At 40.7% G+C, this 288,358-nt stretch overlaps 8 protein-coding genes and 1 pseudogene across 35 annotated transcripts in view; 4 read left to right on the forward strand and 5 right to left on the reverse strand.

Moving 5' to 3' along the window:
- Positions 1 to 612: 612 nt before the first annotated feature.
- Positions 613 to 27,606, forward strand: POU6F1 (POU class 6 homeobox 1). 3 transcript variants are annotated; one of them, XM_046684990.1, is made up of 11 exons: positions 613 to 945; positions 10,810 to 10,904; positions 12,414 to 12,609; positions 16,423 to 16,539; positions 17,409 to 17,634; positions 18,162 to 18,415; positions 19,093 to 19,221; positions 19,832 to 20,035; positions 22,384 to 22,525; positions 23,078 to 23,246; positions 24,275 to 27,606. In XM_046684990.1, exons 3-11 carry the CDS (start codon positions 12,433 to 12,435, stop codon positions 24,618 to 24,620), a joined length of 1,764 nt encoding a protein of 587 aa, XP_046540946.1. In that variant the 5' UTR covers positions 613 to 945; positions 10,810 to 10,904; positions 12,414 to 12,432; the 3' UTR covers positions 24,621 to 27,606. The 3 variants fall into 3 exon arrangements, with proteins under 3 accessions (XP_046540946.1, XP_046540939.1, XP_046540931.1); XM_046684983.1 differs by having other exon boundaries at positions 616 to 945; positions 16,418 to 16,539; positions 18,165 to 18,415; XM_046684975.1 differs by having other exon boundaries at positions 618 to 945; positions 16,418 to 16,539.
- Positions 8,601 to 9,463, reverse strand: LOC124251975 (swi5-dependent recombination DNA repair protein 1 homolog; annotated as a pseudogene).
- An 8,311-nt stretch (positions 27,607 to 35,917) lies between the features above and the next one.
- Positions 35,918 to 85,136, forward strand: TFCP2 (transcription factor CP2). Of its 6 annotated transcripts, none has more exons than XM_046680388.1 (16): positions 35,918 to 36,698; positions 46,984 to 47,076; positions 67,294 to 67,445; positions 67,974 to 68,050; positions 69,090 to 69,195; positions 72,195 to 72,301; positions 73,362 to 73,514; positions 74,610 to 74,720; positions 75,064 to 75,152; positions 77,028 to 77,076; positions 77,456 to 77,549; positions 78,429 to 78,519; positions 80,373 to 80,497; positions 81,125 to 81,267; positions 83,039 to 83,090; positions 83,464 to 85,136. In XM_046680388.1, exons 1-16 carry the CDS (start codon positions 36,577 to 36,579, stop codon positions 83,499 to 83,501), a joined length of 1,602 nt encoding a protein of 533 aa, XP_046536344.1. In that variant the 5' UTR covers positions 35,918 to 36,576; the 3' UTR covers positions 83,502 to 85,136. The 6 variants fall into 6 exon arrangements, with proteins under 6 accessions (XP_046536344.1, XP_046536351.1, XP_046536361.1 ...); XM_046680395.1 differs by having other exon boundaries at positions 83,467 to 85,136; XM_046680421.1 differs by lacking the exon at positions 35,918 to 36,698 and adding an exon at positions 46,087 to 46,112.
- Positions 85,137 to 91,580: 6,444 nt separating this feature from the next.
- Positions 91,581 to 106,708, forward strand: CSRNP2 (cysteine and serine rich nuclear protein 2). Of its 10 annotated transcripts, none has more exons than XM_046662813.1 (7): positions 91,581 to 91,927; positions 92,445 to 92,619; positions 95,792 to 96,333; positions 96,561 to 96,797; positions 97,873 to 98,132; positions 101,386 to 101,682; positions 103,296 to 106,708. In XM_046662813.1, the coding sequence occupies exons 4-7, from the start codon at positions 96,647 to 96,649 to the stop codon at positions 104,217 to 104,219; spliced, it is 1,632 nt and encodes a 543-aa protein (XP_046518769.1). In that variant the 5' UTR covers positions 91,581 to 91,927; positions 92,445 to 92,619; positions 95,792 to 96,333; positions 96,561 to 96,646; the 3' UTR covers positions 104,220 to 106,708. The 10 variants fall into 10 exon arrangements, with proteins under 10 accessions (XP_046518769.1, XP_046518813.1, XP_046518794.1 ...); XM_046662857.1 differs by having other exon boundaries at positions 96,209 to 96,333; XM_046662873.1 differs by having other exon boundaries at positions 91,684 to 91,818.
- Positions 106,709 to 107,750: 1,042 nt separating this feature from the next.
- Positions 107,751 to 115,343, reverse strand: LETMD1 (LETM1 domain containing 1). Its single transcript, XM_046662898.1, has 9 exons — positions 115,185 to 115,343; positions 114,460 to 114,611; positions 112,565 to 112,680; positions 111,873 to 111,955; positions 110,331 to 110,517; positions 110,106 to 110,207; positions 109,848 to 110,000; positions 109,354 to 109,450; positions 107,751 to 108,418 (listed from the first exon to the last, which is right to left on the reverse strand). The coding sequence occupies exons 1-9, from the start codon at positions 115,304 to 115,306 to the stop codon at positions 108,348 to 108,350; spliced, it is 1,083 nt and encodes a 360-aa protein (XP_046518854.1). The 5' UTR covers positions 115,307 to 115,343; the 3' UTR covers positions 107,751 to 108,347.
- Positions 115,344 to 130,501: 15,158 nt separating this feature from the next.
- SLC11A2 (solute carrier family 11 member 2) lies at positions 130,502 to 170,362 on the forward strand. Of its 6 annotated transcripts, none has more exons than XM_046656843.1 (17): positions 130,502 to 130,579; positions 142,222 to 142,293; positions 143,793 to 143,941; positions 144,500 to 144,625; positions 145,023 to 145,142; positions 146,584 to 146,690; positions 147,720 to 147,790; positions 147,898 to 147,965; positions 149,289 to 149,444; positions 150,121 to 150,279; positions 151,105 to 151,191; positions 151,914 to 152,033; positions 152,185 to 152,334; positions 152,864 to 152,937; positions 153,558 to 153,711; positions 155,325 to 155,378; positions 156,501 to 157,979. In XM_046656843.1, the coding sequence occupies exons 1-17, from the start codon at positions 130,534 to 130,536 to the stop codon at positions 156,705 to 156,707; spliced, it is 1,920 nt and encodes a 639-aa protein (XP_046512799.1). In that variant the 5' UTR covers positions 130,502 to 130,533; the 3' UTR covers positions 156,708 to 157,979. The 6 variants fall into 6 exon arrangements, with proteins under 6 accessions (XP_046512799.1, XP_046512836.1, XP_046512826.1 ...); XM_046656880.1 differs by lacking the exon at positions 130,502 to 130,579 and adding an exon at positions 131,479 to 131,891; XM_046656870.1 differs by lacking the exon at positions 130,502 to 130,579 and adding an exon at positions 131,479 to 131,886.
- Positions 170,363 to 196,927: 26,565 nt separating this feature from the next.
- On the reverse strand, positions 196,928 to 203,326 carry TMT1A (thiol methyltransferase 1A). The gene is made up of 2 exons (XM_046645835.1): positions 202,491 to 203,326; positions 196,928 to 198,287 (listed from the first exon to the last, which is right to left on the reverse strand). Exons 1-2 carry the CDS (start codon positions 202,986 to 202,988, stop codon positions 198,051 to 198,053), a joined length of 735 nt encoding a protein of 244 aa, XP_046501791.1. The 5' UTR covers positions 202,989 to 203,326; the 3' UTR covers positions 196,928 to 198,050.
- Positions 203,327 to 235,015: 31,689 nt separating this feature from the next.
- Positions 235,016 to 258,011, reverse strand: TMPRSS12 (transmembrane serine protease 12). The gene is made up of 5 exons (XM_046639830.1): positions 257,795 to 258,011; positions 256,631 to 256,826; positions 247,987 to 248,255; positions 237,835 to 237,977; positions 235,016 to 235,428 (listed from the first exon to the last, which is right to left on the reverse strand). The coding sequence occupies exons 1-5, from the start codon at positions 258,003 to 258,005 to the stop codon at positions 235,177 to 235,179; spliced, it is 1,071 nt and encodes a 356-aa protein (XP_046495786.1). The 5' UTR covers positions 258,006 to 258,011; the 3' UTR covers positions 235,016 to 235,176.
- Positions 258,012 to 275,149: 17,138 nt separating this feature from the next.
- ATF1 (activating transcription factor 1) overlaps positions 275,150 to 288,358 on the reverse strand; it is a 46,382-nt gene continuing 33,173 nt past the window's right edge. For all 7 annotated transcript variants that reach the window (XM_046663526.1, XM_046663536.1, XM_046663542.1 and 4 more), the window contains 4 exons: positions 286,556 to 286,686; positions 283,328 to 283,510; positions 283,083 to 283,242; positions 275,150 to 276,672 (listed from right to left, as the gene is read on the reverse strand). In XM_046663526.1, coding sequence (XP_046519482.1) covers positions 276,528 to 276,672; positions 283,083 to 283,242; positions 283,328 to 283,510; positions 286,556 to 286,686 — 619 coding nt within the window. In that variant the 3' untranslated portion in view covers positions 275,150 to 276,527. The remainder of the gene's footprint in view (positions 276,673 to 283,082; positions 283,243 to 283,327; positions 283,511 to 286,555; positions 286,687 to 288,358) is intronic.

Raw genomic sequence — 288,358 nt, forward strand, 5'->3', positions numbered from 1 at the left:
CAGGACCAGGGTCCCCTCCCCGAGAAGGTGCTGGCGCACAGCTGCTCTGGAGGTTCGACGCCGGCTGAGCGACGTCTGAGTTCTCTCGCGCGCAGTGGGGTCCCGGCCCGGGGCTGGGGAATGGACGTGAACTTGACTTTGCACGTTGAGGATGGCAGTTGGCTAACCTAGAGAGGAAAGGCGGCGGCTAGGTGTCCCCGCCATCACCTCCCGAACCCTAGGCTGAAGGGAATGTGGCATAGGGTCTCCAGTCCGGGCTCCCACTCGCGCACCTTCCAAAATGAAACGACCTCAAGCGGGACCTCGGAGGGGGCGGCGTGACAGGCCCACCGACCCTCCACTCCCGTCCCGGGGGAGGGCCTCTGGGGCCTCCTGGTGCGGCTAGGGACTGAGGGTCCTCTCCCCACCCCCACTCCTCGCCCCAGGCTCCCCAGATCCCCTCCCTTCCTCGACCGCCCGCCCAGCCCGCCGCCCCCGGCGGCTGGCGCGCGCGGTGCAGCATGCGGCAAAGCTCTTTGCATAAATTATGCTCATGACGCAGCAGCTAAAAAAATCCAAGTAGCAGAAGGAGGGAAAAAAGGGGGGAGAGGGAAAAGGGGGGGCGTGGAAGGGGGGAAAGAAGAAAAATATATATACCTGACCGGCCCCCCCACCCCCCACAGCTTCCCCTTCCCGCTTCCCGGCCGTCCCCCTCCGCCCAGCGCAGCCCGCGGAGTCCCCTTGGCTCTGCCCAGCCCGGGCTGGGGGCCCGGGGGCGGCGGCGGGTCCCGACCGGCTCCCGGGCCGAGCCGAGCCCGGCCAAGCCGCACTGGCTTCTTTGTCTGCGGGCGGCGGCCGCCCGGGCCCTCGCCCCGGCCCCCGGCCCCCTGGCCCGGGCTGTGAGATGAATCTCTAATCGGTGGCCGCCGGGCACCCGGGGCGAAGGCGGCTCGGGCTCGGGCTCCGGTAAGTAGCGGGGTCCGGGGCGGGGAGGGGTTTGCACGGAGGGGGAGGGGGCCGGGCAGGGGAGGTTTCGGGTTTGGTTAATATGCAATGCCCGTAATTAGCATAATTTATATATTTATGATAAAGAGAAAAAAATGCCGCGGGGCCGGGGTGCCAGGATGCTGGGCCGGGGCGGCGGGAGCTCTGGGAGTGGGACGGCGCCAGCCGCCCGCCTGGGGCCGGAGACCCCGGGGGCCGCGCCCTCGCCAGCCCGCGGGCCGGCCGGGACCCGGGAGGGGAGGGGGCGACCGCCAGGTGGACCCCGCGGGGAGCTTCGACCTGGCCCCTCCGGGTTTCTGCCTCCGGAGCCCAGGTTGGGTACCGACCACAGGGGACGTTCTATACACACACCTAGTAGCGACCAGGAGCGGACTCTCGCCCCATGGGAGAACCCGGACGCCTGGGTTCCCTGCGGTTAAGGTCAACTGAGGCGTCCAGGACGACCTGTCACAATTCTCCGCAACCACAAGACACGGGGAAGACTGGTGGGACTTGTAGTTAGACACCCGGGCGTTGCTGGAAAAGCAGGGGAGTGGTAGGAGGATCACCATCGAGCAGAGCATGAGCACTTCATAGATATTTAATAACAATATTATTATTAATAATAGTCATAATAATAGCCCGACATGTGCTCCCTGGGCATTCTCACCTGGGAAGGGCAGAGGGGCCCCGAAGGTGCCTTGTAACCTCCCCTTTAGTCTTGGGATTCCCCCACTCAGCTGGGCTTGGAAGACTGAAACCTTCGTAAGAATAGCCGCTGCTGAGGGACACGGGGACCTCAAAGGCCGTCAGGAAGCCTTCCTGGGCGATGAAAAGCTCTTTGCAGAGATTTTAGCCTCACCTGCTCTTCCTGATTCCTTGTTCCAGAAGTAGAGGGCTGGTCTTCAATTGTTCATGGACATAGACCCCTCCTTCCCTCATCTTGGGAATCTTAGGTAGCCAACATTGACAAGCAGGGCCTTCTGAAGAATAATGCTGTATGTTCCATTTTGATTGAAGTCCTGGTGCTCAGGGTGATAGTTCTGTGACCTGGTACTTCTTTGCATATCTGCGGTAGAACTTCATGCATTTGTTCATTGGCCCAACAAAAATACCTACTACATGCCATGTTGTGAACAATACAGATAGAACTACTCCTGTGGTGGAGTTTTCATTCTAATTTGGGGGTGGAGGGGGGACAGGCAGATCATAAACATAGAGTGAGAGTGTGTGTGTGTGTGTGTGTGTGTGTGTGTGTGTGTGTGACAGCTATTCTCTTCTTGGAAGTACTACTCGGCAATTAGGAAAAAGTGAGTCATGGGGCACATACGTATGGTGAGGGATAAAAACTAAACTATTGGTGGTGAACACAATGCAGTCTACACAGAAGCTGAAATATAATAATGTACACCTGAAATTATACAGCGTTATAAAGCAATATGACCTCAATAAAATAATTTTAAAAGGAAAAAAGAAAAAGTGAGTCAGAAGAAATTTGCTTCTCTGAGGGTTCCCTGCATTGTGAAGGAACATGGGATAAGATCGTATCCCCCTCCCCAAGATTTACTCACTGTAAGATTATAATGGTAATATTTTACATTTTTTATAACACTTTACAATTAAAAACATTTTTATGTGCATGCTTTACTTCAATTAAAAATACTAGCAATAACAGTAACAAACAATTACATACATAGAGTTGGCTGTGTTCCAGGCCCTGTTCCAAGTGCCTTACATAAATGTTATCGATTTAATCCTCACAATAACCCATGAGGTGGGTACTATAATTTAGCCCCATTTTACAGATAATAAAACTGAGGCTTAGAGGCGTTATCTGAGGCAGAAGCAGTCCTCAACCTGAGTCTTCTGCCTTTAAGCTCCAGGCAGCTCTTACTATGTCAGAAGGAGGGTCAGTGAGGCCATAGAGAGAGTGGCCAAGAAACTGGCCAAGAGGGAAAAGACTTGGGAATGAGGAGCTGGACCGGCACATTAGAAGGGGAAGTGTGGTCAGAGTTCTCCGGAACTCAATACTGCTTCTTTGAAATCATTTTTAAGTAGCCTTAGTACTGGTGGGCTACTGGTAGTACTTAGTACTTTGAAATAGGATGTGTTTTGAGAGAAAAGGTAGGAAATATGAGGAGGCTAAGTGATATGATCTCATTTCTTAACTTTATGTTTCAGCTCATTTTCATTAGCCCCCGGTTATGACCCTGTTGCTATACTTGGCACTGGGATATGATGCCCTCCTGGGCTTACAGTCTAATGGGGAAACATACCTACTTTTTATTTTCCACATTCCGTCTGACCCCTCCCTTCACCCTGCCTGGGATGAAGCAAGATTGGGCACAAGGGAAAGGGGGCAGGAGGAGAAACTAAATCTAAATTTGTCCTTATTAAACTAGGCTTTACTGTTTGATTATATAGGTCTAAGATTACAAATGATAGGTTAGAAAAAGGGAAATAAAGCTGTTCACTACTTTCCTATCCTTTTCCCTCTCCCTTCCCTCTGCCATGTGTGTGCCTAGCGGGTCGACCAACAGCATGGATGCCCGTGGATCCAGGGTCTGGAGCAGAACTGAGAGCTTCTGTTTTCCACTGTATCCTGATCGTTGGGGGGCAGAACAGCCCCCATTAGCCTTCCTCCCATTTCCTGAGAGGAGACTTAATGTGGAGTCTGGGTAGGGGTCTGGGCCAGGTGGATACTGCCTTGAACTTTGAATCTGGTGCTAACTCTCCTATGCCCTTGGGCAAGTCACCTGACCTCTCTCTACCTCCATTTCCCTGTAGGTAAAAAAATGGGGATCATAATAGGAGTACCATGCTAAGCATTTTTCTTACCTGATCTCATATCATCATTATAACCGTCCCATAAGGCTTGCCCATTTAATCACCATTTTAAAGATAAGGAAATTAAGTTTCAGAGAGATTAAATCAGTTGCCCAAGATAGCATGGCTCTTTTATGGCCAAGCTGAGATTTGAATCTGGGTTTCCTCTGAAGCTTTACCCTTATCTCTCTTTGATCTTCAACTTTCTCATCTATAAATAGGGATAATAATAGCTAATTGTTCTTAGTGTTTAGGACGATAATTCCAGGGTAAGCTCTCTCATGATTTATCCCTGAGAAAACAGAAGTAAAGTAACCCTTCTCCCTGTGGACAGCCACACAATGGTCAAGCTTCAGAATGTGTTTGCCGTGTAGTCTCAAGGGGCTCGTGTCAGAACTGAATAATAACAGTTAACATTTATTGAACCCTTATACAATTTCCTACAACACTATCTCCATTTCAAATATGGTAACTGAGCCATAGAGAGGTTAGGTCCTTATCTGAGGTCTCACAGCTAAGAAATGGTGAAACTGAGATAAACCGAGGTTCTTAACTGCTACACGAAATTGGAATGAGATAATGTGTGTACCTTTTTATCATAGCCTCCATTTTCTGAGCACTTACTATGTGCCAGGCCTTGAGCTAAGCTTTTGACATGCGTCAATTTATTCAGTCCTCACAATGACCCTATGAAGTAGGTGCTATTACTCTCATTTTTTTTTTTTAAAGATTTTATTTTTTCCTTTTTCTCCCCAAAGCCCCCCGGTACATAGTTGTGTATTCTTCGTTGTGGGTTCTTCTAGTTGTGGCATGTGGGACGCTGCCTCAGCGTGGTCTGACGAGCAGTGCCATGTCCGCGCCCAGGATTCGAACCAACGAAACACTGGGCCGCCTGCAGCGGAGCGCGCAAACTTAACCACTCGGCCACGGGGCCAGCCCCTATTACTCTCATTTTTATAGAAGAGGAACCTGAGGCACAGAAGACAGAAGTTAAATCATTTGTCCCAAGTCCCACAGCTAGTAAATAAAAAATCAAAGCTGAGATTATGAACCCGACCGTCTGTCTCCAGACGGTGCTCACCATAATACTGTGTGCAAAGGTCCGAGTCCCAATAAACTATCAATGATTATTATTCTTCAGCAGGTGAGAAGGAAATCTGTGTCCTGGGGCCAGAAATGGAGAAGCGGGGGTGGGGGAGGATGTGCAAAAAACCCATCAGGCAATGACAACCTGAAAGAGGTGGCAGCCTGCCTGGAGCCTGGCGATTTGAGAACAGGGCAGATAATACTTCCCTGCAGGAGGGGCTGTGGTGTTCCTTCAAGTAGGTACTAACGCTGCATGGACCAGAGTGGTAGGGATAAGAAGTGGGGGGGATTCCACGCATTTTGGAAGGAAGAGCCAACAGGATTTGCTGAAGGAGTAAATCTGAGATAGAAGAGAGAAAGCAAGGATGATGGCAAGGTTTTTGGCCTGAGCATCTGCGGAAGGATGAAGGGGCCGTTTGCTGAGATGGAGGAGGCTCCGTGTAGGTGGAGCAGGATTGGGGTGGAAATCAGGAGTTTGATTTTGAACGTGTTGAGTATGAGATGATATGAGCAATCAGTGGGCAGTTGGATATAAGAGTTTGAAGTTCGCAGGTGAGGTCCAAGCTGAGATTTAGGTTTGGTAGTTGTTAGACTGGGTGAGACCATCTAGGGAGGGGATGAAGAGTGGATTGTCTGGACCGTTCAGCTCAGCCCCAGCTAGGAATCTAACCAATCTCCTGCTTCCTGTCCTTGTGGCCGTTTTGAATGGCAGCTCTGCAGGAGGTAAGTGGGTGCACCATTTAAACATAAAAGTGGTGTAGAGCTGGAGATGCCATGTCGACAAACAACCTAGCCTGAAAGAATTATAATGTCACAAATTTGAAAGGTAATTTCCCATAACAAATGTGACTTTCTTTCAACTGAATATCAGTAAAACTAATTTCAGCTTTAACCAACCATTCCTTGGAGTCTGCTAACTTCACACAGACTACCCTCCACCCGAAAAATGTATAATGAAAAGGTATTTTACACCTTGAAAACCTCAACCGCTTTAAATGATTTAAGTCCCAGAAATGAGTCTGAGTTGTCTGAATCCCATACAACAAGTTCCGTTTTCCTCCACGTAGCACAAGATTCTTCATATACAAAATTTCATGTCTGAAACACATGCCGCCCTGGAAATAAGGGGAAAAGGACCACACGAGACTGCGTTAGGTATCCCTTCTGTGGATCCTCTACCACTGTCTATTTATCCACCATGACACTTAAACATACTGTATTATAGTTATCTTTTTCTTTCTTTGACTCCCATGTTAGACTGTGGGCTTCTTGACAAAGATGGGCAATGTGTTTTTTCCCCCATTGTATTCCCAATGCCCAACACATAGTTGGCACTGAAATATTTGTTGAATAAACAGAGGACGAAAGGTTTCACCAATTTTTCTAGTAGGCTCTCAGGCTATTTAGGGGGTTCTGATTAGTTTGAGATTTCCCAATGCTCCTCCTGGGTTTCTTGGAATGTTGCCCTAAGCCCAGAGCAGTTCCCAAAGGAGAATGATAAAGAGAACCAGGTCCTCTAACTCAGTCCCTTCACGGAAAGTCTGGGATGGTCCTGGACCTCTGGATTTTTGGGCAGCACCCACAGTTCATTCTCCTCTGAGGTTGCCTTTGTTTCTAGATGTTAGCACAGAGCCAGAGATAAGTGAGCCATCTGTTAGCCAAGCAAGGTGCCTTGCCAGGTTTGATTCAGATGCTTTTCCAACTCAACTCGCTGGAGAAAGAAGGCAAAGGAGGAGGCTCGGAGGGCTCTGGCTCCCGTCCCAGCTCTAACCAGAGCAACTCTGCTGTGATCTGTGTATGTACTGGAGTTCCACTGCTGGGGTGATCACAGGAGCCCCTTCTCTTAAAACAGACAGCTGATTGTCTCCTGACTGGCCATCAGGCTGTGGGCACTGCATGGCATCATGCACTCAAAGGAGGCCATCCAGATGTGCTATTTATCCCAGTCATTGGGGAAATAGCCAAAAAGCAAACTAAAGATGGCTGTCTGGTCAGTGAGACCAAGCCACAGCCTAAGGCTTGAAAAAATGTGGAAAGTTCCTGGCAAGGGAGTGGGAACAGGTCCAGGGGAAAGTCTGCACAGATATCAAGTAAGGAGAACACACAGGACACAGCTCAGAGTCAAAATGATGAGACCGCCTCTTAGAGAGGTGTTTATATCATACAAGCTATCGCATGTGCCTGATAGGAGCCATCTGAAGCCAAGACTAAGGGAGCCGAGTAAGGTCTAGGGTCTGGGACAAGGGAGGCCTTTGCCTCTATTCCGCCTGCATTTCTGGTGGGCTGAAGCCTGGGTGTGGGTTAGAGTGGGCCTGTGTGTGTCTGGAGGCTCTGAGCCAGGACCGACCTTGTCCTTGACACAAAGGACTGGACACTGAGGACCCCGGTCCACATCAGCCCATGGAATCTCAAGGGTGGAAGGGATATTAAAGTCACTTGAGCCTTATCTACTGCTTGAATCCCCCTAATAACGCAGCCACAAAAGGACACTTGCTTAACAACTCTCAGTGAATGGCCATGGTTGGCAGCAAGGAGTCAGTGGCCACAACACAACCATGAGCAGACTTTAAGCTCCTCTCAAGCAGATGCTCCCTTGTCCTACAACGACTGGCTACTGACACCTCTTGCCTAAAATTCTTCTCCCCCTGAAATGTATGTATCAAGCTATAAAGGACCCAAATTCACCTTGGACACCTTCCTCTCAGTTTTGTCTCTGCCTTTTATTTGAATTTGCAGATGACTTGCTAATTGGCTTCTACATGTAACAACTTTCACAGTTCATCCCAGTTCCCACAGAGAAGTGGTGATAAATTGACAAATTATCTGCAGTACTCGTGTAGGCTCCCATGTACAAAATCTGGAGGAGGACACCACCCAGGAATGAGGCTACAGTCCCAGTGAGGTGGCAGATGCCGACCAGTTCTTCCTGCAAATCCCTCTGCCTGTCTTGTACCCCCTTATCCTACCTGAAAAGGGAAGGCTCATTTACTCTTTTTACAAATTGCTATGTGTCTTGAATTGCCTGCCCTTCCCTTCATCCCCACCCTAGGTGGTTAGGGAAGGAAAGAGAGGGAAGGAACCCCATGGTTCTCCTTGCCTTGTTGGTAGGGAACATTCTGCCAAGGAGCGAAGACCCTAAAACTCCTGGGGTGAGTCAGCAATTACACTCTAAGCATATACCCCAAAGAACTGAAAACAGGTGTTCAAACAATAACTTGTACACAAAGATTCATAGCAGCACTATTCACGATAGCCAAAAAGTAGAAACAACCCACACATCCATCAGCTGATGAATGGATAAACAAAATATGGTATATCCATACAATGGAATTTTTTTTTTGGACATATGAGTTTAATTACCTGCTAGACCATCCAGATGGAAGTATATGGTAAATGAATGGAAACGGGAGTCATAAAATTAGAAGAGAGGCAGGCATTTTTAGATGAGTTTAGATTTAGACATTCACCAGGTTGGACTATTTTTTAACATATAAAATAAAACCTTTTACCACAAAAACCAAACTGTTAAAACTGACTTCCAGATTGTCCAAATTATTTTTTAATCATTATTTAAATTTTTTTCATATTCCTGTAAATGTTCTTTTCTCTGGCAAATCCAAACTACTATCTTTTCACTTTAGAACTTGGTTTATATTTATATAACAGAGTGCCCTAAATTGATATTCATCAAGATAGCTTTCTCTAAGTCCTAACGGTTTATATCTTCTCTTTAAAATGCATAAGTATCTTTTTATTACGTTGTCATTCTCAAAGATATTCTGGAGAAAAAATTATGAATTAAACTCCTATAAACTCTTCCTCGTTTCTATTATAGTGTAACAATTTATCCTCTAACGCATTGTGGACTATCGACTGAGTGAGGCTCAGTTTCTTGTCCTGCTCAGACACAGCCCACTGCGACTCGTAACAGCTTCTCCACTTCCGTGTTAACAATGGTACCTGAGACAGGTCATTCTTTGATCTACACATTTTGACTACTTTTAGCCTCCGAAGAAAGTCTTCTTTCTCCTGAACCTGCTTCACGAATTTTGCTTTTCCTTCATTTCATCCTTGTTTGGCAAGATTCTTATTCACAAAATCATTTTGGAGATCATCACTGCGTGACCCAGGTTCAAGTGCTTTAGATTCACAGGTGTTGATATTCTTGAAGGTATTTTTCAATATGTACTTTCTTCAAATTCACTGTCTATGTGTTTGAAATTTTCTTGAAATTCCAAACAGTTTTCTGTTGAAGGTGCAGGTTTCTCTGAAAAGGTCTGAATGTTTTCTTCACTCTCTACTTTAAGACGTTTTACCATGCTGTCACGGGAGTTAAATGAAGACCTTATTTTCCTCAATTGTTCTCTAAGTATTGCACACATGGGTTGTTTTCTTGAACTGTTTGTGTGGGGAGGTGGTGGATGGGCACAGGCCTGTGGAATGCTGGGTAAGGTCACAGCTGAGTCTGATGGATTTTCCATTTTGGAAATGAAATCTTGGTTCACCTCTCCCTCTGCCATCCCCGGAGAGAGCAGAAAGCCCATTCAATGGAATTTTATCCAGCTATACAAAGGAATGAAGTATTGACACCTGCTACAACATAGATGAACCTTGAAAACATTCTGCTAAGTGAAAGAAGCCAGGCACAAAAGACCACAGATTGTATGATTCCATTTATATGAAATATCGAGAATAGGCAAATCCATGGAGAGAAAATAGATTAGTGGTTGCCAGCGGCAGAGGGTGGCAGGGGAAGGGAATAATTGCTAATGGGTATGAGATTTCCTTTTGGGATGCTGAAAATGTTCTGGAACTAAATAGTGGTGATGGTTGCACAACACCGTGAATGGACTAAATTCCACTGAGTTGTATGATTTAAAATGGTGAATTTTTTGTTATGTGAATTTTACCTCAATCAATAAAATAACAAAAAAGGAAAACCAACCAACCCAGGTGTGGAAGAAGAGGAGGAAGGAAAAGATGAGGAAGCCAGAACACTTCTCTGAGCGTAGTTTCCTCCTCTGTAACATGGTGATAAGAATGTCCCCATCCACCAGCTGGCATGAGTAATACATGAATTAGAGTTACATAAAATGCTTAGCACAGTAGGCACTCAAAATAAATGTTAATTGCCTTCTTTTCTATGTAAGTGTCTAAAACTATTTGTCCCCTTTATTACCTTTATTTCTGGTGACTCTGCAGTTGTGGCTCCAGCCAGACAGCTTGTTCTGACAAGGGCTTCCCTCAGTCCTCTCACAACATGGCAGGCTGTTTCATCATCTGGGATGTTGTCCTGTCTCCTGTGTTAAAGGCTAGTATGGTCCTTGGACCACTGCCACAGAATGACCTGAGAGTTGATTCTGTGGAAGCCACCTTCTGAATCGGACTCTGGGATGCTTGGTCTGGAATAATCTGGAGGTCTGCATTTTTAATAAGTGCTCCGGGTGATGATCAGGCATATTAAAGTTTGTCATGACTGTTTTAATTTATTCCTGTCTGGACCATCTCTTCCAGGAAGTCTGCTCAGACTCCTCCCCACCCGCTACCCCCGCCCCACCCCGAGAAGCGCTCTGTACCCAGAGTGCTCCTTCCCTGTGTCTGGTTCTGAGTGTCTGGGGCAGAGTCACCTCGGGTTCTGCTGGGTCTGCCCCTCCCAGGACTAGGACTGGGGAACTCCAAAGGACAGATGCCCCGGTCTCTCTTTCCTCTTGTCACCCTGGTTCCTCCTGAGTGTAGGGTCTCCTGGGATGCTGTAGGAAGTGAGACACTTTGGTTCTAAAGTCCTTGGAATCCTATTTCCTTCTACAGATACTTGGGAGAACTTAGCTTTTCTCTCTTCCTGCCATTCTACTTGGGATTTTTCGAGATGGTATGGAAAATTGCATTACTGTGTCACATCAGCCTTTGCTTTTCCCGTCCCGTCTCACCCCATAGGATGTGCTAGGTGTGGGCTGGCCCCCATCCCACCCTGACAAGTCACCATGGATCCTGGAGCCGGGCCAGAGTCATCTCTGACTGTCAATGAGCAGGTATCTTCTGGGGCAGGCAGAGGTGGGGGAGTGAGGGTGAGGGACCAAGGGGTGTGGGCAAGGAGGAAGACTCCTCAGAGCCTCTCATGGTCTGTTTACCAAAGTTCACGGTCATGTCACCCGTCCAGGTGTAGTTGCTCACTAGGGTTTCTCAGGGGCTGGGTTTGGGGATTTAAGCCGTGACTTTAAAATATGAAATTAAAATATACAAATATGTATAAGTTAACCTGGGGAAAGATTAGGATATCAGGTAATTTACTCTTTTTATTTTATTTGTTTATTATCTAATTTATTTTTTCTTCTTTTTTATATCTATTTTCTAATTTTTTTTGCAATGACTTTTTATTACGTAATTTTTAAAAGAAGAAAAAAAAGATGAACATCTTTTCAAATGTAATTGGAGTGAAATCCCTCACAGGTCAAGTTTGAGTCAGAAAAGGAACGGCTTTGGGGGTTTATTTCGCTCCCACTCCCCTGATGGGTCACATGGTCGCTTTTTCCAGCAGAGTCTCTGGCCGGATGCAATTTTTAGGCTCCAGGAGTGTGTTGTGGGAGTGGCTTCGGGCACAGGCCAAGTGCAGGGGAGGCCTGACACAGGGCTTTTTAATGTACAGAGTGTCCCTGATTTTCGAGTGGCCCCATCGGAAGCATTTCATTGCTGGAGGAAAGGAGCTGAGTGCTGGCTGTGTGAGCAGGGGAAGAAGACCAGGTGTTCTGAGGACACCCAGGGGCCGCCTGCACTGCTGGGGCGTGGAGGCTCCCCTCGAGGTCGAGGTCGAGCTCCAGGTCGAGGTCGAGCTCCAGGTCCTAGCATGCCCACAGCCTCTGGCACAGCTGGAGCCGCAGGCCCACAGGGTCCAGGGCTTGAGTCCAGGGAGGGCGGGACTACATCACCAGGATTCCTGACCCTCATTTCAGGAAGTGAGCTTGCAGGGAAATCTTGGCCCTTTCCCCAGAGATTTGGAAATAAAGGAATCCAGAGCTTAAGTTACTCAGCGTTGTGGAGCATTCATTTTCCACCCTTTCATCTTCGAGGGAACGTCTATAAGGTTTTAAGGGACGTAAAGAGGGATTTGCTTCTTGGCCCAGCTTAAGCTGTGGATCCTGTGTTAGGGGCCCTCACAGCCACCCTCCAATATACAAGAAGCCAGGAGAACATCCTTGCAGGACTGTAGGATGAGCCATTTACCACCCCCTGAACTGAGTCCAAGAGAGGGAGCAAATGGAAATATCCCCAAGTGGTTTGGCTCTGTGGGACTTTTTCTAGCTTGTGTCAGGTCCTTCCCCCTGTCAGCAGGGCCTGTGTTCTCCTAGCAGCTCCTTCCCTGGAATTAGGGAGCTGCTGCCTGCTCCAGGCTCTGGGCTTCTCACAGAGCCCACAGTCCTCAGGACAGCAGGTCTGCATCCTGAAGTGCGCTCTCCCCTCTCCCCCAACTGTACCCAGAGCTCTGGCTCCCAGGAGCTATATCGGCCCCTCCCCCAGCAGTGTCCCCTGTCCTCTGTTTGCAGGTCATCGTGATGTCAGGCCATGAGACCATCCGAGTGCTGGAGGTTGGAGTGGATGCCCAGATCCCTGCTGAGGAGGAGAGCAAAGGACTGGAGGGTGTGGCCAGCAAGGGATCCCAGAGCAGAGGCCCTGCTGAAGCCAGTGAACCTGCTGCTGAAGCTGGACCAGACAACCCAGACTCTTCTGCAGAGGCAACTGGTACGAGGCCATCGCTCCCGTGTGGCATTGCTCCACCTGAGTCCCTTCCTGTGGTCCCCCTGGGGAGCCAGTATGAATCCCTGTGACCTAGGTGGCTTTAGGGTCTTGTCTTCCTGTCCGCTGTGCAGCCTTCTGGTCAGCAACTAGGGCTATCCTGCACTCCTTGTCCCTAGAACTTTAGTTCTGGTCTCAGTCACTTACAGACCTAAACTGGGATGGGTCAGGGTGAGGCGGGAGGAGAGTGGCAGGGCTCAGCTGAGGGCACTGAGTTAACCTCAGAGAGGTCTTCTAGGCCTAACCAGACCCTCAGGGCCCATGCGGAGAGGACTAGGCCTGCAGGGTCCTCCCAGCCGTTCCAACTCAGTATCTTTTGTGGTAGAAGTGGGAGGTCCCAGGAGCTGGGGATGGGAGGGCATCTCACCTACCTTGGACTAAGGATGTGGGTTAGGGAGGGCCTTGCAGAATCCCAGCTCCTTACTCCCGGGTGGGCTGGCATGAGTCTAGCCTGGTGCACTTATTTGTGCTGTCCTCCAAAGGTGATGTTAGGCTGTGAGCTTAATTCTCCTGCGAGGGGAATGGATATGGCTGGTCCACCCCACTGTTTTCCCTAGTTCCCTGCAGTACGGTGTGAGACAGCCAGGGCTGCTCTAGAGGCTGGAGCTGGGACTAGGCACTGCTCTCTGCCCACAGGGCACACTTCCACTGACTTCCCTCATGAACGCTTTGCAGAATAGATATCTCCCTTTGCAGGAAGCTTAGGGACTCCCTTGCCGGTCGCCTCAGAGTGCCACCATTTAGCCCCCCTTGTCTTCTGCTGTTCTTCACCCCTTCCCTAGATCAGAGATCTGGGCTGGTGGGAGTGGGCCAAGAGGAGGAGCCAAGAAGAGAGCAAATGAGAACAGACATGCTTCAGGGAGACAGCTACTGCTTAAGAAAACTGCAAGACCTCACATCCCTTGCCCTACCTGCTAATCAGTATGCAGATTCATTTGGGACCCTAGTAACCTGGGTTATTTGTTCCCCTTTGGAATAAAGAAATGACAAGAGACGTGAGCATTTCCCCCTAGCCTGGGAATGCTCTGCTTCTCTGTTGAGGCCAGGATGAGTCATCACCTGCTCCCATGGGGCAGTGCCCTGGACAGCAGGCAGGGAAGACAAGGATTCTTTGTCTGGGCCACCCTTGCCATTCCTTTCCATTGTGGGGATGGAGCCCCTTTTCAGAAAATTAGGGAGTTTTCCCAGGTTTATCTACAATGCCCCGACTTCCCCTTTCACCCTGTTATCCATCTTCCATGTCTCATTTCTTCTTGTACCTTAATTCTGCTCCTTATCCAAACCTGCTCTCGGAAATGGATCCTAGATCAATTGTTTACACCTTAGCATGAGTGTTTATGGTAGCATACATCTTCTTCCAGAGGTTTGTATACTTAAGCCTTTCATGAAAGTCTTCTTTGTAATGGAATTTTGGTCATCATCAAGCAGGTGAGGGAGATATTTTGAGGGTACCTCCTAAGAAGCTGCCAGCTTCCATTGTGCCTTTGGTGGAAACTTTCTAGGGATGTAATATGAAGAAGAGTCTCCTCTGAAAACAAAACAAAACTAAGTAATAGGAAGCTTTTTCAGGATGAGAATAGAATCTAGCTATTTGTGTCACGCTAAATTATTACCCAGTCCTTGTCATACATATTTTTATAGTTGTGGCCACTGAGACAGACTACAGAGTATGACACTTACCCCCATATTATTTCTTTTTTTTTTTAAAGATTTTATTTTTCCTTTTTCTCCCAAAGCCCCCCAGTACATAGTTGTGTATTTTTAGTTGTGGGTCCTTCTAGTTGTGGCATGTGGGATGCTGCCTCAGCATGGCTTGACGAGTGGTGCCATGTCCGTGCCCAGGATTCGAACCGGTGAAACCCTGGGCCGCCAAAGTGTAGCACGAGAACGTAACCACTTGGCCAGGGGGCCGACTCTGTCCCCATATTATTTCATATACTCATTTCCTTTATTGACAGTCATACGCCTGATTATGGTTTTGGCTATTGTCAAACTGCCTGGTTTTCGTTATCATGAACAGTGCCGCTTGAATGTCACTCTACTGGCCTCTAAAAAAAATTTTTTTTGAGGCATAGTCCACTCAAATTCATTCTGAAGAGAAATCAGTTATTTACATAGGCGGAAGTCATCACATAGAAAAATACAAAGTCTTACTATCAATGAAAGGAAAAGTAATTGGCTATGAGGTTCCACATGCTTATGAAGCCAGAATAATACACAGACAGTGATAAAACCTAAATTGGGTGGTGCTATGAGAAACAGGTACATTGTTGATGGTTCTGTGAATTGGTTCAGTCTTTCTGAAAAGCAGTCTAGCAGGAAGCGACAGAAGCTCCGAATGGATTCAAACCCTTGGGCCCCGTGGTCCTACTTTGGAAAGATAACCTAATAAAGTGAATATTTTGTGTCTTCAGATGCTAAGCTTTTATCATTCATGTTTATCACATTTCCATTTTCTCACTTTCATTTTTATATTTCATCGCATTTTGTCAAGCAAGATGTTAAATTTTCATAGGTTCAGATTATCCTGATTTTCTCTGATTTTTTTCAATAGTTAGAAATGTATCTCCCCTCCATAGTGGAGATAAATCTGCTGCTTTGTTTTCTTTTAGTATTTCACAAGGCTTTTGTTGTTGCTTGCTTGTCTCTTTCATTCCTTAAACAATCTGGACTTTTTTTATTATATACCAAGAACAGTATAGAACTGAGTTAGGTTGGTGCCTGTCCGTATTAAAACATGGGCTGGGAATGCAGGGTTGGAAGGTTATCAGGTTCAGTGGTTCCCACTTTAGCTGTGTGCTGAATCACAAGGGAACTTAAAAGAAAAAAGAAAGAGATGAGAGGTTATGGCCTCTGCTCCCGGATGTTCTGATTCACCGGCCTAGAAATCTATGCCAGCCAGTATTAAGAAGCCACTGATCTGGTCTAACACCCATCACCCAATACCTAGACTCCTTTAATGTCTCATCATATATTAAATAAATAATAACCCCTTTCCTCATTGTTGTGTGGCTTTGAAGAGGTTTCCTGGTGGGGCTCCCCAATACCTGACTAAATCAAGATAGCAAGAGGAAGATATAACCTGGGTGAAAAGCTTTGTCCTTGGGAATTTCCCTTAGAAGCTCATAGAAGCTGTTTATCCAGACTTCAGACCTCAGGAAATGGCAGAGAAAAGCCGCCTGGCCTGGAGAGCCCATGTGGTCCTGAGGGTGATAAAGACAAGTCCACTTTTCAGGGACTGTCACTTCTAGGACTTTGCCCTGCAGAAATCCTTGCCCATTCCCCAAGCCAGCACCTGCATCCAAAAAGTAGCCTGAAGGTGGGGTGAACAATGATCCCGTTGCTGGAAGAGCCAATCAATCCCATTGATTCTAGCGCCTTCCCTCCCTGACACATGTTTATTTCTACTAATGATTATATGATAGGTCCTAGTGTCCTACAGAGCCAGGAAATGAGAGCCTGATACCCAGCTGCACATAGGCCTGCATTTTCTTCATCTAGATGTGAGAAGAGGGTGGCCCACCTTCCAGGTCTGGCACAGGGCTCTCCATCCTCCTATTCTCACTACCAGTGGCATTTGGGAAGCTGCCTTCTGGCCCAGGGAAGGCCAGCGATTGGTCTTGGCTTATGGAGAAATACAGTGGGCTGCTGAGAGTTGCCATTTCAAGCCGCAGACAAGGCATTCTACTCTGGTGACCACTTCACTCACGCCAGGCTCACTCTTTGTCCTTCTTTCCCTCAATGCCATGTGAAGTGAAGTCACTCCCGGGAATCGCTCCGAGCCCTGCCCCTGCTGTTGCCACCTTCAGCCAAGCCCCAAGCCAGCCTCAGTCCTCGCAGACCTTGACGCCACTGGCTGTACAAGCTGCCTCCCAGGTAAGGGCCACCCCAGGAAGCTGGGCAGAGGGCCATGGTCAAGAGCAAGGCATGGGACAGCCAACATGGGCTGACCATGGGATCTGGGAACTTCATGAGGCAGGACAGGGAAGGAGCTGTGGCTTGAGGGAGGGAATCTCCTACTAGGCACCTCTGGCCTCTCCCCTGCCCCAGATCAGGCCCACTGGGAAAGGTATTTGCCAGGTCATCTCCTTGGGTCCAGCGAAGATTGTAGAGATAACGATAACTCCTGCCGTCTAATGACTAATGGGTGAATACCCTGTCAGCCCCTCCAGGGGAGGCCTGGAGGAGTTAATGGATTGTTCACGGAGCCTGCATTTAGAGCCAGAGGGCAGCCCCAGTGCAGTGAGAAGCTGCCTCCAGAATCCTCCAGGCCTACGGAACTCCCCATGACCTTTCATGCACAGATCTCCAGGGCATCCATCAAGGCTATCCTCCATCAGATCCTCCCAGAGGCCTCTGTGGGTCCTTGACCACTTGGCTCCACCAGCCCTTGCCCCCTGGTTCCTGGCCACAAAGCATTAGTCCTGTGGGCAAGAGCCCAGGGAAGGCTTGGGAGGCAGCAGAGTGTGGTGGAAGAGGCCCCTGCACCCTGTCCTGACCTGTGAGCAGGGCCGGGCCCTGTCCCCCATTTAGGCTGCATCTCTGAAGGCAGAATAGTCAGGTCCAGGTATCCCCTGAGGGTTGGGCCTCCACCTAGGGCTTGTCTCTTCCCTGCCCTCATGTGGCCTTTTTCCCATTGCCCTCAGAATGCTTTGTATGTGCTCAACTGGGTCTGTGAGACCCAGTGTTTGCGCTGTCAATGTTGATTTTTTATTTTCTTTTTGAAATCTTGTTTGCTTTTGCAGGTCTTGACTCAGGAAAACTTAGCCACAGTTCTGACAGGAGTTATGGTTCCAGCAGGGGCAGTTACTCAACCTCTTCTTATCCCCATCAGTATTGCAGGTCAAGTGGCTGGTCAGCAGGGGCTGGCCGTGTGGACAATTCCTACAGCAACCGTGGCTGCCCTCCCAGGACTGACCGCTGCTTCTCCCACGGGGGCAATTTTCAAGCCACCTTTAGCCGGTCTCCAAGGTAACGGCAGCTCTCCCCAGGACTGCATCAGGCCCCCCACCACCCTACACTATCATGCCTGCACGTGTGCTTGCCATGTTGGACTCAGAACCCGCGGCCCACCCAGGGCGACAGCCCTGGAGTCTGGATCCGATGTCCCAGGCACCCAGCCACAGAGCTGCTGCACCACCTCAGGACTCTAGGCCATGACACCACGCTGGCCCAGCAGGCCTCTCTTACTTCAGCCAACTGTCTGAGACTGCCCCTCTCCCCCTACGCCAGAATTCACCCCATGACCAGCCTCCTGAGAAGGACCGCAAGAAGATTCAACTTCTGGTTTTGAACCTACACATCTCCAGGCCCAAGGGAGGGGGGATGAGAGATGTTGGCATGTGCTGCCCCTGCAAGGATCAAGGGACTCACAGCTGCCTGTCCCCTGCCCCACTGCCCCAACCCCCTCTCATTCTGGTGCCAGATCCCTTGGGATTGGAGCCGCCCGGGCCTGCAGCTAGGCATTTCAGCACCTCTGTCTCTGCCTTGCTCCATAGCAGCTGCTGTGCTGAACGCCACTCTCCCGGCACCCGTTCAAGCTGCCGCACCAGTACAGGCCTCCTCACCCGCCCAGCCCCGGCCACCAGCCCAGCCCCAGACGCTGTTCCAGACCCAGCCGCTGCTGCAGACCACACCTGCCATTCTACCGCAGCCCACTGCTGCCACCGCTACTGCCCCCACCCCCAAGCCAGTGGACACCCCCTCACAGATCACCGTCCAGCCTGCAGGCTTCGCATTTAGCCCAGGAATCGTAAGCCGCTGCCCTCCCCCAGGGCTGACCAGGGATGGACCAAATCTTGGGCCAAGGGTAGAACTGACCCTTCCCACAAGGGAGGAAGGAGGTGGAGGACCAGCCCCCTGAATACGGCTCTTTTCCAACACGTCAGCAGAGATGGGCTCCCTCTGAGGCCTTCTCCTGGCAGCTGCCAGCCCATCCATCCTAGACAAGAGCAGACAACTCTGCCAAAAGGGTTGGGAAAATTCTCCAGAACCTGAACCACTGGATCAGCCTTGGAGGGGGGATGATGTCCGGGGATTGCAAACTTGTGAGCTATCACTAAGGTGGAACTAGAGGCTCCCAGCCCCAAGCCAATGTCTGTCCTGTGTGGCTCCTGGCTCACAGTGGAGCTGTTAGATGTGACTAGAATCACATCAGCCACTCCAGTCTGGCCCTCCCACCCTTCCAGGCCTGGCCTGAAAGATTAGCCGGAGTTACTCTTCCATGACTGTGGCCCTGCCCCACCCTGCTGAGCCCCTGCGGCCCCTAGCCCTGGATACTGTTCAACCAGTGGACACGGGCCTGGAGCCCACATTCACATCTGCCCAGCATCCCCATCTCCCGACCCCAGTGCCCTCAGCCCTCTGCCCTCTGCCTCGGGCTCTTTCTCGCCCATTGGCCTCTGAGCAAGGCTCTTCCTCCACCCACAGATCAGTGCTGCTTCCCTCGGGGGACAGACCCAGATCCTGGGCTCCCTCACCACAACTCCAGTCATTGCCAACGCCATTCCCAGCATGCCGGGGATCAGCAGTCAGATCCTCACCAACGCTCAGGGACAGGCAAGTGGTCAAAGCCAGGGCGGAGGGATGGGGGCTGTGGAGAAGCTAGCCGGCGGGCCAGGACTTGGGCTGAGGGTCATGGAAACTCGAACAAGGTGTCATATCTCCTGTGTGACCGCTCCCTGCTGATGCTGAGGCCACCAGGGGCATAGCCACCACCCTGCCCTAGAGGCACTGACTCGAGCTGGGGGTTTTCATTTATGGAGCACCCACCTTGTGGCCAGGCTCTGTGCTAGGTGTTTTCTCAAACATTGTCTCACTTCATCTTAAGTACAGATCTATTAGGTAGAGATTTTTATTCCCATTTTACAGGAGAGCAGGCAGAGGTTCAGAGAAATTGAGCCACACAACTAAAATGTGGCAGAACAGGGGTTCACAGTGTGTCTGAATCTACGTGCAGACCTGTTCCTGCTCCCCCATGGCTCCAGATAGAGAATAAAGAAAGCCACCCCTAGAGTGTGAATCCCTCACTTTACTGATGAGGAAACTGAGACCCAGAGGGGCTAAGTGACTTGTCTGAGTCCCTTCTCTTGGCAGTGTGGGGATTTGGGCTGTGGGTGCAGCTGGACCTTGCCCTCACACCTGGGGTCCCTGCCTTGCTTCCTCTCAGGTTATTGGAACACTTCCGTGGGTAGTGAACTCCGCTAGCGTGGCAGCCCCAGCACCAGCCCAGAGCCTGCAGGTCCAGGCTGTGACCCCTCAGCTGTTGTTGAACGCCCAGGGTCAGGTGATTGCGACCCTGGCCAGCAGCCCCCTGCCTCCACCTGTGGCTGTCCGGAAGCCGAGCACACCTGAGTCCCCTGCTAAGAGTGAGGTACAAGGGTTGGGATGGGCAGCGGGGTGGAGAGGGCAGGCAGGGTTGTCTGGCATGGGCTGCTTCACTCCAGACTGCCAGCAGGACAGGATTATTTTCTGAAGCCACTGGGGAAGCAGGGCACCTCCCCAAAGTGAGGGGGGCACGGGGTAAAAGCTCACGAGTCACACATGCTCTGCCCAGGGAGACAGTACCACTCCAGCCCCCCCACCCACACCACCGAAAGCATGGATATGTGCCCTGAAAGGCCAGTGCCACCCTGAGAAGGCCAGGGAGGAGGTAATCAAAGTAAACTGGGCCTTGATCAGCTCCAGGGTGAAAAGCCCTGGGAAATGAGTTCTGCACCCCTTCCCTCTTCCCCCTCCATCCCTCCACCCCTCCGGTCTCAGTGGCTTTGATTATTCATTTGTTTGTCAATTCTAGGAGCAATTTTTGAGTGCCTACTATATCCCAGGTGCTGAAGATACAGAGACGAATAAGACACCCTTCCTAGCGTTAGCTAGCTCAGCATTGGAGACAATTACGCGTCAGCATGGCAGAGACTCGATAGGGGCATGGGAAGGGGCCTTGGGAACCTAGAGAAGGAGCTCTCCACAGACTGGGGAGTTTGGCAGGGCTTCCTAGACAAGGGGCGTGGACCCAATCTAAAGGGCTGAGTTGGATGAGAGAGCATTCTACCTTCATGGAACTGCAAGGAGTATAGTGTGCCGGAGCAGGGGTTCTCAAAGTTGAGTATGTATCAGAACCACCCAGAGGGCTTGTTGGAATGCAGATTCCAAGGCCACACCCCAGAGTTTCTTATTCAGTAAATCTGGTATTGGGCCCAAGAATTCCCATTTCTAACAAGTTCCTAGGTGATGTTGAGGCCCGTGGTTCTCAACTGTGGGATGCTGCTCCCCAGCTTTGTGACAGCCTCTTAGCCTCATCTGTAAAATGGAGATTATAAGAGTATCAACTCCAGAAGGTTAGGAATGTTACAGAATATAACACATGAGGCATTTATATATATAATATATATATATATATAAAGAAAACACATGCGGCAATTAACGCAGAAAGCACTCAAAAAAACGGTGCTTTTATTATTATCACTGTTCTTAGCTAGTGAGGAGTCATGGAAGCGTTTTTAGCAGGGAAATGGCTGTTTAGATGTTCATTTAAAAAAAATTCCCTCTGTTATCCTGGTGGAGCCCAGAACTGGACTGTGGTGAGACTCGATTCCTTCTCACCCGTTACAAGGCAGCTTAAACAGTCCTAGCAAGAGACAAGGAGCTCTGAACTAAGGCTCAGGCCCTGGGCATGAAGGGGGAATGCCCTTGAGAGCTACCAGGAGGAAGAATCCAGGGAACAGGACCCATCCTAGAGAAATTTGCACTTTTCATACTAAAAATACTAATTTTATATATTTATAGTTTCTCCTAATTTTAGATATTATGTATGATTTTTATAAAAATTCCAACATTATGTGTAATGTAAAAAAAGTAAAAATCCCTTCTAATTATACCGCCAGAGATGACTTCTGTTGACAGCTTGCTTTATATGCCTTAAGATTTTTTTCCCCTGGAAATTCATTTTGTTTTTTTGCTGAGGAAGGTTGACCCTGAGTTAACATCTGTGCCAGTCTTCCTCTATTTTGCACATGGGTCGCTGCCACAGCATGTGTGACAAGTGGTATAGGTCCACTCCTGGGATCTGAACCTGCAAACCTGGGCCGCCAAAATGGAGCACCTAGGACTTTAACCACTCTGCCATGGGCCTGGCCCTCTTATATGTATTTTTAAAAGCAGTTATTTCATAAAAACTGTTTTTCACTTTACTCTTTTTTTTTCCACTTAGCACCATGACTCAGAGTTCTGTCCATGTCAATAGTTAAGAGATATACCTTATTCTTTTTAATGGCTGCGTGGTCTCTCATGGCAGGGAGGTCCCAGAAGTCATTTGCCAGTTTCCTATTAATGGACATTTGCGGCCTGGCAGGCTCTAGAATCAGGTGTAGCTTTCTCCTTTGAAGGTAGAGATCTGAGAGCAGTTATCTCAAGGGTGGACACTTGTTGGGGCCTTTACCAAGTGTACTGAACGTCTCTGACCCTCTGACCTGCCATGTCACAGGTGGCTACAAGGCTCCAGCTTGGTGGGAGATATTGTCGTGCTTATTTTGGAGGTCGTCAACATTGCGTGGGTGCTAATAAGTAGCTTCTAGTCTTGCTTTTTGAAGGAGCACAGGTAGGAGTGTGCTGGGTGAGGGAGGAGATCATGCCCAATTTTGCCCTGCCTCTGGGCAGCACAGGACTCCAGCCCCCTGAGCTGGGCAAGTGGGCAGCAAGGGCTTGTTGGCTCTCTTCTCATAGGTGCAGCCCATCCAGCCCACTCCAGCTGTGCCCCCGCCTGCTGTGGTCATCGCCAGCCCAGCCCCCGCGGCCAAGCCATCTGCCTCTGCTCCCATCCCAATTACCTGCTCAGAGACCCCTACGGTCAGCCAGTTGGTGTCCAGTAAGTGGCTCCTGGAGAAGGTTGTGGAGAAGGGGAGAGGCATTAATTTGGATGCCTCGACCTCTTTAGATGCTGCTCTCCTTAATAAACTTCCTGGAGTCCAAAGGGGAAGGACAGACACCCAATGCCAGGGATTGGCTCTCTCATTCCTGTTCCTGGTGAGCTGGACTCTAGGCGTGATGAGAGTGGAGGCTGCTTAGCTGGCTGGCTGGCTGCTTCTTGAGAAGCCAAGCCATTGGCTGTGTCTCCTGTGGTCTCTCACTAAGTATTTGAGGAATGTAGATGGCCAACAGGTGTGCTTGGGGCCAGGCGTTGCAGGGGCGTGTCGGCAGATAGAGCTGGAAAATAGACCCTACCTCCAGACAGGTTGGTCCAAGCCCCTTTTCCCCAAGTCCTGTTTGTCTTGGGGACAGGGGTGATGAGAGTCTTAAGGGTGCATGGGCCTTTTGCCAAATGTCCTCATCCCTCACTACTTCACCAGGCCACTGGGCTAGATAAGCAGTGATGATGATCTGTTTACACACTCACCCCTGGTCCCTTCCTCTGGCCTAGAGCCTCATACCCCGAGTCTGGATGAGGATGGGATCAACTTAGAAGAGATCCGGGAGTTTGCCAAGAACTTTAAGATCCGGCGGCTATCCCTGGGCCTCACACAGACCCAGGTGGGTCAGGCTCTGACTGCAACAGAAGGCCCAGCCTATAGCCAGTCAGCTATCTGCCGGTAAGTAAGGCTACCTGGACAAGATTCGGGCCTTCTCAGGTGCCTGGTGCCACTAGGCACTCAGAGAGACCCAGGTATCTGGCCCCTTTATTCTCTCTTGCTCCTGCCTTCTTCCAGATGAGGAAAGCTATTCTAAGGGTAGACATGAACACCTGGAGTAGCCAAAGACTGATCCAGTCCTTCTGGGGGCCCTCTGAAGTTTATCCTTCAATCTTGAACATTTATATGGTCTTTTTTTTGGGAACCCAACACTCTAAGCCATTCAGGAATCCTAGAAGGGAAGGAGTACAGCTTACGAAATTTGTCGCAGAAGTGGGAACTTCCGTTCTGGCTTGGCTCTCAACTCTAACCCACCATCACCCCTATCATGCTCCCATCTCTTCTTATAAGGCATGACTATAAAGTGATGTAGCTGATTTTCTGTGTGCAGTGTACAAACTGGTTCTGGTGCCAGTATCATTGGAAGGGTAGCAGAGGGTTTCAAACAAGAATAAGTCCATGGCTCAGGGATGGCTGAAAGGTTTCATCTGCCTGCCAACTCCGTAGACTAGACTAGAGTGACTATTACAGTCTAGGGCCATGTTGGGAATTCTGTAGTTACATCTGGGCTCAGCTAGAAAGAGTAGTCTGACTTAGTGATGCTGCTACGAGAGTACAACTGGAGGAAGACAGTACTCATGACACCCATCTGCCATCTCTGCAGGTCTCTCAAGATGACTCCTCATAGGACCTCACTCATTTGGGTGTGAAAGTTCTAGAATAGTTGTTCATAAAGCAGTTGCACCATTATCATTGCCCTACTGAACTGAGGTCATGGGAATGGTCGCCCTGTTATGACCTGGCATACAGGACAGTCTGAGGAGTCGGGGCTTGGCCAAGTCAGGGGGGGGTCTTTGTGGCAGTGGTGAGGGAAACACTGATGGTCTCGCCAGCCCTGAGAGGAGCCACCCCTTGTAGAGAGTGCTCACACCTGGGGGTGGGGAGTAAGACACTCTCACTGTCCCTTCCTGGGCTTGGGTCACATACAGGTTCGAGAAGCTGGACATCACGCCCAAGAGTGCCCAGAAGCTGAAGCCGGTGCTGGAGAAGTGGCTGAATGAAGCTGAACTCCGGAACCAGGAAGGCCAGCAGAACCTGATGGAGTTTGTAGGAGGTGAGCCCTCTAAGAAACGCAAACGCCGCACCTCCTTCACCCCCCAGGCCATAGAGGCTCTCAATGCCTACTTCGAGAAGAACCCACTGCCCACAGGCCAGGAGATCACTGAGATTGCTAAGGAGCTCAACTACGACCGGGAGGTTGTGCGGGTCTGGTTCTGCAATCGGCGTCAGACGCTCAAGAACACCAGCAAGCTGAACGTCTTTCAGATCCCTTAAGGCTCAGCCCCCAGCCCTTTGTTCCAGCACTTTGTACTTTTCCCTTTGGCACCTGGCTGCAGCCACTGCTGTGACAGCACCTGTCATTCTGCCATGTGTGGCTGTGCTTGTCCTGGGTCATGAGACTTCCCTGTGTGCATGTGCGTCAGCTGCCTCCCTCCTCTTTCCCACATATCTCACATCATCAGGATGGCAGAGGGCCCACCGAGAGCTCCAGGCTCAGGGCAGGTCACACTGAGGGAGGGGATCTGTGGTGTCACTTATAGAAGCACTTTGCTAATGTGGTTTTCGAAGGGTGAATTCTGGTTGGGAACCAGAAACTCCCCGTCTTTGGGGCAGGGCTGCAGTGGCCCCTAAAGACCACTGGCCATTAGCTTTTGTTTTCCATGGCATTCTTTCTCCACCCTCTCTTCTCCTTTGCTCCTCTGTGTGAGTGTGGCGGGTATGGCACCTCATCCAGTGGAACCACAGCCTCACCCCCCACCCCCATTGCCTGCAGGCACACTGTCCCCTGAAGTGACCCAAGAGACACAATTCCAAAAAGCATGATGTGCTGCTTGGAAGGTCAGACTCAGAGTCTGCCTTGACCTCAAGGTCAGAAGGTTCCCACACCCCTGGGGCCAGAATATGGTGTCTCCTCTCCCACATCTCCCTGGTTCCTTTGGGGGGAAATTGCACTAAAGCAGAACCCGTTCTTTTGTAATCCCTGTTGGAAGGAAGCAACAGTGAACTTTAGCTGTCCTGGAGTTGACCTGGGTCTGCAGCAGGTTGGGAACTTAGTAAATAAGGCCACCCTCCCAGATTTTGATCTAATCTCTCTGTCCATGGCCATCTCCCCTCAAAACAGTGTTGCTAAGAGAACTTGCTGCCCAGAAAATCTAACTGCCCAACTAAGCAGGCACTCTGCAGAAAAATGAAAGGAATGCTGACTCTCTTTCTCTGGTCCTCACACTCACCTCCAACCCAGTACTGAGGCCTTCTCAGAAGGGGCAAATTAAACAATAAACCAGAGAGCAAGGCCCAGGAGGAAAGGCCAACATCCAGAAAGAGCTGATGGCAGCCCAGGAAAGTGTCTTGTGGGAGGTGATGTAACTCTAATTTTCTTTGTAACTTTAAGCCTTGAGTGCTGGAGGAGAAGTCTTATTTTGTCGAGCCTGAGACCACGTGTTTGTGTAAGCAATCCCCCCTGTGCGCCCCTGGTCAAGAATACCCCTGGAGCAGGATGGGTTTTGCCTCTAGAGAGGGTAGCTATGGTACGTCAAGGGTTGGCATCTCATCTGAGCTGCTGAGTGAGTTTCCCAGCCCCACGGTGGCTGGACAGCCCCTGGAACTCAGCATGTGACTCCAGGAGGTCGGGAGAGCACTGAGAGGTTTGCTTAGTTGAGCCCAGACTTGCTGTGTAGAACATCCCTAAAGGGCCACAAGTCATGGGGCAGTCACCCCCTCTTCTCACTCCTCTTGTCCTTACAGAGCCAGGTCTCCACGTGCTGCCCTCCACTGCACCTCACATGATACACCCCTGAGGAAGAGACTGCCAGGTGAGGGCGCATCACCCCCTCTGTCCATCACTGGTACAGAGCCGCCTCTTAGCCTCACTTCCCCTGGCATGCTCTGCTTCCTTTCCTGCCAATGGCTGGTCCCTCCCAGGCCCTACAGTGCCAGCATGGCCACCCTCTTGGTAGCCCTGCCAATGAGAGGACACTTGTGTGTCAAGTTGCCGCACACACACTTCTGCCCCGCTGCACTGGGACCAACCAGACCTGCCAGAGGGTAGCAGGGGTGGTGAGGAAGCAGGTGGGCGCCTTGCCTGCCCCAGCCTCCCAGGTGAGAATATGTCTTCAAGGGGGAGGGTCCACCCTCGAGTTCAGGGTCATCAGCCTATCTCAATGAAATAATAGGCTCACCTGGAAGGGGAGCTGTAAACAAGTTTTCAGTGAGAATAAAGTTCCAGCGTCTGTAAGGGATTCAGTGACCTACGCTTCACTAAGTTAGAGAGGGGCAGGTTTTCACCCTCAAGCACTGGCGTTCAGTTGTACTTTCTTTTTTGGGAGAGACAAGTGGGTCATGGCTGGTGCTCTGGGAGCAGCATATAATCCAGGGTGTGTCCATGGCAGTGGATATGCAGGAGGACACCGTCTGTCCTGTGTCATGGCAGGAAAAAGACCATGAACTGCTGGTCTAAATGAGGCCTGGCCGAGCTTTCTCAGCTCCTCCCTTGTCTAAATCTGTCTTCCCAAGGCTGGGTTAGAACGAAACCCTTTTCTCCTCTGCTGGAAGGATGGGTAGGTCTTTCAGAGGAAGGATACCAGGGGCAGAATTTTCGCAGGCCAAATTCCCCAGGCAGGGGGGTGTGGGGTGTCCCTGAAGCGTGCCCAAAGCGGAGTTCACCTCCCTGTGGTCTCTGCTCCTGCTCCCCCACCGCAGGGCCCCCGAGAAGCAGCTGTGGCCCTGAGGTTGGTGGTTTTGTTTTGAGTAGTACCAAACTCTGAAGGGAGTTGACACAAATTTTGTTTTGAAAGCACCTTCCTGGACTGAAGCCAGAGCTCAGTGGTTCGTTTCCCACGGAAAGGCAGGAAAAGGGGCAGAAATGGTTTTAACTGTTCTCGTGTGGTTTTTTTTTTGTTTTAAATGAAAGGAAGACCAAAACTTTCTATGGTCTGCTGAATCACCTGGGGCCTTTGACTCTGCACTAACCATGGCATTTTACCCAGGTGAGGTCCAGGGAAAGAATCGAGCCAGAGGAATTGGGGAACATACTTGAATTTGGAACGAGAGACCCTGACATTTTTGTGTCCTTGGAAATCCAGTCACCTCCGTATGCCTAGATTCCCTTCCTGTCATAGGCCAGGCTCTGACACTGAGGTTCTGACTGTCCCCCGACATGGGGCAAATACTGCTGAGGGCTGGAGTGAGGGGTGGGGAGGGGAGAAGGGAGGAGAAGCACTTGATGTAGTTGTGTGGAATAAACAGTATTTTTTCTTTTGTACTGGTCTGCTTGTTTCTCCTTCATCTCTCAGGGTGGGGGTAAAAGGGAACCTATGTCAGAGGCCAGGGAAGTGGCGGGGAGCTGTCTCTGCTGTCAGAGCTATAGCCTGGAAAATCCCATTGCAAGAGGGTGAGGGTCAGTGCCCTGCACTCCTGCTTCAGAAGTTCTGCCCAGGCACTTCAGCCACGACCTTCCCCATGGGGTGCAGGGTCAAGGGGATGTGCCCTTTCTCCCTCTAGACCACCTTCCTGGTACCTAGGACCCCAGAATTCCCTGTTAAGCCCACTTTTCATCCTCTCTTCTCTGGGTCCTGACGACAGACTGCTGTTGGTGTGCACACTCCTAGGCCCAAGAGGTGACCTAGAAGCAGCTGTTAGAGAGCTGGGTGGATGGAGCTTGGATACGCAGGCTGGAGTGTCTATACAAACACACAAAGCCCTTTGCAGTGTGCGATGGGGCTGTGAGGAGGAAGAGAAGGCAGGCTATAGGCTAGGGGTCAGGACTGGGGAACATTCTAGCACAGAACTTCAAGGCGCCCTAGAAGTCTAAGTGCAAACCTGGCCTTCCAGGTAGTTATGAAGGTATGCTTATCATGATAGGAGGCTAGGACATTCACAAGTAGCTTGACTTATATTTTATAAAATTTTAGATGTATGGTAAGTGTCTTTTTTTTTTTTTTTTTTTGGCAAGGAGGATTCACCCTGAGCTAACATGTGTGCCAATCTTCCTCTATTTTTTAGTATGTGGGCCACCAGCACAGCATGGCCGCTAACAGAGTGGTGTAGGTCCATGCCCAGGAACCAAACTCGGGCTGCCGAAGTGGAGTGTGCTGAACTTAACTAGGCCACCAGGGCTGGGCCCAAGTTGAGTCTTCATTTGTGCTCTGCCCCAGGCCTGCAAATGTTAGGGGCAGGCCTGCCACTTAAGCTCAGAGCTGGGATGGCATGGCTGTGGTAAGGGTCTCTCTCTTTGCTTGTCTACCTCCTAGGAGTAGAGTTCATGCCATGCTCCCCTGCAGCCCTCCCTCCTTCCTGCTCCACCTCCCTGGTACTGATGAGGTCTGGGGGACATAATCTAAACTGGTGAGAGCAAGGCATCACCTTTGATCCCACCCCGCCAGTATTCCTGAGCCGGGCACTGTGCTGTGCTCTAGTTCATGCTCCACCACCCCACCTCCACCCTAGGGACAAGAGAGGTCTAAGATTCTGATGTAAGGCTTAGGGATCAGAGGAGCTTTATAGCACTCTGAAATGATGGGGCAAAAAATCAAATAGAGAGGCCAGGCCCGTGACCAAGTGGTTAAGTTTGCATGCTTCAATTGGTGGCCAGGTGTTTGCTGGTTCAGGTCCTGGGCGTGGACTTACACACTGCTCATCAAGCCACGCTGTGGCAGCGTCCCACACAGAAGAACTAGAATTACTTACAACTAGGATGTACAACTATATACTGGGGCTTTGGGGAGAAAAAAAAAAAAAGAGGAAGATTGGCAACAGATTTTAGCTCAGGGCCGATCTTCCTTTAAAAAAAGTCAAATCGAAGCCAGCAGTTACTTCTGCATAGATCTCACAACCCTAATATTAGCTGTCTACACTAGGCTGTGACTCCTCAGTACCCAGGCCATGGGTACACAGTAGGTGCTTGATAAATGTCAGATAGATGATCAAACATATTTCCTACCCTCTCCTTCAAGGAAATTATAAGAGCTGAGTCCCTGACTTCAGGCTCCTGGAGAGAGCAGGTGCAGAGGATTCTGCTTAGCTATGCAGGGTTTAGACTGCCATTTGTGGGAGTGGATGGAATCTGGGTAGCAACTGGCCCCGGCTGGAGAGAGGCAGCTCACCGGAAGAGTCAGTGAAAGCTGATCTCTCTGGCTGAGACCAGCTGAGTGTGGTTCCTGGCAGTTGGCCCAGGAAGACCTTAAAGGAAAAGGGGTGGGTTTGTGGAGGGACTGCAGTCCCTATTCCCAGGTCTGGCATGTTCTTTTGGGTTCCTGGACCCAACTGCAGCATGCGTGCATGTGGAGCCCTCCCCACACCAACAAGCAATTCTCAGACACCAGCAGCGTTCTGATACAATCTACCCAGAGATAGTATCGGATACCACGGGTAAAGGGCTCAGCCCCACAAGACCGCCCTCCACTTCAGATGCCAGTCTCAAGCCCAGGTTGCTTCCTGTGCTTCTGACGACCAGCTACAAATTGGAGGCTGCAATGACTGTCTCCAACTCAGGATGCCAGTTGCAAGTCCAGATTGTCACCAGTACTTCTGACCAACTGGCTTTAAATCTTGGGTTTGATTAATTTGCTAGAACTCAGGATACCTGTTTATGCACTAGATTACTGATTTATTGCAAAGGATATTAAAGAATACAAACCAACAGCCAGATGAAGAGATACATAAGGTGAGGTCCTGAACAAAGGAGCTCCTGTCCTTCTGGAGCTGAGGGCCCAGCACGGTGGCACGTGGAAGTGTTCTGATTCCCCAATCTGGAAGCTCTCTGAACATCCTCTTTTTTGGGTTTTTATGGAGATTTCATTACTTAAGCATTTGGTAATTGATTCAACCTCTAGCCCTTCTCCCTTCCCCGGAAATCAAGGGGTGGGACTGAAAGTTCCAACTCTGCATTCGTGGCTGGTTCCCCTGGCAACCAGCCCCCCACCCTTAAGTGCTTTCCAAAAGTCACCTTCACTGATATAAATCCAGTGGTGGTGGAAAAGGGCTTGATATGACCATTTCACCTTTATGGCTGTGAATTGTTTTCAGAACTGAGGACAAGAGATCAAATATTATAACAAAAGATGCTCCCATTGCTCTCATTGCTCATGAAATTCCAAGGGTTTTGGGAGCTGTGAACCAAGAACTGTGGATGAAGACCAAATATGAGAAATATATTTTGGTCATCTGAGTGACTAAATATATATAGTTCTTATAAATCACAATATGGCAGGTGTCCAGTGTGCTGTGGACAGCTGTGAAGGGGGACCTGACCTTTTACGGACTGGAGAAGATGTGGGCTGGTTTCTGGACTAGAACTGAGAGATGAAGGGAATCTGAGGTCGCATGGAAATGTGTGACTGTGAAAACTCTCGCTTTCCTTTTCTCTCAACTGGAGGGTCCTTTAAAAAAGCCAGACTGGGCTTCACAGGCTCTGTGGGTAGGATGTAGGAAGACGGGGAGAATTAAAGCTAGATGGTCAGTCCCTCAAAAAAGCCTGCCTAAACAACGGTTTCTCCCTGTATCCGGAGGAAAATGCCCAGTGATTGCCCTGGGAACCCAGCAACAGTGACTGACTTGAATAAATGGATGAGAAGGGAAGCCTAGGGAATGGACGGGTGCTGATGCAGGGAGCTTGAGCCCTCAAGCCTCTGAGAGAATTGATTTTTCTTAAGAGTTAGGCAGGGCAGGTGCTAGGGTCTCCTTTTTGTCAATCACAATAATGAAGAACTATTATTATGCCCATTTTACAGATAATGAATTGAGGAATAAAGAAGATGGGGAATCCACTCCTGCTGCTGTTTTTGAGCAGCAGAACGAGGTCTTGAGCCCAGGTGGGCTGTCTCTAAAGCCTATATGCTTAACCTTACCCAATACAGGGTGGGACCCGGGGATTGCTGTCTATCTTGATCTTTTTGGTAGGATTTCCACATGTTTCCACCCACCCTGCTATGCGCCTCAACATAGTGTCTAGTTTCAGGACTTAATCCTGGGAAACGAACCGTTCACCATGAGCCCTAACTTCAGCCAACAGTCTGGAATACTGAATTTGGAGCTCTGTGCTACAGGTGCTCTGGTTAATTAGTCATATTTATTATGTCTATTAGGAGCCATGATTTTTGTTGTGGGATGAACTTATGGCTACAAAAATTTTGTTTGTTGATAGATGTTGCTGGATTTCCAAGGGAACACCTGGTGGTCTTGGAGGTAGAGCCCCCAGGCTGCCCCTGGAATCCTTATTCCCAGCCCTGGCACTCCAATTTCACTCTTAGTTACATTTGGGGAGGGGAGAGGAAGAAAAAAGTGTACTCACCCCAGTCACTGAATTCTGGGGGTAAACAATCTGTAAGATCTTCTCTCCTTAGGGGAACTGAGTTCAAGGACATAAATCTCGAGGCTGATCTGCATTCCAGTTGGGAGGGGTTAAGGCTTAAGAGTCACCTTTCATTTCACCTCAGTTTATTTTATTTTTTATTTTTAAAAATATTTTATTTTTCCCTTTTCTCCCCAAAGCCCCCCAGTACATATTTGTGTATTTTTAGTTGTAGGTCCTTCTAGTTGTGGCATGTGGGACACTGCCTCAGCATGGCTTGATGAGTGGTGCCACGTCTGCGCCCAGGATCCAAACCGGTGAAACCCTGGGCCACCGAAGCGGAGCACTTGAATTTAACCACTCGGCCACAGGGCCGGCCTCCATCACCTCAGTTTATTTTAGAATTAATAAATGGTAAGGTGGACCTTTGTGAAATCTTTATTTTGGCTCAGAATTTAAACTTAGGCTCAATATTTCCAAGAAGTCCATGTCTGCCTTTTTCTAAATATTTTCCAGAGCACAGGGCTCCATGAAATTCCTGGATATGGCACAGTTATCTCTTCTGAACATCTAGTGGGAATACTCCTTGTTGAGGAGTTAAACCCATTGCCTTTAAGCTGTTTTTCGGTGTATGGGAAAACATCCTTCATCCAATATTCCTTCATAGGCACAATTTTCTGAAAATTCAATTCTCTCAGCCCTACAAGTTTCAAGATTCATCTTGGAAAAGAAGACTAGATAGGAAGCAGATATTTTTTTAGGTTGGAAGCATCCACAGGCACAGCTGGTCATGATGGTTAGATGCCCAGGCTGCGAGGTCAGTCAGTCAGGCTTCACCGCTCTGAAGCTGGGTGACCCTGGGTGAGCCAATAAAATTTCCTGAGCCTCAGATTTCTTATCTATGAAATGAATTTAATAATGCTACCTTCCTTACAGCAGTGACGTGAGGATGAAATGAGATAATATACGTAAAGAACCTAGTCAGGGTTTGGTACTTAAGAAGGGCTCAGTAAACATAAGCCTATTATTATTTGCTCTGTGTCTGTACAGCGCCTAGGACTGTACCACCAGCAGAGAGGCATCACTGTAGGCAAAGCTCAGCTGAGAGAATCAGGGACCTGGACTGTAGTTCCTGGCTCAGCTGCTAATTTATATAATATTTGTTTTGTTACATATTCAATACCACATTTTTTTTGGTAAGTTATGAAGCATAACGATGAAACAGATAACCCATAGACCTATTGTCACCCAGCCCAGTGACCCCATAAGGCATTTTAACCACTGCCTTGCTCAGAACAAGCCTAACACATTTTCTGTAACTTACAGGAAACCACAAAGAGAGGAAGGAGAAGATGGCTGAGACATAGGTCAAATCCAGTCAAAGGCGGCTGAAGTCAACATGGCAATCAGACTGGACCTGACATAGACCCCGCAGCTCCTTATATACTCATTATAATATATTACCATATTATAGAACACACTCACCAACACCAACACCATAGCAGTTTACAACCACCTATTATAACTATTATTCCTCCCCTTCATTACCTAGACCCCTTTAACAGCTGCTTGATGACCCCAGGAACTGAGAAGTTGATTTGTGAACTTAATTTCCACTTTTCCATTCTTTGGCCGTTGAATAAAGCTTGCGCTGTTGAATGCTCAGCTTCCATTTCATTTTAAATCTGCAACACCAAACAGGAAAGAACTCCCCGAGGAAGGGACAGATTGTGGGTATGAGGCCCAGCCGTGGACCCCTCCTCGGAGCTCCTCCAAGTGTGGGTCGGAGTCCCACTGGAGTGAGGTGAAACTAGTAACGCTGCCACTCAAACACCACTGTCAAAGCTGCTTTTGAGTTCCTCCTCAGCTCATCCCCCTCCCGCTCCCTTTTCCTTATATGTGGCCACTACAGAGTGGTGGTGATCATTTCATTCCTTTTTCAAAGGAATGTGTGTATATTTCCCTAAATGATATATCGCTTAATTTTGCTGGGTTTTGAGCTTCAAAAAATGATGTTACCTGTATGAGGACTTCTGCATTTCCCCCCCACATTTCAAAGATTGATTTATTCATGTGGTTGAGTATAGCTTTATTCGTTTTTTAAAGCTTTATTCATTTTTACTGCTGTATAATATTCTATCCCACTCCAATTTATCCATTCTTTTGTTGGCGGACATTTGTTTTGTCCTATTTTGCTGCCATAAATAGTGCTGGGACAAACATTCTCATACAAGTCTCTTGGTATGTATGTGCAAGAGTTCTCCAGGGTTTATATATAGAGTGGAGTTGCTGAATCACAGAATAATTTTCAGGATAATTTCTAAAGAGGTTGTAGTCTGCTCGATCACTCTGCCCTCTCTTAGTCTCAGTTTCCTCACATTAAAAAAACAAAACAAAATCTTTCATGAGGATTAAATGAGACAATGTATATTAAAGTCATACTAAAACTATAATACACCTTGCAATGTAAATTAATGTTTTTATGTATTTTTTTTTTTTGAGGAAGATTAGCCCTGAGCTAACATCTGCTGCCAATCCTCCTCTTTTTGCTGAGGAGGACTGACCCTGAACTAACATCCATGCCCATCTTCCTCTACTTTATATGTGGGACGCCTGCCACAGCATGGCTTGGCAAGCGGTGCCATGTCCGCACCAGGGATCCAAACTGGTGAACCCTGGGCTGCCGAAGCAGAACGTGCGAACGTAACCGCTGCGCCACCAGACCAGCCCCTAAATTAAAGTTTTTAAATAGGATAATAATACCAACCCAATCTTAACAGAGAAGTGGAAATGGGCTAGTGGGAGACTGGAGCTAATATTCATTGAATAATTATTATTTATGTGGCATCTTGGCACTTCATCTAATCCTCACAACAATTTTAGAAGGAGGTATTATTTTTACTAATTTATGGATTAAGATACTGAGACTCAGGGTTGTAAAGTTATTTGCCCAAGATTATGCATCTAGTCATGGAGCTGTTGTTCAAACAAGGCATGGTTCTACCTAATAGATGTTTTAAAATACTCTGGATACAATGCTTGCATACAAAGGATTCTGCCAAGACTTGGATGACAGAGTTCATTAAAGTAAGAAGATGGGTAAGCCAAGAGCCCTCAAAGAGAGAAGACTGCAGCTGAAACTGGGGGCAGGTTGTCAACTTCATGTCAACCTCTTTCCTCTTTTTATTTCCTTTTTAAATTCAATAAGCATTTTTAAAAATTCCTATTGAATGCAGGTACTAGGAGATATTTAGAACACAAGCCTGAAAAAGACTTGTTCTCTATTTTTTTAGGAGATTACAATCTAGCGAAAAGGGCAGATATACACAAAATTATAATTCAAGGTAGATTGTAAAAAATTCAGTGGACTACAATGCACCGTACTTTCACATATAGGCAATGCTTTGTAGTGAAAATTGTCAGGCTTTGGAATCAGCTGAGGTTGGCACACTAATTTAACTCTGGCCAATTTAAACCCGTAGCCTCCTCTCCTTATTGGTAAAATGAGGGTCATAATACTTAGCTTTGGAATGATAATTGTAGTTACAAGATTGTCTTGAGGATTACTGATAATGTAATAAATTCTTGGTATACAGTTGATGCTCAATAAACAATGGACATTATTTAATGCCCAAAGGAGGAAGGCGGGGCAGGTATGGCCATTCCTACATTTCAAATGAGGAAGCTAAATTTCAGGAAATGAAACAACTATTTTGCAGTCACCAAACTAGTAAATGAAGAGATCAGCCCAAATCCTCATCTTCAGGCCACCACCTTTCAAAGACCACAACACTTTCACCCGCCTCACGCTTTCCTGTTCAAGTGCATTAGGAAGAAAGAGGAAAATAAGATGATCAAGGGAAGCAGGATTTAACCAGTCTTGACCTCCGGAAGGATGAGTTTAAGGAGAGAGAGTATTTCAGGAGCAAACGAGCACACGTAGCGAACACTTGCTAAATGGTCAACAGTCCGCCAGGACTGGGTGTGGCACGAGTACAACTAGAGCCAAGGCTCCACCCACGCCTTAGGGTGCCGACTTGGTAGGTAGCGGACGCCAGGACTCAGGTAGTCACAGGGAGGGTCGTTTAAACCGGGACGCTTGACGCACGCCGGGCCCTCTCCTCGGTCGCCCCGCCCATCTCCGGGGGCGGGGAGTCGTGGCGTAGCTAGCCTATCATCACTGCCGACGCTGACGACGTCTCTTCTCCATTGGTGGACGACGGGGTGACGTCACGTTCGCCGGACCGGCAAAGGAAGAGGGCGCCATGATTGGCTGGCGGCGGCACGGCGGGTGGTGGAGGAGCTTGGCCAGTCTGGGTTTTACCCCGGTGGTGGACTTTCACTTTCCATGTTTCGAGGCCTTTGGGGGCTGCAGAGGGAGGGGAGTCGGCTCGGCGGAAACCTGGATCTGGTTCTAAGAGCCGTGGGGTTGAGCAGGGGTGACCGGAAGTGATCTTGGGACTGACCGGAAGCGAGGCCTGGAGGGGAGAGGAGAGCGGGTCCCGGGAGGGAGGGGGCTTCCAGCGGGAGGGGGCCGGGGGAAAGGTGCGAGAACGGCGTGGGAGCGCCGGGTAGGCTGCGGGTCCCTGCTGCTGGGCTGTTTGGAGAGCAACGTGCCCACCACGAGCCTAAGGAGCTCGAGTGTGGGAGTCCAGCGCTGCCTCTGGGCAGTCTGGACTAGTTAAGCAAAGGGGCCCTCGTGCGGCTCCAGAGAGCTGGCGGGGAGGGATTTTGGTAGTTGGGGCAGCCAAGAGCAGGGAGGCAAGGGTACGGGAGATTAGTTAGGTTGTGCGGGCAGTGTGGCTTGGGCTTGGGGGCGGCTGGGAGGTACTGTGTGGGAGATCTTGGCTTGGAGTTTTCTACAGTCCTGCCCCCATTGGGTAGAATCACACTACTCGCCTTTGTACAAGAGTCGGTGTCTCCTGGGGCAACGAAGGAGCCAGGATGGCCTGGGCTCTGAAGCTGCCTCTGGCCGATGAAGTGATTGAATCCGGGCTGGTGCAGGACTTTGATGCTAGTCTTTCCGGGATCGGCCAGGAACTGGGTGCTGGTGCCTATAGCATGAGGTGAGTGAGATTTTCCCAGACCCTGCACCTTCTGAATAACAAAGGCAGGATGGAGAATAAGGGGCGCGCTGTGGGGTGGGGTGGAGTGGGAAGAAGAGGTGTATAGAGTTAAAGAAGCTGTTTGCCGTTGGGGAAAAGGAGCTTGTTGCCTTTGTTGCTTTGAGTAGAGTATTGTGGAAGAAATGGAACAAGAGCTTGTAGACATGTCAAGTCTGTGCAGGATAAGTGGAAGAAGGAAGAATGGCCCTTGATTAGCAACCAGATGAATGTTGACAGGCCGTTGTGCCAGTGTGGGAGACTGGAGGCTGATGGTGTGTGTGTGTGCGTGGATAGATTGCGCTGGACTTGTTTGAAGAAGAGGCCAAACTGAGCATGTGAGGGATGTCTGGGAAGTTGAGAGCTGAGACTTAATAAACGTTGGTTGACTGCTTTTTGGGAGGAAATGAGACCTTGGTGAAGAAGTTGACCCATCTATATCTTAGCCTGCTTTGAGCTTTTACTTAATTCTGTGGTTTCTGATTTTTGAAATATAAACTGTGAAGTGAAAAAGTGTCATAGAGAACTTTTGGATGCTTCTGGACCTTTATGTATCAAGCTAAATGTTGATAATAAATAAAAATCTCCTTTGAAAGCAGCATAACTTGCCACGTGATTTATTTGCATGCATTAGGTATTTCGTTCCCCCCGATAGTTTGTTTCATTTATAAGATGTGCAAAAATCATGTCTGGAAATGTTGAAACATCTGCATCTTAGAGTTAGATGGAATATAATTGGGTTTCTAGATGTATTTTAAAGCTTAATCTCAATAAGTGAATCAAAGAGACGTTAGAACTTAACACTTTGAGTTTATGGATTTATAGGAGAAAGATGCTTTTTAATGGAGAAGGACAAATTTTGCATTCTGATAGTGAGATCCTTTGAGAGTTATGTAATTGAAACTTCTTATCCCTGCTAAACCAAAGTGGGCTTTCCTCACTGAAGTAAAGTTATGAGTTAGAACTTAATAGTTCATCTTCAGGAATCTTTGCTTACAGTTAGGATAATAAAGGCTATCCCTGTATACATATTTTCATGATTTTTAGGGAAATTTGAGTTCTATCATGAAATGCTCTTAGTCTTGAGGAATTTAACTCTAGTTTTGCCTGTCATTATTTACATAAGTCTGGCCATAAAAATAGAGATTAACTTGGTCTCACAGTAAATGTCCCAACCCTGAGTTTGCGTGTCAGTATCTGACATAATATTTGACAACTTATGCTGTTTGTGTAAAGATTACCACAGCAAAAAGTTTGGTTTTATCTAGGTTATTGGAGTTTAGGATGGCGATCATGAAGTGTAAGTGTTCTTGTTATAAAAGCAGTTCACATTGTCAACAAACATTTTCGCCTCTACTACGTCTTCTCTCTACCACACAACCTTCCGTTTATGAGTACTTTCCTGTGTCGTACCCTGAGTGGCCTTCATAGGTATTAGTGGAATGGCTTGCATATTCACATGTAGAATTTTTTTCCAGCATCAAATCCACAAGAGTTTTCAAACATCACTTTATGTTTTCCCCAGGGCACACTGTGCCAAAAATTTAAGTATTTTTTCCTTGTTTTTTTACCTTCCTCTTTTTCATCCCTTTTGCTCTTGTCACTTCTCTTGACTCTTACATACATTTAATCATTTGTATTGACTTGTGTTAACGAGATATTAGTTCTCAAACTTTAGTATTCACGAGAGCCATCTGGAGTACTTAAAAATAGTTTCTAGGGCCCCATTTTCTGTGACTGGGGCACAGACCAGAAATCTGATTTTTTAAACAAGTTCTTAGGTGATTTTGATGCAGGTGATCCAGGGACCACATTTTGAGGAACACTGACTGGAGGAGTTTTTATACACAAAGACAGTGATCCTTTGCTTTTCCTCTTTCCTCTGTTAATTAGACCATGTGATCGCTTTTCCTGTACCTTTGTTAGGAAAAGTGTTCTCTTTGACAAGCAATTTGTTTTGTAAAATATTTTCCTTAACGTATTTGTTTTACCCTCCCTCGTTTGCTTATTTTCTACATCTTGTAATAGTTTCGCTTCAGATGTGTTGGTTTGTATTTTATAAAGATTCTTCTGAACTGGATTTCTGTTTTCGATTCTTAATCTTCCGCTGTATTCAGTAATATTCTTTTCATAAGTGGTTCTTTAATATTCTCCTTACATTTTCTGTACATTTTAATACATGGCACAAATTTTATAGTTAAAATAAAGGACATTCCCTGAAAATATGCTGATTGAAAGAAGCTGGTCACAAAAGACCACATAGCATATGATTTCATTTCAATGTAATGTCCAGAATAGGGAAATCGATAGAGACAGAAAGTAGATTAGTGGTTGACTAGAGCTGTGGGGGAGAGGGAATGGGGAGTGACTGTGTATAGGTATTGGTGTTTTTGCAGGGGAGATAAAAATGGCCTAAAATTGTGGTGATGGTTGCACAACTCTGGGACTACACTAAATAAAATTGAACTGTACACTTTAAGTGGGTGAATTGTATGGTATATGAATTGTGTATCAATAGAACTGTTATAAGAATAAAAAGATTAAATTTTGTGTTTTGTTTTCTTAAAAATTTTCTTTCTCTCATTTCATTTTTTTTAAGTTGAGGTTTAATTGATATTACATAGAATTAATCGTTTTAAAGTGAAAAATTCAGTGGCGTTTAGTTTCTTCGCAATATTGTGTAACTACCACCTCTATCTAGTTCCAGAACATTTAAATCACCCCAAAGAAAAACCCTGTACCTGTTAAGCAATTGCTCTCCGTTTCCCCTCCCCTCTCTCCCTGGGAATCACTAATATGCAGTCTATCTCTCTGGATTTACCTATTCTGGATATTTCATATACTCTAGTCTCCCCTATATGCTGGCGGTATGTTCCAGGACCCCCCAGTGGATGCCTGAAACTGCAGATAGTACCGAACCCCATATATCCTGTTTTTTCCTATATGTACATACTTGTGATGAAGTTTATAAGTTGTGCACAGTAAGAGAGTAACAGTAACTAATAATAAAATAGAACAATTATAATAATATACCGTAATAAAAGTTATGTGAAATGTGGCCTCTCTTTCAGTCCAAACTTATTCCTGAATCTGTGTAACCGTCCCTTACTTGCAGCAAAAGGCTTGGTGTCATGTGTTTCAGGGGATCCCTTGCTATAGTCTTCGTACAGGCTCAGTGCTTTCTGGCACAACACGTTGCCACCATTTGGACCATGTTTTCTGTTTGTGTCTTCCACCCACAAATATAATTTCTTTTCCATCTTAACTAAGCACTCATCATGCACTGTGGCCGTAACTTGCAGCTTGAGGTGCAACAGCAAAACTAGCATGAATTTCTTTTTCCTCCTTCACAATTTCACTAATAGAGGATTTGTTCTTACTGTAGATCTTAGCAACCTCAGCATACTATTTTTTCTTTCCTTATTAAGTCAAAAACTTTCACCTTTTCACTTAAAGGAAATGCTTGACGGCTTCTCTTTTGGCATAGCTCAATTGCCAGCATCACTCTCTTACCCTTTGGGGCCATTGTTAAGTGAAATAAGGGTTGCTTGAACACAAGCACTATGATACCAGAGCAGTTGATCTGATAACTGAGAGGGCTACTAAGTGACTAACAGGAGGGTAGCGTATACAGTGTGGATACGCTGGACAAAGGGATGATTGACATCCCAGGAAGGATGGTGCAAGACTTTATCATGCTACTCAGAATGATGCGAAATTTAAAACTTATGAATTGTTTACTTCTGGAATTTTCCATTTAACATTTTTGGTCCATGATTGACCACCAGTAACTGAAACTGGAAAGTGAAACCTTGGGTAAGGGGGAGACTACTGTAAATGGAATCATGTGTGACCTTTTGTGTCTGGCTTCTTTCGCATAAGTTTTCAGGGTTCATCCACATTGTAGCATGTATTAATACTTTAGTACTTTCTTCTTTTTTATGGCTGAGTTATATGCCATTGTATGTATATATCATAATTTGTTTATCCATTCATCCCTTGATGGACATTTGGACTGTTTCCACTTTTTTTTTTGTGAGGAAGATTCACCCTGAGCTAACACCTGTTGCCAATCCTCTTTTTTTTTTTTTTTTTTTGCTTGAGGAAGATTAGCCCTGAGCTAACATCTGTACCAGTCTTCCTCTACTTTGCATGTGGGATGCCTCAACAGCATGGCTGATGAGTGGAATAGGTCCGCACCTGGGATCTGAACTCATGAACCTGGGCTGCCAAAGCAGCATGCTTGGAACTTTAACCACTTGGCCATGGGGCTGTTGCCAGGTTGTTTCCACCTTTTGACTATCATGAGTAACGTTGTTATAGTGTTATGTTTATAAAAGAAGTGACTGTGAAATGTTTATAAACATTTGTGTACAAGTTTCTGTGTAGGCATTTTTTTATTGAGGTGTAATTGTATTAGTTTATATATATTATAAATTATACATATTGTACATTAGTATATAATACGGTGTTGATGCTAACGCATTAGTTTTAGGGTTACAACATAATGATTTGATGTTTGTATATATTGTGAAATGATCACCACAGTAAGTCTGGTTAACATCCGTCACCATACATAGTTACAAAATTTCTTTTTCTCCTGTGATGAGAGAACTTTTTTTTAAATTTTTTTTTAAAGATTTTATTTTTTCCTTTTTCTCCCCGGTACATAGTTGTGTATTCTTCGTTGTGGGTTCTTCTAGTTGTGGCATGTGGGACGCTGCCTCAGCGTGGTCTGATGAGCAGTGCCATGTCCGCGCCCAGGATTTGAACTAACGAAACACTGGGCCGCCTGCAGCGGAGCGCGCGAACTTAACCACTTGGCCACGGGGCCAGCCCCTGATGAGAGAACTTTTAAGATTTACTCTCGTAGCAACTTTCAAATACGCAATACAGTCTTGTTAACTATAGTCACCATGCTGTACTCGACATATGTTTTCGTTTCTCTTGGGTGTATACCTAGGATTGGAATTGCTGGGTCTATGGTAATTCTATGCTTAACTTTTTTTTTTGTTCCCTCCATAATTTAAAGACTATTTTTTTAGAGCAGTGTTAGGTTCACAGCAATATTGAGAGGAAGGCGTCCAGAAATTTCTCATATACCCCCGCCTCCACACGTGCATAGCCTCCTCTATTGTCTACATCCCCCACCAGAGTGGTATATGCTCTGTATCTACAGTGATGAAGCTACATTGATACATCATAATCACCCAAAGGTTATAGTTTATCGTAGTGTTCACTCTTGGTGTTGTACATTCTGTGGGTTTGGACAAATATATAATGATATGTATCCATCATTATAGTGTTAATGCAGATTATTTTCAGTGCCCCAAAATCCTATGTGCTGTTCATTCCCCTACACCCATCCGAAATCATGACAACCGTTGGTCTTTTTACTGTCTCTGTAGTTTTGCCTTTTCCAGAATGTCATATAATTGGAATCATACAATATCTAGCCTTTTCAGTTTGACTTCTTTCACTTAGCAGTATGCATTTAATGTTCCTGCGTAGCTCATTTCTTTTTAGTGCTGAATAATATTTCATTGTCTGGATGTACTGCAGTTTATTTATCCATTTACCTACTGAAGGACATCTTGGTTGCTTCCAAATTTTGGTAATTATGAATAAAGCTGTTATAAACATCCATGTGTAGGTTTTGGTGTGACGATAATTTTCAGCTTTTTTGGGTAAATACCAAGGAATACAATTGCTGGATCATGTGGTGAGAGTATGTTTAGTTTTGTAAGAAACCACCAAACTGCCCTGCAAAGTGTCTGTACCATTTTGCATTGCCACCAGCAATGAGTGAGAGTTCCTTTTGCTCTACATCCTCTTCAGCATTTGTTGTTGTCAGTGCTCTGGGTTTTGGCCATTCTAATAGATATGTAGTGTATGCTTCATTTTTTCAAGAACTACCAAGCTGTTTTACACAGCAGCTGAACAGCTTTGTATTCCCACCAGCAATATACAAGGGCTCCTATTTCTCTACATCCTCATCAGCACTCGTTTCCTGTTTTTGTTGGTTTGTTTTTAATTAAAGCCATCCTAGTGAGTGCAGAGTAGTATCTCATTCTGGTTTTGTTTTGCGTATCCCTATTGACCATAATGTTGAGCATCTTCATGTGCTTATTGGCCATTCGCATGTCTCTTTTGGAGAAGTGTCTGTTCATGTCTGTTGCCCAATTTTAAATAGGGTTGTTGTCTTTTTGTTGTTGATCTGTAAGAGTTCTTTATATATTCTGGATACTAGCCCATTATCAGATATACGGTTTGCAGATATTTTCTCCCATTGTGTAGGTGGTGGTTTCACATTCTTGATAATGTCCTTTGATTCACAGAAGTGTTTAATATTGAGGAATTCCAATTTATCTATTTTTTCTTTTGTTGCTCATGCTTTTGGTGTCAACTCTATAAGAATCTATTGCCAAATCCAAGGTCATGAAGATTTATCCTATGGTTTCTTCTAAGAGTTTTATAGTTTAAGTTCTTATATTTAGGTTGTTGATCCATTTTGAGTTAATTTTTGTATATGGAATGAGGTAGGGGTCCAGCTTCATTTGTTTGCATGTGGCTGTCTAGTTGTCCCAGCCACCATTTGTTCATTCTTTCCTATTGAGTGTTCTTGGCACCCTGGTTGAAAATCAGGTGGTCACAGATGTAAAGGTTTATTTGTAGACTCTTAGTTCTATTCTGTTGATTGATATGTCTGTGCTTCTGCCAGTACCCACACTGTTTTGATTACTATAGCTTTGTAATAAGTTCTGAAATTGGGAAATGTGAGTCCTCCTTTGTTTTTGTTTTTCACTATTGTTTTCACTATTCAGGGCCTCTTGTAACTCCATAAGGTTTTGAGGAGTGGCTTTTCTGTTTCTACAGAACAGGCCATTGAATTCTGATAGGGATTTCATTGCATCTGTAAATGGCGTTGGGAGTATTGCCATCTTAACAATATTAAGTTTATCAGTCTGTGGGCATGAGATGTCTCTCCATTTATTTATGTCATCTTTATTTCTTTCTGCAATGTTTTGTAGTTTCAATGTACTAGTCTTTCACATCCTTGGTTAATTCCTATATATTCCTATATATTTCTATATATTTTATTCTTTTGGATGCTATTATAAATGGAATTGTTTTCTTAATTTTCTTTTTGGATTGTTCACTGCTGGTGTATAGAAGCACAACTTTTTTTTTTCTGTTGATCTCGTGTTCTGCAACTTTGCTGAATTCATTTATTAGCTCTAGTAGTTTTTTGGTGGATTCTGTGGGATTTTCTATATGTAGAATGATGTCATTTCAAATAGATAATTTTTCTTCTTTTCCAATTTGTATGCCTTTTATTTCTTTTTCTTGCCTAACTTTTCTGGCTAGGACTTCAGTGTAATGTTGAATAGCAGTGGTGAAAGTGGGCATCCTTGTCTTATTCCTGATCTTAGAGGAAAATCCTTTTTTTGGTGTATATTTTGGTTATTTTCTTAGTGGTTATCATGGGGATTATAGTTAGTATCCTAAGTTTACAGCAATCAATTTGAATTGATGCCAACTTGGCTGCAAGAACATACATTAAACTAGACTTATTGTGCTGATCATTTTACAATATATACAAATATCGAATCATTATGTTGTAGACCTGAAACTAATATAATGTGATATGTCAGTTATAAAGAACATACATTAACTCTGTTCCTATCCAACTCCATTTCCTCTCTTTATGTTGTTATTATCACAAATTACTTCTTTATACATTGTGTGCTTGTTACTATATATTTATAATTATTACTTTATGCACTTGTCTTTTACATCATATAGGAAACAAAAAGAGAAGTTAAATACCAAAAATGCAATATACTAGCTTTTATATTTACCTATGTAACCTTTGTAAGATCTTTGTTTTCCATTTGACTTTGAGTTACCATCCAGTGTTCTTTCATTTCAGCCTGAAGGATTCCCTTTAGCATTTCTTGTAGGGCAGGTCTACTTGTGATGAACTCCCTTAGCTTTTGTTGAGGAATGTCTTAATTTCTCCTTCATTTTGGAATTCTTGGTTGATAATTTTTACTTTCAGCACTTTATCATTCCACTGCCTTCTGGCCTCTGTGGTTTCTGATGAGATATTGGCTGTTAATCTCATTGAGAGTCCCTCATATGTGATAAGTCACTTCCTTTCTGCTGCTTGAAGAGTCTCTCTTTGTTTTTCACCAGTTTGAATATAACGTATCTTGGCGTGGATCTCTGAATTTATCCTCTTGAAATTTGTTGAGCTCTTAGATATGTAGATTCATGTCTTTCATCAATTTGGAAAGTTTTTGACCATTATTCTTCAAATATTTTTTCTGCCTCTTGCTCTCCCCCTTTTCCTCCTGGGACTCCCATAATGTGTACACTTGTTGGTGTACCATGGGCCCCTTAGCTTCTGTTCATCTTTTTTTTTTTTTACTCCTTAGCATGGATAATTTCAATTGTCCTATCTTTAAGTTCATTGATTCTTTTCTCTTACCTAGTCAAATCTGATGTTGAACCCCTCTAGTGAATTTTTAATTCTAGCTATTATACTTTTTTGCCTAGAATTTCTTTTTGGTTCCTTTTTATAATTTCTCTCTTTTTATTGCTATTCATTACTTGTTCATACGTTATTTTCCTGATTTCCTTTAGTTATATTATGGTTTCCTTCAGCTCTTCGAGCATGTTTAAGACAGTTAGAGTCTTTGTGTAGTATGTCTAGTATCTGGGCTTGCTCGGGGATGGTTTCTCTCAATTGCTTTTTTCCCTGTCAGTGGGCTATGCTTTCCTTTGTCTTTGTATGCTCTGTAATTTTTTGTTAAGAACTGGTCATTTTGAGTATTGTAACGTGGTAACTTTGGAAATCAGAATTCTCTCCCTCTGTGGAGATTACTGTTGTTGCTTGGTGAAAGCTGCAGTCATCCATTTGTTGAGTGACTTTTCCAAACAATATATTCCTTGTTGTATGTGGTCACTGAAATCTCTTTTGTTATCTCTGTGATCAACAAGTGACTTGACAGAGATTTCCTTAAATGCTTGGATCCAATAAGAAAAGAAAAGAAAAAAGAATATTCTTTATCTTTCTCCCTCTCTCTCCACATACCTAGAATTATTTTTCTTTGAATGTTTAAGAGTAATTTGCAAATGTGATGCCCATTAACACCTAAATATTTCAGTGTGTACGTTTTAAAAACAAGAAATTCTCTTGCATAACCATAGTACAATGATCAAAATCAGAAACTTACACTGACACAACACTATTATCTAGGGGCCGGCCCGGTGGTGCAGCCATTAAGTTCGCACGTTCAGCTTTGGTGGCCTGGGGTTCGCTGCTTCGGATCCTGGGTGCAGACATGGCACCGCTTGCCACACCATGCTGTGGTAGGTTTCCCACATATAAAGTAGAGGAAGATGGGCACAGATGTTAGCTCAGGGCCAGTCTTCCCCAGCAAAAAGGAGGATTAGCAGCAGTGAGCTCAGGGCTAATCTTCCTAAAAAAAAAAAAAACCCCAAAACAAAAAAACCCACTATTATCTAATCTATGAATATCTAATCTATCAGATCTTGGCAATTGTCCTAATGTTGTCCTTTACAATAGAAGAATATCCAAGATGATGTGTTGATTCTGTTGTCCTATTTCTTTTGTCTCCTTTAATCTAGAACAGTTCCTGAGTCTTTCTTTGTATTTTTATGATATTGACAATTTGATGAGTATAGGCCAGTTATTTTGTAGATTATCCCTCAATTTGAGTTTGTTGTTTGCTTATGATTAGATTCAGGTTATGCACTTTGTGTAGTAATACATAAGAGGTGATGCTGAGTTCTTTTCTGTATATCATATTAGGATGCACATGCTATCGATTGGTCCCATTACTGGCAGTGTTAACTTTGACCATTTAGTTAAGATAGTATATGCCAATTTTCTCCATTGTAAATTTATTATTTTGCCTTTCATAATTAATAAGTATCTTGTGGGGAGATACTTGGAGACTATGTAAATATCCTATTACTTTTCAAACTTTCACCCACCCATTTTAGCATTTATTGATGATTCTTGCCCTAATCAGTTATCTTTATGATGGTTGCAAACTGATGATTTCCTAATTATGCCTTTCCTTTGACATTTATTAGTTTACTTTCTACTGTAAGAAAGAGCTTTCCCTTCTTATTTATATTTATCAGTGTAGCCTCATAGATTCTTACTGTATTCAATAGGTTATAATCTTTTACTATCACTATGTATTTTGATCAGATTGTTCCAGATTTGGCCAGAGGAACCCCTTCAAGCTGGCTCCACACAGAAGCCTTTTAAAATTAAGGTCTTGCTGATGCCTATTGTTCCGAGGTAACTATTAATAGCACACTCCTTCACTCACCAAAGTGTTCCTGTCTGAATGATAAATTATATGATCACTTTATTTAAAATGTAGATCAGATCATGTTACTTTTCGTGTCTGCTATTCTCCTGGCTTGCTCTGCTGTGGCAACATCTGGCCTTCTTACAGTTCCTCAGATGCTCTGCACACTCCCACCTCAAGGCCTTTGCGTTTGCTGTTGCTCTTCCTAAAATAGTCTTCTCCATCCCTCACTTGCTTTAGGTTGCTGCTCAAATGTCACTTTCTCACAGAGGCCTCCTCTCACCACCTTCACATAAAGTAGCAAGTGCCTCTTTTCCTCACCAGCACTCGGCCTTCTCTGCTCTGCTTTCTCTTGTCCCAATATCTGATATGTTAGTCGCTTATTTGCCTCTTTCGCCAACTAGAATCAGTGCTCCATGGATGCAGGACTTTGTTTTGTTCTCGCTGTCTCCCTAGTGCCTTAGAACAGTGCCTAACAAATAGTTTGTGCTGATTGTTGAGTGAACGAACTGAGCTCACTCTCACTGTATTTTGTTTCAAAGGCAAGTAGTATAGTAGTTTCTGAGGCAACTATGTCTCTTCATCAGAACTGGTTTTTGTTGTTTCTTTTTTCCCGTGCTTCTTTTTCAGTACTGTTTTCCTTCACTTTTCCACTTCAGCTATCACCTAGCCGTCTTCCACATCTTCATCTCTTTTTTTGTCTTAGAGTTGGTCAGTTTTTACTGACTGTTCCTCTACTTTCCCTTTAGTTCTGAGTCTCTTGTGATGGACAGTGTATTCCTCCCTTTGCCACAAAGTTTAAAAGTTTGCTACTTTTAAAAGATGGTGCTGCCGTAGGGCAGCCTAGTGGTGTAGTGGTTAAGTTTGCACACTTCACTTCAGCAGCCCAGGGTTCACGAGTTTGGATCTGGGGCACAGACCTACACACTACTCATCAAGCCACGCTGTGATGGCATCCCACATACAAAATAGAGGAAGATTGGTTCAGATGTTAGCTCAGCAACAATCTTCCTCAAGCTAAAAGAGAAAGGTTGGCAACAGCTGTTAGCTCAGGGCCAATCTTCCTCACCAAAAAAAGAAAAAGAAAAAAGATGGCACTGCTGTAAAAATATCAGGAAATATGTAGGAATGTTTAACTTCAAATTGAGGATACTGTTGCTTCTGAGAGTTGGAGGGAGATATAACTGGGGAAGGATAAAGGATAAAGGGGGATTCACCTGTTCGTGCTCTATTTCTTAAGCTCAGTGGAGTGTACACAGGTATTTTTTACACATTTTTACCTCTTTAGATGACTGAAATACTGCATAATAATAAGTTGTCCTGTGATTCATTGTCTTTTTACTGAAGGTTTGTAGATTTTTCTTTGCTTTCTTACAGTTTTCTTGCCCTCTTATAATTCTTAGGGAAGATGACCTACAGTCTAGCAATGTTTCCCTGCCTTCCTTTTCCTTCTTTGTTACCTTCTCTTTCCGTTTTCCACCTCTTCCTAGCCTGCCCTCATTCTGTGCTTTTTTTTTTGAGGAAGATTAGCCCTGAGCTGACATCTGCTGCCAATCCTCCTCTTTTTGCTGAGGAAAACTGGCCCTGAGCTAACATCCATGCCCATCTTCCACTACCTTATATGTGGGATGCCTGCCACAGCATGGCTTGCCAAGTGGCGCCATAGCTGCACCCGGGATCCGGACCAGCGAACCCTGGGCCACCGAGGCAGAACGTGCGAACTTAACCGCTGCACCACTGGGCTGGCCCCCATGCCCTCGTTCTTTATCTGCCTTGTTCGCAGTACCTTCCATTTGTAGGGATAGTTGACTCTCACTGTGTGTCATCGGGCTAGAATCTGGGAGAAAAATTAATTTGGGACTTTGGATACACATTTGGGACTTTGGATACACAAATTGGTGTTCTGATTTTCCTTTTACCACTGGTTCATGTTTTGAATGCACAAGTCCTGGTTGATTCACTCAGTCACTAAGCAGATTTTTATTCATTCATTCAACAAATATTTGAGTGCCAACTACATGCTAGGTTTTCTACAGCTTGATTCTGTAGCTTTGAGTCTTTTCCATATGCTCCCATATGCAGGCGCTATGTCTAGTGCTATAGTGATTAAAAGATAAATCACAGAGGTTCTTGTCCTCATCTTCTCTACCAAACTGTAAGCAAGTAAAGACTGGTATGTATATGAAAAGGTATGATGCAGACTAGAAAATGATATGCCCAGAACACTTACAGATAAAGTGCTGTCGGAGTTCAGAACATGGAAAGACTACTTCTACCTCCTGAGGGTGGTCTCTGAAAGAAGAGCAGGATTTGGCCATGTGAAGAATGAGAGAGAAGATATTCCAGGCAGAGGGATTGTGGGAATAATGGAATTGCTGGATTATGGAGTTTGTGCATCTTCATACAAGATAATGCTAACTTGTTTTTCCTGATTACCTTGGAGTTTAAGTGTTTTGGTTGTTCTTCATTCTAGCCAATACTTTCTTTAGTCATTGTTTTGATTTTTGTCAATCTAGTGGATGTGGGTTTTATTGTGGTTTTAATTTGCATTTTCCTGATTTCTTATGAGACTGAGCACCTTTTCATGTGTTTATTAACCATTCATGTTTTTGTAAATATTCAAGTTTTTTTGTGTGGGGGGGTCTTTTTCATATTAACTTATAGGAATTTTAAATATATTTTGGATACTCATCTTTTGTGAGTTATGTGTGTAGTCCATATCTTCTCCCAGTGTATGACTTGTCGTATCACTTTATGTGTCTTTGGCTACATGAGTTTAGCTACATGTCTTTGGTTCCAAAGTTCTTAATTTAGTGTATTATAATTTATCAATCTTTTCCTTTATAGGTATGATTTTTGTGTCTTGTCTAAGAAATTCTTCCTTCTCTAATGCCATAGAGTAATTCTCCTATGTTGTCTCCTATATTGTCTTCTAAGGGTTTTACGTTTTTGTTTTTCATACTTAAGTCTTTAGTCCACTTAGAATTGACTTTTTTTTAAAAGATTTTTTATTTTTTCTTTTTTCTCCCCAAAGCCCCCCGGTACATAGTTGTATATTCTTCGTTGTGGGTCCTAGTTGTGGCATGTGGGACACTGCCTCAGCATGGTTTGATGAGCAGTGCCATGTCCACGCCCAGGATTCGAACCAACGAAACACTGGGCCGCCTGCAGCGGAGCGCGCGAACTTAACCACTCAGACACTGGGCCAGCCCTAGAATTGACTTTTTTAAAAATTGATTTTTGTATTGGGTGTTGGTAAGGATCCAATTCCATTTTTTTTCCTATAGATATCCAAATTTCCCAACACTACTTATTGAAAAGTTCATCCTTTCTTCCCTGGTCAGCAATACCAGCTCTGTCATAAATCAAATTTCTGTAAGTGTGAGGTCGGTTTATGGGTTCTATATTCTGTTATATAGGTTAATTTGTCTGTCCAAGTCAATATCATGCTGTCCTAATTACTAAAGCTTGAAGTAATTCTTGCTATCTGGCAGAGTAAATCTCTTGTTCTTCTTCAGGAGTACCTTGACTGTTCTTGGCTTTGCTCATTGATAGGAATTTTAGAATCAGCTTGTCAAGTTCAATCTGTTGGGATAGTGATTGGAATTGAATCTGTAGATCAATTTGGGAAAAAGTGACATCTTTATGATATTCAGTCTTTCGATCCTTGAACCATGATGTAACTTTCTAGTTAGGTCTTAGCTGAATATTTCTTGAATTTGACCCTCTGTATCTGTACTTTCATTGCTGATTCAGATTTTCGTTTTTTCGTACATGGACTGTTGCGTTAGCTTTGAACTGATCTCCCTATTTTTAGTCTCCTTTTTCCAAGAGGCAGCCTAGCATAAGTGAGCTCTGGAACCAGATTTAGGAGCTTGAATGCTGGCGCCATCAGAACTGGGCACATTGCTTAACCTCTCTTTCATTAATTTAAAAGAGATAATAATAATAGTAGTCACCTCATAAGATGGTTATGAATATTCAATGAGTTAATATATGTAAAATGATTAGGAGAGTGTCAGGCAAACAGTAAATGCTCAATAAATGCTAGCTATTATTGCTGTGATTTAAATTCTAGCAGTCTAACTCCAGAGCCTTCCCTGTTAATTCCTGTGCTCTACTGAAGAGAAGATGAACTCAAGATGTATTTTGTAGTTAAAAATTCATAGGGCTTGTTAGTTGACATGAGGATAAGAGAAAAGTATCAATCTCAGATGCCTCCCAGGGTTGTAATTTGAGCATTTTGCTGGCTCGTGTCGCCATCCAATAGAAGAGTAGAAGACATGAGGGGAGGTAGGCTGGGCAGGTGTGGAGGAAGATCAAGAGTTCTCTTTTGGATCTGGTCCATTTGATATCCCTGAGAGACATCAAAGAGGCAGTGTTAGGTGGGTATTTAAATGTGCAAATCTGGAGTTCAAAATAGAACTCTGGACCTAGTGGATATGTTTGAGCATCATCAGAATAAGGTGATATTTAAATGTATGGGAATTAATGAGAGCGTCTGGGAATGTAGAAAGAGAAGAGCCAAAAGTCCTGAGGTTTTATAGAGGAAGAGGGGTTGCCACAAGGGAGTTGAGGAGATGCTGCTGGTAAGGTAGGAAGAAAATCAGGAAAGGGGTATTCAGGAGGCCAGAGAGGAGCGTGCTTAGCGAATGTAGAGTTTACAGCTGTGTTGAATGCTGCTGAGAGTTGAAGTAAGATGAGCCCTGAGAAGTCACTGTTGAGTTTGGCTACATGGAAGTCATTGGTGACCATGACAAGCATTTTCCATGGAGTGGTGGAGTGAAAGCTTGGTTGCCATGGTTTGAGGAATGAATCAGAGAGAGATGAGGAGGTGGAAACTCTGTATATGTAGAGACTTTTAGTTATGAAAGTTACAGAGGAGTGTAACAGTAGTTGAAGGGGGATGTGGGAAGAGGGAGATAGATGGCATGTGCGTTGGGACAATCAAGGGAATAAAGTTCTTGGGAACTGAGAACGGACAGATTCCAAGTCCATGGGAAAGGATCAGCCTTTTCTGGGAGGAGGAACTTTGTCTTTATTGTATCAGGTCAAAAGAGAAGACAGTTTCAAGGGCAGATAGGTTTGTAGGTTTGGTAGTGAAAGATACTTAAAAATGTTGTATGAGAGATTTAATTGGTTAAATTGTTTGTGGAGAGGCAATTGCAAGTAACATGGAAATATGAGGAGCTCTCCACAGGGGTTGTAGGTAGCCAAGTGCTCAAGACAGATTTGATGATAAATGATAGCAGCCTTTTCTGCACTATTCATCTGCAAGTGTAACCCAATCATGTTTGCTGAATAGCCTAATTATAAAGACCTAGATTCTTCTAGTGGGCATATTATTATTATTATTTTAATCATTTATTTGAACAGTATTTATTGAGTACTTACTATGGCCAGGCTTTATTGTACTAGGGTAAAAAGACAAATGAGGTCCTTTTACTCTTGGAATTTGCATTCTTATGGGGGGAGGAGGAGGAGTAGGTAGGTAGGTAGGTAGGTAGATAGGTAGATAGATAGATAGATAGATAGACAGACAGACAAGGAAATTTCAGAAAGACATGCCATGATGAAAATATATAGGATCTATTTTAGGTGGAGTGACCAGGAACATATGTCTGTAGCCATGACAATTTAGCAGAGACCTGAATGATGAAAAAAACCCAGTCAGGCAGAAATCTGGAAATTCAACTTCTGGGCAGGGGAATCAATCATTGCAAAAGCTTTGAGTCCTTTTATTGGAAATCAATTGATTGATACTATCATTCTATTAGGATGAATTGCACAAATAGCCATGTGTAAGCGTTGGAGTGTACCACCTCTAGAAATATCTTTGAAGCATTTAAAGGAGCTTTCAATTACATTTTTTTCTGCAGGAATGTTTTGAACAGTTTCTGCTTAATCTAGGCATTGAGTAGTAGAGAAGAAGGATACAACTTGGATAAAATTTGTTTTATTGTTTTCCCACTGTCAAAAACAGTGCCAGACGCCTAAGTGCGCACAAAGTATTTACTGAATGAATGGATGAATAAACTTGGATTTGTCTGGCTATCTGCTAGCTGTGTAACCTTGGGCAAATTATTTAACATCTCAAATTACTTGAGCCTCAGTATCTTCAACTGGCAAACAAGGAGGGGGAGACATTTCCTCCTACCTCACAGCATTATTTTGTGGGTTAAATGCAAATTTATGTGTAAAAAATCAGTGGTAGCAGTTGAGTGGGAGTAGAGGAGAGCAAGGGAAAGGAGCTGCAGTTTGTAAGCTGGAACTTTTGAAAACAGAAGAGAGGTGGGAAGTATACCAGACATGAGACTAAGGGGCAAACTGGGTCCAGTTTCGAAGGGCCTTGGGAGGGCTGTTGAGGAGCTAGCCCTTTATCATGATTTTGTCAGGAAGCTGCTGGAGTGTTGTAATCAGAGTAGTGACATTTTAGATTTACGTTTTTGAAGGTTCCTCTGGCTTCAGATTGGAGGATAATGATAAAAAGCTGGTTACTCCTGAGGATTGAAGCTTAGTGAACTGGGTATCTTCTGTTCTGCATATCCTTAGAAATGCAAATTAATTCTCTATCTATCCATAAAAGAAAGGGAGCAAATAACAGTCCTGTTTTGATTACCTCATCAAGCCTAGTTGGGATGCCTCCAAGGAATATGTTGGCCATTTTAGAAGAAAGGGCCTTCATCGAAGATGTGGTCCGAAAGAGGAGCAGAAGAGCTAAAGCCTTGTCACCATTTCATAGGACTAGTGTTTTGGTACTTTTAGGATATTCCCAAAAGTCGATAGCAGTTAAAGCCTTAAAAAAGAGAAAAATGTCTGCTTGTCTCTCACTCTAGGGAGGAATGGGGGCTAGGGAGATGGCCGGCTTTTGAAGCTAGGCTTGGTAGCAGCGATGGAATGGGCAAGGCGGAAGAACTCCGAAGGTGGTAAGTGATGCTTGCCAGTGAAGAGGGAGGGAAGCTTAACTGCAAAAAAAAGGATGAACTAGTAGACATTTGGGGTCTTAAAACAAGCTTTGAGGCTCAGCACCATAAGGGGCTAAATGTAGTTTCCCTTAGTCACAGAAAACAAAAACAAAACGCTGTTTTTATTTTACCACTTAGGTCTTACTATGATGGTAGGTATCAGAACTTTGAATATTGAAATGGGAGTTCTACTTTCTGTATGAAAATTGTCAGATTCCCTGGAATATATAACCCATGAATATTGTCGCAGGTTGCCATTCATAACCTAAATGGGAAGAGTCAGTGATTTCAGAAATTTAATAAAAGAGCCTGGTACTAATGATGCCACAGGTGATGTTTTCAATTAGCAGTGTTTTAATGAGATTTGTAGCCTGGTAAGAGCTAATCCTGTAATGAAGGAAAAAAACTGAGAAAGCAGGCCTATATCTGGTAAATCTCCTGAGGTAGGGCTTTACTGATTCAGATTTCTTTGATTAAACTTTTAATATCTTACAAGCTCTCTGGAAGTAAATTTGCATCTGACATTGGTCAGATACTTTTTCAGCTTCCAAAATAAGTAAGGCTTGCAGACAGATCTGAAATCAGAAGTCTTTAGTGACTTTCTAAGCTAAAGGGAAATAAGAAGCATTGCCTATAGAAGTAAATAAGTAGTAATTGGCAAATAATTCAGCAGAGTAGAAATGAGGGACATTCAAAGACTTGGGGGGGGGAAGAAATTAGTGTCATTTTTTGGTAACTTTGAGATGTACATAATGAATGACAACTATTCAAACCTTTGGTCTCTCATAACTGTGCTGATGAAATAGAACGGATTATACCTGGAAGCAGCCAGCCCTGGTGGTCTTGTAGTTAATATTTGGGGCTCTCACTGATGTGGCTCAGGTTCATTTCCCCAGTCAGGGAACCACAGCCCCGGTCTGTCACTTGTCATACTGTGATGGCTGTGTGTTGCTGTGATGCTGAAAACTATGCCATTGGTATTTCAAATACCAGCAGGGTTCTCCATGGTGGACAGGTTTTAGTGGAGCTTCCAGACTCAGACAGACTAGGAAGAAGGACCTGACCACTCCCTTCCCAAAAAATTGGCCCTGAAAACCCTACGAATAGCAGCAAAGCTTTGAGCACTGTCTGATACAGTGCCAGAAGATGAGAGGATGGTGCAGAAAGACTGGACAGGGTTCAGCTCTGCTGTGCACAGGGCCACTAGGAGTTGAAATTGACTCGAGGACACTAACAACAGCAAATACCTAGAAGCACTTCTTAAAGTGATTCAAGAACGTTAAACCCAGGATTGAGATTTGGGGAAAGTTCTAGAAACAGCATTCCTAAAGAAAGACTGTCAGATGACCAATATCTCTATCAAGGGCAGCATCAGCATAAAATTCAGATATGGTGTGTTTATCTGCTGCTCACTTGTGTTTTGACGTCATACTCAATAGTCCATGGTCCATGTTCCAGGTTTGAAGTTGGAGGAGAGTAGAGTAAAGCTACTTAGGGCAGGGTTGTATAAAACACCTACAAGAAACATTCTAGGCCCTTTCAAGTTACATTATTTTCATTATGTATTCTTAAGTAACTCATTTATGCTTCCTTGAGTATTAGTAATACTGTAAGGACAATGAATTGGAATATCGGAAAACGATAGGTGTTTGTAGAATAGTATGATTTGTTGCTGTGCAGACATAGAAATTTAGATGACAATGATGCTCTGCTCTGTAAGGGGACCTTGTTTATAACTTGTTTATTCCTTGTTTATTCCTATATCCCTGCCACCTAAAATAGGGCCCAGAACATAGTGGGTGCTCAAAGACTATTTGCTGAATAAATGAAAAAAAAAATGGTTTTGAAGGGATTTACTGATCCAGTATCAAGCTGAGTGTTTTCCCCAGCAGTGGTGATAGAGATGCATAGATCTGAACAAACTGCCTTACCTTTAGTGCTAATGTTTCAAGATGGCTCACTGGGTACTTGTGTAAAATCACGTCTTGGTATAGAAACGTGGTCATCCTAGATGACATAGAGATCAAACGCATTGCCTTGGCTTCTTAAGACACAGCAGTCAGTAATTAAGCTCACCAACCGCTCCCCCCAAGTTCTGATTTAATTGGTATGGAATATGGCCTGGAAGGGATTTTTAAAAGCTCCCCAGGTGATTCTTAATATGCAGCCAAGGTTGAGAGCCACTAGTGTTTATATGGCTTCCATACAGACCTGACTTTAATTTAGTAATGCAGTCTACAAGTACAGTGGAAGATGGCTTGAAAACTATTTTATTTCCAAGCATTTTCTGACTTAAAAAGCAGGATTTGGATTGCAGTTTTTAAGACAGTCTTCAGTCCAAATAGGTTGGCTATTAGATTTAACAGCATTCTCTGTTGCTTTGCAATGGAAAGTTATGTGCTGTATGAGTTTAACAATGAGAGAGCCAAAAGGGACCCAATAAGGATGAGCTGAAGAATCACTTTTCTGTTGAGTACCGTCTGTGTTTACTCTCTGTGTATTTGTTTCATTATCTATCCCTCTTCTTAAGTAGCTGAATCACAGTCTGATCTGGAAGACTTGTCTTTTGTTGTGTTAGTTTTTTGAATACTGTAAATAAACTTGATTTAATTTACTGCAAAGTTCTAAGAGAAAGACTAGAACAGTGTTTGTCAAACCGCAGGTTGCGGTCAGCATTTTAAAACATGAAGTCCAATAGAAAATACCAAAATTAATAAGTATTTTGTGAAAGTTGTTTCAGTTCTGTAGACACACAAATGTGTATGTGTGTCCTGGGTCTTAATATAAAACTGACTGACTCAATGTGGGTGGTATTCAAGGATGTTTGAAAGCCATAGGACTAGAGCATGTGAGAAGATGGAGGAAAGAGGTGGTTGTCCTGTCATTCCCTTCATGGGGCCAAACTATGATTATGCACATTTGTTTTCTCTCTCACACATTTTTGTGTGTGTGTTTTTGTTTTACCCAGTTGCTTATTCTTTGGATCTGGCCATATTGTTCAAATTCTTTACTACTGTTTCTTTACTTGGAGAGTGAAAATAAGTATGTTAATTGGCAGTGTAGTTTTTATAGCATTAAATTGTTGTTTTAAAAGGTAATATAAATAGAGTGGGGTTGTCATACTGTTTTCTCAGATGGTTATGTGCTTTGTTTATTTTTCCTTAAATACTATACAGTGACTTTTGGAATGTACCCTTTTGTTTTTTCTGTGTGTGTGAGGTGTTTGTTTGTTTTTAACAGAGCTATTCAAAGTAAGGATGATTTAATATCTTCCTTTACATATTTGCCACTGCTGTGAAGTTTTGTAAAGAATGCTTTAGAAACGTTGGAACAGCGGCCTATTCTTATTACTTAACAAATCACCCACAAAATGTAGTGGCTTGAAACAACAATTTATGACTTCTCATGAATCTATGGATTGACTGTGCAGATCTGCTTCATGTAGTGTCTGCTGAGGCTGCAGTCTTCTGGGGCCTGGGCTGGAACATTCAAGATGGCTCACTCGCATGTCTAATGCTGGGCCCTGCTGGGACGCTGGGATGGCTGGATCCCTCTCTCTTTTTCCGTGTAGCTCAGGGCTTCTTCCTGTCCTTGTGGCTGCTCCATGTGGTCTCTCCAGTTCAGAGTTCCCCAACACAAAAGTTTTGAAAGCTAACAATCCTTCTTAAAGATTAATCCCTAGGCCAGAACTGGCACACCGCTGTTTCCTCCACTTTGTCTTGTTAAAGCAAATTACCAGCCCAGATTCAAGATGGAAGGAGGGCCACATAAAAGTGTGAATACCAGGAGATGTGGATCATCAGAGGCCATCTTTGGAGATTAGCTACGAAGGGGATATTTAGCAGCCTAGTTATGAAATCTTATGCAACTTTTCTGGTATATGAAACTTAAGGCTGCATTTGGATTATCTAGATTTTCTTTTCTTTTTTTTCCCCCAAGCTCTGTTTCAGCATTTGCCCTGTTAACAGTTAGGTAGGAACTGTCTAACAACTATTTAGCTGTAAGTTAGACATAAATGAAAAAGAAGTTAGTAAATTGTAAGTTGGTTAGGGAGAAGTGAGTACAGAATGGGGGAATAGATGATGTCTTAATGAAACTTTAGGTTAAAAACATTAGTAAGAACTAAAAAGTAGGGGCCAGTTGGGTGACATAGTGGTTAAGTTTGCACGCTCTGCTTCAGCAACCAGGAGTTTGCAGGTTTGGATCCTGAGCATGGACCTAGTATCGCTCATCAAGCCACACTGTGGCAGCATCCCACATAAAACAGGAGAAGATTGGCACGTGTGTTCGCTCAGCGACAGTCTTCCTCAGGCAAAAAGAGGAACTTGGCAACAGATGTTAGCTCAGGGCCAATCTTACAAAAAAACCCCAAAACACTAGAAAGTACCATTTATTGACTACTGATGAAACATGGAATACCAAAGGAAAAAAAAAAAAATGAGGAAAGAAGGAAAAGAAAATTACTTTATTTAAAAAAATTGATATATGGTTTTTAGTACTGAGAATAGTGTCTGACACTAGTAGGTACTCAGTAAATGTTTGAATGAATGATTGAAGTTTTCTTCTTAAAAATTGTTATCAATATTTCAGGAAACTTGTATTCCTCTTACGAGGCAGTTCATACATAGTTTAGAAGTGTATTTTGAGAGCATAGTTCATTAGAATCCTCTTTGGCCAAATGGATAAGATGTAGACTCTAAGAATTGAAAACCTTTTTTATGTCTTGACTTTAATCAGGAATATCATTTTAAGGAATTGTCTGTGTTAGAAAAAACTACAATGATGTGTCTTTTGGATTTTGTGTGTAGAAGGTTTTGCATACCTAGATGTTATCTGTGCTTTTGCTATGATATATCTAGTCCTTATTTTGTCATGGCAAATAAGGTAGAAATAAAATTTTACAAAATATATAGATAGGTTTGTAAGCCAGTTGGTCTAGCCAGTATACTGGCTTTTATAGTTATCGTTTGGCTGCTGCTCTCTATAGCAGATGCCGTAGAAGAATATGCTTTGGACTATAATAGCAGTGAACTAGTGGTATTTCCTGTCTACTAGAGGGCACTATATACCAATTGGTGTTTTCTAACAATACATAGATCCTTAGGCCTATCCCAAGGCAGCTTCTAAAACCTGAACAGGCTCAAAACATTTAGTCCTTTTAGAATAATAAAATAATAGAATTGATTTGGAGGATATTTTAAAGAGGCCACCTCAATTAGAAGGACCTACAACTAGAATATACAGCTATGTACTGGGGGAGCTTTAGGGAGAAGAAACAAAAAAGGAATATTGGCAACAGATGTTAGCTCAGGGCCAATCTTTAAGAAAATAAAAGAAAAAAAAGAGGCCAGCTCATTCAACTCTGAACTGATAATTTAATCTCTTTATAGAGTAGATGAAATAAGACTCCTTTGTTTCAGACAAACGTCCTCACTTCTTCACTTACTCTTCAAATGACATGATGTTAGGTCCCCTCACTTCTTCTTATCTCTTTCCTTACATTTTTAAAGTCCTCTTTTTAGATTTCTTCACTCAGAACTAAGCACAGTACTATACTCAAATGTAGTCTGATTTGCATAGAGAAGAACGTCATTTCCCTCATCAGACTTTGTTTTTAATGAAACCAGATGTCAGCATTTTTGGCAGCTGTATCACACTGTTTGTCTCATTGAAATAGATTTTTTTTTTATTGCGTTATTGATAGGTTACAATCTTGTGAAATTTCAATTGTACATTAATGTTTGTCAGTCATGTTGTAGGTGCACCACTTCACCCTTTGTGCCCACCCCCCACCCCACCTTTCCCCTGGTATCCACTAAACTGTTCTTGGTCCATGGTTTTAAATTCCTCATATGAGTGGAGTCATACACAGATTATCTTTCTCTCGCTGGCTTATTTCACTTAACATAATTCTCTCAAGGTCCATCCATGTTATTGCAAATGGAATGATTTTGTTCTGTTTTGCAGCTGAGTAGTATTCCATTGTATATATGTACCACATCTTCTTTATCCATTCGTCTGTTGATGGGCACTTAGGTTGCTTCCACGTCTTGGCTATTGTAAACAGTGCTGCAATAAACATTGGGGTGCACAGGACTTTTGGGATTGCTGACTTCAGGCTCTTTGGATAAATACCCAGTAGTGGGATGGCTGGATCGTATGGTAGTTCTATTTTTAGTTTTTTGAGGAATCTCCATACTGTTGAAATAGATTTTTTTTTAAACCCTAGTCTTTCTCGCATATGTTGGGCCATTTTGTTGTTGTTTTTAGTTCTAAGTGCATGACTTTGTATTTATCTTTATTAAGTCTTGTTCTGTTAGATTTAGCCTCCTGTTCCAGCCAATTAGAGTTACTTTAAAAGTTGGTTCTAGGGGCTGGCACAGTGACACAGTAGTTAAGTTAGCACACTCCATTTTGGTGGCCTGGGGTTCATGGGTTCAGAACCTGGGCACAGACCTACATACCACTCGTCAAGCCATGCTCTGGTGTGTCCCTCATATAAAGTAGAGGAAGATTAGCATGGATATTAGCTCAAGGCCAATCTTCCTCACCCCCACCCCCAAAAAAAGATTCTATCATATAGGATATTTGCTTTCCCATCCCAGATTCCTATCATTTGCATATTTCATCATCATTCTCTTCAGTGTCCTCATCGAAGTCATTAAAAAAAAGATGTTGCAGAGAACAAGTTTCTCTGGGGTCCTGCAGCATAACACTAAACTTTCTTGTACACTTATCTGCACTCATTAGATATGGTTGTGTAGTTATCTGTAAAGCCATTTAACTATTACAAAGTTCATACTTTTCACCTTGAACAGGGATATCAAGAGAGACTTTGTTTTATGTATTGCTGAAATCCAGAAATATTTATGCTTACAGCATTCCCTGATCAAACCACATGAAAAAAGGAAAATGAATTACTTTAGTTATGGCTCCTCGTGATCCCTCATGGTCTGCCTAAGTACTCATAAATTATTCTTTTACTAAGCTGTTCTACAGTCTTGCCTAGACGTCATGTCAGATCCCTCTGATGTAAGGTATGGAGAATATACTCTCTCCTCATTTTGACAATTGCTGCTACAGACCTAAAAAGCTGATGTGATGTTTGGCGTTATCAGAATCATGAGATTGTCTGAGTTTACAGAGGGTCACTCGTGTTTCGTCTGCTCATTCTTTAATTCTCCTGGCGTATAATTTCATCCAGGTACTTTTTGATAGTCTCCTTATTTATCTTGGTCATTAATCTACTTTTCCCATATTTGATCTTTTCTTTCTACTTTCAAGATGGTTTTTCTTTACAGAAAAGATAGAGGAAAAAGAAATTGAGATTTTCTTCTGTCTCTGCTTTATATTAATTAGTAATGTGGCATTTACATCAAAGAGTGGCCCTGCGCCTTCCTTACCTTTTTTGCAAGTCGCAGCACATTCTGGGCTTCAGCTCAAGCTTGCTTCTTATTTACGGTATTGATGCCACTTTTTTTTTTAATTTTTTTCTTTTTGAGGTAGATTAGCCCTCAGCTAACATCTGCTACCAATCCTCCTCTTTTTGCTAAGGAAGATTGGCCCTGAGCTAACATCTGTGCCCATCTTCTATTTTTTATATGTGGCGTGCCTGCCTCGGCATGGCTTGATGAGCGGTGCATAGGTCTGCACCCAGGATCCCAACCAGTGAACCCTGGGCCACCAAAGCAGACTGTGTGAACTTAACCACTATACCACTGGGCCAGCCCCATTGCCACTTTTTTTTTTTTTTTAATAGTTTCTTTCCTTTTATATATATTTATCTTGTGCATGTCCTTCTAATTCTGAGTTGATTGGCAAACTTTCCATCTAGTCTCTCTAGATACTTCCCCTCATTTTTCCTTCTGTCTCAGATAATGTGAGATTGGCAGAATTTCATTTTTGAGAACCTCAATCCTGTGTTCCCTTTTAGCATCTTAGAGCATGGGTCTAAATCTTCTTCACTCTTTGAAGCCTGCTCTCTAAGAGTCCAGGAGTCACGTCTGGCTGTGTTCCCTGTTCTTCTTCCTGTCTGTCTGGCTTGCTTGCTTTCTTTTGAGACTCCCACCACTCCCTCGGTTTTGTTCAGTTTCTTCTTGGTCAAATTTGGTTCAGAATTGTAATTCCACTCATTTCTTCTGCCTTCTGGGTGAGAGAATAAGTAGCAAGGCAAATTTTTTATTATATATGCTGCTTTTTAGTTGAATGAGATTTTTCACTAGATGTTCAGGTAACAGAAATCTTTTATCACTTTGTGACAGAGGGCTCCTACCAACAAAGTAAGCTAAGTGTGCCATTACTCATTAGTCAGGACATCTCACTGGCTTCTGTTAGAACTTGTCGGGCCATCTCTCCTTGCCAGCTTTCCTCCCTGATCTGCCCTTCTGTCCTTCCCACAAATCCAAGGAAATTAGTCTACTTTCCTCTCCTTTTTAAAGTTGTTATGACCAGTTATTTACTGATACTTTTTCTCTTTGAAGTTGACCTCAAAGTAGGGTATAGTCTCTTCAGTTCTTGCCCTTTTATGCTATAATTAACATAGGGATATTGGCATGTTTTGTTGCAAATGTTTTATTTTCATCATCATAGAGTCTAAATGAGGATTATAAATAGGGAAGTTACAAGTTCGTGACATCATACTGTCTCAAGTTAGTTTCTAATTTCCTTAGGTTCTGTGGACACCTGTCTGCTTGCCTCTCTTACTCCAGGGAGAGCTCATCAAACCTCTCCCTCTCTATGCTCCAGGGTCTCTCCAGAGGAGAGCATTCAACAGCTGGTAGGCCTAAAGGAGAAGGCTAAACAGTAGTTGGAAATTCATAGAAACCATTCAGAGGCTGCCTTATCTCAAAAGAGTAATTTATGCCTTAGGGGACCATGAAAGCAGCTCTTCGGGAATCCCAGTTACATACAGGAAAGATCACTCCTGATATTGCTTCTGTTCCTCTGTTACTTCCACTCTGATGCTTTCTGCTATGCTTCCACTCTCAGGTGTGGATTTCCACCTAGCAGTGCACAGTTTTAACATGTACTCGATTTATCTTTTTAACAGGTAAGATTTCTATATCCTTATATTTAATCAGAGATACTATGAGATGTTGAGAATTCCAAAATGATCGCAGTGTATTAGGGTTGAGTATTCTGGAGAATGCAAACAAACAAAAATATAAATTATACCAACGAATATTTACTAAGCACATAAAAGAGAAGTTATTTCTTCAAATGGCTTATGTTTCATTGGAATGAATTACATACATGAAGCAGTCAGAGAATATAATAAAATGCTAAATTATACATTGGTAGCAACTACTTAGAGTCCGCCAGAGTGGGTTTTCCTAATCTATACTCAATTTACCTCTGAGAAGGAGCAGACTTCTGTATCTGCAAAATTGTTTCTTGCTGACTTTGTTTGTTATTGTTTCGGTATAAGCAGGGGGCCTGGAACTGTATTTACCAGTGACCTTTAGCCTCCACCTCTAGGAATGTGCGTCTGAATGGTACTCTTGCTCCCACAGCAGAGTAAAAGAAGTGCAGTGTTGCAAGAACATGAGTAATTCAAATATTTTTGCGGTTTTTAGACTTAAAATCTCAGATGAGAAAATATAGTTTTGTGTGTTTGGTTTAGCTGTAATGTTTTGAGTTAATTTTAGGGGTGACTTTTAGAATCAATTTTAGAATTCCAGCCTCAAATGACAGTCCTTTGCTTAGTCATGAGGGGTTCGGTGTAATGCCACATTATATTGAGAAGACTAGGGACTGTTGCTATATATTAACCTTGGTAGGCACTGACATTTGAGAAGAAAAAAACAACCCTGTGTTCGTAAAGGTTGAGCTGTTGCCATGTCGCAAAATCCGATTTGCCTTGATTCCTGGTAATCTTCACTGATCTTACAAGACATCATCAGATGTGATGTATTTGAGAATGATATGGCAGCAAAGTCGCCCAAAGACTAACATCATGTTTCTTAAGTTTTGTAGTGTTCTGCTTTATTTTCTAAACTGTTTGCTGTGGGAGAGGCAGTAGCTTCCTGATTTTGAGAAGTGGAAGCGCTGAAACAGTACTTCTCTAGAAAAACCCATGTTTCTACAGTTTCATATAATCTCAAGGGAACAATAGTGTGTCTCCCCTGACAAATTAATATGGACAGAAAGAAGGATGCCTCCCCTTTTCCACTCTTAACGCCACCCCATATGAGCGAAGCACACGACACCTCCAGGCAAAGGAAGGGGAAAGCCCCCTTTGTTTTTCTGGCCTTTGAAGTACTTTTTAGCTCAAGAAACCTGTGTTTCATAGAAACCAGTTTGCATCTTGGCTACCTGGATTCAACTAGTAACATATAGACATTAGCAGAAAGAAATTGCTTTCTTTTATTCCTCTGACCCCCACTTTTCTATTTTTTAGCATTCGTGCCATTAATTTTTTATTACTCCTATGTGGATTATTAGGTCAATAATCAGAACATTTGCTGCTCATTTTGTTTTCCAATAAGAATTTATAATGTTGTCTCTAAGATACACACAAGTGCAGTGATTTTTCTCTCAACGGTTGTTTTTGCCTGAATGTAATGACCCTATAATCTAAGGTTGGGGAGAATGTTTGGATCCTGCTGAGGGATATAGGTGCATATTAATAATTGCCTTTCATCTATGGAAAGTAAAATTGATTTTGGTCTCTTTGTTTTATATTATAATTATAATTTTTAAATTATAGGTAAAGGTTTGGGTGTATTTCATTTTGAGTGTGGGGAATGTTGACGAGAATCTCTAGATCCCTAACCTCTAATTTTTTGGGGGTATCTCAGTTGTTTATTTTATTTCATCTATGTGTTGACTTTCTTTTGTACCTGGAAGTACTTTGTGACCTATACATGTTTTTTCTATTTTTTAAAAACTTTTTATTATAGAAAATTTCAAACATATATAAACAGAATAGTGTAATGAACTGCCTTGTACCCATCCCCCAGCTTTAAAATTTATAATATGCTGCTACTCACTTATCATTTATACCATTTTCCATCCTCCACTCAATAATTTCTTTTTTGTTAAGGTAAAGTTTATGTATATTGAAATGCACAAATTTCAGATGTACAGTTATGACCATGTAACCCACACATCTAACATAATGCAGAATGTTTTTATCTCCCTAGAAAGTTCATTTGTATACCTTCCAAGTCAATCCCTACCCTGCCAGGAAACTGCTCTTCTCCTTAGTTTTGCCAGTTTTAGAACATCATATAAGTGGAATTATATGTTCTTTTTGTCTAGCTTCTTTTGTTCAGTATTATGTCTGTGAGATTCATCCATGTTGTTGCATTTCTTTGTTTTGCCGAGTAGTTTTCCGTGGTATGAAATCTACCACAGTTTGTGCATCTATTCTCTTACTTATGAACGTTTGGACTCTTTCCAGTTTTTGCTTTTATGCTATGAACATTCATGTACATATCTTTGAGTGAACTTACATTTTCATTTCTCTTGGATAAATACCTATGAGTGGAGTTGCTGGATCAAAGGGCAGATGCATAATTACTTTCATAAGAAACTGCCAACCCTTTTTCTAAAGTGGTTGTATCATTTTACATTCCTTCTGGCAAAGTATGAGAGTTCTGGTTGCTCCACGTCCTTGCCAACATTCGGGTTGTCATTCTTTTTAATTTTAGCTGTTCTAGTGAGTGCATGTACATACTCTTTAAAGTAAATTAAAATACATTTTATTTTGAGAATTTTGTGGCATGTCTTGAGATAATTGGAAATACTCTTTAATTTGGTACATCTCTTAAGATCTCTTTAGTTTTGTCTGGGATGAATGCTGATCATGACCGTACATCTCCAGGGCCCAGGATATTCGTCCCCACTAATCCATGGCTAGAGTTTACGAGGGAAAATTGTTGGTAATCCTTTACATCTGTTTTAGCCCGTATGGTTTCCAAAATATTTTCTCATATATTTATTTACTCTTGACAGCGAATATGGTTCCCATTTTATAGATGAAGGGGACGAAGAATCAAGAGAGCTTGCATAAGATTTGCCTTCAGTTTTAGGGACTGAAATCCGGGACTTCTAACCTGGTGCAGTACAGTAGTCCCCTCTTATCCGTGGGGGATGTGTTCCAAGACCCCCAGTGGATGCCTGAAACTGCAGATGGTACTGAACACGATATATGCTATGTTTTTATCTGATGTACATATCTGTGATAAAGTTTAATTTATAAATCAGACACCATAAGAGATTAACAACAGCTTCTCTTTCGCATAGCTGAATTGCCAGCATCACTACTCCTGCGCTTTGGGGATTATTAATTAAAATAAGGGTTACTTGAACCCAAGCACTGCAATTCCATGATAGTCAATCTGATAACCTAGATCGCTACCACATGATTAAAGGATGAGTAGCTATAAAGTGTGCATATGCTAGACAAAAAGATGATTCACCTCCCGGGTGGGATGGAGTGGGACAGTGCAAGATTTCATCATGCTTCTCAGAATGGTGCACAATTGAAAACTTATGAATTATTTCTGGAATTTTCCATGTAATATTTTTGGACTGCAGTTTATGCTGGATAACTGAAACCACAGAAAGTGAAACCATGGATAAGGGTTGGGGGGCTACTGTACTCTTCCACTAGCACTTCAGAATGAGTAACATACTCAAACTCATTGGATGTGTATCTTTGGTTTGCAAGTTTAGATACACTGATACAGATATAAGAAGCTTTTCTTGGAGGAGGTAGCTGGTAGGAATATCTCAAGATTAGTTGTATTCCCCAGAATGTATGATGACCTTGAAATATATTCTTGTCTTTGATTTGTTCTTTTCATGTAGCTTCTAGGAATTTTGACTTGTTTTAGTCCTTAGATCAGCTGATGTGGTTATAAAGATACTGTGGGTGGTGCTTTTCTGAGTCTGCTTTTCTCAGACTACATTACTGAATGTCTTAAATTGACATTTTGGAACTCTGCATACGGTTTTCAGAGCCCTTGTAGGAACCCCAGTCTACGGTTCCTAGAAACCTTCTCTTTGGGCACTTAGGTGTTTTTAGCAGTAAATATCTGTTATTGCCCACATTATTGTGGTCAGGGGGATATCACAGCAGGTAATCTGAACTGAATGGTTCAGATGAAACTCCACCAAAGTTAGTAACATTTATGATTTTCCAAAGCAAATTGCTGTTAAATTGTTTCAACAATGTCTCCTCTTGCACCATTGTCAGATGTTAACATAAGTCATTTGTTTCTTTTATTTCAGTGATGTCCTTGCATTGCCCATTTTCAAGCAAGAAGAGTCAAGTTTGCCTCCTGATAATGAGAATAAAATCTTACCTTTCCAATATGTGCTTTGCGCTGCCACCTCTCCAGCAGTGAAACTCCATGATGAAACCCTGACATATCTCAATCAAGGTTAGACGCATCCTTATTTGTTAGTATTATTGCAGACCTGCTGGATCCATGATATTTTATTAGGTACACTTATATGTAAAAAGTGCATCTTTCTAGTGTGACCTGTCGAAGTCAAACCTTTACTTCAGAGATTTGAGTTTAATGTCATATTTGATATGTGTTACTGGCCTCTTTTGTCTGTCTGCCCATTCTTAGTTCCCCTCTCCCTCTTTCTGGTCCGTGTTCTTTGGACATGGGTCAATGGGCGTCGGTTGCTGTCTGAGAAGTGTTGCCCTGCCCAGCTCTATTGTCTGCCAGTTGTGTGGCGTTAGACAAGTTACTGACATTCTTCAAGTTTCAGTTAAAAGCGGACGGATGACACCTTAGAGAACTGTATCAATTAAATGATATAAATGTATGAAATTAGTTGTTGTTACTAATACTAATAATATTATACTCTTGAATATTCAACCAACTGAATTTTATTCTTTCTGAATCTTGCAAAGTTAATTGGTGATAGAAGTAATATGTGATTACTTTTTCTTCTAGGGCAGTCTTATGAAATCCGAATGCTAGACAATAGGAAACTTGGAGAACTTCCAGAAATTAATGGCAAATTGGTGAAGGTAAAAGAAAATGAATAAATCATTCTTCTGCACAGTATCTCTTTACTGGCCCTTTTTAGATAATATTCCTTTGCTTCCATAAAGGGCTTGGTGGTGTCTCTTACTGGCCACAATTTGCTGGCAGAGTGGTAAATTCATAGGTTATTTCTTTGGGGTTGTAGTGTGCTGCCCTTTCCACATGGATTTTTCAGAGCTGCAGAAACAGAAGGCTTGTCACTTCATGTCCAGGTAGTCTCCTGGCTCAGTGAAGTTCTTTTTGGGTAGAATAAAATAACCTCCTTGAGATCTTTAGAGAAGCTCCAGTGTCTCTTTGGATTCTTGGTCTAGAAGCAATGAAAACAGAAGCTACTGTCGATGAATAACACTTTTCTTAGTTTAGACCGACATTAATGATTTTAAGACTTCACAGCACAATTGGGACAGAGGAGTTTGGCCAGCAGCTGTGAAAAGTGGTCAGAGGGATATTCATAGGCGGCTCCACAGAGTAAAAGTAACAAAAGGGAAGTTGATGAAAACAGCCCCTAAACCTCCCCTCAGTGTTTACAGGTTGTGTGGTGGGTTAGCAAGCAGGGAACTTGGTGAGTTTTTCCTAAACATCTGAAGAACTGAGCTGGGCATTCATGGTAGTGGTAGAGGTATGTAGTAATGCTTCCGATAGGAGTCCTTTATGCCTGGCTACCATTAGGACTGATGTGTAAACCAAGTTTCAAATAAGGTATCAGTAAACTATAAAGATTATGTCTGAGCACTTCCAAAATTTACCCTGAAGTAGAGCTTGGTATGGTATGGGTTTTAGAGTGAACGGGTCTTAAGAAAAATAATTTTAGAATTATTATAATTTATTTTAATATTATAGTTATATTTATTTCTATTTACTTTATATTTATATAGGTTTATAATTACAGGTATATGTAGTGTTACATTATAATTATTATAATAATTCTAGAAAACAATTGGAGGTGACCCCTGCTAGTTTTCCTTTGTCAGCACTGACTTTTAAGGGCTCTTGTTATCATTTGATTTTGTGGCTTGCTTTTAGAGTATATTCCGTGTAGTGTTCCATGACAGACGGCTACAGTACACTGAACATCAGCAGCTGGAGGGCTGGAGGTGGAACCGACCTGGAGACAGAATTCTTGACATAGGTGTGTTAAGAGAATCTGTTGCCCAGGAAATGCCTGTAACTATGGACTAAGAGTTAGTTTTCTGTGCTTAATATTTACCTTGATTCACAATGCTTGAAGGGCTCAATTAGCATGAAGCTGAAAGTGGTTATTGACTAAGCATAAAAAATTACCTGTATGATGATAACAAAATTGAAGTTGGAAGTGTAGGCACTGCAGTTCCATAACAATTGCCCCTATTACTTCGGGGTGATTTTTTTGTTTGTTCTTTTAATTTAGTTGTAAAATATGCATAACATAAAATTTGGCCTTTTAACCATTTTTAAATATATGGTTCAGTGGCATTAAATACATTCACATTGTTGTCATCATCATCACCGCTATCCATCTCCAGCACTTTCTTCATCTTGAAAACTGAAACACTGTTCCCATTAAACAATAATTCCCCATTCCCTCCTCTTCCCGGCCCCTGGTAATCACCATTCTCCTTTTTTCCTGTATAAATTTGACTAGTCTAGGTACCTCATATAAGTGAAATCATACAGTATTTGTCTTTTTGGATTGGCTTATTTTACTTGGCATAATCCTCAAGCTTCATCCATGTAGTAATGTGTCAGGATTTCCTTCTTCTTTAAGGCTGAATGATATTCCATTATATGTATTCCATCTTATATATAAAAATATATATTTATTTTATATGTACATTATACACACACACACACACACACACACACCACATTTTGTTTATCCGTTCATCCCTCAGTGGACACTTGGATTGATGCCACCTTTTGGCTGTTGTGAATAATGCTGCTATAAACGTAAGTGTACAAATATTTATTTGAGTCTATTTTCAGTTCTTTTGGGTGTATACCCAGGAGTGCAATTGCTAGATCATATGGTAATTCTATTTTTAATTTTTTGAGGAAGCACCTTACTGTTTTCCACAGTGGCTGTACATTTTACATTTCCATCAGAAGTGCACAAGGGTTCCAATTACTCGGCCTCCTTGCCAACGCTTCTTTTCTTTTTTTTTTTTTTTTTTTGCTAGTAGCCATCCTAATGGATGTGAAGTGGTATCTCACTGTGGTTTTGATTTACATGCCTCTGATGATTAGTGATGTTGGGCCTCTTCTCATTGCTTATTGGCCATTTGTATATCTTCTTTGGAGAAAGGTGTATTCAAGTCCTTTGCCCACTTTTGAATCTGTTTGTTTTTTGTTGTTGTTGAGTTGTAAGAGTTCTTTATAGATTCTGGATATTAACCCCGTATCAGATATATGATTTGTAATATTATCTCCCATTTTGTGTGGGTTGTCTTTTTGATAGTGTTGGTAGTGTCTTTTGATGCACAAAAGTTTTAAATTTTGATGTAGTCCAGTTCATTTGTTTTTTTATTCCTTGTGCTTTTGATGTCATGTCTAAGAAATCATTGCAAAATCCAATGTCATGAAGCTTTTCCTGGTATATTTTCTTTAGGTCTTACGTTTAGGTCTTTGATCCATTTTTGAGTTAATTTTTGTCTATGGTGTAAAGTAAGGGTCCAGCTTCATTCCTTACTTGTGGACATCCAGTTTTCCCAACACCATTTGTTGAAAAGACTGTTCTTTCCCCATTGAATGCTCTTGGCACCTTTGTCGAAAATTATTTGATCATATATATGAGGGTTTATTTCTGAGTTCTCTATTCTGTCTATTCATACATTTGTCTTTAAGTCCATCTTTAACTGCAGTTTTGATAACTGTAACTTTGTAGTAAATTTTGATATCAGAAAGTATGAGACCTCCAACTTTGTTATTTTCTAGGTTGTTTTGGCTAGTCAGGATCTGATATTTTGTTTTGAGTAGTATGTAAAAGGGGCCAGGTTTTTTCCCCAAATGCTGCAAATTCTTTTATTTTACTAATACCTGAGAGCCAGATTATTGGTTTGTTTTACCCAAAGTGAGATATGGTGGGATTAGAATCTGTGTCTCTTGGTTTGCGGTTCAGGTTTTTCCCTACTACTTTGGTACACAGAATAGGATTTGTTTTTCTTAAATCATAGGGCATAAGGGAAGGCCCTTTACAAACACACTTGCAGTCTCTCTTCATGAAGGTAATTTTAATCTTTGCATCTCATCTCATCAGAGAGTCTTTGATCTCTTATTGGTTATTATCTGCTGTTGGTAAACAGAGTTGTTAAACAAATCTAAGTACTACTAGTTTTACCTGAGAAAACACTGGTTCTCATACAGATATTCTGACATCCTTTTGATAAAGTGACTTTAAGATGAACCCAAACAGCTAACACTGTGGAGTGGGACCCACTTAATGCTTTCTTGTTTGAATGATTGATACTAAAATAGTGGTATAGTTATAGCACAGTTATGGTAATAAATATCAGCCTGGCCTTACCTCCCCAGTTTGAATATTAATATAAGTCAGAGAATGATATTTGAGTATATGACTTGTGGAATAGAAAGCCAAGTTCTACTAAAGCCCATTCATTGTTTCTTCCCTCGTGAGTGTAAGATTTATCACTCTGTTATGGGATTATTTGATAACTTCATAAATCAGCATCAATCTTTATGTTAAATTTTTCCCACTTCTATTGTGATCCAATGCTTTTTGCCTTTATTTGGACACTCTGCTTTACCCTTCTATAGTGTGCTCTTAGTGTACGTCCAGCAGTAACATTCATCTTAAACTGTTAGTGAAGCGGATTACAATTACACTTTCCATGACGCTGGAGCCAGACCCAGTGTAGCCTAGATCTATCTTAAGTAGAAGTTTGGCAAATTAAGACAGAAACTGCTTTTAAATTGTCTTATTTAAAAAATTTTTTTAAGTGGAAAAAAGAAACTCAAAAGGAAAGTACCTAGGTCAATTTTTGCTCTAAACAAACACTTTTTATTGGCAAAAAGAGGTTTACGGTATGATACACAAAAATCGTGGTAACTAGGGACCAACAATAAGAATCAGTGCTTTCTCGTTTGAACCCAGGAACACTCAGAACTGTTCATTGATTACAATTTGTTTCTCAGATATCCCAATGTCTGTGGGTATAATCGATCCTAGGGCTAATCCAACCCAACTAAATACAGTGGAGTTCCTGTGGGACCCTGCAAAGAGGACATCTGTGTTTATTCAGGTAAGGCCTTGCAGATGGGGGTCCAGTTATGAAGAGCATCTCTTACTACCACTTTATTTCTTAAAGGATAAAATATGTTGAATTTGAAATCTTTAGAGGGTTCTGGCCTGACTATCAAGTGCAGACTCCTTAGCGTGTGTCTGAGAGCAATGAGGAGTTTCTGAATTGCTCGTCTAATTTCTCCAATTTATTGTCTCTCTCAAAAATGCTTGCTCGTGGCTGCACAATATTTTGAATATTTTTAATTTCTTTGAATGTGCTGTAATTTGCCTGACAATTATTTAGCATTTAGATTGTCCTAATTTTTCACTATTATCCATAAAGTTATTTTGATCATCTTTATCCTTAAATTTTGGTTTGCATATCTTATTGTTTTCTTTGGGTAGATTCCTTGAAAATTCCTGTTTGTCATAATGGTAGCTAATAGTTTGTTGAGTACTTCCCATGAGATAGTCACTGTGTTAAGTAAACATGATTTTATACATGCTTGTATAATGTATATGTGATTTTACTTAAGACTTTCAACAATAATCTTGTGGAGTAGGAATAGTCCTTGAGGCTTAGAAGTTAATAACATACCTAAACTAGTGTGTAGTTGATCAAGGTTCCGCCGTTGAGTCACCAAGGTCTTAGACTTTATGCAGTAGCTGAGCAAACCCTTTTTCCCCCCAGTGTCTGTGAACTTTAATATTTACTATTTTTCCAGCATGGATGGTACTTCCGCTTTCTAAAATCTGCCTTAAAAGCCAGAAGACAGAAATCATTTCTCTTTTTATGTTAACTCTATATGCTCTGAAGCAGTAAATGAATTTAGTTCCTCACAGTAGCTTTTGTTAGCATTAGTTCTATACGTTTACTTTGTTTACATTTGTAAATCATTTAAGTTTTCCTCATTTCCTCCATTAGAGTGTAAATTGTTCAAGATCAAAAAGAGAGTAAAAGTTTTTTCGTCGTGTTCTTAATGCTTTTTAAAGGTTTGGCTGTTAGTAGTTGCTCGAAAATGGTGCTGCCTGGTTGGCCATCTAGCAGTGCTGAAACCTGGATGCTGTGCTCTTTTCAGGTGCACTGTATCAGCACAGAGTTCACTATGAGGAAACATGGCGGAGAAAAGGGAGTGCCATTCCGAGTACAAATTGATACCTTCAAGGAGAACGAGAACGGGGAATATACTGAGCACTTACACTCTGCCAGCTGCCAGATCAAAGTCTTCAAGGTATTCCTGGGCATTGTGCTGGTCCTTGGAACTTTTTCCCTCTTCTTTCAATGTTAACATTATTCACCAAGTCAGAAGTCAACTTGTCTTTTTTCAAAAACTATGAAAACTCAATCTAAGTAGAGTCATTGAAATAATTACTGAGTTGCCTGGTGAAGAAATTTAAACAGGGATGGGCATGGGAGAAGGGGAACTTGAAAAAGGGAGTTAGAAGCAAAAGCATAGATTTTCATTGAAAGTTCTTGGAACCTGTTGAAGTTAGAAGTTCTTGTAAAAGCTCACCAAAATTATGAGAAGTTGACATTTTTGGTTACATTCGTACTTGATCTTCATTCCTTATTTTGGTCTTTATTTTTATCACATGGTTAAATGTGTTCTCATTGCAAAAGATTCATGAAGCCAGCAGTAGTCAGAGCGCCACACTGAAGCCCCCATTACCTACCACTCATACCCAAATCCCCAGCCTCTCCCCAGAGGTAACCACCGCCATGATTTACTCGTCCCCTTCTGTGCTTTTGTATATACTTGTTCGTAGGGGGAGAAACATATTTTCTTTTCTTTGAAACATAAATAGGAATTATTCATGAATTGTTTTGAGGCTTGCTTTTTTCAATTAACTATGAGCTTTAGAGATCTTTCCAGTAGCTATAGATCTTATTCTTTTTCAACTCCATCAAACATTTAAATTTCCTATTTTCAGACTTAGATGCAATGATGCACTTGTCTTTTTATCATTATACATACATCTTTGCTTCACATGTGACTCTTTTAAGGTTTTTTTTTTTTTTTTGAGGAAGATTAGCCCTGAGCTAGCTGCTGCCCATCCTCCTCTTTTTTTCTGAGGAAGACTGGCCTTGAGCTGACATCCATGCCTATCTTCCTCTACTTTATATGTGGGATACCTGCCACGGCCCAAGTGGTACCATGTCCGCACCGGGATCCAAACCAGTGAACCCCGGGCCGCCGAAGCGGAACGTGTGCACTTAACCGCTGTGCCACTGGGCTGGCCCCAGTGACTCTTTATGTTTTCATAAGTAATATCGTTGGGTGGAAGGGTCAGTACTTGAGTTTAAAACAAAGTATTTCTCATTTCAGCCCAAAGGTGCAGACAGAAAGCAAAAAACAGATAGGGAGAAAATGGAGAAGCGAACACCTCATGAAAAGGAGAAATATCAACCTTCCTATGAGACAACTATACTCACAGAGGTAAAAGGATTTCTTTTGGTGACAATTTCAGTGAGTGCTTTTTACTTTTAAATGAAAAATCCAGTCATTTTGCAGTGTGTACATATATCAGATCATTATGTTGTACACATAATGTTACATACAATGTTAAATGTCAATTATATCTCAATTAAAAAAAAAAAATAAAACCATCACTTCTAGCCTGGTCAGAACTTACTTGTCTTGAGTATATTCTCTGTTACCTGTGGGGGCCTCTGAAGAATTAAGATTTACTAATTAAGATATGCTATTCAATAACAATGTTTTGGTGGCATGCTAGGGTCAAATGCACTTTTGAGTTATCTAAGTTGTCCTTTGTTTTTAGTGTTCTCCGTGGCCCGAGATCACATATGTCAATAACTCCCCATCACCTGGCTTCAACAGTTCCCATAGCAGTTTTTCTCTTGGGGAAGGGTAAGTCTGGAAAATGAAATTGGCTTGTGTTGTCCTAAATATGTGTTCTTTTGTTATTGTTCCATAAACAAGATCTTTCCAAATCAATAGTACTTCTATTTGGTCAGTCTTTGATGGATTTATATGTTAACTGAGGTTTGGATTCTCTTCAAAAGAACTGAAAGAGTTTTATATAGCCCTTTCTCCTCTTCTTCTTTTTCCCTCCCATTAGAAAATGGCTTTTATGATCAGTTTTAATGATTAAAGGTCTGATTTTTCTAGGCTTTTCACTTCTCCCTATTACTACTCATCTTGTGGTTATTTCACTTCCTGATTGTACTTTCACCAGAGAATGGTCATTGGGAATTGAAACATAGTTGTACAAACACTAAAATCTGTTTTGTTACTTATTAAGACCGATCCTAGGACTGCCAGTAGTTAGCTCAGGGCTAATCTTCTCAAAAAAAAAAAAAAAAAAAAGAATGATCCTAACACCTAATTATTATGAATCTTTGATAATTGGGGAAAGAACGTTGAAGGTGATAGCTAAAATGAAGTTTTGGAATTATCTATGGGATGCATTTAATCCTACGTTATTGGTTTTTACCATCAGAGATAATTGAAAGTTGGTACAGATGCCTACTCAAATTAAAATAAGTTGTCTTATAGCTGTAGCATTTAACACGTATTCTAAATAGGCCATATTGAAATTTGAAATAGTTAAGCTACTAAATGTGTGAGTACATTGTTTGGTTGTAATGTTTGTTTTTGAATTTATGTAGGCTCATGTTCAGCCTACTTCTAAAAGTACTTAATTAAGGTAGCTTAAATATTCAAAATGTAACTATTAAGAATAGAAATAGGTAGAAGTTGTAGAAGGAATGGATAACTAGGCCCCAAGATAAGTTAATTACTGCATTTGAATACTGAAGTTGAATTCTGCAGCTAAGTCAAAAAAAGAAATAGAAGAAGAAAAAGATCTTTTTTGAAGAAAAATCTCTTACCATTCATATGGGATTATGCAGTCTACTTATAGGCAATTTTAAATAAGATACAGGATTTAAGAGTTGTGGTTTTAAATTTTTTCTCTTCTCTTTGTCATTACTTCATTATTAGGTTCAAATTTTTCTCCCATAAAAACAGTAAGCGTTGGGGAAGAGGGACAATCTATAGAGCAAAAGGAAGTATAAGGAAAAACCAGGCATGTGGAGATAGCCTTTGGATCACAAATTAGACAGCGCTAATTTCTGAAGCTGCTTTAAAAATAATTGTGTTTTTCATTATAAAAGTGTGTGATCACATTGCATTGCATAATTTTCTTCTAATATTTTTTCCTGTATAAGTTTGTATGTATATTTATATATTTAATATAGTAGTAATACATTGATTACTTTTATATTCTGATATTTTTAGTTTACATTCTAATAAATTTCTTATGTTAAATGTTCTTTACGCCATAATATATCTGATCAGTTCCAACTTATTAAAATGATTTTGTTTCCAATTTCTCTAATAATAAAAAATGTTGCATAGGCAAGCAAATAAACACCCCTAAGTGTCTGATTTTCAGAGTCACTGAACCTAATATCTGAGAACCAAATTTTTCCCCTCAAATAACTTTAAATTCGATATAATAAGAGCCTATGCAAAATAAAACCAGCTATCTCGGAGCAGGGGGAAATGTTGCAAATGACATAGTCCGTCTCCCCCCACCCCCTTTAAAGTCTTTAGGTTCAGTTAACAGATAATAGAAGTATTGGGTCTAAGAGTAAGCATGTTTTGAGAGAGAGCACAGATTCTTTTAACTCTAGCATAAGACTCATGAGGATGAAGAATGAGATGATGAACCCTAGTATATGTCATGTACTCACCCTTGCATTTTAAATGTTTCTTTAGAAATGGGTCACCAAATCACCAGCCAGAGCCGCCCCCTCCAGTCACAGATGTAAGTCTGAAGTTAAATGTCAGTTATTTGCAAAGTCTAATAATACTTGGATGACTGTATCAACTTTTAGGGAGTATTCATGCATTCATTAAACAAGTATTTATTGAATTTTATAATGAACCAGATACTGTACTAGGGACTGGAGATAGGAAACCAGTAATGCCGGACCCTTGCATTTAAGGAGCTTACAGTCTAGTGGGGACGATAAGGATGGAATTCCACGGGCATCTTGTATGGTTAGAGAAAGAAGACTGATGTGATATAAACAACTTCCAAGCAAAGGAGGTTTGCTGCGTGTGGGTGTGTTTGGCTGTGTGTTACCTAATGATGTAGCAGATGGGTCTATTTAGTTACCAAAAAAATGCTTTCTCTCTTTCAGAACCTCTTACCAACAACCACACCTCAGGAAGCTCAGCAGTGGTTGCATCGAAACCGTTTTTCTACATTCACAAGGCTTTTTACAAACTTCTCAGGTTAAATTTGCTTGTCCTTTTGTTTTCCCAAGCACAAAACATTCCTTTATATTCTAGGGCCTCCTGGCATCTCTGTGAGGTTTTGTGCGTGTGTGTGAGAGATCTTAGTGCATTTTTCTGATTAAATGAATTTCATAGAGCCCTTTAGACTTTCTCACTAGCTACTGCATCTGTGCTGTGAAATACTTAAAAAGAATGACTTCTTAGTTAAAACTCACTTTAATTTTAAAATACTTATTATATGCAATACTTTTTAAAATGTATATCCCATACAGTATTTTATCAAGGGGCATACGCAGGTAGTTGGAAATTTTCCCCTTGATATCACTGTTTGTATTTTATTTGCATCTTCTACTTTTATTTAGCACCTTCTGTGTACCAGTTGTGGTAGGAATACACAAATGGATAAGGGATACTTTCTGATCATTCATCATCTAGTATCAAAAAATAAACCAAATCAAATCAAAATAAAACCCTGAAAAAAGGGAAACAATTAGTTGTGATGCAGTAGAGAAGTGTGTACAAAGTGAGGCGTTTGTGGGACGGTCTTGGGTTAGGGAGCACGCATGATGCATGAGGTATGTCTTGGAGGATGAGGAGGAGTCTTTTGGTCAGACAGTGGAAGGATATTTCAGGTGGGAACAACTTGCTCATTAGACATCATCAGTATGATGACAGTAGATGTGGAGAAGTTAATTGGGTGGGAGTTGAGGTCAGAGACGAAGTAGGGGCCAGGTCGTGGAGAGCTTATACACCATGCAAAAGATTATGGACTGTAACATACTAGTAATGAGTTGTCCTTGTAATAGAGCCCGTTTTAATAGTCACTAACAAAGAGAATCTTTGCCTTTATCGCTCATTTTCTTATATTTACTCCAGGGGCAGATTTACTGAAACTAACTAGAGATGATGTGATCCAAATCTGTGGCCCCGCCGATGGAATCAGACTTTTTAATGCATTGAAAGGCCGGTATGTAATTAGTGTTAAAATATCAGTGAGGTTGGGTTTCAAATGGATTTGGATTTAGAGACTCTTCACAGTACTCTTTGCACAGCTCAGTACATCTTGTCAAAACATTCTTTTTGAATGCCAGCTGTGCACCAAATAAACAAAGATGAAAAATATCTTTTCCTACACTTGATCCAAGGAATTCTCCATGATATCCCATTTTCCATTTCCAGGTAGTTTTTCCTTTCAGTAAATATTCATTGTCTCTATTATGAGCCAGGTACTGTTGCAGGCTCTTGGGATACATTGGTGAGCAAAACAGACAAGGTATCTATTGTCATGGAGTTTACTTTCTAATGGGGAGAGAGGTAAAGGTATAAACAATAAGTGTTTTGGATAGTGATAAGTACTTTGAAGGAAAACAAAACAAACAAATAAATAAAAACAAGGTTGTGGCCTATAGAGTACCCAGAATATGGTCAGGAAAGACCTCTCTGAGGAGGGGATATTTAAACTGAGTTATGAGAAGGATGGAAGCTATGGGGTCATGTGAGGGAAGAGCATTCTAGGCAGAAGGAACAACAGGTACAAAGTCCCTGAGTGAGTTTTAACTGGAGAAGAGGTCATTCTCAAGTTTGGATAGGAATTACTTAAGTGTCTGCTTACAAATATTGCTTGTCATACAGAGTAATTTGTAGTCCCTATTTGGGATTTACAATTTCAGATAGGTAGTAGTAATGTTACTGGAACAAAACATACAGGTTAGGTTAATACCCCAGAACCACATCAGTGACTAAATAGTGGAACAGATAGTGAAGTATTTGTGTTTGGGTGCATCACAAGAGATACTGTATCTACTGGTTGGCTGTAATCTTGGAAAATTTTAAATAAAGAGGTGAAATTCAGGAGTTGATGGCTTGGGGAAATAAAATGGATCTTTCATTTTTTCATGTATTATCTGAAGAGCATTTAGAAATAGGAAGGAATAAGATGATCTGATGAAGAGGTAATTGAACACCATTGTCTAAGAAGTCAGTACAGAAAAAAGGCTCAGGCTGCTTAGGAAAAGGTAATGAGGGCAAGAAGATTCTCTGGTTTACCATATTGGTGCTTTTCAGTAAAAGGTGTATCTTAAACCTGACCCAAAAAACAGTGGTTCACATATTGTGAACATTTCTAACCTTTACGTCAAAGGTCACAGACTCAAATGACTACAGAGGGCACATGTCAATGAATGACAGATCCGGGGTGTACTGAGGAATGCATGCACCATATGAGGAGAACAGCTGACTGTTTTCTTGTAAAAATAAAGGCCTTGGATTGCCAGGTCTGATTTTTCAAGAAAAGCCAAAAATTCATAGGTTTATCTGATACCTTCTGTTGGAACTAATTCAGTTTAGGAAAACACACACACACCAATGGGGAGCTAATAAAACATAGCAAATGAGCTGACTGGCCCATGGGCTGCCAGTTTTCAACTCCTGCTCTATAGAATTTTTTTTTAATACAGTAATTTCATTCATTATACAATTTTTTTTTTTTAAGATTGGCCTTGAGCTAACATCTGTTGCCAGTCTTCCTCTTTTTTTTCTTCTCCCCAAAGCCCCCCAGTACATAGTTGTATATTCTAGTTGTAGGTCCTTCTAGTTCTGCTATGTGGGATGCCATGTCAGCATGGCTTGAGCAGCGCTAGGTCTGCGCCCAGGATCTGAACCAGTAAAACCCTGGGCCACTGTAGCGGAGTGCATCAGCTTAACCACTTGGCTACGGGGCTGGCCCCCTGCTTCATAGTATTAATGAAGACTCACCAGTTCTCCCTTAAAATTCGCTTACATGAAAAACGTAAAGCTAACACTCTTTTTTTTCCTCCTTAGGATGGTGCGCCCAAGGCTAACCATTTATGTTTGTCAGGAATCCTTGCAGTTGAGGGAGCAGCAGCAACAGCAGCAGCAACAGCAGCAGAAGCATGAGGATGGAGACTCAAATGGTTCTTTCTTCGGTAGGTCTTTCTGGACTGGCCAGGACAGATGTGGAGAAAGGTGAAGAGATGACTTAGGAGCATGTGTGATGGGAATTTATCAAACAGCAGATTCAGCATTTGCTAGAAATAATGGCAATTGGTAGTGTTTATTGAGTTCCTAATACATGCCAGGCCCGAGGTTCAGCACTTTTGTGTGCTTTCACTTTTTTTTTCCCTGAGGAAGATTGGCCCTGAGCTAACATCTGCTGCCAATCTTCCTCTTTTTGTATGTGAGCAGCCGCCACAGCATGGCCACTGACAGACGAGTGGTGTAGGTCTGTGCCTGGGAACCTAACCGGGCTGCCAAAGCCGAGCATGCTGAACTTAACCACTAGGTCCCCGGGGCTGGCCCTGTATGCTTTAATTTTTACAACAAGTATCTCCTCTTTGCAGATGTTATTGTCATTGCTAACATTTAGATGAGGAAAATGAGGCTTAGGGATGTTAAATAACTAGCCCCAGGTCACACAGCTAGTAAGTGGCTGAGCCAGGATTTGAACTCAGGCAGTCTAACTGAGTTGAGAAATGTGAGCATTCCTAGTGATCAGATTACCTTTAAGAGCAGAGAAACTTTGTACTGACGCCGTTGCTCTCTCCCTTTTGCAGTGTACCATGCCATCTATCTCGAAGAACTGACAGCTGTGGAACTGACAGAAAAAATTGCTCAGCTTTTCAGCATTTCCCCTCGCCAGATCAGCCAGATCTACAAGCAGGGGCCAACAGGAATCCACGTGCTCATTAGTGATGAGGTAGATTTTCAGTACAGCTGAATGACCAGACGACAGTGAATGTGTCAGGGCATGTGACAGGAGCAAGAGCAGTTCTACTGGGGCAGAGTGCTCTATTTTCTAGACCAGAGGTTTTCAAATGTTTTTGTTTCCTTGCTTCCTAAAATAATTCTTAAAAACCATGTGTCCACTTGCACATTATTAGGTTGACTTAAAATTTTTTAAGTTTAAATAGTTGCAAACCATGTTTCTGGGCATATGACATTTAAAAATGAAATGGGTACTTTGCTATTCTAACTGTGTTACACGTAACCTAAATAGAAGAGTGATTTAATGACATCATCTGTTTAAAAAAATACATGAAGAATGTAAAGAATTTTATCATTTCTTTGTTTCCTTGAACTCATATTTCCATTCATTTCCCCCATAGAATTTTATCTTACCATAACCTATTTTTATGTTTAAACATGTTTTATTAATTACCCTAGCATATTTCTTTGAAACAAAATGTGTTTCAACAAAAAAAATTGTTTCAATAAAAAGTAAAAAATTATATCTTCTGAATAGAATTATTATAATTATACAATCAATTAAAACAACAAATAAATGTATTACGTTTCATTAAGTAACTATTAAAAATTAAGAAAAAAACTTAATATTTGAGCCAGCCCTGATGGTGTAGTGGTTAAAGTTGGGCACTCTCTCCCCTTCAGCGGCCCGGGTTCAGTTCCCAGATGCAGAACCACACCACTCGTCTGTCAGTTGCCATGCCGTGGTGGTGGCTCACATAGAAGGACTAGAAGGACTTACAACTGGGATACACAACCATGCACTGGGGCTTTGGGGAGGAAAAAAAAAAGGAGGAAGATTGGCAGCAGATGTTAGTTCAGGGTGAATCTTTCCCTGCCAAAAAAAAAACCTTATTAGAAGTGCATCTATTAATGAGATGGACGGGATTTTTCAGTTCCCTACCCTCACCCCTGTGCACGATTAATTCATCTATTGATAAATACTGCCTATTGACTGCTAGAATGAAATAGAGTTCAGCATCAATTCCACCCTGCTTTTTTCCCCCAGATATAAGTGTTATGGAACCTTATTCACGTAACTTAATAGACAGGAATGGGTGGAGTTTTGTGATAACAGGATCACTGGGTTTCTTTTGAACTTCTGAGTTATGTGCCAAAAATTACATAGTGATGTTATAAACCATTATTTTGAATCATCTGTCATTTGACATTTTGTGATTAGGTCACTCTTTAATTCTGGCGAAAGGAAAGAATTGGAACCCATGTGACTCACACAAGAGCCGGTTACCCAGTCATTCGAGTTCACATTTGAGTGACACTTTGGCATCCTGGGGCTTTATACTCCGGCCAGTGCATCTTGGTAGCATTCCAGGAGGGTGAAACTCATGCCTTTATCTTATAAAATGGGAAAAAGGAGTTTGAGGAGGGAAAGTGGGAAAGGAAAACTGGAGAGGTTGTCAGGCAGTTTTAGGAAAGAATACATATGGGAGTTGAAGACCTAGAAGTTATTTCTCCCATGTGTGCCTACCTGTGTCTGTGTACCCCTTAGAAAGTCTTGGAGTTAACCCAGGAAAGTGCATACTATCATTTTAAGATCACTGTTTTAGACTGCTTAGCTTTTAAAACTTAAAAACTAAACAGGGGAGATAACAAAACGAAGGATTATTTTTCACTTAAATCTAACAGAATAAAAAGCCACATAGTCAACATACATGCAGCAAATCAAAGTTTTTAATAATCAGCAAATTTTCTTGCTTTTTCAGATGATACAGAACTTTCAGGAAGAAGCCTGTTTTATTCTGGACACAATGAAAGGTAATAAAATAATAAGACAAACGCTTCTCTCTAAGGAGTTTAAGCGCTTTTTTCATACTTCTTTGAGGAGAGAGTGAAAGTATCAACCACCATATTTGAGGTAAAGTGACACTATTATTGACATACAAGTGATTATCAGACAGTGTAAGTGATGACTCAGCCGTTCTCTTCCCCCTTCCGTGGACAGATGAAGAAACTGAGGCATGTTGTTTCATAATGCATATTTATTAAAAGTATTCTGTGATAATTAACAAGTATACTGCCCTTTGTCCTTCTCTGTTTTTTTTTCCTCCTCAAAAGAACCGTATCATATTTTTTTCCCTCCTACTGTATTTTAGATGTGACTAAAAATTATTCTCTTTTTTTTTTACAGCAGAAACCAATGATAGCTATCATATCATACTGAAGTAGGTGTGGGGCTTTCCATCCTGCGTTGCTGCTGCTTCCTTCACCTCTTGGAAACCCCCTCTTGAAGGGGGTCTTGAACGGAGATTTGAAGGTCTGCCAGGACCGGACCCCCTGACTGTGTGTGGAGGAGTCCAGGCCACGGAGGCGGAATCCCAGCTGTCTGTGTTGGCCTGGGCTCTTGTGGCAGACGTAGATTACTGCCCGACGTGCATTTCTGCAGCAGTTTCTTAGTTAACATTTTAGACCCTGTTGTTGAATAGCAACAGAAACTACACATCCTTTAGGGTATGTGTAGGGCATAATGATGATGAGAATTGTGTGATGTTTAATGGAAAGATGTTAAATTTTGTGATATGGAGCCATGTAATTTTTTTCTAATATAAAAGTGAACATCTATATTCATCAGACTAGATCCTCAGTCTTTTTTGCATCAAACATACTGGCTTTTTGCCACAACTGCCCCCTGAAAACTTCATCAAAGAGGAGAAATACAGAGATAGAATAGAATTTTTCTTTTGGTTCTCTTGTACTATTATGACTAATAGTAATTTTAGCTAACATTTATTTATTGAACATTTACTTGTATCAGGCAGTGTGATAAATTCTTTAAATGGATTATCTTGTTTAAATCCTCTAAATAATCCTATCTGCAGTAGGTAATAACGATCCCTAATTGAAGATGAGGAATGGAGACGTACGGTGGCTAAGTAGCTTGCTAACTAACAGACAGCTCACAGGTAGTAACACTGAAATCCAAACCCAGGCAGCCTGGCTCTTAACCGCCACCTGTTACTGCCCCCCTTGCCATCGTTTCTCACTGTGGCTCTCCTGGTGAGTAGGAAATAACACTGAGTGACAACTGAGCCATCAACCACTGAAAGGGATGGACCACATCTCAGTAATGGTGAGCAAATCAAGACCTACAAACGCATCATTATCAGGTTCACAGGATTGGAGGTGGTGAAAACTAGGGATTATCTCTAACTCCCCAAATTCGCTATTCTTTTTTTTAAGATTTTTAAATTTTTCCTTTTTCTCCCAAAGCCCCCCAGTACGTAGTTGTGTATTTTTAGTTGTGGGTCCTTCTAGTTGTGGCATGTGGGATGCCGCCTCAGCGTGGCTTGATGAACGGTGCCATCTCCACGCCCAGGATTTGAACTGGCAAAACCCTGGGCCCTGAAGCGGAACACTTGAACTCAACCACTCGGCTATGGGGCCGGCCCCCGCAAATTCACTATTCTTGAATCTCCACCTCAAACTTTATTAATGAGTTAGGCTGACTCCTGCTTCCTCTTTCCCCTCTCTGCATCTTCTCTTGGTATAGGAACTTCTTTTACTCACGTAGTGTTCTTTTATATAAGCTTTACAAGAAATTCATTCCGATCCCATTCACATTCTTACCATGAATTTTTGTTCTTTCTTAAAGAATGATTGTGTGCCTGTGTGTATGTGTGTAAAACTATGGGTCTTCTGTTTTCGTTTGTAAGGTTTTATCCAGAAATCCCTTTACACATTATGTTGCAGTGAAAAAGATTCTGTGTTGGATTTGGATCTGTGTGTGTGTTTTTAAAGCATTTGATAAAGTTTAAATGTTTTTATACAGAGATTTTTGTTCATTAAAATCAACCTGCAACATGGTCTGATTTCTTTTGGTTTGAAACTGGAAAATTAAGTCAAATGACTTGTTTAAAACTGACTTGGGCAACTTGGCATATTAGGCCAAAATAATTTTTTAGTGAATGACTATCAGATGTCCTCTTTTGGGGGGACATTTCCAGTTGTGTTAAGTTCCTGCGATTGGTTCTTAGCTTCAGAGAAGTGGGCTCTCTCCTCAGTAGGCTGCTGCTTTTTTTTTTTTCCTATTCTGTCTGTTAGGCTAGGAGGGTGGGACTAGATGACTTTTAAGGTCCCTTCTAAATCTGAATCTGTGACTCTTGTTTATTGCAAATGATACAAATAGAATTCTATTAATATATTTACCATAAATGTACACTTACTAATTTTCACTTGGAGTTAGGGGTGTTTTTTAGGGTAGTCTTCAAGTTTATAGAAATTAGTTTATACAAATGTGTGATCACAGATCCTTAAATTAACCAGAAAATCTTTCAGGCTTTCTTTGGCTCCAAAAAGTATTTATAGTGCTAATGCTATGTAATTGGTAAGAACTGGTATAGTGATAGAACGTTGTGATTATTCAACTTGTTTTAAAAAATTGCATCTGTTCACTGTTGATCCTTTCAATTAAATGAAGATTTTAAACTAACTTTCTTTTGCTGAGGAAGATTCACCCTGAGCTAACATCTGTTGCCAATCTTCCTCTTTCTGTATGTGAGCTGCTGCCACAGCATGGCCACTGACAGATGAGCAGTGTAGATCTGCACCTGGGAACTGAACCTGGGCTGCCGAAGTGGAGCGTGCTGAACTGAACTACTAGGCCGTTGGGGATGGCCCTAAACTAGCTTTTTCATTATGAAAGTAATACACAAAGTGATAAATTCAAACAGTAAAGAAAGGTATAACTTTTTCTGTTTACCTCCTGGTCCCACTCTGTAGAGGTAATCATTGCAAAAAAGTTTCTCCCACCATCTCTCTCTCTCTCTCTCTCACGCACACACACAGCTGGGCTCTTGTAATACTAATGATCTGCAATTTGCTTTCTGTATTTAACATATCTTGAACATCTTCCTATATTAGAATTTATAGTTCTACATCATTGTTTTTTTAAAAAGGGCCATTCTCTATGGATGCTATTTAGGTTAAGTCCATTTGAGCATGTATCTTCATAAGTTTTTTGCATGTATCTCTAAGATATATTCCTAGAAGTAAAATCTGCTGGGTTTTACCTTCTTAACAATGTGATAATTGATATTTAAAATGTAGTAGATGGTCTAAGGTTTCCATTTGACTGAGAGTATATGAGGAGAATAGTTAGATCTTAGGCCCTCCTGAGAAGTGGAGTAGCATCCTATTTGACTTAGTATTGTCTGTACTGTTCCCTTGGAATATAATCGGTTCCATGTAGAAGAATCTGCAGGGGCCAGCCCGGTGGCATAGTGATGAAGTTTGCAGACTCCATTTTGGTGGCCCAGGGTTTGTGGGTTCAGATCCAGGCGTAGACCTACACAGTACTCCTCAAGCCATGCTGTGGTGCCGTCCCACATACAAAATAGAGGAAGACTGGCATGGATGTTAGCTCAGCGACAATCTTCCTCAAGCAAAAAGAGGAAGACTGGCAACAGATGTTAGCTCAGGGCCAATCTTCCTCACCGAAAGAAAACGAAAAAGAATCTGCAGAGTAAAGATAGTGTAAAGATGGTTGATAGTTATTGGGAAATAAAAGGAGGGAGGTCATTACAGGACTCTAAGGATTGAGTAGTAGTCACTACATGAAATGTGGCTATTAAGTAATAAGATTGAGCAATATTACGACCCAATAAGAATGTTTGCTCACATAAATGATTTATTCAAGAAGCCATTTAAAGGGAGGGGAAAGGGAGAGGGTCATATTGTCTGGAAAGAGATTACAGTGCAACAAATACAAGGCAATTAGAGACCGAAAGACCTGAGGAAGTGAAGTCCACATGAGGGGGCAGACACGCCGAGTCCTGGAAGTCAGACGCTATCAGGGACTGGGCATGCTGTGAGGGTAGAGCATCGTCTCACCACTGTGAGTTGGAGGAGCATGGGGAAGCCTGGCAAGTGAAGAAGGCTTGGCATAATGGAACTAGCCATTTCTAATTTATGCCTAATGAAGGAGTGTTCTGAAAACGTTTTGTATCCCCAGGTATTCTGAGGGAGTCTTTTGTGCAGGGTTGCTGCAGAGATGGGGGCTGTCCTGCAAACTACCGTGAAGGGCTGAATGAAGCTTCAGCATTCAGTTTGGAAAGTAACACAAATTTGGGGTACAAATATTTGAAGTCAGGACTGAGCTGCTCCCTCCTAATGGTAGTACCTAACAATTCCAGATAGTTTTGGGACCGGAGAGCTGAAGATGAGCCATTTTGCCATTTTTCCGAGTTGTTAATTGGCTTCCTTGACCATGGATGGCTCCTCTATAGGAATTTGATCTGTCATGGCCTCTACTGTCTGTTATGAGAACTCCAGTCTCAGCAGGCCTGGCACAAATGCCCTACCAGCTGTGTCATTTATATACTAATTCGTGCAGAGTAATCCTGCATCTTTCTGCTTCTAAAAATGCTCTATTTTCTTAGTTGTGGGCTAAAGCTTGTCTTGCTAGAATATTTATTTTTAGTTTGTGATTAAATTTTTGTTTAATTATACGAACTCCAAGCCTTAAATGAGGAGGAATTTACTACCACTACAAAATGGAATGAGCTGGAAAAGATGCCCTATGTGACTTGAGATTAATTCCTTCAGCACCTGTTTTTTCCTATATTGTTAATACTTTATTTCTCCTCCTTGTTTCTTTAATGACCTTGTATTTTATCTTTGACTTTAAACTTCCATCAGTTTCCACATCCTCCTGTTTCTTTCTCCGTCTTTTCTCTTCACTTGCAGATCTCCTGTGTTGTCCCTTAGGAACATGGGTCTATTCAACAAGTCACCTTGGAAACTACAACTAAGCCTAGCATTTGCATTCTCAAATTCAGCCATTTAAAAGTTGTGTATAAATTAAATTTTTCAATTGGATTAAAGTCAATTATAAGGGAACTTGTTATTTAAAAAATACTATTATTTATTGTATTATTGTGCTATTTTGTACTGTATGGGATCTTCTGGGACATGAGTAATAACCAGTTTATCTATTATGTGAATCTCTGTTTTCATATATTTGCATAACATGAGGTGCACATTCTTCAATTTAATCGCTGTGGATTCCTGTTTTCTTTCTGAGTTCTAATGTCTGATTTTTCATTTAAGGATTTAGTTAATATCTTTCCTTAGACATCTTAGAACTTTACTTCAGACTTTGACTTACCTCCTTTAGGCTTATTAAGCTTGCCCTCTCTAAACTCACCCCTGCACTCGACCCCCTCAGACCTGTTATTTTGCTTTGTTAATTGTGTGTATGTGTGTACATTATGCACATATATAGATCAATTTGTGTATGTCCTTTTTGAAACCTTCTTTGATAAAACACACAGCTTCTTCGTTGTGTGTGCTTTTCAATTGCTGTGGCTCTGTCTTTTTCTCAGATTTGCACACACTGATCTCTTTTGGTTAGTGTAGAATTTGTCACAAAGAGGTGCCTGTCTCTCTAGATCTGGATTGTAATTAAATGTAAATCAGTAAAGTAACATACAACTTCAGGGCTTAATCTACAAGTTCTGTATCAGAAAAACAAATACAATGTCTTAGTTTTATCTTAACTCTTTTTCTCTAAGAAGCTCGGCACAGTGTCCCTCTGACGTATTAATTTTCAACTTCCACGGAGGGCGTATTCTTGTTGATCTTTTGGTGGTAAAGAGTAGTTGATTCAGTGTATACTTTGGTGTCAGATAAACCAATCCCAGATCTTGCTCTTGCTGGATGTGACCTTGGACAAAAAAATCTCTGTAAACCTCAACTTTCTCATCATAAAAAGGAGATAATACTTACTTCATAGGATTTGGGGGAGATTTAAAAGGATAATGAGTATAAAATAGTTATTTTTTACTTAAACACTTATTGAGTTGTTCAATAAATTCAGGATACTACTGACTACAAGATCACTCTTCGTGTAGACATAAGTGCAGACAGATGTGTAGACACCGCCCAGGACATGAAATAGGACCTTGGTTTTCACTTGTGCCTGCTGTTCGTGACTGTGTGTCTTTTCTTCCAATTCTGCTTTGACTTTTTTGTCCCCCAAACACACCACCTATCTTGTATTTGTGTATTCTGAGCTGGTCCATGCATATGTTGCAGCATGATCTGGAACAAAGCAGGAGCATTTAGAATTGGACATCCAATGTTATTATTTACATATTAATTCCTCTCGGCATTTCTTTTCATTTTTCTCTGTAGTTTCTATTCTACTGCGCTCGAGCTTCCATTACCTTCTACTGCATTTGCCCTCCATAGAGCCTGCTTAGACTGGAGGCAGAATTGCAGTTATTATGGACCAACTGCCATCATTGTCATAACTTACCTAGGGATTCTATCAAGACAATGAAATATGGTGAACAAGTGACTCTATGATAAGTAGTTATGATGTTTGTTAGAGGTCAAGATGATCTTTCGACTGATCTAGAGCTTATTGCCAAATTGGATTCTGCTGTCTTCTCAAAGGATGTGCTAACTTTGTTCTGCCCATCTTCTAGTTTGGTATCATTACCCAACAAAGCCTGGGCATTGAGGCTGATGGTACCCTGCTGAATTTCCATGATTGCCCAAACTCTGGATGTGTAGGCACGTGATATACTTTTTTAGTCTACCCAACATGGCCTTAGGCTGTCTTTTGATTACTCAGCCCACTGATTCTACAGTGGTCTGGGGCCTTCTCTTCCTTTTTGTCTTGTGTGTGTCCAGGGAAAAGAGAATCATGAACATTTACATAGCACTGACTGTGTTGTAAACATTTTATACTATATTAACTGTTTAATCTTCACAAAACCCTATGAGATACCCATTTTATAGATGAGGAAGCTAAGGCACAGGGAAGTTATGCACCTTGCCAAGGAGTCACACCACTGGTGAGTGGAGGAGTTGGGGTTTATATTCAGTCCAGCTGGCTCCAGGATCCATGCTCTTGATCACGTTATATCACCCCTAAATTTCAGCAGATAGGGAGATGAACAGTACATGGTACCCTAAGGATGGCTTTTTTGTGATCTGCTGCTTTTTCATTTTGCAGTGTTGTTTTCTAGCTTCTTAGAGTCTCCGATGTCACCCAGGGGAAAGGAGTAGGACTCATAGCATTTTTTCCAAGCCATCCAAGCTCTCAATTCTAAAACTGAGATGACTTGGTAGCCAGTAGATCTGGCTCCATAGTTCTTGGTTGCAGTGAAAGTGCACCAGGCTTTAGAATCAGCCTAAGCTGAGTTCAAACCCTGCCATCCATCCATCCAATAAATATCCAGTAAATATTTACTGAGTCCTAACTGTCAAATACCAGGTTTGTTCTGAGTGCTGAGGATAAGTAAACAAACCATACCCTGGTCTCATGGAATTTAGTAAAGTGAGAGAAGACTGAAAAGCAAATAAATATATGTCAGGTGGTAAATGCTAAGAAGAAATTAAGGCAAGGGGATAGAGACTAAGGGGAAGCACCATTTTAGAAATATGGTTAGGGAAGGTCTCTGATAAGGGGACATTGGAGCAAATATCACGTGAGGGAGTATGTGGCTAGCTGATGAGCGCGTGATTGTCCTGTTGAAGGGACTGCAAGGAGGCCAGAGGGCCAGTGTAGTTAAAGCAGAGTAAGGGAGGGGAAAAGAAAGAAACAAGATGACAAGATAGGGCGGGGGTTGGTGGGGCAAGAGGATACACCTACATCTTACAGGGCCTTATAAGGTCAAGGAAGAGACGTGTACTTCTATTCTGAGTGAGATAGGAAACCAAGGCTGGGTGTCCTTGGCAAATGACATATAAATTCTGAGTCTTCGTTTTCTCCATCTTACAAGTGAGTTGCAAAGTTGTGAAGATCACAGATCATGTAAAAAAATTTTTGAAAGAAAACACAAACCAACGTGTCAATACATATTGACATTGCTTGTATTTTCTTCTCTACACCTTGGGCAGGCTGCAGCAAATTATGCTGTTTAAGATCCCACGAGCGAGGATAAGGGGACATGAGAGTGTGGCCTGGAGAAAGGAAAGGTGGAGCTTTAGAGGAGAATTCGTTTAATCATTGAAGATCTGTAGTTGAGGGTCTCCCCTCTTCCTCTTCAAAAGGCTGCAGCGGCGCCAAACTCGCTTTCCCAGGGTCCGCTGCAGCAGAGACAGCGCCTCCTGAGCCCGCTTTTTGGCGAGTGTCGGCTTTGCGCCGATCGCCGCCTCCAACTCCCGGCATGCCGCTGGGCGTGGGGCCCGCACGCAGACTCCATTTCCCAGCCTGCCTCCGGGCTCGGGCAGGACGTGCCGGCGCCTATAAGAGCCAGAGCGCTGCGGCCGGATCCTATTGTTAGCCGGAGCCGGGGCGGTTCTGGGTGGCTGCTGCCGGGGGCGCCCAAGTTGCCGGAGCCGCCCGCCCTCCGCCTCCTGCCGGCCGACCTGCCCACCCGCCCTCCCTCCCCGCCCTGCCGCCCTGGGAACTCCCCGACCGTCGCCGCGGGCCCGGGACTCGCTCTCTCCTCCCTCCTTCCCACCCGGGCTAGGGCGGCGGCGGCAGCGGGGGCGGCAGAGACCATCACGGGAGGAGGCAGCTGCGGCGGGGCCGGTAATGGGCCTGGGGGTGTGGGGCGGAGGGTGCCGCCTCGTCCTTTCTCGGGATCGGTCCTCAGGCGGCTCTGGAGGAGCGATCAACCCTGCGCCGCGCGGATGGAGGGGTCAGAAATGAGGGAGGCTCGCACGGGAGCGGTCGGGGGGCGGGGAGCCAGGGCGCCGCTGGGAAGGGAGAGTCGGGAGAGGCGTGGGAGCGAGGGGCACGGAGGACGCGGGCCCTGACTGCGGGGGCAGCTCGAGGGAGACCGATGTGCGGCTTGGAGGCCGGCAGGATTGCAGATGAGGGCTGAGTTCGGAATGGAGTGGAGATGATGTAGGATGGAGGGAAGTGAAGGAAGGGGAGGAGGAATAGAGGAAAATGTGGGAGGAGTGGTTGGGAATTTGTGAGTAGCAGGCAGGAAGGGCTGGGAAGGCTGGATAGGGGCTGCAGACGATTGGAATGAGCGGGAATGTTAGCAGGAATCAGCGAGAAATGGGTTCAACGGGGGTGTCCATTAAGGGGAACTGGTGACTTGACATGTCCTTTCAGCTCAGGTTCCTGATGTCTCCCATTTTTCTGACGTTGTGTGGGAAAACGAAAGCATCACTTGCCCTGGTTGCTAGCTTGATTTTTTTCCACAGGCCCAAACACGCAGCTGACTGCCATCCATCCCTTTTAGTGCCATGGTCTTGATTCATCCTTTTAAAGGGTTGTTTAGAGGGGCAGTGTGACACACAAACCGTTCTTCAATATGAAATGTTAGAAGTTATTCCCGAGAAACACAGTGTCCCCTTGTCCTGCTGTTTTCAGTTCAAGGTAAATCCATAGTTGATTCAAATTTTCCTTTTCTTTACTGACTTTCCATCTTGCAAATCTCCAAAGCCAGGAGGATGTTGGTGTGTGCCAGAGTTATAAATGACTGGATATCCTTGAGAGTTCATGGTTCCTGCAGCATCATGTTCCAGTTCTCCCACAAACATCTTGTGTCCTCTGTATGACAGTAGTTTAGACACAGAAAGCCAAATTCTAACCTTGTGTGAGTGAATGGGTGAAAACCAGGGAGTGAGGGTTGGAGGGGGGGCTTCCTTGAAATACTTAAACAGGATGTTTTCACTTGAGCACTTTATAAGTTCACGATCCTGGTAATCACAAGGACACATGGAACCATGAAATTCACAGTATTGGAGAATCAACCACATCTTATAAAAGGAGCAATGACAGGTCATTTTATTCAGGTTTATCGTAACACTTAGCAGCAAGCCTTCCTTCCTCTAATGCAGCTACAGATGGTGGCCCTGACGACCTTACTAGAGATTTTGGTCCCTTGACCTTTAGCAGAAGGTTGGGTTCCAGTTGAGTGGAGAAGCTTCCTCCTGTGAGATCTACCTTGTCTTATTCTTTTAGACTCATTTAAGAGAGAGGATTTTATTACCTAAAATTTGCAAATGTAATGTGCATCCACAAAACTGGGGCTGGGGGATTGGGACATCCCTCTTTTGCTAGTCTCATGTATGCTGGTTTTTTGTGTTTTGGGGTTGTTAAGGGAATTCTCACAGGCCTGAAAAGGCTTAGATCTAGTACTAAAATACACATATGCTGTAGATCTATTTTATTTGGTGCTGGCCTAATATCTTCTATATACTGTGGATCTGAATTGTTTCCTATAGCTTTGGGAAATGTTCAGCTAGAAACACTTGAGAAGAGAGTGTAAGGCATGTAGCCAGAAAGTGTCAGCTGACTTTTCATTTTACTGGCATTTGAAAGCTTTTATAGAGGTTTGCATTATTTTCTCCAAAAGCATTTGTTGTTTGAGTTGGTCATTTTGACAGTTAACTGTTAGTTATGACCTGTATTGCCAGTCTCACCTCGATTATTGCTGGAAGGGTTTAAGTGCTGGGAATATAACTTATAAGTATTTCTCTTGAACACAGGCATTGATCCTCTGCCACTGAATAGCTGAGTAAGATGGGAATGACTGGTTTCTAATTATGGTTTGAAAGGAGGTTGGTTTGACAGATTGGAAAGTGTGGAACTATTCTAGTTGTTGCTGTTGCAGAGAAAGATCTCTTGGGGCCGCTGTGAAAGTGGGTGGAAGGTTTCTTGGTGCCCAGTGAACATCTTTAACGAGTCAGGTTCACACCAGAGAGTTGGACAGGGAGAGCTGGCTTGAAATTTAAACTTAGATTCGTTGTCAGGACAGAATTGATGGTTTGGTTTTTTTGTGGGTTTTGTTTTTGTTTTTGTTTTTATAATAGATCATGGAGTTACTGTCAGAGAAAGTGATGTTAACAGATCCTGGGTAGGGTGAAGAGAGCTAAGAGAGTGTGCACATTATTTACACATATAGCCATAGATTATTCTCAGGCATTTTAAAGAAAATCTTTTTCTCCTAGGTTTCACATCTTTTTTTCGTTCTTACCTACCTCCTGTCATTGCCCAGAAACCACTATTCCAGAAGTGCAAGTGGGGAAGACATAGAAAAAAAGGGTGAAGGAGCCTGGAACAAGCAGCCAGCAATCCTTGCTGCAGCAGAGTGCACAAAAAGTAACCCAAAGAGAAATGATAGCCCTGAGGGCAACTGGGTTAAGACAGTGGAGACTCTTGATAATAAAGATGGTTTGGGACCAGACCCAACCTCCTGCAGGTCTTAAAGAGAAATATTCAAAGGGAACCCACACTCTTAGAAGCAAAGGGACACCCGAAGAAAGAACAGAAGTGCACATTTGCTTCCCATGATGAAGCCCTGAGTGCTTCCAGGCTGAGGAGAGAGCCGCTTTCCTGGGAGCAGCACCACCTGGACCTCAGTTAAAACTGAAGCTGGACTCACGCCCTTTCTGAGAAAGCAGATTTTCAGCTCAGTCTGAGTTTTCATCTGGTTGATAAGGTTTTTAAGTGGGGAGGAAAAATGAGATTTAGTGGTCAACATTATTCTTATTTTTTTTAATCCCATCCACATAAGTACTCACTTGCATAGGTTCCCCTCCCACCCCAGTAATAGAATGAATGAGAAAATTGTTAGTTAATAGGTGTCTTTAAACCCAGCTGAAATCTTAACCCATAAAAAGGTCCTTGGCTCTCCTCATTTTTACCATGTCCTAGGAATGTGACCTCTGGGTAAGCTCGGTAACCTGAAGAACACAATTGATACTTCGGGCTCATTTTTAAATTTAATTATAATTCTTATCAAGCACTTGATTATTTTTTTCCTCCTTGGCCAAATTTATTTCAGGAATGTGCTTGTCTGAGACCTGTGATGGCTGAGGTTTCCTAAGTACATCTTGTGACTTGAATGCAGAATTTTGATGAGATCTGGTGAGATAGATTAGGAAGTATCTTTCTAAAGTACTTATTAGGTCTGGTTGACTGTGTAGAACCGAGCCAAGAGCAGGCCTAGTGCTTCCAGGAGACACAGTCCAGAAAGAAAGCTCTGGAGCCGGCATCTCTTGACACCACAGTATATTCTGGTAGCTGCTCTGCAGTAATGCAGCCCTGTCTTTCTGGGCAGTGTTGTTATTCCTGCTGCATAATTAGCAACTAGTGAGATCATAGTCTGGGGAGATTCTGGCATTACTGAGGCAAAGCAGGGAGGTTCGTATCATCACATGTGGCTCTGGCTCTCACAGCATTTCTGCCAAGCAGATTCATATCCTTGGGAATTTAGGTCCAAAGATGGAGAAGGGGAAAGATGTGTACCTGGAAAATGGACCATCCCAGCCTCCTGTTGTGTGGCAGCATGTTGAAAACACTGCCTACCATATTGATGTAACCAGAGTAAATTGTCACTTCGTTTGCTATTTGTTTTCCCCTTGTCGGTCTCTTTACAGAGGGCAAAGATTGTAAAGCTGTTTTCCTTGCACAGAGGCTAAGGATAGACCAGCCGAGCCCTGTGTTTTGGAGCAGTATGAGATGGGGAAAGATTCTGGGTTTTGAAGCCAGAGTAGGTTCTAATCTTCAATCCCTTCTTCAGAACCTAATCTGACCTTTTTAGGAGCCTGCTGAGACACTTTACATTTGTGAAGATCTGGATAAAGCCTTTCCCTAGCTGTCGATGTACTTTGAAATTGAGAGCCTAGAACGGTATTTCCCAAAGTGTCATTTGCCCCCTAAGGTACTCTGGAAAACAAAGGGTTCCATAATCAGGTGTGTAAAACCTTGTATTCTGTGTTTTCTCCCATCCTTCACCATGCTCATTAGTATATTAAAAGCCTCTAAGAGGTCCTCCCATAAGCATTTTGTAAACTATTTTGACACAGCAGTCCTATTTCCATGCAAAAGCTATTAATATCCATGGAACTAGTTTATTTAATATATACACTTTGGGAAATGCCAAGCTATATTTTCACCAGGAAAAATAACTGGATCCAGTCTGGGTTAGGCACAGCCTAATTCTGCCTTTGATCCCCAGTCCCTCCTACTGGCCTCATGGAGAGCTCTCCTGTGTGATCAGAAGAGCAGCTACCGTTACCCCGGGGCTAATGAAGGCTAGAGCCCAGCTGGCTTGGAACCAGAGACCTTCACTCCACTGGGAAGGTGCTCCTGTTACTCATCTCATTATTCTAAGAGTGACTGAGCCTGGAGGGGCTGAGGGGAAATAAAAGTAGAATGTTGGCTAGAATAAGCAGAGAAATGACCTAGTCTCGAGAGACTGGACGTCAGTGCTGGCTCAGGCGCTTGCTTCAGTTGGAGAGCCTTGGGTAAAGACTTGGGAGGGGTCTTTCTGAGGACAGGAATGCTGATTCCTCTTTTCCCCTGGGCAGAATCCTAATGCACCTGGCTAATTGGTGGTGAGCAGGGGCTTTGGGGCCAACGTGGTGGGCTCCCCAAGAAAACCCCTTTGAAACCAATGGATGCATTCACGGGCTCGGGTCTCAAGAGGAAGTTTGATGATGTGGATGTGGGCTCATCAGTTTCCAACTCAGATGATGAGATCTCCAGCAGTGACAGTGCTGACAGCTGCGACAGCCTCAATCCTCCCACAACTGCCAGCTTCACACGTGAGTGAGCCGCTCCCTCCCCACCCACGCTCACTCACACTCATAGCCTGCCCCCCTACCCCCCCAACCCACCCCCTCCCCCCCACCCCACCCCGCACAGAGCATCAGAGCCCATTGCAGCTCTCCTAACAGCGTCTTCTATTCAGCTTGGGGATTTGACCTTGATTGTAATCTTTCCCCCTCTTGGCTCACCCTTGCTCTGTGGAGGACCTCACTGCTCTAATAGCATAGAGTTAAGTCTGATATATTCTAGCTGACTTTTTACTTGTGCTATGGTTTGTGAGTTAGTGGACAACTGGGGCAACTCCAGATTTCTTAATTCTTATGGCTCAATTGGTTTCTTGGAAAGAACTTCTGATACTATAGATCAGGGGTTTCCTGTGGGCCAAATCTGACTCACTGCCTGTTTTTGTAAATAAAGTTTATTGGAACACAGCCACACCCATTGTCTGATTGCTTTCATGCTAAAATGGCAGAGTTGAGTAGCTGCAGCAGAGCCCTTATGGCCTGCAAAGCCTAAAATATTTACCGTCTGGCCCTTTACAGAAGAAGCTTGCTATCCCCTGCTATACAACGCTGTCTAACAGAATTTCTGCTATGATAGAAATGTTCTGTATCTGCACCATCCACTATGGTAGCCATTAGCTGTACGTGGCTATTGAGCACTTGAAACGTGATTAGTGTAACTGATGAGCTGAGTCTTAAATTTTATTTCATTTTAATTAACTTAAATTTAAATTGCCACATGTGGCTAGTAGCTGCTGTATTGGACAGTGAAGCTGTATAGATTGTTACATCCTGAAAAGATTACCTAGAGATCCTCTTCCCAGCTGATGTCTAAAAATAGATTTTCTGGTCATCTGTTTGGGTAGAGTCAGTCTGGAGGCAGTGGTGTGGACCAGCTGATGTTCAAGGTCCCTTCCAACTGTGCGTTTATGATTTGAAAATTAGAAAGGTCCCTAGGTACAGGGAGCACCTTTGCAGAAGAATTGAGAGCCGAGATGGATGAGCAAGAACTGGTTCTCCACACAGGCCACCTCGGGGTTAGTAAAACTGCTCTGTGCTCCCTTCTCAGCCACCTCCATCCTGAAGCGGCAGAAGCAGCTGCGGAGGAAGAATGTACGCTTTGACCAGGTGACCGTATACTACTTTGCCCGGCGCCAGGGTTTCACCAGTGTGCCCAGCCAGGGTGGCAGCTCTCTGGGCATGGCCCAGCGCCACAACTCTGTGCGCAGCTATACGCTCTGTGAGTTTGCTCAGGAGCAGGAGGTGAATCATCGGGAGATTCTTCGGGAGCACCTGAAGGAGGAGAAACTCCATGCCAAGAAGATGAAGGTGCCTGAGGGGTCGGGGTCTGGGGCTTCCCATGTGCCAAGATGAAATGGGAACCATCTAGGTCTACTGATTTTTTTTTTTTTTTGATTGTTGCCCTTGGCATGTCGAGATTCCAAATCTTTCTGTGAAAAGTCTCAGAAATGGAATCAAATCTCAGTCTGAGACACCATTCTTTTGTCTCTGGTGGGGAGTCTACCAGAGATAGCAGAATGGCTTCCCTAGAATTCCCTACCTTTGCCCCCTAAAAAACCCAAAGTTTTTTGAAGTTTAAAATGTGTAGGGCTGGCCCGGTGGCAGAGTGATTAAACTCGTGCACTCTGCTTCAGCAGCCCTGGGTTCATGGGTTTGGATCCTGGGTGCGGACCTACACACCACTCATCAAGCCACACTGTGGTGGCATCCCACATACAAAATAGAGGAAGAATAGCACAGATGTTAGCTCAGGGCCAATCTTCCTCACCAAAAAAAAAAGTTTAAAATGTGAATTCCTTAAGACAGTCAAGTCTGCCACCCCTTGAATCTGAGGAGGCACAGTGTTTGTTTTTTGTCAAAAGACTGTCCATTGCCCTGATGCACAGAACAGGTTTTGGATTTTTTACATTTTCTGAAAGGATCCTGCTGTTTCTATAACCCCCATTGCCTCTAGGTGATAGTCTTTTGTGTGTAAACAACAGCATTCCCAAATAGTTGTTTTGATTGTATAACTGTGGCTGCCCTCCATCTGATGCGTCATCAGCTCTTCAAGTGTAGGAGGGGAGCAGGGCTGGAAGAAGACCCATCTCAGATGGCTCTTTATAATAAGCTACCCATTTGCTCTGCTTAGCACTGCTTGGCACTCCACAGCCATAGTTTCCACCAGTCCGCAAAAATTTCCCCCCGAATTCCTAGTTCCAGATTTGGAAAAGGCTGCTGTAGGCCTGGCTAAGTTCCTTGTGGGCCCGGAGCTGACCCATATTAAAACAGGTGGCTGCGTGATTTCCAGGGTTGTGGGTGAAATCCTGATGAGACACAGCAGAATGCGGTAGGGTTGGAAAACTGGTGGCCGAGGATGCAGGCTAATTAGATCTCATTCCTTTCTCCCTTTGAGAGCTATGTCTACTTCCCTCAGCCTCCTCCTAAAGCCTTACACCTGTTTTTCTAACTAGAATGACCTTCGGGCTTCCCTTCTGTCTGAGGAATTCCATCACTGATCCTATCACCTTCCTGCTACTATAGCAACAGCTGGGCAAATAAACACTCATTCTCATCATTTGCAGTGAAGGCCTTCTTCTCTTTCCCTAGGAGAAACCTCTCTCCTAAATCTGGTAGAGGAGTGGCCTGTCAAAACAGGATACCATCCTGGTCCACAGCCTCCCATATAGGAGGTGTGGGGACAAAGCCAGGGAAACTCAAGGCTGAGATAGCGGATTCCTACTTCGTAGCAGTTTGGGTGAGCAGCCGCAATCGTGGCATCTAATAATCTTTCTAGGTCAAGAGAAACGCCTTCCTCTGCCCTTCCCAGGTCCAGTGTACTCTTAGAAATTTTTCTTGTCTTCCGCATTCTAGAGGGGAGGCAGTTGGTCTCCAGAATAAAAATTTGGCATCTCCTGTATGTCATCTAATATTTGTTTTCCTTTTGGGCTGCCACCAAAAAAGGGAAAAAAGCTGCTGGTGCTCTGCAGCTTTAGTTACCTATAATTTTTCTAATACTTACATTACTTTTTAAATTTTTTTGGCTTTTATATATATGGAACTTATTATTATGAAGAGTATGAATTGGGAATCTAATAACTTTTTTCAAAAGAATATCCAGTTGTCCCAGTACCATTTAGTGATTAGGAGATTCTTTTTCTGACTTGAAATGCCAGCTCTATCCTAAGACATTAAATCCTCATGGCTCCATGCGTTTCTTTCTATTGCATCTCTAATCTCTCTCCTTTGAGAAGACAGCAGGAGGAACGATGATTAGGAGGCCAACCCCGATAAAAGAGACAGGAGCAATCCCAGAGTCTGTGGAAAGGCCCCTTGTAGTTGGCCTGCTGGGAACAGAAATAATAGACGAGAGAACCCCAGAAGCACCACTTTATTTGTCTCCTCATTTCTCTACCACCTTCCCCAGAACGAACAAACAAAAAAACAGGTGTGTAGCTTAGAACCCAGGCCGATTGCATCACCTCTCTCCCAGGAGTTGTTCCTTTACCAGCATTACTCGGGCTGGCTGATGAAATAAGCCAAACCCTCCACTAGCCTGGCTTTCATCCTGCTGGTAGCTTCCAGAGCCCTGGGGCTTATGAGGCCTCGTTTTCTTTACTTGGATTCTCTAGTGAGTTTTCCAAACTCATTCAGCCACAGATTGTCTTTAGCCTGTCCTCCCACTAAGAGTCCCTTCCTTGGCTCTTTAGCCCTCTTGGCCCAGAGACCCCAGATTTCCACCTGTAGATATTACACTCAGTATCATATAATGCACCTTACCTCACATACGACTTTGCTTTTAAGTCAAAAAAAGGATTGGGAAGGAGAAAGAATACTTTTCTACTGGCCGTGGGTTGGAAGCAAGGGCTTTCTTTGGTAGCCATTAATAATTTGCTCCTATTTGTTCTCCCAAGAAAACGAAGCCCTTCTTTGTACGCCCAGGTAATCATTCACACCGTAGGGATTCCAGCTCATTGACAAAGACCTGGGAGCCTTGTACTACACTTTCATGTACTCTTCTTCCCAGAAGGTGGTTTTGGGTCCTTTGGGTACAAATGGAATGGTGTTTTGCAAGGTTATCTATACAGCCAAGGAACGTCCAGCCATTGACTTACCCCTTCCTCCCTGTGTTTGAAGGCATGTCAGCTGAAGTTAAGGGACACAAGGCTGGGAGTGGAGGGTATATTTGTTGGAATGGATTATCTTCTAGGAGGGAAGATGAGACAGAGGTTTTGAGAAACTTTGATCTAGAAAGGTGATGTCCCTTGTGTTAGAGCTGCATAAATCTTATCTTTCTACTCTAGATTCTCTTGACCTACACTATCCAGTGTGGTAGCCTCTAGCCATATGTGGCTCTTTATACTTAATTAAAATTAAATAAAATTAAAAATTCAGTTTCTCGGTTGCTCTAGCCACATTTACAGTGCTCAGTAGCCACACGTGCTAGTGGTTACTACATTAGCACAGACATTTCCTTACTGCAGATGGTCCGGTGGGACAGTGCTGCTCTAGGTGCGCACTGTGAGGAGGCGCGTGCTGACAATGCTCTAGAAGCTAAGCTTTCCTTCCTGTCTCTTGGCAGCTGACCAAGAATGGGACAGTGGAGTCGGTGGAGGCCGATGGCCTGACACTGGACGATGTTTCAGATGAAGACATTGATGTGGAAAATGTGGAGGTGGATGATTACTTCTTCCTGCAGCCTCTGCCCACTAAGCGGCGCCGGGCCCTGCTGAGGGCGTCAGGGGTCCACCGCATCGATGCTGAGGAGAAGCAAGAACTTCGAGCCATCCGCCTCTCTCGGGAAGAGTGTGGTTGTGACTGTCGACTATATTGTGACCCAGAAGCGTGTGCCTGTAGCCAAGCTGGGATTAAATGCCAGGTCAGTCCAACTTGGCCTGAGATGGTGTATCTACACCAGAGTCAGGGGGATGTGGTCTGGGTGCCAGTGAACCTGGAGGCCGCCCATCCACGGGTGGATTGCCTGTGACTATAAACACTCCCCATTTCCACAGCCCTCCTCCACCAGCAAAGAAAACCAGCATGACAGGATTCTTAGGCTGTGGAGATACTGATGATCTTTTCTCTTTTACACCTCAGAAGTGATAAGCAGCAGCTGTCAGCAGATGGAGGAACAGGGGTTAGTAAGTTTAACATTTAGTAGCTGTTCCCTGAATAGTGACTGATTTCTTGAGGTAAAGGAAGCAGAGAAACGAGGTAGGCCTTTAGATTTTATCTTGCAAACACGTACTTCACAGTACCTCCACTCCAATTTTGTAAAAATTAACATAGTTCTGGGATCCTCTAATTCAGGATCAGACTTGGACTGGCAGAGCCTAAATCCATAGTGTCCTAAAAGGTAGAAAGCATCATCCCCTAGCTGGCCTTCTGACAAGGGACAGTTTGGAAGACACAGCTCAACTAAAAACAGCAGTAGTCTCCCAAACAAACATTTATCTGGAACCTGTATATTGAGGGTGTGGATGCTGAGTCCTTGTGGTTGAACTTCTCCTAACCAACTTTTTCTTTCTTATTTTTAGGTAGGTATCAAATAGCTGTAGCAGATCTGGCCAAATACTGCTTTTCAGACTGAAGTCCCATAATGAATCAGTCTGTTGCACACACACTTGAGACCAGTCCTAAGACCTGGACTATCCCTAAGACCTGGATTGGGGAGTTCTTTATGTTGATACCGTAGGAAGACATTGTGTATTTGTACATACTTACTAGCTTTCTTGTGTTTTTAATTTTTTATTTTTGGTATGTGGGGTTTTTTTTCCTTTTTGGGATCCAAAAGGGAGATAAAGAGGTAGAAAGCATCTTCTTTCCAGATATCCCTGGTCTGTAAGTTAATTATCTTGGTAACTGCTTCAGAACCAAACTGGTCAGTCATCAGTGGAAAATGAAGCAGGTAGCGAAAAGCTGGCCATTCTTTTATTTGAACCTTCATTATAGCACCTTAGCAAACTAAGATACTCTTGCTTAGTTTCCCTAGAATGTACTGCTTTGGACTGCCTAGATCTTCTGCTTCCACTCCCATGCCTGTCACTGCAGAAGGCAGTAGGCTTGGGCCCCAGCCTCTTGTTTTCTCAATAAACCAAGTAAGTTCCAGAAAAATCTCTGAGGCACATTAATTTCTTCTGCTCAGAACCGTCAGCATTCAGAGAGCCATCTCTGGACTTTTTAACTACAAGGGCCCTTTGACATATTTTTGTCTACTTTTTGTTTAGAAAAGGAAACCAAAGCCCTAGAGAGATAAATGACTTTCTTGAGGTCACACTACTAATTATCGGCTGTGTTGGAATCAAAACACAAGTGGTGTGATAACTACCTTCTAGTGCTCTGTGAGCTCACGCTGCAAGTTTTGAATCGGTTGTTTCTCTTCTTATAAGAATACCTCAAATCCCAGCTGCCTGTGTTTGCCAGCCAGTCTGTTCTCTCCATTGTTCAGTCTGTTGGTCTCATCTTGCCTCAACCTCCTTGTCCCCTCCTCAGGTGGATCGCATGTCCTTTCCATGTGGCTGTTCCCGTGATGGCTGTGGGAACATGGCTGGACGCATTGAATTTAATCCAATCCGAGTCCGGACTCATTACCTCCACACCATCATGAAGCTGGAGCTAGAGAGCAAGCGGCAGGTGAGCCGCCCGCCAGCGCCAGACGAGGAGCCCTCTCCCACTGCCAGTTGCAGCCTGACAGGAGCTCAGGGCTCTGAGACACAGGACTTCCAGGAGTTCATTGCTGAGAACGAGACAGCAGTGATGCACCTGCAGAGTGCAGAGGAACTGGAGCGGCTCAAGGCGGAGGAAGACTCCAGCGGCTCTAGCGCCAGCCTGGACTCTAGCATTGAGAGCCTGGGTGTGTGCATCCTGGAGGAGCCCCTGGCTGTTCCTGAAGAGCTGTGCCCAGGCCTGACGGCCCCCATTCTCATCCAGGCTCAGCTGCCCCCAGGCTCCTCCGTCCTATGTTTTGCCGAGAACTCGGACCACCCAACTGCCTCAGCAGTGAACAACCCATCCTACTTGAACAGTGGGCCTCTGGTCTATTATCAGGTGGAGCAGAGGCCAGTCCTGGGGGTGAAAGGAGAGCCTAGTACAGAAGAAGTCCCGCCCTCTTTCCCTAAGGAGAAGGACCTCAATGTCTTCTCTCTCCCCGTTACCTCACTGGTGGCTTGTAGCCCCACAGACCCAAGTGCCCTCTGTAAATCAGAGGTGGGGAAAACATCCACTCTAGAAGCACTAGTGCCCGAAGATTGTCACCCTGAGGAGCCTGAGAATGAAGACTTCCGCCCCTCTTGGTCCCCCTCAAACCTCCCCTTCCGCACGGACAATGCAGAGGGCTGTGTGGTGGAGAAGACCTCACCGCAGAGTGAGGACCAGCGCCCTGAGGACCCTTCCCTGGAACTCCCTTTGGCGGTGTGACCCGGGGATGGAGGTTCTGCCTCTTACCCAGTCTCTATTTATTCCCTTATTTTATCTAACACATTTCAAAACAAAACTGTAGAAGCAGCTGCTGCTCCCATGTTATTTTATTGGGGTCTTTGGGGAAAGGGTGGGAAAGGATTGTTTGTACAAGTATTTTTTAAAGGGTAAACAGAACCAAGGAGACCAGCTCCGGCGTCCTGGGGCACAGGAGGCTGCCCTGAGCTTTCTGGGCCATTGGAACAAAGAACTAGGATCTCACAGGAGAAGCTGGGTAATTCAAGCAGCTATTTATATAGGGACCAGAACACAGTAATTTGAACAGCATGGCAAAGGCCCTTCTCTCCCTGCGCTCCAGGCGGGGAACAGGCTCATTTTTCTCCGTGGTTGTTCTGATACCCTATTTTGGTGGATCATAGTAATGCAATTGGAAATGTCACCTGGTCGAACCTAGAGGAAGGGGTAGAAGGGTCTCTGCTTCATTACAAAACCTCGAGGATTTATCAAAATTTAACCTGCCTTCCCTGGCCCCCTATTTGGTAAATAAGTTAATATTTGACATGTTTTTGGTGTTCTCTGACCTGTTCCCCACACTGGGGATTCCTGGTCTGTAACTTGAATTGTTTCTTTCTCATCTTCTTAGGTACTAGAGTTAAACTTGCCTATTTGTCTTTTCCCCCTCCATCCTTTTTCCTTTGAAGAAAAAGAGCTAGATTGGCCGGGGGTGTGGTACCAAGAGCCTGAGTCTTGTGTGTGTGTCAGGCAGCGTCAGGCTGGGGCTCACACATCCACAGGAGGCATGTGTGGAGCATTAACTGTGTCCAAAGGAGGCAGCAGGAACGGGCTGCTGTCTGGAAAGAAGATGACTTTATCTGTGCCATGCTTGCTTTTTCACCCAGGTTTTTCTTCCCCCTCTTTGGGAGATTTGAGCTTTAAAGGAAAGTAGGATGTGGCAATTCAATGTCACCAACTAGTTTTTGTTCTTTTTTTCTGTATCTACCCTCGTGGTCCTTTGTGGATGTACAGGGTTAGAGAGTCCTTATACTATTCCAGTTCACCCCCAAGAACTGCAAGTGTTTATTGGACCCTCCATCTTGATATATAAAAATTGGAAGCCAAACCAATTCTGAAATGCTGCTACAACTCCCAGGTTCCAAAGAATTCAAGTTCTGCTTATAACCTTTGAGGTCTACAGAGTGGGATAGCCACTCCATCAGGGGGGATTTCTGTTCCTCTTATGTCCAGCTTATGTTCCAGGATGTGCTCCATTGAACACTGAATTCTTTTTATTAGCAAAGTTATTTGCCTCTGTTTTCAATTGGAGGCAGTATCAGGAGAAAAACACTCTTCTTTAGCATCCTTTGTACCATGCTTCACTTCTGGTATGGTTTACTAACTGGGAAAGAACAAAGAGAAAAACTTCTTTTTTGGAGGGGGAGATAACTGTTCCTACTTATCTTGCTCATAAAGCCTTTTCTGGTGGGATATTAAGGCCCTGGTATCTTAAAACAACCTTTTTGTATGTCGCAGCAGCATTTCACCTATAAAATCCCTAAACTGAGCCTGAAAGGCCTTGTACTTAACACAGGTACATCTTTTAACCCATTCTGCCTCTCCTGTTCGTTCCTGTTTTTGCTTGGTTTTACTTTTGTGGGGGAGTTCTTAATTAAGTACATAGGTCCTTATCGCTCCCCATCCTCTAGCCTCAAAAAACAGAGTTGAGAGTCTTAAGTACCTGAGATCTAGATGCTATCCCAGACTGAGCTACACCCTCCCGCCTTAGATGGGTCCCCTCAAATACAAGACTGAGGCTTTACTGGGGATTTGACTCTGGAGAAGAGTCTTTCTGAAAGTTTGTTTTGGAAGGGGCAGTGAGCTCTATACATTCCCTCCTTAGGAAGGCTCCAGCCTAATCTAGGAAGTGGGTTCCAGCTGCTCAATAAGAGACACATTAGCCTCTGGGATCAAACCAAGAATTTGAATCTAATTATCAAACTCATTGCCACCCCCAAGATATTTGATTTTTCTGAAAAACTAGTTTCCTAATCTAAGTCCATCCCTTCTACGATTCTGACTCACACTGATCCCAAGCTTTTAAATGCTAAATATTAACATTTAGCATTAACTGTCTTGTCAAGCAAAAGGCCTTCTCTGCCACCTAGTCCATCTCGTTTCTGGTGCTACCTGAGTTGGACAGAACTATAGCTCACAGTTGCTAGAAAAGCGAGGCCTCTGACCACAGAAGCAGAGAGCTTCAATCCCACTCAGTCTAGGCCTAGATGAAAGAAATGACTCATTGCAACTCTTACTATTTTCCAATTTCCTTTCTCACATACTGTACACAGGTAGTATTTTCAATGTGAATCCAAAGCTTGTCTGGTTCTCTGAAAATAATTTTTTTTTTTTTGCCTTTTAGGTCTTTTACATTGTGATAATGCTGTATTTAAAGAGAATATTTAAATGTAATATTAAAGAAATATTCAAAAGAATGGTGTGTTATTCTTTATCTTGGCAGGCCACAATTCAGTTACTTGTTAGAGAAAGGATGCTTCTCCAGCATTATATATAAAACTAATTAGGCCAGTTAGAGATTAATGTTAACAACAGCAATGTTTTATGGTGGGAAAATAGAACATTCTCTTTGGAGCCTCAAGAGCTTGATGTGTACTATTTGCCCTTGTGCACCTCTTCGGCTGAGGCAGGCCTTGACCCTGCCCTGTTGGAACTTTCCCTTTCTGTAGTCCCTACTCTTGGGGCCCATTTTCTAATTCCATTACTTTATATATGTGTGAAATTCTCTATTCCTAGCTACCATCTTAAAATCCAGCAAGAGGATCAACTTCAAATCAGTTCCTTCATAACTTCCATCCCATCAGAAGGTGCTATTCTAACCAATTAATCTCCCCATTAGTTAGGTTATGTCAATCTTATAACAGGAGACTTAGCAAAATGATTAGAGTATGCATAAGTAATTTCCAGCAACTGGTTTCAGGCAGTCTTTACTTGGGTTCAAAAACAGTGCTTCATGCATTTACAATAAGTTACTACAGGTCACTGATGTACACAGACAAAAGCTAAACCCAACTTACTATCTTGACGCAGACCTCTCCTGGTCTCCTGGGCTGGGCAGTAATTAGTACCTTACAGGTTTGATCCATGGCCCAAAGAAGGCAGCCACTGTCAGTTACAGCTGGATTGCTGCAACACAGTGGAGGTAGCAAAGAGTTTAAGATCCACTGGGGCTGTAGCACAGCCCAGAAATTAAGACAAGGAGAGCGAAGCCTGTAAACGCTGGGGAAGGGGTCAAGAAGCACTTGTATTTCCTTTTATCTTTTCCATGAGAATGTTCCCATAAGTTATTCACTAAAAAAAAAAGTTAAGGGGCTGGCCCCATGGCATAGTGGTTAAGTTCAGCAAGCTCCGCTTCAGCAGCCCAGGTTTGTGGGTTCGGATCCCAGGTGTAGACTACACCACTTGTCAGCCATGCTGTGGCAGTGACCCACATACAAAATAGAGGAAGACTGGCACAGATGTTAGCTCAGAGTGAATCCTCTCAGCAAAAAAAAAAAAATTTAAAGTTAAGGTGTTCAAAGGATTTGAAAAGGAAAGAGAGTGGTTAGCTCAGTGAGGAAGACAAAAAAAAAAAACCCTATTTTTGGTCATATCAGAAAGGATTGAGGGGAGCATCAAAACACTCACATGGATGCAAACGCTCCAGTTTAACTAGTGCTGTTCTCCTTACAAGCCAGAAACTGTCTTTAACAAAAACACAGCTGGGTAGAATATGGCCATGGATAAGTCCTAGGCCAAATGAGGATTCCCACCTGGGGCAAAAGCTCACTTACTGGCATCTGAACTTAAAACATCACAGTAAGTGCTCGGTACAGAGGCTGCTGCCAGCTCCAGATAATTCTGAGGAAGCTGGGGTGACACTTCACATGGGCCGCCCCTGGGAACAGGGTTTGTTTCAGTTCTGGCTCCCACGTGGGTACCAGTGTGAAGCCTGCAGCACCTGCTTCTCTGCCTCCCACACACCTAACAGTGCACACACTCTGCTGACAAGTGCTGTTTGGTCCCACGCTGCTGTACTACGTGACTGCAGGACAATGCCATCTGCTCCATGTCCACTCAGCGCCTTGTCCCAATGTAGTTGGTGGAAAGCAGGACCACGTTGTGTAGCAAAAGGGACAGCTCAGCTTCTGAAAACACCATCAATGTTAATGGTTTGGCCAGGGAACAGTTTCCCTTCTAAGCACCTTGGTGTACAGGCCTTGAGACTACAGGTGGGAAGCCAAGTGCAGAGAGGTGTGACATTAACAGACTATTGTTCTCAAAGTTCCCCTGCTTCATTCCAGTCCCCATAAGTATGCTTTCCTTTCCTTCCACCCTATATTCATATCTACTCATCCTCATTTCTTGATTTCTTCATGTAATGGCAGTAGAAAATTCAGAGATGGTAATGGTACTAAACACCACTGTCACCCTTGGGATTCTTCTGGTAGAAACTAGTGCTCTGGGGACATTTCTCAGCTCCAAGGAGAGTAGGCCTACCCTGCTATTCACAGGCTTAGAAAGCATCACGGCCCAGCCAAAGGTTCCAAACAGGAGCCTCACAGGCCAAACCCACCCTCAGAAACTCTCTGTTTAGCCAATTGAGTGATTTTGTTTTGAATTGGAAGGCCTTTAGTCTAGTGCTGCTCTCCTGGAACAATTCTGCTTTCCCCCTCCACAGGACATTTGGAAATGTCTGGAGACATTTTTGGTCGTCAGAACTGAGGAAAGGGGGTGTGACTGCATGTAGTGGATAGAGGCCAGGGATATCACTAAACATCCTATGAGATACAGGATAGCCCCCACAACTAGCATCACTAGTGCTGAGATTGAGAAACTCTGCTTCAGACTAGCATGTTCTCACTCTCATGCTCCCACAAGCCCCACTACTCCCTCTTGTCTTGCCGAGTCTGCTTTACTACCTGCCTAGTTCCGGTAGGCTAGTGAGGTTGTGCCCTTTCAATTAGACATTTATGCTAGATAAGGGTCTTACAGTGCTTAATAATTGACTCCAAAATAATCTTAGAATAAAACAGAAAAATGACTTGGATTTTAGTGGCATAAGCATAGGGATTTGTCTTACCTTTCAGGCTGCAGGAAATCTGCAGCCATTCTCCCAGCCAAGTTCGACACCTGTCTTCAGCAACATGGGTAGAATTCAGGCCACGAAGATAACAAGCCTGTATCACTCAGAAGAGAAACGGTCCTTAATTATCACAGAGCGAGTATGCCAAGGAAGTGTAAATCAACAAATATTCCAAAATCTCCTTCAAATAAATTACAACCTCATCCCCACAAGAACCCTTTCAACATGGCAATCTGAACTATGATGGACAAGATTAGCAAAAAAGCCTATATAATCTAAAACAATGGTTTTTGAAGGGCCAGAAGAAACATAAACCAAAATTACTATGGGCAATTTCTTCCCATGAGTTAAGTTCACTGAGAAGAAAAGACATAGAAATGAGATGAGAGAATAAAAAACTTTGGCTTCGCTGTAACAAGCAAGACAAGGAGCTCTCTCTAAGCTCAGAAGCCCACCAAGGATGGAGGGTGACACTGCAATCAAGCTCTTACCGATTTCACTTCCTGAGCAGTCAGCTGGCCAATCCCCAGCTTTGCCAGAGCCTTGTCCAGGTGGTGAATCACAGTGGTATGAGTCTTTAAACGGTGTCTCAACAAGAGAGGAGGCAGATACGGTGTGAGAAGCATGGCTCGACTCAAGGCTTTCTGTGACACAACAACACAGGAGGAGAAAGCCATCAAAGAATTACCATAAGCAAACACGCGAAGCAAGGAGAGGCTGCGGAAAAGAGAAAGCCTCAAAGTGCTCACCATTTGCAAAGCATGGAGTTGGTTCATGCCCAGAGGATAGTTAGAGAAACAGTTTCTCAGAGCCAGGATATCATGTACTGCTGGGTGGGTGCCATGCTGTATCTTGGGAGAGGTAAGAGATTGGTAGATGTTAGGAAGGTCCTGACTAGCCCTCTTAGCTAGTTTTAGTGCAAACTGGATCTAACAAGATTCCTAGTTTGCAGGAAGGGTTAATTGGAGGAATACCTTGGTGCACAGCTCTGCCATATGCCACCGGAGTCCTGCATCAGAAATGAGGGGGATAACCCTTTCTAAACAACAAAGAATTTCTGGGTGGGACTGCTTCCGGAGAGCATGATAGATATCTAAGAAATCAATTTGTTGCTTTGGGGTCCAGAAATGTCGGATCAGAAGTTGCCTAGGAAACAGGTACCTAGAAGGAAAGGGAATTACAAAGTCACTTGCTGAAAGTGGCATCTTTCAAAGTGAGCTAAGAAGAAAGCATTTGGCAGACGCGAATACTAACTAGGAAGAAGAGATGGGGGCCCTACTTCCTTACCTCACTGTTCTTTTTTTGTGAATGAGTCGCAGACCAAGGTTTAAAAATACACTGAAGCACAATTTCAAGAAACATTACTGAGGTCCTGTGAAAAGCAGAAGCAGTGGAACAGCCTTGCACGCAGCATTCTGATACAATGACTCCTGAACTCATGGATGTGAACAGCATATTTGGGACAGAGCTGGAGAACTGCAGACAGAGCTGGACACTGTGTGTGATGCTGAGAACCTCAAACTGTAGCACAGGCTTCATGTGTGTGCAAAATAGAAGAGGCAAATTTGCCTTTTAATTCATTTCTCTACATGTGTGGTGGTGTAAAACCATGGCCACAAATTCTCTGGCACTCTTCCTATTGAGAAGTGAGGTCTATGTTCCCCTGCTTTTTAAATCTGGGTGACTGATTCAACCAACAGAATAGAGCAGAATGAGTCTTGTGACCTCCAAGGCTAGGTTATAAAATGCTGTGCAGATTCCTATTTGTTGGAATGCTCCCTCTTGGAGCCCTGAGCTGCCATGTAAGAAGTCCCACTACCCTGAGGCCACCACATTAAAGAGGTCACGTGTAGGCACTCTGGTTGACAGTTCAGTCTTCCAGCCATCCCTGCTAAGGCACCAGACATAAGAGTGCCTTAGACCATCCAGACTAGTCCATTTACCTGCTAAATAGCACTGTCAACACAACACGGAAGAGAAAAACCAATCACTCACCTACGCCCTCCCCAAATTCCTGACCCAGAAAATCAGGAAAATGGTGGTTGTTTTAAGCTGTTAAGCTTTGAGGTTGACTGCTACACGGCAATAGGTAACTAGAACAATAGGCAAGGTCACAGCTTACAAGTGTCACGTTTAGATATAAAGTAAAGCAATAAAGATTTTTGTTATCAGAATATGAAATGCATTTCTCTCCTGAAGCAAAAATTTGTCCCAAATTGGTAGGCCTCTCAGGGAGTGGGTTGCTGCCTCTCAGGATGATGGAAAAGGTCACTATCTTATTGCACATCACACAGGGGCACCTAAGAGACAGGCAGAGTCTAGGCCACCTGCACCTACAGCTGTCCCAGTAACTCAGGGGTTACTGAGCGGCTTTCATGAACCTTGGGCTAACTGGAGCAGAAAGTTTGATAACCTCTGCCTCACTTCTAAAATACAAGGTTCTTCTTAAAATAATTTGTAATTTTTAAAAATCTACATGTCTTCAATATGCTGGGGACACAGAAGTCTGTACTCACATTAGCAAGAAGACCAGGTAGTTGGCAAAAGGTGGAATGGAAATAATACCTAGGAAAAGACACTTGGTGACATCTCGACGGAACTAAGCAGAAATAAACACAGATGCAGTTTTAATATAAGTAAGTTCTTAATACAATGGACAATCCCTCCCCGCCACTGTGCAGTAAACTTCCATCATAGCCCAGAAAAGGATCAAGGTTATTTCTATCTTCCTCATTGGTAAGTTCTTTGAGGACAGAAGCCCTGATTTGCTCACTTTTGTATCCCAACTAAAGTCTAGTACAGGGCCTGACATCACACCAAATCCCTCAGTGAATTCCTCTGGATCTAGAGAATGGGTCCTAAATTCTTACTCTCAGCTTCAAAACTACCCATCAAGTCACCACCAAATACTACTTTCTTGCTGCCTTTTGGATCCTTGCAGATTTTTATATGTTCAGAAATGAACGGATTTTAGTATTTACAACTTTTATTCAGTAAGTGTGCCAGAAACTCCATGGAGCTCTGCTCTGGAGGGCTACACTCTGAATGAACCCATTCTGACAAATAATCTGACGTTCTTAGTTCAATACTTTGATCTCATGGCAAAGAGATCAGTGGAGAACAAGATAGGAAAGAAAAAAAACTTGCGATCTTGGTTAACTTTAGTTACTTCACCATGAACTTCTGGATATCTGCCCCTGGCCCATACCTGTCTCAAATGCTCCATCTCCCGGTATGAAAGTTGATGAAACTTTATATTGTGCTTCCACATATTTGTCTTTATTCTTCTAGCCTTTTTGGCATCAGCCCATAACATCTGCAATCCTGCCTCATTAAAGTAGAGCACAGAGTATGATGTTATCCCAGGTTGAATCTTACCGCAGCCTCCTCCTCCAGGTTCACCCACAACACACACACTGGTCACTCCCCAACACTACTCAAAATCACAGCTTTAAACTAGGTCACTTGAAACTCTTGTGAAGCCAACTTATTATCTTTTCTTTTCATCCTGTTCTCCCCCAGCACATCATCTCTCTTCCAGCCATGTTGGCCTTCTGTGATCTACTACGGAACGGTCTCCCTCTTCTGGTTCATTACTCATTCCCCTCCTAAAATAAAAATTCAAAGCTCCCTAACTTCACGAAGTCTTGCTCAATAAACCTTATATATTCTCCAACCAGGTATTAACTTATCTCCTTTCTATACAACACTTTTATAATTACTGTAATTCAACATATATCTACGATTGCCTTTTCTCTTTATAATAATTCTTACATTTATCTAGGACTTTAAAAATGCTTTCATATTTATGAACAAAATGATACAACGTCTAGGTTGGCTTCAAAATAATACAGGAGAGGGGCTGGCCCAGTGGCGTAGTGGTTAAGTTTGTGTGCTCTGCTTCAGCAGTCTGGGGTTCATGGGTTCGGATCCCAGGTGCAGACCTACACACTGCTCATCAAGCCATGCTGTGGCAGCATCCCACATAAAACAGAGGAAGATTGGCACAGATGTTAGCTCAGGAACAATCTTCCTCAGGCAAAAAGAGGAAGATTGGTGTGGATGTTAGCTCAGGGCCAATCTTCCTCACCAAAAAGAATAATAATGATAATGATAATAATAATAATACAGAAGGCGAGTGTAAAAATTCAATAAGATTGGCAGCCATGAGTTGATAACTGTTGAAGTGAGGTTAAGTAATGGAAATCCATTATATTATTCTCTCTACTTTTGTGTATGTTTAAAATTTTCCATAATAAAAGCCTTAAAAACCAACCAACCAAAATGCTTCCAAATCCTTTTCTCACTTGATCTGGTTATAAACCTGGAAGCAGACAAAGCAGCCATTCTTATCTCCACTTTACAGATTTTGCAAGTCCATAAAGCTAGTAGTAATTATGATAATATTCAGAGCTGACGATGTGGTAGTTTATTGTAACTGGTGTTACGGTAAAGTATACAGTAAAATAATAGCTATAGCTACACCTACTCTTAACCAGGCCCTAAGTACTTTACATGTATTGATTTATTTAATCTTCACAACCATGTGGTCAATAGGTAGGTTCTACTATTATCCCTATTTTAGAGATGAGAGAACCAAGGGACAGAGAGGACATTTGACACTACATCATCTCCTAGTAACTTGCAGAACTCTTGTTTGAACCAAAACATTCACAAACCAAGTATATGTAGTGCTATTTCCACAACATGCTACTTAGCATAGATTTATGACAAGCATTAAATCACATTTTCTTATGGGCCAAGTCAACTGATAAATCACAGGGCAGATCTGTGCAGCCATAGATCCCTGCCCTGGTGCATGACAAAGAATTTCTACTATAGTCGGATGTGTGCTTACAAAAAGTGTAAAAATACCTATATTCCCTCTGGGTGTTGTCAGAAGTCGTTTCTCCTAATATCTTTCTAGAAACATCCTCAAGAAGTGCTGACTTATAAGACTTAGTTTAATGCTCAAGTATTTATGAAACAGAATAATTCCAGCTCACACCCCCATAGAATAATCTGTAAAAGATCCTACTTCTTCTAACTCTGACATTGCCCAACAGCTGATTCAAGGGATTTCTATTTTAGTTTTGTTTTTACCTTTCATGAAGATTGTGTACAGGACATAGAAGCGGGGGAAATGACGACCCAAGAAACGATGGTATTTCCCATTAATCACTTTTGTCTTGGTTACCACATAAGAGATCAAGTTCTTCACATCTGTCTTTGGAGAAAGGTGAAGCTTTGAAGACCTAAAAGGAAGATCAAAGAGACTATCTGGGAATCAGTCCTGGAAGCCCCTTCACACCTGGGGTCGGTCCCTAATGTAGAACACTCAGCCTCGGAGATGCACGCTAAGACTTGAAACTTCTGAAATCCAAGGAAGATCTTGGGATCAAGGAGAGAGAAGCAATCAGACTGAGAAAAACAGATCAGGCCGACGAGAGGCCAGGCAGGAAGGGACGTCGAGGAGTGATAACAGTCTGCAGAGAGCGCAAGGCCTGAGGGACAACTGGAGAGGCAGGCTAAGGCCAGAGAGAGGCGGCGTCCAGGTATGTAGCGATAAAACCTGAGCTGAAAAAGGGAGGCTGACAGATGAGCTCAGGACACGCGGGGGATTCAGACCATATGGGGCACTGAGAATTGAAAGGGTCAGGAAGCCAGGTCACTAGCGGGGATTGGAGCGCGAATTCTGAGCAGAAGAATAAAAGTCCCGGGGCCAGGGTGTGGACCCCTGAGAATTAAGAGACAGCATGCAAAAATAAGGCTGAGACACTGGAAGGGCCTGAACGCCAAAAATGCTTTTCTCTCTCCGGGTCCCTCACCCAGGGGCCCCCCAGGCCAGGCCAGAGCGAACGAGTTGCAGCTTCCGGGTGACATAAAGTCCAGGGGTGACCGCCGAACCCCACAGAGCGGCCCGAGCCCAGCACACCCTGGAGAGCGCCATCTTCACAGCGAGGGCGGGGGAGAGGAGAAGAGGTCATCTTCGGGTCAGCGTTCACCTTCAGACGCATTCGTCCGACAACGCATGCGCCGTTTCCTGAGCGCTGATTGGTAACCGCAGACCGGGGGCCTCGCGCTACCCCGGCGGGGAGCCGACGCTTACACCGAGTGCGAAAGGACCGGGATTGGGTGCGGCCGGTACTTCCTGGTTTAAAGGCGCCGGAAACGGGCTGTCCCCGAGGGAGCGAGGGTATGGGTGCGCGGTTCTGTGTTTGGGCCTGAGGATGTCTCCTCTTTGAGGGTCTAAGGACCACCCCCTCGATTCCCCAGGGCCTCAGAGCTTCCCAGCGCCGCCCTTGCCCCTCTCCGTACCCTGGGCTTCCGGGCCGGGGCGTGGTGGCTGGCAGATGTCGGTTTGGCAGTGCCCGGGGCCACGGCGCCTCCTGCGGGCTGGGAGGACCCGCGGCGCCCCCTGGTGCTGGCGGCCGGGCCGGGCCCTGTCCTTTGCCAGCCGCGGTGAAGGCGGCGAAGATCGGAGGCCTGGGAGCGGCCCCTGTGCGGACTAAGTCCGCTTTCTCCTGTTGTAGGCGTTTCCCAAACGAGGTTTGTGGGACAGTGTCTTCCGTTAAACGCCTGCTGAAAGACCACGCTCCGGTCTCAACTTAAATGTCACTTTTCTGTGACGCCTTCTCTGACCAAAAGGACACACATTTTCTCCCATCGCCCTGTGTGTTTTCCGTATAGCGCGTACCGCTTCCATCGTTTATACATGCGTCTCCTTGTTGGGCCGGATTCCTGAACCAGACCGAAGGCAAGCAGCTTCTTGCCCTGTTCGCTGCTGTACCCTGCCCCCAACACTAGGTGCCATGCCTGGCTCATAGTAGGTGCTCAATGAACATTTTTAATGAATTAATGCCTGAAACCGGGAGGGATTCCCAGAAGTGGCACTTGAGCTGCCTCCAAGAGTTAACAGTCCTGTAGAGTACATCAGTTACCCTCCATGGAGTGCAGTAGAAAGAGCATCCCGTTTGGAACCAGGGGATTTGGTTCCAACATCGGCACTGCTGTTTCCTTAAGTGTGTATGTGACCCTGGACTTGTCATTTTAGCTCTGAGTTTATTCCCTCTGTAATAGTGCTTATTTTGTAAGAGTTTGTGAAGATCCAATGAGAAAATGGGTGTGAAAGCTCCACATCTGTATAACGCTTTATATTAGCCTAGGCTGTACCTATAGGTTGTACGCTCACACAGTCAGAGGAAAAGTTCTGTAACTGGGTGGATCTCTGAGCGTTAGGTAAATGGGGTGGGTGCAATCAAAGTTGACTAAAACATGATCTCCATCTTTAGGCAATTTCTAAGTCCTCTCAACTACTATGCATTTCTCAAGAACGTTCAGCTGTAAAATTCTAGAACAGTCCTGGAAAGAAGGCTCTCTATGCTAGGAAACATTGGCCTTTCAGTTCTATTATAGGCCAAGCAACTTTATGCCCCTGGGCTTTTTATTTATTTATTTTTTCCCCCAAAGATTGGCACCTAGGCTAACAACTGTTGCCAATCTTCCTTTTTTTTTTTTTTTTTTAAAGATTTTATTTTTTCCTTTTTCTCCCCAAAGCCCCCCAATACATAGTTGTATATTCTTCGTTGTGGGTCCTTCTAGTTGTAGCATGTGGGACACTGCCTCAGCGTGGTTTGATGAGCAGTGCCATGTCCGTGCCCAGGATTCGAACCAACGAAACACTGGGCCGCCTGCAGCGGAGTGCACAGACTTAACCACTCGGCCACGGGGCCAGCCCCCTTTTTTTTTTTTTTTTTTTAAGGATTGGCACCTGGGCTAACAACTGTTGCCAATCTTTTTTTTTTTTTTTCTGCTTTATTTCCCAAACCCCCCTGGTACATAGTTGTATATCTTAGTTGCAGGTCCTTCTAGTTGTGGGATGTGGGACGCCGCCTCAACGTGGCCTGATGAGCGGTGCCATGTCCGCGCCCAGGATCCGAACCTTGGGACGCCGCAGCAGAGTGCGCGAACTTAACCACTCAGCCACGGAGCCGGCCCCAATGCCCCTGGGCTTTTGCACCTGTTGCTCTTTGCTTGGAATTTCTTCCCTCCTTCCTCCTAGCTTGTCTTTCAGGTTCCAGCTGAAATGATGATAATGTCTAACGTTTATCCAGCAGGTACTGTGTGCCGTCATTGTTCTTAGTGCTTTACCAGTAGTGAATCATTTAATCCTCACTACAAATTCATGAGGTAGATGCTATTGTTTGCTCCAGTTTATGAGGAAAGTGAGGTTAAGTAACCTACTCAAGATATGAGTCAGGATTTGAATCCAGACGTATTGGCACGTGAATTACTGCTGCTGTGTATATAAACAGCACTGTTATAGGAGACTCTTTCTTAAGCCCACAGACTGAGGGTCTCCTGTTACCCGTCTTTCATGGTTCTTAAAGTCATAATTAATTAGTTGTGGCATTATACATGTAATGACCTCTCCCTATGGGATTCTAAGCTCACTGTATTTCTAGTCCCTAGCACAGTGCCTGGCACACAAGAGGCATTCATTAAATATTTATTAAATGGGTAAACATATGCCTGAATATAAGATAATATTTTACCTCTTAAAATAGTTCCTCAGAAAGGAAGTTGCCTTATATTTTGTGTTCTTATAAAGTCTCCTATTATAGTCCATGAAATCTGATTTTTCTAAATATGATATTTTGTTTTGAATGAAAGTACTGTTTGGGGAAGATGAAGCCTGAAATAACCTCAGTTGATGCCAGTTTTGCAAGCTTATAGAGGTCACTGGATGGACTCACTTAAAAATACAAAAAGGAGGCAAAAAAAATTAACAGATTTAGTAAATGGTTCTGGACTTAGGAGCTCACAGTTTCAAGTGTTAAAAGTTGTTGCTAAGAAGCCTTTTAAAAAGCAGCAGAAAGAGGTTATATTGTGGAGATCGGGAATATACAAGCATAGCATGAATTAGAAAAAAACAACTGTCCTCAAACAATTTAGATTTGTGTGAGGATGACATGATCTCCAAATGGGAGAGTTGACCATAGAAGTGACTTAAATGATGATGAAGGCACTGATAATTTGAATAAAATTGTGTTATAAGATCTGAATGAAAAGCATTATCTCTAAGTAAATATTTTATATATGATTTAAAATGTGTTTATGCTAAATATGCTAAATAATATTAGACAAATGGTCACAAATTAGTAACTATTTAAAATATACATTTGACCATTTTATATATATCAAGTTGACCAAAAACTATTTTTTTAGTTCTTCTTTTTGGGAAAACAAGGCATTACCTTATATTATATTTGGGCACATTTATTAAAATGTGCAATATATTCTATTAGGTGTTTTTTATTAGGTATTAGGGGACACAAAAATGGGCTGATATAAACTTGGCACATGTAGAGAACAAGAAGAAAACTAACTTGGCTGAAACAAATGGTTACATGTTAGGAATAGTTCATTTATTCAGTAATTCCACAATTATTGAGCATCTTCTCCAGGGCATGCATTGTTCTTCTTGCTTGGGGTAAACCAGATGTCTTACAGATAAAGATTCCAACCCTAGTATAGTTTACATTATAAAGTGATTGAAGGATATGTTTGGAACACTAAAGCGAGTCAGGATCCTCACATGTGGAGATTAGAGATCTGGATTTGATTTGAAAGCTTCTAGAGAATCAATGCATTTTGCCCGGGGGAATGACAAGATGAAGGTGATGTTTTGTAAAGATTAGTCTAGAGTTGTATCCAGGATGGATTACAGCGGGAAGAGGCTGGAGGTTAAGGATATCAATAAGGTTATTATAAGGATGTGGACAAGAGATAGTGAGGAACAGCCAAACTGCCCCAAAATGATGACCCAGATTTGTGGTGCAGTAAGATTAAGTGGTCCCAGATTTGTGGTGCAATAAATGAGAACAAGATTTGAGCGCCCCAAAGTCATCTGTCATTTAGCTTGTCATCAGCATTTGCTATTCCTTCAGCAACATTTGAGGAACTGCTCTGTAGCCATTCTGTTAGCTTCCAGGAAAATAAAGGCAAATGAGAGGCAGGCTTTTCCCTCAAAAAGCTCAGAGGTTTAGTAGAGAAGATTGACATTCAAAAATAATTGTGCTATCATGTGATAGGTGCTGTAACAGAGAAATGTCCAAGATACAGTGAGAGTTTAAACAAGGAGTAGTAAATCGATAAATTCTGGTGGTGGTGATGGTGGTGGGTGTCCAGATGAAGAGAAGTCAGGTTTGAACTAGCTCGTGAAGGATAGATTAGAGACTGACTGTCAAGTACTAGGAGGAAGGTCTTTCTGGGAAGAGGGAACATCATGTGCACAGATAGGAGAGGCTGAAACTTCAGGGAAAAATAAATTTTTTTTTTGCTAGTAGAGATAACAACTGCAGGGATTTGCTATCTTTAGATACTAATTCATTGAGTTCCACAGGCTGGTTTGGCACAGGTTACTCTTCCCAAGGCACTGAATAAAACAATCCCAGGATGAAAGAATTTTAATAACCAATGGTTAATACAATTTTATGATGCTCTCTCAGAATTCTGAGCAAGATTAAAACTTCTTAATTGCATTTCTTTTTTCTTCTGTGTTAAAAATGTTTTAAAAGGAAAAGAATAAAAAGTACTGTGTCATCTATGTATCCACCAGCCAAAATGAATAAATAGAATCATACCTATTTTCTCCCAAGTCCCGTTTCCTTTTCTTTCTTTAGGTATCCCCTTTATTATCAGTCCACTTTTAATAATTTGAATATATATATATATGGAGATGTATATATAACAGTTTATATATAAACAAATAGTATATGGTATGTTTTAATGTTTTAAAATTCATATAATTGGTTCCATGTGGCATTTAGTTTTCTGTTTTGCTTCCCTCAAATTTGTTTTCAAAATTCATCCATGTAGACCAAGTTCATTAATTGTAGCCGCTGTGTGGTGTTCCATCACATGAATACACTCCAATTTATCTGTTTGCTACTGATAGACATTTACGTTGCTTTCAGTGTTTCATTATTATAAACACTACCTTGCAGGGAACATCCTGGGATGTGTCTCCTTGTTCTTATGTATGAGAGTTTCTCTTAAGCAGTGTTTTCAGAGTGTTTTTTTTTAAACCGTAACTCGTAATAAGAAATTCATATATGTTCATAATTCATCAGTTCATATATGAAATAAAAGTTTAACAAAATAATACCTACTTTTGCTATATGCACTCTATTTCCTATTCTATTTCATTTTTGTAAAATGCTGGGCATGACCCTCTAAATTGACTTCCTGGCCCACTAATGAACTGAAAAACACTGCTCCAAGGCAGTAGGCTTTCTGGATCAAAGGATATGTGCATTTTCAACTTGAGTACATTTTGTCAAGTTGCTCTCCAAAGTAGCTGTGTCAGTTTTACAGGATATGAGAGTCCGAGTTTCTCCATAGCCTCGCCAACACATAAAATGGTCAGATTTTTAAATTATGTATATATGTATACAGTAGATGTGAAATGAATCTCATTGTCAGTTAATTTTGCATTTTCCGCATTACTAGAGTAGATTTTTGTATGTATTATTGGTTATTTGAATTTCTTCTTCTGATAATTGTCTATTTATACCTTTTGTCCATTTTTCTGTTAGGTGGTTTATCTTCTTTATTATTATTTTTGGTTTGTAGGGAGTCCTTTACAGATGCTGGATACCAATTTTTTTCTCATATGCATGTTTGTGGCAGATATCTTCTCCCTGTTTCCCCATCTGTTTACTTGTATTTTAACCTCATTTAAAATGTCTGTTATGGAGTTTTTAATGTTTGTTATAGTCAATTTTATCAAAATTGTTCATTATGACTTCTGCTTTTTCATAATTTGATTTAAGAAACTCTGTCAAGATCATAGAGATATGCTGTATTTTTTCAGATAATTTTGAAGGTTTTGTTTTACAACTTTAGGTCTTTAATTCATCTGGAGTTTATTTTGCCTATTTCTTTTCTGTCTTCTGGAACTTCTGGGGCTCACACTCTGAGTCTTCACCACATTTCTTTCTCACTCTAGTAATTATCTTTGGCACTCAAGGCATTTTACCTCCTCCCTCAAGTCTTTCTCGTAGAAATAACAGAATGAGACTATATCCGAGGCCCCAGCCTTAGAAAGCAGCTCTTTGAAGGCTTGTAAAGGAGAAGCAAGCAGCAAAGATGAGGTGAAGGGAGTCATCGGGAGGAATCTCTGCAGAAGACAATGTGCAAGGGTGGTTCTTTCTCCTTCACACCAGGAACTTAAGGATTCTGGAAGAAGAACTATGCTTGTGGGGAGAAAAAAGCGTGTCTCAGAGGGCTGGCTCTGAAAGGAAGTGTAGACTCCTGACAGGATCCTTACATCCTACTCTTACAGCACTCCACACCTTCTTTCTTACTTAACCTCTCTTTCCTACCTGCGAGCCCTGTGAGCTTTTTCTGTCTTGCACTAGAAAATTGCAAAACTGAGGCATGTAGAGTCACACGGAAGTTATGGTGAATCTAAGATTAGAACCCAGGGCTCCTGACCATCAAACTGAAAGCTTTCAGGGGAGTCCAGCTGAAACCAATTTGTGAGAGATGATGACTTGTGAGTGAGGAGGTTAGCATTTCCAGAGGAGCCGTGTTCCAAAGTTACAAGAAGCCGCCTTTGATTTCTAGTGTAATCATTGCAGTCATAATCATCATCAAACAGCCTTTATCAGTGCCTGCTTGTAATGGGCAGTTAAGGTAGAACATGATCTAAGAATGTTCACACTCAGTGAAAATTAATATAAACAGATAAGCAAAGGACATACCCGTAGGACAATAAAAAAAGGTAGACCAATCTAGCTACTGTGGACAGCAAAGCATTAACATTAAACACGTCAGAAGTCAGGGCAAATCATGGATAAGGGCATCACTGGGTGAAGAGCAGAGCCCAGTGGGGATTGGTTATAGGGGTTCTAAGTTCAGGGAAACTGCCGCCGATTAGGGAGGGTGGGTCTCTTGCTTTCTGACTTTTCTCACTCCCTTCCACCCTCCACAGACATGCCCCACCCCAAGCTTTTCCTCTTCCAGGCAACATAACCCTTGCTAAGGCCTGAGATCAGAGGAATTTTTACTTTGTGTTAGTCCTTGGCCCTGAATAGGGGGACCTTTACCCAGCATCAGCAGGAACCACCCTCTGGAGCCACTTTGTGCTGCCTGGCACGTCCACAGCAATTAGAGCAAAAGGACAGAGGTAAGAAGACTCCTGGAGGGAAGTGCTCCCCACCCAGCTTTGGCGGGTCACCGAGATCTCTCCCACCAGACTGATAGTCACTGTAGTGCATGGTTCATTGTTCCTCCCACACCAGTTACTGAGCTTCCCCTGGGTTCAATTTCTATGGGAAGAAAGAAGCCCCTGCTCGAGGTCCTCTCAGTCCAGCACATTTACACATTCAGCAAGATTCATAAATGTCTTACCTAGCTGAATCAATAATAGAAAGACTTCAAGGGTTTTGCAGTTTAATATCACTGTCAAAATCACTGTCATCACTGTCATATGTTTAAATGTAGGAAAACAAAGGATTAATATGTCCGCATACACATGCAAATGTACATATTAATAAACGCACATGTATTCTCCAGGGGGGAGATGCTGGCCCCGTCTCAGGTGTTCACACCTGCTCTTCCCTCTGCCTGGAAGTTCTTCCCCAGAGAGCTATTCACGTGACTTGCTCTCTCACTTCAGTCAGATTTATGCTTTGGGTCACCAATTGAGGTCTTCCCTAACTGTCCCTTCTGAGATCGTCCTTATCTCTGGCTCCTGCTGCCTCTTACCTTGCTTTTTATATTAATTTTTTAGTAGAATTTATCACTCCCTGACATAGACTTATTGACTTGTTTCTTTATTATTTGTCTCCCCAACAGAACATACGTTCTCTGAGAGCAGGAACTTTCTATGTCTTAATCATTGCTATATTCCAGTACGTAAAAGAGTAGCTGGCACATAGTGGATCCTCAATGCTGTATTTATTACATGAGTGAAATGAAGTGGAACAAACGTAGGTGTTTGTGTGTCTTTTCTAATGTTGTGTGATGAAGTTAAACGGAAGAGACCAAGAAGTCTTTCTAAAGTAATCCTATTCAGCTTTAGACACTTGGTCATTCGGAACCTCTGACCCCATCCCTTGAGATTCCCCCACCAACCTCTTTTTCAGTCCAGGTGACTCAGGGAGGGCTGACCACACCACCTAGCTCCAGGGGTCATCTTGTGTCCCAGGCATCCCTGGGCACGGTTTTGGTTTGGGACTGGGCTCATGACCCAAGCTAGGTATCAGACAGCACCCTCCCTGAGACTTCCACTGGAACGCTAAGAGATACTCTACCGGCTAGCTGCGAGGATCACGTCAGCCCGGGGCAGATGGTGGTCGTCGATCCACCATGCAGGGAGAACCTGCCAGAGAATAAACCTGGGACTGAAGCAGAGCCCCGAGTGAGAGAGAGAAAGAAAGAGACAGGTGGACAGCGGCTTGGTGATATTATCTGAGTGCCCAGATCTAGCCCTGCCCAGAGCTAGCTGTACCATTGGGTTCCTCAGTTACGTGAGTGCTTCAGTTCCCTTTGAGCACAACCAGTCTGAACTGGGTTTCTATCACTGGCAATCAAAAAATAAAAAAACGCAAAATCGTGCCTAATGCACATTCAGCTGTATAATTTATACTACATCAGTTTTTCACCAGTTTACTGAATGACACATGCAGGTTTTGTTTTTTTTTTTTTTTAAGATTTTATTTTTCCTTTTTCTCCCAAAGTCCCCCGGTACACAGTTGTGTATTTTTAGTTGTGGGTCCTTCTAGTTGTGGCATGTGGGATGCTGCCTCAGCGTGGCCTGATGAGCGGTGCCATGTCTGCGCCCAAGATTCAAACCAGTGAAACCCTGGGCCGCTGCAGCGGAGTGCATGAACTTAACCACTCGGCCACGGGGCCAGCCCCGACACATGCGGGTTTTTACATAAAACTTTTGGACATTTTTATAGTTTACGAAATAATCTTGTATATATGTATCAGTTAATTTTAACACAATTATGTGAGGTAAGGCATATGTTATTCTTTTAGTTGCTTAGAGTGAAGCTTAGAGAAATCAAGCAATTTATCCAACCTCACACAGCTAATAAATAGCACAGCTGGAATTCTAATGTAGGTCTTCTGGCTCTAAATCCAAAGCCTGTTGTATGGCTCTCCAATGCTTTCTTAAGTGTTTATAGAGTTTCTTCGTGAATTTATTTTTTGTCTCCCTTAATGGAAGAGAAGCTCACTTGAAGACGACTGTGCTGTTTGCCTTGAGTCTTCTTTTAATTATACAGCTTCCTGGAATGAGTGGGTCTCAGAGTAGATGGTTGGCTCTCACTGACTGTAAGGTTAGAGTTTGCCAGATCTGCTTTCTCTCATCAAGGAGCTTGTAATCAGCTGACTGAAATAATGCATATGTATTACAGTAGTATTTTTCCACCTTTTTTGACTGATATACAGTAAGAAATATATTTTACATAAGCCCAGTATACACACACATACACACACGTTAGTAAAATAAAGTTTCACAAAACATTATCTACTTTAGTACTTGTGATATTACTTCTCTGATATTTCCTATTCCATTTTTTAAAAATTCTGATTGTGGGGACTGGCCCCGTGGCTGAGTGGTTAAGTTCGCACTCCACTGCAGGTGGCCCAGTGTTTCGTTGGCTCAAATCCTGGGCATGGACATGGCACTGCTCATCAAACCACACTGAGGCAGCATCCCACATGCCACAACTAGAAGGACCCACAATGAAGAATATACAACTATGTACCAGGGGGCTTTGGGGAGAAAAAGGAAAAAATAAAAATCTTAAAAAAAAAAAAATTCTGATTGTGACCCACTAAATTGATTTCATAATCCAATAATGCATTGAGACCCGGTTTGAAAAGCACTGTTATGGGTCACATATATGTAAAGTCAAATCCAAGGCAAAGTTCAATATCACAGATGTTTACTGAGTGCTAGTGATGTGCTAAGCATATTGCTAGGTGTAGTGAATGATATAAAAATAATGTATAGCTATCTTTATGAAGCTTACAATCTAGTGACAGGAATTAGAGAATAAACTCAAATAATTAATGAAAGGAAAAATACTTGCCCCAAAAAACCCACAATGATTCAGGAGCAGAAGAGGTCACAGCCTGTGAGAATCAGGAAAGGCTTTAAGGAGCTGGCAGCCTTTGAGTTAGATCTTGAAAAATAGACAGGATTTCAATACTAGAAGTGTGAGTGGAGGTAACAGCAGGAGCCAAGGCACAGGGTCAGGCAAGCCCAGGGTGTATTTGGGGAAGAGAGAATATGAAATTCAACTGAGATGAAGGGTTTAAATGGTGGAGAGGGAGGAGATGAGGTGGAAAGAAGGCTAGAACCATGGTGTGGAGAATCTCGGATGTGAGAGGAAAAGTCTATTCTGTATTTAAATGTGATAATATGTGTAAAACATCCCCCATATGACATGAAGTAGGCACTCAATGTGAGCTCCCTTCCACTTCCTTCTCCTTTGCTCTGTAGGCAACAGGGAGCCACTGGAAGTTTCTAGGTAGGGAGGAGAAATGATCAGATTGATTAGGGGGATATTGAGGTCAGAGCAGTGGAGGCCTAAGCAGGAAAGTGGCAGTTGAAATACAAAGAAGGTGACTATTGACCTTGTGCAGGTAGACAATAGCAATTGGCATTATTTGATGTGAGGGAGGATGAGGAATCTATGATGACTTACAGTTTTTTTTTTTTTTTTAAGGATTGGCACCTGGGCTAACAACTGTTGCCAATCTTTTTTTTTTTTTCCTGCTTTATCTCCCCAAACTCCCCCTGTACACAGTTGTATATCTTAGTTGCCCGTCCTTCTAGCTGTGGGATGTGGGACGCTGCCTCAATGTGGCCTGACGAGTGGTGCCATGTCCACGCCAAGATCCGAACCCTGGGCCGCCGCAGCCGAGCACGCGAACTTAACCACTCGGCCACGGAGCTGGCCCTGTGACTTCCAGTTTTTAAGTCCCAGAAACTGGAAACAATAGGGAAATTGTAAGAACCAGCTGGTTTGAGTAGAGAGGAGGATAGTTTGGGACATGGCAATGTTGACTTTCTAGCTGGACATCCAGGGAGAAAGTGAGAGGCAGTTGTAACTCAGGTCAAAAGGCTATAGAGAGTGGCCTTTAGGAATCATCATCAGGAAGGTGAAATGGTACCGGGGCTATGAAGGGATGCTGCCAGTGTTGGAGTCCTCCCTGAGGATACAGCAGTGAACAGGACAAAGTCCTGGCCCTCAAGGAGGGATACAGACAAACAGCGAAAACAATTCCATGGAATAGTGCTATGGGAAAGGGAAGACTACCGTATATGTGTCATAGGACTACACACAAGACGTATCTCACTCAGACACTGGGATCCCAGAGGCTTTTTGGAGGCAGGAACATGTAAAGTGAGACAACAGTGGTGAGTAGGAGTTAGCTAGGTGAAGGATGGGCAGAGCAAGAATGTTCCAGCAGAGGCACAATATGTGAAAAGACGGAGGCAAAAGAGAACATTGGTGCATTTGGGGAATAAAAAGCATAGGAAGCATCCTTATGAGGTTGGTATCATACCCACTTCAGATAAAGAAGTGGAACACAAAGACTTAATAACTATTATCTAGAGTTTCCCAGCTGGCTGGACCTGGAATCCAGGTCTATTTTACCCTTAAAAGTTTCTTTCCGTTACTCCAACCTGTCCCGTGAATGTCTCTAATGCTGGGTGGGTTCCTAGTATTATTGCATTGAAATTGCAGATTGCGCAGAATTAGAAGAGGACCAAGGATTGAATTTAAGGAATGCCTACTTTTAAGGAGTAGGAGGAAGAAAAGCAGCAATTGAAGGAAGTAGGGAAAGAGCAATTCAAATAGGAGAACTACCCAGAGGGTGCAGTATGACAGAAGCCAAAAAAAGACAGTTGTAAGAGGAAAGGTATAACATTTCAAATATGGATAATGTTGAAAAGTTAGTGGGTTCTGATTGTAGATGGCCAATGATGATCACATTTAGCTAACAAGAAAGTAATTCCTAGGGTGGATAACAAAGGGTGGAAAAAGAAATGAGTGTTAAGGAGGTGGAGTGAGTGCAGATCACTTTTTCAGAAACACTGATTTTCGGTTACGGGAAGAAGTAAGAAGGGAAGCTGACTCTGAGATGGAGGCCGTAGGTTTATTAGGATCAACACTAAGGAAGCCAGTCTGTGCAGAAATCAAGCTGTGATGCAGGACAAAGGTTCAGCCAACCTTCAAAGTTGTCCCTGCATTCTGTGAGTGAGATGAATCTTCATGTTCCTACATAGATCAGTCATTTGATGTGGGTTGCCTGAGAAAAGGGCCTGACATGACAGCAGAGGGCCATCTGCCAGCAGCATTCGCACTCCAAACAGTGGGGGTAATAAGCCCTTCTTTCTCAAAGGGGGTCCTGCCTGTGCATTCCAGCATTTATCACAGGAATAGCTTACAAAGCTAGCAGAGTCAGGGGAGGAATATTTTTAGGATAGATAAGACTCAACTTTGGAAAGAGATACATGAATAAAAACAGACATATCCTAATTATTATTCTTTATTGCCTGACAACGATGACATATTAAAAAATGGGATAATACATTTATGGAACACCTCCTATATAGCTGCCCTTTGTTAGCACCAGGTGTACAAAGATAAGATAATCTCCCCTATGGCGAAACTCAGAATTTAGTGGGAGAAGAAAGCATTATTTTATTTGTGTTTGTATCTGTATCACCCAGCCTGTGCCTGGTATGTAGCAGGTTTTCAATAAATATATGCAGGCTGAGTTAGTGCTAGAGCACAGTAATAAGTGCTTGGGTAGCCCTAGAATGTAGGGCTAATGCTGCCTGGAGGCGTCATGGAATGCATCACAGAAGGGGATATTTTAAGGGAAACTTGAACAATAATAATAAAAATGAAGCGTTTCCCAGGTAAGGAAGAGGAGGGGTGGGAGGACTTAATTCCAGGCACTTGTTTCAGAAAAAACAAAAGCATGAAAAAGAATACTTGAAGAGGGGCCGGGCCGGTGGTGCAGAGGTTAAGTTCACACCTTCTGCTTCTCGGCAGCCCGGGGTTTGCCGGTTTGTATCCCGGGTGCGGACATGGCACCACTTGGCAAAAGCCATGCTGTGGTAGAAGTCCCATGTATAAAGTAGAGAAAGATGGGCCTGGATGTGAGCTCAGGGCCAGTCTTCCTCAGCAAAAAGAGGAGGACTGGCAGTAGTTAGGTCAGGGCTAATCTTCCTCAAAAAAAAAAAAAAATTTAAAAAGAATACTTGAATAGTGGACAGAAGGAAAGCATGGAAGGAAAAGCCTCCTAGTTAAATAAACGGCATACATGGTACAGATATGCATTAACATCTATTCAGAAATGAGTTGGCTATTGTGGTAACGTGGAATGTTCAGTGCATTTACATCAATAGGATTTTATGAAAGAGATCATTTTCAAGCTAGATTTGAATGGAAGGGAATTGGTTTAGGTGTACAACATGGAGGCAGTACGGGATGGTAGTTGAGTGCTAGTTCTTGGATCTAACAGGTTTGTGTTCAAAGCCTGGGTCTACTTAACCTCCCTAAGACTCAGGTTCCTAATCTGCAAAATTAGGTTCCTAATTTCCTGTCTCACAAATTTACTGTGAGGATTAATTCATGTTTGTGATGTGTTAAATACAGTGTTTGACACACAATAAGAATTAGACTAAAGTTGTCAGTTACTATAAGTGAGAACTGGGGACCTAGAAGGCAAGAGGGGAGTGTGTATATTGGGAGAAATTGCTGAGTAAAACAAACAGTGGGATTATGGTAGAGTCTCATTGTAAAATCCATTCCTATTTTTGGAATTCCTAAACTAAAATAGGGCTTTTTCCTCCAAAACTTTAAGTCATGGATGACTTCATATGTACTTCTATTTTCCCTTGAGGGAGAACAAATTGGCACCCAACCGGATCTAAGGCAGCTTTGCCTTAGGGAACTTGACTGATGTAGACCAAGGACAAGGAGAGAGATCAGGTTGTAACCATATGACTTTTAGTGCTTGAGGGATCTTCATGTGGGGTCCAGGGCAAAAGATCCACAGTTCCTGCTACTGCCTGTGTATGTAGGAGCCAGAGTCCCTTGCTAGAAGCCTACTTTGACTCATATGAATTGATTACTGCTTTTCTTACTTTTCCATTCTAAGGTATTTATCTGTCACACTGATTTGCATATGTTTTTATGGTACTAAGCAGATTTTCTTTAAAACTACCAGTAAATTTCCTGAAGCCAGCAACTGCTTCCTTCCAGTGTCCTACCCCATTCTCCTCACCCCACCCCAACGCCTCTCCTTTCCTGGCTTTGCCTCCAGCTGGTCTACTAAACTATTTGCCTGAGGCAAATTCCCCCATTCTTTCATTTCCACTTGGCCAGATTGAGAAATTCTGGGCTTGCTCTGGACTGTTTATAGTCTCAGGGTGTTTTTTGGTCTTTTTTGTTGTTGTTGTCTTTTCCATCAGGCACTGAGTCCTGGGTTTGCATGGCTTTGTTGTCTGCCTGTGAATCACTGATTGACCAGGCTGATGCCAGCGGGTCCTTCCGATCCCAAAGGACAGACCAGGCGGCACTTTCAATCATACTCTGAGACTCCTCATAATTGCATTGGTGCTGCACGTACCTATCTGGAAAATAATTGTGGACTGTCAGGCTTGGGGTTAATTGGTTTCGGCTCATGTCTCAGGGGAGCAGAGTCCTAGTGCACAAGCAGCCCTGGTACAAGTGCCCGAACCGGTTTCACTCCAACAGGAGTGGCTTCCTGAAGAAAAGCAATTGCTTTTACTCTACCCCTTTCATCCACTGGCAGTCACAGGCCAGCCTCCAGCTCCTGCCAAAAGGGACACAGATGAAATCTGAGAACAAACGTTTTCAAACTCAACTGTTCATTAATATCCAGGAGTGGCAGATATACGATGCTTCCCTTTTCGTGGCAGGTCAAAGATGAAATTTGATTATGCTTTGAAGGGTGTGGTTTTGCCTTTTGAAATTCCCTGCTGCGTCGTTACCAATGTCTTATCCAGAGGAATTTAAAGTGTCCTTATCTAACCAAGGGAGGCGCACTTGTCTGCATATATAGAGACAAGAGCCGGCATTGGGAAAAGTCAAACCATTCTGCAAGATGAAGAAGCAGCTTAAGACAGAGGCAGCTCCACACTGTGAGCTAAGTAAGTAGCCGGCAAGTTAGCAACAGCTCAGAGAAGTTGCCCAGCTGAGCAGACCTGGAAGGGCCACAGGAATGGCTCCAGCCCTTTTGTTTTCTAGTTGCAGCAGAGGTTTCCAAAAGAAAGCTTCTGGTCTGGAAGGACTTCATCAAGCCTTTCTGAAACTCCCCGGATGTGTTATAGAGATTTACAGAACTAACTTGTACATTTTCTTTTCTCTCCAGGAGAAATTGTCTACAGAAACCAGCCTGTACCAGATAACTGATGATGCCCGGCCCAGTTTTTTTGGTCCCTGAGTCTGTTTTTATTTTGTACTTTATTTGGATTTTCCTTTTTGCAGTTCACTCTGCTTTTCTCCTCTCTTGGACTCTTTTCCCAACTAATAAAATTTTCTCCTAGCAGTTTTTACTTGAAGAAAGAAGTTGGAGGGGTTTATGCTTTTCCTCTCTAGGCCTAAGATTTGGTAAATAAGCTTCATTATCTTTAATGTAAGCGGTAGGGGGGTCTAAGAATGTTTCTGGTTGCGCTAAATGACACTCCAGAAAATTAGGGCAGTTTGACCATTTATTTTCTCCCCTCTAAAGCACCACTAGTCTGGCCGTCATCTTCAGAGAAAGATTGGGGTGTGAGGTTAGGCTGGGGATGGAGTGGGGTTGCTTATGGGCAGGTGGAGATAAAGCTCTGGGAAGAAGCGAGGCAGCTGTGTAGGATGGGGGAAACCATTCATTACTGAGGCTTGGGAGCAGGGCATCCGAGGTGGTCGAACTGGCTGCACTAGCTGGTGTTTCGCGGCGTTCCTCCCAGGTGTGGGACGCTCTTGGTGGGGCAGTAGATATTATGATGTGGCTCTGGGGGACAGAAGAAATGGTCCTGCCAGGTGGCTATGCTTTATAAGGTGGAGCTGTACCTCGGAAAGCCAGGTCTCCAGAAAAAAGGGGTTTAACTGCCAGTACCTGACGGACTAGACAGGAAATTTATCTGTTCCCGGGCTGCCCGAGCGGGAGCCTCCAAAGCCACGCTCTGTGGGTTGGACCAGCACAAGCCCGCACCTTCAGTACGCAGGTCCCGCAGGGGCCGCCGGGGCCCCGCCTCCTGGCTGACCTCGGGATGGGCGGAGCCTCGGGCCACGCTGTCAGCTGGCCACGCGCGCCGGCCGCCTCGGGAATACGGGGAATCCAGCCAATAGGAATGTGCGGCTGCAGTCCTGTCGGCCAATCGCGGGGCGTTTTGGGGGTTGGCCGGCTTGGCGCTGGCTCCAGGGCTATGGAGCCGCTGGCGCGGGGGCAGCCTGTCAGGTGGTGGCGGAGCGGGTAAGGTGAGGGGCAGACGAGGTCAGGGGTCACGCGGGCGCTCCGCTCACCCCGGGCGGGTGGGGAGGACGGAGGGTGGCTCGGGGGCGGGCCTGGGAGCAGGTTCCGGGGCCAGTGTGGGGCACGGAGGGCCGTGCGGGGCTGCGAGGGGCGGTGCGGACAGGGAAGGCCTCAGGCGCGGGGTCCAGATGGAGCCGCATTGTTCGAAGGAAGCCCGAGAGTCAGGCTCCGGGGGTGGCGGCGAAGGCCAGAGGTCGCAGGGACCTGGCCCCTTCCCTGCCGCGGCCTCGGAGAAATGGCTGAACCCCCTGCTGGACCCGCGGCGGAGGCCGATGGGCAAGTGGCAAGTTCCCCGCTGCCGCCTTCGTACCTGCCGAGCGCCTGGCCCCGTCCGGCCCCTGGGCCTCCCGCTGCCTCACTTCAGCGGAAAAACGCCTTTTAGGGCAGCCGACGTCCATGGGGCGCCTTCTGGTGAAGGGCCGGGCGGGCGGCCGAGTGCTTGCGTGTGGGTTGGTTTTAGGGTTTTTTGTGCAGCTGGCCGGCCCGGGGCACGTCGGTCGGGCCGTTATGGCACACGGTATGTGAGCGGGGTGGACGCTCTCCGGCTGCTCGCTTTCCTGTGTCCTTTCTTTTAAAGTTGTCGCTTACTTTTCGATATCTCGCCTTTGGATTCCTTTTCACTTTCAGTTTTCCCAAATACCCTACCTCATGTGACTGTTTCCAAGGGCGTCATTAGAGGAGACGTTGGGGAACCTGGGCTTGTGTTTTCCTTCCTGAGATGAAGATACCCTCATATTGTCCACTGCTTCCAAAGGAGTGTTAGGAAGTTAAAGGAATGTGACATCTCTTTAAAGGGGAAAGCAAAAGCAGAAATTATGTGGAAGGAGAGGCAAGCGGAATAGGTTTCCAGAAACTTTTGCTGGCCATAATTTTAGTGCATGTTGGTGAAACCAGGGGTTGCTATGTTTATGTTGACTCCTGTGGTATCTGAAGCCCAACCATTTGCACGACTTCTTGGCTTGTGTAAACCTTTGAGCAATTTGCTTGGCTTCTGTTTTTGCTTCTACATACTTAAATGGGGACTGATGATAATATCAATCTTATAGGGTTGTTGGTGAGTATGAAATGAGCTAATATATATAAAGTGCTTAGAACAGTTCCTGGCATGTAGAAGTTTTTATTATTACCTGCATATGCCTTCTTTCCCTTTGAAGATTCCAAATTAAAGAATTCTGACCTTATTACTTATCCTTTGCTCAGAATCCTATGAGCCTGTTGTTAATGAACCCTTAGGCCCATAGTTTTCATCCATGTCATTAAACCTTGATCTGAGGGTATAGTATAATTATGTGTGACTAGAGGCTTTTTGCTGGGTGTTTATTTTATCATTAAATAAGGTTGGAAATGATCATTGTACGTGGTCTTTTTTTTGAGGAAGATTAGCCCTGAGCTAACATCTGCCACCAATCCTACTCTTTTTGCTGAAGAAGACTGGCCCTGAGCTAACATCTGTGCCCATCTTTCTCTACTTTATATGTGGGACGCCTGCCACAGCATGGCTTGACAAGCAGTGTGTAGGTCCACACCCGGGATCCGGGTCACCAAACCCCGGGCCGCCAAAGTGGAAGGTGGGAACTTAACCTCTGTGCCACTGGGCTGGCCCCACTTGATCTGTCTTTGATAGCTGTGTTGGATAAATGAAACTTGAGAACTTCTTTGGATATTTAGTTTTTCACTGGATAATATTTCATTTACAGTCCTGACCCAGGCACAGTTTATTTTGGACCCCATACCAAAAAGGCCATGATTGCAGCATACTTGGTTTTTCATGTTTCCGGAATGGCTGTGGGACTTGGGAGGGGAATTTCTGGGCAGCCTGGCAGCATTTCTTGTTAATGAATGAGGAAGCTTGGTACTAATCTAATCTTATTCTGCTGTTAGGAAATCAGCAGTGGTTCCTTGGATTGCTCTGCAGAGCTGCTAAGCAGGCAGCTGTGGTTCAGTTTTGACTCAGTGAAGGTTAGAGGTTAGAGAATGGTATCCACAAAGTAGCATCTTTCCTGTTTGACTTTTTGTGCTTAGAACTTGAGTGGGTGCTGTGGAGTCAAAGACATCTTTATTCCCTGCCTCCTCACTATGTATATCAATACAAATGACTGGTTTATGCCCCTTCTGTGAGCTTAAAAGTCCCTCTCAAGTTCTCTTTGTGCTGTCTGGAAGGTTCTAATGGAAGACTTTTGTTTTCCAATTCTCCCCTTCCAAGGAATCTGCTATTTGTATACATAGCATTTTTGGGAACTAATCACAAAATGAGAAACTTTGAAGAACGTTGCCTATGCAGCAGTACGCTGGCACAATTTGGCTGTGGTACAGATGGTATAAGTTTATTTATTTAACTTTGGAATAAGACAATGTAGTACTTCTATAGGATTGAAAGATGGATGTTGGCTTGGTGAGAGTGGAGGACAGTGTCTTTGTGAAACCTCTGTATTTGCGCTTGAATAAGGAGGAAAGGGAGTGACGTCTTTAAAAGGTTGAATGTTTGATGCAGAAAGGGAAGCCTTTTGCCCTAATATTTTTGTCATCTTTATTATTTGAGTCTCTGTGATTTGAATAAAATATTTTGAAAAAGAAGGCAGGGAGCATTTCAATGTGCAGAATATAAGCAGTTAGTAGACCTAAACCCTTGTCTCACTCATTGGATGCCATTTATTCTTTTGATAATTTAACAAACATATATTGAACATTAACATTTGTTGGCCCCTGGAGACATAAAAAGAAGAGCCCTCCAGGTATCATCAGGAATATCAGGGATAAAATAAAACATGTATGTATTATAAACTATATTTTAATAAAATCAGAATGGAATATAAAAGTTGGCCAAGAATGATGAAAATATATTTATTGTCCAATTCCTTTCTCCTTTTAATTTAATTTACCCTTTTTTAGTATAAGAACCAAAGTTTCCAGTAAAAACTTAAATTAGGAAATTAGGGTTCTCAGTCTTAGTGCTTATCGCTAGTAGGTCAACTTGTATGGGTGATTTTATTTATTTCTTTGCTGAGGAAGATTCTCCCTGAGCTAACATCTGTTGCCAGTATTCCTCTGTTTTGAGTGTGAGCCTCTGTTAAAGCATGGCCATTGATAGACGAGTGGTGTGGGTCCTTGCCCTGGAACTGAACCCAGGCTGCCAAAGTGGAGCATGCCAAACTTAACTACCAGGCCACTGAGGCTGGCCCTTTGTATGGGTTATTTTTATTTGCTTTGGTCCCATTTATCACTGATAATCAAGTATCTGTGAAAACTCCTAGGTAATGAAAGGAGAAGGCTACTAGTTAATTATTAAAATTTTGACAGGCTCCAAAAAAGCAGAAGGAGGCATGTAGAAGGCTGGAGAATCTTGTAGTATGTGTCTGTCTTTACGTATAATTTTTCTTTGCTTTAAGAAAAGAAACATTGAGAAAAATATGTACTTAAAATTGCTAAGCCCAGTCTACATCTGGAGGGGTGCTGGTATCTGGCATTGGAATAAATGAGTTGAATTTTTTTTTTTTTTTTTTTTAAAGATTTTATTTTTTCCTTTTTCTCCCCAAAGCCCCCCGGTACATAGTTGTGTATTCTTCGTTGTGGGTTCTTCTAGTTGTGGCATGTGGGACGCTGCCTCAGCGTGGTCTGATGAGCAGTGCCATGTCCGCGCCCAGGATTCGAACTAACGAAGCACTGGGCCGCCTGCAGCGGAGAGCGCGAACTTAACCACTCGGCCACGGGGCCAGCCCCATAAATGAGTTGAATTTAACCTAATGATAATCATTCTTCGCATTTGCCAGAGAAAAGCGACTCAAGCAAGTATGAGGGCAAAACATTTTTTCTGAGTCAAGAAGTGGGTATAGACTGATTTAATAGACTCTTCTTATTTCAGTATAAAGAGGTCTTTGAAATTATTTGTAGAGCTTGGAGTTGTGTTCCAGGACAGAGGTGTCAGGCCAAGGGGCCAGGTTGGTTCCCTAAAGGGAAATGCACTGCTGAGGTTGGTCCCCTAAAGGGAAACTCACTGCTGTAAACTTCTGGTTAGGAGGAAATCAGAGGAAGCTCACTCTGTGAGAGTTGGGAGGAACGAAACCAAGCTATAGCCTCTAGGAGTAAGACTTTAGTGACCCTGATATGTAAGCGAGTAGTCAAGGAGGTTTGGAAGCTGGTTAAGCCTTAGAGCACTGAGCAGAGGAAATGAAGAGTTCTATTTAACAGGTATCAGGCCCTTCTAATTCTGAAGTCTCTGGTTGATGACTGATATTTTTGTCTAAAAGATCAGTCCTTCTTGACAGCCTGGCCGCATTTCTCCCAGCTGTTATCGTCTTTGACACCCAGGCAGCCAGTTTCATTATCGGCTGTATTCTGCCACCGCATATCTTACTCCCTCTCTCCTCTTCTTGCTGCTTAACATTTTCTCTTTTTCTTCTTTCTTTATCATTAGATGTTCTCAATGTTAGGTTTTTCTTTCAACTATAACGGATTCTCAGAAGTCCAACTCAGGTGAGAAACAGGAAACTTGATGTTGAGTTGAAATTGTGGTTCTCTGAGAGACTAAGTAAGATGTCTCCGATTTTGAGATTATTACTATGGCATCCAGAGTCAGTAAAACAAAGAACAGTCTAAGTTGGTATCTCAATGGCCATTGTGCCAGAGTGAGAGAGTGAGAGACATATGCACATGCAGAGGCCCTGATGTGTATTAAGCACATTGTACAATAGCAGTACTGTTCATACTTTATGAACTGGGCGTGCTTGTTTGGCTTTCAGTTGAAGACATTCTCACACTACCTGCTTAGGCAGGGAAGATTAGAGTTTTTAGGCCTTTTATTTTAAACGAACACCAGAGGGGCTTTTCACTGTTCCTTCTGTCCAGAAGTAGATGTAATCAGTCTTCAACCTGTCTTTTCTTTTCATTTTATCAATTTTATATTAAATTCATTTTCTTAAGAGAAAAATAGGGTACACTTATCCAAATTTAAAAAATAATTCCAAACTTTACATCCTCAAGAATAATTTAGGAATTCACATGGCTTTTCTAAGCTGTTTCTCTCCACTCATTGCCAGTTGGGGCAGATTGAGTTTGGGAACTAATTAGATGGATATCCTTGATGAAGAGACTCAGAAGATGGTGCTTTTTCATTGACCTGTAATGGAAAAACAGAGGAAGTAATAATCTCTCATTTAAAAAAAAGTGGCTAGTAATCTTCCTTATTAAAATACATAGGGTTCAGAAAACAATTAGCCCTGTTTGAACCACTTGAATATTTCAGAGTTTTGTTGACTCCAAATTGTCTCAGGGCAGGAGCTCACCTTCATGAAGAGCATCTTGTACAACATAGTTGTTAGATTAATAGTAATGGCTTAGTAGGAGTATCAAATACTTTAGCCTTAAAGTAGACCTTTAGGGAAAAGGGAATTTTAGAGGGATCTGGAAATCTTTACAGGTTCTTTAGGACAAATGAAGTGATACCCTTTAAAAAGTGGATTTAAAGCCTTGGTCTGTGCATCTGGCAGTTTCCACTTTGTTACCAGCATGTCGCTGGCGCTGAACGTTGTCTGAGGGAAGCATCAAGAGGGAGAAGAGGTGTCTTTGCCAGTCAGCTTTAAACATTCCTGCTCACATTTAATCAGTTGCTTCCATGCAAACAGTTTTCTGGTTGTCTCTCTGAAAGTTCTTTTCCTACTTAATGTGGTCTTTGATTTTATTTATATAGGGACAGGGAGGAAAAAAGAGGGAAAGAATTAGAGGACTGTTCAAAAACGTTCCTCTTTAAACCTTACAGTTAATTTTGGGGAGACCTTTTGAACACAGCTCTAAAATCAGTGAAATGATTGTGAGTGCCTTTGCACTCTACGGGGGAATTTTATAGAAAAAAATTATTTCAAATTGAAAAAATTTTTTTAAACCATAGGGGAAAAACGTTTAAGTCATATGTATTTTAATATTCAGTATTTCAGACTTTCTTGGGGCATATTTTTAAAACAGGTTTGGGCTATCCAAATTGTTCTTCCAGAGTTCTTGTAAATGCTAAGAGAACATGGAGTTGTTAACTAGATGTTCCGAACTTATTATAGCTAGTGTGTGTTTTGGGGGATAACTTTTTATTTTGATATGCTTTCAGACTTACAGAAAAGCTGCAAGGATAGTATCAGGGAATAAATGATTTCAAGATAACATGATAAGAGTAATGATGGTGGTAAGCAGCAAGTGCCTTGGGGGAACATGAAGGAGGGCCATTTAACCCAAATTAGGGAGTCGAGAAAAGCTTTCCTGAGGAGGTGGCTTCTAATTCAGGTCAAACTCCCGAATCATAATTTCAGAGCATGGCTATTTGGGCGCAAAGACAAAGTAGTAGTAAGTTAAGCTTAAGGCAATACATGCCTGCCAGCTGGACAGCTGCAGCTGTCTGATTATCCATTACAGAAGCTTTTATCAGAGTTCAACTGAACATCCCTCAAGTGTTTGTTGAGAAGCTGCATGAATCCATATGACCTTCCATTTTTAAAAGGTAAATAATACATGTACACAGTAAAAGAAAATTTTAAGTGCAAAACGATAATACACTGTATATTGAGTGAGAGGTCTTCCTTTCACCTGACCTCATTTGTGCTCCCTCACTTCTTCCTCTTAAGGACAGCATTACCAGTTTTTGGCGTGTCCTTTGGAGATAGTCTGTAGATGTACATGTGTGTATTCTCCTTTTTACTATGTAATGATAGCACACTGTTCTATGATGGATTTTCTACTTAAAAATGTACCTTGGAGATTGTTTCCTATCAATACATGTAGATCTGCCTTATTTATAATAGCTGCATGGTATTCCATCCTATGAATGTACGTAGTTTATTTAACCAGTCCCCTGCTAAGATCTAGGTTGTTTTTAGTCTTTTGATAGTGCAAACAATGCTATGGGAAATATCCTTTAGGATATTTAGTGTTTCTTTAGGATGCGTTCTTAGAAGTGGAATTGCTGAGTCAAAGGATATGTAGACTTTTGTCATTTTACACAGAAAATGTAACTTTATTAGCATTTTTATCTTGTAAAACAGTCTTACAACTTTTGATAAGGAATGGGAAAAAATAGTTATATTAAATTTAACCATGAGCGCCATTTTTCTGTTGTTGATTGCTGTTTGATAGGAAACTTACTGGCTTTAAGACAAGGTGGCACTTTATAGTTAGAGGTGAACTAGAATATCAAAGTAGTATTAATCGTAATTATCGAAATATTGCTGGGTTGATTCTGGTTGCTTGTATCGCAACCTCATCTTTTCCTTAATGTAATTAAATGACTGAAATGACCTGGTGGTGCCATCCTAGAGAGAAAACCCATCTTAATATTAACTTACTGCTTCCATGTGGTGTTACGTTGTCATGGAGACTTAAATAGTGTGCGGCTCACAAAGCATAACTGACCCTCACTGTTCCCTGTCCTGTTATGTTTTATGGACACTGTAAACAATGGAGCTTATGGTGTGCTGACTCAAAGTTTTGATGAGAAAGTTGGAATCTAGAGTCCATTTTCTCTCTTGGAATAATACATTCCTGAGATTTCAGAGAGATGACCAGACTTCTTGTATTTTATCCACTCTGTATGTAATTAGTATAGGAATAATCACTTAGAATACTAATAATAATTAAAAATTTCATCATGACAGGGCTGGCCCCGGGGCCGAGTGGTTAAGTTCGTGCGCTCCGCTGCAGGCGGCCCAGTGTTTCGTTGGTTCGAATCCTGGGCGCGGACATGGCACTGCTCATCAAACCACGCTGAGGCAGCGTCCCACATGCCACAACTAGAAGGACCCACAACGAAGAATATACAACTATGTACCGGGGGGCTTTGGGGAGAAAAAGGAAAAAAATAAAATCTTTAAAAAAAAAATTTCATCATGAAATATTTCTGTCTAAAATTATTTGTCACTTTTGCAGACTACAGGCTTGGAAAAACACTGCTATCTCAATTGTTTCTTTTTTAAATATAACTCTTAAAAGCCTGTTTTGGATAGGAGTCGTCTTCAAATGTATTAAACATTTCTGTGCCTTCTTTTTTTTTTTTTTAAAGAGTTTATTTTTCCTTTTTCTCCCCAAAGCCCCCTGGTACATAGTTGTGTATTTTTAGTTGTGGGTCCTTCTGGCTGTGGCATGTGGGATGCCGCCTCAGCATGGCTTGACGAGCAGTGCCATGTCGGCGCCCAGGATCCAAACCAGTGAAACCCTGGGCCACCGAAGCGGAGCACAGGAACTTAACCACTAAGCCACGGGGCCAGCCCCTCTGTGCCTTCTTAAACAGGGTATCAACCATCACTACAAAAGTAATCTAATTTAATCAGTTCTTGGTGAGTAGGGCCATGATTAGAAACTTGAGTTGTTCTTAATAATAATAATATAATATTAATAATATATTAATAGTAATATTTTAAATAATAATGTTCTCAGAGCTGATTGAAATATAAGCAAGGACTTTTTTGGCTCATACCAAATGGCTCAAGACCTTTTCCTGTAAGAGCCATAGTCTCAGATCTGATTTGTGGTTTCTAATTTATTATGGGTTAGGATAACCTGATAACTTGGCTTCTTAGAATTATATATAAAATAAAAGTAAAAACGTTCTGGGTGGGGCCAAGGAGCTGTGCTGTGATTGGAATCCAAGTGGCTACTGATACTCGGTGTGGTCGGATATGTAAATCCCATTTTGGTGAGGAGATCTTGTAACTGGCTGAAAGAGAGTTTGGGTTTAGAAAGTGTCATTGAGGTCTGTTGGCTGGTGTTTAGCCATCTGGTGGCTCAAAATCTGATAGGAGGGACGTGGCTAGTCGTCCATTATAACAAAATAGTTGATATGGGTGACGATAGAGATGAAAGATTATGTTTTCCAAATTAACGAGTGGTGGTATGATTTACACCCCAGAAGACAGATGAAACGTAAAATCCCCTTCAGATCTGAACTCTGTAATTTTATAAGATAGGTATAGAATATGTTAGTAGATTATCTAAAAAAGAAAGTAGAAGCAAAAAAGGGACAAGAGTGGAAAAGACTAAGCAGTAAAAGAAAGCTAAAGGAAGGCTTCATGACTTTTTCAGTAGGATAGTTGTTATTGAGATTTAAGTGTGTGAGGGGGTAACAATAAATATTACCTTGTCTTTTCCCTTCTAAATTTGGAATCAACTGGGAAGTAGATTCTTTAATTACTTAATTGAAATAAAAAAAAAAAAACACCCTTAACGGTGGGGCTGACTAGAGAATATGCCATAGATCTGTGGCCAAATGGGCTTACTAATATCCTCCCATCCCCCCAGTTAAACTTAACCCAATAGGATGCTGGACATCTGGGACACCCCATCCCCCACAGGTTGCTTATTGCAGGATGGAGGGAATTGCTGGCATCCTGCAGACCATGCCTGGTCCTGTTGGTCCTTAGCTCTCCTTGAGAGCCCAGGAGGGGAGGGCCATGGTCATTAGTTTCTTCTCCCAGTTGTTGAAGGGTTGGGGAATGAGATCTGAAACATTATAGCTGAGGTCTCTTCTCAGGGAACTTTGAGGCTGAGAATAGTGATCCTCCACTACCAGTATGCTGGTGATGTGCTTTTCTCCCCCTTCCCAGAAAATTGAAGCATTAACTTAAATTGTTAGATCAAGAGAGTTACAGATCGCTGTCCTTAAAAACTCGTAAAAATGGGGCGAAATCAGTCTGGTTTTAGATATTTGGGTTAATCTGGAGGCAAAAGCAGAGACTGCGTGGTTGCCTAGCACCTCTCTGTGGATGTTCCTTAAGAAGTATTTGCCAAGGGGCTGGCCCAGTGGCTTAGTGCTTAAGTTCCCGCGCTCGGCTTCAGTGGCCCAGGGTTGGTGGGCTCAGGTCCCAGGTGAAGACATACAGACTACTCATCAAGCCATGTTGTGGCAGTATCCCACATTCAAAATAGAGGAAGATTGGCATGGATGTTAGCTCAGGGACAATCTTCCTCAAGCAAAAAAAGAGGAAGATTGGCAACAGATGTTAGCTCAGGGCCAGTCTTCCTCACTACATATACACACAAAAAAGTATTTGCCTACTTCTCCAAAATACCTTCTGCTTCAGTTTGGTTTTGAAGTCTTCCTAGCAAAAATGTGTTTAAGACTTTTACATTTTTTACTAAATAAATTTTAATCATACTCTGATAACTAATTATTTTCGAGGTTATCTAATTCAGTAGAAGAATTACTTTTTTCACCCAGTAAATGTTGATTTGTACAGAGTAACAAAATGCTGGTTCTGAACTTGTTTGTTTTTGCTAATTCCTCCCCCTCCTTTTTCTCCTTTCCAGAATCCTATTCTAAGAACTCCGGCACTCAGGTATCCACCATGGTGTTGGGTCCTGAACAGAAGATGCCAGATGGTAATTTACAGCTTTGTGTTATTGTCTAATTTTTGTTTGGTTTTAGGCTTAAGTCAATAATATAAATTTACATTATTTTCCTTCTTCCCTATTCCAACAAAAATTGTCCCCATCTCTTCTACCCCAGCCGACAATATCATCATGGAGACCTGCTCCATTCAGAAGTCACCATCTGGTGAATTGAAAATGGGTTTATAGGCACAGAGACCTGCCTCATATCTTACTTCTAATTCTGAGATGAGCCAAAATAGCTACAAGTTTGGCTTCTATAGCAGTAATGCTTGTGGGGCAGTATTATTTGCAGACCTGGCATAAAGACGTCCAGAGTGCTTTGGCTGCTCCTGGCACTTGAGATGTGTATGGAGCAGTAAAATACTGAGTGAGCACCTTCTACTGTGTGTTTGATTAGAACTTCTTGAGTGCTTTGACTAATCGTTCCTAATACTAAATTTCCCCTTTAGAATTTCCATTCCTTTTCTGTAAATTTCCTCATCAATTCAGGGCCACTTAAGATGAAGTGGGTCAGCTCCCTGTAGAAAGAAAGCTTTTGTTTGGCTAATTGGAGGTTGCAGGGATTTCTTGGAAACACTGAGATTAGAGTTTCGTGATTCAAAATAGCCATTTGATGGCTACAGCACACTGGGCTTTGTATCTTTCTGGCAGATTAGCCCTTTTCTCCCAGGCCCTCCCCCTCCCTGCATTTAAGATGAACTGCAAAATGCAGATCTCGAGGGAACACTGATGCTACTCTGAGAAGAGCCCTCCTGTCACGAGAGTGCCAGCACCCCGTGACCTGAAGCTCTTCACTGCAGACCTTAGTCAGGAGGCAGAGGGTTCTTGCGTGGTGGTTTCCCTGCAGCTGCAGATTTTAGCTTGAGCTGTGGGAGGATTTTGAAGCTTCCACATTTTTTGAGAAGCCTGACAGAGGTATAATGTCCAAGGATAATTCTTTGAGTAAGTCCTGCCCAATAATGGGGATGTGTGTGTGTGTGTGTGTGTGTGTGTGTGTATGTATGTATGTGTATGTGTTCCACTAGACTGATCTAGTTAGTTTCTTCTAAAAGTTACGATTTTAGGTACCAATGGGGCTAGTCTGGGAATGTTATATTTTGAGCCCTAGACATCAGTATTTTTAGAAGAAAGTGAAATAGGTCTGAAAATTGCCAATAGGAATAGAAGTGTGAAGGTAGGAAAACCATTTGTGAGATTAGTGTTAAGACTGATTTAGAGCTTAGTGACTGTGGAAGATGGGTGAGAGGGAGCTTTTTTACCATAAGCCTTTTTGTACTTCTTGAATTTTCAATGATGTGAATGTATTGCCTTTCAAAAATTAATTTATTAAAAATATAAATAAAAATAAACTATTGGAAATAAATTGTGCTAGAGTCAGGCTGGTCTTGTGCATTTAGGTATTAAAAAGATTTAGTTTCAGTATTACTAAGGTAGAGTTAGCATATTTGTTCATTTTTATTAATTTCTTCTCAAATCTGTTAATTCAGATGATGCTTCTGGAGACCATGGGGACTCTGCCAGTCTTGGTGCCATCAACTCTGCCTATAGTAACTCCTCTCTTCCTCAGTCTACTGGGCACTCAGAGGAACCCTTCACCACCTACTTTGATGAGAAAATCGCCATTCCTGAGGAGGAGGTTAGTGACAGGTTCTTGGAGGAGAATATTATTATTTAGGGAAAGCCTGTGAGTGAAAAGTCTGCCGGACAACTCAAGATCAACAGCCTTAGATCTAATTTTGGCAAGCAATCTCTGAAGACTGAAGTTTTGTAATCAGAATAAATACAAACTGTTGAGGAAAATGAGGGCCTTGAAAACAGTTGCCAAATTGTACTAGTGACTAATTTTTTGATTAAGAAAGCGTGAATTTCATGTTCCATTTTTACAGTGGCTTTTGTCCCATTTTGGTAATGGTTGGTCACAGAGGTATTGATATTGTTCCTTGGGTTTTCGAATAAGAGGCTGATGGAAGGAGCAGGGAAGGGAAGGGCTCTTATTTGGATAGAAAAGTGGCTCGTTGATAAGAATTGGATAAGATGGAAACTTGGACACACACAGTATCCAACATCCTAAATCCTTTGTTCTTGTGAAGCTGATATTGTTGCTTTATATGTGATAAAATAACAGATTAGTAGTGAATTAGATGAGTAGTTTGGAGGTGATAAAAAGTTTGATTTCTTTTCTTCTCTTGTATAGTACTCTTGTTTTAGCTTTCGTAAACTCTGGGCTTTCACGGGACCAGGCTTTCTTATGAGCATTGCCTACCTGGATCCAGGAAACATCGAATCCGATTTGCAGTCTGGAGCAGTGGCTGGATTTAAGGTGAACATCTAGTCCTACCCCTGTCCCTTTTAAACACACACAACACACACCCTCACATCCTTTTTTTCTACCTTGCCTGTTGGACATCAACCCTGGGGGCTATATGCAGGTACTTCATTGGCAGTGACACTTAAGTACTTTCCCATCAGGTTTTTATTTTATTTTATCCCCATAGTTTCCATGAACAAAGGGGAACCTGCAGATGGGAGAAACTAAGGCTCAGAAAGGTACAAGATGACAGAGAAGGTCGTGTGCAGAATCTGATACAGATCTCGGGTCACTTGATTCCTGACCTGGGCTCTTTCCTGAATGTAGTGTTTCCCATTCATGTTGCCAAACAACCAAACAAAAAAACCCCAGTTGTTTAATAGTGTTATGGTGGGATTTTGTTCTTTAGTTGCTCTGGATTCTTCTGTTGGCCACCATTGTGGGGCTTCTGCTCCAGCGCCTTGCAGCTAGACTGGGAGTGGTTACTGGCCTGCATCTTGCTGAAGTGTGTCATCGTCAGTATCCCAGGGTGAGTAATGTACTGTCTGTCTGTTACTCATCATAAGAATCTATGTGTCTGGCAATATGTGCTGGCTCCACTGTACTGAAACGGTGGAGAACATGACAGTCCCAAGGGAGATTTTATAACCTCTCTTGCTGCTAAGCTATGGTTCTTGGCTCCTTCAAAATCTAACTTGAGATTCACCTTTTTCCCAGAAAGTTTCCTTAGAAAATTGCTGTTTGAGTAAAAATTTATCATTCACTTTGTTTTCTGGCATCTAGCAGTGCCCAGCCCATGGAGAGGGAGGCCTACTCTCTCTAAGCACTTTCATTCATACATCCATCCATATTACTCCATCACTTGGCGTTATACATATTTACTTTTTTGACTTTGCCATCAATTTGAAAAAAGTAAGTTTTTTCCTTTTATTACAAACTATATGTGGCAGGATCTTTGGATTTGCAACTAATTATTTTTCAATTTACCCTGACCCTGGAGGTTATGCTGTCCTCTAGATCTTCCTTCTGGACATTTCGGGCTTTCTTATGGCCACCTAAGGCAGGAATGGATCCTATGTCTGGAAGATAGCTTTAACCTAGCTTCATTTCTAGATAATATACTAATCTACCTCTGATTTGTCATAAGTGTTTAGTTTCCTTTCCTGGCTGTGAGAAAGTATCTTTATCTGCTTTATTTTTTTCATATATGCTTCTCAAAAAAACCCTTGGTAATTTATCATTTCTTTAGCTTCTCTTTCTTCATGTACCTTAACAGTTGTTCTGTGTGACAGAGTTTTTGGATAGTAGGTACCTGGAGGTGGTTTTCTTTTCCTGGCCTCAGTGAGCCAGCATTAACCAAATTTGTCTTTCAGCTGGATTGTTTGACCAGATTAGTTTCCTATTTTGTTATACACCATCCAATTCCAACCACTTTTCCCAGAGCTGTTTTGCATGTCCATCCTTTTTCACTTTCTTCTGTATTATTATTACATTAAGGATGGCACTAGCCTTTTCACATGTGTTTTGTCCCTTCAGCTATGGTCAGGATAGATATTTTCTTCTGCACTCATTTTCTATTCTCTCCTGGATAATATTTTGACCATATTAGTATCTTCATTTTCCCCTAAAACTTTTAGAATTATTTTTAGACAGGAAATTTTAAGTGGAAATTAATGAATGGAAATTCCACTCCTCTCTTGAGTGGAAGGGAAAGAGAAAAAGTTAGGATCAGCTGCTGCCCTGACCTTGGCTCATAGGCTCTGCCACGTGGAAGCACCTTTGCCTTTTCCAGCTAGCGGCTACAATACGATGATGGGCCAAGTGGAGCAAAGTTCTGGTACTTCATCTCTAGACTGAATGCTTATAAAGAACTGTTTATGGGTCATTGCCAAAGTGTGAATTCTAAACTATGGAGGAAAATCTTAGAAATGATTAATTAGAATTGTGTCTTTCTGCTGTTTGGTATTTAGGTCCCACGAATTATCCTGTGGCTGATGGTGGAGTTGGCTATCATTGGCTCAGATATGCAAGAAGTTATTGGCTCAGCCATTGCCATCAATCTCTTGTCTATGGGAAGGTGAGGGGGTTTTCCTTTAGAAAGTAATCAGCATTTTGCTAGATTTCAAAGCAAATGTAAAAACAAAAACCCAACGCATTGTCAATTTTTAAGATTCAACTCAAGTATTATTTTTTTTTGTGGAACCTTTCTGGAACCAGTTTCTTCTCCCCTGGCAGATGTAGACTCGATATCTTCTATGTTCTTATGCCAGGTTATACATACCTCTATTATACAGTGTGTGGCATTTGTATTACAATTATTTATTTGTACGTCAGTTTATCCCACTAGAAGGTGAGCTCCTTAAAGGGTAAGACCATACTTTTCAGCTTTGTATCCTAAATGTCTGACATACTAGAACAATCAAAGTTTAAATGAATGTAATTCAGTTGATGGTGTGATCTAAACTACTGAAGGCCTGGCCTCCTGTCACTGTCCCTTCTCTCTTAAGTTCTTGCTTTTCCATGTGTTGTATATCTGGACAGTTGTTGGGAAGAGTGTTTCTCAGCGTTTTTCTTTCCTTTAATTTCCATTTCTTTTTGTGTGTGTTTGTGAGGAAGATTGGCCCTGAGCTAACATCTGTTGCCAATCTTCCTCTTTTTGCTCAAGGAAGATTGTCGCTGAGCTAACATCTGCCAATCTTCCTATACTTTATGTGGGATGCCACCACAGCGTGGCTTGAGTGGTGTGTGGATCTGCGCCCAGGATCCAAACCTGTGAATCCCAGGCCACCAAAGCAGAATGTGTGAACTCAACTGCTGTGCCACTGGGCTAGCCCCCCTCTTTTTGAAAAAAAAAAAAAATCAAAATTAAAAAAATTTTTTTAATTATTTTTTTTGGGTGAGGAAGATTGTCCCTGAACTAACATCTGTGCCAGTCTGCCTCCGTTTTGTATGGGGGACACTGCCACAGCATAGCTTGATGAGTAGTATGTAGGTCCATGCCTGGGATCTGAACCCACAAACCCTGGGCCACCATAGCAGAGCATGCAAATTTAACCACTGTGCCACTGGGCCAGCCCCTTATCTCCATTTCTCATCTCTGACCTAGGGTTCCTCTCTGGGGTGGAGTTCTCATCACCATTGCAGATACCTTTGTATTTCTCTTTTTGGACAAATATGGTAAGGAGAGTGGGAATGGAGGGATTAGTCAAAGGAGCCACTTTCCATCTTGTGGCTGATGGGGAAGTCTGCCTTCTGTGAGCTCACTGCTGCATTTTTCTCTTTAGGCTTGCGGAAGCTAGAAGCATTTTTTGGCTTTCTTATCACTGTTATGGCCCTCACATTTGGATATGAGGCAAGTATTATAGGCGATTCATTACCTTTTTAAAACAAAATTTTTTTTCCCTTTTATTTTAAAAGATAGTATAATGCTAGGATGGTTTAATTGTATATGTGTTAACAAAAAGCCAGTTCATCCCTGGGCCAATTTTGAAGGAATATGATGTATAGCAAAGAGTAGTGCCCAGGAAGGCCTGCAGGGACTCCTAGGTCAAAAATGACTAGACTTTCTAGGACTTTCCAGACTAGACTCCCTGGTTCCAAGTTGGCCATCCTGACAACAGAACAGCCTTAGAGAAAGTTAGGGAGGAGATTACAGGTTTATTCTTGGCTTTTAACTTAGAGGGTTCGGTTTTGCTATCCTGGTTTGTATTAACTACAGCTTGAACTTTCCCTGTATTACAACAGTTAAAACTAGGGAATATAGTGGATATTTCCTGATTTGTGCCCCAACCCAAACATTCCTGGGAATCAGTACCATTATATGCAGTAAGAGCATCTTTCTATGTCCAATCGTTATAAACTGATTTCTGCTTATTGGCCTGGTTAAACTTTAACAAATATATCTAGGGCCAGCCCGGTGGCGCAGCGGTTAAGTTCGCACATTCCACTTTAGCAGCCCCAGGTTCGCCGGTCCAGATCCCAGGTGCGAACATGGCACCACTTGTCAAAGCCATGCTGTGGTAGGTGTCCCACCTATAAAGTAGAGGAAGATGGGCACGGATGTGAGCTCAGGGCCGGTCTTCCTCAGCAAAAAGAGGAGGATTGGCAGCAGTAGTTAGCTCAGGGCTAATCTTCAAAAAAAAACCCACAAAAAAACAAAAAATATATCTAATCTATGAGTAGATTATGCAGCTTGCTCTCAGGTTTCCAAGAGAAATGCTGAACCAGGAAAAAATACATGTAAGAAGTGTTAATGAATGAGTCTCAGCATATGCTAGTGGCAAACGTAAGTGATTTTTAGATGAACATAGATGAACAGAAGCATGGTAAATGTGGATAATCAGAATTTACTCTGTATTTCTGGATCTGTCTCATAGGAGTTATTGTGAAGCTCATATCAATAAGGCACTTAGCAGCCATTTTATTCCTTTAGAATATTAATTACATTCTATACTCATCTATTTTGTATATCTAGAATATGATACCCTGGTACTGAATTCTCTGACCTCTGGCAGCAAGCCCCTTACGCTGCTTGCTTTTTTGATAATTCCGTATTCCTCATTGTCCTAGATAGTTGTTGAAGAAGAAGGAGTTGTAAGGAGTAAAGGATGCTGAGCATTTCCAGTGCTTAGTCTCATTTTGCAGTAAAGGCTAATAGTTGTCATTTGGTTTGTAGTATATTACAGTGAGACCCAGCCAGAGCCAGGTACTCAAGGGCATGTTTGTGCCGGGCTGTTCAGGCTGTCGCACCCCACAGATTGAGCAGGCTGTGGGCATCGTGGGAGCTGTCATCATGCCACACAACATGTACTTGCATTCTGCCTTAGTCAAGGTGAGCAAGGCCGTTATCTCAGTGGCCTCTTGGATCGTTCATCGGGGGGCTGACCAGTTGCAGGGGACACCACTTAGTTTACAACAGTTAAGAGTCCTGAATGAGCAAGTTGTTTTCCCATGGTTGGACGTTTATAAACTCCACACACTTGGACTCTGTTTTTATCCCCCTTGGTGACCAGAGATAACTGACTCCACAGAGAAGCTGGGACTAAAGTTCTTCATAAAAGGCCTGAAAGTGCACTCTGTCTCTTGTGTTTCCATCTCAGAAGCCTGAGTGGCCTTGTGGAGGTCAGGAGTAAAGGAGCCCAAACAGGCTTTTACCAGTCAGTCTTACACAATAGTTTGCTGAGAGATTTCAGAGACCTTTGTAATTAAGGTTATACACCTCTTAGGACTGAAATCAGCTTGTTTTTGTAGGTCAGTGGTTCTTCTAGCCACAATAACTAAGAGCTCACTAGTCACTTAGTCACTCTTCCCTATTTGGGGAGTGTGCAATGTCGTCAAAGGGTCATGAAGTTCTTACTCAATGAACTAGGATGTAAGTGAGTTCTCTCATAATTCATCTGGTCAATTGTTTGCTCTCTAAATCTTTTAGCTGACTCTAAACTCTTGAAATATTACAAGGAAACTTGTTCCAACTAGTCAAAAAATAACTGCTCTTGTTATCTCTCTAGTCCAGACAGATAAACCGAGCCAATAAGCGGGAAATTCGAGAAGCCAATAAGTACTTTTTCATTGAATCCTGTATTGCTCTCTTTGTTTCCTTCATCATCAACGTCTTTGTTGTCTCAGTCTTTGCTGAAGCATTTTTTGAGAAAACCAATGAGCAAGTGGTGAGTAAGCCAGGGTCATGAGTGGTAGTAAATGTGAGGGTAAGGTGAAGGCTGGAATGGGGTAGGAAAATATGACAATGACTTGGACCTCAGGGGAAATAGATCTCTAGCCTCAGTGCTGACCCCTAAATCACTGCACTGGTCAGGGTCTATAGTCTGGGGACTGACCAAGCTTAGACCCATCTTTCCCAGCTTTTGGCTAAGAAGGGAGCTTGCCTCAGACTAAAGATTGCCTTATGCTGTTGGTGGCTTCACATCTATTTGGCTCTTTGTCATCCTTGTTTGTTTCCTGTTTATCAACTGCCAGTCCTGCCATTTGGTGTTCAGGACAGGTTGGGAAGAGTCAACAAACAGAAAATAGACCCTGTGGCTGGGACAGACTGTTTTGTCAATTTGAATTCTCTGTCGCCTTGATTCCTGACCACCTATCTAGTTTTGATCACCACTTTCTTTCCCATCTATAAGACCTCTGATTTCTGGTTCTGCTTGGACTAAGGACTCCCTCTTCTGGGTGTCCTCTCATATTTGAAGCCATCTTAAGGGCCCTCTCCCCCTTTCATTATTTAAAATGACCCAGGATTTATGTATTACCATGCACACTCTAACTCAGTAAATATTTTTGATTACACGGGGGTATAGAAAGATTATGGAGGAAGACCACACGTGACATTACAGCCAGTCTCTGTCCCCATCACAACCTGTATCCAGTGTCTTACCTCCAGCCTATGTCTCATAAATGACTTGCATGTGATCTGTAGGAGACCTCTTCTTATCTGGTCCTTGCCTTGAAAATAAAAGTTGCTTCTAAACTGCTTTGTGTTCCAGGTTGAAGTGTGTAGAAACAGCAGCAGTCCCCATACTCACCTTTTTCCTAACGATAACACAACACTGGCTGTGGACATCTACAAAGGGGTAAACCTTCAGATTTGTGGTCTTTGCTCCTGAATCAGTATTCTGGGAATAGTATCCAGTCTTTTCTGTGGGTTCACTTCAGAGCTGAGGTCATCTTGTCTGGAATGTCATTTATTTCAGAGGTTCAGATGCCAGACAAACATTTTGGATTACATAGAGGGAATAGAGGATAAGCTGGAAAGATGAATTGTATCAGCAATTCCCAAACTTGTGTTGACAGTATATTGTTCTATAGGATATTAACTGGGGTGACTAAAGGAAGTGTTCCTGATAAAGTGCTCTTTATTGGGGTCTCTCACTTCCTTTTATGTTGGTTACATTGTGAACCTCCAAGAGTAGAATTATTTATTTGACCTTTCTCTTCACTCTTATTACCATCTTCCAGAATAGCATGTTAAGGGATATAATTTGAGAAATGTGGTGCAGGCCTTTTTTTTTTTTTTAAATATTTAAGATATAGGTTGAGGATGAAGGCTTTAGGACCCTGGAGAAGAGAAGGGAGTAGGCTGAGGAGTGACGGAACATCCAGCAAAATGTAGGTTGAAAGCCTTTATGATGAGGTCAGGACCTGGGTCTAGCTTTGGGGATAGTGCCAGTGCGGCACTTGGTGTAGGTGGGCGCGTGGCAAAGAAGAGGGAGAAATGCCACGGAGAAGTGCTGTTTTGGGTGTTATCTAAGCTGATCATTGACACATACATATCTTTCTCTCTTGCTCCTCCCAGGGTGTTGTGCTGGGATGTTATTTTGGGCCTGCCACACTCTACATCTGGGCAGTGGGCATCTTGGCTGCAGGACAGAGCTCCACCATGACAGGAACCTATTCTGGCCAGTTTGTCATGGAGGTACGTGGTGTTTTGACTGCTATAGACTAGAGGAAGAGGACATTGCCTTTTTGTTACTTCTTCTTAATCCCATGCTTCTAAGGTCTTCCTGAACTTCCTTTGACCTTTTTCTTTTTCCAGACATTCATCCTGCTTCTGTGTTTTTTTCCAGGGATTCCTGAACCTAAAATGGTCACGTTTTGCCCGAGTGATTCTGACCCGCTCTATTGCCATCATCCCTACTCTGCTTGTTGCCATCTTCCAAGATGTAGAGCATCTAACAGGGATGAATGACTTCCTGAATGTTCTGCAGAGCTTACAGGTGAGGAAGGAGCTGGGGAAACTCACATCCCATTTAGTCAGGCAGTATAATGTATTGCTCTTAGGTCCCAAGCCTAGTGCTGGCTGCTGGGGAAAATTCAGAGGAAGAAAGAGGCGTGGTCTTGGTTTGCAGTAAATGTATATGAAATCCCTGTCATTAAAAGACTTTTAGAAATGGCATGATTTGTTAAAGCCTTTCGAATGGGAACTATAAGCTATAATTACATGTAGAACACAGAATTATTGTTCATTAATCCAACCAAACATTAAATAACTACTAGGTCCTATGGAGATTAAGAAAACAAGGCAGATACAAATATTTGTAAAGATCCTTGCGATCCTAATTGATGCTGGTTCATGACAACTTTACTGATTTTAGCATAATGCTCGAGCATGTTGGGATGATGGGAATAATTTCTCATGGGGTAGAGGAGACAGGGTCTTTGTTTCCCTTTTGCTAACAGCGCTGTTCTCTGGGGTGGTACAAGGACCCCAGTAGTCCTATCTGATCTTAATTCTTTCTTTTCCAGCTTCCCTTTGCTCTCATACCCATTCTCACGCTTACAAGCTTGCGGCCAGTAATGAATGACTTTGCTAATGGAATGTGAGTATACTCCTCTCAGTTCCCCAAAGATATGTGGGGGAAAGGTCTCTTTATCAAACAGCCCAGTCAGAAAATGAGTCATATAGGGGAACTATATGCTTTGAGAGATGACTGCTAGAGCTGCCCTCTCAATCTTTGGCTTAGAAGATGGAGACTGTGAATATAGTAAACGAGGGCAAGCACATTTTTCATTTCTAGGGGGAAAAGTTCAGCTTTTAGGGCTTTAACTCTTCAAACTCCAGCCCATGAAGTTTAAAGCGCCTTAATTTCATGTTAAATGATCTCAATGAGAAAGGCATAAGCTACCTTTTATATACATCTTTAAAGGATATTGGGTATTTGAAATGATTTGTTGCATCTCTAGGGATTCTCATGACTTGTTGCATTTCTAGGAACTTAAATAATAGGGATTATTTGGTAGTTTATTTTTTCCTCTTTCTCCCTATCAGTGTTTAACTTTGGCTCATTTAACCTAATCTGAGACATATTAAGAACCATTTTTCGGTTCCTTTCGAAATGTTGCCTACTCCTGTCCCGTCTACCTGACAAGACACAGTGTCCTTTTCTGTGTGTGGACAGGTTAGACTATTCTACCAGTCACTGTGCTGTTTCTTTTACAGAGGCTGGAGGATTGCAGGCGGGATCTTGGTCCTTATTGTCTGTTCCATCAACATGTACTTTGTCGTGGTTTATGTCCAGGAACTAGGCCATGTGGCATTGTATGTGGTGGCGGCTGTTATCAGTGTGGCTTATCTGAGCTTTGTGTTTTACTTGGTAAGTCCAGTCGGGAGGGGGCAGGGGCATAGGTTTCAGGGATGGTAGAGGTGGGGCTGACTGACACTTGGAAATGAGAAGACTGCAGGTAGCAATCTATCTCTGGGTTATTGAGACAATTTATGTGAAATTGTTAAATCAGGAATGGTTAAACAGTATTTTTAATCATAAAATTTACTTTGGTTCCTAAGAGCTATCATTTTTCTATTTCTGTCACTTCTGTCTGGTTTCTATTCTTACCAGTTCCTAACGAGAGAGTGTAGTATGTTTGAGGAACTAAAAGAAGAGCGGCAGTATAGAAAGTAGAGAGTGTACAAGCTGGGGTTGGAGAAGGGGCTGTGCAGTGTGATTTCAGAGCTTTGGGATGGGTCACAGGTGGATTCACAGCCCTCCCTGCTCAGCTCTGTCACTTAATAGCTGGACAATAAGGAAATAAGTAAATAGCAATATTCTCTCACTGAATTATTTTAGAATTATTTAAAAATGATGGTTATAAAACCATAGCCACATCTAAAAGGAATGTAGGATTATGTATACCCAGATGATAAAAATCTTTTTCAAAAGTCAAGTAAGTTATGTAAAATGGTAATAGTATTTGTCTTAGGATGCTAGGATTATGGATATATTATTTTCTCTATTTTCCAAAACTTCTGTAATGTTACTTATATTAATGAAAAACAGCTACAGCGACAACAACAACAAATCCACCTCCCTGTTCTGCACAGGTTTCTCTGAAAAACACAAGGGTTGAGGATTAGGGACAGCAGAATGTATACCGTATCTGCTGCAGAGAATGGTTAAGGATGGAGGCTGGACACCTGCTGTGGATTTTTATATCACTTACCTAGTCCCCCTGCTAATGTTTGCCACAGCTTAGGTACTTGATTGAAAAAATACTTTAGTGAATATTGAAAAGTTATGTCCTGGATTGATATAGCCCTTCTCTTTTCTTCCCTGGTAAATCTTGGGCACACTAAGATTATGCTGACCCTGTAATCTAGGGCCTTACTCCAAGGAAACCCAAGTAACTGAATATGTCCTTGACAGGAATTGTTTTTTATAATTTGCTGTAGAAGTTAAGGGAATCCTTCCTTCATGCAAATTGGTTATGAGGGTCCTAAATTGTCCTCAGTCAGCCTGAGACCGTTGAGATTGTTGAAGACCCATTTTGAAGGCTGAGGGCTGATTCTAGATTCTGTTTAGCTCCAAAACATGTACGTCATAGAGCAGCTCAAGAACTGTTCCAGTTGTTAGTCTGTCATTCATTCCCCCATCGTGAGGAATGGGGTAGGACTGAAGAAAAGTGGTCTTCAGGGAACTCCCAGTCAGAGAAAACAAACAAACCACAAACACAAAGCAGTATGAACAGAGGGAACTCAGTATTGAAAATAGTATAGAAAAATTTTGTTGAGGAAGGCAGATTCCAGGATGTTTTGAAGGGAGTGTGGGGTTGACAGAATGATTTGGGCAGCCTTGGTGGTAGAAGACAGGCAAAGCCATATGTTCACGGAAGAGAGCAGGTTTGCATCTGAGCGGTGCAGTGTGAGCAGTCATGGTGGGAAAGAGGGCTCTTCAGAGAGGCTGGTAAATGATGACCATATTTTATCTTCCAGAGTTGGCAATGTATGATTGCACTGGGCATGTCCTTCCTGGACTGTGGGCACACGGTAAGCATCTCTAAAGTCCTGCTGACTGAAGAAGCCACCAGTGGCTATACTAAGTAAACACTGGATCAGTCTGTCTGTCTTCCGCAGGTAGCCATCAGAGCCAGTGTGTTTCTATGGTTTACTGTGTGAACATAGCCAAAAGTATGTGCTGTTGCACAAACTGCATTTAGGACTCAACTGTTTGCTGGGGAAGACTTTGTTTCATGTATGTTTGAAAGATGGGATTTTTTTTTTCTTCCTGACGTCCTAACCTGGGAACTGGATTAGGTAGGATCTTTGAAAAACTGACATTTGCTGCTATCGTTCCAACACTAAACTCTTAAGAGCTGCCCAAGGGCCAACTTGTTTTATCCTTTTGAGAGAGAATCCTCTATGCGTGATTCTTAACCAGGCTATATGTTAAAAAAACGTACTTGGAAAATGCAGTAAGTTTTTCATGATACAAATTACCAAATGGGTATGCAAGTTTTGTTTATCAAAAGATAATGGATTCTAAAAGGCTGGGAAATACTTTCCTTATGCATACTCTTTCAATTATTTTAATTATAAAAAATAAAATCTCCACTAGAGTGGTTTTGTCCATATTAAATATAAAAGTATGAGACATTTACCTCTATCAGATTCAGGATTCTTTCAAGTAATTTCCACTTCAGATTTCTGAGTGGAAGTTATGAAGGATGAGAAAGCATAAATAAATGGACAAATAGCAAAACTCACCTGTAGAAGGTGGTTACTACTTACCTTTGAAAATTACTTTGAAGATTTTCCTCAGAGATTGAAAGTTTATCAGGATTTTCCCAGGAGTCCCTGTTTTAATCATGTTAAAACAGACCTTTCCGGATGATATTTACTCTCGAGCATATAGAGTTTGTAAAATCTTCACTGCCTCCTCCAGGAGGATAGTAATAAAAAAGATGGGAATGTTTATGAACTGATGTTCTCATCAGACTTTGGGGTGAGGCAAAAAGACTTGAAAGGAGAAGAGCAGCCATCTGTTTTACTCCTGAAAGCCACCTCCTGCCAGAATCGTCATGGTTTTCTGATGCATGTCCAAGACAACTTGCACGACAGTCTCAGGAGCTGTGGACCTAACCGTTGCAAAGCTCTCTCCCTCTCTCTCAGCAAGTCAACAGGTGTCACTATGGTTGCAAAGTTCTCTCTCAGCAAGGTTGCACTGGGCTACCTCTCTTCAACCATTCCCTCAGAGGGAAAAACTTTGAGACCAGACGGTGGAGCTCTGGAGTCAGAGGAAATGGGTCCCTTCAGCATGAAGCTGCTTCTCTTCAGCCACTTCTGACATTTTTACATGTGGAGCCTGAGACTATGTGATTGTCTCAAATCAAATCACATTTGTCTGGTGGAGATAATCAAGTCTGTTGTAGCCATTGACTTGATGAGGACGGTAATGGGAATGGCATTGAAGGACTTCTCAGTTTTGGAGCTTTCCTCCTGGAGTCCTGGTTGATTGATGTTCTCCGTTCATCTGAGCCCCTAAAGGCATTACTGATGATATTTTGCACACAGTCAAAAGCACAGACTGGATGGATTGTCTTTTACAAGGCATTAAGGGTAAACTACTGTGTTTCACTGACCATACCTTTATCTTAGCCCTTAAGTAATATAGCACAGGATCATGAAAGACAAATTTCCCTAACTGTTCCTCCTCATATCCGCACCTCTCCCCTACCATCACTTCTCAAACTGGTCATAAGGGCACTCTGACATCTTAAGCTCTTGTCTGGCTGTAGTAGGTGAAAGTCAAATTGACAAAAAAGATTCTTTGTAAAGACAGCACAGTAACATTTACCTTTGCCTTGAGTCTGGGTGAGTCCAGTCAGTCTCAGACTCACAAATATTTAGAAGCCCAGATAAAAGCTGCTTGTTTTCTTTTAAAAGTTATATTTATGATTTGCAGGGATGGAAAATTTCTTCCCAGTTAAATGGCATTTTATAATACTATGTGTGTCGTATTATACACTCCCACACCGTATTCCGTTTGATCCTCTTAGAAAATGTACCTTAACAAGTACAAGTACTCTGGGTGCTATAAACAATGTTTAGAACTTGGCTTCTAATGCCAGCATGTGCAGTGTGTTTGTGTAGAATGTTTAAGGATATACAATTGTACTGTATGTAAATTGATCCCATAAATGTTCTCCATAAATGTGACATGAAATAATTGTGCTGCTGCTACAGTATACTGGAGTTAACAGTGATGGGGGTGCCGGCCCCGTGGCTGAGTGGTTAAGTTCGCGCACTGCACTTCGGTGACCTAGGGTTTTACCAGTTCCGGACCCTGGGCACGGACATGGCACCACTCCTCAGGTCATGCTGAGGCGGCATCCCACATGCCACAACTAGGAAAAAAGGACCCACAACTAAAATATACAACTATGTACTGTGGGGATTTGGGGAGAAAAAGTAGAAAAAAAAAGTTTAAAAAACAAAACAAAACAAAACAAAAAGTGATGGGGAAGATCTGCAGTCCGGCTCCTGTGAGGTCCTGCTAGTGGCGTTAGGTGTGCTTACCACTGAGCTTTTAGTGACCACTTAACAGTGTGTAAACTTGGTTTGTAATTAAAAAAACTTTTCTTTTTCCAACTTGGTTTCCTGGGTATTTTTTTTAACTTTGAGAATACTTTATTAATGGAGTCTCAAAAACTTTGAAATACCAAAACATCAGTTACCACCTGGAATGACATATTAAGCCCACACTATTAGTGATTTTCTCTTTAGAAGGGATAGAGGAATAAATATTTTTAGTCCCCAGAAGACTTGATTGCAGACCCCAGACACTAATTTCTGTTTACCCACTTAGTCAAATAGTTTTGCTATTGCTAAAGGTCACATCATTACCATAGTTAAAGTTGAAAAACCTTGTTACTCTGCCCTTCTCTGCTCTAAGCCGAACATTTTTATCTGTCGTCTTGTTTTCACCAGTGAAGTAAGGTTTTATATTCTGTATGTGCTACCAATAAAAAGTATGAGTATTTGAAAAGAGAAACCAAATTGTTTAGCTTAGAAATGAATGAGCATTTTGGCAGATGTGATATAAAGGGAAATATTGGCACCATTTAACAAAAACAAAGCTCAGGCCCAGTAAACTCCCAGCCCTGTCGCCAGACTCGACAGCAAAGTCAGCACTTCATTTGTCCTAAGAGTCACTAGAACTTCCTGTTCCCTTTCTCTGTTGCAAGCTTTCCCTCTCTGTCTCACAGGAGCCTAATTGTAAGTGACACCGGAGAAGTGATCTGGGAATTCTGTTCTCCATGTTGTCCCTCGTCATTTAGCTCTCCGTTCTTAATTTGGGTTTGATTTCAGAACTAAGATAGGATGCATAACAATGTGAAGGTCCCGATTTTGAGACATTTCCTTTAGCTCTGCCCTCTGGAATGCTTTCTGCTCCTTCATTGGATAGGAACAATGATTCTAAATGCGTCAGCTTCTCTTGGCACCTTAGCTTATGAACGTTAAAAGTGGCTAACATTTATTACTATAACCTAGTCCTGGTGTGAGCACTCATATGACCTCATTTAGTTCTTATAACAAGAAGATCAGCCTCTATATAGATAAAGCAACTCAAAGGCCAAAAAGTAAAGTAACTTCCCCAAATCACATCAGTAATAAATGGGCAGTTGGCATCTGAACTTGAATAGCTTAACTCCGGAGCCCATGTTATCATTCCCAAACCATCCTATATAATATATAGTACACCCTTCATGTGAGGCTAAGACATCAAGCTTTGGTGTGCAGCACAGCAACATCAACACATTGAAGCATTTGCTTGATACTCTGATTAGTGCTAGAATATGTTTTAGCTTAGAAACTGCCAACTGGCAGACTAATTTTGTTTGGCCTCTGCTAAATTTTAAAAAGTAACTTTGAATGCTTCTTGGCAGGCATAGAAAATGGGCAGGGCCCTCTGATTCTACCCCAGCAGTAACTAAGAACTTATAGTAAGCTTGCTCATTTGCATTACCTCTCTGCTCCTGAAAGTATTTTAGCCTATTCCTGAGCCATTTAACCCCATTTCTCAATGTCTCAGAGCAATATGACAAATTTCTCCAGTGATGGAGTTCTGTCCACCAAGTCATCTAAGTGATAACCTCTGGGGATCATGGGACTAAAATAATACTGCAGCCTTTGTTTACTACGCAATGAGGAAGCCCACCACCTCAGCTCAGCTGAGAAAAGGCTGCAATGGATTGTCCGTGTATTTGACAATTACTCTTGGTTACTAAAACGTAAGATGTAAGACCCAAAGTGAATTAAGCAAGCTGAGGTCTGAAAAGCTGTTTCTCTGCTCCAAGGCCAGTGTGACTCAGTAATTCCCTAGGCCACTAGTTGAGACTAGTTTTATCTTGGGCTCCATTTGTCTTATCTTCACACAGTCATTACAATCCCAGACAATTTGTAATGTGTTAAAAACAACCCACTATATTCACTTGAAGACTAACATCAGATAGCATATTGATGTTCTTAGCATTTTCAAATTTATTCCCATTCTATAAATGAGTAGGATAAGGCTCCAGAAGGATCCATGATTTGCTCAAGTTCAAAGGAAGTGGCATAGTTAGAACCTGAACCCAATTCCAGTGCTGTTTCCACTATACTGTAATAGGAATATTTTCTTCCAATGAATTTATAGTCTGCATTCTGCATTAACTCACAGGCTCTTGGTGCCAGGGGGCAGTAACATTCCTAAAGTCCTAAGTAATAACAGTAGGGCTAAAATGAGACTCAATGATTGTCCCACAATGTATGCAGAGGAGAGAAAAAGAGTAAAATGCAACTTCACAAATCCCAACACAAAGCATCTGGATTCCGGTTTCCAGGACTGGGGTCTGGCAGTGTGTTTTTAAAGTAGCTGAAGTTATTCTGATTTAGCCTGACAAACATTTGGGACCCAAAGGTCATTTCCCTCTCTCTTAGCACATGCCATTTTATGGTGTATTTTTTTCCCTAATGAAAGGCTTTTCTCTCTCAGTGCTAAAGAATAATGGGGGGTGTTGGCCCCGTGGCTGAGCAGTTAAGTTCACGTGCTCCACTTCAGTGGCCCAGGGTTTCACCCATTTGAATCCTGGGCAGGGACATGGCACCGCTCATCAGGCCGTGTTGAGGCGGCATCCCACATACCACAACTAGAAGGACCCACAACTAAAAATATGCAACTGTGTACCGGGAGTCTTTGGGGAGAAAAAGGAAAAATAAAATCTTAAAAAAAAAAACCAAAAGAATGGGGCCCAGATAATAGGGTTCAGGATTTAGACCATTTGAAATTTGATTTCTAACTCACACAGTACTAAAATACAAAGGCACTCCGTGTGTTTGCTCTTAATAGCCTTATCAGGAGCACCCATCTGAGGTGGAGTGACATGAGAATAGTCAAAGTGCAAATTTTGCTGAGGGCATTTGGCACTATCTCAATTCTTAACTATTTCAGCTTCTAGCTATTTTATGTACCATAAATCCTTCATGTATCTGTAAGCCATTTCTTTTCTGAAATAAAAATCAATATAGTGGTACTGAAAAAAGGCCTAGATTGATATGCTGATTATAGGTACTTAAGTGCCAATTTTAATATTCAAATACTTGCAAATCAGTCTAACCCTTTTCCATCTTTTTGTCCATAGTACCATCTGGGATTGACAGCTCAGCCTGAACTCTACCTTCTGAACACCGTGGATGCTGACTCACTTGTGTCTAGATGAGTGACAGCCTGAGAGACTGTATAAGAACCACTTTGTCTTAGTCCTTTTGTGCCAAGTGTCCTGTTAACATATCTCTGTTTGTTCAGAGGTGAGTTTTGTTCAAATGTTTTGAACAAAAGCCAAGATTTCCTCATGGGAAGAGTCTTAAAAGCTGACAGCTCTAAGTGTAGGTCAGAGACCCACCCACCTCACAACAGTCCTACAACAGCCAGAGTTAAATGTTTGGCCTGTGATGGCCACACACCCCCATGGGCTTGTGTCTTGACTTCTGGAATTTATAAAATATATATGTATATATATTTATATAAACCTGAACATATCAGTTTGGGTAGAGTTTTAAGGTTATATAAATTTGATAGATCTTTTGTATTTTTAAAAAACATTTTAGATAAATCAGATATTAGTTTTGTCTAGATCACAAGTGAGAAAAGAAAGGGAGTCGTGCTCTTTTTCAGAATGAACTGGTCAAACTGACTTACCTTTTAAAGTGATGGTTGATTATGGCCAGTTAAATTTCACTTCGATTTTGAATGACCAGACTCTTAGTAACTACTGATACTAGCAGATCTTTCTAAAGAAAACATTTCTTCTATTCGGCAATTATATTTAATCTTGGTTATCGGTGTGCTTTGTAATTATTCTCTTTGTTGTTGCTTTTCTTGAATTTTTCAGAGATATGATGGCATTTTCCAAAGAGCTTAATAATACCTAGTAACAAGATCCAGAAAATATACTTTAGCCAATGATCAGTTTTCCATGCTGCATTGTAACTCAGCCCATTCTAGCATTCAAATTTTAGGTATAAAAAGAAGAAACTTCCAGGATTTAACTTTGTAAGTCCCAACAGAAGATAATGGAGGTATTAGTTTTCTTCCTAATGTTCGTATAGTCCTATCATGTCTTTTCTTCTCACTTTTCCCATTAACACCCCAAACACCATTTCTAGGTCCAAAGTCTGTTTCCAGGAGTGGCTAATATTTCTAATGTTGACTTAGAGGGAATGCTAAGCATTTTATTTTAAGATACTTATGCCAAGTAGCATGAGATTAGAACCAGACTGTGACTTGGAAGATTAGTCCATATGTCACAAACTTCCTGCCTACATATGGGTTATAGATTTTTTTTTTGACCCCTCTGTGTAGCCAGGATTTTTTTCTTTAAAATTTTTATAATAAAAAACAATATTTAAAAATGGAAAGTTTTTGCATAATTATCTGATCAAAAAGTCAGAAGATTTTCAACACTGGACTCACATTCCTGCATAAAAGTGCAGTTGACTGGAATTGAATGGCAGCTATCCATTTGTAATAGAATATACTCCAGGGTGGCATACACCCCACTTCACTCATTTCCTTCCATTCCCAAAGGCAGTGAGTTTGCAAACCCTGTAGCCTTTGTATAACTTTGAGCATCATTTTCCTCTTTCAGCATAAAAGTTAAATATCTGACCTCTGCCTTATTTTAAAACTTAGTACCTTTCAATAAGACTTTAAAAAAAAAAAACAGACATTGCTTATTTTCATTTTTAATGACTTGGCCCTCTAAGTGGCAGGGATTGTTCTAAGATGATACTTTAAAATTCTCTCATTTCTACTTCAGGGGCCTTTGAAACTTCTGATAAGAGCAGCAGCCTCGCAGCAACCCAGGTTACAAGTCCTTCTGATCTTAAAATGAAACTGAATTAACATCACTTATCAGCTGTCACTTGAAAAAGAGCCTTTTAAAATGAGTTTCAGTGTTTTGATTTTTTTATACACAGACAGCAACTCTAGATGAATCAATTTGTTGGATTTTCCTCCTTCCCTGGGCAATTTAATTTCTCAGTAGTTTCATTACCAGAAAATGTTTGGGGAAAGAAAAAAAAGGCAAAAAATATCCTGTTTTGCAACTCATAAAAAGGTGAGGTAGATGGTTATACAGAGATTAAGTACCTTGGGGATTTCTGTAGCTCTTCTCCCTTCTTCAACTGTATGTTACTAGGAACAGACTAGAGTTTACAAAGATTTATATATAAGTATACCTCTCAGGTTATACAACTCCTGTAATCAGAAAATTTGATAATAAAGCAAAGTGAATCATGCTAAAACCAGTAGAGGAGATTGATGTCTAAAGACTGAGTCTTGGGTAAATTTTTTTTGCTAAGTTTAGTGAACATTTAATCATTTTCTAATTTATGATTTACAAATCTGGATTTCTATATTATGTGCTAATATAGATATTAATATATTCACTCTTAAGATTAACCTAGAGGCATACACTCACTCAGTTCCTGGGGTTTAACAGTGTGGAGACAATTTGTAAAAGGATGCTCTGACAATGTAGACCCAGAATGTCACAAAAGTGCAATTAAATAATTGTTGCTGAGCAGCGGCTGCTACATAACTGTGTGTAGGCCTAATATAAAAGGGAGTCAGGGCATCTCCGGGCATGTGAAATAGTTTAATTGGTAAGTGAGGTATCAGGGGTTACAGTAGCCAATGAAAACAGCCTTCTCAATTTTAAACATTATGATACTAAGCCACCAAAGCTTTGCTCCAGAAGTACTGTGCAAATTCAGGTACTGTATATTATCTATTTAAAGGGTCTTCCTGCAATGTGACCCTCCCTCTTCACCCAAGCTAATATGGGTAAATGAGCATCCTGCATACTTTTTAACTTTTCCCCATGTATGATTTTACATTTTAATTTAAACACAATTTGTGAGTTCTCATGCATAGCTACTTTTAATATATAAATACTTTGCATTGCTTTTTATAAGCATTAAGTGTATTACTTTAGCTCTCTCAGAGTAAGGTTAGAAAATTCTGGAACCTACTGGGTTTTGTGAGAAAAGCCCATTTCTAATTAAATACTTCGGTTCCTCTATTTTTAATGCTGAGTATATATTGAGAGAGTGGAATCATTCCAGTAGCCTAATTAGAAATATCTTTTCATTGTGTAATCAATGTGAAGAATGACATTTCTATGCCAGCTCTCCTCAATTTTCCTGACCTTCATGGAACATATTAGATCCAGCTGCTGGAATATTTACTCTAGTGGAATAAAGTAGTTGGACTCTTCCGATGCCTATTTTCCAAAGAGGACAGTGTTGACCAAAATATGTGTACCTGTTGTTGCCACTAGAAGAGCTTCATGATAGGTACAAATGACAACTTTTAAAATAATTACCTGTGCCAAAGGAGAAGAGTGTATACATACAACAGGGGATTAATATCTCTAATGCAGATGTATTTTCAGATATTCCTACAATTTTCCCTTCCCCAAACACTGGATTTCATCTTCCTGTCAGAGTAACCCTCCACTACAGGAAACATCAAGGAAAAGGAAACCACCACCACAGATCGTCTTACAGTGCATTCTTTATTTTATTTCAGCGAATACTTTTTTTTTTAGTTTTCTTTCCCAGGCTTTGAGTCTTAGGGAGAAAATCTCAGTTATGACCGCTATAACTTCAACAAAGTCTAGTTAATTTTTTAGAATGCTAGGGCAGTTACAGGGGTGTTTGAGGTCACAGGTATACTTAACATTTCATGTCTATTTTGGTTTCTTGTGTCTTCTGCAGTGTCATACCAGATTAGCAGTAGCACATCGGGACTAAATCTTTTCACCCCCACAATACTGCCATCTGGGGGAAAAGGGATTTTTTAGCAATTTACCTTTGTACTCCTAGAAATACTTCCAAGAAGTATAAAAATATGTAGATATTTAAATCTTAGACATTTATGTTTGTGGTAAAATAGTCAAGTTTCTATATAAGAGTAAGGTAGGTACACAGTGGTGAAACAAATTTAAATAATAACATGACCATTCTCCTCTGATGTAATTCTTGGTCATTCAAAAAGGGAGTTTATAAAGCCTTAATTACCTTGCCCTATTTGGGGAGAATTAAGCGATGAGCAGTGTGTCACATTTAATGTGGATATAGAACATTTTTTCTGTAGCCATTATATAACTCACTCCTAAATTTCAAATTGGTTTGGCATAATATAAATTATTTTCTGCCACTAACTAGAAAATAAAAATTTTGAAAGTTAGAAAATCATGTCCTAGGTTCTGAAAGACATCAGCAAGGATATTTTTGAGTTGACTATGATTGTTGATTTGGAAATCAACTTCTTAAACAATTGAGACTTACTATACAATACTATGAGAATTCTGTCTGATACTTCTGCAGTTTAATTTGCTACGTATTGAAAATTCTTCATAATAAATGGTTTTCAGAAGTCTTCTTATCTCTCTTCTATGTAACTTCATTTTTTGGACACATTGAAGAATCGAGGTCTAATGTAATCCTTATACATAGAATAGAGAACACCTAGGAACAAAAAGATGTGTATCAACAGAGTATCCATGGGAAACAGACACTGAATTTCTTCCATTTGTATTCTTCCAAAACTGGCCCACAGTTTAAAAACAAATGCCTTCCAACTCACTAATTTTTGGTTTGGATCATACAAATGGCTCCAGAAAATAAACCGAACAAAACAAAACTAAGAGGCCTTTAAGATCAATCTAAATCTGAATTTATGATGTTACTATGCCACCCTAAAGTTTGAATTTTAAAATATTGGTGAAAAAGTTAGGAAAGTGGGAAGATTATGCTAGATACTAAGATAAAAATAATAGGCATCTCAACTTAGCAAACATCTATTCAGTGTCTACTTGTGCTCAGTATCCTGAGGAAAACAAAGGTGAGTGGATCTAATCCCTGCTTCTAGGGATTTACAGTCTAGTGGGTAAATTAGCTGTGAGTTTCAGCAGATGAGATAGATGTATATCTTCCACAAGGATGAGGTCCCAGGGCTATGCAGAAAGGGGGAAGTAGCTGGGGAAATAGCCTGAGGAATAGAGGAGCCACTTCACTGAATTCTAGAGATGTCAGCAAATGTTCATACTCAAAGCAAGTTAAGGAGTCACAGATTTAAACCACAACTCACCCCACTTCCTGGTCCATATCAATTATCAAGCCATCAGCTATACAGTAGATTGTCTAAACTAAATCCTTCATTTTCCTTCTGCTTTCTTTCTGACACTGCTTGTTAATATCTTTAAAGAGTGCACAGAGGATAAAGGATCAGTAAGTTAGTTCTCTTCTCAACATGATAGCAAAGTGAGGCAGATGTTTGCATAATTTTCTAATGAAATAGTACTATAATATCATAGATGTATAAAATTCAAGCCAAAAAATTTTTAAACTTGAATCATTGTGGGTGTCTATGGAAATAACATTCTTAGATTTAGAGAGAATTATAGGACTCATTTGCCTGTGCTTATTAGACACAGATAATTCTTAACTCTTGTCTGCCTTTTAAATGTTGGTGTTCTCTGGAGTTCTGATCCCAACTCTTTTCTCACCTTATTCATACCTGTTCCTTCACTGGTAAACTAAGTCAGATTTCTAAGTTAGATCTCTCTTCTGAGTGTCAGACTCATACATTCATTATACTATATGTGACATTTTCACATCTCATAGATAGGTGGTCTCCAAACTTTTAAATTGTGCATGAGCAAATATGTTGAGCATGTCCTCAAAATGTGCATTTTTTTATAAACAATATAAATGTAGTATGGTCAGTCTGTTTATTAGTAAAGCTTTTTTGTTTTTAAGATAAAAATGTTTGCTTCCCACATCCCCATGGATCTCCTTAATATATCTCCTGGGGTATGAGTACTCTAATTGGGAGACATCTGCCATAGGCATCTCAGTCAGTATAATATAAAATTAAGAGTTCACGCTCTGGAGTGGATTGCCCAGGTGATTGAGAACAAGTAACTTTTCCTTTCTAAGCTGCAGTTTCCTTCTCTGTAAAATGAGATAATAACAGTACCTACCTCACAGAGTAAAACATTGTTTAATAAAGACTTTATCTGGTCTTTGACCAGAGTTCCAGGCATAGAGCTTCTAATGGAAGTTCCAAGCATTTGGAACTTTGTTATTCATGAGTCCCTTAGATCATACCTGAATTTATGCTAACAAGGTGACTCATCGTGGGCTCCTAGGTAGCTTCAGGATGTGGCTGGTCATGCCAGAAAGACCAACCATGTGATTAGAGGGTTCTAAACCCCCAGGGAAGGGAGTAGGACCAGAGATTGAGTTTAGTCACATGGCCAATAATTCAATCAATCATGCCTACATAATGAAGCCCTAATAAAAACCCTGGACACTGAAGCTCAGTGGAGTTTCTTGGTTGGTAAACACATTGATGAGTTGGGGGGGTGACATGCCCTGATTCCACAGAGAGAAACTTGTAGACACAGGCATAGAAGCTTTAAGTTTTGGACCCTCCAGACCCTATGTGTCTCTTTATTTGGCTGGTCCTGGTTTGTATACTTTATAATAAAACTATAATTGTAGGTATAGTACTTTCCTGAGTTCTGTAAGTTGTTCTAGTGAAATGTCAAACTTGAGGGAGTCTTGAGAACCCCTGAATTTGTAGCCAGTTGGTCAGAAGTGTGGGTGGCCTGGGGACCCCCAAAAGCTGATGTCTTAAGTAAGGGCAGTCTTTACGGGAACCATGTCCTTAAATCTGTGGCATCTGATGTGAGCTCCAGGTGGTTAGCATCAGTATTGAATTATATTGCAGTACACCAGATGGTGTCAGAATAGGTATCTATTAAGATTAAATGAGATAATGGTATATGTGTAGTTTGCACATAGTAAGCACTCATTAAGTGTTAGTTATTATTGTTTTGTCCAGTATGCACTCACCCTCCCACTAACCCTGTTCTTCTAGGTTCTTTATATTTGTGAAAGGCAAAGCTTTCATCTGGTTGCCCAAACCAACAATCTAGGAATCATCCCTGATTCCTCCTTCCTAACTTTTTCCAATCACTTAGACGCCAAGTCCTCAATACTTCTAGAATTAATCTCCTCCTATTTCCATTGCCACTGCCTTAATTCAGATCCAATTATCATCTAATTGTCTTTTTTGTCTTTATTTTTTCCCCTCCTTTGCAAATCATCTCAAGTCATTTTTTTCTCCTTACGTTTTTTTCATGATGAAATATAATATGCATGGAAAATAGTAGATAAAACTTAAATGACCAGATTAACAAATAGTTGTAGAGTGAACACCTGTAATTATGGACAGAAATAGAATATTGCAGGCAACCTAGAAGCCTCTCAGCTTTCCCTTTCTGATCATATTCCCCTCTCTTTTCCATAGGTAACCACTGTTCTGAGTTTTATGATAATAGTTTTCTTCCTTGTCTTTATGGTGTGACTCTTGGTTCAGTATTCCTAAAGAAACAGTTTCATATTGCCTGTTTCTGATCTTTGTATAAAAAACGGATCTTTCTAAACTGCCATTCTGACTATGTTACTCCCCTGTTTAAACCCTTCACTGGCTCACTTCTTGTTATTCCTCTGCTTGCAACCATATAAATCTATCGGGGATTTGTTTTATATCAACTTAGCTGAGTGTAACTGTGTTTTCCAGAATTCCCTTCACTGCATATTTCTGGGTTAGCTTGGCTCACAAGAGACATTTTGCTTAGATTTGAAAGTGAAAGTTGAAGCAGCAGCTGCCACATTCCTTTTACACTTGGAAGGCTTGGTTTGGGATACCAGCTTGTGCATATTCCTGTTTACTGCTAGCTCCTCTCATTGTTCTTGGCCAGCAGTCAGGCCCATAAACCCTTCAGCTCCTTCTGGATCGCCGCCTCTAGCTTCTTTGGCTTCTAGGCCAGATGTGGATTGGCTCCATGATAGACGGTGCCAGCTTCTCCTACAGCTCACCCTATGATCAGAGTTGGAGTCAGTAAGAGACTGACTCAAATATGCATCTGTCCTTGTGGGTTCCAGCTCATCCTTGCATATTCCAGTTTATTTTTCCTTCCCAATTGCTGCCTTGCTAATAACTTCAGGTCCCAGCATTAGAAACACAAGCAACAGCCTAACATGGACTGTTTAACCAGCTCCCAAAATTGCTTAGGATCATATGTCTATAATAAATCCCTTTTTATCTATCACTACTAGTAGTTTTGCTTCTCTGTGTGAACCCTGATTGATACAGAATTTGGTATCAGAAGCTTCCGGAGGAACATAACCGTGAAGATAGGTTCTCTGGTCTGAGTTATCTGGAATTGGTTCTTTGATCTCATTAGATTTAAAGGTATTGATGACCATTTTTTTCAGTGCTAAAGAGGATGCTAGCAGTCCATGGCGTGCAGTAGCAAAACTTTTTAAAAAATTATTTCCTACAGATACCCTTAATCAAGTGTCTATAGAAAGCAAGGCTTTGGGTGATCAAGCACTTGCTGCTATAGAACATTTAGTGGAAATAAAGACTATAATAAGGTTGGTTACTTCTAAGTGTGCTGGAGAACTTGGGAAAACAATGGTGGGCTCAGGGCTTTTAATTCCTAGCTTCAAGGTCCTGTGAGGGACCTGAAAGTTTTATGACTTTCCAGAAAGAAACTCTTAAATCCTGCAGCCATGAGGCTGATATTTTTGAAATCCATACACAGGGTCTAATCCTGTGAGTGGCTAATCACAACCCAGATTAAATTCCCAACCTCACAAAGTCTCTTATGTTAAAGTTAGGGTATTGCTTTGGGAAAGAGTGGGACTCTGAAAGTTGGGATAGGGACAAATGGGCAGATTTCAGTGAAACTGCATCCTCAAACCCCTATATTTTACTGAGACTCCTTTGCCAGTAGAAACAGCCCTTCCATCCCTGTCTGAAAATGACTGAATCTCGGACCAATAGGTAATCTCCACTAAATGAAGGTGAAACGCCAGAACTTCCTTGGTGTACTTCCAGGGTAGAACAGTGATTCTCTCCTGGCAGCGATTCTTCTTTACTGGGGCAGTTTTGTTCCCCAGGGAAATCTAGCAATGTCTGGAGACATTTTTGGTTGTCACACTGGGAGTGGGTGGGTGCTATTGGCATCTAGTGAGTAGAGGCCAGGGATGCTGCTAAACATCTTGTAATACACAGGACAGCCCTCCACAAAAAAAAATAACCCAGTCCAAAATGTCAGTCGTGCTGAGATTGAGAAACCCTGCCATCGAGGAAGGTATCCAAAGGCTTAGGGAGATTGGAATGTTAGAGTGGCTTTATCCTTCTCACTCACCCCCTAAATATATCTACTCCCTTCACCAACACTGTGAGAAATACATCTGTGAAGGGAACCCTGGCATCCTTGAAGAGTTCTATGGTAACTATTTTTTTTTTAAAGATTTTATTTTTTCCTTTTTCTCCCCAAAGCCCCCCAGTACATAGTTGTATATTCTTCGTTGTGGGTCCTTCTAGTTGTGGTATATGGGACGCTGCCTCAGCGTGGTTTGATGAGCAGTGCCATGTCCGTGCCCAGGATTCGAACCAACGAAACACTGGGCCGCCTGCAGCGGAGCGCTCGAACTTAACCACTCGACCACGGGGCCAGCCCCTATGGTAACTATTTTTTGTAAGCTAGAAATGACAGTGGGAACTACTGGGCTCCCTGCATTCACTGGGGACGATGGTCTCCTGAGGTGGCAGGGGTCAAGTGGCAGCATTTAACTGACAAAGACAAGGAAAGCATGATTACTGTGATGGGCAGCAAAACCTAAGCAGTGATCAGAATAGTCTAATCCACAAAGATCTTTAACATTGGCTAACTGATTATGGTGTTCCCTAAAGTTGAAAGTGGTGGGCAGCATATAAGCGGAAAAGGTTTGATGAACAGAAGTTTGGCTTGACTCATCACAGGAGAGAGCCATGACCCCTTCACTAATTCCAAGATTTGTATTAATTCACAGACTCAAAGTCCCTTGAATAATGGAGAGGTCAGATCTCCTTAAGGAAAGACCCTGTTACACAGCCAAAAATGTAAATACTATAAATCCTCCTTCTGGCCTTCCCCAAAGGGACCTGTGGCCATTCACTAGGGTGAATAGTGAAATATTGTGGGAGATTGTTAAATATTGGTTCTGAATTGATACTAATGCCTGGAGAATTAGTGTGGTTTACCAAACTAGGAGTTTACGGAGGTCAAGTGGTCAATGGAGTTTTGTTGTGGGTCTATTTTGCAGTTGGCCTGGTGGGTCTTTGAACCCACTGTATGTATTTCCCCAGTTCTGGAATGTGTAATTGGAATTGACATACTCAGCAATTGTCAGAGTCCTCACATTGGCTCCCTGACCTGTAGAGTAAGTGCTGTTAGGGTGGGAGAGCCAAAAGTAAGCCATTCTAAGTGGCTCTATCTACCAAATAGTAAACCAAAGCAATATTGCATTCCCAGAGGGATTGTAGAGATTAGTGCCATCATCAAGGACTTTAAAGATGCCAGGCTAGAGATTCCTACCATATCCCCATTCAATTTGCCTCTTTGGCTAGAAGACAGATGGATTTGGGAGAATGATAATGGATTTCTATAAACTTAATCAGGAGATCACTCTGATTCTGGCTGCTGTCCAGGTGTGGTTTCATTGCTAGAGCAAATCAACACAACCTTTGCTATTTGGTTTGCAGCTGTTAATCTAGTTGATTACTTTTTCCTGTATCCCTTTTAGTAACGACCATCAAAAGTAGTGTGCTTTTACCTGGCAGGGCCAGCAGTATACTTTCACTGTCCACTTTCAGGGCTACATGAGCACTCCAGCCCTATGCCATAATCTAGTTTGCAGGGACCTTGATCATCTCTCCATTTCACAGGACATCACATTAGTCCATTAGATTGATCTGATCTGACTATCAAGGGGAAACTGAGTTGCTACCATACAATGATTGGGTAAGGAGGAGTGTGTCTGGAATGCATGATATCTTCTGGGGCATTTCTTAGTACTCCCATGTCCTGTGATTAAAGACAGTATTGGGGAAACTACACCCATTACAGGCAGGATCGGTAATGACCCAGACCATTTAGGAATGAAGGTATGGGTCATCACACCAAATAACCATGAATAGCCAAGGTGCTCACTGTAGGCAAAGGGGGTATGAAATGGCTAGTGGAAGAACGTAGTTTTAATACCAGCTATGACCATCTGAGCAGTTGCAGAAACAAAGTCTGTGATAGGAATATTTCTTCCTTATTTTTATATGAATACATTTGTGTATACATTAACCAGTTTTTTTTTTCTATTTGTCACTTCCATTTACCTACCATCTAATATAAGAAGTGTTAATAGTAGTTAACCTTATATCTCAGGACTTAAGTCACAGGATAACAAAGGGGAATGCAACTCAGCTCAAAGATGAATCAACATCACCCAAAGATGGATGTAGGGATTTGCATCCTCTTTTGGGAGAGAATTAGCATGTTTTTGGTTATACAAGGGATGGTTGATTTTGCCATGTCTTTATTTGAAAGTTAAGTGTATTAAAAGAGGTGTGTATGATGTCAGGTTGACAGAGTGGACAGTAATGGATTTGTATTGTGTCAACTTAGCTGAACTATACTTTCCAGAATTCCTTTCCTTTTATTCCAAGTTATTGCACAAGAGACATTATGCATGAGATTTAGAAGGCAGAAGTGAAGCAACAGCCAAATTCTTTTCATGCTTGGAAAGTACTGGTGCAGCATATTTTTGCTTATCTGCTGGCCCACCCTGTTGACCTGAGACAGCAATCAGGAGTGAGCTACTATGGCTCCTGCTGAATTTCCTCCTTGACCTTCTCTGACTCCTTGGCCAGGACAACGTGTAGCTCAAGGATGAAGGGCATCAACTCTTTCTGTGTCACTCCCATCATCGTATTTGGAGGTTTAGAGATGGTGAGAAATCCATAAGGGTTCTAGTCCATCCTGTGTGTTCCAGCTCGTCTTGGAGGTTCCAGGTTTTTCCTGCTTCTCCCACTTTACATCAATCTTTTCTGACTGCTTGCCCTGCCCACTTTAGTCCCCAGCTCCTCATACATAAGCAAGAGCCTCACAATTACCTAAGTCCAAATAACTATAATAAATCTCTTATTAGTTATGACTACTAGCAGTTCTGCTTCTCTCATCAAACACTGATTGATTCACCTCCCATACGAAACTATGCAGACTTCCGCTAACATGCTATGCCCTTGTGCCTTTGTTTTTTCCTCTGCCTAGTTGATTCTTCCACATTCTTGGCTCATGATGTATTTCACATACTTAGAAAAGCCCTCCCTGGACTCTCAGCCCTAGTTGAATGCCCCTCCTTTGTGCTTGTGCCTCCATGGCAACATGTGCTCTCTCTGTCAGAGAACCTATGACTTTGTATTGCCTTCTGTTCCTGGTCTCTTCCTAAGGAGACTAAACTGTTTGAGGGTGGGGACTGAGTCTTATCACTCTGTCTCTAGTCCAGCACAGTGTCTTGCACATAGCAAGTGCTCAATAAATGTTTACTGAAGCACGAAAATGAGGACTCACTTTAACTTTGTAGTAAAGTTTCTTGTATTTTGTTCAAGATTTGCGTATCACAGCTCATAGTAATAAGATAATTACCATTTAACTCCCTGTACACAAGCCCCACATGCCTCACTACAATCCTAGACCTACTCTTAGGCTGATTCTACTCTGCACAGCATGAAGGGGATCTAAGAACATTGTGACTTGTTCTCATTAATGTAGACAAAAAAATTAGATAATTTAGGTCCCAAAGTGGACATCTTGTTAACACTATCTGATTTAGTTGTTGATAAAACCTGAATTAACCATAAAATTTTATACCACCTGTTCTTTGGATTTGACTATGTAAGTACTGCTTAATTTATAGACTAATTTTAAAAGATTTGCTTATTTTCCTTGAAATAAAAGGAGAACAAGGATATTGAGACTTGTGTGTTCTAAAAACGTTTTCTTTCCAGTTAAACTACTTCAATATTTATATCTGCTGTTCAGATAAGCTAGGAAATATGACTGCTGTTCTTAGCTGAGGAATAAAGTCTGGGATCTATACCCACTGCTTTTAGCTGCATTATATAGGGTATGAACACTTCACTGCTCCTTTCACTATAGAGAATAACAGAACCCATAATCTAGTTCTCACCTGGTTTTGTTTTTTTTATTGAGGTGTAATTAACATACCACATTACATTAGTTTCAGGTGTACAACATAATAATTCGATATTTGTATATATTGTGAAATGACCACCACAATAAGTCTAGTCACCGTAATAGTTACAGAACTTTTCTTGTGATGAGAACTTTTAAGATCTGCTCTCTTAGCAACTTTCAAATATGCAAGGCAGTATTATTAACTATGGTGGCCATGCTGTATGTTACATCCCCATGACTTATTTATTTTATAACTGGAAGTTTGTACCTTTTGTCAACTGAGGGTTTTTTTTTCAGTGCTTAAAATACTAAGAAATTAAGCCTATAACTGGGCAGCAACCTCAACCGAGGCAGGATCAGTGTCTTTCTTACCATGCTTCCTCTGTTATATCATCTTGACCCAACATTCCTCTTCTAAGATGAATGAATAAAATAAGTAAAAATACTCTCAAAGACAGCTGAACACAAACACAAATTAGGCAGATTACCTAGAGTCACAGCTCCTACAACAAATCCTTGGGCAGCAACTCTCATATGAATAAGATGAATGGACATTTTCTGATCTCTTCTGTACTTTAACTTGTAAAGACCATAGGACACCACAGTCATAAAGCCTGCTATCCCTGTGAATTAAAAAAGTAGGGGTTATATAAATAGCAGACTAGAATTCCAAAGAGATTAGAGAGTTGAATAAAAGACTGTCCAATGGATCAATACTTGGAAGATAAGTAGACAAGACACCACAGAATACTTTAAAAACAACCATGCTGGATTTGATCCACCAGATTTTAAGATGGATCCTAAACATTCATGGATTCAATATTTGCAGTTTTGTCTTTTCCCCAAAAACTGAACCATATAGTATAGCAACTTGTGTAGTAGTTGTAATTTTCCTGAGGCATGATTTTGAGTTGTGCATGCTGGAAGGGTTTTATTTGGGGCAAGTCACTTTGTCAGTGAGTGGACCAACCAAACATCCCAGCAGCCATCACTTTTGAGTGTTTGGCTTTACTCCTCTCTACCTGTTATCAAATAAGGAGTAAATCTAGTAAAATGATTAAAACTTTAATCTTCTGTAAAAACGAGACATTAAACTTTCATGAGAGATGAAAAGGTATGCATATTTGCACGAGAAGTTTGTGACTCTGGGAAGAACTATGATTCTAGAAAACTCCAGAAGCCCATACAAATATTTCTATATTCCCTACAAATGTCAAGGGGTGAAATACTCCTGTGACAACCACAATCCTATGTAATTGGCTCTAAAACAGAAAACTGATCAACTGAATAGGGAAGACTTTAGAAAGAGATTTAAAACACTCTGAGAACTTAATCCATGACAAATCAAATAACAGATAAAGGAATAATTATTTAATAAACACCATTAGTACAGTTTATTGGTATAGAGAGCTAACTTGGATTTGTATATCACACCAGACCCTATAAAAAAATTCTGGATGGGTTAGAATTAAATGTAAAAATGAAACGAAAATAACAAAAACTAGAAGAAAATAGAATAGCATATTTACAACATCTACAAGAGAGTAAAGTAGACTTAAAATGACAAGGACAAAACGCTATGTTGTGACATAAGAATAAAGAACTTTTGCATAACAAAAGTGTGGGTTTACTTTTTGGGTTCCCTCTTTTATCTTATTGATCTATATGTGTCTATCCCTCCATCAGTACAATACTGTCATGATTATTATAGCTATATAATAAGCCTTAATATCAGGTAAGGTGATTCCTTCCACTTCATATTTTTTTTTAAAAATTATTTTAGCCATTCTAGGACTTGTGCCTTTTCTTTCCATATAGATTTTAGGATAAGCTTGTCTATGTCTACAAAAAACCTTGCTGGGATTTTGATAGAAATTGAACTAACCCTATAGATCAGTTTGGAGAGAAGTGACATCTTTACTGTATGTTGAGTCTTCAAATCCATGAACACGGTAGTCTCTATGTTTACTTAGGTCTTGATTTCTTTCATTAGCATTTTGTAATTTTCAGCCTACAGATTCTGTACATGTTTTGTTAAGCTTATACCTAAGCATTTTATTTTCTTTGGAGTGATTGTAAATGGTATTATGTTTTTAATTTCAGTTTCCATGTGTTTATTGTTAGTATATAGAAATGCAATTGACATTTATGTAGGATAGCAAGTTTTGATTAACTCTGTTGGCACATATGTGTCTCTCTGAGTGGGGGAGGATATATTTATTCTTTGAGGATCCATTTAAAAAGTGGAAATAAGAATCAGCGTAAATAATCACATTTATATGTATATTTTATAGGCTGATTAGCAATAAATGAAGTTGAAATAAAAATAGCAAAAAACAAGTAATAAAATGATGATGGTGGGCACACTGAGAAATAGGTAAGATGATGAAAGTTCTGTAAATTTAGTCAAATCTTTCTGGAAAGAACTCTGGAAATATATAATAAGTGATATTAAAGTGAATATGCTTCCTGCCCTGGAAATTCTACTTTTGGGAACACACTCCAAGCACATAAAAGAAAAGTCAAGAAGTTGACATAAGATGTTTATGGCTACAGTATGTATGAGGAAAAACTAAACAACACACGTGGCCCAAACAGAGGAAAAACTGCCATAGCTATAAAAAAATTGTAAGTATAGGAAATACTAATATACAGAAATGTACATGTGAAATGTTAACTGAAAGAAGCAAAAAAAAAAATCTGTCAACACAGAGTTTAAATACATAAAATGTATGCACAGACCTTAACAGTGATCATAAGACAATTTTAAACAATATAAATAGATCATAATGATGAAAGTTGTTGAGAATAACAAAAATGTTTTGTAAATTATCTGCACATGACACTCCATCTTATAGCAGGAAATACATAGTAGATATTGTTACAATAACAATAGCTAAACAAACTAGTCAATAATATATATGTCCAAATGTTATCATTGTTTAGTTTTCTAACAAAAACTTGGCTCTCTTCCCTTATCAAATCAAGGCTCTGTTCTTACTTAAATTGGTCTTGTTTCTTTTAGAGATTAAAGTCAGAACCTTCACTGTTTTCCATATAGTGTCTCTGTAGTTTGTATATAATTGAGTTTAGCTGGAAACACTTTTATCTTTCTACTTTAATCACCCTAAATGTCTCTGAAAAAAATAATTTAATTTACAACAGGCACAGTGGTTAATCTGTTTGTTACAGTGATCTGTTCAAGTGGCATCGAGTTCTCGAATTGCTTTTCTAGTTAAAAATGCTAAGGAAGATGAGTAAATCACTATGAAATTACTTGCTTCCATTTCTTGTAGGTGCTATTACAAGCCTTAATCAAATTAAGTGAAACTTCTAAACACAGACTATTACTGTAAAGTAAAATTTTTATTCTTTTTGATATGTGACTAAGCACACTTAGGAAGTTGCTACATTTGCAGTGACACTTAATGGAAACATGACTTAGACCTGTTTAGAAGGTTTTATGGAATTAACGACAAACTTATGTAAATCTGATTTAAATAAGTTATTTAATAGTTTTCAGACAAAATGAACACAAGGAAAGAAGCATGATTGCAGTATACAATAAGAATGCTTAGGGCAGCTTAAGCATTCAAAAGAGAAGAAAGAGAAAGTGCAGATTTTAAAACATATTGCTGCTTAGATTTTGTGGGTTTTTTTTTAAAGTCCACATACATACATTTGTTGAAAATGTAAACATACTAAATATGTGTTGGGAAAGGATAAAGAGGCTAAGACTCCACATCTAATTATAGTACCACTTCTTTAATCTAGAGTTTACTTAACCATCAGCCTCAACATTTGAACACGTCAGGAAGCCAGCAAAAAGGGCCGCTGAGCACGAACACCATGAAGTTCATGCTCTCAACTGTACAGGTAGGCCCAGGCTTTCATTCAGGGCTTCTTTTCTTTTTTTTTAAAGATTGGCACCTGAGCTAACATCTGTTGCCCATCCTTTTTTTTGGTGCTTCTCCCCAAAGCCCCTCAGTATGCAGTTGTATATTCTAGTCGTAGGTCCTCCAGGCTCTGCTATGTGGGACACTGCCTCAGCATGGCTTGATGAGTGGTGCTGACTCTGCACCAAGGATCTGAATGGGCAAAACCCCAGGCCAACCAAGCGGAGCGGAGCGGGCGAACCCAACCACTCGGCCACGGGGCTGGCCTCAGGGCTTCTTTACTCTGAATTGACTCAGTTCTTTTAAGTTTGGGTATCTAGCTTCTGGTGCCACAGAATATTAGAAGAAGAAGTTTTTGGTGGTACCCAACAGTAATGGAAGAAACAGAAAAATCAGTAAACATGAGAGACAAGAACTTAAAGGTTGGAGTTACCTAGAGGGCAAAGAGACATATACGTCTCAATAGTCCCTAATAGACTTTATATAGTAAACTGATGCTGCTCTTGATGATTCTGGGTCATCATAGAAATGTTAAAGTCCATTCAGTCAATTCCATTTTGATGGGCTGGGAAAGAGTGATTTTAGAGAGACCTCTAATGAAAATGGATTAAACAAAATAAAATTTGATCCTTCATAATAATAATAGCTAACAATTATTGGGGTTTACCATATACTAGAAACTTATGAAAGTTTAACTCATCTTCCTGCTTAGAGGGAGTTACCTTCAATTATCTGAAAAAATTCAATTGTATAAAACATTTCAATCCTCAGAGATACCAGGCAAGGCATTACTGTGTTATTACAAACAGTTTTCCAGTGTCCAGTCAAGACTTGTACTTACCTATAGGGACAAAGGGGGAGTCCCTAGATTTCCTGATCAGTCGAGATAATTGGCCTTTGTCCTCATCTGCTGACCACTGGTTATCTGAAGACATTTTTCTCCCAGTAACAGTAGGGGATAAATGTGGTTGCTGTGAATCATTAAAAAGAATCCGTTTACCCTCTCCCAATATACTCTTGACTATGTGTTCTTCTGTCTTCATTTGCTTGACATGCCTGTCTGCTCAAGTGAAATAAAGTCATCTTTTCTTCACCCTTTTCATTATAGAATTCTTTCATTTTGTTGGGGGAGGTAAAAGAAAAATATATAAAGAGAGGTAATGATGATAAGATTCTGTGAATACAGAATAAAAACACAGATCATAGTTATGTTATTCAGTCTCCTTTCATTGCTCAGCATTTGAGATCATTGGAAACCTCAGAATTTCTTCCACAAACAGTAAGAACACAGTGTTTCTTTTACAAAATACCATTTTAAAGAATGCTAGCAGTGCCAACCTAGGCAAAAATACCCCCAGATTTACAGGTGATGGGAGAAGATCACTCTAATTCTGCAGAATGTGCAGGGCAGTATAAAGTCATTGAGGTATTTACCAAGCACCTGCCATGGGCCAGGTGCTATGCTGGACAATGAAAATAATATTCGTTGTCTACCAGGATGAATGAGGAAACTTGCAAGAGCAACTATAATCACAACACGGTTTAGCAGCACCTCAGTCTGTTATGCGTGCAACCCACAAGTTTTACCTCAAAATTCAAATATGATGGCTTCATCCTATGAATCAGCTTTCATCAGAAACTGTAACTTGGTAAGTGGCAGAAGCACAATACCTGTGGCGTACCCCACCACCTGCTGTCTGTCTCCTGGTGTTCCTTGAGCAGGGAGCTGTAGATCAGAACAGGCTTTGTAAGGCTAGGACACATTTACCTGCAATATCCAACTAATTGATAATGAGAAAGCCCAGAAACACGCCCCCGCGAGGGAGTGGCCGACTGGTATTGGCCAAGGTTTCCACAGCACCTGCTGGAAACTCACTGGTGGCAGCACTTGGACCACAAACATTAAGCTTTGCAAGACGACATGAAGGAAACGTTAAGGCTTTTCAAGAAGATGCCTTTACTTAATTCTGCCTTCACAGGCGAGCTCCCAGCTTCCCCCTGTGGTTGTGAGTCAGCTCCCTGACTCCACGGCCCAAAATCGAGAGGAAAGTGGGGGCAGGGTTACAACACTGGGTTTGGCGGTGGGGGTAGGGGTTAACCATCTGGGCCCCAGATTCTCGGCGTCTTGTAGGGATATACGCTCGCCAGAGGGGCGCCCGCTGTGGCCTGGAGCTCGCACTAACGCCGGGCTAGCCCGCCGGTAGTCACCTAGGAGCGAGGCTCTCGCCACTGCGGCTTTGCAGAGCCTGAGCTGCACGTGCGCCCTAAGGGGCAGGAAGTGATGTCACCGCGCCCGCGGCCAATCCCAGGGCAGGGTGGGCCTGCCCGGGAAGGGGCTGAGCCCCGCCCCTGTGCGCCTGCGTCGTCTCATGTGCCTCAGGCTGACGCGGCTGTCGGGGCGGGTGCTTGGTAGACGTTCTCTTCGGTTCTGCTGCCATCGGACAGCCCGGGCCCCTTGAGGCTGTGAGGGGTCCTGGCCGACGGCCCGAGACCCTGAGCCCCGAAGACCTCAGGATGAGAGCAGAGGAAAGGTAGCGTTAGCGGTTTTTTCCTTATAACTTTTAAATTTTAAATAATTTCAGACTTACAGAGGAGTTCCCAGAATAGTATAAAAAACTGTATGTCCGACACTCAGATTCCGCTTTGTTAACATTTAGCCACCTTTGCCGTATCATTTTCCTCTAGATAGGATTCCTTCCTATGAACCATCTGAGAGGAAGTTGCGTGCTGATGTGCCTTCGCCCCTAAGTACTTTTGTATCCATGTGGGGCGTGGACCCGAGGATCCGACTTGACCAGAACTTGAAAGTCGGAATCTTTTTTTACATTTTATTTTTCCTTGTTGTCCCCAAAGCCCACCCCACCAGTACATAATTGTATATTCTAGTCGTGGGTCCTTCTAGTGCTGGCTTATGGGACGCTGCCTCAGCTTGGCTTGATGGGCGGCGCCATGTCCGCGGCCAGGATCTGAACCAGCGAAACCCTGGGCCGCCACAGCGGAGCAAGGGAACTTAGCCGCTGGGCCCTGAAAGTCCAACTCTGCTTAGTAGCGAGGGGTCCCCGAGATCCAGTGTTAAAAATTCCTTCCCCACCTCCTCAAAAATGTTTAGAACCCCATCATAGATGTTTAGAACCTCCTCATAAAAATTTAGAGCCCTGTCATAAATGCTTAAAACCTTACCATACGTGCTTGAAGCCCACCCATCAAAGCCTGTCCCCCCAGCATTTCCACGTCCCAGCCAGTTCTCCCTCACCTCTTGAATGTCCCCCCAAATCCTGAGTGGGGGAGACACCTCTGAGGGCCCCCATCCCCTGTCTCCCTGGAGATGGATCCATCTCGCAGAATAAAAGCTGATTTCTCCCCCAAAGGCTGATACCATAATTACTTGGCTTGTTTGTGTGCATCAGGCAGAGAACCCTAATTTTGTGCGGTAAAAATTGGTGACTCCGGCAGGCCCAAGGTCCTGTGACCACCTGCCCAAGGCTCTGGAACCCTCATCAGGGTGTGGGGTCTTTTCATTGCTGCTCAGCGGCAGCCTAGACAATTTCATCTGGAGGCTTGATTGAGGGATTCCCGTTTCCCGCTGAGGTGCTCCAGGCCCCAAAGCTTTTTTATTCTTTTGGGAGAAGAAATAGCTTCTGGGTTTGGAAGATGTCTCTGGGCTCTCGGTAAGTAACTTCAAGAAAGTGGCCTTTACCTTGTCTCTCTGGTTTGATTTCCTGGAAATATAGGTTCAGCTTGTACTCTGGGGAAGCCTGGCGGGCTGAGACTCAAACCTTGGGCCTGAACCACCCAAGGTAGTTAGAGGCAGGATCAAAAGTTCGCTGGTGAAGTTGCTTCTGGATGTGGCAGGTCCCGGTGATACTGGCTCAACACAAGGTTGACGTAAGGGAAGCCGTATTGTCGAAAAGAGACCACATTATAACTTTGAATGATCTCTGCCTAACTTACCCAGCTGGATTTGCACCCTCCAGGAGACCGACCTGCTCTGTAGATTTTATGCCCCCTGCTTGTGCATATACCTCCCAGCTGCAATAAGACGAGAACTTCGTTCTTTTGAGTTCCTTAGGAATGTGATGGGCCCCACACAGAGAGTCTATGCTGATAGCCATCGTCAATGACAACTGAAAGATCTGGTTTGGCGACTCCTGGGTCAACATTCCTAAGCCTCTCCACTATGAGCCATGGGCCTATGTAACTGCTTCAAGATTCTGTGCCCCCCCCTTAAGATGGTTCTTTTGGACGTGAGTTCACATCTTCCCTCTTGCTAGCAAGCTGTAATAAAATGCCCTTTCTCTGTTACCATCTTGCCTCTTGACGATGGGCTTTTGTCTGGCAGTGAGCAGATCATGCCTTTGTGCGCTAACACTGGCGCTGGTTCTGACTTGCCCCTGGCCATCTGGTTTAGGGTAGCTCCTGGCTTTGGTTCTCAGCTACTCCTGGCAAACTAGCTAGTGTTCTGGTCTATGCTATATATCGAATTGTGTTGTCTGTTAATGTTTGTCTGACTTGAATTGGCTATTTGGGCACCGAGTTTTTTGGTGACTGTAACAAACTGCCTTTTGATTAATCTTGTAAGGGTCTTCTGACTCCAAAGAAAAGAGGCATTGTTCTTCCAGTCCTTCAGGATGTTCCCAAGTATCTGGAGACTTCTGCTGGTTTACAGTTCAGGACTTAAAGATGCCTTTTACTGCATACCCCTGAGTCCTGAGTCCCAGGACCTGTTTGCCTTTGAATGGGCCGATCCAGAGACTAATGTAAAACAACACTGTGGTTGGATGATACTTCTGCAAGGATTTCAAAATGCCCCCACCATCTTCGGGGAAGCCTTAGCCAAGGACTTAAGGAATCTCCAGGTAAGTGAGGGAGTCTTATTGCAATTATGTGGATGACATATGATTGCTAGTAAAACTAAAGAAGCTTCAGACCAAAATACAATCCTTACTTTGAGCTTTCTGGCAGAAAGGAGATAGAAAGTGTCAAATAGAAATGGCAAGCAATAGGATATATTGGAGTATATGAGGAAGCCATTTGGTGTAAACCTAATTCGGCCTGACTTTGTTTTTCCAAAAGGGCCTGACATGGCCATCAAGCATGCATTGTATATCTGCTTTAAACATTTACTTTGGCAAGAGCAAATGCCCTTAAGATAAAGGTACTTCCCCTGATATTGGCATTTCCTTATGGATAAGCATCTTTCCTCAGGCTGGGAACTGATTGCTGTGCTCGCCTTTGACCACCCAGCTCAAGACAACAGACCTGCCACCCTGCTGTGTCCACCCAGACAGCAGACCTACCTGCTGTGTGCATCAATCGCTGTGCTGACAGAGCAGTCTCGCGACTATTGTAAAAGGACATTTCAATCATATGTGAAACATGCTCTTTGGGGGTATATAAGCACTCTGTACACCCCACTTCTTTGGTGCCCTTTCTTCCTTTGGGAAGAAAGGCCCTGGGCCATGGTCCTCACATTTTAGCTCAGAATAAACTCACCCAAATTTTCATTTATAGATTGGTTATGGATTATTTTCGTCAACAAAAGTCTCTGAGAGAAAAGCACAAATTCCTCAACTGACTGTAAAGTACCTAGGATTTGAGTTATCAAAAGGACAAAGAAACTTATTGCCAGATCGAAGGGAGGCATTAGCTGGGGTGGCTATGCCCACCACCAGAAGACAGTCGTGAGGGTTCCTGGGCATGGCAGGATTCTGCTGTATCTGGATCCCTAATTTCGGACTGATAGCGAAGCCCCTCTATGAGGCTCTCAAGGGTGGAGACAATGAACCTCTTAATTGTCCTGCAGAATGCCATAAAGCCTTCCAAACCATTAATGAGAGTCTGCTTACCCACCCTGCTGTAGGCCTCCCATACATCAGGAAGCTGTTTGAACTGTTTGTTCATGAAAGGCAAGGAGTTAGCCTCGGGGTACTAACCCAGAATTTGGGTAACATGAGAAGAAGGCCTGTTGCCTATTTCTCCAAACAGTTGGATGTGGTGACTAAAGGACGGCTGGTGTGCCTGAGGGCGGTAGCAGCCACCTGTGACTTGTTACAGAAGGCAGAAAAGTTTGCTTTGGGTCAGCCCACCACTGTGCACACTCCTCACTGTGTACTTCCTCTTTTGGAACAAAAACGAGGATACTGGCTCACTCTGGGAAGCTAGGCAAATATCGGGCCATACTACTGGACAACCCGAATGCAAAATTAAAGGTGACATCCAGCTACTTTGCTTCCTGCTACAACAGGAGAACCTGTCCAAGATTGTACAAATAATTGAAGAAGTTTATTCTAGCAGACCCAACCTGACTGACAAGTCTTTGGAGAATCCAGATAGGAAATATTTACTGATGGGAGCAGCTTCATGGACCATGGATTTCGGAAGGCAGGGTATCTAATAGTAACTCATCAGGAACTCCTCGAAGCAGAAACACTCCCTCCGGGTATTGTTACCGAAGCAGGTTCGTTTTTGCCTGCTGCCTGGAAAGCCAAACACCGAGACGACGAGATTGCAGCAGAGAGAGAGTTTACTCACAAGGCAGCCACATGAGGAAGCGAGGGCATGAGCCTCAGATTCGCTTCCCCAAAAATAGGGACTCAGGGATATTTATGGGAAACGGGGCAAGGTGGTCTGAAATGTGGAGAGAGGTGACTGGAGGTGAGGAGAGGTGAGATAATTGATGATCTGCGTAAGTGTAGTCAGACTTCATGCCTCTTCATAGGACCCATGTTCACAAAATGGTGGTGTTAGCATGACCTGAGGGTGGAGCTTTTAGCCTTCTGACGTCAAAAGGTCGCCTATCGGCCATCTGTGCGGGCCTGGTTGATGAGTTGGTGGTCTCAACCGGCCTGAAGTGGACAAGGAGTTCTAATTCCTGAAAAACAGCTCACACACCCATTACCATGGTGACCCAGGCTCCAGGGAGATGTTATGTATAGGAGTTTAGTGGGAGTCAGGTAGCATATTGCCTAAACAGTACAGTTAACAATGGTGGGTTAAACAGCTAAAAGCTATAATCAGTAATTGCAAAAAGGAAAAAAAACTTTAGTACCTAGATACTTGATCATCAATGGCTAACTCTCTGCTGATTTCAGTATGTCTGCCCAGAAGGCAGAAGTCATAGCCCTCACGAGAGCCCTGCATCTTGGAGCTAAGAGAAAGTCAACCATTTATGCTGATTCTAAGTGTGCCTTCTCTGTCGTGCATGCACGTGGGGCCATATGGAAAGAGAGAGGTCGTCTAACTGCAGGAAGAAAAGAGATTAAACATGCAGGAGGCATACTGGGCTTATTAGATTCTGTTTTGACTCCAGAAAAAGTGGCCATGGTACATTGCCCAGGCCTCCAAAAGACTGATAGTTGTATAGCAAAAGGAAATGATTTGGCTGATCAGGCTGCAAAACCGGCAGCCAGAACTGAAAACCCAAATCCTAAGGCCCTAGCACTCATCCTGAGTATGGATCCGTCTGTGTTTAAGCGTCAGTATTCAGAAACACATTTAAACAGCAGGCAAATGGGGATTTCGTACAGGCTCTTGAGGCTCAATGGCAGTCAGTACCAAACAACCAAAGAAGGCTGGGTTTATAATGAAAAGGGACTAGTGCTTATACCCAAGCACTTAAATGGAAAAAAAATCACTACTCACCCACATCAGAGAACCCATGAGGGAGAGATGCAACCATAATTGGCTACAAAAGTTTATTGTTGGCCCACAAATGCAAACGACTATCCAGAAGGTGGTACAAAATTGCTTGATTTGTGCCTGAAACAATCCCCAAACCAGGCCACCACCAGTAATCAAAGGGGTGCAAACCAAAGGCACAGAACCAAGAGATGATTTACTGTTATGCTGAGAGCCCTGGGAAATGATAAATATCTGCTGGGTTTTGTGGACACCTTCACAGGATGGGTCGAAGCCTTTGTGATCAAGACAGAAAAGGCTTCCGAAGTAACAAAGGCCTTACTAAAAGAAATTATCCCTCACTTTGAGTTGTCTCTTTCAATTCAAAGCAACAGCTGAGGAGCTGTCATAGCCAAAGGGACACAAGAGGTATCTGGAGCCCTCGGAATACAATGGACGTTACATGCTTCCTGGAGGCCTCAGTCTAAGGGAAGGAGGGAAAGGATGAACATACCTTAAAGAAAACAATTGCTAAAATATGTCAGGAAACCAACCTAACATGGGATAAGGTCTTTCTGGTTCTCCTGCTTAGGGTAAGAGTAGCCCCTAGAAGGAGGTCTCAGTTAAGTCCTTCTGAAATGTTGTATGGGAGACCCCTCCTTAAGACTAAGTATTATTGCAATCTTGAAAATGGTCATGTTGTAAAAGAATTGGATGCCATAAAGTGTGTACAGTCTCTAGGTGCTACTTTATCCACTATACATAAATAAGCTTCTAGCCGATTAGTGTTTCCAACCAACGTCCCCAGCATTGCATAACCCTAGGGGATTGAGTCCTGCTCAAGACTGGGAAAAGTCTACACCCTGAGGACCAACGGTAACCTAAGTGGAATGGACCCTATGCAGTCCTGGTTACACATCCTTCAGTACAATTCAAGGGAGTTAAGCCTTGCATACACCACTCACGAGTAAAAATAGTACCCATTTCCAACCAGGACCTCCCTCGTCCCCTTTATAATTCTCAAACAGGCAATGCTCTTCTTGGACAACAGGAAACAGAAGAACTGAAACCTTTGGTGGGCATGGAGGCCTACGGCGGGCAGTTCTACTCAAGAGTGTTCCTGTGACCCCCTAACTGATCTTTTCAGAAAAAGCAACAAAAACTGAAGGAACTCGTGGGTCTCCATGTACCAGGCTGAGTGGGTTTCAACTCCCTTTCTGAACCCGACTTCGACTGACCAATACAAACATCTCCAAACCAGGATGAGAAGAAGACGGCATTTGTTGTAGACAGCTGTCCCAAGACTCCAGACCAGGCCTGTGTTCTTAACCTTATAAATCCTCATTTAAATCTGTGTAATGTTTAAACCCTGTATAATTGTATAACAGATAATTTCTAGATTGCCTTACCTTTTTACCTCCCAATACCTTACTCCTCCGGTTCTGTAAGATAGCTTAGAACCTGATTACAAAACTCTTTTAATTAATCACAAAAATGCCATTTAAGATTTTCCTGATGCTATGTTTGTTTTTGCAGTCCACATCTGAATGGGCCTCTAATGGCAATGGTTTTTTTTTACAATGGGCACATTCCTTTGCCACACATAAAAATCAGTCCAGGGGCCGGCCTGGTGGTGCAGCAGTTAAGTTCCCATGTTCCACTTCGGCATCCTGGGGTTCACCGGTGTGGATCCAGGTGCGCACATGGTATGGCTTGGCAAGCCGTGCTGTGGTAGGCGTCCTACATATAAAGTAGAAGAAGATGGACACGGATGTTAGCTCATGGCCAGTCTTCCTCACCAAAAAAAAAAGAAAGAAAAAGAGAAATGAAATACTGATATGTGTTTCAAAGTAGATGAACCTTGAAAACATGCTCAGTGAAAGAAGCCTCTCAAAAGTCCATATATTATGTGATTCCATTTATATGAAATGTCCAGAATAGGCAAACCTACTGAGACAGTAGATTAGTGGTTGCCTAGGACTGGGAGACAGTGTGGCAAAAATAGGGAGTGACTGCTATGAGTATGGAGTCTTCTTAGGGGGTGATGAAAAATGTTTTAAAAATAGATTATGATGATGGTTGCACAACTCTGAATATACTAAAAACCACTGAATTGTATACTTTAGGTAAATTTTATGATATGTGAATCATATCTCAATAAAGCTGTTGTTAAAAGAGAGTCACTTGGGAAAAAAAGGCACTTGGGTTGATCTTTTTCCCCCTGCATCAATGTGGTTAGCATTGATCTGGAATACAGTTAGATGGTTTTTATTTTTCCATTTTAGAGTTCCCCCGTTTTTCATTTTATTTTATGTAAGACCTTCTTTTACCTATTTTATATAAAACAGTGACATGGTTCCCCAAATCAAAACTATACAAAGGGTATATTAAAAATTGTGGGTGGGGCCGACCCGGTGGCGCAGTGGTTAAGTTCGCATGTTCCACTTCTCAGCGGCCTGGGGTTCGCAAGTTCGGATCCCGGGTGCGGACATGGCACCGCTTGGCACACCATGCTGTGGTAGGTGTCCCACATATAAAGTAGAGAAAGATGGGCACAGATGTTAGCTCAGGGCCAGGCTTTCTCAGCGAAAAAAAAAGAGGAGGACTGGCAGTAGTTAGCTCAGGGCTAATCTTCCTCAAAAAATAAAATAAAATAAAATATTTATTTAAAAAAAAAATGGGGGCTGGGCTGGTAGCCTAGTGTTTAAGCTCACACACTCTGCTATGGTGGCCAGGGTTCGCAGGTTCAGATCCCAGGTGTGGACCTAGCACCGCTCGTCAAGCTGTGCTGTGGCAGCATCCCACATAAAATAGAGGAAGATTGGCACAGGTGTTAGCTCAGCAACAATCTTCCTCAAGCAAAAAGAGGAAGATTGGCATTAGATGTTAGCTCAGAGCCAGTCTTCCTTGCAAAAAAAGAAAGTGTCATTCCTCTCTGCCCTTTATTTCTACTCTCTTCCCACCTACCCAGGACAGGTCGTCAATCTCACTAGTTTCTGGCGTAGTCTTCCTAAGTTTCTTTTTGCAAAAATAAACAGATACATACGTATTTTCTTATTTACCCTTCTTTTTTACAAAGAAGGTACCACACTAGAGATAGTTTTACCTAACATAAATTTTGTTTACTTAATATTATATCCTTTAAATTACACCTTATCACTTCATAGAGCTCTTCCGCATTCTGCTTTACAGCTGTGTAGTACTCCTCTTGTGCAGCAGTACCCTGGTTTATTCAGGCACTCATATGTATGAGCATCTAGCTTGGAAACCTTACAAACAATGCAGCAATGAATAACTTTGTGCATCTGTATTTTCATATTGTTGGAAGTGTGTCTTCACGGTAAATTCCTAGGAATGGGGTTGCTGGTCAAAAGATAAATGCAAGCATAATTTTGTTTGAAGTTCCCCAAGAGTTGTACAAATTTGCATTCTAGCAATATACAGAAGTGTCTATCTGTGGCTTTCCCAAAAGAATGTGTTGTGAGGCTTTTGAAGTCTTTGCCAATCTGTTATGTGAGAAATGATATCTCACAGTAATATTCATTGGCATTTCTTGTATTGTGAGTGAAATCGAATGTATTTTCATATGTTTAGGGGCCATTTTTACGTATTAAAAAAATTGTGACGGGGCCAGCCCCATGGCCTAGTAGTTAAGTTTACGTTCTCCACTGCCGCAGCCCAGGGTTTTGCCGGTTCAGATCCTGGGTGAGGACATGGCACCGCTCGTCAGGCCACAGTGAGGTGGCATCCCACATGCCACAACTAGAAGGACCTGCAACTAAGATATACAACTATGTACCAGAGGGATTTGGGGAGATAAAGCAGAAAAAAAAAAAAAAAAGATTGGCAACAGTTGTTAGCTCAGGTGCCAATAAAAAACAAAATTGTGACATTTGATAATTTTAAAGCTGTGAAGAGTTTGGGGGAGGGGGTGTTGGAAGACATCCTTGGACTCATCCAAGGATTTTGAGTCAGGGGATCATATATGGGAAGGTTCTACAAATAGAAATCATTTCAGCATGGAGAGATTAGTCAGGGACAAATGTGAACTCTCCTATAAAAGGCAGCCTGATTTTCCTTTTGAAACCTAGAGAGTCCAGACAGCATTTTCTCTGTAGCCCTCATTCAGTTCTTCCCACAACTATTGCGCCATTCCACACTGCTGTCGCCTGCCTCGGCTGGTTAGACCAGTTTGGCGCCTGACTGAAGATCCCGTTATCGTTTACATATTTGCCTTTTCTTTCTTTTCCAGGCTAGTTGATGTGGTAGGCAGAGTAATGCCTCCTCGCTGGTACCCCTAGAGATGTCCACATCCTCATCCCCAGAATTAATGAATGTGTTATGTTACGTGGCAAAGGGACATTAAGGTTGCAGGTAGAATGAAGGTTGCTAACCAGCTGACCCTGGGATGGCAGATTGTCTTGGATTATCTGGGTGGGGCCAGTGTAATCCCAAGAGCACCTATAAGCGAAAGTGGGAGGCAAGAGAGGCAAGTCAGATTCAGGGAGAGATTTGAAGATGGAGGAAGAGACCACGCGTCAAGGAATCAGGGTGGCCTTTCGAAGCCGGCAGAGGCAAGGGAACAGATTCTTCCCTAGGGCCTCCAGAAGAAACAGTCCTACCGACCCCTTGATTTGAGCCTACTGAGACCCATTTTGGACTTTTGTCCTCCAGAACTGTGAGATAATAAGTCTGTGTTGGTTTAAGCCATTAAATTTGTGGTAATTTGTTACAGCAGCACTAGGAGGCTCACATGGCTGACATGTGCCCAGCATTCTCCTCCCTAGCCAGTCCACCCCAAAGGATAGGAGAGAGTGACAGTGTAGAATTGAGGATCACAGCTCTGCTGAACTCCCCAGAGGGAAGTCTTTAGGAATGAAGAGGACTGAAGCTGGAGTGCTGGGGAAGTAGAAGGCAGCAAAGGAGGCTGAGATGAAGCAGCCAGAGAGGGATGAGAAGACTCATGAGAGAACAGTGCCCAAAAGCCACGGAGAAGGGGGAGGAGGGTCTCCAGAAGGATGACCAGAATCAGATATTACACAGCTAACGCACAGGATGAAGGCTTTGTGTTTGAAAAGCGGGAAATCAATAGCGACTTTGTGGAGACCAGTTTCAGGTGGAGGCCGAAACCCAATTGTAACAGATTGAGGAGTGAGTGGGAAGTGAAAAAATGGATTTGACATTTCCAAGAAACTTGAGTGTGAAGGGTGGAAAAGAAGGCAGTAATCTGAGAGGAAAGCAAAACTAAGGGTTTTGTTTGGGTAGTTTTGTTTTATTTTTACTTGAGGAAGATGTAGTGGATGTCAGGATGTTTTAACACAGGGGAAGGAATTCCTGGAGAGGAGAAGCATGAAGATGCACAAGGAGTCTGACTTGACAGAGGAAAGACCTGAGAGAGATGACTTAAGAGCCCAGGGCTACCCTTGCAGAGCCTGGGAGAAGACCTGATCCTTGGATCAGGAGTCAGGATCTGTGAGATTCCTAAATTTCTAGTTCCATTCAATGGCTCCTCTTTTTTACTTCTGTGAAATGAGTAGTGAAGTCATCTCCTGAGAGGAGGAGTATGGAAATGAATGTGGTACAGGTTTGGCCTCTGTGGCAGCTGCGGGTAAATGACAAGATTCCTGAGCAGCACTGAAAGTCTAACTCGGGTTTTATACTCTCTCCTGAGAGTGGGAACAGTGGAAGCATTCGTACATTTAACAAAGAGTAATTGAGTGCAGCAGAGGTGAAGGGGAGTTGAGACAAGTGCCCTGTCCTCAAGAAGCTTAGGGTCAGGTTGGGGAGACAGAGGAGTAACGCAGCAGCCAGCGCACATTGAGAAGGTGGGAGGAAGAGGTGTGGGCCTGAAGGAGCAGAGACAAAGGATCTGACAATCAAACTGGAGGATTAAGAAAGTTCTTTTTGGAGAGAGTGACTTATGGGATCCTTTAGAGAACTAGTAAATTTTCAATGAAGAGAGAGTAGGGTTATTCCAGACAGAGGGCACAGCTTGTGGAAAGGCACAGAGGTGAACAGCCCAAATGGCACAATGTGTAGAACCAGGGATGGGAATGGCTTGTAGAGGATTGAGGTACCAGCTGGGCCAGTTTCCGAGAGCCTTGCATTTTAAACTAAGGATTTTGAACTTTAATCTGAAAGCTAGAAGAAGCCGTCAAAGGATATCAGGCAGGAAGTGGTTTTTTCTTTAGGTTCTGGGAGCAGTCTGGAGGGCAGATTGGAGGGAGTCGGGCTGAAGCCAGTTAATCCAAGTAAGGAGTGATGTGTGCAGAAGCGATGGAGGAAGAAAGGAAGGGATGGTGTGTGACTGGTTGTGAGAGGTAAGAGAGAGAAACCTAGGTTGATGTCCTGGTTTCTGGCTTGTGTGACAGTGACAACAATGGTTTTGCCATTTACTAAGATAAGAAAGTACAGAATCAGAAGCAGAGTAGGGGTAAAGGAGACCTTCTGGTCAGAAGTTGGCAGGTTTGTATGGCAATAGGAAAAGGGGGCATGAATAGGAGAGTGACGATGAATTGATTCCTTCTGCGCTCCAGCCTAGTTAGAGAAGGGATTCAGTGTCAGCTGGTAGCCTGAGACAGACTAAGGCAGGTGGAAGCATTAGTGGTCTCTAAGTTGAAGAACAGAGTTAGGAAGAGAGATAAAAGGCTGGGAGGCTATGTTCCAAGAAAGGACTTCAGAGTTTAAAATTTCATATGTGGCTCTTTGGAGGTGACAACAGTATGCTTAGCCAGGTGCTTGGCATGTCTATTTTTCTCCAGAAATGGTGTATTTATTTGTAGGAGCGTTTTTCCAGAGAGAGGCTCTATACCTTTCATCAGACTCTCAAGGTATCTCTTATGACCCTATAAAAATTAAGAATTAGTACTAGGTAGCACCATTTTTACCCGATTTTCACATTTGCAGGCATACCTGTCATCCAGGTGCTTTGTGAGCATAAGGCAAATATTTCTTTATAAAATTTTTCTCGAGATCCCAGAAGGGCTCCTACCCAGAATCTGAAAGAAAGAAAATAAAAACACAGTAGCAAAAATGTCGGCTGACAGGTTAACAATTTATTAACAGTATCCACTCTCTTTAATGTTTCCTCCCGCTTTTAAAACTAGGCGAGCAGATGGGGTTGTATTCGCTGGCAAGTAATTTTGCATCATGGGCCTGTTAGCCCCAGTTCCATCAGATCCCATCTCTTGTCAGCAGAATGACTAAGATTGTTTCTCACATGGATGGACACTGAGGATATTATGTTAAGCGAAATAAGCACAATAGAGAAAGACAAACTGTATGGTTCCACTCATATGTGGAAGATAAACGAATACATGGACAAACAGAACAGATTAGTGGTTACCAGGGGTAAGGGTGTGGGGCGTGAGCGCAAAAGTTGGAGTGGTGCACCTGTAAGATAACTGACAATAACATACAACTGAAATTTTGCAAGATTGTAAACTATCATAACCTCAATTTAAAAAAAAAAATTGTTATTCAGAAAATTTGCAACGTCACGTAGTCAGAGCACATGCAGAAGAACTCTTGACCTGAAATGACTGCAGAACCAAAGATTCCTCTCCCCACAACACCAAAGGACTGCACATGAGCAGAACTTGAAAGCTGGACTCTCTCATCAGAAGCAAGGGATCTGTCATCCAGGAAGATCCAAGATTAAAATCCCTTCCCCACCTTACCCTAAATGTTTAAAATCTTGCTATCAATGTTTAAAACTTTACCATAAATGTTTAGAACCTTAGCATAAATGCATAAAGCCCACCAGTCAAAACCTGTCCCTCTAGTGTTTCCTTGTGCCAGCCTGTTCTCCCTAACCTCTTAAATTTTACCGCAAATCCTGAATCAGAGAGACAGATCTGAGGGCACATGGCCCTCAGATTGATCTAGCAGATTTACGGAGCAGTGAAGCTGTTTTCCATTCCCAAAAGCTGATGCTGTAATTAATTAGCTTTTTTTAAGTGCACCTCGGGTAGGAGAACCCTATTTTTCTGTGGTGACAATTTGATATTTAGAATCATTTATAAACAACTATGCATACATTTGCTTTAATACTGCAGCATTGTCATTTTCGTTTTTGCTTGCTGAGGAAGATTTGCCCTGAGGTAACACCCATTGCCAGTCTTCTTCTTTTTCCTTGAGGAACATTTGCCCTGAGTTAACATCTGTTCCAGTCTTGCCCTGTTTTGTATGTGGGTCACTGGTACAGCACTCCCACTGACGAGTCGGGTAGGTCCATGCCTAGAACCAAACCCAGGCCGCCAAAGTGGAGTGCACCAAACTTAACTGCTAGGCCACGGGGCTGGCCCAGCTTTTGCTGTTTTATAAAGAAGGCTTTTAGGTTTTTTTGTTCCTAAGCCCTGGTGGACAATGAAATTGAAAAAAACTCTTCCTCTGGGATCAGAGTTAGTAATCTGTTCCCATAACTTGAGAGGTAAGATAGAATTTGAATTGAGTGCTACTTCTTTTACAGTCTTCTAATACCTGCTTAGCTTGACGGGCAAACTGGGAGCCAAGCCTAGAGGGACTTAGGAAACCACGTCTGTATCCACAGCACTCCGTGTAGAAGTTATTTGCAGCAACTGAAGCAGTTGCTGAACAGTTTTCTTTTTTGTTGACATTAGTTTGCTATGATTCATTACACTCTTCATTGCTTAATGGTTAAACAAGAATTGAATTTCAGTTAAGTCCTGTGTTTTCCAAAGCAATACCAAAGGGAAAGGCTTATGTTACTGTCAAGAGTACAAAAGGAACTATTATCTAATGTTTGCTTCACCTTCTATTCAATTGTGAAATATGTAGGAATTTAGAAGAAACAATTAGAATGTTAGAACACTTAGGAACAGAATGTTTCATAATATTAGAAATCGTGATGTGGTGTTTTTGTTAGCCTTTAAAATAAGTGTTGGGCCCATGGGCTCAGGGCCTTAACAAAATTAGGAATAAGCTAATGGCAATAGTAGCCATCCCCAAATCTGCCATTCAGGCTCTGGTACCCAGCCTGCCTGCTTTCTTTCAGTTTCTTGAATGTACTGTGTTTCCTCCTTTTATTTTGTTCCATTAGACTGAAATACTCTTTATCCATCCTCTGGAATTCAGCTCAGATGTCACCTTCTCAAGGAAGCCTCTGATCCTCCTCCCGCTGGATAGGTCAGATTCTATTCTTCTGGCACCCTGCTCTTCTCCCTCATGGATAGCATTTATCACAATTGTATGTTCCATGAGACAGAGCTAAGTCTAGCTTATTCAGGGATCTAAACCAAGCACCAGGAGCAGAATACATGGTAGGCACTCAATAAACATTTGTTGAATGAAGTTCAACATTTATTAAGCATCAAGTGCTTCACTTCATCACAGTAACCCTTTAGGAGATATTATTCCCATTAACAGATGAGGAAAGTGAGACTGGAGAAGTAACTTGCCAAAGGTCACACAGTCAACTAATGATAACAACCAGCTGGACCTTTGATACCAAAGCCATTGTCATTTTTCTTTTGTTTTCCTTATTGCATGCAGTTATCCCACTGAAAAGGCAGTGTTCTAGGCACAATACTGTGTGATCTACTCTTGGAAAGCAGACAGAGGGCCTGATCAAAATGCAGCCATGTGCTTATAATGGGCATTTGTCATGTGCATTCCTGCTTTCTCCAGTCACAGGCTGTCTGGCCGCACACCCAGTTGGGTGAGCAGTACGGGATAGGTTGCAGAGAGAACAGAGAAAAGAGCTGGGGACAGTGAATGAGACATAAGTTTTATTGGGTCTTACTCACTGGGAACGTCCAGGAACAGCCAGCCGGATGGAATTGTGCACCTGCTCCTACTACCGTGAACAGAGAGGGAGTTGCTTATGTAGGCAGGGGAAGAAAGGCTGTGTGATTGCAAGAGGGACTGTCCTTACATGGCCAGCATTCCAAGGATCAGCAGCTCACGTGGAGGGGCTCTGTGTTCCCTCAGGAGATGATGTTCTTTGAGAGAAACAGTTACAATACCAGATGGTTGGCATCCTGCCCAGAAGGGAGCCAGAAGGACACATGGTTCACATAGGACACGTAGGTTATTGTCGGGCAAGCGTGACCCTACACAGGCCCCATTTTCACTTGAAGAATATACAACTCTCCTTGTCTCCTTGTCTTGAGCACATGGTCTGGATGTGCTCAGCTCTAGGGACCTGTCCTGTGACCCATGCTTGAGCCAATCAGCATGATCCATCCCATCTAAACATTATGATGGGTTCAGGAATGCACTTGTGACCCAGTATTATCAGTCAGAGCCAAGTGAGACTCAATCTAGAACTTGGGAGTTTTTGCAAAAGTGGACTTGATCTTTCCAACTGGCCTTGGGTCCTGGAAACATGAAGATTGACACTACTTCCACAGACTCACCACCTGATGGGGCAGACAGACAGGATGGCTGACGTGACCCTAGATACTGTCTGGCTCCTGATAACATTATCTGAGCCCTGCTCAAGATGTTCCTGAGGCTTTCTCCCCTAATGATTGTCACTAATTTGAGTCAGGAAAGTCCTTTTTCTACTTGAGCCTTTTTGGTTTGGGAGTTCTGTCACTTGCAGTCAAAGGAATCATAACCAACACAGGACCTAAAAGACATTGGGCATGTTTGGCCTTTTTTCCGTTTCCGTTTTACATGGGCTTAAGTCACTTCCTCAGGCTCTTGGAATGATCATCAGTGGGTGTTTCCTAGGCCTGAGCAGGAAGGCAGTGAGAAGGTAATATTGCAGCGATGATTGCCAAAGTAGGAGCCGCAGTTCTGGGAATCAGGGCTTCTAGACTTGCTCAGTGGCTTGTGGAATGTAAGGAACTTTATTTGTTTCTCTATACCTCAGTTTTGTCTACAGAAAGTGAGAATAGTGTTTGCTACACCACTTAGACGAGGGCGAGGTAAGAACGTGCTGAGTGCTTTGTACTTTGTAGTCATTTGCCTTCCAACATGCTGACAACATTTCACCATGTCAACCCACGGCTTTTCATATTTCTCAGTCGCTATACCGACCTAATCAGTAGTGAGGTGGGTAGACTAAGGAGGTTCCTACTTTGGGGAGACTGTAGAGGGAGGAGATTCATGTTCATAGCTTAGGAGGCCTCAGGTGAGCGTCCTGACTCACTGTAAGAATAACTTTTCATGTTCAAGAGAGTAGAATAGTGAGCTTCCCTCTTTTCTGCTCTGTGGATTTCACAAATGGGATCTTTCGACTTGAAGTTTTCAGAACTCATTCTGATCCTTCCAAAATTGCTTTTTCTAAAACCTAGCTGTGTTTATTGTTACCTGGCTTTAGAAAGAAAAATCTGTATGTTCAAAGAGCTTGTTTTTCCACAATGAAGGAAAGCCCTCCCAGAGACATTAAGAAAAATGAAACCAAGCCAGCAAAGATAAAAACCATTTATTTTATTTCCATTCCTAAAATGCATGTGAATTGATTGATTTGATGTTTAAACATCTCTTTGCAAAATCTCAGAAAATACACTAAATTTATTAGAATACATACACACTATTGCTGAAACTTTTATTCTTAAGCCCTCTGACTGAACAACCTAATGCTTGTTTTCAAAGCACTTGTGATGATTTTCAGAGGTTTCCATGGTTGCAAGGAACAAAGAAAGCATCTTGGAACAGCAGTGAAAATTTGATCAGAATCATCCAAAACATACCTGTCTACTTCTTTAGTGACTCACAGGGACTCTTACAAAGTGTGCCGAATTATACAAGGTTTTCCTAATTACAGTCGCCTTTTCTTTGCCTGCAACTTACTATGTTCAGCGGAGTATATGCTAGATAATAAGGGAAAGGAACCCAAGAACCTTAACTGCCTCAAATAGTTTTATGGATATACTAAAATGTCAAGTACCCTCTTCATCTTAAGAATTGAAGACTAGAATGTGCAGGAAAATACACTTTAAAGGAATACTGGCATAAAAGCCATGCAGAACTAGGCGTGGTAGCATGGTACATTAATTTTGAAAGCCAGCCTGGTGATACTAAGAACAAATAGATCAGATTTCTTTTTCAAAAAATCTGTGCCATTTAGATTTGGATTTTCAACTAGTTCATATTTCTTCATTCAGTTTATGAATTATTGAGATTTTTTTCACTTCTCCCTTTTTAAAGTCTTCGAGTGATTTAACTGCTTATTAGCACAAAGCTCTCAGAGAGGGGGTAAAATTAAAATCTGTTGGGTAAAACAATATAAATAAGACAGTTGGAAAACTTTTGAAGTTACTGAATAAACTAAGGTTTGGGGCTAATGGTAGATTTCAATTATGAAAGCCCACTGTTTCCTTTTAAGGGAGAGTTCAAAGCTGGCTTGTTTTGTTTTGTTTTTGATTCTCTGGGAGACAATAGAAAATGGCTAAGTAGGGTATAACATAAACTTTTAAGGATGAAATTCACCTTACCTAAAAAAAGGTTTCTCCTCTCCCTATTAGTATTTTAAGTGTAAAACTGAAGCCTGAAGTTATTTGGGTCATTCAGCTCTCCACTCTCCACACGCGCTATTTCACAGCATATCCATAGATGTGAGGGCGCAGCAGCTCCCAGGACAGCGGGGCCTGTAAGTGCTGCAGCTTCAGCTTAGAGAAGTTGGCCCTCTCTAGGGCCTTCCAGGTCTCTCTGGTTAGGGTGCACCCATCAAACACAAGGTACCAGACAGGATGCAAGACCTGTTGCCAGAAGTAATTCCAGGTTGAACGCTCAGCTGCTACATGCTCCATGAAATAAAAAGCCCCTCCCTGAGAAAGAAAAAAAAGAAAACTTTTGAGGATTTTAGTTTTGGGAAAATAGATTTATAAGATGATTGAAATTTCAGCTTTCAGTGGCCCCAGAGGCCAACTTCATGAGAAGACATGGATAAATTAAAATTTAATAAGATACCATTTTGGTCAATGGTTTCACCTTCTGTCAGATTTTATACAGAGCTGCCACTCTCAAGCAATTGACACTATATTTTCTGACCGTGAAAGTAATACATAAGAATAGCTAGAACTTAAAGCAGTTACCGCATGCAAGGTGCTATCCTTAATGCCAATCACGTGTAAACTCACTTAATCCTCACAATAAACTTACCAAATAAGTTTATAATACTGCTTACTATGATTCCTATTTTTAAAGATGAGGAAAATGAGTCACAGAAAATAAGCAACTTGCCCAAGGTCACACAGCTGATAAATGTCAGAATCAGGTTTTGAACCTTCGTGTTCCGGCTCCAGATGCTAGCAATACTGCCTCCCTGGTATGTTTCTTTTAGAAAATTTAGAAAATACAGAAAAATTTAAGAAGAAAAATAATCACCCACCATTTTAGCACCTTGAGATAACTGCTGTTAGGATTTTGTGTGTACTTCTATAGGAATAGGTACTTTTTCCCCTAAAACTAGAATTGGAATATACATTCTGCTTTGTAACCTGCTTTAGTTTTTCTAAAACATTTAAAAAATCTGTACACAATATTTCATACCACTGAAGGTACCATCTGTTATTTAACCATTCTCATTTAGGTTATTTGCAATTTTTCTCTGTTAATAATACTGTAACAGTGAACATCCTTATCCATAAATCTTTGTGACCATCTCTGATTATTTCCAAATAACTTGCTAAAAAGTGGAACTGCTGAGTCAAAACTCTGTACCTTTTTAAAGCTGTTGGTACAGGTTGTCAAATTGCCCTTTGGAAAAGTTATAGCAAATTTGCCTGCATACCAGCAATGGAAGTGAGTGCCCGTTTCCAGTAAACTCTCATCAATACTTTTTTTCCCTGCATCTTTGTGAACTTGATAGGTAAAATGGTATTTCATTTTCAATAATATGTATATCTTTGATATTCTTAAGAGATATAACATCTTTTACTAAACTTTATTGTTTAAATTTAAAAAAGATTTGTTCTTTTCTGATTTGTCTGTCATATCCTTTTTCAGTTTTCTAATAGGGTGCTGGTTTTTTTCTTACTGACTAGTAAGGGCTTTTAGTATCATCAGATTATGTATATTACAAATGTTTTCCCCAGTTTGTTGTTTGCCTTTTATTTACTTTTTTTTTTTTACTTCTACTTCTTTTATTTTTAAGAAAAATCTTTTAATTCATCTGATAATAGCTCTCAGGCTCTGCTTTGCAAACCTGTGGGAGAGTCTGAATCCACCCCATGCACTGCCTGAGATGAAATAACCATGTCTTATCTTTTTGGACCATTGTCACAAGGATGTAAATGATATGATTACTTAAGCAATCAGTGGATACTGTGTGTAAATAACTGTCATGTAAGTATGAACAACTGCTACTTTCATCCAGGGCAGTCCTATATAAATACAGGTCAAGTATAGACACAATAGAGGCTACACATTATTAGGGAGTCTTTGGAAGTTTTCTACCTGTCTACCTCCGAGGAGAGTAGGGGGAAAAGGACCTGACAGTCACCTCGAAAACCTGTAGTGACTGTCCCACTGTTCTTGGCCTCTTGTAGCTACCCTAATCTTGGCTATCCCAGGCAGGGAGTTTAGAGATAAAGTTCTCCCAAATCCCATGGGTAAGTATAAGACCTGTATTCAGGAGTGGAAAACTTGGAATGTCATGATTGAACAAAAAAAAAAGAGAATTTCCATAGAGTAGGACAGGAGAGTAGGGAGGAGACCCAGGTTTGGCGAGGTCATTGTTTGCCCTCTGAGTTAGCACAGGTGAACCTAGAAATGTTTGTCAGTCATTCAGATGACTATCAAGTAAACAGCTAGATATGCAGCCTGGAGTTAGAGATAGATCCAGGCTAGATATTTTGATTTGGAAACCATCTGTGTATGCGTGGTAAGTGAAAATCTTGGGGGTTCATGAGATCGCCTAGGGGATGTAGATAAGTGAAATGAGAGCCAAAAAAGAAACTCCAGTGTTTAAGGGATGGGCAGAGGAAGAACAGTCAGCGAAAGTGGTAGAAATGCTGAATCAGAGAGATAAAAAGGCCCAGTGATAAGTACTGGTGCAGTGATAAGAATATTTACATTAAAGAAAGTCAGCGGGGCCGGCCGCCTCCGTTCCCAGGCTCCACTTCAGAGGCCCAGGGTTTTGCAGGTTCCGATCCTGGGTGTGGACATGGCACTGCTCATCAGGCCATGCTGAGGCAGCATCCCACATAGCACAACAAGAAAGATTTACAGCTAGTACATATGACTATGTCCTGGGAGTGCTTTGGGGAGAAGAACAAGGAAAGAAAAAAAAAAAAGAAGATTGGCAACAGATATTAGCTCAGGTGCCAATCTTAAGGGAAAAAAAACAGAAAGTCAGACCTTCTAGCTGTGGACTTTGAGTAAGTGTCTTAACATCTCTGAGTCTGTTTGCTCAACCCAACATGAAGACAATACCTGCTTCACAGGACTGCTGTGAGGCTTAAATGAGAATGTCATAAAGCTCGTGGTTACATTCAGCAGAGAGCGGGTGCTTTGCAGGAGCTAAGGAAGACTACCAAGAATATGATCCCCTTAGGAGTCTTACCAGGGCTATAAAATGGAGAAAATAATTACTTGCTTTGCAGGGGTGTTGTGAGCTTAGAAACATGGTAAACAAAACATCTAGTAAGTGTGCCCCGTTAGTGCCCAGTCTTAGGATACGAGAACCCAGCATTTGGGAAGAACAATCAGACCTTTTTCATTTACTGCTTTGATGTTGGCCTGTCCTTGAGCCAAAGGCAGAATTGTATTATTGCCTCAACACCCTACCTCCAAGTCCTTTTCCTCCTGAGGAACTTCCTCTATTGGAAATAAAACTGGGGATTATAGAACGCCTTTTCTCTTAGAATAGTAAATTCGAATGTTAAGATAGCCATACTTTATGTTCAACTACATTTAGAATAAAATTATTATAAACTAGTTTTAAAAAAAATGGTAAAGGTAATATGTGAAAATTACATACAGGTATAAGGAATTTCAAACTATACAGAAAGGTATAAAATGAAAAGTTGTTCTTCCCTGTATCCAAGTCCCTTCCCGAGAGGTGAGCACTGTTAGTTTCTTATCTGTCATTCCCAATAACATATACAATATAGGCATATATTCTTTCCCCTCACACAAATGGGCTTATACTCTACATAATATTCCCATGCTTTGATTGCTTTTTTTCATTTGACACTATCTCTGGGAGATTTTTTCATATCAACATAGATAACTCTTCCTTGTTCTTTTTAACAGAATTCCTTTATATTATGTGACCATTTACTTGAACAGCTTGCTATTGATTCACATTTGGGTTATTTCCAATTTGTACTATAACAGACACTGTCATGAATATCTTTTCATATGGATGAGTTTTTGCACATTTGTGCAGTATAGCTATCAGATAAATTCCTGCTAGATAAAAGAGAATTTGCACTTTAAATTTTGATCTTATCAAATTGCCTTCCAAAGAGGGCACTTCCTCCACGTATATGGGGGCGTCCAATCCCCCAGTCCCACTCCAATATCACATTGCCTTTTAAAGTCTCTGACAGTACAGTAGGTAGAATTAGTTTGTTGTTTTCATTTGATCTTTCATCGTGAGTAAGGTTGAACATTTTTATCATATAATTAGCTATTGTTATTTATATTTCTGTTCCTGCTCTTTGCTTATTTTTCTCTTGTGGTTTTTTATTGATTTAGAAAATCTTATTGATCTATTGATTTATAATGTCTGTTATATGAAGGGAGTTCACCTTTTGTCTATCATCCCTGCCAAATACTTTTTCCAAGTTTGTTTTTGTACTTTAACTTTGTTTATAGTCTCTGCAGGAGTTTTAAAATTTTATGTATTCAGATTTATCAATCTTTCCCTTTATAGCCTCTTTCCCACTCTAACATTTTTTTTTTTTTGTTCAACAGTGCCTTCTCTAGTAGTTACTTTAGAATATTTGGTCCACCTGAAAGTGGACTGCCCTTGGTGATAGAGGTTCTCACTTATCCGGTCCTCCTCATACCCCGTCACTCACCGGCCTCAGCACCCTGCACACTTCCTGGAGGATCTGCTCCTGGTTCTCCACAGAGCACAGGACCAGGGTGCAGACCACCGCGTCCACGGAGCCATCGGCCACCTGGTGCATGTTCTCCCCGGCAGCCACCACAAAGCGCTCGAACTGCACATGTCGGTTCTCGGCAACGCTCTTGATCAAGAACTTCTCAAAGTTGGGGTTGGGGTCAATACAGGTCACCCTGCACCCAGGCGGGTAGTACTTGAAGTTGGCCCCGGTGCCACAGCCCACTTCCAGCAGGGAGAGCTTCCCGGAGGATCCCACAAACTCCTGCAGGTTGCTGAAGAGCTCCCGCTTCTTGCTGGCCATCTGTTCATTGTACATCACCGCGAACCTCTCCAAGAAGTGGGGGAACCATATTTTACATATCCTATTCCACAAGCCCAGAAAGTTCAGTAGGTATATGGGAAATGCCAGGATGTAAACTGCCAGCTGGAGTATAAAGATGGTAAGCGCCATCACTCAGACAAGAAAAAAAACAGATGGCCAGTTAGAGACCTGATGGCTTTAAGTGCAGGGGGTAGGCTTCTGGCCACACTCCCCAGCCAATCAGGTGCTGCGGAAATAAGAACATACTGTGCTGGAAAGACGCAGCTGACGTCAAATAATGGGCAAGAGGCCCGTTTTGCCCAATGAATAGCTCTTTGGCAAAAGGTGACGATAGCTTAGTTTCCATAAAGCAACAGGAGAAGCTTCCCAGCTTTACCTTAGCAAGAAGTTGACTACAATCTCTTATTCCAAATCTGTTCCTGCGTCTCCATCTGTGGGTGTGGAGATACTGCTGTAGTTTTACATGCACAGAGCACTTCGTCCCGTTCGGGTCTTCCAGTGACCTCTGCCAAGAAAACAAGTTCCAGGGGTGGAGCCTGGTTAAAACCACCCTAGAAAACCGCTGCCAAAGCCTCTTTTCTACAGGGTGCTCCCCTCCTCCCCAGATCCCACTCCTGTGACCGGTTCGTTAAAAGGAAGTGAAAGGGCATGCCTGCCTGGCTACAGTTAAGAAGAATTTCTCCTTTTCCATTGTGGGCTGAGGCTCGCAGACGTTCGTAATTCAAAAACAGGATTGCTTTTCAGTCACTGTTTTGGGCTGCTCATCTTTTAAACGGCAAGTTTCAGCTTCGAATTGTGCCCAACCACCGCATTACTCAGTTAATTTAGATAAAAATAGTCCTGCAGAATATCCACGTTTGGGAACCTAAAGTATTCAGAAAACAGTTTGAAACATCCATGTGTTCTTAACAAGAAAGGCCGTGCTTTAGGGTGGTCAGGGAAGACAGAAATTTTCAAAAATATTGGTAACATTTATGTTTATAAATTGGGTAATGGATAGAGAGAGTGTTCTGTTGTTTCATTATGTTATACCCTACATATATTTTATAAATATTATATCTGTTCCACTTTAAACATATTTTTTGAGGTGGAATTGACGTACAATAAACTGTACATATTTAAAGTGTACAGTTTTATAAGTTTTGATCTATGTACGTGCCTATGGAACCATCACTTTAGTCAAGATAGTGAACATATCCATCATCCCCAAAAGCTTCCTCTTCCCCGTGTCTGATCCCTCCCTCCTGTGCTCCCCATCCCAAGGCAACCACTTCTCTGTTTTCTGTCTCTAGAGATAAGTTTGCATTTCCCAGAATTTTATGGAAATAAAATTATACATGGGTACCTTTTTGTCTGGCTTCTTTCACTCTGTGTAATTATCTTTAGAGTCATCCACATTGTTGCATGTATTTATTGATTTTGTTGCTGAGTAGTATTCCATTGTGTGGATATAAACAGTTTGTTTATCCCTTCTTCTATTGATGGACATTTACGTTGTTTTTAGGGTTTTTTTGTTTTTGTTTTTTTACAAATTAAGCTACTGTGAACATTAGTGGATGAGTCTTTGTATGAACATACGCTTTCATTTTTCCTGGATAAATTTCTGTGAGTAGAATGTGTGGGTCACATGGTAGATGTATGTTAAATGTTTTAAGAAATTGCCAAAATGTCTTCCAAAGCAGTTGTACCATTTTATATTCCCACCAGCAGTGGATGAGAGATTTAGTTGATCAACATCCTCACCAGCACTTGGATCGCTTGCCTTTTAAATTTTAGCCATTTTAAAAGGTGTGAGGTAGTCTCTCACTGTAGTTTTTTAAAATTTTTAAATTTTTTTGAGGAAGATTAGTGCTGAGCTAACATCTGCTACCAGTCCTCTTTTTGCTGAGGAAGACTGGCCCTGAGCTAACATCTGTGCCTATCTTCCTCTGCTTTATAGATGGGACACCTGCCACAGCGTGGCTTGACAAGCAGTGCATAGGTGCACACCCAGGATTGGAACCAGTGAACCCCTGGCTGCCAAAGCAGAACCAGAGAACTTCACTGCTCTGCCACTGGGCTGGGCCCTCTCACTGTAGTTTTAATTTGCATTTCCCAGAAGGTTAATGATGTTGAGCATTTTTTATGGGCTTTTTTTGCCATCTGTGTATCTTCTTTGGTAACATTAAATTAGGTTGTTGTTTTCTCATTGAGTATTGAGAATTCTTTTTATACTCTAAGTCATTTATCAAATGTGTGATGTACAAATATTTTTTCCTAGTCTGTGGCTTGTCCTTTTACTCTCTTGACAGTGTCATCAGTTTTCCCCACCTGAATCCACCCCCTGCCTCTGGCAACTACCAGTCTGTTTTCTTATCTATGTGTTTTTTTTCTGTTTTAGATTCCACATATAGATGAGATCATACGGTATTTGCCTTTCTCTGTCTGACTTATTTCACTTAGAATAACGCCCTCAGGTTCCTTCCATGTTGTTGTAAAATGGCAAGACTTCCTTCTTTTTTATGACTGAATAATAATATTCCATTGTGTATATATATATATATATATACACACACACACACCACATTTTCTTTACCCATTCATCCATTGATAGACACTTAGGTTGCTTCCATACCTTGGCTATTGTAAATAATACTGCACTGAACATGGGGGAGCATATATCTTTTTGTTAATGTTTTCGTTTCCTTCGAATAGATACCCAGAAGTGGAATTTCTGGATCATATGGTAGTTCTATTTTTAATTTTTTGGGGAATCTCTATGCCGTTTTCCATAGTGGCTGCACCAATTTATATTCCCAACACCAGTGCACAAGGGTTCCCTTTTCTCCGCATACTTGGTATTTCTTGTCTTTTTGATAATAGGCATTCTAACAGATGTGACGTGGTATTTTATTGTGGTTTTGCTTTGCATTTCTCTGATGATTACTGATATTGAGCACTTTTTCATGAATCTGTTGGTCATCTGTGTAGCTTCTTTGGAAAAATGTCTATTCAAATCCTCTGCCCATTTTTAAGTGAGATTTTTTTTGCTATTGCATTGTATGAGTTCTTTATGTATTTTGGAAATTAACCCCTTATCAGATATATGATTTGCAAATATTTTATCCCATCTGGTAGGTTGCCTTTTCATTTTGTTGATGGTTTCCTTTGCTCTGCAGAAGCGTTTTAGTTTGATGTAGCCCCACTTGATTATTTTTGCTTTTGTTGTCTTTGCTTTTGATGTCAAATCCAAAAACTCATCGTCAAGATCTATGTCAAGGAGGTTACCACCTATGTTTTCTTCTAGGAGTCTTGTGGTTTCAGGTATTGTTTTCAAGTCTTTAATCCATTTTGAGTTGATTTTTGTGTATGGTGGAAGATAGTGGTCCAGTTTCATTCTTTTGCTTGTGGCTGTCCAGTTTTCCCAACACTGTTTATTGAAGAGACTGTTCTTTCCCCCTTGTATATTCTTGGCTCCTTTGTCATAAATTAACTGACTATATATGCATGGCTTATTTCTGGACTTTCTATTATTTTCCATCAATCTGTGTGTCTGTTTTTATGCCAGTAGCATACTGGGTTTTTTTTTGTTTTGTTTAAACATTGGCACCTGAAGTAACAACTGTTGCCAATCATTTTTCTTTTCTTCTGCTCTTTCTCCCCAAATCCCCCCAGTATATAGTTGTATATATTTTTTTAGTTGTGGGTCCTTCTAGTTGTGGCATGTGGGATGCTGCCTCAACATGGCCTGATGAGGAGTGCCATGTCCATGCCCAGGATCTGAACTGGTGAAACCCTGCACCACGGAAGTGGAGCATGGGCACTTAACCACTCAGCCATGAGGCTGGGCCCTGTTTTTATGCCAATAGCATACTGTTTTTGTTACTACAGCTTTGTAACATAGTTTGAAATCAGAAAGCATGGTGCTTCCAGCTTTGTTCTTCTTTCCCAAGATTGTTTTGGCTATTCATAGTCTTTTGTGATTTCATACAAAGTTTAGGACTGTTTGTTCTATTTCTGTGAAAAATGCCATTGAAATTTTCATAGGGATCACGTGTAGATTGCTTTGGGTAGTATGGAAATTTTTACAATATTAGTTCTTCCAATCCATGAACACAGAATATCTTTCCATTTATTTGTATCATTTTCAATTTCTTTCATCAATGTCTTACTTTTCAGTGCACAGGTCTTTCACTTCCTTGGTTAAATTTATTCCTAGGTATTTTATTCTTTTTGATGTACTTGTAAATGGGATTGTTTTCTTAATTTCTCTTTCCGATAGTTCATTATTAGTATATAGAAACACAACAGATTTTTGTATTTTTATTTTGTATCCTACAACTTTACTGAATTTGTCTATTAATAGTAACAGTTCTTTGGTGGAATCTTTAGGGTTTTCTCATATAATATCATGTCATCTGCAAATAGTGACAGTTTTCCATCTTCTTTCCAAATTGCTCTGGCTATGACTTCCAATACTATTTGAAAATGGCAAGAGTAGGCATCCTTGTCTTGTTCCTGTTCTTAGAGGAAAAGCTTTTCAGCATTGAGTATGGTGTTAGCTGTGGGCTTGTTATATTTGGCCTTCCTTATGTTGAGGTACATTTCTTTTATACCCACTTTATTAAGAGTTTTTATCATAAATGAGTGTTGAATTTTGTCAGATGCTCTTTCTGCATCTACTGACATGATCATATGATTTTACTTCTTCATTTTATTAATGTGGTGTATCACATTGATTGATTGGCAGATGTTGAACCATCTTTGCATCCATGGAATAAATGTCACTTCATCATGGTGTATGATATTTTTAATATATTGTTGAATTCAGTTTGCTAATATTGTGTTGAGGACTTTTGCATCTATCTTCATCAGGGTTATTGGCCTGTGATATTTTTTTTCCTTGTGGTGTCCTTGTCAGGTTTTGGTATCAGCATAATGCTGGCCTCATAAAATGAGTTTGCAAGTGTTCCTTCCTCTTCTGTTTTTTGGAAGATTTTGAAAAGGATTGGTATTGAAAAGGATTGGTATTAAATATTCTTCAATTGTTTGTTAGAATTCACTAGTGAAGCCATCTGGTCCTGGACTTTTGTTTGTCGGGAGGTTTTTGAGTACTGATTCAATCTCCGTACTAATAATTGGTCTGCTCAGATTTTCTGTTTTTTCATGATTCAGTCTTGGTAGTTTGAATGTTTTCTAGGAATTTATTCATTTCTTCTAGGTTGTGTGACTTGTTTGCATATAATTGTTCACAGTAGTCTCTTTGATCCTTTGTGTTTTGTGGTATCGGTTCTAATGTCTCCTCTTTCACTTCTAATTTTGTTTATTTGAGTCCTCTTTTTTTTTCTTGGTGGGTCTAGCTAAAGTTTTGTCTATTTTGTTTATCTTTTCAAAACCCAGCTCTTAGTTTCATTGATCATTTCTGTTGTCTTTTTAATCTCTATTTATTGTAGCTCTAATCATATTCACTTCCTTCTACTAACATTGGGCTTTGTTTGTTCTTCTTTTTCTAGTTTCTTGAGGTGAAATGTAAGTTGTTAATTTGAGATTTTTCTTGTTTCTTGAGGTATGTATTTATTGCTATGAACTTCCCTCTTACAATTGCTTTTGCTTCATCCCGTTAACTTTGGTATGTTATATTTCCACTTCCTTTGTCTCAAGGTATTTTTTAATTTCTTCTTTGACCCACTGGCTGTTCAGTAGCATGTTATTTAATTTCCACATATTTGTGAATTTTCCAATTTTCTTCTTGTGATTGATTTCTAATTTCCTACCATTGTATCAGAAAAGATGCTTGACATGATTTCACTGTTCTTAAATTTATGAAGACTTGTTTTGTGGCCTAACATATGATGTATCCTGGAGAATGTTCCATGTACTCTTGAGAAGAATGTTTATTTTGTTGCTTTGGGATGGAAAGTTCTGTATATGTCTGTTAAGTTCATATGATCTAATGTGTCATTTAAGGGCAATGTTTCCTTATTGATTTTCTGTCTGGATGTTCTAACCATTGATGAAAGTGGGGTATTAAAGTCCTCTATGATTATTATATTGTTGTCTGTTTCTCCCTTTTGATCTGTTAGTATTTGCTTTATATATTTAGGTGCTGTGTCAGTTTTTTTTTTTTTTTTTAGTGTTTACATTGATCACTGTGTTCTGGTATTGTCTACCTGATTCATCCATGAAAAAGTTCTCCATTGACTTTTAACCTAATGTTTTAGCAGCCACCAATGATCGTTGTCTAGCTCCGTTATTTCATTAGAGTCTGAATGATGATATTCTCTCATTTCTTCTTTGTTACTAACTGGAATACTTGTATAAATAAAATCTTTCCCTTATCAACAGTTCAGTTACTCTGAGATACAATATATTCAGGAAAGGAAGAATTAATGCTTGATTCTTTCCCCATATTTTACCAATTTTCAGAGTAGAGAGTTGACTCCTCGCATCAAACAAAGGTGAACAATGTGACATGGAGTGAAGAAAGCCAGACATTAAAGAGTACATAATTAATGATTCCAGTTATATAAAGTTCAACAGGAAAAATGAAGTGATAGTGTTTGAGGATTCATACATTATAAATATAATGTTATAAAGAAAAATACAAAATTTTGAAGAAAAACAAGGCAGTAATTGCCATTAGTCAGGGAATGGGAAGGTGTTTTGATGTAGATGGGGATCTCAGAGGGCTTCTAGAATTCTGGCAAAAGTCTATTCCTTGACCTAGGTAGTAATTACATGCATATTCACCTCATAATAATTCATTAAGTTGTATATATGTCTTATGAAATTTTTTCTGTATGTGTATATTTTACACTTAAATTTAAGTCTTTAAAAATTCAAAACAGCTGGGCCAAGTGGGGCCCTGGTTTAATTATGTTTATTTCTGAAAATATGTTGATATCTTTAGTCAGTAAGAACTATGAAAAGCATGATCAAATGAACAGATATTTAAAAGGAATTCCAGAAAGTCCAATATCAATTCCTTTTAATAACTATAGAATTTTTCTGTAATTCAGTAAAGAATACCTTACATTGAATGCTAGCATCATACTTGATCTGTTTAAACTATCTCTTAAGAACCATGCTTCCATTAAAATTTGGGAGTAAAACCAAGAATTCTCACTGTCAATATTATTATTTCATTATTGTTCTAGAAATCCTGACCAAAGGAAGTATAGCTGACCAAAGAACGTATAAATATCAGACAAAATTATCTTTATTTGTCAATGATTATAGAACTATAAAGCCCAAGAAAATGAAGTGAATTACTTTTAGAATTAATGTTAAACTCAACAAAGTAGATGAACATAAAAACCAGTTAGAAAAGATAATGGAAACAGTCATAGCAATAATAAGAAAAACAAAACACAAAAGAATAGCTTTTCTTATTGAGATGTGTGGCCTTACAAGAATAAATTTGTAAAAAGTTTAAGATATATAAAATAGACTTGAATATATGCTGTTTCTGGAGTGGAAGATTACATATGGTATGGCAGGTAGAATGATGGCCCCCAAAGATGTCAATGCTCTAATATCCTGAACCTGTGGATTTTGTTACCTTACATGGCAAAAGGGACTTTGAAGATGTGATTAAGAGCACATACTTTGAGATAGGAAGATTATCCTGGATTATCCAGGTGGGCCCAATCTAATCACATGAATCCTTAAAAGTGGAGAAACTTTGCCAGCTGATCACAGAGAAGAGCATGAAGATGAAAGAAGTCAGAAGATGCAACATTGCTGGCTTTGAAGATGGAGACCTATGTCACACTTTTAACCTACAAAACTGTGAGATAATACATTTGTGTTGTTTTAAGCCACCAAGTTGGCGGTAACTTGTTATGCAGCAACAGCAGACATTTGCATGGTTCACTCCCTCAATTCTTTCAAATCTCTGCTCAAATGTCACCTCCTCAAAGAGGTCATCCTATTTAAGACAGCATCCCCATTATTTTCTGTCTTCTGACTCTGCTTTAGTTGTCTTCTTAGCTCTTATCAATATCTGGCACATTACATCACACCACACCATATCACACTATATTATCTGTATGTTTGAGGATACCAGTGAGGCTGGAGCCCAGTGAGTCAGAGTAAGAGTGGTAAGAAACAAAGAAATAGGTAGTCAAGGTCTGTAACATAGCATGGACTTGGATTTTGTTTTAACTGTGATAGCAAACCATTAGAAGATTGAGAACTGGATCGAGACAATGGTGTGGTTTACATTTTAAAAGCATTACTCTGGTAATGTAGAAAATAGACTGTAGGCGGTAAGAATGGAATGAGGGAGACCGGTTATGTGACTATTGCTGGAGTTCAGGTGAGAGATGAGAGTGGCTTAGACTAGAGTGATATGATAGAGCAGTCTTAAATGGTTGGATTTGGAGTATGTATTTGACAAGATTTGCCAAGATTGGATGTGGAAAATGAAAGAGAGAGATGTTAAAAATAACTCTGAAAGTTTTGGCCTGATGGACTGGTAGTGGTGGTGCTTTATGAGAAAAGGGACAGGGGAGAGTAGCAGGTTTTGGGGGGAATCAAGAAGTTGTGTTTAGCTGCGTTAACTTTGAGAATTTTATTGGAGCATAAACTAGAAATGTCAAGTGAGCAATTGGCTATATGAATCTGGAGTTTAGGGGAGGGGTTATCAAGAGAGATGAATTTGCAAGTAATCAACATTTATGTGTGACAGGATGGACATCTAGGGGATAATTTTAGATAGAGATGAGCAGTATGTCCTGGAGTACCCAAATATTTAAGATCAGGAAAAGAGAAAGATCCGTGCAAGGTGACAGAGAAGGAGCAGTCAGTATAGTGAAAGGAAAACAAGCATATGGCGATTTCCTAGTAGCCAGAAGAAAACTATATTTCAAGAAAATAGTGGTGATTGACACTATCAAATACCACAGTGAGATTGAAAAGAATGAGGAGTGAGAATGGACCACTGGATTTGGCAGGTAGAGATCAATAGTGGCCTTTGATAGATTTTATTACAGTTGTTGGGATGAAAGCCATATTGAAGTGAATTACATGAAGAGTAGTAGAATTAATCTTTTATGGCTCCTGGGTTTTGTGTCATAGTTGGAAAGGCCTTCCCTACTCTGAAGTTATATAGGAATTCTCTCATGGCTTTTAGAACTTTTGTGGTTTTATTTTTTACATTTAAATCCTTGATCCTAATGTGGAAATTGTCCTTGGGTAAAGTATGAGTTATGGATCTGTCTCTTTTCTCACTTGGCTACTCAGTTTGATACCGAACGCAAACACAGATTCATTTACCCATTGCAGAGTAGGGCCTATAATGCGGGGGAAAAAAAACCCCAAAAAACTGAAACACCAGGCTTTTGGCAAGGAAAGGCAGCCAGGTGAGGACATGGGAGTTTGAACTCAGATCCACCTCCTCAAAGGGAAAAAAGGAGCAGTTTTTATCTAGGGTTTTAGATAGGGGAGAGACAATAGGTGGCCTTGCTGTTTGGCGCCTTCGCACCAGCCTGCATTTGGCCTTGAATACTGAATCAACCTCTGGACTTTGAATTTCTGGGAAAGACAGTTCACCACATGGTAAGGAGAGACAGAAAGACCTGGTTAGTTTTAAACAATAGTTGATTATGTTGAATATGCACAGCTGCAGTTAGCAAAGCTTATCTCAGAGCTTTTGCTCTAGAGAAGATTTTTTAACTCCTTAGTTCTCAGTTTCAATCCCCCATTATCAGTTGTTTATTCCACAGTCTTGTGGGATTAAGGTCGTCATCTCAAATCTAGCTACTTCCTGCTGAATGGGGGTGTCACAAGGGGGCCATGGAATGGAAAATTTGACCTGATGGGTAAAATGACTTTTAGTATTTTTTTTGGTAGAGGTTTTACAAGACATTGTAGTAACATATCTTGCAAGTTTATGTATAAGTTGTAACAACAATAGATATCACAACAGAGGCACATACCAACAAATATTATAGTAATTAGAATTATCACTAACTTTTCCCCATCAGATCGTTCCTGAACCCCCAAACCAGGAAGCTGTAATGATGTCATCAGGTGTTCAGGTATCTTTTTTTTTTTGAAGATTAGCCCTGAGCTAACTGCTGCCAATCTTCCTCTTTTTGCTGAGGAAGACTGGCCCTGAGCTAACATCTGTGCCCATCTTCCTCTACTTTATATGTGGGATGCCTGCCACAGCATGGCATGCCAAGCTGTGCCATGTTTGCACCTAGGATCTGAACCGGCGAGCCCTGGGCCACCAAAGCAGAATGTGTGAACTTAACCGCTGCGCCAGCGGGCCGGCCCCTCAGGTATCTTTTTAGTGGTGATGTCTCTTAAGTTTATATCAAGTTGTCCAGTTTAAGTTTGCAGGGCTTCAGGGACAATGGTGGTTTCAGTTCTCAGTGATTCCCAAGGAAAATGATGGGATGGGAAAAAAAAAAGGAAAATGTCAGTTTGGAGATCTGTAGCAGATATTTGAGGAAACTAGAAGAATTCAAGATCCAGTCCAGTTTACAGATAGAAAACAAAACCTCAAAGACAATTAACAGAACCAAAATCTAACATCTACAAATGTGTATTATTCTTTCTATTAAAACATAATTTTTCTCTCTAAAGTCACCATCATGTTTATGAGAGATAGCCAAATTAAGACTCATTGGTTTGCAAAATAAGTCTATCTTCAATAAACTTGGCCCAATTATTTACATAAGTATAGCAAGAATAGTAGTTGATCCTATAGGCTCTTTTAAATCCACTTTGCTGGATCTTTTTATAAGGAATCTCAGATTGAACTTTAAAGGCCTCTTGAAGCCAGGACAGCCAAGTCACGGACTTTTCATCAGATTCTGCCTGCAGTACCTACAGATTTGGGTGGATTCCTCTCTTCTGTTGTGGTCCCCAAAATATTGTGGGGTTCTTGCACTTGGGAGAGAACGGACCTTCTTTCCTCACCTGGTAAGGTTGCTGAGAATCCCATAAGCAAGGTACCAGGCCAATATTTCCAAGTGGCTTTATTCCATAAAGTCCAATCTTTGTTTTTCAAAGCTGTCTGGTTATATCAGAGTTTATGTATATTTTTCTCAAATATGACATTCCAGTCGAAGCCTTGGTAATATCACCACTGTTTCCAAGTGTGTCCTGCTATAAGGAGAATAGGTTCTTATTGAACTTATGTGAATAACTATATTTTCATGAAAACAATACTTACTCACTAAGAGTTTCCAGATTTTCTAGAGATCAGGTAGGGAGAAAAAAATGTTTTAATTTTGCTTATAAATTGTTATGTCATAGTTCCTTAAGATAAAAGAGAAAAGTTTCCTTAAACCTAGAAAAAGAAAACATTTAAAGAATCAGCAATATTTCAAACAAAAAATCATAAGCATTATAGTCATCCTCATCGTTTATTCAGCACCATGATATCAACTTTTGATCTTCTGTTTACAGTTTTATGAGGCTATCAGTTTTTCTGTTCTGGTTCTGTAATTTGTTACGCAGCTCAGCTTCATAATCTGAAAGTATTTTAGAAATTTGCATTCCAGAGCAAGTGTTCAGAGACCTTTCTATGAATCTCTCTGCAGATGAAACATTTGCAAAAATATCAGAGTAAAATAACTGTCTGCAAATAACAAAACACTCAAAAATGGCAATACACAAAGACACTTGGCTATTTTTGTGACATACAACTCTTTGAGATAATAACCAGATTTATGAATGACAACCAGGACAGATCAGAATTTTTGGAATGTTATATAATCTTTAAAAACATTTATATTAATAATATTTATCCACACAATGTAATGTAAGAAGGTTTATTATTATCTATCTCATAATGTTTCCCATGTAATTTAACATATCAAATAAGCCTAATTAGTTTACTATCTGTCTTTAGAGAAAGAGAGAACAAATTCTTTGAGAAGTTCCAGAGCTGATTGGAAATTCCTAAAGTTTCTTTTTTTCAGTCAAAAGAAAGACTTTCATTTTTGGAGAAGTTTATAAAAAATATCAGAAGGTTTTAAAACACTTGGTCAAATAGGAAATAATGCTTAGTTATCCGTTCAATCACAGTGACAACAGAAGATATCAAAAGCAAACAGAGAGTTAAAATAGTCCCAAAAAACCTTAATAGAGAGACTTCAGTCTTTTTGAACATAGGAAATTATTTTTACAAGACATAGTTTTTCTTTTAGGTAAACTTACTCAAAAATAAAGAAAACCCCTTTATAACCTCTTTATCAAAAGCGGACCAAAAGTTCAAGGGAATTATCTTTTTAAGAGAGAAAGCCAAATTCTAATTTTGCACCAGTTTACTTTTGATATTGAGACTTATTTACTTAATTCAGTTTATTTCAATCTTAACCAACTTGAGCATATATAAAACTCCTCAGTGTTTTACTTCCACAAACCTTCTGTCACTTACCTTTTTTTTTTTTTTTTTTGAGGAAGATTAACCCTGAGCTAACACCTGCTGCCAATCCTCCTCTTTTTCTGAGGAAGGCAGGCAGTGAGCTAACATCCATGTCCATCTTCCTCCACTTTATATGTGGGACACTTACTACAGCATGGCTTGCCAAGTGGTGCCATGTCCGCACCCAGGATCTGAACTGGCGAACCCTAGGCCACCAAAGTGGAATGTGTGCACTTCACTGCTGCACCACCGGGCCGTCCCCTGTCCCGTACTTTTTACATTCAGAATTTGTCCCATGTTTTCTTTCCTTTTTCCTTTCCTAGTACTTTAGGACAAATTTATCTTTCTTAACAGAACAAATAAAAATATCTCTATTGTTCGTACTTTCTTTACTGAAAACCTACATTTTACTTTCCTTGTATACAGACTTTTTAGAAATATGTGTTTTCTCATAGAAAATTTCTCAGCATGTACAAAACATGTTTATCAATAAACCTAAGCATCTTTTAGTTTCTCTGAGATAAGAAACCAAAGGCAGACAAATCTATGCTTAGTAATCAATTTCTGATATTTCATCTTATGTGGAAATGACCTAGATACTCAACAAACTTTTATCATTTAACTTAATTTAGGAAAACTTTAAAGTTTCAAGTTACCAAAAATATTTTGGAAGCTGTTTCTCAAGCATATATACCACAAAATATAATTATTGCACCCAAAATTCCTTATCCACTTTTACATATCTAACCTATTTCTTCCCAACAATTACGTTTAGATTACTCACAAAAAGTTCATGTGACATTACAAGCAGTTAGCCATCATCTTAAGTACATACACTATAACATATAATTATTGTTAAAATTTCCTCCAAAAAGTTTTATCCTGTTCACATCTATTTAGTTTAATTGTTCCCAATAATTATATTCAGATTGCCTACAAAACTCTCAGGAGATATCAGACAAAATCAGCTATGATTTTAAGTTATTATTTTTGCTGACAAATTTTGTAGCAGAGATAACATGTTTGTGCCATATCCAATGATGATAACTCTGAAAATGTATCTATTTTAATCAAACCAACAAACTTAAGCTTTTATTTACCAAAGATCATTTTATATTATGTAAAATAACTTTGTCTTTTAGGATTTTTCATGCTAATCAAAGACTGCATTCCATTGTGAGAGGCTTTATTTTGCTAGCAGGGCCACTGACATCCCCCAATCTGGCATGTTTAATTATTTAATTATTTTCTTTTAAAGAGGCAGTAAATTATTCCTGATTTCATTTAGAAGCCTGAAAAGATTAAAATAGGCTTCCCATTGGTTGTTGAATTTTATAGCCAGCCTTTTCTAATTATATATGTAAATACATCAGTTTGGGTAAACTGAAATTGCCCCATTTTGGCCATTTTCTCTATGGCGTCTAAGAAATATTGTGGCTATGTGGTGTTACAAAAGAAAACCATCTTCTCCTGGGACATGGGCTCATAGTTGAAGTCAGCCCATTTAGCCAAGAGGCAGCCCAGAGGGCTTTTCTTTGGGGACAGATGGAGTTCACCCCAATCCAGAATGACAAACATACAGACACTCAGACACAGGCGGGATCCCAAACAGAACAGATAAGTGCACCCAACAGATTCCGGGTGGTCCTATACTATGTCTCTCTTAGTTGGCATGCAGGCTCAGACAGAGCTCTCCCTCCAGGATTTCCCCTACGAGAGACAGGGAGTTCACAGCAGGCCTGGCTGAGGCAACTTACCCTACTCCGTTGATCACCAGAAGCAAAAACAAACAAACAAACAAACAAATGTAGAGGTGGTTTACTTGCCAAAAGAAAAATGCCTAGGGCCAGTGGTGCCAGGTCAGATGGAAAGTACTGGGGACAGTCCCTAGGGTAAATCGCCTAGGCAGCTGCTGGCCTGCTTCCCAAGAAAGCCCAGTCGGCCTGGGGCTGTGGGCTTCCTGCTGGCTCACCAAATTATTACTGAATTCAAACACAGGTTCATTTACCCGCTGCACAGTAGGGCCAATAACTGAAAAAAAAAAAACAAAAAAAAAAAACCCTGAAACACCAAGAGTGTGGCAAGAAAGGAGGTTTACTATTATCTAAAGGCAGCCAGATGAAGAGATGGAAATTTAAACTGAGCTCCACCTCCTGGAAGGGAAACAGGTAGGGGAGGGAGAGTATGTGGCCTTGCTGTTTGGTGCCTTCCCACCAGCTTGCATTTGGCCTTGAATAGTGAATTTTGATATCTGGACCTTGAATTTCTGAGAAAGACAGCTCAATCATGCACTAAGAAGGGACAGAAAGACCTGGTTAGTTTTGAATAACAGTAGGTTATGTTGAATACGCACAGCCGCAGTTTTTGCTCTAGGGAAGATTTTTAAACTCCGTTCTCGGTTTCAAATTGCCCCAACATCATTTATTTTTTAATCTACCTTTTCTCCATTGATTTGAGTCCGTTGCTGGTTGTACGAGGTAGGTTGGTGGATCAGATTTGTCACCTCCTATCCCAAAGCCATTCTCTTTCCCTATCCCTTTCTACCCTGGCCCATAATGCTGCGGTATCAGACCTGGGAGAAGCTCAGCCAGGCAGCTGAGAAGGCTTACTGTGCGGACCCCTGGAAGATGCATGTGGTTCTCAAATGTAGGCATTCTGATGGGAGCCTGTGTATTAAAGTCACAGATGATTTAGTTTGTTTGGTGTATGCAACAGACCAAGCTCAAGGTGTAGAGAAGATTGAGAAATTTCAGAGTCAACAAGTGTGACTTATGGTAGCTAAGGAATCTTGCAGTATTGCCGTAACACAGGCTAAATGGTTTGAAGTGGACTCTTGTTGACATGTCCTTAGGAAATAAATATTTTTTGAATTTGAGAGTGTTGGACAGAAAATACTTTATGTAACTAAGTAGACTATTTAAAGTGGAGAGATTTTCCCACTTCGGTTTTTTCTTTTTCTTTTTTTTTTGAGGAAGATTAGCCCTGAGCTAACTGCTGCCAATCCTCCTCTTTTTACTGGGAAAGACTGGCCCTGAGCAAACATCCATGCCCATCTTCCTCTACTTTATATGTGGGACACCTACCACAGCATGGCATGCCAAGCAGTGCCATGTCCGCACCCAGGATCCCTACCAGTGAACCCCGGGCCGCCGAAGCAGAACATGTGCACTTAACCGCTGCGCCACCAGGCTGGCCCACCCTCCAGTTCGTTTTTTAGTGTTTAGTGTACTTAGCTTAGGAATGTATATACTTTCAGTTAGAAAGCCTTTATTTATTTTTGGAAATTGAACAAGAAAGGCATCTATCTTGGAAGATTTTTTGCAGATTTTTTGATGTTTGACAAGGTATGTAATTATTTCTTGGGTAAAGTTGTATCAGTAATTTGAAAATGAGTTATCAAGACAGGCTGATTCTTCCTTAAAGCTTATCTGTCTTTGAAGAACATTTAATGCAATCATTTTGTTGGGTTGATATTTCTTTGGGAACATAATGACCAATAAATATAAAATATTGTTAATGACCAACAAATATAAAATTTGGTAACTGGAATTAACTATGCACAACACTATGCCTAATTATGTATAACAGTGTAGTCTCAATGATATCTAAAGGTAGTTATGAGTAACAAGTATGCTTTATTTTGAAATTTCCAGGATTAAGGGGCCTGCCCAGTGGTGCAGCAGTTAAGTTCACACGTTCCACTTCGGCGGCCTGGGGTTCACTGGTTCAAATCCTGGGTGTGGACATGGCACCGCTTAGCAAGCCATGCTGTGGTAGGCATCCCATATATAAAGTGGAGGAAGATGGGCATGCATGTGAGCTCAGGGCCAGTCTTCCTCAGCAAAAAGAGGAGGATTGGCAGCAGTTAGCTCAGGGCTAATCTTCCTCAAAAACAAAACAAAACAAAACAAAAAACCAAAAAATAAAATTTCCAGGATTAAACTATATTTGTGAATGTAAAGGATTTGTAACATAAGCTTGTTAGTTGTAACTTACTTTGAATCCAGTTTTCAGTGATAAAAATAACCAGTTTCCTTGTCATCTAAGGACTTATTGCAGAATCTATAAAGAGCACATATGTGTCAGACATGTGCTCCCAGTCCATGACTTGCCTTTTCCTTTTCTTAGCTGTGACTTTTATTTTGATAAAGTCCAATTGATAGATTTTTTTCTTATGGTCCATGATCTTTTTTTGCTTCTTTGTTTTTTGGCTCACTAATTGCCTTTTCCGTGGTTGCAAAGACTTTCTCTTATATTTTCTTTCTACATGTTTTATACTTTTAGCTTTTATGTTTACATCTGTGATTTATTTCAAGTTATTTTTTATATAGGATATAAGGTAAAGGGCAAGGTTAATATTTTGTCCAGTTTTATTGAGATATAATTGACTTACAGCAGTGTATAAGTTTAAGGTATACAGCAAAAAGGTTAATATTTTTCCATACAGATATCTAGTTATTCCAGCACAATTTGTTGTAATGGATATCCTTTCCTCGTTGAATTATCTTGGCGTCTGTGTCAAAAATCAATCAGTCATACACGTGTGGGTCTATTTTTGGGAATTCTCTTCTGTTTTAGTGATCTAGATGTCCATCCATATCCCAGTATACCACACTATTTTGATTAGTGTAGCCTTATAATAGATCTTTAAATCAGGTGTTTAAGTCCTCTGACTTTGTTTTTCTTTCTTGAAATTGCTTTGACTATCCTAGGTACTTTGCATTTTTATATAAAATTTGTAAATTTTTAAATTACATAAATATACAAATATTTCATATTTTTAATTACAAATTTAATTTTAGTGAATATAGGAATATTCAAATTTTCTAGTTCTTGTGTCTGTGTTGGTAACTTGTCTTTTAGAAATTTGCCCCTTATTAAATCTAAGTTGTTGAATTTATTGGCATAGACCTGTTTGTAACATTTTCTTATTATCCTTTTATTTAATTAATTATTCAATTTTTTTTAAGATTTTATTTTTCCTTTTTCTCCCCAAAGCTGCCCAGTACATAGTTGTGTATTTTTAGTTGTGGGACCTTCTAGTTGTGGTATGTGGGACGCTGCCCCACCATGGCCCCATGAGTGGCGCCATGTCCACACCCAGGATCCAAACTGGTGAAACCCCGGGCCACCGAAGCAGAGCACATGAACTTAACCAATTGGCCAAGGGGCCGGCCCCTAATTACTTGATTTTTTTTATTGCGGTCATAATAGTTTACAACATTGTGAGATTTCAGTTGTACATTATTATTTGTCTGTCACCATATAAATGCTCCCCTTCACCCTTTGTGCCCACCCCCCAACCCCCTTCCCTCTGGTAACCACTGAACTGTTCTCTTTGTCCACGTGTTTGTTTATCTTCCACATATGAGTGAAATCATGTGGTGTTTGTCTTTCTCTGTCTGGCTTATTTTCCTTAACATAATGCCCTCAAGCTCCATCCATGTCGTTGTGAATGGGACGATTTTGTCTTTTTTTATGGCCGAGTAGTATTCTGTTGTATATATATACACCACATCTTCTTTATCCAATCATCAGTCGATGGGCACTTGGGTTGCTTCCACTTCTTGGCTATTGTGAATAATGCTGCAATGAACATAGGGGTGCATAAGTCTCTTTGAGGTGTTGATTTCAAGTTCCTTGGATAAATACAGAGTAGTAGGATAGCTGGGTCATATTGATACCAACACTGATACCAGTTTCCCCACATTAAACCCAGCATATATGGGGTTAAAACAAAAACACTCATTCCCTGCTTACTCCCTGGCTTCCTGGCTCCAGAATCCACTATCCTCCATGGAGACGGACACCGTCAAGGACAAGAACCTGGATCATCTCCTCCCCGCAAAGAGATACAGGCTGGTGGGAAACCTGCTGACCAGCAAGGCCATATACTCCCCCTTCCCTACCTAAAACCCCCCCAGAAACCCTTCCTTTTAGCTTTTCAGGGAGTTTGGGATTTCAGCATTAGCTGCCTTCTCTCCTTGCTCAGCACTGTGCAAAAATAAAATTCCTACTTTCTTCCACCACACCTGGTGTCAGAGATTGGCTTGCTGCTCAATGGGTGAGCGAACTCACTTCAGGTTCAGTAACAATATGCTATTTCTATTTTTAATTTTTTGAGAAATCGCCATACTGTTTTCCACAGTGACTGCACCAGTTTGCATTCCCACCGGCATTGTATGAGGGTTCCCTTTTCTTCACATCCTCTCCAACATTTGTTATTTTTTGTCTTGGTGATTATAGCCATTTTAATGGTATAAGATGGTATCTTAGTGTAGTTTTCATTTGCATTTCCCTGATGATTAGTGATGTTGAACATCTTTTCATGTGCTTATTGGCCATCTATATATCTTCCTTGGAGAAATGTCTGTTCACATCCTCTGCCCATTTTTTGATTAGGTTGTTTGTTTTTTTGTCATTCACTGTGAGTTCTTTATATATTATTGAGATTAACCCCTCATCAGATATATGATTTGAAAATATTTTCTCCCAATTGGTGGGTTGTCTTGTTTTGATCCTAGTTTCCTTTGCCTTGCAGAAGCTCTTTAGTCTGCTGAAGTGCCACTTGTTTACTTTTTCTTGTGTTTCCCTTGTCTGAGAAGACATGGTATTCAAAAAGATCCATTTAAGACTGATGTCAAAGCATGTACTACCTATATTTTTTTCTAGAAGTTTTATGGTTTCAGGTCTTACCTTCAAGTCTTTAATCCGTTTTGAGTTAATTTTTGTATATGGCAAAAGATAATGTTCTACTTTCATTCTTATGCATATGGTTGTCCAGTTTTCCCAACACCATTTATTTAAGAGACTTTCCTTTCTCCATTGTATGTTCTTAGCACTTTTGTTGAAATTAGCTGTCCATAGATGTGTGGGTTTATTTTGGGGCTTTCAATTCTGTTCCATCGATCTGTGTACCTGTTTTTGTGTCAGTATCATGCTGTTTTGATTACTATAGATTTGTAACATATTGTGAAGTCAGGGGTTGTGATGCCTCCTGCTTTGTTCTTTTTTTCAGGACTGCTTTAGCTATTTGGGGTCTTTTGTTGTCCCATATGAATTTTAGGATTCTTTGTTCTATTTTGATGAAGAATGTCATTGGGATTCTGATTGGGATTGCATTGAATCTGTAGATTGCTTTAGGAAGTATGGACATTTTAACTATGTTTATTCTTCCAACCCATGTGCATGGAATATCTTTCCATTTCTTTATGTCATCGTCAATTTCTTTCAGTAATGTCTTATAGTTTTCATTGTATAGGTCTTTCATCTCCTTGGTTAAATTTATTCTTAGGTATTTTATTCTTTTTGTTGTGATTGTAAATGGAATTGTATTCTTGAGTTCTCTTTCTGTTAGTTCGTTATTAGAGTATAGAAATGCAACTAACTTTTGTAAGTTGATTTTGTATACTGCAACTTTGCTGTGGCTGTTGATTATTTCTAATAGTTTTCCGATGGATTCTTTAGGGTTCCCTCTATATAAAATCATGACCTTTGCAAAGAGCAAAAGTTTAACGTCTTTGTTTCCTATTTGGATTCCTTTTATTCCTTTTTCTTGCCTAATTGCTCTGGCCTAAACCTCCATACAACGTTGAATGAGAGTGGGCACATTTGTCTTGTTCCTGTCTTCAGAGGGATGGCGTTCAGTTTTTCCCCAGTTGACTATGATGTTGGCTGTGGGTTTGTCTTCTATGGCCTTTATTATGTTGAGGTACATTTCTTCTATCCCCATTGTGTTAAGACTTTCTATCATAAGTCGATGCTGGATCTTGTCAAATGCTTTCTGTGTGTCCATTGAGACAATCATGTTGTTTTTATTCCTCATTTTGTTAGTGTGGTGTATCACATTGATTTGTAGATGTGGAACACTCCCTGTGTCCCTGATATAAATCCTGCTTGATCATGGGATATGATCTTTTAGATGTATTGCTGTATTCAGGTTGCCAATATTTTGCTGAGGATTTTTGTATCTATGTTCATCAGCGATATTGGCCTGTAGTTTTTCTTTTTTGTGTTGTCCTTGTCAGGCTTAATTAGCAGGGTGATGTTGGCCTCGTATATGTTAGGAAGTATTGCGTCTTTCCCAATTTTTCAGAATAGTTTGAGAAGGATAGGTATTAAATCTTCTTTGACTCTTTGGTAGAATTCTTCAGGAAAGCCGTCTGGTCCTGGACTTTTATTTTTTGGGAGGTGTTTGATTACTGTTTCAATCTCTTTACTTGTGATTGGTCTATTCAGATTATCTATTTCCTTTTTTCCTTTTTTTTTAGAGTGGCTTTTCACTTTCTTTCTTTCTTTTTTTGAGGCGATTGGCCCTGAGCTAACATCTATAGCCAATCTTCTTCTTTTTCTTCCCTAAAGCCCCAGTACATAGTTGTATATCCTAGTTGTGGGTCATTCTAGTTCCACAAGGTGGGATGGCACCACACCATGGCTTGATGAGCGGTGCACAGGTCCGCACCCAGGATCTGAATTGGTGAACCCTGGGCTGCCAAAGCGGAGCACGTGAACTTAACCAGTTGGCCATGGTGCTGGCCCCTATCTATTTCTTCTTGATTCAGCTCTGGGAGGTTGTAAGAGTCTAAGAATTTATCCATTTCTTCTAGATTGTCCAATTTTTTGACATATAGTTTCTCATAGTATTCTCTTATAATCTTTTGTATTTCTGTGGTATCCATTGTAACTTCTCCTCTTTCATTACTAATTTTATTTATTTAAGCTTTCTCTCTTTTTTTCTTTGTGAGTCTGGCTGAGGGTTTGTCAATTTTGTTTATCTTCTCAAAGAACCAGCTCTTTGTTTCACTGATCCTTTCTACTGTCTTTTTTGTTTCAATTTCATTTATTTGTGCTCTGATTTTTATTATTTCCCTCCTTCTGCTGACTTTGGGCTTTGTTTGTTCTTCTTTTTCTAATTCTCTTAGGTGTACTTTGAGATTGCTTATTTGGGAGTTTTCTTGTTTGTTAAGGTGATCATGTATTGCAATGAATTTCCTTCTTTCTTTTTTTTTTAAAGATTTTATTTTTCCTTTTTCTCCTCAAAGCCCCCCAGTACGTAGTTGTATATTTTTAGTTGTGGCATATGGGATGCTGCCTCAGCATGACTTGATGAGCCATGTCATGTCTGCACCCAGGATCTGAACTGGCAAAACCCTGGGCCTCTGAAGAGGAGCGTGCGAACTTAACCACTCGGCCACAGGGCCAGACCCTGAATTTCCCTCCTAGGACCACTTTTGCTGCATCCCATATGAGTTGGTATGGTATCTTCTCATTTTCATTTGTCTCCAGATATTTTTTGATTTCTCCTTTAATTTCTTCAATGATCCATTGGTTGTTCAGTAGCATGTTGTTTCGTCTCCATATCTTTGTCCTTTTCTGAGCTTTTTCTTTGCAGTTAATTTCTTGTTTCATAGCAATATGGTCAGGAAAGATGCTTGTTATTATTTCAATCTTCTTAAATTATTGAAGCTGGCCTTGTTTCCCAACATATGATCTATCCTTGAGAAAGTTCCATGCACGCTTGAGAAGAATGTGTATTCTGCTGGTTTTGGATGGAGTGTTCTATATATACCTATTAAGTTCTTCTGGTCTCCTTCTTCATTTAATCCCACTATTTTCTTGTTGACTTTCTGTCTGGATGATCTCTCCATTGATGTCAGTGGAGTGTTGAGGTCTCCTACTATTATTGTTTTGTTTTTAATATCTCCTTTCAGGTTTGTTAATACTTGCTTTATGTACCTTGGTGCTCCTGTATTGGGTGCATAGAAATTTATGTGTTATTTCTTCTTGGTGGAGTGTCCCTTTTATCACTATATACTGCCCCTCTTTGTCTCTCTTTACCTGTTTCATCTTTAAGTCTACTGTGTCTGATATAAGTATGGCAACACCTGCTTTCTTTTGTTTGCCATTAGCGTGGAGTATTGTCTTCCATCCCTTCACTATGAGTCTGTTTGTCATTGGAGCTGAGATGTGTTTCCTGGAGGCAGTATTTTTTGGGGGGTTGTTTTTTAATCCATCCTACCACTCAATGTCTTTTGATTGGAGAATTCAATCCATTTTACATTTAGAGTGATTATTTATATATGAGGCCTTAATGCTGCCTTTTTATTGCTCATTTTCTGGTTCTCCTGCATTTCCTTTTTTTCTGGTGCTGTGTATTTCAGACTACCAATTCAGTTAGGTAGTTTACTATGCTGGTTTTCTTAGTTTTCGCCTTATTCATTATTTGTGTCTCTGTTCTACTTACTTGTTTAGTGGTTCTCATGACCTTTTTATGAAAAATCTCATAGATGAGACGGTCCATTTTCTGATAACCTCTTATTCCCTTAGACTAAGCCAATTCCATCTCTTTCCTCTTCCCTCCTAAGTTGTTTCTGTCACATCTTATTCCATCTTCTGTTGTGAGTTTGTGGTTAAAATGACAAGATTATATTTATTTTTGGTGTTTTCCTTCCCTTTATCTTTAATGTTGTACTTGAGTGTTTGCTAACCTGTTCTGATGGATAGCTTCAATTTTCTGATTTTGTCTACCTATTTATCTCCTTACTCAGGGCTTTGTAACTCCTTTCTTCTTTTTTTCAGGTATGAGGGCCGTCTTGAGGATTTCTTGTAGGGGTATCTTGTGGCAGTGAACTCGCTTAGCTTTTGTTCTTCTGGAAAGTTTTTATTTCTCCATCGTATCTAAAGGATATTTTTTCTGGATAGAATATTCTTAGCTGAAAGTTTTTATCTTTCAGAGACTTGAATATATCATTCCACTCTCTCCTAGCCTGTAAGGTTTCCACTGATAAATCCACTGAAAGCCTGATAGGGATTTCTTTGTAAGTTATCTTCATCCGCCTTGCTTCCCTTAGTATTTTTCTTTGTCATTGACTTTTGCCAGCTTCACTACTATATGCCTGGCAGTAGGTCTTTTTACATTGATGTAGCTAGGAGATCTGTTGGCTTCTTTTACTTGCATTTCCAACTCCTTACCCAGGTTTGGGAAGTTCTCCATTACTATTGCTTTGAACAAGCTTTCTGCTCCATTCTCCTTCTCTTCTCACCCTGGGATATCTACAATCCTTATGTTGCATTTCCTAATTGAGTGGAATATTTCTTGGAGAATTTCCTAATTTCTTTTCAGTCTTAGTTCTCTCTCCTCCTTGATCTGAAGCATTTCTATATTTCTGTCCTCAGTAATGCTGATTTGTTCCTCCAAAATATCAGCTCTATTGTTGAGGGAATCCATATTCTTCTTTATTTCATCCATTGTATTTTTCACCTCCAATATTTCTGATTGGTTCTTCTTTATACTTTCAGTCTCTTTTGTCAAGTAGCTCCTGAATTCGTTGAACTGTCTATCTGCACTTTTTTGTAACTTTTTGATGGCTTTTGATAGCTATTTTGAATTCTCTCTCATTTAGATTTTAGATTTCTGTGCCTTCAGGATTGATTTCTGGGTACTTGTCATTTTCCTTCTGGTCTGGAGATTTAATATATTTTTTCATACTGCTATATGGCATGGATTTGTGCTTCCACATTTTGGTTGCATTTGATCACTGCTTGCACATGCCACCACTGTGTAGGTGTAAAGAGCTGTATGTTTTGAGCCCTCTGCAATCCATGGCATAGCTTCCAGCTGCTGAACTGTGGTGCTAGGTGGTGGGGAGGGGCACTTTCTTTCTCCTGCACAATCTTGTGGGCTTCTCACTCTGCCCTCGCTATCTACTCTCCTGGGGTATTAGCTTGAGGAAGACATCCCTGCAATAGATAGTCACCTCTGTGTGGGGCTGTTCCCTGGGCTATGAGGGACCTTGGAGGGTGATAGTATTCTTGCAGAGGGCTGCTCCCTCCCCCATTTCTTCTCAGAGCTGCACACAGTCCCTGGGTTGCTGCCCTTCAGGAGGAAGAGAGTTCTCTTACCTCATTCCAAATCCTTGGGGGAGGGGGCTCCAGCACCTCCACCTTCTGACGTATGGCTGCATGGGTCTTTTAGACATCTTTTGTGTTGTGTGGCTGTCCTCTGTTGGAATATCAATGTCCCTTTCATCGTATCTTAGAAGGGAGAGTTTACAGAGAGAGCTCACTCTGCCATGATGCTGACATCACCTGTTTTATTATCCTTAATATATTTGGGATCTATAGTAGTGTCCTCTCTTCAATGCTCATGTTGATCATTTGTGTCATTTTTTTGTCACCTTAGCTAGAGGCTTATTACTTTCATTGATCTTTTCATAGAATTAGGTTCTTGTTTCATTGACTTTTCTCTAGTGTTTGTTTTCTATTTCATTATTTTCTGGTCTTTATTATTATTTTTTCTTCTACTTACATTGAGTTTAATTTGATCTTTTACTTCTTTTTCTTTTTTTTGGAGGAAGATTAGCTCTGAGCTAACTACTGCCAGTCCTCTTTTTTTTGCTGAGGAAGCCTGGACCTGAGCTAACATCCGTGCCCATCTTCCTCCACCTTATATGTGGGACGCCTACCACAGCATGGCGTGCCAAGCGATGCCATGTCCGCACCCGGGATCCAAACCAGCAAACCGCGGGCCGCCGAGGAGCAGAATGTGTGCAATTAACCGCTGCGCCACTGGGCCGGCCCAATCTTTTACTTCTTAAGTTGAACGTTTTGATGGTTGGTATTAGCCTGTTCTTCTCTTCTAATGTAAGAGTTTGAAGCTGTAATTATTCACAATATCCAAGACATGGAAGCAACCCAAGTGCCCATCGACTGATGATTGGATAAAGAAGATGTGGTATATACATATGATGGAATACTACTCAGCCATAAAAAAAGACAAAATCGTCCCATTCACAACCACATGGATGGACCTTGAGGGCATTATGTTAAGTGAAATAAGCCAGAAAAAGACAAACACCATATGATTTCACTCATATGTGGAATATAAACAAACTTATAGACAAAGAGAACAAATTAGTGGTTACTGGGGGAACGGGGATGGAGGGTGGGCACAAGGGGTGAAGGGGCATACTTATGCGGCATATGACAAATAATAATGTACAACTGAAATTTCACTATGTTATAAGCTACTATGACCACAATTTAGACAACAACAATTTGAAGCTGTGCAGTTTTCTTATAATGCTGTTTCAGGTGCATACACTAAGTTTGATGTGCTGTGTTTTCATTTTCATTCAATTTAAAATATTTTGTAATTTCCCTTGTGATTTGTGTCTTTGACACTGTGGATTATTTAGAAGTTGTTTAAGTATTTGGAGCTTTCAACGATATCCACTGATATTGATTTCTAATTTAATTCTATTGGGGTCAAAAAACAAACTATGTGTGATTTCAGTCTTTTGAAATCTATTGAAACTTGTTTTGTGGCCCAGAATATATTCTTCCTTGGGAAATGGTCCATGTTCATTAAAAATAGTGTGTGTTCTGTGGTTGTCAGCTGTAATGTTCTATAAATGTCAATTAGGTTAAGGTAGTTGAAAGTGTCATTCAGATCTATATCCTTATTAATTACTTAGTTGCTCTCAGTTATTGAGAGAGATGTATTACACCTACAATTATGATTGTGAATTAGTTTCTCCCTTTACTTCTTTCAGTTTTTGCTTCATGTATTTTAAGGCTCCATTACTAGGCACAAATATTTATTAGGTACACATATTTATAATACTTATAGCTATTTGATATCTTTGCCTTTCTATCATCATGAAGTGTCCCTCTTTGTTTTTGGTGTTTATTTTTGTCCTGAAGTCCATTTTGTCTGCTATGCATTTAGCTACTCCTTACACTTTCTCATGCTTACTCTTTCTAACTTTTTAAAATTCAACCTATTTGTACCTTTATATTTAAAGTGCTTCTTGTAGGTGTCATACAGTTGATTCTTGCTTTTTTTACCTATTCTGATAATAACTGTCTTAAAACTTTTTCATATTTTAAATTATGGTAAAATACACATAATGTATAATTTACTGTCTTAGCCATTTTCAAGTATACAGTTCAATGTGGCATTAAATACATTCACATTGTTGTGCTACCATCACCACCATCCATCCATAGAACTCTTTTCATCTTGCAAAACTGAAACTGTGTACCCATTAAACGATAACACCTCATTCCTCCTTTTCCCCAGCACCTGGCAACCACCATTTTTTCTGTCTCTATGAATTTGACTAGGTAGCTCATATAATTGAAATCATACAGTATTTGTCCTTTTGTGACCAGCCTGTTTCACTTAGCATAATGTCCTCAATGTTTATCCATGTTGCAGCATGTGTCACCATATTCTTCCCTTTTAAGGCTGAATAATATTCCACTTTATGTATATACCACATTTTGTTTATCTGTTCATCTGTCAGTGGACATTTGCGTTGATTCCACCTTTTGGCTACTGTGAATAATGCTGTCATAAATATGAGTGTGCAAATATCTCTTTGAGAGCCAGCTTTCAATTCTTTTGATTGTAGACCCAGAAGTAAAATTGCTGAATCGTATGGTAATTCTATTTTTAAGTTTTTGAGGAAGCACCATACTGTTTTTCATAGTGGTTGAACCATTTTACATTGTCATCAACAGTGCACAAGGATTCCAATTTCTCCACATACTAATAAACACTTGTTCTTTTCTTTTCTTTTTTCTTTTTTTCTTTTTTTCAATAGTTGTATTTGCTTCTAAGATTGGAATAAAGTAAAGCTCTGCATTCTCACCTTTTCTATTCAACATTATACAGGAAGTCCTGGACAGTACAATAAGGCAAGAAAAAGAAATAAAAGGCATGTAGAAAGGAAAAAGGAAAGCACTCATGATTCACATGCACCATTATGTATGTAGAAAATCCTAAGGAATCTACAGAAAAGCTATGCAAATTACTTAGTGAGTTTATTAGCAAGGTCATGGGATACAAGATCAACAGATAAAACCAATAATATTTATTGGAACAATTGGAAATTTGAATTTAAATAAATACCATTTAAATAGCATAAAAACCATGAAATATTTGGAGATAAATTTAATAAAAATGAGTAAGACCTATACAATAAAAATACAAAACATTGCTGAGAGAAATTAAAGATGGCACAAATGGAGAAATATACCATGTTCATAAATCAGAAGATTCCATATGATTCAGATGTCAGTTTTCCCAAATTAATCTCTGAATTCAATTTAATTCCAATAAAAATCCCAGCAAGCTTTACGTAAAAATTAAAAGCTGTTTCTAAAATTCCCATGAAAATACAAAGGACCTAGAGTAAGTAAAAACAATTTTGAAAAAGAAAAACAAAACTTGAGGACTTAAACTATGTTATTAAAAAGTTGCAGTTATGAAGACAATGTGGTTTTTGTGTAAAGATAACTATATTGATCAATGAAACAGAATAGAGCCCAGAAATACACCCACCATAAACGGTCAACTGATTTTTGACAAAGCTGCCAAGGTAATTTGATGAGGGAAAGGGTGGTCTTTTGAACAATGGCTAGAACACCTGGATATCCTTATGTAGAAAAGTAAACTGCACTCCTTACCTCACATCATACACAAAAGTAAGCTTGGAATTGATCACAGACCTAAACATAAAAGCAACAAGTATAACACTTCTAGAAGAAAACATAGGAGAAAATCCTTATGACCTTGGTTAAGCAAAAGTTTTTAGGACATAAACAGCACAAATCATATATGTCATAGATAAATATGGCACATGTGTTATATAAATTGCATTAATCATATGATATATAAATATATATAATAAACTGGATTTAATCAATACTTAAAACTTATGCTCTTTAAAAGACGCTTAAAACTAAAAGGCAAGCCACAGATTGGAAGAAAATATTCCCAGTACATATATCTGACAAAGGACTTATATTCAAAATATATAAAGAACTCTTACAACTCAATAATAAGAAGAAAAACAACCCAATATAAATGAGTAGAAGATTTAAATAGACATTTAACAAAAAAAGACATATAGTGGCTAGTAATGACCCTCAGCATCATCAGTCATCAGATAAATGCAAATTAAAAGTACAAATAGATGCCATCAGTCATCTAACCAAATGGCTAAAATTTAAAAGACTGACAATACCAAATGTTAGTATGCATATAGAAGAACTGGAGCTCTCAGACGTTACTGGTGGGAATGTAAAATCATACAGCAACTTTGGAAAATAGGCTGTTTCTTATAAAGTTAAATGTACACTTACCATATAACCCTCAGCAATTTCACTCTTTGGTATTTATCCAAGAGAAAGGAAAAATATGTCCACGTGATGTACACAGATGTTCATAGTAGATTTATACATAATAGTCCAAAACTAGAAACAACTCTAATGCCCATCAATACACAAATGGAAAGAATAAGTTGTGGCATATTCATATTTGACTACTCAGCAGTAAAAAGGAGTGAACACTGATAAATGAAACGACATAGAAGAATCTCAGAAATGTTGTATTAAGTGAAAGAAGCCAGACTCCAAAGATTACCTACAATATGATTACATTAATATGAAACTCTAGAAAGGACAAATATCATCTCTGTTGATAGAAAGCTGACCAGTGTTTTCCTGGTACAAGGGTGAGATTCCCTGGGAAGGGGCAAAGGGAACTTACTGAGGTTCGATATCTTGATTATGGTGATGGTTACACAGGTTACACCGGTGCAAAAGAAGTGAGATGCAAATATGGAATGGGAAAGGTATCAAATAACCCTTTGGTGTTGAATTTGAATTGGAAGTATCAGTATGAAATCATGCTTTAAAAAATGTATTTCTTAGTTCTGTCCAATTAACCTAGAATTAATGACCGCTCAGTAGCAATGACTATATATTTTGTTTCTAAAACCATTCCCCACTAAAAGAAATCAGGATTCCTTGGAGAAATGAGTGATTTTAGATATGGGACAGGAAGACTACAAATTTAGCCTAGAACACCTTGTTGTGCTAGAAAGGAAGTATTTAAAAGCTAATGGAGGAATGTCAAAAGAACCCAGAAGCCACTTTGAATGGATGTCCACAGGCCAAATTTGGGCACCAAAAAGTATATTGATGGTAACTGGATTACACACTAAGTTCTTTTAAAAAGCCTGTGAGTCTATCATGATGCTGGGGAAAAAACAAAAAAAGAAGAGTGGGGAAGAAAGCCCTTTTTTGCAGAAAAATGCCAGGTAATGAATGTAAAAAGAATGAAAAATTAGGAAATGGGCATTTTGAAACCCCTAGTGTAATAATTGATTTGAGCAAGGATCATCAATAGATGTTAAAACCACTGGGTATAAATTTGGTCAGGAATGGGATATTCATATCCTCTCAAAGGTTACTTATTAATTATGAAGGAAAAAGGTATCTTTACAATAGGGAAATATGATGGATACCACTTTATTGAACTGATCAGAGCATTACTTATAATGGGACAAACTGACATTGTGTGCCTTTTGATGGAATGCAGTAAGAAGTATATTATGGATGTGGTATCATGGTCAAAAACCTTTAATCTGACTCTAATCATGAGGAAATCTGATTAAATTCAGAATGTAGAGAATTCTATGACATTTGACTTGGACTCTATCACTCTCATGAAAGACAAAAAAGAGAAAAATAAGGACAGAGGAGACTGTTTTAAAGGACATTGTAGAGACAGGGAAAATAAGTGCAACATGTGGAGCCTGGGTTAGATCCTGGAGTAAGGGTGGTGGGGACTAGAAAAAACATTTTTGAGACAATAGAGAAATTTGAATATAGACCTACATTAGATGGTGTTATTAAATCAATTAAATTTCTTTGGTCTGATCATAGTGTTATGATTATGTTCTTGTTCTTAGGAGATACTGAAGTATTATGGATGAAGTAATATGATGTTAGCAATTTACTTTCAAATCATTTAACCAAAAAAAAAAGTGTGTCTGTGTGTGTGTGTGTGTGCAGAGAAAGAGGAGGAAAGCACCTAAACAGGGCAAGATGTTAATATTTGGGGAATAAAAGTGGGCAATCATGGTACTATCTTTCAACATTTCTATAGGATTGAAATTTTTAAAAATAGCTGGGGTAAAAGAATGCTTCAGAAGAGTTTGTAAAAATACCATTGTAATAAGTGAAATAAGCAAGATTCCTGGGAGCTGTCATGTAGCAGGGCTATGGATGATTTTCTTTCTACTTATTTTCTGTACTTTCTCAATTTTTAGTAATGAGGCTGTAATATTTTAGGAATTAGAAAATAAAATAGTATACTTAAATTTGAGTTTTTAAGTAGAAAAGAGTCCTTTGTTCCACTAAGTTTTTCAGATGAAAGTAATGAGAGATTTGTCCAATAACATAGTAATCTATATAATGAAAAGGATCATGTGAGTCATGGATGAGATAATAATAATGGTTATCAGTTATTGAGCACCTTCAATATGTCAAGTACTTCATATAATCAACTTATGTAATCATGATGACAATGCTGTAAGTAGGTGTTAATAATTGTCCAAACTCTTGCAACAGCTAAGTAACAGAATGAAATCTGAAACAAAGTCTGTCTTCGATTGCAAAGTCTATATTCTAATAGTCTCTGGTGGTAAAGAGAAATGTTATATAACTGAATTTCGGTTGGCTGAAATATGTGAAGTAAGCTGGGCAAAAAGATAAGTTGCTGGTAGGAGCCCCTGCCTGATTAGAAATGCAGACCTACAGAGTAATTAGGACATACCTTTGAAGTGAAAAGTAAGAGCCCCCTCCCCTTCCCCCTACTCCGTGCTGTCTATACATTTCAGAACAGATTCTTAGTGTTAACATTCAGGGCTATCAAGTGAATCTGAATGATACTCAGGCAGTATAAATAGGAGAAAACTAATGCGTTATGCTGATTGCTATACAAGCATTACCATTAATTCCTTATAAGAGCTTAATCTAGGGTCTCTTTTGAGAAAGAACAGTCAATATCCCCTCAGTGTTGCTCACAAGTCTATAAAAATCATAGTCTTCTACCCCGTGAGTGTGAAATCAGTAATGATCCGTAAGGGAATTAATAGATGGAAAACTGCTTACTTTCAGTTAAATCCTGAAATTAGGTTAAAGCAAAGCAAAACAAAACAACAACAAACACTTGGTTTTAGCTGGTTGAATGTAAAAAGAAGGATGAGAAAGTAATTATTATTCCTTTACTACATAGCTTCTCCAAAGTTCAAGGGAGATATGAGTTGCTTAATAGTAGATACTAATTAAGTCAACTTTTTCTTTTGTTTTAATAATTCATTTTATAGATTAGTCATCGTAAAGTTTGTCCCAGGTTGGCTTCCCTCTTTTTACCCAGCATGCTTCTCAGTTACCTCACCTCACAGTAAATTCAGAGGACCCAAGGAATACAAACTTTTTGCACAGGCTTCCACAAAATAAGGTTCAGAAAGTAGGTTATAATGCTGCAAAAAAGTCAACATTATACATTTCTAACTAAAAATTAAATTATTTTGATGTGTCTGTACCACAGTTCTCTCTTGACATAGAAAAGAAAGTGTTAATATTAAATAAATTGTTTTAATTAGAACTTAAATACTAGGCAAATACTTGTTTCTCAAAATATGTGTTGAGAACCAGAAACAAGACAATAATTCAACATGATAATATATCATACAAATAAACGATTTTGAATAAAATAAAATCTAACTTAAAAGGAAAGTGTGTTGATTAATTTAACAAAAGAACTGCTTTCATTTTAATTATAAACTCTTTATTATTTGACATTTACATACATAAAGTATATATTTAACTGGATATTTTATACACACTCTAAGAAAGTATTCCAAATGCAAAATTATGATTATACAGTAAAACAAACAAGATATATCAAGGAAGCATGTGATTCAGTGCCAAATTTACAATCATATATTGAATATGTCACAATCCTTTTATTCCAAAAAATGTTCACATGAGAACTCTAAAGTGGGCAATTACTTGCCAAAACAATAAATGATTTTCATTATGTAGAACCTGGAAAGGGACACAATGCAAAAATAAAGATTCTTCAGAATTTCTTTATGTAGTTGCTAGTAAGACAACAGAACCGAAGGCTATGAGGACCTGTCCAAGTAGAATATTTATATTAAATATGCCTTTATTGCTTGCCGGGTAGAGATGATTTGTCAGCCACTTTTGGTAGAAGGATGGCCCACTATAGACACCAGGAAAGTTTTTTCGACCACAGCCATATCCAAAACTGGTAATTCCCATTACAAAAAATCGTTTGTGTTCTGGTAAGTAGCACATTAATGGTCCACCACTATCACCCTATTAAAAAAAGTCCCAAAATAGAGTTAGTTACTTTTAGTAGTCTTTAAACAACAGTAAAGCTGGAATAAATGAATCACATTAAACATACATTTATACACATTTTCAGTATACCTCCAAGTTATAAAGATCCATAGATTTTCAGTTTTATAATCCAGCTCACACAGGAGGTATTCAGTCTGGTCTGGTATTTAGAGGAACCATATAGCTGGTGGGTAAACTTCCCATCTGCATAGTTGTGAACCAGAGTATCAGAAATCAAATAGTTTGGATTTTTTAGTAAAATTACTCAAGAGAAATATAATTTAGGAAGTATGCAAAACATTGTAAATACTGTTTATTAGAATACTTCTACTGCTTAAGGCTGTGTGTGAAAGGTATAACTTTAAGATACACGAGGGATTCTTTTAGGTGTGTGTGGTTTGCTAGCTAGAGGAGAGGAGTAAACTGGCATCTTGCAAGAGAAGGCATCTTTCTAAGTGTTGACAGTGACTGGTGCAGGATAACCTGAATAAATGACTAAGCCTCTCAAATAGTATCACAAATAACAAATCTCTATCATATTTTATAAGACTGTCAATGCACTGAAACACTATTACTAAGGACTATTAATCACTCAAAACAACAAGGACACTGAGATAACCGTTTCAGTGCCTGGAGGTTAAGGACTGTGTTTCGAAGGTGTTTTCAGATTCTCTGCATTAGGTAAGCATTGAATAATTATTTTCTGACAATGAGAATGTTTCACTTATGAATGTAATTCAATTAGATTGGACTCTTCACTATTTTACTCAGCAAGATTCTTAAGGAAAAGGACACAGGAAAGATAAACCCTGGGTTGCAGGAATCAAAATGAGTAGGAAAAGATCAGAGCATGGAGTACTGCTTGGGAGGGAAGTGCTGGTAGATTTAGAGTTAGTAAAGAAAAGAGGAATAAAGAAAGATTCAAAACGCACAAGAGGCAAAACAAAAAAGAGATAAATTGGACTTCATAAAAAGTCAAAAACTTTTGTGCTATAAGCAATAGCATCAGGAAAGTGAAAAGATAGTCCACAGAATGGGAGAAAATACGTGCTAACCACAAGTCTGGTAAGAGACTTATATCTAGAATATATAAAGCATGCTTATGACTCAATAATAAAAATATGAATAACTCAATTTAAAAATGGGCAAAGGATCTGAATAGACTTTTCTCCACAGAAGATATACAAATGGCTAATAAGCATATGCAAAGATGCTCAGCATCATTAGTCATTAGAGAAATGCAAATTAAAACTACAATGAGATACCACTTCACACCAACAACTTGGCAATAATCAAAAAGACAGACAATAGGGGCTGGCCCCGTGGCCGAGTGGTTAAGTTGGCGCGCTCCGCTGCAGGCGGCCCAGTGTTTCGTTGGTTCGAATTCTGGGCGCGGACATGGCACTGCTCATCAAACCACGCTGAGGCAGCATCCCACATGCCACAGCTAGAAGGACCCACAACGAAGAATATACAACTATGTACCGGGGGGCTTTGGGGAGAAAAAGGAAAAAAATAAAATCTTTAAAAAAAAAAAAAAAGACAATAATGGGGCCGGCCCGGTGGCGCAGCGGTTAAGTTCGCACGTTCCGCTTCTCGGCGGCCCGGGGTTCGCTGGTTCGGATCCCGGGTGCGGACATGGCACTGCTTGGCAGCCATGCTGTGGTAGGCGTCCCACGTATAAACTAGAGGAAGATGGGCACGGATGTTAGCTCAGAGCCAGGCTTCCTGAGCAAAAAGAGGAGGACTGGTAGTAGTTAGCTGAGGGCTAATCTTCCTCCAAAACAAACAAACAAACAAACAAAAAAGACAGACAATAACAAGTGCTGACAAGGATGTAGTGAAATTGGAACCCTCATACATTGCTGGTGAGAATGTAGATTCATATGAAATTTCCAGAATAGGCAACTCTATAGAGATTAGTGGTTGCCTTGGGCTGGGGGTGGGTAGGAAGAGAATGAGGAGTGACTTGTAATGGGTAGAGACTGCTTTTGGGGATGACAAAAGTGTTCTAAAGTTAGATTATGGTGACGGTTGTACTACTCTGTAAACACACTAAAAACCCATTGAGTTGTACACTTTAAATGGGTGAATTGTATCTATGTAATATATGTCAATAAAGATGGTAATGAATAAAAACAGAAAGAGATTCAAGGCAAATTTTGCCTAAGGTTGACCATGATTGTAGAAACAAAGGAATTAGGAAAGCAAGAGAATTTGGATTGTTGGAATAGTTAAAAAGGAGGAAAAAATAATTTAGTATTTTTAGTCTTATCAAGACTAAATTATCAATTAAGTCTTCACCAGGAAGTGACCAAAGGCCTTGTTCAAGGCCCCTTCCAGCTTTAGAAAATATTTCTCAGGAAAGTTATTTGGTCTTACCCTGCAAGTATCAAAAATTCCATCTTCATCACCTGCACAAAATGAAGTGTTGGGAATCATTTCTCCATAACTCTTAGCAGAATTACAAAAGTTTCGAGAAATAAAATGCACTTCTGCTTCCAGTAACATATTTGTAATATTACCTATTAACAAAAAAATACCAATAAATTATTTTGGAGAACAGGCATTTTGACAGTGATATAAGATGTTCATGTTGCAATGATTTTCTTTCCAAAGTGACTGATTCAACAATTATGTAAAATTATATCCATATATGTACGTATGTATGCCTAGGCAGATTGTGGAAGAATGTTCATCAAAATGTTAATTACAGTCCTCTCTAGATAGTAAGAATTTCAGGTTATTTTTATCTCTGCTTTCATATATTTCTTTAAGGTCTCACAAAAGGATCTATAGTTTTTATGAAATAAAGCTATATAAAATGGTCAAGGACTAAACAGGTAAATGCCGAGGTCAATCTTTCTTATGTTGTAAGTGGTGAATAATTTTTATTAAATATTCTAATGGTGCTTAGTCTTGAAGGATGGTGGACATGAAAATAAAATTTTAAGATTGTAAATTCATGTACTTCTCTAACTTCTCTGGTAATTCCTGAACATAAAGTGGTTCTTTGCTATGGAAAAGATGGGAAAATACAAGACAACACTTCAGGAACCATTAAAAGATAGATCATTGTAAGATTTATCCATAGAAAACCTGCTGTACCAGCAGGATCCGATTCCATCAGCTCATCTCAGAGTTGCAGTTGTCACATGTGGTAGGTGAATATTTTGTGTGCCCTGCATCCTTCCCCAGCTTTTCTAGTAATAGACATTGTCTTCTTGGCTGCAGGTGGGCAGATGACCCAACTGTTGCATTCACAGAATTCCATTCTCCTGGTGACACTGATTGGTCTAGGGGTAACTATATTTGGTATAAATCTAACCAATTAGAATACTTCTCCAGAATTTTTTTGATCTAGAGCTGCCAAAGAAGAAACTTTTCACCCTAGTCACAATACTGTTTAGCTATAAGCCCAAAGCAGCCTGCAGCCATAGTTCCAGCCTTATGAGGACAGGCAGCCTGAGAAAATAAAGTCATCATGCAGAGAGAAGAGGAATAGGAAATAGAAATACATAAAATATGTCCTAATGGCATTCAGATTCCTGGATCAAGGTTTCCTAAAGGCCAACCACACTTCTGCTATGCATTTAAAAATAATTAATTTAAAATAATACTTCCTGCATATGAAAGAAAATATGTAACATATAGAATATAATAATGAAATGAATACCTGGGAACATACCACCCAACTTATGAACCTGAACAATACTAATAGAAGTGTGATATTGGTGCAGGTCTATTCAAAATCACCAGAGACTTTCAAAGTGGATAGAAGAGAGAGAGAGCTCAGAAATAGAAGTTTGGGTTTTCTCTTCTGCTCCACTGGTCACTTAGAATATCCTTACACAGAGGTGACATCAGCATCATGGTGGAGTGAGCTGTTCCCATAGTCTCTCCCCGCTAAGACACAATGAAAAGAATATTCATTAGCCAACACATGACACCCACACAGCACAAGAAGGTGTCTGAGAGATCCATACAGTCATACATCTGAAGGTGGGTTACTGGATCCCCAGGAAGCAGTGGAAGGAGGTGAATGGATCTCCTCCTGCTCCCAGTGGCAGTGTTCTACGGCACAGGACCTCATGCATTGACCAGCACAACCCTAAGAGGAAATGGGGGAACAGGCAGGCCTCCACAGGAACACTTTTGCTTTTGGAATTGCATCCCAGCCCACAGGAATGCTCCACACTGAGGCAGCTCAGCCACCACATGGGTGCCCCCACTAAGCCCAGCAGCCCAGGTGGGCAGCCAGGGAGTGCAGAGCAGGCTCATGTGTGTGAAACAAAGTGCTCTTCCCATCTCGCTTGGCACACCAGCTTGTCCAGGGCAGTGGATCTGCATCAGAATGCCTGTACCTGCATGGGTGACCCACCAAGCATTGATGGCAGACGAACCCTATCAGGCCAGCTTCCAGTGGACAGGTGCAACTTCCAGCAGCAAATTCAGAAAACCCAGCTCCTCCCCACCTCCCCACTGCCCCCACTGCAGTGGTGGCAGGTGGAATCTGCAACCTGATACTACCACTATGTGCCAGCAAAGGTCTACTTCATCAAACACCATGAAGAAATAAATTAACACTCCAGATCAGAAGGAAAATGACAGGTCTCCAGAAAGCAATCCTGAAGCCACAGAAATTTACAATCGAACTGACAAAGAATTCAAAATAGTTATAATAAAGAAAGTCAACAAGTTACAAGAAAATTCAGAAAGACAGTTCAGTGTAATCAGGAATAAAATTAATGAGCAGGAGGAATTCTTCACAATAGAGATTGAAAATCTAAAAAAAAACAACAGAAATGCTGGAGATGAAGAACACAATAACAGATGAAAAAGCAATCTAGAAACCTTAAAAAACAGAGCTGACATTATGGAGGACATAATTAGTAATTTGGAGGACAGAAATATAGAAATGGTTCAGGTGGAGGAGGAGGGAGAACTAAGACTAAAAAAAATGAAGAAATTCTACAAGAAATATCCAACTCGATTAGGAAATGCAACATAAGGATTATGGGTATTGCAGAGGGAGAAGATGGGGAGTAAGGAGCAGAGAGTTTGTTCAAAGAAATAATAGTTGACAACTTCCCAAACCTGGGGAAAGAACTGGAATTACAAGTAAATGAAGCCAATAGAACTCTTAATTACATCAATGTAAAAAGACCTCCAAGGCATATATTTGTAAAACTGGCAAAGTCAATGACAAAGAAAAAATATTAAAGGCAGCAAGGCAGAAGAGAATAATCTACAAAAGCAACCCCTATCAGGTTTGCAGGAGATTTCTCAACAGAAACCTTACAGGCTAGGAGAGAGTGGAATGACATATTCAAAATACTGAAAGACAAAAAATTTCAGCCAAGAATACTCTATCCATTGAAACTATCCTTCAGATATGAGGGATAAATAAAAACTTTCCCATATAAAGAAAAGTTGAGGGAGTTCATCACCACAAGACACCTCCCTCACAAGAAATGATCAAGAATGCCCTCATAACTGAAACAAAAAGGAAAAGGTTTACAAAGCATTGAGCAAGGAGATAAATAGACAGACAAAATCAGAAAATTGCAGCTCTCTATCAGAACAGGTTAGGAAACAATTATAACATTAAAGATAAAGGGAAGGAAAGCATCAAAACCAACTATAAACACTTCATTTTAATCACAAACCCACAACACAAAATGGAATAAGCTGTGACAACACCTTAGATGGGGAAGAAGAAAGGGATGGAACCTGCTTAGGTTAATGGAGATAACAGGCTATCAGAAAACAGACTATTTCATCTATGAGATCTTTTATACAAACCTCATGGTGACCACTAAAGAAAAAAATCAGAACAGAGACACAAAATATAAATAAAGAGAAAACTGAGAAAACCACTATAGAAAATCAACAAACTGAAATGGCAGTCAGAAATACATGGGAAGAGAAACGAGAAATATAGAACAGCTGGAAAACAAGTGATAAAATGGAAGTATTAAGCCCTCATTTATCAATAATCACTCTAAATGTAAATGGATTGAATTCTCCAATCAAAAGACAGAGTGGTTGGATGAATTAAAAAACAATACGCAACAATATGCTGCCTCCAGGAAACACATCTCAGCTCTAAAGGCAAACACAGACTCAGAGTGAAGAGATGGAAGATGATACTCCAAGCAAATGGCAAACAAAAGAAAGCAGCTGTTGCCATACTTATATCAGACAAAGCAGACTTCAAGATAAAAAAGACAATGAGAGGCAAAGAGGGGTAGTATATAATGATAAAAGGGAGATTCCACCAAGAGGACATAACACTTACTAATATATATGCACCTAACATAGGAGCACCAAAGTACAGGAAGCAACTTTTTTATTTTTGAGGTGAGGAAGATTGGCCCTGAGCTAACATTAGTTGCCAATCTGCCTCTCTTTTTATTTTCTACCCAAAGCCCCAGTACCTGCTTGTATATCCTAGTTGTAAGTCCTTCTAGTTCTTCTATGTGGGATGCCACCACAGCATGGCTTGACTAGCAGTACTAGGTCCGTGCTGGGATCAGAACTTGCAAAGTCTGGGCCACCAAAGCAGAGCACGCGAACATAATCACTACACCACTGGGTTGGCCCTGGAAGCAACTATTAACAGACCTAAATGGAGTAATTAACAGCAACACAATAATAGTAGGGGACCTCAACACTCCACTTACATCAATGGATATATCATCCAGACAGAAGATCAAGGAGCAGTGGAATTAAATGAAAAACTAGACCAGGTGGACTAATAGATACATAGAAAACACTCCGTCCCAAAACAGCAGAATACACATTCTTCTCAAATGTACATGGAACATTCTCAAAGATAGACTATATGTTGGGAAACAAGGCAAGCCTCAATAAATTTAAGAAGATTGAAATCGTATCAAGCATCTTTTCCAACCATAATGCTATGAAACTAGAAATCAACTATAAGAAAAAAGATGGGAAAATCACAAATATTTGGAGACTAAACAACACACTACTAAACACCCACTGGATCAATGAAGAAATCAAAGGAGAAATAAAAAAATATGTGGAGACAGACAAAAATAAATCATACCAACTCTTAGGGGATGCAGCGAAAGTAGTTATTAGAGGGAAATTCATAGCAATACAGGCCCACCTCAACAAACAAGAAAAATCTCAAATAAGTAATCTTAAACTAAACCTAACAGAACTAGAAAAAGAAAACAAACAAAGCCCAAAGTCACCAGAAGGAGGAAAACAATAAAAATTAGAGCAGAAATAAATGAAACAGAACCCTCCCACCTGGAAAATAAAAAAAGAGTATGAAGGATCAATAAAACTAAGAGCTGGTTCTTTGAGAAGATAAACAAAATTGACAAACATTCAGCCAGACTCACTAAGAACAAAAGAGAGAAGGCTCAAATAAATAAAATTAGAAATGAAAGTCAAGAACTTACAATGGATACCATAGAAATACAAAGGATTATAAGAGAATACTATGGAAAACTATATGCCAACAAATTGGTTAACCAGGAAGAAATGGATCAACTCTTAGACTCATAAACCTCTCAAAAGTGAATCAAGAATAGGGAATCTGAATAGACCAATCACAAGTTAAGAGATTGAAACAGTAATCAAAAACCTCCCCAAAAATAAAGTCCAGGACCAGATGGCTTCTGTGGAGAATTCTACCAAACATTCAAAGAAAATTTAATACCTCTCCTTCTCAAACTATTCCAAAAAATTGAAGATGATGGAACACTTCCTAACATATTCTATGAGGCCAACATCACCTTGATCCCAAAGCTAGATTAGGACAACACAAAGAAGGAAAATTACAGGCCAATATCACTGATGACATAGATGCAGAAATCCTCAAGAAAATATTGGCAAACTGAATATGGCAATACATTAAAAAGATCATACACCATGATCAAGTGGGATTTATACCAGAGACATAAGGATGGTTCAACATCCATAAATTGATCAATGTGATACACCTCATTAACAAAATAAGGAATAAAAGCCACATGATCATCTCAATAGATGCAGAGAAAGCATTTAATAAGATCCAACATCCATTTATGATAAAAATTCTCAATAAAATGGGTATAGAAGGAAAGCACCTCAACATAATAAAGGCTGTATATGACAAACCCAAGCCAACATCATACTCAATGGGGAAAAACTGAAATCCATCCCTCTGAGAACAGTAACAAGACAAGGGTGCCCACTCTGGCCACTCTTATTCGACACAGTACTGGAGGTTTTGGCAGAGCAATTAGGCAAGAAAGAGAAATAAAAGGAGTTCAAATAGGCAAGGAAGAAGTGAAACTCACTATTTGCAGATGACATGATTTTATAGACAGAAAATCCTAAAGAATCCATCAGAAAACTATTAGAAATAATCAACAGCTACAGCAAAGCTGCAGCATACAAAAATCAATTGCATTTCTATACTCTAATAATGAACCAACAGAAAGAGAACTCAAGAATACAATCCTATTTACAATCACAACAAAAAGAATAAAACATCTAGGAATAAATTTAGCCAAGCAGATGAAAGACCTATACAATGAAAGCTATAAGACATTACTGAAAGAAATCAGTGATGTCATAGAGAAATGGACAGATATTCCATGCACATGGGTTGGAAGAATAAACATAGTTAAAATGTCCATACTTCCTAAAGCAATCTACAGATTCAATGCAATCCCAATCAGAATCCCAATGACATTCTTCACAGAAATAGAACAAAGGAGCCTAAAATTCATGTGGGACAACAAAAGAACCTGAATAGCTAAAGCAATCCTGAGAAAAAAGAACAAAGCTGGAGGCATCACAATCCCTGACTTCAAAACGTACTACAAAGCTATAGTAATGAAAACAGCATGGTATGGCACAGGAAGAGACCCACAAATTAATGGAACAGAATTGAAAGCCCAGAAACAAAACCACACATCTGTGGACAGCTAATCTCCAACAAAGGAGCTAAGAACACACAATGGAGAAAGAAAAGTCTCTCTATTGCTTATTTTTAATTCTACTTTTTTATTTCTTTAAGCAATTCACATATACTTATTTTATATTCTATACCTAAAATATTAATATCTGATATCCTTGGGGAGCTTAATCTGTTGTTTTATTTCTGTTGATTTTCATTATTATGATTTGTTTCCTTATATGTTTGGTGATTTTTCTGAACGGATATTTGGTTGATTTTAATCAGTGGGAATCCTAAGTGCCTTCTGACTTGGTACGACTTTAGCTCATTAATATGTAATATATATTATCATTTCATATATAATATATTCATATATAATGTTTCAATGATTATATATTTTAATTGTCACAGTTGTTTGGTTCTTTTTCATAACTCCTTACTTTTTATTCATACTTTCAAGCACATCTTTTATTTCTTATAACATATTAAACATTTTTTATATTGTCTAATGATTCCAATATCTAAAATCTTTGCAGGTCTTATTCTGATGTCTGTTATTTCTGCTGACTCTCACTCATAGTCCGTTGTTTCCTTTGGGGTTTAGTGAGTTTTAAAGTTATAATCCATTCATTTTCATTGAAACTTTGATGAAATTCTTCGAGGTCTTAGATGAAACTGAATTTCTATACAAATTATTTGCATTTGATTTTCTGTGGCACCTAGAGACATTAATGGTCTAGGACCTATTCAAACTAATTTTAAGCTTGATGCTTTCTAGTCTACTCAGAGTGATCTTGGGCAGCAAATCCATATGAGTGCTATTTGTAGTTACGTATTTTCTGGGAAATTTCCTATCTTTTCCCCCTTCTATTAAGCAATTTTTCTAGCAATCCTGGGGCTGGTGGTAGGGGTTAAGAATGCTTTGGTTATATCCGGTTCATTTTTTTTTAAAGCTTTTTATTTCAAAATCATTATAATTACAGCTAGTTGCAAAGGTGGTCCAGTGAGGTCCAGTGTACTCTTTACCCAGTTTCCTGCAATGGTTATATCCATGTAACTGAAGTATGATATCAAAATCAAGAAACTGACATTGGGACAATGTGTGTATGTGTGTAGTTCTATCCGATTCTGTTGCATGTAGTCACCATTATGATCAAGATACAGCCCTATTCCATCATCACAAAGATCTCCTTCATGCTACCTAACCTTTTGACCTCCAGCAACCAGTAATCTGTTCTCTATCTTGATAATTTTGTCATTTTGCAAATGTTGTATAAATGGAATCAAATATGTGACCTTTTGAAAAGAGGTTTTTTTCACTCAGCACAATGCCCTTGTGATCCATCTAAGTGGCTGCATGTATCAATAGTTAATTCCTTTTAACTGCTCAGTAGTATTCCATGTTAAGGATATATTGTAGTTTGTTTAATCATTCACATATTGAAGAACATTTAGAGGTTTTTTTTTTCCAGTTTTTGGATATTACAAATAAAGCTTTTATGAACATTTGTGAATGGGTTTTTGTGTGGACATACGTTTTTATTTCTCTGGGATAGATACCCAGAAGCGTGGTTGCTGGGTCATATGGTAAGTCTATATGCACGTGTATGTTTTTAAGAAACTGTATCTCTCTTGTTTGGTGCATACACATTTAGGATTGCTATGTCTCCTTGGTGGATTTTCCCTTATATCATTATGTTATGTTCCTCATTATCTCTTGTAATTTTCTTTGCTCTTAAGTCTACTTTATCTGATGTTAATGTAGACATTCTTGCTTTCTTTTCTTTTCTTTTTTCCATTCCAGCTTTCTTTTCATTAATGTTGCCATGGTATATCTTTTCCTGTCCTTTTACTTTCAACTTACCTATATCATATTTGAAGTGAGCTATGTATATATGAACTACATACTGGGTCATGAGTCTCACTCATTCTTAGAGTATATCCCTGGGGCTCCAGCTTTATGGGAGTCTCCCCACACACACTTGAGCAGGTCTTGTCCTTTAACCCTCTCAAGGCCTATGAAACCATAGAAATTGATATTCAATGTTACCAATTTGGCAACTACCCTCCAGATGAAAGCCAGCTTCAGTGCTCCAGTTATCTAAGTTCCCATCTTCACACTCAATCCTTGATGTATGTATTTTCCCTCTTTAATAGTTTTCAGCGAGAAGGTTGGTGTGTATGTAATCTATCATGTTGCTGGAGAGCCAACTTAATCCTCAAAACAACCCTCTGATAGGGATTATTGTTCTCATCTTACAGATCATGAAAATGTATGACATTGTGAGAGATGATATAGATAGTGGAAACACATGAGTTTTGAGGCAAGCTGACCTGGGCTTGAATTTTGACTCCTCATTTAGTTAGCTGTGCAACTTTGGGCAACTTATTTAACCTCTTTAAACCTGTTTATTCATCCATGTTATAGTATTTCTCATAGTGTTGTTGGAGGACATTAAATGAGAAATGCATTAAAATGCTTAGCACTTGTTAAAAGTATCTAGCCATGAATAAATGGTAGTTGCTGCTATCATTGCTGTTCTAATTGTTGTTAAAGATTCAATAACTTGCCTATGGTCATGCAGCTGGCACACAGCAGGGATGAGATTCGGACTTAGGTCTGTGGTTCTAAAGCCCATGCTCTTTTCCCTACACCATATTGCTTTTCTTATCTTCCTTAGAAAGTACTCATGGAGGAAAAAAGAAAAACAATAATTCACAGATCTTTCATACATTCATCCCTATCCTATCTAAATAATCCACAAATATTTAAATAGCCAGGTTCTGGGGGTAATAGAAAAAGAGTCTCAGCACTTGATCCTATGTATTGCTAACTAGACTTTGATTCCCTTAAGTGAAGTTTGTACTTAATGTAGTACTTAGATATTCAGGCTTTAAAATAAAAAGACCTGGATTTGAGTGCCAGCTTCTCAACCTCTAAGATCTATAATTCCTGGTCTGTTAAGTGGGAATAATAGCATTAACTCTCTAATAGGAATATTGGGAGGATAGGCTAAACTAAAGTAATATATTTAGAACAGGGTCTGAAACATGGTAAATGATCCTAAATGGTAGCTGTTGTTATTACCAAAGGCAGAGATCTATTTTCTATGTTTTTTTATTCCTCCCATTAGCTCATTCCGTCAACAATTAGTGCCCCTTTGTGCACTAAAGAAAATACATGGCAATCAACCTGTTTGATACTCAAGAGGACATCAAATAAAAAGGACACTAAATTTGATTCCTTACAGCCAGAAGCTTTTTATTTAAGATAAGCAGTTCTGCCACAGAGCTGGCTCCATCACCTATGAATCTCAGAAACTACAGAAACACTTGGAACCATCATTCTCTCTGAGAATGTCTAAAGGTTCAAGTATCTTGGCATGTATGACCAGAAAAAGTTTCTCTTTCTGCTTTGGAGGATAATTTTCTCTCTCCTACAAGAAAGGAAAAATACAGACAAGAAAAAAAGACATTTCTTTTGCACTGGTTTATAAAGTCCTATGGTTCAAACTCATGATATAAAGAGAAAAAGAAATATATAAAAGGGTTAACTCTCTTCCAATAATCAGGAAAATTTGTGTCAGTAAAATTCATATTATAGTTACCTTCTTCTTCTGTTCTTCCCCAGCCACTTATAAAGCACCTTGTGTTCCAGTCCAGGTTTTGGAAAACTCCAAAAGGTAGACAAATAGGCTGAATATAGTCATTGTACTTAACTGCTTTTTTTAAATGAAAAAGCGCAATATCATTTACATAAGTTTCCAAATCAAAAAATGGATGGATAATGATTGCTTTAACTTTTATCTTCTTTGTGTGAGGATGACTCCTATTTATGTTATTGGTTCCAATCACAGCTCTCCACATTAAAGGATCTCTGAAAGAGAGTAAATGTTCTTATTATAAACATGTTTATTTAACTATGTAAATATTCTTAATCTCCCACTAGCTTTTGTTTTTCTCATGTTAGATTAATAACCAAAAAATTTAATCCTACTTTCATGTGACATAAAGTCACATCAAATAAAAACTTAAATATCATGCTGTAGGAAAAGAGCAAAAGATAATGAGACAGAAAGGCCAAAAACAGATTCAAATACATGAGAATTTAATATATGATTGAGGAAGCACTTCTTATCAATGGACAAAAGGATGAATTATTCAATAAATGGCATTGGGACAATTAACTAAATAACTAATTTGAAAAGTGAAATAAAATTAAATCCCTGAAAAACACTAAAATAAACCCCAAATGGATTAAATATTTAAACACGCAAATCCTCTTAATAAAGACTTCCTATCTCTTAGAGATACATAAAGTGGTATGTCTGAGATTTGCTTCAAAATAATCGGAGGGGGAGTTGGGAGGACAAAGGTAAAAAAGGATCGGGCATGAGTTGATAACTTGAAGCTGGGTGATGAGTATATGGGAATTCACTAAACTATTCCCTCTACTTTTGTAAATTTTTGAAATTTTGGAAGGAAACATTTGGATATTAAATCAGCATGAGAATTTTAAAAATTAAACCAGAAAGAAGATATAGGTGAACACGTAACATTGACATGAGAAAAGACATTATACATTCCAGTCGACTATATCTCTATGAAAAGCACAATTCTGCCTTTCGTAATTCTATTTGAGCAAGTTGGAACATTCCAGTGGACTGTATCTCTGTGAAAAAGGACTTCCTAAAGCACGACACTAAATATAAAAACAAGAAGGCACTAATGAATCTTGTCAGTCTTAACAAAAAGCAAGCAAAACCAAACCAAACCAAAAAGTCTTCTGTAGGTCAAAAATTAACAAAAACCCAAGTGGTTAATAGTTGTTACATCTGGAATTAGATTGGGAAGAAGGAACTTTTACTTTATACACTTGTTTACAAACACTGAAATTCCTTCCCACCCTTCAAATTGGCAAAGTTTATGTGTGTGTTTGATGATAATGCTCAGTATAGACAAGAGTGAGAGGAACAAAGGTAGTCTTATTCATTGTGGAAAGTATAAATAGATGGGCCCTTTGGCAGTGTATATTAATAACCTATAAAAGTTGCATTGTATTTGACTATTATAAATTTCTAGAATTTACCCCAAGGAAACAGAAAATATTTAGCTGTCTTAAAAGTGGACTTAGGGGCCAGCCCGATGGTACAGTGGTTAAGTGCGCACATTCCACTTCGGCGACCGGGGTCTCGCCAGTTCAGATCCTGGGTGCGGACATGGCACCGCTTGGCAAGCCATGCTGTGGTAGGTGTCCCACATATAAAGTAGAGGAAGATGGACATGGATGTTAGCTCAGGGTCAGTCTTCCTCAGCAAAAAGAGGAGGATTGGCGGCAGATGTTAGCTCAGGGCTAATCTTCCTCAAAAAAAAAAAAAGAAGAAAATAAGTGGACTTAGAAACCTCTGAAAAAGTTTGTAAAATTTTTTTAATGTCCTAGTTCTATTTTGTTTAAAAATAAATTACTGCTTTAAACTACTTTGACATAATGTTTCTTTTCCAAACTTACTGAATTTATATATTTTTTGAATTAAAATTTTTTTCCACTTTTATTGAGATATAATTGATGTATATCACCCTGTAAGTTTAAGGTGTACAGCATGATGGTTTGATTTTTATATACTGTGAAATGATTAGTACAATAGGTTTAGTTAACATCCATTATCTCATATAGATACAATAAAAAAAAAGAAAAAAATTTTGCCTTGTGATGAGAACTCTTAGGATTTACTCTTTTTTTTTTCCCCTTATTGGCACCTGAGCTAACAACTGTTGCCAATCTTTTCCGCTTTTTCTCCCCAAATCCCATCAGTACATAGTTGTATATTTTAGTTGTGGGTCCTTCTAGTTGTAGCATGCGGGACACTGCCTCAGCATGGCCTGACGAGTGGTGCCATGTCTGCGCCCAGGATCCGAACTGGTGAAACCCTGGGCCACCAAAGCAGAGCACACAAACTCAACCTCTCAGCCACAGGGCTGGCCCCAGGATCTACTCTTTTAACAACTTTCTTATATATCATATAGCAATGTCAACTATAGTCATCATGTTGTACATTACATCCCTAGTATTTATTTATCTTATAACTGGAAGTTTGTACCTTTTGACCATCTTCTTCCAATTCCCTCTCCCCCTACCTCCCCACCTCTGGTAACCACAAATCTGATCTCTTTTTCTATGAGTTTGGTTTCTGTTGTTGTTGTTTTATTAGACTCCACATATAAGTGAGATCACATAGTATTTGTCTTTCTCTGTCTGACTTATTTCACTTAGCCTAATGCCTTCAGGTCCATCCATGTTATTGTAAATGGTAGGATTTTCTCATCTTTTTATGGCTGAATAAAAAATTGCATATACATTTACCACAACTTCTGTATCCATTCATCCATTGATGGACACTTAGGTTGTGTCCACGTCTTGGCTACTGTAAATACTACTACTATGAACATGGGGGTGCAGATATCTTTTTGAGTTAGTGTTTTCATTTCCTTTGGATATATTCCCAGTAGAATTGTTGGATCATATAGTAGTTCCATTTTTTATTTTTTGAGGAACCTCCATACTGTTTTCCATAGTGGCTGTACCAATTTATAGTCCCACCAACAGTGCCCAAGGTTTCCCTTTTCTCCACATCCACATCAGCATTTGTTATCTCTTGTCTTTTTGATGAAAATGGCCATTCATATATCTTCTTTGGAAAATTGTCTATTAAGTTCCGTTTCCCATTTTAAAAATTGGATTATTTGGCTTTTTTGCTATTGAGTTGTATGAGTTCTTTATATATTTTGGATATTAACCCCTTATCAGATAGATGGTTTGCAAATATTTTTTCTCATTCCATAGGTTGTCTTTTCACTTTGTTGACAGTTTCTTTTGCTGTGCAGAAGTTTTTTAGTTTGATGTAGTCCCACTTGTCTGTGTGTGTGTGTTTTTTTTTATTTTGTTGCTTGTGCGTTAGGTGTGATTTCCAAAAAGTTCTTACTAATAGCCATGTCAAGGAGTTTTTTCCTATGTTTTTTCTAGAGCTTTATGGTTTCAGGTATTACATTTAAGTCTTTAATCTATTTAGAGTTAGTTTTTTTGTGAGTGGTGTAAGATAGGGGTCAAGTTTCATTTATTTACATGTGAATATCCAGTTTTCTCAGCACTATCTATTAAAGAGATTGTATTTTTTTCACTGAGTATTCTTGGCTCCCTTGTCAAATATTAATTGACTGTATATGCATGGGTTTCTTTCTAGACTCCCAATTCTGTTCCATGGGTCTATTTGTCTGTTTTTATGCCAGTAGCATACTGTCTTAATTACTATAGCTTTATATTATAGCTGAAATCAGGAAATGTGATGCCTCCTGCTTTGTTCTTTCACAGGATTTCTTTGGCTATTTGGTGTCTTTTGTGGTTACCTATAAATTCTAAGAGTGTGTTTTCTGTCTCTGTAAAAAATGCCATTGGAATCTTGATAGGGATTGCATTGAATCTATAGATGGCTTTTGGTAGTATTGGCATTTTAACAATATTAATTCTTTTGGTCCATGAACATGGGATACCATTCCATTATTTGTGTTTTCTTTGTCTTTTGACATCAAAAGAAAAAACAGATAAATTGGGCTTCATCAAAATTAAAAACTTTTGTGCATCAAAGGACACTATCAAGAGAATGAAAAGACAACCCATAGAACTGGAGAAAATATTTGCAAATCATATATTTGATAAGAGATTAATACCCAGAATATATAAAGAACTTTTGCAACTCAGCAAACAAATTTATATATCTGATATGGGACAAACATCTAGAATAAATAAAGCACTCCTACAACTCAACAGCAAAACCCAAACAGCCCAATTCAAAAATGGGCGAAAGACTCAAATAGACATTTCTCCAAAGAAGATATACAAGTGGTCAATAAGCACAAAGAGAGATGCTCAACATCACTAGTAATTAGGGAAATGCTAATCAAAATCACAATGAGATACTACTTCATACTCAGTAGGATAGTTATCATACTAGTAGTATAAATGTAGGAAGTATAAGTGATGAACTAGAGATATGGAGCCTGATACTCTGAATCTAATTCTAATCAGTGGAGAGTATTGGGAGACAGAAGAAACATATTTAAGAGATAGTGCACAGAGAGAGTCAACTAACTCTCTGGGTAATGGAGCTGTTGGTGATGCTGTTATCTGAGAAAACAGAGAAGGTATAAGATGAGAGGAAAGACAAAAAAATTCTATTTTTGGACTTGTTGAGAATGTGGCTCCAATACATGGTGTATAGCAGGGAGCTAGAAAAATGACTTAGCTGGAGAGATTGGGAGTTGCCAGCACATGGTGTTGCTGAAACAGAAGTAGATGAGACATCTGTAGGAAAGAGTACAGATGATAAAGAAGAGGATAAAAGGTGGAACCCTAGAAAATATTGCCATTTAAAAGATGACAAAGACTCATCAAGGAAGAGGAAAAAAGAAAAATAAAAGAGAGTGGTGTCTTAGAAATCAAGAAAAGAGATAGTTTCAAGGAGAGCAGTGGTCAACTTTGCCAAATGGTACAGAGATCAAATAGGATGGGGACTGAGAAGAGGCATTGGATTTGGCATAGAGGTGAATCTTTCATAGTGTGTTTTGGCCACAGAAATCAAAACGCAATTGGGACTTTATGAGTTACTGCAGATGAAGCAAAGGGGAATCTTCCTTTCAAGGTGTCTAATAGTGAAGGGAAGAACAGAAACAGGTAGAGTTTGTTTGTTTTTAAAATAATGATGAGGTGACCTAAACATGTTTGAAGGCTGTAGGGAAGAAACAAGAGGAGGAGAATGAAAAATACTAAAGAAACAATGAGGTATAATGAAACAGCATAGGTTTGAGACCTATGGATTTAAATCAGTGGGCTGCCACTTAACAGCAATGTGATCTTGGGCAAGTTACCAAATCTCTCTGATCTGTGGATTCTTCAAGTGTAAAATGGAAATAATAGCTGTCTCAGAGGGTTGCTAGGAGGGCTTTTTTTAAATACAGAATTATATATAACATCCTTTGACAGTACCTAATCTCAGCAGGTCTTTGATAAATGGTTGTTATTAGAAGGAATAAGAGATAATTGATGATACAGGGTTTAGGAAATGAGAGGCAGCAGGAATAGAAGGGGGCAGAGTTGAGACAGGAGGAAGACAGGAGGAAACTCCTGAAAAGTAGAGACTATGCCTCAATAATGTCTACTTCCTCAGCACCTAACCAACTCCCTAGTATATAACATATATTCAGTAAATGTTTGTTGAGTAAAGGGGTAAAAACATCAATAAGATTTAGTCTTGCGAACTGAAAGTGGAATATGAACATTATCTTCAAATGCTTGGAAGAGTAATTAGGTTTAATATATATGGCTTCAGAAGGCAGAATGAAAACCAACACATTTAGTTTAACATAAGCAAAAGCTTTCTAAGAATTAAGGCTGTGGAAAACTGAAATAAGATTCTTTCCAAGATAGCAGTTCATCATCACAAGAGGTGTTTCAAGTAGAGAGCCACATGTTGTAGTTATGGTTATGTGTGTGGGTTTTCATTCTGAGACACCTGGATTTGATCCCTGATTTTGTTGCTTTCCAACTATGGAACCATGAACAAGGTACTTAAGAATGCTGAAGTCTCAGGGTCTCCCTACAGCAAACAGTAGTTGTGAAGATTAGTGGGAATTATGTATGAAAAAATGCCTGGCTCAATACACTGAAGCAATAATTATTTCAGACTAGAGAACCTTTTACTTCAATATTCTAAGAAGGTTTCACATACAGGACAGAGGACTGAATCAGACCATTAAAATGCCTCTTTGAACTCTAAGATTCTATGACAATATAATAAAGCTATATTATTTGACCAAGGTCCTAAATCTAGTAGGTTTTGGAAGCTTACTTAAAGCTACTTCACAAAGTGTCAGCGGAGGACTAGGATACAGGTCTTCCTGCTCCAAACTCATTGTTCCCCCCACTGTGTCAAAGGAACAGACCGTAAAGGCACAATGTCAGGACTTAGGTGAGAAGAGCTTTTCCAAGAATCTTCAAACCATACCAAGCAGGCATTTCCTCCCTTGGTTTAAGGTTTGAAAGCTGTTGAAAAGGAGTTTTTAAAGACAGCATGTTAGAAAGCAGTTGTAAAACACCCACACCGGAAAGAACAAAATTGATTCCTAACTGAAACTTTTTTCTATATCACTTTCTGTACTCTTGGTTTAGACTTTAGTATCTTCTCATTTTTCTAATCTCTATTCTTCAAAAGGCCAATTTATGGAACTGAAATGCATGTTTTAAAAATATAATATACAGGGGCCGGGCCAGTGGTGTAGTGGTTAAGTTCATGCACTCTGCTTTGGCGGCCCACAGTTCGCAGGTTCAGATCCCAGGCAATGCTCATTAAGCCACACTGTGGCCACATTCCACATACAAAATGGAGGAAGACTGCTACAGATGTTAGTTGGGTGACAGTCTTCCTCAAGCAAAAAGAGGAGGAGGATTGGCGACAGATGTTAGCTCTAGGCCAATCTTCCTCGCCAAAAAAATAAATTAAAAAAAATATATATATATAAAATATATAGATTAAACTTTATGTGCCCCATCAGGGTAGTTGCCCTCAATTGAATTTTGAAGTTGTTGTTAGTTCCTCTTAAAGACTTTTCATTCTTCTCCAAGACAGCTGTTCTCTTAAAAATGAAAGACTCTTTAAAGGGAGACTATATGACAGGCACCATGGTTTGCCAAAGGATTTATCTGAGTTTCATATTAAATGGTTAGGAGGGTTATAAAATTCTATTCTGAGGTAAATCCTGTTTCTCCAAGACAAACATCATCCATAGACTCAATAAACATTTATCATGTCTTCTGTAAGTAGGCCAAGTCCTATATTAGTACCAGGAATACAAAATAACACATGTAGTCCTTGTCTTCAAAGAACGCGTGAGCTAATGGTGGGAAAGACAAACACATTGTTACACTATAATAACCTTAAAAGCTAAAAGAAAAACTTCATTATTTAAAGGAAAGTTCAACAAACTCCAACCCACAACTCAGATCTGGACTGTCTGCTGTGTTTATACAGCCCACTAACAAAGAATATTTTTCACACTTTTAAATGGTTGGGAAAAACCTAAAATGACAAAATAGCATTTTGTTCAAATTTTAGTGTTCATAAATAAAGTTTTATTGAATCACAGCACACTCATTCAATTATGTATTGTCTGTGGCCACTTTGGTTCTACACTGGCAGAGCTGAGTAGCTGTGACAGAGACCATACAGCCTGCAAAGTGTAAAATATTTACTATCTGTTCAGAAAATGGTTGTTGACCTCTGATTTAAAGGATTTATTTCAACAAATATTTAGTGTACTACATATAAGGCATTATGGCTACTTGTAAACATATGGCTTAACTGAACATAGCTGAAGTCAAATGGTCCTCTACCACTTCAAAATATCCCTTAACAGAAATGCAAATCAAAACTACAATGAGATAGCTCCTTGCACCCATCAGAATGGCTATAATTAACAAGACAAGAAACAATGTGTTGGAGAGGATGTGGAGAAAAGGGAGCTCTCATACACTGCTGGTGGGAGTGCAAACTGGTACAGCCACTATGGAAAACAGTGTGAAGTTTCCTCAAACAATTAAGACTACACCTATCATATGATCCAGCCATTCTAATGCTGGGTATTTATCCAAAGAACATGAAAACACAAATGAGTAAAGATACATGCACCCCTATGTTCATTGCAGCATTATTCACAATAGCCAAGACTTGAGAGCAACCTAGGTGCCCATCAAGTGACAAATGGATAAAGAAGATGTGGTATATATACACAATGGAATACCACTCAGCCATAAAAAAGATGAAATCTTGCCATTTGTGACAACATGGATGGACGTGGAGGGTATTATGCTAAGCTAAATAAGTCAGAGGGAGAAAGTCAAATACTGTATGATCTCACTCACAAGTAGAAGATAAAAACAACAACAAACACATAGAGACAGAGATTGGATTGGTGGTTACCAGAGGGGAATGGGGGAGGGAGGAAGGTGAAAGGGATGATTCGCACATGTGTGTGGTGATGGATGGTAATTAGTTGTGGGGTGGTGAACTTGATGTAATCTACACAGAAATTGAAATATAAAGCTGTACACCTGAAATTTAAGTAATGTTATAAACCAGTTACCTCAATTAAAAAAAAAAAAATCCCCTAAGAGAATAAAATAGGAGTTGTGTTCTGAATACATACCTAGACTGCTTAGTGCAGTGGGCAGCTGTGAGGACCCACCTATCTTTCACTAAGCTTCCCCCACATATATGAGTAGGAACTTTGCCAGATTGAATCTGCAGGCTAACTATCCATGGCCATGCCCCAGCTTGAGCTTCTGTGCCCCCTATAATCCGAGATCCTTTCAACACATTGGCAAGGGGTGCTGTTCCACAATCTAGAAATAAAAATGATATATTATTTGGACTGAACATCTAATCATATGTATTACTTCCTAATCTTAATATGGTAATATAATCTTTTAAATTCCTATTTAAAAACTGATCATGCAGGGCCAGCCCCTGTGGCCTAGTTGTTAAGTTCAGCGTGCTCCACTTTGGCGGCCCCAGTGGGGTTCAGTTCCTAGGCCTGGACCTACACCACTTGGACCTGAGCCACGCTGTGGTCGTGACCCACAGGCAAAATAGAGGAAGACCGGCACAGACGTTAGCTTAGGACAAATCTTCCTCAAGCAAAAGGAGGAAGATTGGCCACAGATGTTAGCTCAGGGCAAATCTTCCTCGGAAAAATATCAAACAGAAAACAAACACCTGATAAAGCAAGCTGAATACCTAAAGGCATGCCCATATTTTGAAAAGAAACATCTTAAAGGAGAGCTAAGACAAGCATGCCTTAATTGATTACTTACAAATAGAAAGCCATTAAATCAATACGATTCATTACTTTTAAAACTCGGTTGCCCTAAAGTATAAAAATGAGATAAGTTTCTCTATCCAGATATCACTTTCTTCCGAGTGAACTGGCGATTAAAGAGCCTAGGACTGGTGGATCAAGAGTTCAAGTTCTAATACTTCCCATTTAACTTGTTGGATTCATTTTTCTCAACTGTATTATGGAAAGGTCACCTAATAGCCCTTTCAATTCTAAATTACAATTAATTATTAATCTGTAAAATGGGAGTGACAAGCCCCAGATGTTTTGAGGAGCATGTATGCCACCCTACACAAGTGTATGGCATTTCTACTCTTACTACTACTACGGTCATCATTATAATTGGAGTGCACAGGTCTATAAATTTTCAGTTAAAGGCAGGTGGAACAACAGAAGAGGAGGAACCCAAATTGAACCAGCTGAGAAGTGGGGAAAGGCAACAGAGAGCGTCCACAGAGAGGAGCAAGCCGGTACTGCCCTTGGCTTTCCATCCTTCCTCTTCCGGGTCCTGGCGCCCCTCCTGCTCCCAGGGCCTCGCACGCCGGGCCTCAGGCGCCGTCGCCTGCCCAGCGGCCTGTTCCCGCCAGGGGCTGCGCCTCCTCTCGGCAGAGAGCAAGTGGTGTTCCGAGCAGACAAGCGAGCTCCCCACAAACAACAGCGCGGCGCTCAGCAGTGCCGGCCTCATTTTGGACCTCCGGGGGCAAGATGGCGGCAGGCATTCCCACCCGCGCCGGGCCGGCGGGCTCGGGCCTGGGCGCCCACGTGTGTGAGGCAGCAGTGGCGGCCGGCGAGGAGAGCCCAGCACGCGAGGCAGGCGCCGTGCCTGCGGGGGCGGGAGCCTGGGAGGCTGGCGGAGTTGCCCGGATGAGGGTGTCCCCGCCCCCACGTCCTCCAGTTGACGTCCACTTACACGGAACGGATGTATGTGAAGTGGCTTGCCGTCAGCTAGGGTCTGGGGTTTCGTTAATTGGCGATACTTTCCTGGGCCGGATCCACACGCTTAGACAATACAGTAGGACCGTTGTGGTGGGAGGGGAGGTGCTGGAACCATTGGGGGCTACTAGCTCAGACTTGTAGGGCCAGGAAGGCTTCCAGAAGCAAGGGCACGGAAACCTAGGCCGGTAAGCTGGGGAAGGGAGAGAGAGCAGAAGCCAAAGCAAGTGCGGAGGTTGGGATTTGAGACAATAGAGCCATTGGGAGGAACTCAATATGTGTGATACAGATTGAGCTCACCATTAATTGTATTGTAGTAGTTTGCCTTCAACTGATCACCTCAGGGTGAACTGATAAAATCAAATTTAAGGACCTGCAAATTTGAGGACAAAGCTTGACCGGAGGTAATTGTACCACCTCTCCCTACAAATACACGCACACATACTTCAGTCCCTAGCGGCACCTGCGTTATTCCTTGTCCCTGTCAGAACCCCTGAGATGCCCCTCGACATTCCAAACACTGGGAAGAGGGTGCAGATAAGTGTCCAGTTAATCGAGCCATTCAACAAGTATTAACCTCGCACTGTGTGCTCTTCACCAAATAAGTATCACACCATGGTGGGTATGTTAAGACCAGACCCTCTGACCCAGAGAACTTGATAACTTGACTAGCAGAGAAAATCAGGACTAATTCGCTCGGGAAGCGAAGAAATAAACCATGATACCCAAGCCTAATACAAATTCAGACACAAGGGATTAGTCTGTGGGCTGTGGCAGTCTGGAAGATTCCTTGCAGGAGAAAGGTGTGAGCTGGGCCTAGGTTGAGGGGTGACATCAAGAAGAGGAAGGAGATGTAGTGAAGACAGGCGAGGCTAAAGGAAGAGGGAGGAAAGAAGGAGGCAGCCCAACAACATGGCAGAAGGCCAGGCCTGAGGCAAAAAGATGTCTGAGAGTTTCACTGTGGTGGGTTGACCCACGGTTTTTAAAAACAATGATGTCTAATGTTTGGTTTTATATTGTTTTATCGTTGTTATTTTGAGCTGTGCTGAAGGTTGCCTCTGTTAACCCACACCTTCAGTAACAAGGGAACATTGTGGGCTCTGGTGGTCTGGGAGGTTGGTCACATGCTGGGGAATTAAAGTAGGGGTCAGTAAAAGAACAGCCACTTTGCTCATATCTTCCCTCTGAGGTTGTTATGGTTGGCTGCATTAAATCAAAGGAGGCTATTAATTGGGGCTTATAAGTGGTAACTCGTGGGAAAGGGAACAGAGGCTCAGGGCTGAGCTGAAATCAGTGGGTGGGAGGCAGGTGACATGGAGAAATGAGTTGCAGCATGAACTGACCCCAAGGCAGACAAGAAACAAGTTTCCTCTTCCCCAAATATTTCAGTGGAATGTGATACCTGAAAGAAGGGAAACACAGTTGGGATGTGTTTCTGTCTATGCAGGATGTGATCAGATTGCATATGGTTTTGTAAATAGGGCAAGATGATGCATCTTGCTGTGACAGATAACAGAGATTCAACAGATTTCTTTTACATATCCTGATCAAAAACAGGTGCATGCAGCCAAGTTATGAAAGGGCAGTGAAAAAAACAGTGGACCAGTAACTGCAAAGGTCCTGTGCCTGGATTTCCTCTGTTTTCCCAGGTCCTCACTCTCCTCTCCTGCATTTCACTTCCTTTCTTTGTGGGCTCACTCCCATCAGCAGACAGATATCCTCTGGTGTGGTAGAGAGCCTCCAAAATGACCTCCAACCAGCCCTGTCTCCTAGTATTCACACCCTTGTTTGGTCCCCGCCTCTTTAGTGTTGGCTGGATTTAGTGACACACTTCAAGCAAATAGAAAGTGGCAGAGGTAATGGTCTATCAATTCCAAGATTAGGTTATAAAGAGATTGTGACTTCTGTCTTGACCGTTCTCTCTCTCGCTCTCTCGCTCTGAGGGAAGCTGGCTGCCATGTTGTGAGCTACCCTATGGCCCTATGGAGTGGCCTCCAGTGTAGCCAATGATGAACTGCAGTCCTCCATCCAATGGCTCATAGAGAACCAAATCATACCACACCACATGAGTGAGCTGGGGAGCATATCTTCCCCTGGTCAAACCTTTGGATGAGACCACAGTTCTGGCCAACACCCTAACTGCAGCCTCATGGGAGACTTTAAGCCAGAGTCACCCCACTAAGCCACACTCCAGATACCTGACCCACAGAAACTGTGGGATAACAAATTTTTGTTTTAAGCCACTAAGTCTTGGAATAATCTGTTATGCAGCAACAGATAATGTATCTTTTTTCTCCTCCTTTGAAGGAGGATGAGGGCATTAGTGCTGGGGCCTGGGGTTGGCTGGGGTGTGTAGCGGGGACAGGTGGACTGGGTCTGGAGGTGGGGAGGTTTTATTCTTTCTAGTTGTCCTTCTCCACTTGAGACATGTCTGGCTTAGTGCTAGAAATCTTTTGAATAAAAATATTTTGTTATGTAGACTTTAAATAACAACAATATAAACATCCATGTAGCTACCACTTCATTCTCTGTTTTTGTTTTATTAAATATTTAATCCGTATGAAAAAGTCTTTACAGTACTGTTTATATACAGTTTAAAGAATAGCAATACAAGGATACCCATTTAAGTAAAAGAACTTTGTTACTTTTGAATCCCCTGTGTACCCTTCCCTGCTTCTGTCCCTTTCTCTTTCCCTTAGAAATAACCAATGTTATTAATAAACTATAAACAATGAATATATTGTTTTGCTTTGCATGGTTTTGAGCTTTATGTCAATTGAATCATACAGTGAATTTTCTTTTGCAGCTGGCTTTGCTTCATTCAGTATTAGGTTCTTAACATTCATTTATGTGATTATCTATAACTGTAATTCATTTATTTTTACCATACACGTGGTGTGAATATACCGTGTATTTATCTACATTGGAATCTATTATTAATGGACATTTGAACTGTTTCCAGATTTTTGCTATTACAACTAATACAATTATGCATGTGAGCACGAGATTCTCTGGACTCAGTACTGGGTTGGGATTGCTGAGTCATAGAGAATACACAGCATCACCTTTTCTAAATAATGCCCAATTGTTTTCCCAAATGTACCAATAAACTCTCCAACTGGCAGTCTGTAAATGTTCCCACTGTTCACATTATCACCAACACTTTTTAATTTTTTACCAATCTTGTAGGTATGAATTGAGAGCTCATGGTTTTAACCTGCATTTTCCTCATTTTGAACGAGTTTGAGATTTTGAATATCTTTTCATATATTTACGGGACATTCATTAATTATCTCACATTAAATATCTGTTTAGGTCTTTTATTAATCTTTGTCTAAGCAATTTCATTAACTGGCAGCCCCTAATCTTTTTACTGTCTCCACAGTTTTGCCTTTTCCAAAATGTCATCCAATTGGAGTCATACAGTATGTAGCCTTTTTAGAATGGCTTATTTCACTTAGCAGTATGCATTTAAGGTTCCTCCGTGTCTTTTCATGGGTTGACAGCTCATTTCTTTTTAGTGCTCAATAATATTCCGTTGTCGGGATGTACTGCCGTTTATTTATCCATTCACTTATTGAAGGACATCTTGGTTGCTTCCAAGTTTTGGCGATTATGAATAAAGCTGCTGTTAACATCTGTTTGCAGGTTTTTGTATGAATATAAGTTTTCCAGTCTTTTGGGTAAATACCAAGGAGTGCAATTGCTGGATCATGTGGTAAGAGGATGTTTAGTTTTGTAAGAAACAACCAAACTGTCCTCCAAAGTGGCTGTACTGTTCTGCATTGCCGCCAACCGCGAATGAGCGTTCTTGTTGTTCCGCATCCTCATCAGTCATTCGTGTTATCAGTGTTTGGGATTTGGGCCATTCTAATAGATGTGTAGTGATATCTTACTGTTTTAATTTGCATTTTCCTGATGACATACAATGAGGAGCATCGTTTCATATGCTTATTTGCCACCTGTATATTTTCGTTGATGAGGTGTCTGTTAAGGTCTTTGGCCCTTTTTTTAAAAATTTTTATTGAGTTTATGATAGTTTACAACCTTGTGAAATTTCAGTTGTACATTATTGTTTGTCAGTCGTGTTGTAGGTGCATCACTTCACCCTTTGTGCTCCCCCCCACTTTCCCCAGGTAGCCACTAATCTGTTCTCTTTGTCTACATGTTTAACTTTCACGTGTGAGTGGAGTCATACAGAGATTGTCTTTCTCCATCTGGCTTATTTCAGTTAACATAATTCCCTCAAGGTCCATCCATGTTGTTGTGAATGGGACGATTTTATCCTTTTTTATGGCTGAGTAGTATTCCATTGTATATATATACCATATCTTCTTTATCCAATCATCAGTTGATGGGCACATAAGTTGCATCCATGTCTTGGCTATTGTAAATAATGCTGCAATGAACATAGGGGTGCATGGGACTTTTGTAATTGCTGATTTCAAGTTCTTTGGATAGATACCCAGTAGTGGGATGGCTGGGTCATGTGGTGTTTCTGTTTTTAATTTTTTGAGAAATCTCCATACTGTTTTCCATAGTGGCTGCACCAGTTTGCATTCCCACCAGCAGTGTATGAGGGTTCCTTTTTCTCCACACCCTCTCCAACATTTGTTACTTTTTGTTTTGGTTATTTTTGCCATTCTAATGGGTGTAAGGTGATGTCTTATTATAGTTTTGATTTACGTTTCCCTGATGATCAGTGATGATGAGCATCTTTTCATGTGCCTATTGGCCATCTGTATATCTTCTTTGGAGAAATGTCTGTTCATGTCTCCTGCCCACTTTTTGATCGGGTTGTTTGATTTTTTGTTGTTGAGTTGTGTGAGTTCTTTGTATATTATGGAGATTAACCCTTTGTCAGATATATGACTTGCAAATATTTTTTCCCAATTAGTGGGGTTTTTTTTTGTTTCAATCCTGTTTTCCTTTGCCTTGAAGAAGCTCTTTAGTCTGATGAAGTCCCATTTGTTTATTCTTTCTATTGTTTCCCTTGTCTGAGAAGACATGGTGTACGAAAAGATCCTTTTAATACTGATGTCAAAGAGTGTACTGCCTATATTTTCTTCTAGAATCCTTGTGGTTTCAGGTCTTACCTTTAGGTCTTTGATCCATTTTTAGTTTATTTTTGTGAATGGTGAAAAAGAATGGTCAATTTTCATTCTTTTGCATGTGGCTGTCTAGTTTTCCCAGCACCAGTTGTTGAAGAGACTTTGTTTTCTCCATTGTATGCCCTCAGCTCCTTTGTCAAAGATTAGCTATCCACAGATGTGTGGTTTTATTTCTGCTAGTTCAATTCTGTTCCACTGATCTGTGCACCTGTTTTTGTACCAGTACCATGCTGTTTTGATTACTGTAGCTTTGTATGCTTTGAAGTCAGGGATTGTGATGCCTCCAGCTCTGTTCTTTTTTCTCAGGATTGCTTTAGCAATTTGGGGTCTTTTTTTGCCCCGTATGAATTTTCGGATCCTTTGTTCTATTTCTGTAAAGAATTTCATTGGGATTCTGATTGGGATAGCGTTGAATCTATAGATTGCTTTAGGTAGTATGGACTTTTTTTCTTTTTGAGGAAGATTAGCCCTGAGCTAACATCTGCTCCCAATCCTCCTCTTTTTTCTGAGGAAGACTGGCCCTGAGCCAACATCCATGCCCATCTTCCTCTACTTTACATGTGGGACGCCTACCACAGCATGGCGTGCCAAACAGTGCCATGTCTGCACCCAGGATCCGAACTGGTGAACACCGGGCCACCAAAGCGGAACATGCACACTTAACCGCTGCACCACTGGGCCAGCCTGATCATGTGGTTTTTATTCCTCATTTTGTTGATGTGGTGTATCTTGTTGATTGATTTGCAGATGTTGAACCATCCCTGTGTCCCTGGTATGAATCCCACTTGGTCGTGATGTATGATCCTTTTGATGTATTGCTGTATTCGGTTTGCCAAAATTTTGTTGAGGATTTTTGTATCTATGTTCATCAGTGATAGTGGCCTGTAGTTCTCCTTTTTTTGTGCTGTCCTTGTCGGGTTTTGGTATCAGCGTGATGTTGGCCTCATAGAATGTGGTAGGAAGTGTTCCATTCTCCCTGATTTTTTGGAATAGCTTGAAAAGTATAGGTATTACATCCTCTCTGAAATTTTGGTAGAATTCCCCAGGAAAGCCATCTGGTCCTGGGGTTATATTCTTTGGGATGCTTTTGATTGCTGTTTCAATCTCTTTCCTGGTGATTGGTCTGTTCAGATTGTTTTTTCTTGACTTAGCTTTGGGAGGTTGTAAGAGTCTAACAATTTGTCCATTTCCTCTAGGTTATCCATTTTGTTGGCATATAGTTTTTCGTAGTATTCTCTTATAATCCATTGTATTTCTATGGAGTCTGCTGTTATTTCTCCTCTTTCATTTCTGATTTTGTTTATTTGAGCTTTCTCTCTTTTTTTCTTTGTAAGTCTGGCCTAGGGGTTTGTCAATTTTTTTTATCTTCTCAAAGATCCAGGTCTTTGTTTCATTGACCCTTTCTACTGCCTTTTTTTGTTTCAATAGCATTATTTCAGCTCTGATTTTTATTATTTCTCTACTTCTGCTGACTTTGAGCTTTGTTTGTTCTTCTTTTTCTAATTCAGTTAGGTGTAATTTGAGATTGCTTATTTGGGAGTTTTCTTGTTTGTTAAGGTGTGCCTGTATTGCGATGAATTTCCCTCTTAATACAGCTTTTGCTGCATCCCATATGAGTTGATATGGCATGATATCATTTTCATTTGTCTCCAGATATTTTTTATTTCTTCTTTAATTTGTTCAATAGCATGTTGTTTAATCTCCACGTCTTTGTCCCTTTCTCAGCTTTTTTCTTGTAATTAATTTCTAACTTTATAGCATTATAGTCAGAGAAGATGTTTGTTATTATTTCAATTTTTAAAATTTATAGATGCTTGCCTTTTTTCCCAACATATGGTCTATCCTTGAGAATGTTCCATGCACACTTGAGAAGAATGTGTATTCTGCCGTTTTTGGATGGAGTGTTCTATATATGTCTATTAAGTCCAACTGTTTTAGCTTTTTGTTTAATTCCACTGTTTCCTTGTTGATTTTCTGTCTGGATGATTTGTCCAGTGATGTGAGTGGGGTGTTGAGGTCCCCTACTATTATTGTGTTATTTTGGATATCTTCTTTTAGGTTTGTTACTAGTTGCTTTATGAACTTTGGTGCTCCTGTGTTGGGTGCATAGATATTTATAAGCATTATTTCTTCTTGATATAGTGTCCCTTTGATGTTTATATATTGCCCCTCTTTGTTTCTCTTTACTTTCATTATCTTGAAATCTAGTTTGTCTGATATAAGTATTGCGACATCTGCTTTCTTTTGTTTGCCGTTAGCTTGGAGTATCATCTTCCACCCCTTCACTCTGAGCCTGTGTTTGTCATTGGAACTGAGATGTGTTTCCTGGAGGCAAAAAATTGTTGGACCTTGTTCTTTAATCCATCTTGGCACTGTGTGTCTTTTTATTGGAGAGTTCAATCCGTTTACATTGAAGGTGATTATTGATGTATGAAGGCTTAATGCTGTCATTCTGTCACTCGTTTTCCAGTTTTCCTGCATTTCCTTTGTTTCTCGTCCTGTGTGTTTTGGTCTACCCATTGATTTCTGCAGTTTCTTATGTTGTGTTTCTTAGTTTTTTTCTCATTTATTTTTTGTGTCTCTGTTCTGCTTTTTAGTTTAGTGGCTACCCTGCAGTTTGTATTCAGAATCTCGTGTATAACATCGTCCATTTTCTGGTCTAAACTGATTCAGTCCCTTTCCTCCTCCCTTCTTATTGTTCTCATATCTTATTCCAACTTGTGTTGTGAGTTTGTGGTTAAAGTGACAAGATTGTCTTTGTTTTTGGTGTTTTCCTTCCCTTTATCCTAAGGCTATAGTTGAATATTTGCTATCCTATTCTATGTATTTGTCTCATTACTCTGTGTTTTGTGACCCCTGTCTCCCTTTTTCTCTTTTTTCAGGTATGAGGGCCTTCTTGAAGATTTCTTATAGGAGGGGTCTCGTGGCTACGAAGTCCCTTAGCTTTTGTTTGTCTGGGAAAGATTTAATTTTTCCCTCATTTCTGAAGGATATTTTTGCTGGATAGAGTATTCTTGGCTGAAGATTTTTATCTTTTAAAGTTTGAGTATGTCATTCCATTCTCTCCTAGCTTGTAAGGTTTCTGCAGAGAAATCTGCTGAAAGTCTGATAGGGGTTCCTTTGTAGGTTATTTTCTTCTGCCTTGCTGCCCAGAGTATTCTTTCTTTGTCATTCATTTTTGCCGCTTTTACTACTATATGCCTTGGAGTAGGTCTTTTTATATTGACAAATCTAGGAGCTCTGAAAGCTTCCTCCACACACATTTCTCTCTCATTCCCTAGATTTGGGAAGTTCTCTGCTAGTATTTCTTTGAGCGCGCCTTCTGCTGCATTCTCCTTCTCTTCACTTTCTTGGATACCTATAATTCTTATGTTGCATTTCCTCACTGAGTCAGATATTTTTTGGAGACTTTCTTCATTTCTTTTTAGTCTCAGTTCTCTCTCCTCCTCTGTCTGGAGCAGTTCAACATGTCTATCTTCAATTAAGCTGATTTGCTCCTTTATAGTGTCCACATGAGCATTCAGGGAATCCGTATTTTGTTTTATCCTTCCATTGTGTCTTTCATCTCTAGTATTTCTGACTGATTCTTCTTTATAGTTTCAATCTCTTTTGTGAAGTAGCTCCTGAACTTGTTGAATTGTTTCTCTGTATTCTCTTTTACCTCACTGAGATTTTTGACGATAGCTATTCTGAATTAATTGTCATTTAGTTTACTTATTTCTGCATCCCCACAACTGAATTCTGGGTGCTTGTCATTTTCTCTGTTGTCTGGAGATTTGATGAATTGCCTGATGCTGGCTTTTCCCATTGTGATATTATTTGGTTGCAGTTACAGCCTGTTGCCACTGGATGGGGGTCAAGAGCCATGTATTCTGAGCCCTCCACCTTCAGCCTAGATGGTGCGGCACAGCATGGGCGGGGGGGGGGGGCGTGGGGGGGGGTTGTCTTGCACGCAGTCCCCCATTTCCCGATCAGCTCTTGCTGGTTTCCTGGGGTCTTGGCTTGGTGAGGTCACCCCACATGAAAGCTTTCACCCTGTTAAAGGGCTTCCCTCTAGGCTGCAAGGGCGCTAGGGAGTCCTGGGTGGTCCTGCAGATGTGTGACCCCTCCCCACTCCTTCCCTCACAGACCCTCCTGTGGCAGTGATCCCAGTCTTTAGGGGAGGGAGCGAAGTTCTCTCTTACCCTCTTTCCAGCTCCTCTGAGGGAGGCTTCAGCCTCTCTGACCTCTGTCGTTTGGCTGCTGTGACTCTCCAAGGATTCCTGTGCTATTAGGGTATTTTCTGTTGGAATATGGTTGCTCCTTTTTGTTGTATGTTGGAGGGGAGAAAGTCCCAGGCAAGCTCACTCTGCCACGATGCTGATGTCACTCCTCCCTTTCTTGTCTTATTTTATTAGCTAGGACTTACAGTACACTGTTGAAAATCAGTTGTGAGGGGACAGCCTTGCCTTGTTCCTGATTTTAGTGGGAAAGATTTGAGTTTCTCACCAGTAAGTATAATGTTAGTTGTAGATTTTTTGGTAAATATTTATCAAGTTGAGGGAGGAATTCCCCTCTATTCCTTGTTTACTGAGAATTTTTATCGTGGATGGGTGTTGGATTTCATCAAATGCTTTTTCTGCATCTATTAATATGATTATGTGATTTTTTAAATTCTTTAGCCTGTTGTAATAGATTACACTGATTTTCAAATGTTGAACTAGCCTTGCATACCTGGGATAAATCCCACTTGGTCATTGTGTATAATTCTTTTTATACGTTGTTGGATTTGATTTGCTAATATTTTATTGAGTATTTTTGCATCTTTGTTCACATGAGATATTGCTTTGAGTTTTCTTTTCCTGTAATATCTTTGTCTAGTTTTGGTTTTAGGGTAATACTAGCCTCATGGAATGAGTTAGGAAATACTCCTTCTGTTTATACCTTCTGAAAGAGATTGTAGAGAGTTGGTATAATTTCTTCCTTAAATGTTTGGTAGAGTTCACCAATGAACCCATTTGGGTCTAGTACTTTCTGTTTTGGAGGATTATTCATTATTGATTCAATTTCTTTGATATATCCCTATTCAGATTGTCTATTTCTTCTTGTGTGAGTTTTGTCAGATTGTGTCTTTTGAGGAATTGCTTCATTTCATCTAGGTTACCAAATTCGTTGGCACAGAGTTGTTTAAGAACTGTTCTTTAATTATTCTGTTAAATGTCCACATGATCTGTAATGATGTTCTCTCTTTCAGTTCCTGTATTAATTTATGTCCTCTTGCTTTTTTTCTTAGTTAGCCTTGCTGGAGGCTTATCAATTTTATTAAGCTTTTCAAAGAACCACCTTTGGTTTCATTGATTTCCTGTTTTCAGTTTCATTGATTTCTGCTCTAATTTTTATTATTTATTTTCTTCTGCTTAGTTTACTTATTTCTGATGAATAGAAACTCTTAATTTTAACATAACCGAATCTAGCAATGTTTCCCTTTGGTTTGTACTTTTTGTGACTTGTTTAGGATGTACTTTCTGTGATTTGTTCTCTAAGTTGAAGTCATAAAGCTATTCCTTACATTATCTTCTAAAGGTTTTATAGTTTTTGTCTATTTAAATCTTCCATCCACCTGGAGTCGATTTTTGTGTATGGAGTGAGGTAGGATTCTAATTTCCTTTTTTTCTTATGTGAATAACCAATAGTTCCAGCACCATTTGTTTAGTTTTTAAACTTTTTTGTATGGAAAATGTAAAATATATACAAAAATAGAATAAAATAATAAAGCTCATGTGCCCATCACACAGCTTTGACAATTATCATGTCATGGCCAATCTTGCTGTGTTTATATCCCTATCTACTTTCCCCCACTACCAAAATTATTTTGAAGTAAATTCCAAGAATTATTTAATTTTGCCTATGATGTTTTAATATTTATTTTAAAAATATAAGGTATTTTAAAACATAATTCCAACACCATTATCACACTTAAAATATGAATAATTCTTTAATAGCAACTCATTAAATGAAGCCAGCATTACCTTGAAACCAAAATCAGCCGAAGACATTACAAGAACAGAAAACTGTCAACCAGTATTGCTCATGAACAGAGACACAAAAATCTTCAATAAAATATTAGCAAATCAAGTCCAGAATATATAAAAATGATTATATGTCATGACCAAGTGGTAGCTATCCTGATAACGCAAGACTGCTTCAACTTTAGAAAACCAGTTGACAAAAATCTACCGTATAAACAACCAGCCCTGGTGGTCTAGTGGTTAAGATTCCGCACTCTCACAGCCACCACCTGGGGTTTTTTTCCTGGTCAAGTACCACACCACCTGTCTGTCGGTTGTCATACTGTGGTGGTTGTATGTTGCTGTGATGCTGAAAACTATGCCACCAGTATTTCAAATACCAGAAGGGTAACCCATGGTGGGCAGATTTCAGTGGAGCTTCCAGACTAAGACAGACTAGGAAGAAGGACCTGGCCACCCACTTCCAAAAAAACTGGCCATGAAAACCCTGTGAATAGCAGTGGAGCATGGTCTGATGTGGTGCCAGAGGGTGAGAGGTTGGCCCCAAAACACTGGGCAGGGTTCCCCTCAGCTGTACACAGGGTCACTAGGAGTAGGAATCAACTTGATGATGCTAACAATAACCAAAAACCCACGTAAACAGACTAATGCAGAAAAGCCACGTGGTCATATTAATAGATGTAGAAAAAGCATTTGATACACTTCAACATCTATTCCTGATAAAAAATCTCATGAACTAGGAATAGAAGGAAATTCCTCTAAACTGAGGAACAGCTTCTACAAAAACCCTACAGCTTAGATTTTATTTAATGTTAAGACTGAGTGGTTTCCCCCTAAGATTGGGAACGAGTTAAGAAAGTTCACTCTTACTAATCCTGTTTAACATCGTACTAGAAATCCTAGGCAGTACAATAAAACAAGATAAAGGCATTCCGATTTTAAAGAGATAAAACTGTTGTTATTCACAGATATTATCTACACAATGTCATTGAAAAAATGGGAAAAAAAAGCTCCTAAAACTAATAAGTGAATTTAGTAAGGTTGCAGGACACAAGGCCTGTATCTGCTAGCCAGGAACAACTGAAAACTGAAATTTAAACATATAAAATAACTATAAGAAAAAAGAAAAAGTAGTAGTAATTAGGTGTGTATATATAGCTAACAAAATACTTTCATGGTTGCTATGCCAAAAACTACAAAACATTGAAGAAAAAAATGAAAGACGACCTTAAATGGAGGTATATTGTGTTTATGGATTGGAAGCCTCAATAATTGTTAAGATATTGGTTCTTCCCCAACTGATTTCTATATAGGTTTAACACAACCCCAATCAGAATCCCAGCAGGATCTTTTCTTTTTGTGGATTCGGACAAGCTGATTCTAAAATTTTTATAGAAAGGCAAAGAAACTACAATAGCCAAAACAATTTGGGGAGAAAAATTTAAAAAATAAAGAATTCATACTACCTGATTTCAAGACTAATTATAAAGCTACAGTAATCAAGAGTGTAATTTTGATGAAAGGATAGATGCATATAGATCAATGGAACATAGTTTGTATGAAGCCAGTCCTTTGAAAATTTGTCGAGATTTACTTTATTGCCCTATACATGGTTCTATTTTCATAAACACTCATGTTTTTGAAAAGAAGTATTTCTAGTTGTGTATTCCACAGTGAATTTCACTGATTATAAGATGCACAATTTTCACATTTAAACATCTCTGAAATCAGTATGTACCTGGCCATCAATGGCATGTCACAGTTTAACTGGCAGTGTTTTTTCTTTCTTGGTGGTATTTAAGATAATCGTGTGTGCCTTAGAATCAATGGGGCTTATAGTTGATGAAATTCGGTACATTAGGTCAAATTTTTTAATTGTTCAAATCTGTCTTTGCAATTTTCCTGCTTTTTGTATCAATTAGGAGAGAGGTATGTTAAAAATCTACTAAGATAGTGAATTTTTCTCTCAATATATTTCTACATTTTGCTTAATAACATCCTGACTTTGTATTATTAGGTGCATTCAAGTTTAGATGTGTTTTATCTTCCAGGTGAGTTGAACATTTTATCATTTTTGTAGTGACCGTCTTTGTCCCAAATAATAATTTTTTCTTTAAAGTCTATTTTGTTCAATATAAATACAGCTATAACTGTGCTTTCTTATTTTGCTAGCATTTGACTGGTATAACTTTTTCCATGCTTTTACTTTCAACTTTGCTGTATCCTTATATTTCAGGTTTACCCTTCTAAACAACATATAGCTGGATTTTATTTCCTAGTTCAACATGACAGTCTTTGATATTTAACTAAGATGCCCGATGCATTTACCTTTATTATGATACATATACATTTCTACCATTTTATTTTGGGCAATTCATCCTGCCTGTTTGTTTGTTTTCTCTCCCTTCTTGTCTTCTTTTGGATTGATGAGTGTTTTTACTGGGCATAGAATTCTAGATTTTTTACTATGTACAATGATATAGTGAAAAGTAGAGGGCACTTTTGTCATTTCCCCAAGTAGTTCAAGCTTGTGAAAGACCATGTTCCATGTTCATGTGGTATCCTTCACCAAGCACAATGCTTTGTACATAGTTAATTCACAGAAATTATATTCAATTACTTATTTATGATGGCAATACGTAGTGGGCAAAGAAGTGATGTGGGCTTTTTCTTTTTAAAATTCATTGTTGGAAAATCTAAGTCAGTTTTGTTTAGTGTTTAATAAACTTAGCCTAAATTTTATTCACACGGTGTTTTCTGAATTAAAAAGAAATTTTTTGGCAAGCATTTTTTCCAGATGTGATATTAAATTCTAAGAGGTGGGGGCTGGCCCAGTGGCACAGCAGTTAAGTCCGCACGTTCTGCTTCTCAGTGGCCTGGGGTTCGCCGGTTCGGATCCCAGGTGTGGACATGGCACTGCTTGGCAAACACCATGCTGTGGTAGACATCCCAAGTATAAAGTAGAGGAAGATGGGCACAGATGTTAGCTCAGGGTCAGTCTTCCTCAGAAAAAAAAGATCTCTGTTGAAAACAATGCTTTGATGCTTAGATTTTTCCCAAAACAAAGTATTAAATTACTATAGCTAAAATCCACACTAAGTTTACTTTGGTCTGCTTGAATTTAGACTGGTTATTAAGGTACCATTTATGAACTTCTAAAAAAGATACAACTGGACATGTCATTTATGGATTCATGTAGCAAATATAAAAACATGGACTGGATCCACACGAAATTCATGTTAGCGGTTTCCTTTAGGGAGGGACACTGGATTAGGGACAGAAAGGTGGGGAGTTCATCTGTGCATTTTTCTTCTTTAGAAAATGATCTGAAGTAAAGATAAAACGTTAACATTTGTTAATTCTGGATGGTGGGTGCACAAGGATTTGATATGTTCACTTGTGTAGTTTACTATACATTTTTCAAGTTTGTAAAACTTCTGTGATTTTAAAATACAGGTTGCCATCTAGTGGACACATTTAAACAGAACTTGAAAAACAGTGCAAAGCAGCTTTTCAGACTCTTCAACAACACAGGTAAGAAGGCACATTCTGGTAGTTAAGACCACAAGCTTTGGAGTTGATCAGATGCAGTTTTATTTACTGTGTGACCTTGGGCAAAATATCAAACCTCTGTGTCCCTTTGTGAGTTTGAACCCCAGACCCTCATTCCTTTAACAAACATTTTGGAGCCCTCCTGAGATCCAGGTAAGCACTGCCCTAGACTGTGGGGATGCGGAAGAGCACAAAAGAGACAGTCTCCCCGTAGAGTTCAATAAAGGGGTGTGTTGCCAGGGCAGGGGTTGGAGAAAGATTACTATTTTAGATTGAATGGTTGGAGATTAGGTTTAAATCCGAGATCCCTAGTTATTAATGCTCATATAACCTTAGGCAAGTACCAATCTCACAGGATGACATTAATATTTAAGTTCCACAAGAGCTATAACACTGCTTTGTTCATCACTCTTTTCCTAATAATGCTTGACATACAAAAAAGGCCTTCAAGAAACACTTGCTGAATGAATGAATGCCATTACTTTAATACAATTTCTGGTGCATAGTAAGCACTCGATAAATAGGAGATATTGAGGAAATGGTATGACTGTGTATATCATGTATGTGGGTAATCCTGGATTTACAGCAATTTAAATTGATACATATTTATATAACATACCAGTTAAAAACTGTTGTATACATTTATTGAAGACAGCAAACTACTACATAAATCCTGTCAATTTTGAGGGAAAGGATCTCAACCATGAAATGGCAAAGGCCTGATCTCTAAGGCCTACTGTTTGCCGCAAAGAAATTTACACTGACAAAAGGGGGGGTTCGATTTATCAATGTCTCTTTAAAAAAAGCAGTTAAATGACATCAATCTCCTCCAAATGACTCTCCCTCCAAGATTCCTGCCAAACTCTCCCCAGAGCAGCTTCAGAATTCCTCAGCCCTGATGTGTTCCTTCACTGTTTTATAATAAAAACAAGTATTTATTAATAAACACCTACTTTGTATAAGAGTAAATAATGTTATGATTACTGCAATTAGATTTTGATATACTTTGACATTTTCTTTCACTATAACCCGTAACTTTTCCTTTAAATTAGCTATCAACCCCTAAGTCAAATTTTACTGACTTTATCTCATTTACAGCATCTTTTCTGGGAATTTGAACTGCCATTACGACAACAACATAATTCCAAGCTGTAATATATATTTTTATATCCTTCCTATGTCTACAAATTTTAACTAGAGAAAACTACAGGTTTAATCAGTAACTTTGATTTAATTGCTGAATGAATAAACAAATATAGTAAGATTTCCAAAGCTCTAACACATGCCCATTTTTCATGTTCTATTCAATAAAATTAAAAGGTTATCTTATTTTATATGTTTAAGATGTATTCATGGGCAATAATGTATTTCCATCAATATAAGTTAATAAATTTAAGTAAAATAGTAAATTAAGATAAGGAAATAATTTCATTGGTCTGTTGCACTTTTGAAGTCTAATTTCAGATTTGGACTATAATCGTCTTTAAAATTTCATAAGCCCCACACACTGGATTCAAATCAGGAAAACATCTAGGAAGATAATGTGGTATACCTTTATGGGATCATTGGTGATTTGCCATGCCTGTGACATACAGCTAGACTAGGTAATTGATCTAGTGAGCGAGGCCCTACACCCAGAGTCTGAAGGCAGCGGAGAGTTTACAAATAGTTGTGGAGGTCCCGCTGTTTGTTAAGGCACTAAGAGCCAGACTATCTCTGTTGCAGTCAAGCATAACATCTGCCCAATATATTATCTTTTAAAACACTCTTGATATAACCCAGTGACCCCATACCTCTTCATAGTCTTCACGCCTAATGGGCCACTAGTTTGAGACTCTGCCTTTACACAAGGTAGTAAGTAATATAAGCAATCCCATTGGTGACCAGACATTTTTTTCTTTTCATCAACTGCTGCCAAGTGAATGGGAGTCATATTTTGAAAGACCCTGTTAATGAAATTTTTCATTAGGATTAATCACAAATTTATGAATTGGGTTAAGATTTCTACATAACAGTCTCTGTAACTACATCCTCAATACTTGCAGAAGAAAAAAATTTAGCTATCTTTAGTTTATTATAATTGCTTCTGACTGAATAAAAAAATATAAACATACCCCCTCTTAAAATAGGTAGTGTAGACTAGAATGTAAATTTATCCTCATTTTAAAACTAGAAATGCATTATAGTTAGTATAATTAACAGAATGGCTATCAGGAAGCTTGTCATTCATATCTCAAGCAATATATTTTACATTCAGCAAACTTAATTTTATCAAATGTTCTTTAATTTCATAGACAATATGATACATATTGTATAAGAAGCGCACAACAGTTTTGCAGTACAAAGTGTATACAAATTGGAATACAGAGGTTAAACACTGGTGTACTGACAGCATTTCTGAACTTTGGATAAACTGCATACAAAACTTACAATTCAAATATTAGCCAATCTGGAAACTTTACTTCCCATAATATAAAAATGATACTTTGAGAGATGCAAAATATTTTTTTTACTAAAACTATATAAACATTTAAAATAATCATTAAAAACTCAACTTTAGAATTTATAAAGATTAACTATAAAAATATATTGGCAGTCACTTTTCTTATAAATGTACCATTCACTACATTACAAAATAGTCTCTAACAGAAAATTGCCTTAACTGTACTATTTTAGAATCTGATAAACCTTACATTAAATCAGTTATAAAATCCTCTTGGAAAACTTTGGTATGTGTCTTTTCAGAAGGTTTTTGAAAAATACTCTAATATCATCTCAAGGGCCTGTAAACATTCCATTCTATTAAAGCACAACAGAGTAAGTAATGTATATTCAACTGCATACAGAATTACAGAATCAAAAACCAATTTATATCTGTAGAAAATCACCATTCCCAGAGTAACCAAAAAACAAACTATTTAAAAGTATCAAACTTTTAAACAGTTCTCTTTCCATTCTGATGAAAAATGTTATGAAATCACCGCACTCCATTCATGTACCTTAGACGCCTTTAGGACAAGGCCTCAAAAACCCTCTCGAGTCCAATAAACAAACTTTTAAAAACCCATTTAAAAAGACTTGACAATAAAACAAGAATAGATAATCAGAACACATAATTTATATATTGAGTTATGTATTAGCTTTTCTTTTATATTTGTAATTTAGAATTTATTGGCAGAAATAAAATACACACACACACACACAAAATTGAAAAGGTAAATTTTAGGAAACAGTAAGAAATGCAAACCTACAGGGTAAATTGATTTATTTTTAAAAATTCAATTTACCAAATTTCATCTTATCTGCCATTTTTGGGTTATTGACAACTACTGTTAATTAGAAAATTCCAACTAGTGAAAGTTCACTTCCTGCTTCTTGAGTACGTTTAATTTTTACAGAGCTTCCAGTTGCGCCAGTAACTTCCTTGAGGTCATTCTCCGCTTCATCCTCTGTCACCAGATCTCTTGCATAAGATATCTTTGAGTTGCAAAAGCCTAAATAAAAAGCTTCGTTGTTGACCTTTTAATTTATAAAACTCCACTAAAAAGAAAAGAAATCCATCTAATTTTTAGGCAAGTCCACAAAAATATTTTGTCTTAAGAATCAAACACTTTTATGGGAATAAAGATCCTTCAAAGTTTTTAACTCTTCTATTAGAGTTTTATTTTGATTTTCCAGGACTGCAACTCGATTTTCCAGGCATTTCACGTATTCTTTCTTCTTTCTGCGACATTCTCGAGCAGCTTCTCTAAATACAAGTATTAAAAACCAGTGTTAGAAAGAAGTTTACATTCTTTAAATGGTAAATATACTTCAGCAATTTTCCCTGATCTTTTTTCCTCATTTAAAAAATTAAGGTATCATCTACATACAGTGAAATACACAGATCTTAAGTGTAGAATTCAGTTTTGGCAGATACACATACCTGTAACCCACATGCCTATCAAGACATAGAACATCTGTATTGCCCCAGAAAGCTCCCTCATGCCCCTTCCTGATCAGTCTTGTCCCCAGGCGGCTACTGTTCTTATTTTTATCACCACAGATGAAGTTTTTCCTATTCTAGAACATCATATAACAGAGTCATACAGGACGTACTTTTGTGTCTCGTCTTTCACTCAGTATATTTTTGAGGCTCATCCAAGTTGCTGTGCAGTGGTTTGCTCCTTTATATTCTTGGGCATATTCCATTGTATGACTATCACCACAATTTGTTGATCCATACTCTTGGGCTGTTTCTAGTTTTAGCTGCTATGCATGTTCTTGTGCCAGTCTTTTTGTCAACATATATCCCACTTCTTTTGGCTAAATACCATGGAGTGAAATTTATGGGTCCTCTGGTAACTTTTTTTTCTGAGAAGCCTGCCCCTGAGCCAACATCCGTGCCCATCTTCCTCTACTTTTGTATGTGGGATGCCTACCACAGCATGGCTTGACAAGTGGTGCCACGTCCATACCCATGATCTGAACCGGCGAACCCCGGGTCGCTGAGAAGCAGAACGTGCGATCTTAACCGCTGAGCCACCGGGCCAGCCCCGCTCTGGTTAACTTTTGACAGATTCTTTAATTTATATTTATCGAGTTTTAATTACAAACAGTGCTTGATACTCAGTTTTGTACATGTCTTCTTAGACTATTTCTATGAAGTCACATACAAATTTTATATACATATAGAAGTAAAAAGTATTGAGTATTTTTTTATAATGTGTACTGTAGATATCTGCAACTTGCTTTTTTACACACACCATTTTAATGTTTCTATGGCGGTACACAGATCTTTGCCATGTGGACGTTTCATTGTTAATTAATTTTCATTTCCCTAACTACTAGTGAGATTGAGCATCTTTTTAAAAGTTTACTGGTCTTTTGGATCTGCTCTTATGTAAACTGCCTATTCACACCCTTCGTCCATTCATACCTTCTGCCCATTTTACAACTAGAAATTATTAGAAAGACAAACAACCTAAGAACTCTATGTGCATTATACATATTAATCCTTTATCTGTTTCTACATTATTTTCTAATCTCCCATTTAACTTCTGATATTTTTATATCTTATGCCATAATGGTCTTTTTTAGCATCTTTTTCTTGGCTGAGATTAAAATGCCATGCACTATGTATTTCTCTCTAAATTTTATTTTAAAGATTTTATCGCTTAATTTTTCACAATTAAGTTTTTAATCCAGCTGGAATTACTTTTATGTATGGTATAAAACAGGAGTCCAATTTAATTTTCTTCCAGATGTGGAGTTGACTGTGTCAGTGTTGTTTATTGAATAGTCATCCTCTACAAATGTACTCAACTCGCACAAGAAGCTATTTCTGGGCTTTCTATCCTGTTTGTTAATGTTATTGTCTGTCCCTCTGCTGATACCACGTTTTGATTACAATGGCTTTAGAGTATGCTGCAATGCCTAACAAGATAAGTAACTTCTTTTTGTTTTTGACCATTCTTGGATACTTATTTCTTCCATGTAAACTTTGTTTATTTTGTCCAATTCCATAAAGATCTATAGAGATTCTAATTTGAATCACATTAAATATATATGTGAATTTTGGAAGAGTTAACATTTTATATTAACTGTCTTCATCCAAGAACACCGTATGTTTTCTATTTGTTCAGATATTGTATTACCTCTCAGTAAGATTTTTTTAAATGTGGATCCTATGCCTTTCCTGTTAAGTTTACTAAGTATTTTATGGTTTTTGTCACTAAGATGAATGTAATATTACTTCCCATTATTGTTTTCAAGATGGTAATTCATAGTAGAAAAACACTTTACTAAATTTCCTTATAAATTACTGTAGTTTTAAACCATTTTATTATGAAGTCGTATACACACAACAGATCGTATGTAGTACAGACTTAAGTTATGAAGCATATTAATAAAATGAACATATGTAAACCTAATACCCAATTTAATAAGAGAGAATATATCCATACTGCTGAAGGGCCCTCTGTTCTATTCCTTGATTCCATAATCCCCCTCGCCTCTTGCCCAAAAGCAATCACTAGTTTCAATCTTTTGCTTATTTTTATAGCTTTAGTACATATGTATATGCCCCTAAATTATTTATCATTTGGTTTGCTTATTTTTTTAGATTTATTATAAAATATCACACTGTATGTATTCTGCTGCAGCTTGCTTTTTTCACTCAACTTTATTTTTCTAATATTTATTCATGTTAATGTGACCATTCACTCAATCATTACAAAGGAACACTATTACATTGTATAAATATAGCCACAATTTATGTACCCATTCTGTTACTGATGGATATTTAGGTTGTTTCCTGATTTTTGCTCCTATTAACATTCTTATACATACTTCCTGCAAAAGTCTCTCTCAGTCACAAACACAGAGTAAAACAGCTGAGTTCCACTGTTCCAAATCCTTGCCAACTCCTGGTTATACATTAAGATTTTTGTCACTTGGGTGGGGACAAATGGTATCCAAGTATGTGGTATTAATTTTCATTTCTTTGATTACTGATAAGGGCGAACAATGTTTCATATGATTATTAGCCACCTGTGTTTTCTGAGAAACGCCTATTCATATACTTTGCCAATTTTTTTTCTGTTGGGTTGAACTTTCCCTATTAATTTAGAAGATACTTATATGTCTTCAAACAAGTTTTTTTTGGTTAGATATGTTGCAAATATTTTTTATAGGTTTGAAGCTTATATTTTCACTTGTTTTATGTTATCTTTTGATGAACAGAAGTTATTTTTAATGAAGATTCATTAATCTTTTGTTAATGTTTGTCTGTGAGTTGTTTTAAGGAATCTTTTCCTATACCTGAAACCATTTAAGATTATATATTTTCACCTAAAAGTTATCAAATTTCATCTTTCACATTAATGCTTTTAAATGATGTCTGGAATGATTTTTGTGTACGGTGTGAGGAAGAAATCCAGTATTTTTTTCACATATAACTACTTATCCCAGCACCATGTACGAAGAGCCCTCCTTCCCCCAATCACCTGCCCTGTCATATCAGGTTCACATGGTCATGGACCTGTTTCTGAGCTCTCTAATCTATTTCACTGGTCATTTTGTTTATCTCAATGCCAGTATCACACTATTTTAATTATCACAGCTTTAAATAAAACTTGATATCTCCTCACCTTATTCTTGTCTGGAATATTTTGGCTGTTCTTGGCCCTTTACTCTTCTATAAATTTTAGTATCAACTTGTCAGTTCTTCAAACAACCTGTTTGGGTTTTGATTGGAACTGCATTGTATCTATGGATCAATTGGGGGAAAAATAGTCATCTTTATAATACTGAGTTTCCATATCTATGGACATAGTATATTTCTCCATTTATGTGGATCTTCCTTAATGTCTTTCAAAAACATTTTAACATTTTTCCATAAATTTCCTGGACACCTTTTGTTAGATTTATTCACAGGTAGTATACTTGTTGATAATATAAATGGTATTTTAAAAATAATTACTAAACTCTTTATTGCTGATATAAAGAAATACAATTGATTTTTGAAAACTGATTTTATATCTAGCAACCTTATAAACTCATTACTTCTCTAATATTTTTTAAGTTCATTTGCTTTCTCTTTCTTAGGCAATCTATAAAAAACAGTAAGAGTTTTACTTCTTTCATTTAAATCCTTTTAATTTTTTCCCCTTTTTTTCCTTTTTTACTAAATTGGCAAGAATTTCTAGCACAATGTTGAAGAGAACTGGTTCTTTTTCAAGCTTTCAAATAAACAGTTTGTAAATGTAGATATTCTAAGCAGATGAATATATCTTTGCTAATAATAACAATTTTTCTTTTCCCAATTTTTTTTTTGGTGAGGAAGATTGGCCCTGAACTAACATGTCGCCAATCTTCCTCTTTTTGCTTTAGGAAGACTGTCGCTGAGCTAACATCTGTGCCAGTCTTCCTCTATTTTTTGTATATGGGACACCACCACAGCATGGCTTGATGAGTGGTGTGTAGGTCTGTGCCTGGGATCAGAACCTGCGAACCCCAGGCAGCTGAAGAGGAGTGCACGAATTTAACCACTTTGCCACTGGGCCAGCCCATGTTTTTATCTTTTTTTTTTTTTTTTAATTTTTTTTTAAAGATTTTAATTTTTTTCCTTTTTCTCCCCAAAGCCCCCAGGTACATAGTTGCATATTCTTAGTTGTGGGTCCTTCTAGTTGTGGCATGTGGGACACTGCCTCAGCGTGGTTTGATGAGCAGTGCCATGTCCGCGCCCAGGATTCGAACTGACGAAACACTGGGCCGCCTGCAGCGGAGCGCACAAACTTAACCACTCGGCCACGGGGCCAGCACCTTGTTTTTATCATTTTTATAGTCTCTTGATCTTTGATGATTTTCAGTGACATCCTTTTTTTCTTTAAATATAGCAGGCGTACTTCTTTCCCTTTCTCCATTAGATAACTGAAGACTTTACAAAACTCGGTCATTTGTCTGCCCTTTCTGCTTGCTGACTCTTGTTCCTGAAAGGCAGTGTAGTATTATCTAAGACTTCGGACTCTGAAATCTGGACCTGTGAGTTTAAACCCTACCTCTACCACTTGCTATACAATGCAACCTTGGGGAAGTACCTTAACCTCTCTAGGCCTCAGTTTCCTCATCTCAAAAAAAAAAAAGAAACAGTATTGTGAAAATTACGTAAATGCTTGGCACATATTATGCAGCCCTAATTCCTTGGGTAGCCTGTGATTTTTTCAATTTGTATTTGTTAGAACTCAATGTACAGGAATTCATTAAAGCCTGTGTTGAGACTGCTTTCTTTTAAGCAATTGGGGGCGCTACGGACCCAGACCCATTTCTAAACTACAGTTCTCAGTTTATGGGTGTAGCACTTTTTGGGTTTTGACCTCATGAAGAATCATCTCTGATCCAGTTCCCCAGCCTGCATAGGCCCCAGGCTCTGTCCCTAGTCCCCTCTGCATACCAAAGCCATACCAAGCACAAAGATCTGAATTTATCTCTGGGAGATCTAGGGGCTGCTTCAGTGCTTATTAACCTCCTGATCTTGTGCTTCTGGTTCCTCCATAACCTCAAGAGATTCTCTTACCTCCCTGCGGGCTCATCCAATCATTTAAAAGGAGGTTTTTATATTTCATCAAGCTTTCAAAAATATTATGTAGCTGAGGTCATATTCTCAGAAAGAGAAGTCTCATTCAAGTAATTTTTTAGAAGACTTTTGGGTTTCCTAAGTACACAAACATATCATCAGCGAAGAAAGACAATTCTTCTTTTCTAATATTTACGTAACTTATTTCATTTCCTTATCTTACTGTGTTTGTTGGAACCTCTAAAACAACACAATCCCTGCCTTGTTATCAAGTTCATTTACATTGATGCTCGCTCTTAATTTTTAGTAAAGAAACATTTTATCTTGAAGTAATTAAATGCATCCATCTGGTCCTTTTATGGTAATTTTTATTGCTGTAGAAGATTATCCTTTTATTCTAATTTTCTAACATTGGTGAGGAGCAGAAAATAGAATCCTAATGTAATTTTTAAAAATTTGTTGTATCTGTGGCTATTTATCCTTTTTTGTTCCTATTAGTTTACTGGTGTCTTTTCTCTTTTTTTCCCCCCGAACACTTTGCAGAGGCAAAAGCGTTATATTCTTTTTCTCAAAGAACCAGTGGTTTTTCATGCCTGATGTAAGAATAGTGCATATAGCAATGTTTAAAATACATTTAACATGAAAGTAAATGTTTCTGGGGGTTAAATTACTGCTGTGTTTTCCTAATCAAAATTTATTTTTAAGAGCATTTGTGTGTCAGTAAGTATAGTAGGTATTATGCAGAATTCCATTAATTCTTTCCTCTTTTTGCTATAGTCAACGGCAAGCAGCAAATTATTTTTATTTGACTTTGTCAACCCAACAAGAACAAAGTATCTTGTTTGAAAAGCTTTGGTTAACAGTGCTATTCAAAGCACACAATAAAAATGGAAGCACTTTAGGTTATATATTAACTGAAGAGATTGAGCAATGGGACTCACTGACCCACTGGAAATGAACTAGACATAATCTAACACTCAGTAAAATAAAGTTGATATAAACCTCTCCCCTCATTTCTAATATACAATTCCAGTTAACATCTGATTATGTTTCAAGATTTGCAAAAACATTATCCATTCTGGCAGTATAATTTTACTACCTACCTGTTTTTCATCAACCTTATTTCTCTTTTCAATTGGGGGTCATCTGTCTTAGTTGTCTGAGATGTAAGAGTCACAGGAGATGTCATCACCACAGTTTGTGGCAGTGAAGTAGCTGAAGGTGTGGTACGGATCTGATATGTCTGCATATCACCTGATGCAGCTGTGTGGTCAGAAGAATGAATTAATTCATAAGTGTCTTTGAAAGAACTTTGAGATGCTTTCCATAGACACTTACGCATACTTACTTTGTACAACCACCTGGTTGCTGGGCACAAGTATTTGCTGTCCATCAGAGGTCTGTGCATACTGGAGAATTGTTGTACCTTGCTGAGTACTGCCTGAATTTGTCATGGTTAATGTCTGAAGTCCCTGTACTCCATCTGTGCCTGGACTGGCCAGCTGTAAGGCTCCATTTGGGGCAATGGCAACTTTAACCAAAGAGAGAACATAGCTATTGTAAGGCTATACAATACACTAATTGCAAAGGATTGGTGAAAAAAACAAACACTACTTATTAAAATAGGTTTGAAAGTAGTTCCACTTGATAACTATTGACTACCTTGGGTAAAGTATATGTAAAAGAAATAAAACAGCATTTCTTAATAAAATTTTATAGTTCAGATGCACTAATCTTAAATTTAGACTCAAACTGTCCAATACAACTGATTGGTCAAAACACATTTTGGGCTCTATGGAGCACTCCATGCTAATTGATAATGCTGTCACAGAAGTTCTGGGGGCGTTAGAAGAGGGCACCAATGGGTAACTTTTAAAGGAAAAATAAGTAGAAGGAAACATTAACATAGTTTGTAATTTTTGTTCAAACGAAGCATTGAAAAGATTGTAACTTAAGAACATTTTTGAATAGACAAGTGTGCCTATGGGAAAAATTCAAATAGGATGAAAGGTTACATAATGAAAAAATAAATCTTCATACTGTTTCTTAGCTCCTCTCTAGTGGTAACCACTGTTAAACATATTAAATGTTATTTACTTAAGTCATATTTTAAAAATGTAATCTATTATCACCAATAAAGTTAAGTCATCAGAAAGCCACTATATAGATCACATTACTAAGCTCCTCACATGCATTTTTTACTGAATTATACTTATGTTAATGCTTTCCCCTCAAATCTTAAATGAAACACCCATAAGGCATGATCAAATAGAAAACATTTTAGCGTTATGCAATTCCCACATAATAAATCCCCTTTAGAATCTAATGTCTCATCTCTGTACTTTCTTTTCAGATTATAATTATGCAACATTTGTTTTTCCTGTTATGCTTTGGCTACCAGGAAGCCAAAATATACTTTGTGTGTGTGTTTTAATTGAAAATAGCTTTTTCAGGAGTTTCTAATTATCCCTCCCCAACTATAACACAACAAATATTCCACGTACTTTAATTTATATGACTTTAGAAGACATTAAAATTTTTTAGATGCAGAGATTTATTTTAAACTTATATTAGCAATCACTTTCGATCTCCTTTCCTGCAATACACATATATATTTATAGAAGTAAAAAGTCCCATTATCTATCCCTATTTATTCCACTGGCCACTTCCCACTCCATTCTTCCTAATCCTTTCGTATGCTCATATAGACTGATATATTAATATATATCAAAATGTGTATCCAAACACACATATGTATAAATATACATCTTTTGATGTTAAGTATATATGATAATACAGAACCATTTTCATTGTTGCAACATACCTTCCTGTTCTTACTTAACATGTGTATTTACCTGGTTGAATTTACTCTAAAGTTGCACTGTCTGATATGGTAACCATTAGCCACAAATGGTTATTTAACTAAAATTAAACAAAATAAAAAATTAAGTTCCTCAGTCTCACCAGACACATTTCAAGTGCTCAGCAAGTCACACACAGCTTAGTGGCTACCGTACTGGACCATGCAGACGTACAACATGTCCGTCATCAGGGAAGCTCTATTGGATCATGCTGCCCTAAATACTACCTTGCGTTGCACTTACTTCAATTATAACAGGAAATATTAGCCTAAGTTTCTATGTAGTTTTCATAATTCTAATTTTTAAGGGTTTTAGAATAATAATATAGATTAATATATCATAAATAATTTTTAACTTGCAAATATGCTGCCTTAAAATTTTTTTTAGAAATTAATTTTTTTGCATATGGTAAAAAAAAAATTGTATTGTTTAAAATGAAAGTAAACCTCACAACTGCCTCTGATCTCTGCTCCCAAATTTCCTTCCTTGCAACCACTGTTACTAGTTTCTTATGTGTCCTCACAGAGGTATTTTATATATATTCTTTAAGTCATTCATTCACAACAAATTTTACTGAAAGCCTATTATGTGACAGGCCCTGTGTGCCAAGGATACAGCTGTGAACAAGACAAAGCTGTTTCCATCAAAGAACTTACATTCCTTGAGAAGAGATCATAAATAAGCCAGTCTACATTACGTATAATCTATAATTAAGCTAATATGGATTCTTTTGGTAATTATAAATAAATGCTATAAAAATATAAGAAATGAAAGAAAACTAAAGGGAGAAGCAACATATTTTAAAAGGAGTAGTCTCTTTGAGGAGGTGACACAAGCATAGCATAGCAGAAGTGAGGATGCAAGCCCCGGGAGAAGAACATGTCAGGCGATGGGGATAACTCCAACGATCTGGAAACAAGCTTCACATGTTTGAAGAACAGCGAGAAAGTCTGTGTGGCCAGAATGCCATCAAGGGGCAGATGAGATGAGATCAGAGTGGTAGGCAAGGCCAGATCCTGAATGTAATGCCTTGTGTGTGATGGAAAAGTCACTGGAGGATTTTGAGCAAGAGTGGTATGATCTAATTGACATTTAAATAAATTGCCTTGGTTGCAGTATGGAAACCTATGAGAGCAAGAACGGAAGCAAGACGACCAGTTGGACCCTTCTGCAATAATTCAGATGAGAGTGTAGACCAAGGTGTTGCGATGACTGGAGATGGCGAGAGGCAGTCAGACGGGACATGGATTTTGTGGCAAGAGCCAGTCAGACTTCAAGAACAGGGATTAGGAGCGGCAGGAGAGATTCTCTACAAATGGACAGCACCAAGTGATTCTTGGGGTGATGGGATTACATCTTGATTGTGGTGGTGGTTAGACAACTCCATGTATTTGTCAAAACTCATAGACTTATAGCCGAAATTAAGTGTAATCATTGATACGCTCTGTATCACTTACAAGCTGTGTGACTTTAGGGACATTATCTAATTCTCTAAGCCTCAGTTCCCTCATAAATAGGTAACTGCCTAACTCACAAAGTTGTTGTAAGGAGTAAATGAGATAATGCTAAAAAAGTATTTTACATTACTTCTGGCTCAAAATGTTATCCTTTAGTAATCACCACTATTAAAGTACGACAGTCCTTCTATGCACCACTTCTTTACACGAAGTTAGTTTTTGTATGTCTATAATGTGGAAATTTATTCCTATACGTACTGTACTGTCCGGTGCTAGTCTGATAGATGGGAGTTGGAACAGACATAGAAGTGACAGCCGAAACTCCAGGGTTTTCTCCGTCTCCTTTTCTGCCCCGTGTGTCTTCAGAAGATAGGTCTTTTAAAATTTTTCTGTGAAAAACAGAACTCTATTAATGTTGGTAATGAGAACAGCTTTACAAAAAGAAATTGCTAAACCTTTTTCAATCTCAGGTTAAAAGTACAATAAGCTACTAGACACCTCAATTGTTGTGTCAAGGAATCGTTTTGTTTAGCAAATCCTATTATAATGAAGTACTGTAGGCAAATATATTTTAGTTTATGGCTACCTGAAAAGAAAAACTGAACAAATACTCATACAGAGTAGCTTTCAACGTACAAGGCCCTTGGAGAGATATGAAATGTCTCTTCCCCCTACAAGAGAGAGGGCTCCGTTGTGAGGTATTTCATTAATTAACAAGGTACTATTCATTTTCTAAATAGTGTTAGCGACCTTCATTTAGAAAGATCAAATTTAATTTTTCAACCTACAACCTTAGAGTGGAAGAGAAACCCATAGTTCTCAGGAAGAAACAACGAGATTAGAAATACTACTACAAAATGCAGAGAGTATCAGTGATGGATAAAACTGCTTATTTTAACACGAAGTAAATATATCCCACAGGCATCCCTCAGACTTGGTAAATGGGGCTCACGACGGGAATAAGAGGATGGAAAAAGACTGCTTGCTGAGAAGAAGGGTCTTCCAAAACACAGTGGGAGTGAAGGAAGAAATAAGCATTTTTTGTTTCTAGGGGGGAGAAAAAAGAAAAAAAGAAATGCTTACTCAAGAATTCCATGTTCATTGTAGAAAAATCAGAAACACTGAAATACTTATGTGAAAACAACACCACAAGAATCACAAAGGAAAAAAACCCTTTAGCATGAAAAGGGATCTTTTGTTATCTGTATCAATCTTCTAGCCTATGCAGGAATTCCCTCTCTAACACTCCTAACAGCCCCTACTTCTAGGAATAAGGCATCTCCAATCTCCAAAAAGCAAACCATTCAATTACTGAACAGGTAGAGCCCTTCCTTATTCAGACGCAAAGCTGGTTCCACCCAGTGAAGCTAGAGAAATTTAAGCTTAACCCTGATTCTGTATCCATGCCCTACTTTGCAATATTTGACAATTGCTACAGGTCTTCTGTATTCGAGGCCAAATAATTTTAGTTCAGTAAATAGTTTTAGTTTAGTTCTTACACTTGCAGACTAAGTTCCACCTAGAGAACAAAGGAGATGGCAGTCCCATAGGACTCTGTGTTAGGCATTTGTAGAAGAGTCACAGTGGTTCCTAAACCTGCTTATGTACTAGAATCATCTGGAGAGGTTTATCGAATCCAGATAGGTGAGCCGGTGAGGAGAGAGCTCCAGAATCCTCTTAACAAGCTGCCTACACGGTCTTAATGCAGCCAGCCTAGCATGAGACTATGGAATGCTGTGCCCATTTCTTTTTCAATTTTTAGTTATGAAACATTTTGAGCATAAAGAAAAACACAGAAAATAAAATATCTATAAACCATATATACCAGGAATCAACAGATGCTAATATTTTGCCATATTTGCTTCAGAGATCTTTTTTTTTAATTAAGATTATGACAGTTTACAACCTTGTGAAATTTCAGTTGTACATTATTGTCAGTCATGTTGTAGGTGCACCACTTCACCCTTTGTGCCCTCCCCCGACCCCCTCTTTCCCCTGGTAACCACCAATCAGTTCTCTTTGTCTACATGTTTAACTTCCACCTATGAGTGGAATTATACA

The sequence above is a fragment of the Equus quagga genome, chromosome 1 (genome assembly GCF_021613505.1).
Source record: "Equus quagga isolate Etosha38 chromosome 1, UCLA_HA_Equagga_1.0, whole genome shotgun sequence".
Lineage (NCBI taxonomy): Eukaryota > Metazoa > Chordata > Mammalia > Perissodactyla > Equidae > Equus > Equus quagga.

Excerpts from the sequence above, each read along its gene's own strand:
- POU6F1 (XM_046684975.1), top strand. The coding sequence starts at position 10,857 with ATGGATCCTGGAGCCGGGCCAGAGTCATCTCTGACTGTCAATGAGCAG. Across the intron at positions 17,635-18,161 it reads ACCTTTAGCCGGTCTCCAAG|CAGCTGCTGTGCTGAACGCC; the intron begins GTAACGGCAGCT and ends CTTGCTCCATAG. Across the intron at positions 19,222-19,831 it reads TCACCAACGCTCAGGGACAG|GTTATTGGAACACTTCCGTG; the intron begins GCAAGTGGTCAA and ends GCTTCCTCTCAG.
- TFCP2 (XM_046680388.1), top strand. The coding sequence starts at position 36,577 with ATGGCCTGGGCTCTGAAGCTGCCTCTGGCCGATGAAGTGATTGAATCC. Across the intron at positions 73,515-74,609 it reads GCCAGATCAAAGTCTTCAAG|CCCAAAGGTGCAGACAGAAA; the intron begins GTATTCCTGGGC and ends TTCTCATTTCAG. Across the intron at positions 78,520-80,372 it reads TTTAATGCATTGAAAGGCCG|GATGGTGCGCCCAAGGCTAA; the intron begins GTATGTAATTAG and ends TTTCCTCCTTAG.
- TMPRSS12 (XM_046639830.1), bottom strand. The coding sequence starts at position 258,005 with ATGAGGCCGGCACTGCTGAGCGCCGCGCTGTTGTTTGTGGGGAGCTCG. Across the intron at positions 248,256-256,630 it reads CACTGCACTAAGCAGTCTAG|AGATCCTTTAATGTGGAGAG; the intron begins GTATGTATTCAG and ends ACTCTCTTTCAG. Across the intron at positions 235,429-237,834 it reads GAATTTTTGATACTTGCAGG|GGTGATAGTGGTGGACCATT; the intron begins GTAAGACCAAAT and ends TTTTTTTAATAG.
- LETMD1 (XM_046662898.1), bottom strand. The coding sequence starts at position 115,306 with ATGGCGCTCTCCAGGGTGTGCTGGGCTCGGGCCGCTCTGTGGGGTTCG. Across the intron at positions 112,681-114,459 it reads GTACACAATCTTCATGAAAG|GATTGCAGATGTTATGGGCT; the intron begins GTAAAAACAAAA and ends TTAATGAGGCAG. Across the intron at positions 110,518-111,872 it reads TACCTGGTCTTCTTGCTAAT|GTACCTGTTTCCTAGGCAAC; the intron begins GTGAGTACAGAC and ends CTTTCCTTCTAG.
- TMT1A (XM_046645835.1), bottom strand. The coding sequence starts at position 202,988 with ATGGCGCTTACCATCTTTATACTCCAGCTGGCAGTTTACATCCTGGCA. Across the intron at positions 198,288-202,490 it reads TGTGCAGGGTGCTGAGGCCG|GGAGGGGCTTTTTATTTCAT; the intron begins GTGAGTGACGGG and ends TTTCTTTCTCAG.
- SLC11A2 (XM_046656833.1), top strand. The coding sequence starts at position 132,343 with ATGGGGCGCCTTCTGGTGAAGGGCCGGGCGGGCGGCCGAGTGCTTGCG. Across the intron at positions 149,445-150,120 it reads TGCATTCTGCCTTAGTCAAG|TCCAGACAGATAAACCGAGC; the intron begins GTGAGCAAGGCC and ends TTATCTCTCTAG. Across the intron at positions 155,379-156,500 it reads TCCTGGACTGTGGGCACACG|CAAGTCAACAGGTGTCACTA; the intron begins GTAAGCATCTCT and ends CCTCTCTCTCAG.
- CSRNP2 (XM_046662813.1), top strand. The coding sequence starts at position 96,647 with ATGGATGCATTCACGGGCTCGGGTCTCAAGAGGAAGTTTGATGATGTG. Across the intron at positions 96,798-97,872 it reads CACAACTGCCAGCTTCACAC|CCACCTCCATCCTGAAGCGG; the intron begins GTGAGTGAGCCG and ends CTCCCTTCTCAG. Across the intron at positions 98,133-101,385 it reads TCCATGCCAAGAAGATGAAG|CTGACCAAGAATGGGACAGT; the intron begins GTGCCTGAGGGG and ends GTCTCTTGGCAG.